Here is a 288,358-nt window from a genome sequence, read left to right as displayed (position 1 = left end):
AACGGCCGAAAGAGCCCTGCGAATGCTCGTGGATTTGGCGTGGCTAGAGGATGCCACCGAGGATTGGCGGGCCGCCGGGAATGGTGGTTGCGTTTCCACGGCGTAGACTTTGGCTGGTCACCGTACGGTATCGGCGAGCGCCGACGACGTGGGTCTGATGGGCTACACGGGTGAGTCAGCCGAAGAACATGCACTAGAGGATGCCACCGATGATTGGCGGACCGCCGGGAATGGTGGTTGCGTTTCCACGGCGTAGAGCTTGGCTGTCAACGTAAAGTATCGGCGAGCGCCGACGACGTGGGTTTGATGGGCTACCCGGGTGATTCAGTCGAAGAACATGCACTAGAGGATGCCACCGATGATTGGCGGACCGCCGGGAATGGGGCTTGAGTTTCCACGGCGTAGAGCTTGGCTGGTCACCGTACAGTATTGGCGAGCACCGACGGCGTGGGTTCTCGCGTCGGCCTTTCTGAATGTAGGTAACAGCACGTGTTGTCGAAAGCAACTTTATGTTGGCCTTCCCCGGAGGCTCACGATAACCCTTCCAAATAGGGAACCAGGGTCGGGGCTCCTGACGATGGACACTCTTTCCGGATGCTCACGGTCCTCGACGAGATGAGGAATCACCTCCGGCTTCACCTGACAGCTCAAAATGCTACCTCACGGGTTTGGCGGTGGTTTTCGGAAATCAAAACTTTTATCGCTGGACTTGCTTGCCTTATGGTTCACAGCCGACTGATCTCGATCCAACAATCCTATTTCGCTCTTTCCCTTTTCTTCTTTTCTTCGCCCCCGGATCTCGGGTTGCCTCCGCGGTATTTCGCCCAAAGGCGAGTCGTCGTTTGGTAACGTTAGTACATTTACACGGTGAGGGTAGAATAATCTCTTATCGATAATTGACATACAATTATTCTACCCATTTTTCTACTACATGCATAGTCTCACAATTTGGGGTCTATGTAATTAGTCTTTTTAATCTGGTTAATGTCGTGCAAGCAAGTATGTGGAACTATTAAATTGTTATCGTATTCGGTAACAACATGCTTGCCACATGTGGTCTGGACACTACCCCGGACAACCTAGTTCGGAGGATGTGTAAAGACGAAGTTGGCTGGAACGCCGTTTTATCGGCTATCGCCCAAATCGTCTCGGAGCTACACAGAAGGTGGTGCGTGGACTCAAGGATGGCTAGTTCAGGCGCAAATAAGAGGTGGTCCAAGGGATCGGAGTCGGCTTCATGGGTCATACCGGTGGTCATGCTCTGTGGTCGAACTCGATCCTTTTATCGAACAAGTGGCCGCGCGAAGAACAACATGGTATCGTCGTTTTCGCGGCGTCGGTCAACCGGGCGGGTTCCGAGCCCGAGGACGGAAAGGGTCCTCGTCAAGGTTGGGGCAGGCGTAGGCCTCGCGTCGGCAAGTCCCTCTGTGTGCTGGGCGAATAGGCCCTATCGCAGAAAGGTCAATTTGGGGTGCACGCGGCATCATCATTCTTGATACCAGTCGTGCAGAGGGAAGCAGGCGCGAAGTCGACCCTGCCCACCTTCCGAGGACATAGGGCGTGGTAAGGCCACCTGGAAAGCCGGCAATGCGCTGGCACGATACCATGGTGTTCTTCTAAAAAGCGAGTCACGATGTTCGATGCTGCAAGGACACGCAGCTAACCCTCGAGGGTGCGTCATGCACTGGCCCCCTTTGAAGCATTACTTTCTGGTTGTACCGAAGGGACGATGGGCTTGGCGGCAATGGAAACGGTTTAGCTGGTCGGGGATGCAGCCCTGCCTCCCTCATTGGAGGTGGCCCTAACCCAGCACTTCCTGGTCAACCCAGGATGTCTGTTGAGCAGATTCCCCTCCATTGTTTAGGAAGAAAAAAAAAAAAAAAAAAAAGGCTAACTGGAGACTAATAAACCATATGGAAAGTTAATCAATGTAAGATGAATCAGGAAGGTTCGATATCCAAATTGATGTGATTTGAAAATAAAGCATACGAGCCAGCTACATAGTTTAAATCGTAAATATGTGAATCAAATTACTCTGTATGCTTATGAAAATTGCAGTTAATTGCTGAGAAAAAGCGATAGAAATCGTTCGTCTGCAAAATACTAACTTTCATCCCACAGATTATCGCGTATTCAATATTTTCTAATACACAAATGACAATTTCAATATTAACTTGAGACCATTCTGAAGTATTCACACCGAAAGTAACAAAAGCAAGTCAATCTGGGGATTTTCCCTATTTGATGGAATCCAGCTTAACTGGTTTACCTGACCTTTTTATCACCTTATCCATCCCATCGCCACCCATTCTACGTATTCTCATCAAGACACGCTACGACGAGAACCTTGTTATCTAGATTACAAAAATTGAGCGAACAAAAAAACTGCGTTAACATTACACCTTCACGATCAATCATTTCGGCTTTCACCCCATGGTGAAAGGTTTCTCCGATGATGTTCTGCTTTGCAATCATTTGCCTTTTCTTCTGCCACCAATCGCAGCACCATCAGAGGCGACGATGCTCGCGGTTTCAAGGCATTCAACAGTTATGGATTGTTATGCTGCATGACAGACGAGCTTTTTTTCCACCGATTCATGCTTTCGATGCATATTTAATGGAGTGCTTACTTTATGATAAAACTAACGTCTAATAATTGCAGGAATTTAAAAGGATTGTGACGTCGTTATTCAAGTCAGCAGCTTTAAAACAAAGGAATGGTATAATAGGTTTGACAGTAAATTCGCTACAACGTCATGGAACAAGGCCAAGCAATTCTATTTCAACAATATCCTTCAATATAGACGGCTTTGATAATACTGGTTGGAAACAACGCACCATCGTGAAAATATATAAAACGAACCGAATGAATCTTCGTCCATACGAAATCCTGCGCAATCGCAGAAATGAACATGAAATGAATTAGTTCATCTAAAACGCACGTGGTCCATAGGCCTACAGTTCAAATTGATTGGTTTTTACTTAACTGAAACGAGAATCGGCGAAGAAACTGAAGAGCAGTTTTATCATCGTAAAGTGACAATTGAATGAAACCAATTAATTATAATGCGCTGTTACACTTGCAAACAGACGATTCGGACCCAATTTTAGTCGCGCGAAAAGACTGTTGAAATATTGTCATTCCAAAAATTATCGTCTTTATATATGACTGGAAATCCAAGATCTGCTATGCATGTAAAGAAACTTTGATTCTCAGTAAACTTGTTTTCAATTAAGACCTGAATGGTTTTTATATTGTAGCAAATTCGTTTTTGAAGACATTAAAGCTATGATATAACAGACTCAATATTTTCTTTCATCTGAATAAAACGCCACGCCGACAAGATGCCTTATTTTCATGGAGCTCTACCTCAATCATATGTATCCAATTAAAAACTCACGTGTCAGCTAATTTCTTCATCAATTTTGTAACGAGCTTTCTTCAGATCCTCTTCAATCGAAAGCCAAAGCAATTACCTACTTGGTGGAAAATATGTTTTCGATAGGCTTTTTTCCGTCTGAAAAATACTCCCCGCTTACTTTTTTGTGTCTTCCTCCATCAAAGTGTATTGAAAAGATATATTCTAAAACCCACAGGGCTGAGCAACACATAACAATCGAGCGGTTGAATTTGTGGCTGCCAATGTGTGCAGAGCATGTATGGAAGCGAGTGTTTTTGGCGAGGGTGAACAGAAATCTGCAACCAAACTCCTGGGAAGGTAACCCAGGTAATGCAGGGTTGGTTAATTCTAAGTAATTCATCAAAATGCAATTTCTATGCCTTTGACCAGCTATAGAGGAAGCAATGAATTGAAAATTATTTTTTATTCTTAATCATAGTGGAATATTGTCACTTCTTCATCTTCATTGACATTATATCGCCCACAGGGACATTGCCGTACGGTAAGACGCACGGCTACAAAGCAAGTCCGTGCTGAGGGTGGCTGGGTTCGATTCTCAGTGCCGGTCTAGGCATTTTCGGATTGGAAATTGTCTCGACTTCCCTGGGCATAAAAGTATCATCGTGCTAGCCTCATGATATATGAATGCAAAAATGGTAACATGGCTTAGAAACTTCGCATTTAATAACTATGGAAGTGCTTAATAAACACTAAGTTGCGAGGCTCTGTCCCAGTGTGGGGATGTAATGCCAATAAGAAGAAGAAGACTGTTATTAACTGCGAGACTCCTAAGCCAAGTTACCATTATTTATATATTTATTTATATAATAATAATCTGTTAATCTATAGAAAACATAGATATAGCCTTCAAATTATGTAGACTGTCTAAACTAAAAAGACAAAACACATTCACACATATGGACCAACAATCGTACGATTTTGCGAGACAAAATGACCTTACAATGTACCACGCGCCTCCACACATTTCATAAGGGCCAGCCGTTTTACATCCATTAGCAGAGTTTTTCGAAATGTTAATGTTTACTGCTATTTTTGCTATTTGAGATGGCATCAGCTAACTAAAAAACCCTTCAAGGAAAATTACCAATGAGAAACACTACAACTGAAAGCCTATAATGGCATTCTGCAAGACATTTGGTTAGCTTTCGTCATCAACGATTGTAACAAATTTTAACAAAAAAATAATACGGTGGCTGTGTGAATCCAATGGTTCACCTAGGTTTCGGATGGTTATGAAATATTTCCATTTCTGATGTGAATGCCCATAGCCTTTGAATAGAACCTGTGTTGTACATATCAAAAACGTAACAAAAGGAAAAAGATCTCACCGGCATTATCAGATCCACCAATGCAGGCCAGCGCTGCTCTGAACGTTTCATCAACTTTTTGCGGTTGAGAGATTGGGGAAATGCTTTCTGTTTTGGGAATGTTTTCAGTTTTGGTTTTTCACTTTGAAGTAGCTGCATTTGCATCATAAGTTCGTATAAAGTTTACATGACTAATTCTATTCTATAAAATTGGTTCGTATAAACGTCTGAGCCGTAGACTTGAACGATTGAATGGTTTTAAACTGAGTTGGAATTAAGAAGCTAAAGCGAAAATTGGTTAACATTTTTTTTAATAATGCCAGTGGAATTATCGACAGCTTAAAATGTTGAATAAAGTTGTACGGACATCAAAGAGCGCAGAAAACAACACAGCTTACCTGTCTCGTGTTCAGTTCCATAAAGCGTTTAAAGCCATCACGCGGTAGCATATCTGTTGAAATGGTATGCGAAACCTGAGTGCCCTAACGGGGATACAAATGACACTGCCTCATAAAGTGTCTGTACCAAAATATGGGTTGGTTTTCGGACGAATATCCGAAAAGGACCCCGTTCAACGAGGAAGACAGTGAACAATGTTTCAGCGTTATCGCTCCTACAGTTAAAGCTAGTCCGAGTGGAGCAAACGGTTGACCTTGCACAGTAGGGCATTACTGCTATTAATCACTCTCGTCCCATTCCATCCTTGAAGAAGGAAACTATGCTAGTGAAAGCAAAACTTTCTAACAGTGGCGCTCATTCTACATATATTTTAAAGTGGATGTGCACATATGACACTGGGGATATTGCCGTCAATAATTCATCTTATATTTTGTTTGACCAACCAAAGTTATGGCAGGGACCGACAATTAGGTTCAATGCTGAGCCATCTGATTTACTGCAATATAGTGAGCGCTGCAGTAAAACGAGGCGTGTGTAAGACTTTTTATGTCTTTGAGAATCAATATGATATTAACCTCACATAATACTTAACAAATAAGTTTTCATACTAATTCTTTAACAGTTTTCTTCTAAGCAGCTGGTTTTACCTGATTGAATCAGTGTTGTAAAATGTCATTTGCATTCGTTTGTATAATTTTCCTAGAACTTTTTCAGAAATTAGCTATCAATTCCTGAGGTATGGCGAACTTATAGCGCTTAAATGTGCCCACAACTTTGTCTAACAAGACATTGGTGTAAATATGTTATCTTGGGCGTGGGAGGCAAAATGTCATTCAAATGACATCATGTCAAATGACACGTGACATTTTGGAGAGTTTTCACTTTCCAGCCGCATATGTTATATTTAGAGTAATGTACCCTTGGACAAAAGTATAGCCCTACTCAAGCGTTATGAGTACATCTAAAATTATGAACTGAATTTGGCTTCTGAAGAAAGTTATAAGCAAATTAGTCAAATGACATGCAGATGACATTTTACAAGCCTGGATTGAAAAAGTACAATATGCTGCTATTGCAAATTAAACTCAATCATGATTTAACCTGATTCTGTTTAATTTATATCGTAAAGGTAAGTGTGTGGTTGAGTGAAAAGCTTCAACAAACAGTACATCTTTGATAACAACCTCTTGAGGATTATATCTGTATCCTATTATAGCATCTGCTACTGTGGACATGAATACAATTTATATCACATGTTCTGTTTTATTGCAATTTTATTCAACAACAATACATATGAATTCTCGTCACGACATCTATGAATTTAGTCACCTTAACAGAAAGGGTGACGCTGTGGCAAACATATTCTCATCACATATATATTAGCATATTCTCTAAGAATGAACCTAATCTGTTTTGCTATATGTGCTCCTGATCTCTCTGTATCCATCGACCGTGAAAACGAATCGCAGTCCCGGATAAAATGATTTATTTGTTTTCTGAAATCCACTTTTCTGCACATAAGTGTATTAATTTTATAACCACTGAAAAAATATTTAATCATCTGACTATAAGTTTTAAGCATAACGATTTCCCTAGAATCAATAAGTACGTTGATTAGAAAATTATTTTAAGCTTTTAGTGGAATGTATTTACTTGTCAAAAGACGAGTTTGTACTTTTCCATTTAATTCCACTGCTTTATACTACATTTGACAGATACGTATTTCGATCTCATCAGTAAGGTCGTCTTCAGTGTCACTGAAATACGTAATGCAATCGAGATAACGCAATACTGAAATGGCATTTGCACACATTAGGATTTGCTTTCCAAACACAGAACGCAAACTAAGTTGCAACGCTTTTCGTGATCGATTTTCATGACTATTGGGAACATATTACTTACTCAATATCATAACATGTCTTGACATATTGCTTTATTACCATGAAAACATTGTCTATTCTGGAGAGTAAACTGTGCAAATAAGAGCAAAAACGTATGCGTTCAGCAGTGCTGTTCCATCAGATTTATAGTTCGATCAATCTAAATGTATGACCGACCTACGTGGGCTGGGCACATTACCCGAATGTCGAAGAACATTAATTTATTTTGAAGATTTCGTATTGCTACTGGCACTTCAACAATACTTGATTTAATTACTATTGAAAAGGAAATCACAATATATTTAACATGTATGTATATGGGAAAAACCATACAATTTTAAAATAGGGCGTATTCAAAATTTCACCGATGAAAGATTTTAAAACACCCCGTATCCTTTTCCTGGTGCTCTAAGCTTTCTTATCGTGAGAAAACCACGGAGGTTCATGAAAGTGCGATAATATTCGCGTCTGGGGGCACCGTGTGTGTCCTTGTTCGTCGTCTCATGCTAGGTGTTAAGGTCGAAGACGGTGTTCCTGTCTTTTTTTAATATAATTTTGATAGTATGATCCATAACGCTTGGAAATAAGGTCAGAGAAACTATATTAATTGATCCAACGAATGTTTAAAATTTATGGATCATATAGTTGAATTATATCAACAAAACTATGGTTCATTTGAACAAAAGTATTACCGTCGAATCTAGTACGAGACACTGAAGACGACCTTACAGTTGAGGTCGAAATACGTATAAGTAAAAGTAATAGGGTAAAGGATGTATTTTGGACCACCCTTAGGAGGGCTCTTATTTTGGACCACCAAGAGGAATTTGCACTCAGTGGTCCAAAATATGACCCGTCGAACTGGTGGTCCAAAATACCTCCCATACCCTACGAGGTGGTGGAATCAAATGGAATTGTACCAAACTCGTGTTATGACAGTGAAAACAAGTTTTATGAACTTTTTTATTTAATTTGAGAGGGTTTGAAAAAAAAAATTCTACGCGACTGCTTGGGATGAACATAAGCGTTTAGAAAATCGTTTTTTGCTTGAAAACTACGTAAAAGCTTGGAAATAACATAACATGGAATCGATTTCGAATAGGGGGACGTCTTACAATGACGGACACCTGCCAACACCGAACACTTTCCTACATGACACTAGCTTATTTTTTGAGTTTACACCGTTTTCGAAAATAAATCGTACAGGCTGAACTTGACTATAATGTAAGCATTTCCTCAATTATTAATTGAAAGCTTTTTTCTATGCCCACCATTGCATGAGTATGTATTTTGTGTGGCAATTGTAATGGATACACCATGCCCAGGGTGTCGAGAAACTTTCTTGAAAACATCTTGGGCTGGACCGAGAATTGAACTCACCATCTCCGGATTGGCATTCCTACGCCACGTCTTAATCATACTGCCGTCATTCGCATATTTGTCCCATGTTTGCTGAGATTCCCTATATACATGGGACAGTTATGCGTATAACGGCAGTATAATACTATTTATAATTTACAGCATTCTCCTGATTTAGCTTTTAAAGGCATCTTTGAATATATTGAAATCAAATTCATTGCTTATAGTAAGAAGTGTGCTACAAAGCAAAGCCATGCTGAAGGTAGCTGGGTTCGATTTCCGGTCCGGTCTGGAAAATTTTAAGGTTGGAAATTTTCTCAAAATCCCTGGGCATAAAAGTATCATCGCACTAGCCTTTTTTCTGTTTTTTTACAAGGAGTAATGCTGATGCACTGACCCAGCACACGCGTAGTAGTTGCCAAGCTACCACATGGCAGTGTACTTGGGTGTGGGACTCTCATCTACTAAACACTCTTTGGGCTCCAACCCTAATTTCCCCACGGGACAGCTTTCCAGCATTACTTCTGGAGGATAGGCTGTACTTGATGTACACAGTCACACAGGCACTTACACCATTTGAGACTTACTTAGATGCTCACTCTAACACTCCACTGCCATGCCTCGAGGAGTCTAGCGGTAACTGCCTGGGCCTACAGCTAGGAATGAATCGATACTAGTAAATACGAGTAAATACTCGATACTTTTGATTCGATACCAAGTACTTTTGGAATCGATACTTTGATATCCAATACCAAGTAAGTATCGAATTGAAGTACTTGAATCAATTGAGTACTTGGTTTGAAGTCTTCTAAATTCTATAAACCTTAATAGAAACATTCATATTTTTTGCTGTTCAACAGTTATTTGTGTTTATTGCGGTATGTTATAAGTGAAATTCATAACAGTGTACTAAGCTTTATTTTATAGATTTCTAATCATTCACTTTAAATTGATGATCGTGAATGTGGTCTATGCTCAATCCAAAAGTGACCATACGTCTCGTATTATGCGGGGAAGTCACAGACAGTGAATTCGAATCTGGAGTACCGTCAACTGGGGGGAAGATGATCATTTTTAAGACAAAACATGCAATAACAATGTGTGTTTACATTTTAAATCGAAACAAATATTTTCAAAACATGTACTGCTATAGGTTGCAAAAATCAACAACTTTAGTTTTCTGAAATGCGTTCGCATTTATTAAAATAAATGAAATTATCACACATTTTTTGAATAATCTGGTTTGGGGTGAAGTTGATCAAGACAGCTCTACTAAAACCATTATGACCTAGTAGTCAGAATACACTAGGTTATCTGTATTAATGTTGAATTTGCTACGTAAAGAAGTCTACGAAGTCAATATTTGAAACGAAAATGGCGTCATTTATGACTATCTCTCTCTTTCTTCCACAAAATACATTTTCATGATTATAATCGAAAAACTCGGATTTCTACCTAGCGGTAACATTACTTGAACGGAGAATATTGTTGACTACCGTTTCATAAAAAAAATTGGCACTTTTGACTGACACATCAAATGATCATCTTCACCTCAATGATCATCTTCCCCCCCAGTTGACGGTATCTATAAAACCCTCGGAGAAGCATTTGAATAACATTACGGGTCTGGAGAATGTGGGAATATTGAAAATTAGTTAAATGTAAGGAACTAAAAATAAGTCAAAACATTCTGAAAAGTTTAGTTCATGACTATGATTTGAGTCGGAAAGCTCTGAGTCACTTCCAGGATCTGAAAATCAGGACATCAGAAAATATGTAAAATCTGAAGCATCCATAGATCTGTAAATATCTAAAAAATCTATAAAATAATTGAAACGCCTGAAACACTTGATACATACATTCTATACCATACGATAATACTACCGGCGCCGCAAACCGCATTGTCACGAGATCAAGGTTGTAAAACATTTCTTTTAAAAATATTTAGAAAATTCAAAGTAATCGTTTCGAAGAAATCGAGTAGTTGACGTCATACTGGGTGTTGAAGGTTGATGGGACACAACATTATTTTGAAACGATTTGATTAAATTTTGAATATATTATTAATAATAATAAAATAATTACTCATAACAATATTGCTCAATAAATACATCTTTCAAAATAAATAATGCCTAAAGTGTCTCAGATTGATCCAAGAAATAACTGGTCACTTCACTCAATCCTGTATTGGTTTTGAAAATTCCTCAAACTCGATAGCAAATGACTCAAACATCAGGGGTAATCTCGGCTTTGAACTAATATTTGCAGCTGTGTTACGAAAGTCCCATCCCAAGCATCAGAGAGATTCACGTCTTTTGGAGTGTTCCATTCAACATAAATAACTACTTGACATTGACAAAACAATCGTTTTCGAGTTTTACTTCAAATGTATGAGTACTCATATAATACGAGTAGATATCGATACTTTTAATTCGATGTTTAGTGGTTTCGATACTTTTATACGATACTACTTCAAAGTAAAAGTATCGGTACCTCCGTGGTATCGTTTCATCCCTACCTACAGATTAGAGTGGGGCGTTATGGTCATTTTTTCAAATCAATGGTTTTTCGAAGCCATTATGGATCCTGAACAACTGTGCAGAATTTGGGACCGATTGGTTGCTTCCTCGCTTTCCGCATCGCGTTTGAACTTTGTATGGAAATTAGTATGGGAGAAGGTATATTTTTGCATTTCTACTACTAGAGGTTTCAGTTTAACGTAAACCAAGTGGCACATTGCGTTAAAGTATAACCCAAAGAATGCCGAAAAACTTTGCTGAAGAAGGCACGTTGCTGGAACGCCCACGAAAAAAGTTATAACGCTTCGAAGACTGTATGTTCAAACCATATGCGAAAAATCGTTTATTCTGCCAGACTGCCGACTGCCGATCTACGTAGACCAATAATTTAACTGAGTGTTATTTCAAAATAATTGATCTTACAGGCCTTAGAGCAAATGGGAGCTATCCGGAATCATTACACAAAGAAAAAACCGACAAGAAGGAAGATGGGTTTTGCCCTTCGATAACCGTAGGTCGTCCGGTAGTGCTTGCAGAAACATTGATTTCTTGCATATGGTTTGAACAATCAATTTTCAAAACGTAATAACATTTTTTGTAGACCTTTCAGCTATGTACCTTATTCGGCAAAGTCTTTCAGCATCTTTCAGACTATATGCTAACGTATTGAGTCACGTGATTGATGATAAATTGAAGCCGCTAATAGCAAAAATGTAAAAAAGTACGTTTTCCTATACTAATCTCCATGTAAATTTAAAACGCGATGCAGCATGCGAGTTCGTAATCAATCGAGCCCATATTGTGCACAGTCCCAAAACGATTCAGAAAAACCTTGATCTCACTTGATCGGACGAAGTTTGCGATTTTCTGTACACCTGCGCCCCACTCTACTACAGATACTACGCTAAGACATTCCCACCTCAGCATGTGTAGTCTATAAACAAATTTCCGCCATGCCTCGGGGTGACCATAGCGGTTACCCGCTACGACACTCCACGCGCTACCCTAACGAAGTAGGGGCACTCCCCATGCCAATTGGCACTGTTTGGGCTCCTGTGCGCTTTAAGCGGCACACGGTCGTTTTGATAGGACCTGCTTGCGGACACATGTAGCTTTTTGTAGAGGTTTATGGCTTCATGCCATGTCATTCAGAATGGCTGCCTTGCGGCTTACCAACACAGTCAAACAATCTTTTTTTTTTTTTATCGATGTGAACTTGGTTTGCGGTGATTTGATCGGCCATTTGGCATATAAAACACTAGTGCGACAACTGGTACATCTAGCCTAATTCATAAATATTCACCTAAACCAAAGAAAAACTGATGCTTTTCTGACAAATTCCACCAGTAAATCCCATGCTTAGACTGTATTGATTAATACTGCTTCCAAATTGGGCTGAATTCTTCCGAATGCGTGCAATGTTTACTGTTGTCGGATGTTAACAAAAAATGAATCCCACGTGTATGCTTACTGAATTGGTATTGGAAGTTTCCACCACTTCAAATCTATGGCTGATGATTTTTATGACACAATCACATTGCAATTTGAGTGTCACAACGCTTCACCTTAACAGAGCCCACTGCCAAACCCCACCTCGTCCTGGGCAAGCCCCCTAACTCGCAGAGGCCATGTGGAAGGGTCGTAAAGCCCTTGGACATAGTTCCTGCTGCCCTGCTAGTGCTAGTCTCATGATATAGGAAAGCAAAAATGGTAACTTGGCTTAGAAAACTCGCGCTCAATAACTGTGGAAGTGCTGAATGAATACTAAGAAGCGAGGCGGCAATGTTCCAGTGGGGGATGCAATGCCAAAAAGAAGAAGAATAAGAAGTAGATTAAGTAATAGAAGAGTGTTGAATGATCTAAAACATGCGTCGAGCGGATTGTTGTAGCCGAAATTCGTCCGATGACATGGCTACTAGTGGGAAGCGAGCAAGACCATGCTGAGGGTGGCTGGGTTCGATTCCCGGTGCCGGTCTAGACAATTTTATGTTTGGAAATTATCTCGACTTCCCTGGGTATCGTTTCAGCCTCATTATATACGAATGCAGAAATGGTACCTTGGCTTAGAAACCTCGCAGTAAATTACTGTGGAAGTGCTTATTAAATATGTAATGTTCAACGAAGAAGGATGTAATGCCAATGAAGAAGAAGAAGAAGTAGTGAGGAGTACCTAGGGGGAATATTAAAGGAAACCTGTTCGAGAAGGACTGCGCAATCAATTGTTCTTGAATTAATTAAAAGTGCATATTCTTCCGTCTGACGATGGCGAACAGCAGTTCCTAGTCTAGTAATTGGCATCGCTCGACATATGCTGCCAGATTATTTGGATCGTTCCAGAGCAGCAACCGCTAGGCAAATCTCACACAATCGAGGGAGAAAATGTTGGTGTTAATAGCGCACGTCGATCAGCTAGATTCACACTCCAAAATCGACAACTTCAACAATCAAACCATGGTCAGCCACACCTGTCGCACGATAGGGGGATTGCGGAGCCTTCGTTAGATGTATTTGACGTGGAACTGAAACGTAAATATCGCTTTCACTATAAGAAAACGTATGAGTTTTCTAAAACCTTAACAGTCGCATTGATTTAAACTAAAGTGAATTATTTGATTATTTCTAAACGGTAGCTAATGCTTCAATGAATTTGTTCTTCAATGCTAATTGTTCTAACTATAAATAGGTCGAGACTAACAGGGAAAATAAAGTGAATTCGCACAGTATATTCCATGCCACGTTCTAATAAAAGGGTGAGATGAACATTTGTAATTTGTTATGCATTATTATTTCCCTAGTAGCACACATGTTTCGAACAGGTTACTGCAACTGATATGTGTCCAGATTTAGTCACAATCAAGTTGCTGCACCCATTTTTGTCTGACTTGTGCTGCTCGGGTTAATATATTGCTACATGGTCAAGGTTGCTCGCTCCCTCGAATACCCCTACCCGATTGCTTAGGATACATCTGTTTTTCAAGTCTCGGTTCAGGAAGGAATAGTAAAGATCATTAAAAGTGAGTGTAATCCAAAATCCAATAATATCAGTCATGTTAACAATATTATGTTATTCAGGAATTTATAACCTTTATCACTTCAACTTCGGTGAAATAAACGTTTATAAAATCACGATCTGCCTGCTGTACGCAACAGTTGGTTAGGTAATACGGTGACCTTATAGCTGAAGCGTACTCCAGAATACTGCACACCAACGAACAGTACAATGTTTTCAAGGCGTAAACGTCATTGAATCCTGAAGCATGTTGTCGAATAAACCCTAAGACAGAGAATGCTTTGGTGGTTGTTATTCCAACATGTTCGTTGCAACTTAGCTTTGAGTCGATTGTAACTCCAAGATCACAAATCGACGTAACACGTTGTTGTGATGCTGGTTCTATGCTATACTGACCAATTTGATTGCTAGAGCGGGTAAAGAATATATTTATGCATTTGAATCTGTTTACTTGCATCCCATTATTGTTGAACAAGGCGTTGAAATCCATCTGCAATAGTTCGGAATCAGATGAAGAATAAATATTGGCCTCAAGAGCCTTATCTCAAGCTTAAACCACATATCTGATTACGCACACTAATCATTTTAACTGCTGATCTATTAGACATCATTCTTGAAAATGATCTTTTTGCTAGCAACGTCTTTTCGCTTCGGTAGCAACACCAATTCCCTAGGAAAATTAGGAGACTTCAGGGCTGGGAGAGCACGTTCGGATGTGTTTTTCGTGGAGTTCATAGCATCATACGGGTTCGAGGTCGTTTTTTCGAAAAGTGCGTTTGACGCCACATCTTTTGCAAATTTCTCACATAAACCATGAATAAGACGGGCTGCCGCAGTGCCATAAACTTCTGACGTAACCATCTTCGAGTGGGGAAAAATCTTCTCACAACTCCTGACGTCAGCCAACACAATTTCAGCCCGACCATATTTGACCTGAATACAGGGTCCTACTCTTAATTGTCGGCTTTCCTTCATAGTCACTATTAACGTCTGGCGAACACAAATTTATATATTTAGCAGCACAGCCATCACCACAAAATGTTTAAATCGACTAAGCCAGCAAATGCTATAAAATTCAAAAATTACACAAAATAGCCAAAAAAAAAACAATAAAAAATAAGAAAATTTCCATAAAAAAATACAAAAAAGCAATAAAATTGATAATATTTTCCATTAAATCTTCATTTTTATTATTTTTTTCTTGGAAAGTTTTTATGTTTTGCGAAAAAAATATTTATTTTGTGGAAAATCTTGTAATTGCTTACTGCTAATATTAATTTAATTAATTTCAACTGTTAATTTATTTTTGTTTTATGGAAAATTCTTAATTGTTATAGGAAAGTTTGCATTGTTTGTAAAAATTTCATATTTATTTATTGCTCTTACCCTGATTTCTTTATTAGCAATTTCCATTTTTTTATGGAAAAAATCTATTTTATTATTTATTTTGCACCCGATTTGGTGTTTTTATACAATCCAATGTTTTTATCCACTTTTTGGCATTATGCTCGATTGGATACAACAAAATGGCAGTAAAATTGAAGCCCTTTAATTCTATCCACCAGATTATAGTAAAGTGACTAAACTAAACCAACAAGAGCCATATGTTAGGAAGTTCGTCGTTTACATTCGTTGGTAGCACATTCCCAAGTAATAAAGGTCCAAAACCCACTACTCAAATTCCATATACTAACTCACGCTACTACAAAGCAAGACCATGCTGAAGGTGCCTGGGTTAAAAAAGATAAAAAAAGTAAAAGAAAAACAAGTGCCTAATCTATGATAACAGTGAAAACCGTAATCTATGTTTTTCTTATGTGAAATAAATTTGGAACTTGTATTATTTCAAACTTGAATACCTGTTGGTTGGTATGAAAAAAAACATATGAGAATCAAAACCAAATAAAAGATTTGGTATTCTTGATTTTTCACTACTGTTTTACTGACCAAACTAGACAAGAAACAATTTTTGGCTATGTCAGTTGTGTTTTATTGTGTGTGATGCTCGTTATGCATTTGGCTTGTTCGCTACGGACAGTCCTCTGTCACGCAATATATGTCACAACCATTTGTTTCAATCAAAATGATCAAGTGAATCCATTCGTTACCCCAAAGCGATGCTTTACTTTGAATGCGCAAAAATATTCATAAAGCCCCTAAGCCTAAACCACGAGTGACCACCAGTTATAAGCCTAAATACTATAGTCAGCTCATAATTCACCCATGATAAAACTTGTTTCGGCCCGTTCAGCAGAAAATGGTCTGTTTTAAATAACCCTTTCTGTGATTTATGGCCTGGCCCATCTCAGCCGTGGCAGGTATCCAGCAAAGTTTATCATTCATTAATGCTGCCGGTTTGGATGGAAGTTATTCTTTTCAAATTTATTGAGCCTAAAAATAAATTTTTGTTTCTCATTTGATTTTGAAGCTTCCAACTATGGTGTGGATAACACCCAAATCCCTTACGCGATGCACTCGTTCGACTGTTGTAATAGGCGGATTTGAACATCATCGGCTGTTTCTTGCTCGAAAGTACGATATGAACCATTATCCAGTTTGTAGTGCACAGAATTCTTAATGTCAGCAAATGCATTACTTTGGTTTATAGGTAAATAATAAAATAACTTATTCTTGAATTTTTCATGTTGATTGCTGCTAACTTTGCTTTTAATTCCATATGTGCGGGAAAATGAAACAATTTTCTTTGATAATTTATATAGCATGAACGATGGTATCGGTAAGTGAAATTCCGTAGATAACAGAATTACCAATGAAGAAATCAACGTGAAAGCAGTAAGTTTGTTACAGAAATGATGCTATTAAAAAAGCGCACGAAATCGGCAAAAAGCAGCACTGTGGAGTGGATGGAAGATGTAGGTGTCCCATATACAAAAAGGGTGATAAGCTGGATTGTAGCTACTACCGCCTACAAGGTACTCTCCCAAATTTAATGGGTATACCCCGTTAGGTATAAGTACGTTAAGCATAAGTACGTTAGGCATAACGGCATAATGGACGTTAGGCATAATGTCCCAGTAAACACAAGCTCGTATATAATGTCACTTAAGACGCAAAAGTGGAGGTAATATACGTACTTTCACATACTATATGTGCGTATATCGCTTCCACTTTATCATCTTATGTTGCATTATATACGATTTTGTGTTGACAGGGGTACGTTAGGCATAATAGACGTTAGGCATAAAATGACGCCAAGAACAGCCTATAGCATAAAGAAGGCAAGATTATGCCAATCGTCCATTATGCCTAATGTACATTATGTCTAACGTCCGTTATGCCTAACGTCGCGAACACAATTTAATGCCGTTGACTAACTCAAATTGCAAGAGAGTTCGTAGGGCAGTACCAGGCGGGATTTATGGATTAACGCTCTATCACGGACCTGATGTACGCCGTACGTCAGATATTGCAGAAATGCCGTGAATACAACTTGTACACTCATCATCTATTCATCGACTTCAAAGCGACATATGATACAATCAATCGGGACCAGCTTTAGAAGCTAATGCACGAACACGAATTTCCGGATAAACTGTGCGTAGTTCGAGTTTCAGCGGCATTCTCGAGTCCTTTCGAAACGCGCAGACGATTATGGCAAGGTGATGGTCTTGCGTGCCTGCTATTCAACATCGCTTTGGAGGGAGTCGCCAACACTAGTATATTAATTTGCCAAAATTTGTACATCAAATCAATCAGTTTTTTTGAAGTTATAAAAAAAGAAAAACTAGCAGCCCTTCATCAGTTTGATAGGTATTCTGACCAACTATTGTCATGTGTAATTGAAAACGATTTGAATAAACAACAAGAGAGATATGAAGATAGTTAATTTTCTGGTCATTTTGCTAAAAATAATTGTGTTTTCGCAACTAGTATTCCAATACCTTCTAAACGTTCAATCAGGTGAACATTGAACCATTTCGATAACCTATTGTATAGAGTACTTTGTGGTGCAGAACATTAATTCGGTTCGTTTTCCATGAAGTCAAAACCATTAACTGGATGAATTTTGGAGCTGTGGGGTAGAAGTACGCAGTAACGGGTGGGGCAAGAGTACGCATGTGAACCTTTAATTTCTGTTGTCAAACCCGTATCTCCGGCCGAAATAAGACTAGTTCCACAGCGTAAAGGTCCACAACAAAGAAAAAAGGGACAGAAATCGAAAATTATCAAATTCTCCCTTTAAAAATAAGTTTTTTTTTAAATGCTATTTCGCCTAACGGCTACTCAGGTGCGGCTAGGCTGATAGTAATCATCAAATTAATTTATTAGTCATTAATATTATTACATAATTACATTACACTATTTAAAGATTATAACTTCCATCTCCTAATGGACGAAATGTCATTTAAAGGGAGTGCTACGGCACTAATTTCTAAACAGTATTATGGGTGGCATAGATATAAAAGGTAATAGATTATTGCGACATGTTGCGGTGGGGTGATAGTGGTTGTGGTGTCGAGGTGATGCTGGAGGCGGCGGTTGATTGTGGTTTGCTGGTGGCGGTTAGTGGTGGCGGTACCTGAGGGCGGAGGGGAGAAAAAAAGATGCAGACAATACAATGTGACAGTTTTGAGCACTCATAATTCATCACTAAAGGTAGCGGCAGATTTTAGATTTCAAGAATAGTCTCAAGTTTTGCTTGATACATACAATAGATGGCGATAGTTTCACATTGGAGGTTAACTCGTTGTATAGTTTGCATGCAGCATTGCTAAACCTTTTCTTTCCTGCTTCTGAGATGGGTCTGATCTTGTTATGTACTTCACCAGAGAGTTTCCGATGAATTTGAGTAATAATTTGCAACTCATGTAGCGCTCTGATCGGAAGTAAGGGATTGTTGACGTCATTGTACAGCAAAACTGTAGGGTACAAATACGGTTTCCTCAATACAGCTTTCAAACATCGATTTTATGTATTTATTTACTAGTCTTCGATATAAAAGTCGTACAGACAGATATCATTACTAACTAATCTTATTTCTAAACATACATTTTGACAAATTAAAATCGAAATTAAAAGACACTTCGTTGAAACGTCGACAACAGACATCTAACGGATTATTCTGCCCAAATAGAGTGCGATGCATAGGTAAACGAAGAAAATCGGTCTGGCGAGTCGTTCTGGCGGGGACGTTCAAATTAATGCTGTTCAAAAGCATCGGGCAATCTACGTTGTTACACAGTATGTCGAACAAAAACAGGCGTTGTAGCAATGTTCTCCTGCTAGTCAAAGTCGGCAAATTAATAAGAATGCAACGATTTTCATAGGGTGGCAGTCAAACAGGGTCTTTCCACGGCAGCAAGCGAAGGGCAAATCGAATAAAGTTGCATTGTATTCGTTCGATGCGCTCGATTTGCACCACCATACGAGCACACCATATTCTAGTACGCTACGTACCAGAGCACAGTAGAGCGTCTTTAGACAGTAAACATCTTCAAACTGCTGGGTATTCCGTTTGATAAAACCAAGCACCGCGTACGCCTTGGCGGTCGTTGAAGCTATCTGCTGGGTAAAGTTAAACTTATCATCCAGCAGCACGCCGAGATCCTTGATGGTGTTTACGCGGTCGATGCTTTCTGTTGATATCCTATAGCCAAAGATGGTTGTACTCCTTGTTGATTTTGAATACATTGTAGTTCTCTTAGTCTGGATTTGCACGCATTTCCCCAGACACCTATGAGAAAGTGCAATCTGGAGTGAACTAGAGCAAAATATAATGTCTTCAACCATATTATTGATACAAACGAAGAAACTTTCCGCAGAACACCACAGATAGGAGACAGCTTGTTCTTAAGTTCCTCGATGTGAGCATCCCAGCTTCCCAGCTTGATTTATCCAAAATGATGCCTAGATATTTATAATTTGATACTCTATCTATAGTTACTCCATTGACTTGTATTGGGACGATGTTAAGTACTTTTCTTGTTTTCGAGCGGAACAGCATAAATGTTGTTTTCTTCAAATTTAAGGACAACACATTTGAGTTGAAAAATTCATGCAGCTTGTCAAGATCTCGCTGTATGCATTGTGTGATTGATTGTTCGTTCCCTTGGTCGTATATAATAGCGGAGTCATCAGCGAAGAATCGAATACTGCCGTTTAGTTGAAGACGAAATAGATCATTGATGAACATTAAGAACAGTCTTACCAGGTTGCTTCCCTGGGGGACTCCAATATTTATTGCCCGTTGCTCACTATTCACTCCATTGACATCTGTTGTTAGAAAGGACTTAGCGAACAAAGCACTGAAACGAAAGAATAAAATTGTATTTGGTATTGTTTTACACTTCAACATAGTCCGAAAACACAATTTCATCTAAATGATAATCATTTAATCAAAAGAAACATCCATAAATTACGCAATGCTGAGCTGGGAGGTTTGCGAGATGTATAACGATTCATAGAACTTTAGAGGATTCATACACAAAGTGTAAGATAGCGAGGAGGGGTGATGAAATGGTCAAATTTTGCGTTACGTAATTAGTGATCTTCCTTTAAAGAAAATTCTTTTGTTCAAGCTACGGGAAACCTCGTATATTTTTACCTCTGTAGTTTTTTTTTTGTATATAATAAAAAACAAAGTTTTTTCGTATGAATGTTCATATTTCTAGGACCCCTCCCCCTTTCAGAGTTACGTAATCTTTAAACATTCTATAATATACTTTCAATGAACATCAATTAAATGTAATTTACTCTTATTTCTGTTAATATATACATGATTGGAAAAATGCGTACTCTTACCCCACCCGATGCGCACTCTTACCCCACCGGTGAGGTAAGAGTGCGTTTTGAACATGTCTTGCAATAAGGGATCTACTAAAGCGAATTACAATAATTTCAATATGTTTGCCACTGGGTAACATATAGGAAGAGTATACGAATCGTCAACATTGATTTTATATGCAGAAGCTTGCGTCATAAGGGCTACATGATCGATTGAAAAATAAGTGCGTACTCTTGTCCCACTCTACTCTAATTGTTATTATGCCATAAAAGGTGATAGAAGGTACATCGTTGCTATCTTGAAACATTAATTCAACAAGTTGATGAATTCGTACTTTTGTGAAAAATTGGAAACGGTGGGAACTCATAATTAGGGGGAATGACGGCTTTGGCAGGTTTTGTTTTATTATTGGCAGGGGGGTTTTTGTTGACCAAATTTTATGAAATTTGGCCACAATATTCTTCGATATGCAAAGAATGTTTAGGCCAAATTTGAGCATAATTGGTTATAGAAAACCCCCTGCCAATAATAGAACAAAACCTGCCAAAGCCGTCATTTCCCCTATATTAGAACTGAACAGTAAATTTTTTTGAGAGAAACGAAATCTAATTTAAATAACGGAGAAGTTGTAGTAGTATGTGGATTTTCAGAAAACTATTCGTTTGTACTTCAAGATGCCGCGCAAAGTAGTTATTGGAATAATGATCAGGCAACAATTCATCCATTTGTTATTTATTATTCAGAGTCGAGAACGCTGAGAAATTTAAGCTTCATTATTATTTCTGAGGTACTTAAGCATGATACTATTGCGGTTCAAGTATTCATTAAGAAATTGATGGCTACAAGAAAGCTGCTTTCCGGAGCGCGCGAGCCATTTGATTGGGATTCTGCAAAGAGCGATTTGACAAAATTTGATGCAGCGGAGCGAACACAGTACCATGAAGGCGTGGGTAGCACTGGCAATGCTGAAAATTTATTCCAAATGGTGGAGACTTATCGAAAAATCATCGAGTGGCGGTCGGACAATTTAAAAGCAAGGTGCCGATAAGCGTTTGGATGCAGTTAGTTATTGGAAAGGCGGATTGGTAAAAGCAAATTGGTTCTTCTCAGGACCAACATTTTATGGAAAGAAAGAGTTAGGGTGGGTGTACCAATTGTCGCCATACCTTAGAACAACTATTTTTTTTAAAAAATAAGTAAAAGGCATGTGGGCAGGGATTGAATCCTAAAGAGAAAGAGTAAGTCTCTCACTTATCATCTCTGTATACATATACGATATGTAGCTTACCGCGAGAAACTTTTCGCAAGCTGAAATGATAGAGGATTGATTCGGGATGTTATACCCCATGATAAATTTCTTTTAGAAAGCTCCAAATACGGGGAGCACTGGCTCTGATGATGGATTTCAACTTGTTCTACACAGCTGTACAGTAACCAACAAAAAGGAGCGAAAACAAAGCGAAAATCACCATTTTTCTGTGGGTGCTGCCTATCCGATTCAAGTTTGATAAATCTGTTATCAGGGCTTGTTATAATTCGGACCAGTTTTCCTCTCTTTTATCGTTGTTCGTTATCTATTGAGAGCGATTTCTGCTAACCCTGCATGTGGGTGGACTTTATATATCAAGCGAAAGGTTTTACTTAATGCTCCTTCGAACAGCTGTGAAAACCACAATAAAATTTGTTATAATCAAAATTGATTAATCCATGATAGGAACGCATGCACCAGTTGTGGCACTATTCTTAATTTTGGTTCCTTATTTGGCAAATCCCATTGTTTTCTTATGGGATTGGCCATATACGGACCCCTAGTGCGATAAACTGGTGCAAAGGACGTCAAAAATTAAGCAAAATCATTTTTTACAATTATGCTTTGCTTGTTTTGGAGGAGATCAAAGGTTTTATCGTATCATATGAATATGCTTTATCGATATGAACTTGGTTTGCGGTGATTTGATTGGCCATTTGGCATATAAAGCACTAGTGCGACAACTGGTGCTATAGCCACGACTGGTACATCTAGCCTAATTGCGAAAATGGATTGTTTTGGTGGCATCGGGTTTGGCGTGGTAGCTTGATTGCTGTTAGTGATTCCACCCATTGAAATTTATTGCATCATTTTCCTCCGACGCGCTATCAAATTCGCTAGTTACGATTGAGTTTTGCACTTTTAAGAAAGTTCATTTCGAGTAGTCGGATCAATCTTCTTTTGTATAAAATCGATGAAGACGCTACCTCGGTAGAAACTATCTACAGCTACCACCCATCGGCGAACGTCGCTCAGACAGACAGATGCCAAGAGATAATGTTTTGTAATATGAAGAAACTTCGTTTTGAGACAAATTTCTGTTGTTATTCTTCGCAAGAAAATTTCATAGTATTCTTAAAACTTGTTATACTCCGAACGGTCCGTTTCCTGCGAATACTTACTTGATACTTGATGGGCTACAGCTCTTCGATGAACCTACGCCGAATGGAGTATCCTTCTCCACTGAACTCGATCCTGGGCCAATTGCTTCCAGTCGCCCTGAACATTGAGCACCCTCAGGTCATCTCCAACTTCAAAAAGCCATCGTGTACGCGGCCTCTTCCGGGTTCTCTACTGAATATTATCTTCGAATGACGTTCTTTCGGCATACGAATAACGTGACCAGCTCACCATAGTCTGCCGTGTTGTATAAGCTTAATAATATCCAGCCCTTTATACACCTGGTACAATTCGTGGTTCATGCGACGCCGCCAGATACCGTTCTCCTGTTTACCGCCGAGTATTGTCCGCAGCGCTTTACGCTCAAACACTCCGAAGTCCGTAATAAGCCCTATTTGCAGCTGCAATACGCCTTTTCACCTCGCGAGTAACATCATTATCGCACGTCACTAATGTTCCAAGATACACAATTTCAAATTTTTCAGCATCCAGCACCATTTCGCTGCCACCACCACTAATGAACAGTAGATTGTTGATTGCCAGCGACCATGTACTTCCTACATGTACCATGTACTTCCCTCTTAAAAGGCACAAAAGCCTCTTCCACGGCACGGCGATCAATCCCAATAATATCGATATCGTCCGCAAATCCCAGGAGCATATGCGATTTTGTGATAATGGTACAACAGCTCTCCTGATCGCTCCCTCGAGCGCTATACAGTCGCCTCTCCACATCTCGATATTGAAGGGACCATCGAGATAGGGAGAGATCGAGGAATAGGAGGAAAATTGAAATGGGTACTAGATCCAAAAAAGCTCGTTGCTATGAAAAACGACAACAAAACAAATGTCGTTTCTTGTTGTTGATGTGTTTGTTATTGTTCAAAGATGGTCTAGTAGCCTAAAAATTTAAACATATCGACATAAGGAGAGTGAATCCTGAGCAAAATATGATCAGAACACATCGAGATAGAGAGATATCGAGATAGGGAAGTTATCGGGATGAAGAAAGCCCAAATGTATGTAGATTGAAGGGACTGAGGAAACCATCGACATAGGGAGAGATATCGAGATATAGAACATCGAGATGCAGAGAGTCGACTGTTTTCGATTCGAGATTCGAGAGTGCATCACCGAATTAAGGAGAGTTATTCCTCGGTTATTGGCGCACTCCAGTCTGTGCCATTTATTAAAGAGAGGGCAAATGAGGCCGTTCAACCAGCTAGCAGGCATTTCCACGTCTTCTCATGTTTTCGACATAAGGGGTCGTTCAAAAATGATGTCACATTTTTAGGGGGGAGGGGGTCTAAGATTTTGTGACAGTACATGTACTAGGTATACAAAAAAGCGTGACAGAGGGGGGGGAGGGGGTCTAGAAATCCCAAAAAGTAGTGGACGTCATATTTGAATCGTCCCTAATATGGTGCAGAACTTCATAAAGCTGCTCACTGCCATGTTCGAGAAGTTCAGCCGGGAGCTGGTCCTTCCCCGCAGCCTTGTTGGTCGTTGCACATGACGGGAGATGGCGCTGTCTTTCTCCGCACGCCATTGATAGACTCATAAAACCTCCGCATATCGTTTTGCTCCATTTTTTTCTGCGCTTCACTAATAACTTGTTCTTCGTACTATTTTTTCTTCCTGCGGTGGGTTCGTTTTCGGCTGCTCTTGCGCACAAGGAATCGATCGGGTCGATAGGCTTAATCAAGACGTTCATAAAACGTGTCCTTCTCGTCGTCGGATTTATCGTTTGTCGGTGCGTAAACGTTGATTAGGCTGTAATTGAAGAATTTGCCCCGTATCCTCAACACGCCGATTCGTTCGCTAATGGGTTTCCGCATCACTCACTTCATCTGCTTGCCCATCGCTACGAAACCAACTCCATGCTCTGCTTTTTCGCCGCTGCTGTGATAGATGTTATACTTGAATGCAGTGTTTGTCGTGGGGCCCACGGCTCGGAATTCACGTTCTCTGGATCTGGGCCATCGGACTTCTTGAATAGCGGCCACGTTCACTCCAACCTTCTGCAGTTCGCGACCCAGAAGGCTCACTCGTCCAGGTTCACTTAGGGTCCTGACATTCCAGGTACCGTGTTTCCAATCATAGTCTTTATTTCGTTGCCGGGTCGGTTGTCGAAAATTCTTCATCAGCAACTGTACTGATCAAGTGAGGTTGTGTAAACTATTTGCCAGTCGGTCGGTGTTGGCTTGAGAAATGGATTGCGAGTGATTTGGGAATCTCGAGCTCATTCAGTAGCCGCTAGGTTACGAAGGCCGACGGAGGTCCTTCGTAGCTTAGTTGGTTAAAGCACCAGTCTAGCGTACTGTATGGCGTGGGAAAGTATTTACCTCCAATACATTTTTTAAATCATTATCTTCCACATAATGTACATAAGGACTGTATCGAAAATAAGTTATCCACACTATTTTATTCGAATAAAATCGGATAAATTTTAAAAACTTTGTCTGAAACTTGATTATGCATATGTACAACATGTGATAGATTTAGTTCGGAAAAGGTATTGGAGGGTAACCGCCCCTTCGGTGGGGTTTGATCCCACGACCCCAGTTCGCATGACAGGTGCTTTCCCTACTAAGCTACGAAGGACCTCCGTCGTCCACCGCAGCTTAGCGGGTACTGATGAGCACCAGGTACCAGCCGATCTCTCGCAATACATTTTTAGAACTAACTCTCTCAAATGTATTTTTGAACACATGTCAACCAAGTAGGATGAGTATTTAGAGAGAGAGTTGGTTCCGACCGAAGGGGCGGATACCCTCCAATACCTTTTCCGTACTAAATCTATCACATGTTGTACATATGCATAATCAAGTTTCAGACATAGTAATTAATTTCTACACCGGGTGGCTTAATACCTGGCATATAGGCAATTAACTTTGAATGTATTTAAAAACTTATTAAAATTTGTCTAGCAATATATGTTAATTCTGTTTGTAAAATGTTATGAAAAAATATAATACTGAATGAATATTGCATTATTCCAACATATATTCAAGCATTTTTCTTCCTGGTCACAAATCGGCATAAAATTGCCTCGTTTTATAACATGATTACTTTCTGCGCCAAATTCCGGTCACTTGATTTTGATTTTCTTCCTTTTCCGACGGGTTAGCGAGCTTGTAGTATTCCCCAAGCTTGTTGATCATGAAATTTTACCTTTGGGGGTGGATAGCGAAACGCTTAGTCAAATTATCCGTCTCGATGCCTTTCTTACGGAGCCATGTGTCCAAAACTCGAATTTCAATATCACTTTCAGTTTGCGATACATCGGCAACAACAAATTTTCAACAAGCAAACAAATTCTGATTTGAAACTTGACATATGAATACATCGAATGCAGGGTAAAGCAAACCAATACCTTCATGAGTTTCTGAGTAGTAACACTTTGAAAGTGGATAACTTATTTTCGATACAGTTTTTATTCACATATGAGTTTTCATAACATTGTAAAATACCCTGGGTGGTTTATTGGGTCATTCCATGGTAATCATCGCAATGCAAATCTAATGAAATGTTTTTGAAAGCGTTCAATTCTTAAGGAGTGCGCGACAAGGGTAGTGGGGCTGGGAAGCTGTACCCCGGCCAGGTACCTCCAAACCGGGGGAGGAAGGACCTGGAAAGGTCCGTCCACCCAGGAAAGACGGTGGTAAGGGGTTACGGCAGGCTGAGAGCTCTCAGCCGCACCAGACCAGGGAAATAGAGGGGGATGACGCCTCCTGGACCCTGGTCAAGAACAAGAGGAAACCGAAGACATCAAGGGCCGAAAAGAAGGCCCAGGCGAATGAGGGTAGCAAGAAGTCTAGGGTAGGCGCCAATCGCTCCAGGGGCGATGCCCTAGTCATCAAAACGGACGAGGCTAAGTACTCGGACGTCTTGAAGGCGATGATGAGTAACGTCAAGCTCGGTGAACTCGGCGCCGACGTACCCGGATGGGCGAGATGATTCTCGAGCTAAAGCGGGGCGTCTCGCAAAAGAGCGCCGCCTACAAGAAGTTGGCGGAGGAAGTCCTAGGCGAGACGGTCAAGGTGAGGGCACTCACGACGGAGGTGAATCTAAGGGTTAAAGACCTGGACGAGATCACCGAAGTCGAAGAGCTCGTCACGGCACTGCGGCGACAGTGTGGAGTGGAGACGCCCACCGCAGCCGTTCGGCTACGGAAAGGTCCGGCAGGGTCTGCAGCGGACGCCTCCAAGGTAGTCAAGTTAGGGAGCGTCAAGGTGGGATGGTCGGTGTGCCCTGTGGGCATATACGAGCAACCCGAAGTTTGCTTCAAGTGCCTGGAACCGGGGCTCAAGCAATGGGACTGCAAAGGCCATGACAGAAGCAATCTCTGCCGACGTTGCGGATTGGAGGGACATATGGCACAATGCTGCACGAACGCTCACAATTGTTTGATTTGTTCCAAAGCTGTGAACAGCAAGCACCCCAGGGGGGTTCGATGTGCCCGCCGTTTAAGCGTGCTGCAATATCACAATGCAGGTAACGCAGCTGGCTTGCTCGGCCTCGCCCGAGTGTTTGGTGTGCGCAGGTTTGAAGGAAACGACGGAACACGTGTTGTTCGTGTGCCCATGTTTTCGCGCAATGCGTGACCACATGCTTACCACATGTGGTCTGGACACTACCCCGGACAACCTAGTCCGGAGGATGTGTAAAGATGAAGTTGGCTGGAACGCCGTTTTATCGGTTATCGCCCAAATCGTCTCGGAGCTACACAGAAAGTGGCGCGTGGACTCAAGGATGGCTAGTTCAGGCGCAAATAAGAGGTGGTCCAAGGAATTGGAGTTGGCTTCATGGGTCATACCAGTGGTCATGCTCTGTGGTCGAACTCGATCCTTTTATCGAACAAGTGGCCGCGCGAAGAACAACATGGTATCGTCGCTTTCGCGGCGTCGGTCAACCGGGCGGGTTCCAAGCCCGAGGACGGAAAGGGGTCCTCGCCAAGGCTGGGGCAGGCGTAGGCACCGCGTCGGCAAGTCCCTCTGTGTGTTGGCGAATAGACGCTGTCGCAGAGAGGTCAATTTGGGGTACACGCTGCATCATCATTCTTGATATCAGTCGTGCAGAGGGAAGCAGGCGCGAAGTCGACCCTTCCCACCTTCCGAGGACATAGGGCGCGGTAAGGCCACCTGGAAAGCCGGCAATGCGCTGGCACGATACCATGGTGTTCTTCTAAAAAAGCGAGTCACGATGTTCGGTGCTGCAAGGACACGCAGCTAGCCTCGAGGGTGCGTTGTGCACTGGCTCCCCTTTGAAGCATTACTTTCAGGTTATACCGAAGGGACTATGGGCTTGACGGCAATGGAAACGGTTTAGCGGGTCGGGGATGCAGTCCTGCCTCCCTCGTTTGCTGTTGGAGGTGGTCCCTAACCCCGCACTTCCTGGACAACCCAGGATGTCTGTTGAGCAGATTCCCCCTCCATTGCTTAGGAAGAAAAAAAAAAATGCCGGCAAAGCCTTGTCTAAGATACTACGTACTAGTGCACAAAATAGTGTCTTAAGACAACAAATATCTGAGAATTCAGCCGCATGTTGTCTGACAAAGCCTAGTATCGTGTATGCATTGGAGATCGCAATACTTATGTGTTCGTTGAATGTTAACTTTGAGTCGATAGTAACACCTAGGTCACAAATTGAATTCACGCGATCCAGATAATCCATTTCCATTTTATGCACAATAATGTTGTTTAAGCGGGAGAAAGATATCACTTTGCATTTCTTGGTATTTATCGGCATGCCGCTGTCGCCACACCAAATCAACAAACGGTTTAAATCATCTTGCATCACAGCACAATCAGTCAAGGAGTCGATGACACGGGAAAATTTAAGATCGTCTGCGAAAGATAATTTAAATGTCGAAAGAAGTCCGGCAAGGTCATTCGCATATATGATGAAGAGAAGAGGACCAAGCACGCTGCCTTGTGGTACACCAGATGGAATGACGAATTTCTTGGAGTGCTCAGAATACAACATCACAAAAGCTCAGCGGTTGGAAAGGTACGAATAAAGCCAATTTAAAATCTACTCAGGAAATCCCAAGTGATTCATTTTTGTAATGATTAGATTGTGCGGTACCATATCAAACGCTTTAGCAAAGTCCACGTAAACCGAGTCAACTTTTTTTATTTTTTTTTTATTTATTTATTTATTTATTTTTTTTTTACTAATTTTATTAGCTAATTATCTAATATATGCATTCATCTCTTAGACTAGGTGTTCAGTGTTTTCTTAACACTATCATCCTTATTCGCTATGTGATATTTTTAGTTATTATTAATACATTTCAATTGCCTCTGGCAGTTAGAATTTTTCCTCTGGTTGAATTGAACCATGTAGGAATTACAATGTTTTCAACTTAAACTAATCTTAACCTATTTTATACTAAGGGTACAAGGGGTTAATCGTTGCAATAGAAGATTGCAACGATTTTCGTCTAAAATTGGAAATTATTTTGTTGGACATTTGTTGCAATGTCTCAATATTAGAAATTCTGTGAAGTTCATTGGTACTATACCACGGAGGCAACTTCAGACCGAGTCAACCTTTACTCCAAATCGCGTGAAATTGTTGCCACATAACACACGAGGTTGGATGTCGTAGAGCGATTCTTCATAAATCCATGTTGAGAGTCAGCAATAATCGGTGCGGCAGTTCTATACAGCCTAGTATGGATCATCTTTTCGAATCCTTGCAGAGGGCTCAGAGAATATATATATATACCCCGTTAACAACAATGCAACGACTTCCGGATTTATGGATTGGTGTCATTGATGCCAATTTCCATGCGGTAGGAAAAGTCCTGTCTTGCAGCGAGCGATTGAAGATAGCAGCGATGGGAATAGCAAGCGAAGCTGCACAGTTTTTCAGAAGTACAGGAGGAAGGTTATCAGTTCCAGGTCTATTCGTTGCATCTTGCCGCATATGATACAATCGATCGGGACCAGCTATGGCAGCTAATGCACGAAAACGGATTCCGGGTAAACTGATAAGGTTGATCAAGGCGATGATGAATCGGGTGGTGTGCGTAGTTCGAGTTTCAGGGGTATTCTCAAGTCCCTTCGAAACGCGCAGAGGGTTGGGGCAAGGTAATGGTCTTTCGTGTCTGCTATTCAACATCGCTTTGGAGGGAGTATTACGAAGGGCAGGGATTGACACGAGTGGTACGATTTTCACGAAGTCCGTCCAGTTATTTGGTTTCGCCGACGACATTGATATCATGGCACGTAACTGCACGGTGTGGTGCAGATGGCTGACGGCTGACCACGAGGTGCATCAGCTGTTGGGAGTACCATCCATCGTTCACACCGCGAAAATCGGAAGACTGCGGTGGGCCGGACACGTAGCCAGAATGTCGGACAGTAATCCGGTGAAAATGCCCAGCGAGCAAGGTGGATCGATCAGGTGGAGGGTGATTTGCGTACCCTACGCAGACTGCGTGGTTGGCGACGTGCAGCCATGGACCGAGCTGAATGGAGAAGACTTTTATGTGCAGCACAGGCCACGCCGGCCTTAGTCTGGTAATAAATAAATAAAAATCATTGCATCTAGATCCTTTAGTGTTTCCTGAACATCTTCTGGAGTAAACTTTGGGCACGGTAGACTAATGTTGAAAGAAGGTATATGTTCGAATGAGTTCCATCGTTGAACTGGTGATGCATTGCTAAACACGCTTCCAAAGTATTCCACAAATAGTTCGGCAGCTTCCTTATATAAGTGAGAAGTAGTTTCACCGAAGCTGACCGAGACGGGGATTCCATTACAAGCTTTTCGTTTTCTAATAAAATGTTTGTATATCAGCATTACATATATAAGCTGCATAAACTTTCAATGACATTTCATTGTTAGACACATGACAATTAAAATAGATCTTCAAAAATGTTGACAAATCAGTTTGCTTTCATAAATATAGAAACATAGAAACGTGTGTTCAAAGTAAGAGACTTTTCGCAATTTGAGCCAGAATGGTGCATGTTTATGGTTACTATACTACAACATGATTGATCGGAGCTGTGTTAAAACTTTAAACTGCACGTTTCACATGTACAGGTGTCGCGAGCGACCTCTCCCTGTTCTGGAGGTGCACGTTTTAGTAGCTTTCGTATTTTCGATCAATCGCGATGCCAACAAGTTTTTACAGCCACTTGAGAAGGGGAAGAGATATTTATGGGTGGTTATCTTGTTTCCACTAGAGACCGAGAATACCTCCCATTGTCATGGGAGGGATTTTTTCTCGTTGGTGCGATAAACAGAAAACCGAGATGTGGATTCACCTTGTTAAGTGATGGCGACGCGATAGCCATTGTAGTGAAATGGGATTAAACAAAATTTTAAAGCATAGGAATTTGCTCTCTTTCATTCTCAATTCTAACGGTAGACTGCTAGAAAAATAAAATAGTAAATAGATAAAAGGATTGAAATGTAAACGGTTTGGAAAAATGTCATTACCGTAGCCATTATTGGCCGACATTTTATTATTTTTGTATGAGGATACGAAATAGGAAATAAAGGAAATTTAAACCAAAGTCAAGATCATCTGTGTGTGAAACCGGAACATAAGAGTAGAAACAATAATTTAATCCTTAATGTCTAATACAAAACACACTTTCAAATTCACTCTTTAGCTTATGGAGCAAATGGAGGAAAACATTGGCTTCACATTTTTTTACACGGCTCCCGTCGCTGTGATTTATATGGCCCTTTTATTTTTCGCTTTAGCTAACTAATCCGTATCCTTTCCTGCATTTTTTCTGAATTCCAACTCATTACAACATGGCACTCGCTCATGTTTCGTCTCGCATCAGTTGACATCATTCCTTCGATGGTGAAAAGCGATTCCACAACCGGCTAAATGAGAACGTATCAGACAGACACCCTTATCATTCGGGCCAAGAGAAGATTGAATTTTTCAGTTTCGGGTTGCTGCTGCTAGTAATTGGACTTATTTGCTGGGATATTGGATAATCCAATTCTGTCTCGTGGTTTTCGCGTTTCTATGGTGCATGCTGAATGGGCACAAATGAACGCAAAAAAGCCACAGCGTTAATCGCAACTCATCACATAAAATGTGAGTGGACGACGTCTTTATCCTTGCTGAAAAGCAAACGAGGACAAAATTTGAAACCATGACAGAAGAAGCACTTTTAAAGCAGAACTGTAACGAAGTTTTGCCAACAAGTGTGAAAAAAAATCGATTGACGTGTAACACAATAAAAGATACGCATTCACTTTAATTCGTACGGACATGGTTGGTACCTCTGCACATGTTCGCTGATATTATCACACCAAAGTTTTACTGGCAACGTATCGTAAAGTTGATATGCATATTTTATGCCATCACTTTTTCGTCCCTACCACAAAAAAAAGTACTTTAAAATAATTAGTGTCTACTCCTGAGTTGCGAAATGAATGAAAAAGCAAATTGGTTAGTCGGTTAGTCCTTGGGGATCACTGGCATGTTACTACGCATGGTAGTTGCCACCGGGGTTCTTTTGGATTATATTGTTTGACAAATCGAGTGCTACTTTAGAGATTTTTAAATGTTTGTTAGTTGAATGGCAACATTATATGCCATATAAGTTACATTTTTTCGTTAATTTTTTTTTAGAAAATTCAAAATTTAACGTAAACTCATGCCAAAATGCGCCCGGTATAAAACGAAAAGCCCTTAAAAAGTAGGTGGAGTGCAAACAAATATCAATCAGTAAAAAAAAAAATTCCAAGTCGAAACAAATATACCGTACCATTGTAGCATTAAAATCAGCTGCATAATAGTAGTTTGCAGGCACTAACGGGTGGCCAATAAATAGCGGAAATGAAAAGATTGGCTCGGGAAGAAAACTACAAAGAAGTACAGCTCAATCTGATATACGTTATATAAAAAGTTGGCCTTAGTCTTTAAACTTAGATTAATGAATAATAGCATATGGTTCGTGGTCCGCTATGCGGCGTAGTTTAATCTTGCAGATATCACATGCCCGTTGAACGGCGGCCATCTCCGGATGATCCTATTGATGAGTTGCTTCGTGTTTTTGGCCTTTCAATCTCCTTTGAATATAATGGAGCTCAGTCTACTTCAAATCCTTAACAGCTTTCGAAACATTTTCATGTTCAAAGTTGTCCACCGTGTAGTACTCGCCTCGTATAGGTGCAAGGAAGTCAATTTTATTAAGAAAAATCATTGTTTTCAATAGTTTTTCAAGTGAAATCTGAAGTGAAACAATACCGAGAAGTTCCCAGTGCTCGTTGGTCCTCCACGAGCATCGTCCAGGTCTCGTGTCCGTAGAGGACTACCGGTCTAATGAGCGTTTAGTAGATTGTCAGTTTGGTACGGCGGTGAACTCTATTGCGGAGTCCAAAGTACGTACGATTTCCTACGTCTCTATGCGTTTCCGAATTTCTCTGCTGGTATCATTTTCGGCAGTCACCAGTGAGCCCAAGTACACAAATTCTTCTACCACTTCAATTTCGTCACCACCGATGCAAACTCGTGGTGGGTGGCTCACATTGTCTTCTCTTGAGCCTCTTACTATCATGTACTTTGTCTTCGACGTGTTAATGACTAGTCCGATCCGCTTGGCTTCCCTCTTCAGTCTGATGTAGGCTTCCTCCATCCTCTCAAAGTTACGTGCCATGATATCAATGTCGTCGGCGAAACCAAATAACTGGAAGGACTTTGTGAAAATCGTACCACTCGTGTCAATCCCTGCCCTTCGTATTACTCCCTCCAAAGCGATGTTGAATAGCAGACACGAAAGACCATTACCTTGCCGTAACCCTTTACGCGTTTCAAAGGGACTCGAGAATGCCCCTGAAACTCGAACTACGCACATCACCCGATCCATCGTCGCCCTGATCAACCGTATCAGTTTATCCGGAAATCCGTTTTCGTGCATTAGCTGCCATAGCTGGTCCCGATCTATTGTATCATATGCGGCTTTGAAGTCGATAAATAGATGATGTGTGGGCACGTTGTATTCGCGGCATTTCTGCAATACCTGATGTATGGCGAACACCTGGTCTGTGGTAGAGCCTTCACCCATAAATCCCGCCTGGTTCTGCCCCACGAACTCCCTTGCAATTGGCGCTAGTCGACGGCAAGAAATATTTCGGAATTTAAAAAGAATTGTTCATTGTGGATTAAAGTTAGACATAGGTGAATAAGAAGATGAATTAATGTTAAGTGTTTATGTATATTATCAAATGATAAATAAATGAAATATTATTATATAAAATTCGGGAGAGTACCTTGTAGGCGGCGTTCAGCAATGTGGTTGCGCGGTAGTTGCTACAATCCAGCTTATCGCCCTTTTTGTAGATGGGACACACGACACCTTTCATCCACTCCTGCGGCAAAACTTCCTCCTCCCAAACCTTGGTAATGACCCAGTGCAGCGTTCTAGCCAGTGCCTCACCACCGTGTTTAAATAGCTCTCCTGGTAGATGGTCAACCGCAGGGGCTTTGTTGTTCTTCAGCCGGCCGATCTCCTCCTGGATTTCCTAGAGATCCGGTAGAATTATGTCCTGCGCGCGTTCCCCCAGGTCCATAACCATACCGCCATCTTCGTCTGCCACATCGCCATTCAGGTGTTCTTCGTAGTGCTGCCGCCACCTTTGGATCACCTCACGCTCGTTGGTAAGAAGGTTCCCGTTTATGTCCTTACATATATCAGGCTGTGGTACGTGGCCCTTACGTGAACGGTTTAACTTCTCAAAGAACTTCCGTGTGTTATTAGCGCGGTACAGTTGGTCCATTTCTTCACGGTCTCGATCTTCCTGCTGACGCTTTTTCCTCCAGAAAATCGAGTTTTGTCTGTTCCGCGCCTGTTTATATCGTGCGGTATTGCATCAATCTCGCCCATGCTGCATTCTTCTCTTCTACTAACTGCTCACATTCGCCGTCATACCAGTCGTTTCTCTGATCCGGGGGCACCGTGCCAAGTGCAGCGGTTGCGGTGCTACCAATGGCGGATCGAATATCTCTCCAGCCATCTTCAAGAGACGCTGCGCCTAGCTGCTCTTCCGTTGGAAGTGCCACTTCCAGCTGCTGCGCGTATTCTTGGGCTAGTCTACCGTCTTGTAGCCGCCCAATGTTAAGCCGCTGCGTCCGACTTCGACGCGTGTTGTACACCGTCGAGAGTTTTGAGCGCAGGCATACTGCAACGAGGTAGTGGTCGGATTCAATATTCGCACTGCGGTAAGTGCGGACGTTCGTGAATAATTTGCCGTCGATTAGAACGTGGTTGGTTTGGTTTTCCGTTTCTTAATTAGGTGATTTCCACGTGGCCTTGTGGATATTTTTGCGGGGAAAGAAGGTGCTTCGGACCACCATTCCGCGGGAGGCTGCGAAGTTTATGCATCGTTGGCCGTTGTCATTCGATACGGTGTGCAGACTATCCGGTCCGATTACCGGTCTATACATTTCCTCCCTTCCTACCTGTGCGTTCATGTCACCGATGACGATTTTGACGTCCAGCAGTGGGCATCCATCGTATTGTAGTGTTTTATCGTTAATACCTGCCACTATACGATCTCTTATCGCCATGTTTTGAAATCTCCAAAACTGCAAAATTCAGCTTGGAGTTTCAAAGCTAAAACAAAGTCTTCAAGAGTTTCGCCGGGTTGTCTAATACGAGAATTGAATTGCGCGCGCTGAATAACATCTGGTTCAACCTTATCTAACCTGGCTTTTAATTTGGATACAATATCCGCATAAGAAGCAGCTTCTAAGGTACCATTAGGATAAAGGAGTTTCAGTTCAGAGTACATAACAGGGCCCCTAAAGTGATTAAGTGTGCCTTTTCATTTGTTCTGTTATTTCGTTGGCTTGAAAACAGTATGCCAAACGTTCTACCCAATCACAAAAGGATGTACCTTTACGAAACGGTTCAATCATGGTTGCCATTGCAGGGAAAGCCATTGTTTCTATTATGCGCAATATATAAAGATAAAGAATTAAGCAAAACCCGAATAATTGTATAGTGTTTTTCGCAATGAAGGCGATTTCAGTAATGGTCGTTATTTCAAATAAGAAAAAGATCAATAAACGCACCGATATAGGAAAACGATAATGCAAATAAAACAAAAAGACTCACCGTTTCTTTATGATCAAAACAATCGGTCGACTCACCGGCTGAAGACAATCGACTGAGCTACGTGCTGTATGATGTAGGCCGTCGTTTATTGTCAGGCTGGCGGGCTTTGTCTCGTCCAAGTTGCTCTTCACGTATCTCCGGAGCTTTCCGGACCGTTGTTTCAATGTCACGTATCCTTTCTTTCGCAGCGCGATTCTTAAACTGGTTGTAGACTACACAGCAAGCACTTTCCAAGAGTACAATTCTCAATCCTTTTGTCGCCGCAGATTCACCCCACTACTTATAACTGCGCTAGAAATAGGTTGAGCACTGCAGCTGTACTAAATTAGAAAAAAAAACACTCTTAATAATCACTTTGAAAAATCTTCAAAACCGAGACTTATTAGTTTTGTAAAACTGGTTCAAGACTTGCAAACAATAGAAGATTATTGAAACTATTGTATAACAATGAAACAAAACCGATGCCAACTAAATGGCTTCGGGAACTACTTCCACGGCGGTTGAGCAAAATCAAAATCTTTGGAAAATAATACCGGTAATTAGGTTTGATTAACTAAATTTAGAAATACCGTTGAATTCCTGCTCGTTCGAACGAAAATACTGCGATGGCTGCTACTGCCAGTACTGACAGCATTCACTTACGGATATGGTGCGCCGATGTTATATTTTCTCGTCGCCAAATTATACGATCCAGCGGGGGACAAACCAGTAGAAGTTCCGACTATTAGGAACCAAACATTGGGGAGAAACTTTCTTTATGTTATTTAGAAAAAGAGAACACTTGTAGTTACTTAGCTATCAGTTTGCCAAAAGAGAGCACCTCTATGGCCGTTTTATTCTTATATAGCTTTCAACAGGCGTTACGGGTTTACATGTAAGTCGTAGTCAATAATCATATTCGTTTTATGGTAACTATACACTGAACGAAGAATATCCGTTTAATTCAGAACACTACACGTATGTCTGCTCCAGCTGTGCGTAGAACGCTTCTTTCTCGTCGTCGGGTCTCCCTTCGTGTGGGCAGTGCACGTTGATGATGCTATAGTTGAAGAAACGGCCTTTAATCCTCAGCTTGCACATCCTTGCGTTGATTGGCTGCCACCCAATCACACGATGTCGCATCTTACCCAGCACTATGAAGCCGGTTCCCAGCTCGTTGGTGGTGCCACAGCTTTGGTAGAAGGTAGCCGCTCGATGCCCACTTTTCCACATTTTTTGTCCTGTCCAGCAAATCTCCTGCAGCTACGACGTCGAAGTTGCGGGGATGTAATTCATCGTAGATCATCCTGTCGCAACCTGCGAAACCTAGTGACTTGCAGTTCCATGTTCCAAGCTTCCAATCGTAATCCTTTATTCGTCGCCTAGGTCTTTGCCGATTATATCGAGTCGCATTATATCTTATGTCGTTCGTAGTTATTGGTTTTACTGGCGGCTTATTGGGCCTGCGAAAACCTCCGGTCTCGTCGGAGGGCCGTCGTGTCAGGGCTGTTTAGCGTCCCACCTAACACCAGGACTTGGGCTTGTGCGCTTTGTGCACACGGTCGCTTTGGTGGGGCCTACTTGCGGATACATGCAGTTTTTTATAGAGGTTTAAGGTGACACGGGAAGCACTAACAATCATCAAATCGTCATCATTTTCATCGTCAAATGAAAGCATTTTCTAACGATGTTTAGCAAGAATAGCTATTTTTAAGCAGAAGTGAACCCCATTGCAGTAATACAATTAAGGCCCAAAAAATTCAGGAAAAGTGGCTTCCTGCCATAAATATGAATTAAATAATGCAATCGTACGCATGTTAGGCCGGGGATGTGGTCATAAACCCTATATTTAATCATTTGAAAATGTTGTTCGACTATTTGTTTTGATGATGAACTTTGGTGAACATTTTCACGGTTCAGAAAAGTGTCCGCTAGTACCGGACAATATTGCATCATGTTCAAATATGACAAAGTTCCTGTTACATGAGTTCAAATATGACAAAGTTCCTTTTATAGAACAGTTGTATTTTTCACTTGCTTTAAGTTGTGCATATTAAATTGTGTTCTTCTTCTTCATTAGCATTACATCCCCCACTGGGACAGAGCCGCCTCGCAGCTTAGTGTCAATTAGCACTTCCACAGTTATTAATTGCGAGGTTTCTAAGCCAAGTTACCATTTCTGCATTCGTATATCATGAGATGAGGCTAACACGATGATACTTTTATGCCCAAGGAAGTCGAGACAATTTCCAATTCGAAAATTGTCTAGACCGGCACCGGGAATCGAACCCAGCCACCCACAGCATGGTCTTGCTTTGTAGCCGCGCGTCTTACCGCACGGCTAAGGAGGGCCCTTCAAATTGTTACTAGAGCTTATTTAAATCTGCAGCAAAATTTCTTACATCTTACTCCAAATTCCCACCTTTTTCAATGTCATCATCAATTTTTGTTTCTACTTAAAGTACTAAGTAAAGAGCTATTTGGTCACATGAAAAATCTCACTGACTGGACATGTGGGATTCAGAAATTGATTTTGTACCACAGGTACATTATATATCTCACAATTTATGATTGTTTTTTTTTTTTCAAATTGTTAATACGGACCACATAATCAGAATGCATTCGATTGATTTTCATATTGTTGATTCAAACCATCTAAAGTAAAGCAAACATGCAGAGGTCCCTCCACCATCTAATGTAGTTCAATATAAAGCTATTAAAAAGTCTTTTACAGGCATGGATTATCAGTTCCTTATGTTGTAAACTTTGTAAAAAAATGAAATTGACCAAATTGCTCAACATTTTGCACAATTTGCTCAAAATTTTAAACAATTTTGCTCAATTTCAAATTTTGTAAAAAGTTTACAACATAAAGATCTGATATTCCTTTTGAACTTTGGATGATGTAATCTATCGTTTCACATTTCTATAAAGCACGATAGAGCACTCGCTTGTTGGATTGATTTGTGGTTTTTCGAGAAAGAAACTAGAATTCAACCAAATGCGTAGCCAGGCGGAATATAACTACACGTGATGTTTATGTTCAACGATAATTAATTTGCCACTTCCGCGTAGGTCCCTTTATTGCTCCTCCGATCTGCTTATAGAAGGACTACCATTAATACATGAGACTACACGTCAAACAGTTTATTCGTTTCCTAATTCGCAAAGCGTGTTTTCCAGTAGCGAAAAACGTATCCAAATGAAAAATGGGAAACAAGAATCCTGTAAGTAGCATTTTCACGCATTTGAAATGGTGTTCACTTCACAGGAATTTCAAATTAAATGGTCAATCGTAATGTGAGCCTAATTGCAATTTCGTATCGAATAAAATTACCTGCGGGTGGCCATGGGACGAAAATATAATAATGAAGCATTGTATCATATATCGGATAAATCCAAATTCATGAATGATAAATGAATTTGTCTCTGAAGAGCACCGAAAAGCCAACGACTGTAATAACTTTGCACGCTCCAAGCTCGCAATGGACGGAATAATCTGTGTCAGTAGGTACTCCATTCACCAAAATAATCCAACAACGCCTTTTAGGAATTACTTCTCCAGGATTGAATTACATCAAGAAGTAAAACTGAATAATTAATCGTTCAATCTGTCGTTTTCGCCTTTCTCTAGGCGGCAATAGCATCAATTGTATTCAATCCCTTAATTAAAAACTAATTATGAAAACGAATTATGAGTTTATGAAGCCTGAATATGTATATTGGAATGGTCAATTGGTTCTAGCGTTCAAGCTGCCATCGTTGAACTATACATGGAATCTTTTCTTTCCACTTCCGTTGATGAACATACGTGTTGTAGATTTTTCCTTGTTCTTATGAGCGTCTCATAAAAAGTTAACTAGGCGTGTCGTTCACTCAATCAATAAAACATCAGTATTATCTCAACAATTCCGGATCTGATTACATCTAATGTGGTCTGAAATGTTTTCTTGGCCATTTCAAACAAACACATTAACTTTAACAATCTCTCAAATCAGGATTTTAGGATAGGAAATGTTTACTCAATCTTCTTCCTCATTCGAAAATATGCCGCCGAAGCAGATGGTGTGACTTTTGCTTTTATCAGTATTAATGGGTGGAATTGGCATTCCATGTCGTGCTCCAAATAGCCATTCAGCATATGATGTGTTCCCCCAAGCAGCATAAACATTCAACGATGTTTATTTTACGAATTACGTTATTTATTATACGCAACCAACAGGTGGGTTCAACAAAACGAAAGTAAACACGAAGTAGATTATGTGTGCTGATTTATTGCCTTTGCAAAGCCCCAAATTGGCACATATTGCCAATCCAACATCATGTTGTACCTACTCGCTTATAACATTCGTTTGTTTTATATCGGAGACCGATAGTGCGATTCTCGCATGGTTACCAACTGTCAAAGCGCATGTTGAAAAAACAAAGTCATGAGAGATAGTGAAATTGCAGGTCTGCCGTAAGCATTACGGTAGACAATCGAATAATCAAAAGCGATAATAGTAATTTGAAAAGTAGCATCAACTGTAAGTAGGTATAGTGTCAGTCAATTTACGAGAACGTTTTGGTTGATGCCTTACACTGGGAACAAACCGGATATAAGTTATCATAAAAAGCGTATTTCGTTTTATTGCCTCAGTCGATTCTTTTGCTTATTTAAGGTCAACTTCCCGAAGAACCCATATTTTGTAAAGCCTCTAACTATTTAAAAAATCAAAAACCAAAAAAGTGCAAATTGTCGTATACGCACTTGACTCAACCGAAGAGTCATAAAAATCGCGAACACGAATCAACAAAGTACAACCGATCGATTAAAACATCGTCAATAGACTGACCCTCTCATGCACATTTCGGCTTTCTCAAGCTTCCGTATGTCCGGCTCAAATCGTCACATTCACATTTCATCTCTTTCATACCTTCATTCTACTTCCCTTCATTCCTTCAATAACAAGTCGCATTCATCAATCTGCGCATCAACGTGTGCGCTTTCTTTCTAAGCTTTTCAAAATTGAAAGCTCTGAAACAGTGGACTTTATAACACTCAGAGAAATTCACATACATTGTCTAAATATATTAAAAATAGTCAGATGGTATATCGTATTCACTACATCCTTTCCATTTTCTACTCTTCTAATATAGTTGTAAAAGCATTGTTCATTTACTCACAATATGAATTAACTACACATTTCAAATGCTATTTTTGCTATGAAAAAAGCCGTAAGCGATTAATCGGAATAAATCTAATTCCAAATCCCCATTGCTTTCAAACTCAAAATAAAACTTAAATTGAAATGCAATCCGATTCAAATTTAATCGAATTCAAATCCAATCCAAATGTAATTCAAAACCAATCCAAGTTCAAACAGAATTCAATCCTTATCCAATGTTTATCCAATAAAAATCAATCCTAATCCAATCCATACCCAATCTTATCCAAATCCAATCCAAATCAAATCCACATCGAAGCTAAACCTAGTGCATACCCACTCCTTAGCCAATCTTTTTTCAAACCCAATCCAATGTTTAACTAAAATTCATTAAAAATGTAGTCACATTCAATCAATTCCAATCTAAATGCAAACCCAATTTTATAACAAATTATTCTATGATTTCATAACTATATAACTTCAAATATTTGGACAAAATTGTTTCCATCTAATCCCGAAGCTCTTATCTAACCTTATCTTTTTTTTCTTCAAGGGAATAACCCCAAATTTTAAATTAATTTTCAAATCCCGTCAACAAATCTTATTTTCAAAGCCATTTCAATTTTCAATTCAAATGTTTACTGTTGGCCGAAAATATCTTCAAATTCAATCTCCAAACCCAAAGATGGCAGAAATTCCATCTTGATTCAAATCTAAAACGAATCTTTAAATCTGATCTATGAATACCATTAACTAAAAATGAGATTCATTTTTTTTTTGTTCCATTCATAACCTATATCAATCTCCAGATATGATTTACCATCAAAACTTCAAATCTAAATCCATAAATATATATATTCAATTGCAATCATTAAATCCAATCTTTCACTTCAAATCCAACATGCATGTACAATTTCTTAATGGAATTACTGAATTCAATCCTAGCGTAACAAAATTTTCGTATAATTTTTCATCCAAAATTAATTTTCCAACCATATTTCACAACTCCAGATCGAATTTTCCATAAGTGTCTTCAAATCCTAATCGAATCACTAAATCTTCCCGAACAAGACTTTTTAATGAAAACCTGGTCTGATCAAATCGGCCAAACAAATTCACAAATAGTCTATGTAAATATTTTTCTCCGTGTATCATATTTTCGTGACGCTTTTCTATTTCCGCTTTCGCAAAGTGTACTCTTCTACAGGACCCACAGACGTAGTCCTACGTTAAAATGCCTCGGAGTCCTATTCCGCTCTGGAATAAACAACAAAATGCTTCGGAGGCCTGCTCGCTACGGGATTATCTTTTATTAAAAAGCCGAAGACCTGCTCGTTTCAGTATTTTTTTCTTTAAATTCACAAATTTGGTCATACTTTCCAAGTAACTGGCACATTAATGGATGTGGCAAGCACCATTTTCATGTACCAGTTACAAATTGCTTCCGATTCCGTTATGTTGCACACAGACGTAGTCCTACGTTAAAATGCCTCGGAGTCCTATTCCGCTCCGGAATAAACAACAAAATATCTCGGAGGCCTGCTCGCTCCGGAAGAAACAAAAAAAAATTAATCGAACACCTGCTCGCTCCGGCATCTTTCTACTATCTTCGGGAGACCTACTCGCTCCTGGATTATCTTTTACTAAATACTCGAAGACCTGCTCGCTTCAGTATATTTTTCTTAAATTTCGGAGACCTGCTCGCTCCGAAAAAAACAAAAAAAATCCTCGGAGGCCTGCTCGCTCCGGAACAAACAAAAAAAAATCCTCGGAGGCCTGCTCGCTCCGGAATAAACAAAAAAAAAAATCTCGGAGGCCTGCTCGCTCCGGTATAAACAAAAAAATGCCTCGGAGACCTGCTCGCTCCGGTATGTTTTTACTATCCTCGGGAGACCTGCTCGCTCCGGGATTATCTTTTATTAAATACCCGAAGACCTGCTCGCTTCAGTATTTTTTTCTTCAATTTCGGAGACCTGCTCGCTCCGAAATGCGCTACTTTAACTTTTTTTTTTAATTCACAAATTTGGTCATACTTACCAAGTAACTGGCACATTAATGGATGTGGCAAGCACCATTTTCATGTACCAGTTACAAATTGCTTCCGATTCCGTTATATTGCATTAAACCGTAAATTGTTTTTAAACCATTTCACAGCCGTATTGCATCCTACCAACTTCGCCATGTCGTATACGCACTTGACTCAACCGAAGAGTCATAAAAATCGCGAACACGAATCAACAAAGTACAACCGATCGATTAAAACATCGTCAATAGACTGACCCTCTCATGCACATTTCGGCTTTCTCAAGCTTCCGTATTTCCGGCTCAAATCGTCACATTCACATTTCATCTCTTTCATACCTTCATTCTACTTCCCTTCATTCCTTCAATAACAAGTCGCATTCATCAATCTGCGCATCAACGTGTGCGCTTTCTTTCTAAGCTTTTCAAAATTGAAAGCTCTGAAACAGTGGACTTTATAACACTCAGAGAAATTCACATACATTGTCTAAATATATTATAAATAGTCAGATGGTATATCGTATTCACTACACAAATGTTAGGCCAATCTAGAAAAACAGACGAATTGTCGAATTCAATAATACTTTATTGAGATAATTATAAATTCCTGTAGAAACAGAGAGTTTGTTGATCAGTGTGATCTCAAAAGCGAAAAGAAAAATAAGAACTTCCATTTAGTAATTCGTTAATCTTTTACTCGTTTCACGTTTTTTTAGATGTTAAAAGGCATGTTCTTAATTGGTCATTTTACAACTATATGGGTGTTTCACACCGGGTTCCGAGGATTTTAACCAGTTTACTGGTTCACATAGTAGTTATTACTAGTTCCTACGTTGAAATGTGGAGTGGCTAGCATTTGAAGAAAAGGCAGACTATTATAGGACTCATTCTAGACACAGACTATATTTTTACCTTAGAATAGTACTGGAATGATATAATCACTTGTAAGAATATAACTACTTTCAATACTAATTACTATTTTAAGTTTAGTTTGGTTAATAATTCTAGATATAGTTCACATGCACGCTATAGCTTTCTGGTTAGATAATCGTTTTCTCCTTATCATCATGCCTGACACGGACGTTGTCATTCACTGGTCTTTGACGTAGATGACGGACGTTGTCATTTACTGGTAGCACAATGATGGGAGCATTCAGAAGTGCGATCACGTTCCGAGACGTGGGTAGGATAAAAATTGGATTATCAAATCTATAGAATACTTTTATGGAATTTCAGCGACTTTCCAAAGATCCTCTCAGAATTCAAAAGATGTTTTCGGACATCCTCAAATAAGTTCTAAGACTATTAGGACAATAATTACATTTCCAGTTTTTATAGAACATTTCTAAAAAGCATATCTTCAAACATTTTCCAGAAGTGATAATGGATTCCTGTAAATTTTATAAAATATTGGATGATTTTAGGCAATTATCACTAACTTCTAGGAATTCTTTAAAAATATTTAGAAATTTCACTACGATCTACCAGTAAAGCTCATGATCGTCCAAAAACCTTTAATGGTGTTCAGTATTATTTACGGGTTTTCTGAAATCTCAAGAACAGTGTTACTCCGAATTTCAGACCATTTTCTTTCTAACTTCTAAAATTTCTTACAAAAGTAGGTATATGTGTATATGTGATTCCTACAGATTCCAATAAACTCTTAGAAGCTTTTAAAATTTTTCTTCTCAATGTCCTGCTACCAGACATCCGGTTTTCTCGGTCTCTATTAGCAACAATAACTGCACACTAACATTCCTCTCCTTTCCCAACTGACTGGAGCCAGCTGTAGGTACCGTGCGGGACCGAAATCCGTACAGCACCGAAATCCGTCCACCTCATGAGATATCAATAAATTAAAGGAGGTTAAAAATAATTAATGTAGGAATAATTAATCTTATCCTGTTCAGATACTTGACAGTAAGCTTTTAGGGCATAGAATTGGAAAGAAGGCTTTGAAATTAAACCAACAAAAATCAAAAACAAATCTCCACCCACCAAACGCGGAGTTTGTGCCGCCATTTTGTTTTCGGGTAGAGCATAATTGCACCAAAAGTAACTGTGTTTTAATTGCTAATTGCAAATCATTACATAAGATAAGCGGAATACAAATCGAAGGGATCGCTTCTCAAGGTGCGTATCGAACTATTTACAGTGGTAGTTTAGTCAATAAGACTGTTTCAATTTAAATATTTAGTTAAGAAATAGCTGTACGGATTTTGATCCTTTGAATCGAAATCCGTCCACGGTGGACGGATTTCGAGTCAGGAGTAGTTGATTTAATTCATTATTTTATCATATTTTTCGTAGTTTTTAATGAGTAAATGTGTAACACTTCAAAAGTAGAAGCCTTCATGCGCCTGTGTCAATGACAAACGTTTTATTTACATTCGATTCCTATTTTCTAATGACTTTTTCATATACTAAGGTGCTTAAGTGTACGGATTTCGATGCCCCACGGTATTAAACACCAACCTTTATTCATTTGGATCGTAGCGCAATTTACACCAGTTCTAACCAGTCACGGAGAAGCAACCATTGACAAGTACAGTCAGTCTTAGCTTAGTTAAGCCAAGCCATGCCCTTGTTTAGATATTTAGCTTTTGATTAATTCTCAGTCGGCCTGTCAGTTCTTATGAAATTTCCGGAATTCTCTGAGCCTCCCTGAATTATCAAAAACAATTACGTACTTCAAGAAAGTGTTCAACCATTTTATGGACGAGCAAAACTATAAGAAACTCCAAGACTTCTTGGAAATTTTAATACATTATTGAGCACTTTATAGGATGAAAAGAATTCATCAAAGACTCTAAAACAAGACAGGAACACCGTCTTCGACCAGAAGTCGTACAATCTGAACACTTAACACCTAGCATGAGACAACGGACAGGACACATAACACCGTTTAGACGATTGACATCGCTAATCGCACAGCCACAAAGCCCACAAGCCTTTCGAGTCTGAGAAGTCTTTCGGAATAGATTTCTCCTTTACAATCCTTGGAAAGCTCCATGATTGCCATCCCTAGTAACATTTTGGTTTTATACTGATTTTATCACACTCTTGTAGAGTAAAATATAGTCTTCAAGAGCGTTATAAAACTTAAAATGTTACTTGGGATGATTATCCTCTAATAATGTTCCAAACCTCTGATTAACTTTGAAACGTTTTAATGATATTTTTATGGATCTAGAAATTGTTATAATTTCGATAGTATTAGATCTTTTAGTTATCCATATGCTATGTTCTTACAATAATCATCGGTAGGACAATGCTTCGCATGTCCTACCCAGGTATTTTCATGTGTAGGACATGTCCTACTTGTCTCACCCACTCCCGGCGCCACTGATAGCATTGGTAGTGTACGGTGTAAAATGGGCTCGCTGATCGACGGGCGCACTAACAAGCGCTTTTTCGATTTTTAATTTTTTTAAATACTTAGAGGCGTAAAAATATGGGTTTTTCGGAAAATAAAATAAAGAATTAATTGAGTGAAAAAAAAGTTTGATGGGAAAGGTCAATTGACCTTTCCTGTCAAAAATTGTATCTCTTTTTATTGTCTCAGTCGATTGAGCAACTTTCTCGAATTACCCATATACTATTTTTAAAAACAAAAACAAAAACTGAAAAGTGCTGCACGTGTGAACCGGTTCGAAAAATTCAACCGATGTTCGTTCAAAGTCGGGCGAATGTGATGTCAATTTTTAAAACAGCACTTTTCGTATTGTTTTAAATTTGAAAATACTTAGAGACGTCAAAAGATATGAGCTCTTTGGGAAAGTTAACCTTAAATAAAATGAAGCGAATAAAAAAAAATTGACTGGAAAGGTCAATTAAAAACAAGAACATCATGATTTTGCTTAATTTTAAAGCTAATATGTAAAAAATTTCACGACTAGAACCAAAAGCCAATTCACTCGATAACTGTCATTGTGCAATCAAACGCTAAATGCTGAGGCAAAAGTTCTGGCGTGTTTGCAAGTAAGACATTAAGATTTATCTCGGCTGCACCTATTTCTGTGTACTAAAGCCTGATTTAAGAACTAGGCAAAAGTCACGACATCGGCGGGCATAGAAAAGCTTTCAATTAATAACTAGGAATGCTAATAGAACATTAAGTTGAATAGCAGGCCAAGTTCCAGTTGGAATATAGAGTCATTCAAGAAGAAGAAGAAGAAGTTGCCCACCCGATCGGCTGTATCGCCTTCAAGCTTAAACCGCCACGACGCCGCCCGACGCGGTCGTCAGTACCACAAAAATAACCGTTTTCGGCGAATACGCCAAGCTTACATCGACTCCATCTTGCAGAACGAGGCAGCCGGCCCACATAGTAGCTGCACACCTTGTCGGTGGCACCGCCTTTGAGAAACCCGATCATCGTCACCTTCTTAAACCAGAGCCGACGAAGATATCCGTCCGATGTCTTTTTCGCAACCTCACCACGCGTCTTAATATAGCCCTGGGACTAGGGACGTTCCGATACTTCAAAATATCGATTTTTGATTCGATACCATAATCGAATCAAAGTATCGATATCACCGATATATTGAAATGAAAATATCGATATATCGGAAAATCATATGATATTTCAGAAATGATAATATTTGGAATATATTTGTTTTAGTTATTCAATTACTATCGTATTACCATATTACCCCTTTACAATAATAATTAGAAATGATTTTTTTTCTATTACCTAATCCAATCTAGAGTGTGCCAGTCCAACAATCATCGACAGCGGCGTTCGTCATAGTTTTAACCGGTATCGGATGCGTTTTCGGTATGATACTGCCTCACTATTTCACTAAAATTCATAATTATCACGAGGAAATCTATTGACATTAAAAGGAAATTCTCTTAAAAATTTATGAGAAATTATCCTTTTGATTACTTTGAATTTTGACAGGAAATTCTCTTAGATTTTCACGGGCACTCATCAAAATTTACACAAAATGTAAAGTTTTGAGTTGCCAAAACTATTTGTGATGACAGCGCAACTCCACTCTCACTCCACTCGCGCAACCGAGAAAAATCACCTTAGCGTTTGAAAATACGGCATTTTAGTTCCATTTAGAAGCATTTTCTCTAATTAATTGCATGTTTCCAAATAGACAAATTGATATGAAATTTGCGAAAAAGAATCCACGTGTCTTGGAGGGACTCGAACCCTCAACCTCCTACTCTCTAGATAGGCGTGATAACCTCAACACAGTGGCGTAGCCACGGGGGTGGTTTTGGGCAAACAACCCCCCCCCCCAGAAACAAAATTTTCAGAAGAAATTTTTTTTCTCGAAAAAAAAATGTTCGGAAAACCCCCCCCAGACCAATTTTCTGGCTACGCCACTGCCTCAACACAACAAGACCACTTAAAGGTCACGTTTGCGGAAGAACCATCAGAATCCGAGTACCAACCTTGACCGCGGTTAGCTCTTTTTTGCAAATTGAAAATTGCATATTTTTTAATAATATACACGCAAAAAAAAAGCGTTCATGAATTCGTGAACTAACAAGTTCACGGTGAATTTTTTCGTGAACAACAGCCACGGATTCGGGAACAAAGTCACGTTTTCTGAAAAGTTCTGGAAAACGTGACTAGTGTTCCCGAATCCATGAATTAAATCACGGTGCATTTTTGCTGGTTCACGAATTCGGGAACAATTTTTTTTGCGTGTAATAATATTTTGTGACATAGGGGGAAAGACGGCTTTGGCAGGTTTTGTTCTATTATTGGCAGGGGGTTTTTGTCAACCAAATTTTATGAAATTTGGCCACAATGTTCTTTGATATGCAAAGAATGTTTAGGCCAAATTTGAGCATAGTCAGACATAAATAACCCCCCTGCCAATAATAGAACAAAACCTGCCAAAGCCGTCATTCCCCCTACATTGCAATTGATATTTTTTGTGTTACTTTGATCTGATTCAATATATCGATATCGAAAGCAAAAATATCGATACAAAAATATCGGATATCGAAACAAAAATATCGATAATCCGATATATCGGAAGTATCGGAACGTCCCTACCTGGGACTCAGAAAACAAAAGAAAGTCTTTGGTGCCCACCCCAGCAGCAGCCCTTGGCTCAAGACCAGCTGCTTGGGGCTTAGGAGGGTTTCCTTCTGGAACCGAACAATCTTTCCCGGTTCCTGTATGTGCGCAAAAAAACTCACTTCTTGTTTGGCACTCATCCCTAAGGGAAGTTGATTAATTCCGTAACGGTAAAATTGGCAATACGTAATTCATGGAAGTTGCCTAACCGTGTTTTCTCACAACAAGATTCTTTGGACTGGGAACCCTGTTCCATTCTTCATTATTAAAAATGCACCAGATCGGACTATGGGATCAAAAGTTATGGCCAAAATACGATTTTTATAAGGTACACTGGGGGAAGTGGAAACATTGTCCGTTGCCTCATGCTAGGTGTTCAGTGATCAGTCTGTACGACCTCTGCTCTGCTCGAAGACGGTGTTCCTGTCCTTCAATGCGCTAGAAGGTGCCATGCGGTGAGCCGGGTGTAACAGCCGGGGCACGTACGGGGTATAAGCGCAAATGATTTGAAGTTTGCATGTTGGTTTCATCCAAAGGGGCCGTACACTAATTACGTAAGCAATTTTTCTGGATTTTTCAAACCCTCCCTCTCCCCATGAAAGATTTTTCCTATACAAATCATTATCTATTTATATGGAGCGTAAGAAAATGACAGATCCCTCCTCCCTTCATAAGTGCTTACGTAGTTAGTGTACGACCCCTAAGTACTAATACACTTCCCTTATTCTTTCGTTTTAGAAATTGGTTCGGTATGCCAATCCAACTCCAAATAAATCAACCGAAAACTATTTAAAAATTTATTTAATCATCATATAATTGTCTAATGTAAAGACTATAAGTTGGACATTTGAAATAGTTATGAGAGATATTCAAAATAGCAATCGAAGACTTTTGATTATTTTGATTGGAGATTGCAGATTAAAAAAATGTATTCCGATATGCGGGTATCAGCTGTGTAGAAGTATTATTGTTGGGTCTGTAAACAAATATTATTTTCATATCTAATATCTTCTCACACCGGACTTTCTTTCAAGAAATATAGACAGTACCAAGTATTTTTCAGTATTATTCAACCAATATCCATACAAACTTCGTATAAACAGTTGGTTATCATTAATTATCATAAATAGATTTTTCAAGAGGAAAGAATATATTCCGTTTATTTGTATACTTCAAACAACGAATAAATTACACCTGTTCTGGTATGCTGTGAAACACTATGAGAACCATTAGAATATTTTGGCTTACTCTTATACATAGAAAGTCTACAAACATATGCTAGTTCGAATAATACAAAATGTTGTATGATACATGATTCATATGAGTGGTTTAGTTACAAAATTTTACATTGTTAGAAACTCGCTGAATGAATCGTCTCACCACTTCTGATATATTGCCAGGTAAACGTAATCCAGAATAGTTGGGTATGGAACAACCTACTTATAGATGGAATCTTGGAGTTCCAATTTTGGTTAGCTAGGATATGGAAATTTAACTCGACTTTCGAACACCGTTATCTTTGCTACCACTACTGTGAGTAACCAGTAACCATTTGTACTTCTCTATTCTACCTTTTCATTCACAGTCTAATAACACATTCTGTACAAACGAATAAAGGGACTTATGGACTTCTTAAGAGTCGCAAATAAGGAACCACCAAAAGATATTTCCAATTTTTGATCCTGAATAATCATAGTTTTAGGTTTTTCATTTCAAAATCAAGAAAACGATTGCACGCTAGTCAAACTAGCAAAAAAATTTAATTTGTTCAGTTGAGATTTCATAACATGTTCAATTGCATTCATCACTCAATTTGAGTTTGCACAGTTGCTTAAAATGGTCAAAAATGTGTATTGTCTGCTTTATTTTTTCACTTTGTCTTTCTTCCAGTACACCGTCATCCAGTGCATGCAACAATTTGTGCACAAGTTCAGCGAAGATCACAACCATACTCCTCGTTTATGCTAACGCGCGATGCGTTTGCGTTACACTGCGTAACGCAAGGCAGCAGTTATTTGTCGAGCTTTCGTTTCTCCGGATGGGAATCGACTTCTACCTTCATTCTTATTGTCCAGCAATTTGATTGATGTCCTTCGTGTCCGTGAAGATAGGCCTCACGCTGTTCGATGAAATTGGCAGTGATTAGGTGTTCCCTACGCAAACGGTTGCGAAGATTTTTGTTTTTGTTCGTTAAATGTACTATCACAATTCAATGCCTAAAGCTAAACAGTTCGTGTCATTGCTGTAACGATTAATAGTATTCAAATTCCTGATCGATGTCCAACCTGTTTCTGATACAAGTTTGGTTTCAGTTTAGTCTACATGGTAAAGAGATGGCTAGCTGGCGCAATTTCTCCGTACGGGCACAGGTGGGGGCGATTTGAAGCGATCCTTCGAAGCAATCGGGACAGGGATGTGTGTTTCCTGGAAGAAAAAGAAGATTCAAGCATCTGAATATCTATTTCGAAACTATGTCATCAGTGAAAATGTAGTCGACATGTTGTTACCTGTTTTGAATGTTATAAATTTGTAATTAATTGAGTTCTAACTTTATTAAATATTATATTTTATGAAGCCTTAAGCACCTCACCAGGTATCTGGCAACCCCAATCCTACCCACTGCGTTTGACAATAGCCAACATCTTTGAGTTTCCCATTGTTCTATTGAAATTGGGTTTCCCACTGACAATTCTATTTTGTAAACAAACCACTATTCCGAAGTGATTTTTTCCAAATAGACGTAATTATTTTTCAAGAACTTGTGCGAAAGTATGAATGCGAGGTGTAGGTAGTTTAATAAATTTTCATATTTCAATCGGCACCAAGCGCTCTACTTCGCCAAAATATCATGATATTCAAAATACATTTTCAATGGCAGGTTTCAACGATTATGATTACGCCTTCGTATTAAATTAATCGATGGTTTTGATGCTAGCATCAGAAACATGGCCGCTTCGCAGACCCCTGCACCTCACACAATAGATACGTTTGCGTACGTTTTGGCAGTTTCCCCATCATCGGAGGTCCTTCGAAAGGAAGGATCCGTACTAGAGAGTAGTCCATGACATTTACCCTTGAGGACGCCGTTTTGCAGAATGCCGTTTAGCAGACAGGTCGTTTGGCATTACGATTGTTTGGCATAATGATCATTTGGCATAATCACTGATGTAGGAACTTATGCAAGAATTGTTCAATAATTCATAATTTTTATCTTTTGAACATCATTAGAAAGATGTTTTTCTTAAAGTTGTGAATTAAGAAATGGCCTTTTGGGTTATTTAGAATTTTCGTGTTTTTCTTTCACTGTTTTTCTTTCATGGCCAACAGTTCTTGAAATACTAGGGTTCATTATGGTAGATCTTACTCCGTAACACACTACGAAAAAGTTATCTACCAGCGTTACGGGGACCTTGACATGTTACTATAACAGACAAATAACATCAAAAAATCGAAACAGAAGAAAACAATGCAATCAATCCGACGCTTTTGCAGAGCGCCTTCGACATCACAAGTCAAAACCGACATTTCATCCTGTAGGGCCCGCTTTCGCCGAGCAAGCTGGTCATTGGTTGCCCAATGAAGAGAGAGGCTAACTCATGGCCTGCTATTCACTTATGAAAGACAGCCGAAGATCCGTTATGCAGCGTACACACGGTCAGGCAGTTTAGCCAACATTGATCCCATCCATAGTTTAGTCAAGCATCCACCATGTTCCACAAACAGCGGCACGAGCACTCAATTTATTCGACTAACAATATCACACACGAACGAGTACCAATTTGAGCACCAACCATCTAAAAATATATAGGGGTTTGTGCGACTTCACTACAAACGCTCAAACATGTTCGGCGAGCTTTGACTTTGCCCCCGACAGATCAAACCCAAAATCAAACCGCTTTGATTTTTTGTTCAACCTAGCCGCCAACTGCCAAAGAGTTCTTCGAACAACTCCACACGCGTTCGAACAAAGCAGCAACCGAAGCATTTTCTTAGGGCGGAGTAGGGGACCGGTTCGCCACTTCATCCCATAGCTCCTATTTCAATCCCATCAAAAATAAAGCAATGGAAAGGAATTTGGTTTCTTTATTATTTTTGTGATTTTTTTCAGCAGTGAGCACGCATGTTGACAAAAAGAAGCAACGAATTTGGTGCCGTATTTCTTTGTTTAGCGATGAGATAGATATATGTATATGATATATATACAGTGAGATGGAGATCGGAACAGTTCCCCTATATGTTGATCCAACGTATTTGAACGTGTGTATGCTGCACTAAAGTGCCTGCATTATACAAGTGGCACAATACTCCTACATTTAAAAACCTTGTGCTCGATTGAAACAACTAATTCGCGACTATGAAGGTAAATGCTTCACGCACAGTCTGACAGTTCCTTATGGGATTTTACTGTGGAGGAACATGTGTTACGAAATTTAGAGATTATGCCGACAAAATTGTAAAATATTTTATTCGGGCGCACACCAGACAGCAAAATATACGTTAATCATCATACATCACAGCATCTATCATCCCTCGCACACACCGTAAGATAAATCAATCTCCCCGACTTGTACACGCTCTCGCATCGCATGCATATTGTAATGTGCGGACTGGTCGACTCGCAGCTAGACAATAGAGGAGTCAGAGTGATTTTAGCTGACTTGGCAAATGGTTGGCTTCGGCAAAGTGCATCAAAGTGTTCGATAATATTGCTTTCCGATAATGAAAAATTGTGCCCGGTAGTAATTGCAGAACCGTGGCGTATTTAGAATCTGCATAGAAAACAGATTTCTAAGTACAGAAGACGAAAGCATCACATGACAACCACGTGTTGATTGGGCTCAAGAACAGACGCAGGCCGTACCATCAGACACGAAATAAACTCGGATTGAATTTTCTGAATGTGACCCAAAGCCTTCCATTATCAGGCAACTCATCCATCATCAGGTGCCGCATATGCGCAATGATAGTAAGAGCCATATAAACGGAACAATAGTTCTAGCCATCAAGCATGGACAGTATCGTCTGATCCCGAATAGAAGACAAACCGGCCTTCAGAAGGTAAATCCCCGATTATAGGCTATCGAACGAAGATCTAATGTTGCGTGGTGGTCCTTCAGAAGAAGGCCTTTTATGGAACTATTTAATGCACGAAAAGGTGGTCATTTTCCCGAGTACACTTGGGTACACAGGGAACATCAGCAGCGACTATATTGCATGGGATTGCATTGAATGCAGACGAGAGACAAGTGTGGGACAGCTCGTCAGTGGATCATCGTGTGGTTGCGACAGACTGACCGTGCGACTTGCATGTGTGACACCTCGATGGTGCGACATCTCTGCTAGCGACCATTAGTCATCGCATGACATTTTGTGTGGTGTGAGGGTGCAGCATCGCAACAGAGCCATCGATGCCCTTGCTCAAGGGCATTTCATCAGCAGCAGCGACATCGAGCATGCAGTGAGTGCAGCACGGGGCCCCCATCGATCGTCGTCGGTAGTAAGCGGCAACATAAGGTGAAGAGACGTATGTAAACGAATGTATGTATGTAGCAATAGACATAGGATGATCATGAGCAAGTAGTTATTAATTAAGCAGCAAGATTTCCCTTCTCAAGTATTGAGCACTTTTCTCTGTTAATTCGCTTGTCCTTTGGACCGAATGGTGGCAACGCACCTTAGTCAATTTGCGTAGCTAGCCGGAGCAGGGAACACGCGATTCGACAGGTGTGAAGTCACCTAATCGCTTTATTGGGTATATGTGCTCACGATTAGCACTCTCGTTGTATTGAAGCGTTGTGATTGAATCATTATAAAAGATTCCCAGGGAGAAAAATAGAAAACGCAACATTGGCGCCCAGACTGAAAAACCCACGTTCACGTCTTGTCATCATCCGCCAGCGCATTGTTTGTGAGTGAGTGATTAGTGATTGTGTAAGGAAAAGTGAAGTGAAAGAACAAAAATGGACTTAAACCACCTAACACCGGAGGAGATAGACTTTGAACTTCTGCTGCGAAACACGACGGGAATTCGGGGTAAGAATTTGGAATGGAAGACTTTACGACTGCAGCAGCTACTGGACAGCGAGCTAGAGGGATCACCGGTCCCCAAGTATTCATCTCATGTGGTTTCGGACATGGACAGCATGGATCCCAGGGAGATAAACAGAAAACGCAACACAAGAATGGGTGATTGGCGGCCATGTTTCACGCACAGTATGACAGATAGCAATGAGATTTTGCCATAAGAGTGAGTAGAGGCATTACCTTCGTATTTGCGAAATTTGACAGCATGGTTGATGGTTTCCTCGGTCCCATCAATCTACTTACATTTGGGCATTCTACATCTCGCTAACCTCCCTATCTCGATATCTCTCTATCTCAATGTCTTCTGATTATATTTTGTTCTGGATTCACTTTCCTTATGTCGATATGTTGAAATTTTTAGGCTACTAGACCATTTTTGGAAAAATAACAAACATATCAACAACAAGATATGACATTCGTTTTGTTGTCATTTTTCGTAGCAACGAGCTTTTTTGGACCTAGTCCCATTTCAATATTCCTTCAATTACTCTATTTCTCCCTTTCTCGATGGTCCTTTCAATATCGAGCTGTAGAGAGGCGATTATATTAGAACAGAGGTTCCCAAACTTTTGGATATGCGACCCACCAAGCAGAATCCCATATTGCTTGCGACCCACCAGGTATTAAATGCATTGATTTTGTGAAATTAGATAAAAATGGGTTCGCGTAGGATTGGACAAATCATAAAATTGCACAAATTGCTTTTATCCCGTCCTTGAATTTGTCAAAATTTCATCATTTTTTTTAATTGAATGTGGATTAGATTTGGATGGGATTTGATTTGAATTTCACCGCAACCGCTGCACTTGGCACGGTGCCCCGGATCAGAGAAACGACTGGTATGACGGCGAATGTGAGCAGTTAGTGGAAGAGAAGAATGCAGCATGGGCGAGATTGCTGCAACACCGCACGAGGGCGAACGAAGCACGATATAAACAGGCGCGGAACAGACAAAATTCGATTTTCCGGAGGAAAAAGCGCCAGCAGGAAGATCGAGACCGTGAAGAAACGGAGCAACTGTACCACGCTAATAACACACGAAAGTTCTATGAGAAGTTAAACCGTTCACGCAAGGGCCACGTGCCACAGCCTGATATGTGTAAGGACATAAACGGGAACCTTCTTACGAACGAGCGTGAGGTGATCCAAAGGTGGCGGCAGCACTACGAAGAACACCTGAATGGCGATGTGGCAGACGAAGATGGCGGTATGGTGATGGACCTGGGAGAACGCGCGCAGGACAGAATTCTACCGGCTCCGGATCTCCAGGAAATCCAGGAGGAGATTGGCCGGCTGAAGAACAACAAAGCCCCTGGGGTTGACCAACTACCAGGAGAGCTATTTAAACACGGTGGTGAGGCACTGGCTAGAGCGCTGCACTGGGTCATTACCAAGATTTGGGAGGAGGAAGTTTTGCCGCAGGAGTGGATGGAAGGTGTCGTGTGTCCCATCTACAAAAGGGCGATAAGCTGGATTGTAGCAACTACCGCGCAATCACATTGCTGAACGCCGCCTACAAGGTACTCTCCCAAATTTTATGCCGTCGACTAGCACCAACTGCAAGGGAGTTCGTGGGGCAGTACCAGGCGGGTTTTATGGGCGAACGCTCCACCACGGACCAGGTGTTCGCCATTCGCCAAGTACTGCAAAAATGCCGCGAATACAACGTGCCCACACATCATCTATTCATCGACTTCAAAGCCGCATATGATACAATCGATCGGGACCAGCTATGGCAGCTAATGCACGAACATGATTTTCCGGATAAACTGACACGGTTGATCAAAGCGACGATGGATCGGGTGATGTGCGTAGTTCGAGTTTCAGGGACATTCTCGAGTCCCTTCGAAACCCGCAGAGGGTTACGGCAAGGTGATGGTCTTTCGTGTTTGCTATTCAACATCGCTTTGGGAGGGGTAATACGAAGAGCAGGGATTAACACGAGTGGTACAATTTTCAATAAGTCCGTCCAGCTATTTGGTTTCGCCGACGACATAGATATTATGGCACGTAACTTTGAGAAGATGGAGGAAGCCTACATCAGACTGAAGAGGAAGCTAAGCGGATCGGACTAGTCATCAACACGTCGAAGACGAAGTACATGATAGGAAGAGGTTCAAGAGAAGACAATGTGAGCCACCCACCGCGAGTTTGCATCGGTGGTGACGAAATCGAGGTGGTAGAAGAATTTGTGTACTTGGGCTCACTGGTGACTGCCGAAAATGACACCAGCAGAGAAATTCGGAGACGCATAGTGGCTGGAAATCGTACGTACTTTGGACTCCGCAAGACGCTCCGATCGAATAGAGTTCGCCGCCGTACCAAACTGACAATCTACAAAACGCTAATTAGACCGGTAGTCCTCTACGGACACGAGACCTGGACGATGCTCGTGGAGGACCAACGCGCACTTGGAGTTTTCGAAAGGAAAGTGCTGCGTACCATCTATGGTGGGGTGCAGATGGCGGACGGTACGTGGAGGAGGCGAATGAACCACGAATTGCATCAGCTGTTGGGAGAACCATCCATCGTTCACACCGCGAAAATCGGACGACTGCGATGGGCCGGGCACGTAGCCAGAATGTCGGACAGTAACCCGGTGAAAATGGTTCTCGACAACGATCCGACGGGCACAAGAAGGCGAGGTGCGCAGCGGGCAAGGTGGATCGATCAGGTGGAAGATGACTTGCGGACCCTCCGTAGACTGCGTGGTTGGCGACGTGTAGCCATGGACCGAGCCGAATGGAGAAGACTCTTATATACCGCACAGGCCACTTCGGCCTTAGTCTGAATAAATAATAATGATTGATTTGAATTTGGGTTGGATTTGGATTGGATTTGAAATTTATTCAGATTGGATTTGGATTAGATTTGGATTCGAATTGGATTAGGATTGGTTTTGGAATGGGTTCGGGGCTAAGATTTGGATTGTATGGGACTTCTTTCTACTTGCCCGAATATAGTATAACAAAAAAAAGCCGTTGACCTCGTCAGGTTTGTTGTTCTTTAATCATCCAATCATTACTTAGATCCTAATTCAAAATATGGAATAGATTTGTGGGACAAAATTATGAATTTGTCTTCGCGACCCACCACTGAACAGCTCACGACCTGACGATCCGGATTTTCACACAGAATGAATTCTTGAATAACGAGTTTGATGAACTAACGGACTGGACGGACTGGAAGAACTTGGTGTGACGGATCCGGACTTCGAACACCAGAACATCAGAGCTTGACGGACTAGACGACCTTGACGGACTAACGACTTTGATGGACAGGCCAGACAGACTTGTTGGACTTTCTTAGTGATTGAAGAACACTTTTTTGTTTTACGTTCGTCCTCTACAAACTCTCTCTCAAAACTGATTTATTCAATTTCTTTCCTGACCCGACTCCTAAGATAATATTGAGCTCGTAATTGTACTGTCATGGAAGACAGCGGTCACCACACCTAGTTACTTCGGAAGATTCAAAAGCAATAATGGAAAATAATCTTTATCTGAAAATTAGAATGTCTGTCCCCGTGCTTCAATTTTTGACGTTGATGCGTGACCTGATTTTAAGGAAATAGACCAGTGCATGATGACGTAGGTTGACAGTTCACAGAACCAGGACTTAGTCTCCGGTGAAGCTTCCGATAAAAAAGAACACTTTCTATGTATGATCAATGTAGAATCAATGGAGAAACGGAACAAATTGAGGGTTTTTCAGATTACAACGGGACAGCACAAAAAGGTCTCAAAAACGGGAGTGTCCCGTTAAATACGGTACGTATGGTCAGCCTAGTCAAAGACCATTCTCCCTGCCATAAAATATTCGAATGGATCAGTAAAAATTGATAGAGGAGAGTGAAATCTTGCGATAATTGACTGACTGTGAAAACAAATAGTGTTTGAGAATAGATCACAAATTAATAGTTTTTAGAGTTTAGCTCCTGAGACAAATTTTTAATCGATTGATGACAAAACGATGAAAATTCTTTGGAAAATTATCGAATTATTAGCTTCCAAAAGTTTTTCGTGACTGTTTCGTTTTTCAAAATTCTGAAATTCTGGGTTTTAAAAATTGTATTTATTTTTTATCTCTTGCCTGATTCAGAAGACCTCCGGTGACGGTGAGCACGGTATTAGATATTCAGAAAATGATCACTTTTACAGATTCTACGGATCTTCCGAGGGTCCTCCCCGGTGGCCACTTTGCTTCGTGAGAAAGGGATCATGACATTCATGTCTTGTTCATAGTACGATAATGAAAAGATTTGGTAATTGGTGCCTAAAAAGCATATTGGATTCTGACGGAATTCACCTTGAAAAGGGAAAACAGTAACCCGTTGACATGATATCAGTTTTGCCCTAGAAGTAGGCATATCAGCATAATGTGAGCATCAGCAGCATTGAGCACAATTTCTCAGGTGGTACAAGGCTAGACAGGAAATAATTTGAGGTTATTCATTGTCTAATAGATGAGATCCACACATTCTCCAACAGTTGCGATCTGTCCTAGTCCTAGCCACATCCTTGCGAATGCTTAAGAAGGTAGAATAATAATTGTAAATCATAAAAATAAAGACGAATAATTTATTTTAATCCATCGTACATAACTTATTGTGAGCGATTCGGCCTGTAGAGACACTAATATTCATGCACTTCAGAATTTGATGTTTGAAAAATCAATTATCCAAAGTGACGCTTTACTTTGCAATTTGTATATGTATGCGCTTTGTAGTGAGGCAAACAGCCTATTTTTTTCCATGGGAAAAACTAAATTTGCGCACCAAAGCCGTCCTAGCCTTCAACGCAAACTTTGGAAGAGATGCACTATAAAGCGGTTTACAGCAAGTACTGTCTACTGCAAGTATAACTATTGAAAAGAACGACAGAAAATTCTGCACTTTCTATTTGAGATAGCGATAGCAACATGTTGTCGTCTACGAGAAATATCACTAAGAGTCACGTCTATTTGTCTGTGCTATAATTCATATTACCGGTTACTATCAATTGATACGTACATGACTATTTCTAGGAACTCGCCTCCATCCGTTGCTTCGCCGCCACGAGGGAGATGCCGACTGGGTGCCTTCCCTTTGTAATTTTTTATTGTTTTGCTGTATTTTCTGTTGATTGTGGCATGTGATCAGTACATCCTGAAGTAAGTCTGCCGTTGCTGCCGGATGCAAAACAGTGGCAGGATGTCGTTGCGGTGAAACGGGTGGCGAGGGAAGCGATGGTTCATGTTTTTCCGTGATAACATCACTCGATTCGCTGGAGGAACAACTATGAACTTGAGCTCGTCCTGCCTCGCTGGGAGTGGGGCTCGTCAGTCTTTCGTTTTCGTCGCTGCTGCTGGTCGTCGTGTCCACCGGCGTTGGCGACTGTAGGCTTCGATTGCTTTCAGACTTTATGCTAACCAGTCTATAGAAATCTCGAGTAAAATTTGTACATGCTACCTCCTCATCCTCCGAATACACTATCTAAAAATATATGAATATATAAGCACATGTTTGTATTACAGAAGCAGTAGACAAAAATCGTCTTCTCATTTACAACTTCATTGCACGAGCGAAACTTTCACGCCAAACTTTATCTTCTACCGAAGCAGAAGCTGCATTTGCCCACCAGACGATAATCTGCTAAACAATAAATCCATTCTCACTTTTCCTTTTGCAGGTGAAACCGAAGCTAAACCAACAAATTAACTCCATTAAAACTTACTTGTTCTTGTAATAGTGCGGATACGTCTTCCGTTTGCGTTTCGCTGGTAGTGAGGAAGCTTGAGTTCCAGATCCACTCGTGGTTGTCCTCTTCCAGGGCTGTAGCCAACTCTTCCTGTGACATGCTCCAGTCTTCCATCTCGGCGGTGCACGGTTCCGCGGAAACCAGCCACTGCTCCGGCTCCTCTGGCAGTTCCTCCAGGTGGCCCTCTTGCGTAGGCTGGGGCTGTCCGGTGCTCATGGTGCAGTACCCTTCGTCACGGCTTTTTGCCGGGCTTGCAGTGAGGGCTGCATTCTGTGCTTCCAGATCCCGGACACGGGTTTTCAAAATAGAAACCTCATCTCTCAAACAGTCTTCCGCCACCAGGGCGTCCACCACCTTCCGCATTATATCATCAAGGCAAGCTTCGTACTGTTTCACTCTTTGGTGTAGGGATTTATTTTCGCTCTGGAGGATTTGCAGACTGTCTTCCTGTCGTTGAAAGCGTGCCTGCGGATTTAGGAGGACATTTGAATAATTTTAATTTCACTTGAGGGAATAAAGTTTAATACCTGTAACGTTTTGTGCTCCTTGCATGCTTGCAACGATTTTTTATCCTTAGTTTTAATGACTTTATTCATACTGCAACGATAGAATAATTGAATTGTTAAGGATATTAGTTTCTGATATAGATGAGTAGGACAAATTAACTATCAACTGAAATAACATTTTGTATGATTTTTTTTATTCGCTTGTTAGCTCAATTGACAGCATTTAAAATTTTAAACTTAAATTAGGATTATTAGATTTTTTAAATTTATTTCAAATTTACTATGACCATCACAGCTTACATAGCGGGTAATTTTCCTAAGAAAAGAATTTTCATCCATCCAATATCCATTCTTAAATAAAAATTGAAAGTTAAGCACGTTTTAGCGGAAACCACATTGATAAAGTTTGAGTGATCTCCGGTATTAGTTTTCTGCTATGAATATTCTTTCGGCCGGTCATTCAGCAACTTTTCTTTGACGTACTTAATACAGTCATTTGCAATTATTACTAAAAAGTATTTTAATCGGCCTAACACATGGGTAGCAATAAATTGAAAATTCTCATGACCAAAATAGTAGGAAAACAATAGATTAGTTCATGTATTGTGTGCTAACATTTCTCGAAAGGATTTGCCGTTAAAACATTTGAATCATTGGCGGCAGCAAGAATTAGGTTAAATTATATGTTTTTTGAAAACAAAAAAATACTATTATTAGACTTATACAGCAGCATCTATAATGCGCTGGATGCAATATTAATAACGTATTCAATTTATGCCATCCTCAACGTCTGCTAACCAGACGATGTGATTTACTTTCCCCTTATCACAGAAGCATCCGGAGAAGAAAAATTGTTTACATTTCCGTAACTTGTCTGTTTGTTTAGCTAACACACCGCACCAGAATCCGTTCTTCGACTATTACGTTTGTAGGTTCGGTACCAGCAGACAACCCTCACAACACTGAATCCCTCCCTCGTAGCTCCACCCACCACCTGAGCCTTGCCAATGCTCATGCAGCCCAGTTTCGCTAATGTTTGCCGAAGAGATTATTGTTCATCACAACGAAAAAGCTGATGCTGAGCAAACAAAGGGTCACAAGCAAAGGCTTTCCTGTGACGTATCCCGGCATCCTTTGTAACGCGTTGGGCACATTGGCTGCTTCCGGCTGGTGGAGGGTAGTTAAAACCAAATTTTCCTAAGCCAACAAGTAAATCTGCCTCCGATTTGAGAACTTTCTGTCGAATGCTAGACACATGGTGCTTCGACAGAGAAATAAACATTTTATAACGGATCTTGGTACGATGAATAAATTTGTGAAGTGTGCAATATATAAAATCAAATCGAAAACTGTGACCAAAACTTAGGAAAATTAATAATATAGCGGTACAGAGATGATAAATGAGAGATTTTTTTATTCCCATTTGGCATCAATTTCTGATTGAGATTGAGGTCGATATCCTTACTATTCAAATCAATCATTCATTTGTATACCAAAAATATTGATTTCTAGTTAGAATTATTATACATGTCAGTTACGTCAAATTATATTTTAACCAACAGAGGTGAACCAGCCAAGAGCTGAAAGCCTCTTTAATAAAGAAGAAAAAAATATTTTAACTAAAAGGCGTAAGTTACTTCGTGAACCATTTTTTTTAATAACTCATATTTAATTTTGCACTCTACAATAAAATATTTCAGGTACACAAATCTTGCATTTCATTGCAGATAAAAATGATTATATTATCTATTTTTAATGGAGCAATCATCATTGAGAATGCTATTCAGCTATTGCTGATTGTGTTTCTTTTTCGTGAAAGTATTTTTTTGCCCCTTTTCTCCCATATTTTTTGCATGCTACCTGTACTAGCAGTTCCTACAAATTTATATTTGTTATCTTGCAAAAAGAAAATCAACACTACATCTGATCAAATGTTGACTATTTATACAAAATTATAGGAAGGTATGTTTGGACACACATGAAACGTCTTGACGGGATTGGCGTCTTGACGAGGATATCACAAACGAACAGACGTAACACATTCAACATTTACTCTCAAAATCACGGCAGTGATCAAAATCGAACCAATCCGTTGCGCACGCCACGAGTGATCGATGGGCTTATTAATGATTATGATTATTTTAAATTATCAGTAAATCAGTGAACGATGAAAGTTTTCCGAGTATTAAGTCTGTATTTGACAAAATATATGCTTTCATATTACTCACGGACCCTGAAGCGAGTTATATAAATATTCTTTGGATGATCCTTAAAGTAATCAATGCGCTGTGGCAAAGTTTTGCCTGATCTCTATATTCGTATTTATTACGGCAGTACAAAAATGGTAGCGAGAATTTAGTGAGTTCAATCAGCCATAAGGTGATTTACCAAAAACAGGAATGTATTTCAAATTAGAACATTAGTTAGTTGTTGCTACTAAATCTATGTAAATTATACTGCTAGGGGCACTGATCATTATTTCAGCTGTTAAAGTTTGACTATTTCTTTTAATGTTAACATCAGAAGAAACAAAATCTAACTGTTTCTAATACTCACATCTCCAGATGCTCCTTTATCTCCTTCTCAAGGGTGGGTGAGTTGCATTGGCTCTGAAATGATAGATATGACGTAGTCAGAATGAGTAAAACAGTAAAGTATTTATTATTGATTTTAAAACATTTCCAGATAAAATAATATACTTGACATCGAAGGAACGAATGGACCGTTTGAAGGGAACGTTGATGAGGAATTTTTTTTTTGGATTTTGGATTTTTTATCAGAAATACAGCTCAGTATGATAAGTAATTTAGGGTAAAGTGCCCAATAGTGGACTCCCAACCAATATTGGACCCTCCAGTCAGTTTTGCATTATTACAGCAAAATGTAAACATTTTGCTATGAAATTCCATCGAGAGAACCTACCTTACAGACCTATTTGATATGGAAATGATATTGAAAGTAAAATTAGATGATTTTTTACAATTCTATAAAAAATAAACACAAGAGTGTCCATTATAGGGATTTTTTGGGGGGTCCATAATAGGGAAGAAGAACGTCATGAAACGGAACATAAAAATCAAATGAAGTGCCGACTATAGGGAAGCAATTTCCTATTATGGACCCCCAGGGGGTCTACTATAGGGCAAATTCAGTCAGACAATAAAATGTTAATTTCAACGAATAACGTCGTGTATCTGAGCGTTTTACGTATGCATCGTAAAGAGGAGATGCAGAACTTGGTATTAGATATCAAGCAGAATTAATATGTTGGAAATTTCTACTCCTAACGACAGGAAGAGCAAAATTCCGCTACTAGGGAGTCCACTATTGGGCATTTTACCTTATATGATTTCGGTATTTGAAAATGTGACCCGGATATCACGCGATGAATAGAAAGATCGAATCGATTTGCAGGGAGCAGCCATAGTAACGAATTAGTAATGATTAGAAAGTCGGATCGTGGAACGAGAACTCTGTGGGAACTCGCACATTTTGGGCTTGTGGATCAACACTAAAGTAATGCGAATCCCTAGTGGTTAGTCTCATCGACATTATTTGAGTGGTTATAAAACAGTGATGATGGTAGTCGACATATCTGTATATAAATGGCAATTCATTATTGCATTCTATGAGAATCTTGACAATTTTTTGGTGTACTGACGTCTTCAAACGTGTTTTGTTGAGGACCATCAGTACCGAATCCACTTATTGCAGAAATCAGGGTTTCCAGTTTTAGTCGTGATAATGATGGTGATGATGATGATGATGATGATACTACCAGCTATTGTAGCAAGGCCGATAGCACTGGCCATATCTGACAAACGATTTGATCATGATTATACTATTGTTTGTATTTCATTCGACTCCTGTATGAAGGGCAAAAATGGGTGGGTGGGGTTGTTCCATAAGCAAAGACACTTATGCGAATCCACGGGATGAATAGAGAATCTCCTTCCAGAAGAAAGTTCGTACATACAATAATATAATCTAGCCCTCGTCCAGATTTACTCAATAGATGGGGAGAAGAGCCCGCCCTTTATCCACGAGATGTTAACAATAGGATGTTGGCGATTCCCCTCTTCCTATCCAAATCGCTTCAATCGGGTGCCGTGATGGTTTTTCTATCGTATAAATCATATAGTTTCAATATAATTTGGTAAATATGAAGGACCTTTCTTGAACACCAGCTGGTTTTAAAATTATGCCTTCACAGATAGAAAACCAAAAGCTCTCCAAGAATTGATCTGGTTTAGATCGAGGAATATGCTTCATTCTGGTTCAAAGATCGAGAAATAGACTTCTTGATTTCTGAAGAGCATTGATTAGACGTTTTTAGTTTTTAGTCATGCACCAAAAGATCGCACTAAATGTATTCCCATTTACCTAAATATACAATGTCTATGATCCTTGATGCAACATGAAAACAAAATTGTTTAACTTATTAAAATATTCTTTACTCATTCTAATATCACGATTTGTCTAAATTATTTTGTTTTATTCCAATCACCATCAACAACAACAAACTGCGGTAAAGCAGTTTTCTTATATCCAAGCTCATTAACCCCATCTCTTCGTTAACATAAATTTTGCACCCACAACGATTAACAAAAGGGCGGAGTAATGGGCTTAGTTTATGGGATACAAGAAAACTGGGGTGGCATTGTGAATCTCGAATCGAATCACTCGATTCGTACGTTTTTGCATTCGTTTCGAAAAAATTGCGGCATTATGTATTTCGTTCGACTTGATTCAGTCGTAGTACAAGATTTCGAATGATGCTGTACTAATCGAGTATGTTCTGGCAAATGAAATGTTAACAGAGAGAATGAGAGATAGCTGTCTGTTTAGTATACAGCCCGCTGGAAAGACAATCTTCATCGCATGGCGAATGTGAGTAAACAGTTATACAATATATAATATGACACATATTTTAAGTTTTATGTTTATTCGAGTTTAAGCTACAGATCCATTTTGAGCTGAATAATTTAAAGCTAAAGAAGGATTCGATAATAAATTACTTTGATGTTTCCATGTGTTTTTGCTAAATGCACTTGGGTCATCTCATGCGCGTTTTTTTTATTTATTTAACTCACCTATTTTTACGTAGATTGTGGAATATACACGTTTTTACGCCGATTTTCCGCATTGATTTTTTACGTGGTTTATCGAAATCGTCAAGAAAAACTGCAAACACCCGATTTTAGTTGAAGTCGTTTTTACGCGGATTTCGGGATAACTAGAGATTGCATATTGGCTAGAAACTATAAAAGTAGGTATACTAATGACATTCTTTCCTTCAAGATACAATAATGAAACATTTATTCTCTTCCCGTAGAGGTTACCATTTTTGCATTCGTATATCATGAGGCTAACACAATGATACTTTTATGCCCAGGAAAGTTGAGACAACTTCCAATCCGAAAATTGCCTAGACCGGCACCGGGAATCGAACCCAGTCACCCTCAGCATGGTTTTGCTTTGTAGCCGCGTGTCTTACCGCAGAGAAATAATAGCAAATATAATTGAAAACTTTCAGCAAGAAATGACTCTCGAACAACATTCGAAAGCTATAAAGGTGACGAGTGTTTTTCATTCGACTTGAGTCGTTTTTCAGTGTGCTATCGAGTTTCCATAATGCCAAAACATCTCGTTATTCTTGTACCTCCTCGAGCATACTCGAACGATGAGTTGTTTTCGAGATCGAATCGAAAGCAGTAATGCCAAACATGTTCGACTCGATAGAATTTCGTTCGAATCGAGATGCGCAATGCTACCCCTGCTTTCCCGCGCGCGTGAACCGTGGTATTCGAGGTTCTGCGGAGAGAGATCCCAGCATCGGAATCGAAGAGCCATCTCAGTATCGGCATCGGTGGTGGTAGTCGTCAGGATTGCTTAGCTTAGCTTGACTGTACCCATCGTAGTTGCTAGTCGTGATTTGCCGAGAAACGACAAATAATGCACAGCTCACCAATTGAATAGTTTACTCGGGACTAGCAAGCTATTCTCGCTGTACATGCTTCGGAGTTTCTTTAATTCAATACCAATAACGACGCCACGGGTCTCCAGTAGCCTTGCGAGCAAAGGCGTTGCCAATCTGGAGATGGCGAGTTCGATTCTCGGTCCGGTCTAGGATGTTTTCGGGTTGGAAACTTTCTCGACACCCTGGGCATAGTGTATCCATTATATTTGCCACACAAGATACATACTCATGCAATGGCGGGCATAGAAAGCTTTCAACTAATAACTGAGGAAATGCTAATAGAATACTAAGTTGAAAAGCAGGCCAAGTTCCAGTAGGAATGTAGAGCCATTGAAGAAGAAGAAGCAGAAGAAGAAAAACGATGTCGGCTACGTCCTCACAGTCAATTAGGATAAGGAATGAAAAATTGATTCGACCCTCATTGCTACAAGAGACCAAGGAATCCTCTGCATCTCTATATAGTATGTTAGTTGGGATGGAAATCTTTTGGAAATCGCCTTGGTAAGCGACTAATTATCTCTTTTAAACGACGCCATATTCATGATGATACAAATACGAAAAAGCAGCGCGTGTCTTACGTATTTTCCCGCACTACACAACGCTTGCTCGATGACTAATCCGAAAAAACACACACTGAACTGATGAACTTTATTCCCGCCGCGCAATGCAGAACAGAAATTTCGGCAGATCGCGCGATCGTTCTGCTGTCCGAAACAAGAGAAAACGCGCACTGAACTGATCAGCTTTATTAGTGGTAGTCGTCATGATTGCTACAGAAAACTTATTTTTGCAGTTGGCCGAACTTTAATTCTACGGTGACGTCTGCTCCAGACAAGGGATATTTTCTGAATTCGGACTGATGATTGACTGCTGTTGAATAAGTGGTTGTAAAGACGCAGATTAACAAAACGATAGTGATAATAAATCAGACAGGAAAAATCTTTGAAAAATCGCAATCGTTCGTTTGATTTTCGCACTTTTCTCAAGTTTGTCGTTGGGGTCCAATGAACTAGGTCCATCAAAACAGTCCGATTCTTTTTTAAATTATTGGAGAGGTGGCGTCTACTGAGATGGCGTCTTTAGCGTCGCCAAAAGACAAAATTTCTCGCACGATTCTTACTTTGGTTGAATTGGTAGTGATTCAAAACGCGCACTTTTGAAAATACAAGAATTTTTTTTTCAGTGTCACTGTTTGCACAAGAGAAAGTTGATTTGAGATGAACCTATATTATTGTAGAAATCAAAAATCAAATTGCTTCACCATCCACCGATAAACACCATTGACTTCATATAGTTTCATTAGTCACCACGTGGTTGTGTTTCGATATCGTCTGAAATTTTACATCGATTCATCCTTTTAATCTCTATACCTATAACTAAGCTTCTACGCCAAAACACCGATGCCACCAAAATAATGAATTTTTGCAATCAACCATTTCTTTTCATAAAAAGCAACACTTTGTAATTCATATCCGAACAAATTTAGTCATATATGAGTTACTGCAACCGAATAGAACTGACTTGTGCTGTTAGTGGCTTACGTGCTCAACCAAACGTTTGTCGGGACCTTGCGTTTCATTTCGTGCTGCTATTGTTAGACGGTCAACTTTTGGTAGGCAATGGGGACTTAAGCCGAAAAAGATCCATTGGATATATTCAGCTATAGCCTATAGTAAAACCAAGAATTACCTAAGGGTTCGTTGGTCTGGTGGCCAAAGACGAAAGAGGAGAATGCTCTGATGAAGCTCGAAAAACTTCAACGATTAGCGACTATCAATTACAGGTGCAATGGGCAGTACACCATCGAGTGCACTAAATGCTTTACTGTATATGCTTCCTCTGCATCAAATTGTACAAATAGAAGCTGAAACGATTGTCTTGAGGACCAGAAGATCCGAAAACCTCTTAGGAGGTGACCTTAAATGTCATCTTAGCATTCTAAGTAAAAGGCTTCAGTATAAACTCCCTAGTAATAAACAATAAATACTGGATGGTGAAAAAATATAATTTCAATCGACTGTTCAACGTAATTGATCCTGGGTGCAATACATGGTTGGATGGAGGACCAACACTTCGTTCAGGATAATTACGTTTTATACTGACGGTTCAAAATTGAACAACCAAGTGGGAGCAGGAGTAAACTGGCCCTGGGATAGACATATCGATTCCCAAGGGCAGTTGGCCATCCGTATTCCAAGCGGAAGTTCACGCAATTCTAGAGTGTTCTGTAATATATTTGCGTAGGAACTACAGACACTCAAATATATGCATAACGTCCGACAGCCAGCTTTGAATGCTCTAAAGTCGGCAACATGCACTTCAAAACAAGTTTGGGAATGTATTCAGTCCCTCCAAAAATTGTCTTTTCGGAACCAAGTCAATCTATATTGGGTTCCAGGACACTGTGGAATAGATGGTAACCTAAAAGCCGATATGCTGGCGAGACTCGGATCATCAAGTCGGTTTATAGGACCGGAATCTTTTTGCAGCTTACCAACTTCTTCTCTTTTTTTTTGTTAAATCTAGTATATTTCTGTTGTTGTTTAAAATTAATTACATGGGAGATACATTATTATTTACATTTCAACGAGCAGATAAAATTCTAGTTCGCTTACGTCTACTAAGTTCTCACAACTGTTTACAAAATTAACATAAGTTATGAAATGTTTAAGAATGAGTGTTTTTTGTGTTCTGTTCATGTTGTACAGTTCTGGGTGTATCAATTGTTCAAACGAAAGCCTACGTCCATTCAAATTAGTTGTGAGCATACTTTGCATGTGCGCCCACGCTCTCGTCACCCGATGGCATTCACTGAATTTGTGTTTTGATGTTTCTACTGCTGCATTACAGTGAGCGCACTGCTCAGTATCCACTCGTCGAATGGTATGCCAGAGCTGTCTGTGTTCGACTTTTTCGTTGACCAACAGGTACCACATACTGCGTTGAGCTGAAGTAAGCCTTCTGCTTCCAATATTGAGCCATACCCGCTTCCAGTTCACTGCTGGGTTTCACAGTTCAACTCTTGGCGTCTCCGTCTGCTCGAGGTAGGAGTCATGAATTTGAACGGAGGAAGGGTTTTGTAGTAGTTGAGGGGTATACTCTGACGTGCTTGATGGATGGTTCTTAGGCAAGGAAGATCAGCAGGGGGAGTATTGGGATTTAAGTGGCCGAGATATGAGTTATAGTATGGGATGGAATCTATTTCCTCGATATGTCGGTTGATTAACAAGGATTTCGATTTAAGGGTTACTAACTGCAATTTTAAGCCACCTTGATCCCGTGGCCTCGCTAGCTGCATCATCAGAACACGGGCAGGCTGTCCTCTCCACAAGAAGGTACCAACAGTTGATGTAATCTTGGCTGTATGGATGCTGTATATTGGGAGTACTGATGAGAGATACCAGACCTTCGACATGATGAACGTGTTGACAAGAATAATTTTCTGTTGCAGTGTGAGCGTGCGCATCGAATTCAGCCATATTTGCTGTGAAACTTTTCCCACCAAACCATCCCAGTTGAGGGAGACCATGCTACGCACAGAATTCGCAAATACAATACCTAATATTTTGATATTGTTTTCGGTCTTCAACCAGTCCACATTCAAAGTATTCTCTTGGACCCAGCCGACGTCAATGGATGTTGTTTTCCGAAGGTTCAAAACGGCACCTGATACTCTTCCAAATCGCAAGAACAAGTCACGCATTGCTTGAATTTTTTGCACCGATGTGGTTATTACACTGATATCATCGGCGTACGCCACTAGCAAGTCGGTGTCGCACACACGTTCGAGAGAAGCTACCAAAGGGTGTAGGTATAATACAAACAAATGCATTGAGATTGGGTCCCCCTGTCTCACCGACCGTTGAATGGGAAACGCTGACGTTAGATGACCGTTTATCAGTAGACGTGATGAGGAGAGTGCTGAGATCCTTGACAGTAGAGTGACTAATTCGGGATTAATACCGAGCGAGCGCATATTCTCGAAGAGAAAAGAGTGCCTTACTCTGTCGAAGGCATGGTCGTAGCTTACGAGCTTCCCCGTCTGCTGCTGCGCACGCAGCTGAGCGATTCTATCTTTTAGGGACAGCGTTGCTTGGAAGATATTGTTACGCGCATTTGAGCATTTCTGTACATTGCTGCATCACACTTTCGAGACGTACCTTTAATATTCGTGAGAGAAGCTTATAGTCAAAGTTGAGTAGTGATATTGGCCGGTAGGAGCCAACAATGTTACCAGTTCCTTTCTTCTTCACTAAGACTATGACACCGTCGACGAATTTCGATGAAAAGTTTGAAGTGAGCGCCTCGTTCAACACTAGATTTAGTTCACGGTGAATCACTTCAAAAACACAATGGTAAAACTCTTTGGGTATACCATCCGGCCCTGGTGATTTTTTGATGCACTAGATTTGATTGCAGTCCATATTTGGTGATCGCCGCCATACACGCCTTATTTGTAGGATCATCTCTCGGGACGATCTGGTCGCATTGAAATTCTCCAGCTGGTTCGTTTTCTCTATTTGGCTCAGAATACAAGGCTGAAAAATATTGCAGCAGTTCTCGTTGAATGTCCTGTGAGTCGTCAATGGATTCTCCTTGTTCATTCTCAATCCGAGTTATCGTTGTACGTTTCCTTCTTCGGTCGCCGAGTTGAAAAATGGAGAGAGGTTCTCCCGCCACCAGAGGCTCATTTGCTCGAACGAAGGCGTGTGTAAAGCTGCGTTGTAGTTTGAGTAATTCACCTTTTAGGCGATTGATGGTAGTCAGCATAGTTGGATTTTGGTAGTATCCATCATATGCCCGGCGGAGCTGGCAGTAGAGATGCTGATACGCGTAGTGAAATTCCTCATAGGCAATTTTGGATTTCAACGGAAGAAACTGACGATTCTTGGTTTTGCGTGCCCCAGCCACCATTCCATCCAATTAGGGTAGTTCCGTCTCTGGCCGTCTTCCGTCTTCCGTCCAGTACTGCCATCGCACTTGCAAGTCCGCTATGTTTGTTTTCTGCAGTGAGGAGATGAGGGCCAATCGACCAAAAACCACTCCCCGGGGTTGTCCTAGATTAGGTAGACACATTCTCAGCGTAACAGCCATATGATCACTGAATGAACAGACATGATGTTGTACTGTCCGTAACTGTCCCACAAGCCGTTGCTGACATACAGTCGATCAAGCCGAGATGACGAATTGCTGTTATATAGGTATGTCCATCATCACGGGAACGAAATTTTAGCCACACGTCATGAAGCTGAATCTGCTGAACGGTGGCATGCAGTGAGGGGCTCATATTATTCCCTGTTGAATCTCGTTGTCGTATCACACAATTGAAGTCTCCGGCTAGAATCACATGCTCAGTACAATGGCGCAGATAGTAGGCAAGAGTGTCATTGAAAAATCGTTCTCTCTGTGCTCGGTATGCACTACCGGAGGGCGTAAATGCAACAGAGTGTAGTATCCAAAATACGCACAGCAGTAAGTCGGCCATCCAAACTTTTTCAACGTGTGAAAACTGTATGTGCTCTTTTAGTGCGATTGCAGTACCTCTTCTAGCATGGTCGACGTTTGCAATAACGTTAAAACCAGGTAGTGTGAGACGCTCATTTTCAACCTCTTGAATGAAAACAATATCCAACTCCATCGTTTGGACAAACATGCGTAGCGCGTTAATCTTGTTGTTATTCGTGATGGTGTTCACGTTTATTGTCGCAATGTTGTAGCTAGTGAAGAGGCTGGCTTATAGTTGCATGTCCGCGTCATGAGGGTCACTGAATTCGTCGCAGCGCATTTTTTCCCAAGCGGCCGCTTATGAGTGCCCTTACTGGAGGTCGAGGAGTCGGTCTCATTCCCGTCGTTCTTCTTTGCTGATCTGCGCGTTACTCTGGTCCATGGCTCATTCTCATTTTCCCGAGCGACGCTCAGTGTCATGGGGTCCTCCACATCAGTGACACTCCGCACTGGAATCGCCGGAGGAGGCATTAAACCACTGGTGGATGGTGCTGTATTTGTCGTTGGGTTCGGATGAGCGGTCGAGTTGGGTAGCTTCGGGGCGATTTGCCTCGGAGTGGCTTGCTTCGGAGCGGCAATTTTTGATCGTGTGCTTTGCGTGTTTTTAGCGACATCTGCATAGGATGTGTTGCATGCCGCCAGCTTTTGCAGCAACAGTTTTTTATTCTGGACACACGAGATGCCATTATGCACGGATTCGCTACAGTGCCTGCAACTTTGCTGCTGTCCATAATACGCCACTTGAGTGGTTTCGCAATCGATAGAGACATAGGATGGTATGTTCTTTTTAACTATCATCCGTGCCACTCGAACGCCAGTCGGGAGCCCAGCGAAATGATGCTTCTCATCCCACAGCTCTTCTCGGATTGAGAGCATCTCTCCGTACGCTATTAAGAATCTGGCAATTTTGTCGTTCGTGATGTCCTCGGAGAGGTTGAAGAGCTTTACTTCCACCGCTCCATCCTCCATTACTAAGCGTATTTTGTAGATCTTTCCGTCCACAGTGAGCTCGTGTGTATTGTCATTTTCTTCGACAACCTTTTGTGCTATCTCTAGAGAAGCAGCCTTGACAAAAGCAACTCCAAGATTGCGGCTGTATTGAATTCGCATGAGCTCTTCTCGTTTAAGGCCCAGCGTGACACCAACGAATTGTCACCAATTGTCACCTCTGACGATGGCTTTTTCGGCACATTCGCATAATCGATGCGGAATGTGTTTTCGCGACGCTTCTTCGCGGACATCACTTCACGTTAGCAACGAAAACCCGCGGCGAAAAAATGTTTTTACGTACTATTTAAAGAAAAAAAATCAATCGGCTTCCGCGACGATATGACGCAAAAATACGTCTGATTTGCTCGGAAGTTGAGCGCTGACTGTCGTATGGAGCTGAAGGTATGGGAATCTATGAAAATAGAAAACAATTTTAGGAACGCAACTAATGCCAGGCAATCGAAACGCTTTATCACTCCAAATGTTTTCATGACTCGCAACATCTTAGAATTATCTAAATGAGACCTTACTTATACGGGTCTTATTACAGGTCATTGTCCGAGTCGATATCATTTGAAGCTTAAAGGGAAACTTCAAAATGATCTATGTCGCTTCTGTGACAGAAAAAGACTCGGAGCATCTGTTATGCCGTTGTCCGGAAATTTTTCGAATAAGTCAAAAGTTCTTCACCAAGAAGCCATAGAACCACTTGAGCTTGATAGAACAAATCCCAATTCGGTGGTGCATTTCATTCGAAAAGCTGAGCCGTGTTGGGGAGAAGCTGTTAGTCAAACAATGGCGACAAACAATGGTCGCAGTGATAAAAATACCCGACAAGGAAAAAAAAAACGGCCACTTGATAATTTTCCGCAAAGACGCCACCTTCTTCTTCAATGGTTCTCCATTCCAACTGAAACTTGACCTGCTTTTCAACTTAGTATTCTATTAGCATTTCCTCAGTTGACCGGACCGAGAATCGAGCTCACAATCTTCGGATTGACAATCCTACAATCCTGCGCCTTTGTACGCAATAATACTGGAGACCTCAACCATTTAGAATCAATTTAGTAATCAACCCTTTCTTCATATAAAATGCTGGTCCTGAAAATAACCGATTTTTTCACAATGCACCTTTCTAATCACTAACAGGAACCAAACGTTTGCAGCCAATTGCTCATAAACCGTGTAAATTTCATAATCCACGTAAAAAAATGGTTAGACTCCTGAACAGTCATACGGGAAATCGCAAAAAATAAATGTCCAGGAAAAAAAACGCTTAGATTTCAAAATCCGCATAATATGTCCGCATGTGTGTCTAGTGTCACAATAAGTGAAGAAGTGTGAAGTATCATGAGAAAACAAAAACCATTCGATTTTGGAAACATAAATGTTCCGAACGTGTTACCAAAATCGAATGGGGTCTGTATATCAATAAGCGAAAATTTTAAGTTCCATAGAATGCAGCTATGAATTCTGCAAAACATTTCATACCAAACCCCGTAGAACATTTTTTAACAACGACATTCGACAGTTAAACGAGTTAAGGTCCGTGAATTTGTGGAAGGACTTGAAAACATTAACAACACGCAATGAGGAAGAAAAAGCTAAATTGAAAATAATCTTCATGGTTTTCAAGTTTTTCATTTTTTTTCTCTCATACTTTCTTAATGAAAATACCAAATAAAATCGAACGCATTACACAAATAAAATATCTTGATTAGAAAGGCTCTTTACAGAACGATGGTTTTCTTCAGACTCTCCCTTATCTTTCCATTTAATTTAACATTGCTTCCTGATTCCTCCAATGCCTTCTCTAAGTCCCCATCAACAATCAATCGTTCGAGTTTCACACAATGAAAAGAGAAGATATTCTGCATTCGTCCATTCATTCGTATAAATTTCGGCTATGAATGAAATAATAAAGTCCCCACGATAGGGAGATTTTCCTTCCATTCAATACGATGCAGAAAAGCCACGGATGTCTACTTCCTCTTTCGGAATGACAACTTAAGCGATACTGTCTAAGACGTAACAAAAAAGCTGACGGTCTACGTATATACAAAAAATCCTCACAAGAAGGACGACAGTTTTGACACTCTCCTTGGGCCACCTTTCGGCAAAGGATAGGGACACTGTACCGTGGCTCTGCTGTAATAAATATAACTAGGCACTAGACTACCGCCACATAAAACAATCCAAAATGTGAGCATCAAAAGCCAGACACAACACCGAAGGTAAACACACCCCGGACTAGACTATGACGATATAGTTGATATATAGCTCTATTGATATATCGCTACGAAGAAGGTAGAATTTATGGGGACGCTCGTATACATATTATTTGAATTAAAGCAACGAGTGAGACGGTAGTTAAATTATTACTCTGGAATGATGCCTCAATTAATTTCACTGCCTGAGAAAATAAAAACTAAATAAACATGGATTTTCATGAAAACCTATCACCTCGATTGTAGAGCAACTATTATAACAATTAAGTAACTGATCAAAAGACAAGGATTGAATATTGCTGAGAAAATACAAAAATGATCTAAAATGCTTGGTGACATAAAATTTGTCTGAATGTATATGCATTTAATTTGAACATAAATGTTTGATTGCATGATCATCCCAACACAATCCGCAACTGTGACCGTAGTGCAGAACTAAATAGTGAGTGGCAAAGTGGAAAATTAAATAAACTAAGAGCTGAGACAACGAACAGCAACACTCTCAGTTTGGTGGCACAGTTGAGTGACTTTCAACACAACTTTTCCTCTCATTGAAGCTCTGCCCCGAACCAGTGCCTTTCCCCCATCCGATCCACAGCATCACTTCGAACCTTGCCTCCGCCGTCCTTCAACTACGCTGTGGAAAATGTCACAGAATGACGTCGCAATGAAACTGTGCACTTTCCGTCGTTTGATAGCACTCCCAGACGTACAGCATAACCCACAACCCCCCAATGATAATACGACGACTGATGTGAATGTGAGAGAGAAGGCCTTTTGTGTTGCGTTTGACTGCATCACAGCAGCAGTAGTGGCTGCCTACCGAAGTGCGACGTCATCCATTGACAATGGGGACATTTCAGTCACGAGATACGGACCATCACGATCGTTGCTGCGACCACCAAGTTAATCAAAACCAGGAAACGGAAACGGAAAATTTGGTTTGGCATTTTTCTCATTACGGCCGGGGCCAGGAAACGCAAAATGAAAATTGGAAAATTAAGGACTTCAAATGCAATGTGCACAATTGGAAAGGTATAAAATTAAGTGATTTTTTTATACCGACGGCTACGAGCAATTCGCCAGATGGAAGCAATAAATTTGATATTTGGAAAAGAATTTGAATGACCACAAAGGGCAAACAATTGTTTTGTTGTACAAAGATATAACGGAATAAATGGACCAAATGTTTACTAATTACATTTCGCGGTTCAGGTTCATGCTGGTTTAGATTGACAGAACTGCACAAACGGGAAGCAAACATAGCGAAGCACCCGAGATGATGGAAAGCAGGGAAAAGACATCAATAATTCGCCTTAATGGGAGCAATCAATTTGGGGGCCACCCAGAATTAATATCAACAAGGGGAAATTTTGGCTTAAATGACGGAGCTTTGTTTTTGATTAATTAGAAGTATAGCGGATGGTTAGTAGCCTTACCACTGGTGCTCGGGTGGTAGAAAAGTGGTTTTATTCTCAACCCCAGAACAGCAAACCAAATGAATCAAATATTAAATGTGTACATCTGGAAATTCGACGGTACTTTCCATTTTCGGAATCAAATGTTTTGATAAATATTTAATATTTTTTAAATCAACGGACACGCTATTTATTGGGGCTGAAACAAAATTATGCGTTACCTAACATTTCGACACAAAAACAGAAGAGAGCCATGGAACACTACTTGTAAAGGGAACCCCACCCAACCAGTAGATGGCAGATTTTTATACAGTTCTGCATCAGAACCATGCAGAAACTGTACATATAATAATTTGGCATATACAGTTTCGGAAGATTTTAATACAACCGTTGTATAGGAAGCTATAAACAATAAGGGAGCAGGTATTGGGGCCAAAATGTTCATCTAAAACCCACGCAGAAGTGGCACTGAAACTGTTTGCCGTTTGTACAAACATTTTCTCTGCATGGTAGGTTTCCCTTTTCATTGAATTTCGACTATTTCTGGAATTCGGGGGCACTTGTTATCCGAAGCAATTATGTTTCGATTATGTAATCTCGCCTCCTATTTTCCTGGCACGAGTATTCACTGCAGCCGTTTGACCGGGTCCAGACATTTGCCTCACCTACTCCAAGAGTGGTTTCCGATCCCTTTTGCAGTATGAGCAAGCACAAGGGCCGACATAAAACGCTCATTGAAATTTGATACGCACGTGTTCCTTTTATTCGATCTCATTTACACTTCCATTAAACCAAAGCATGCTTTATGAAGTAAAAATGCGTAAACATACGAAGTAGCTAAGAAGCAGGATAGTCCTTCTCCTCCGCCTCCATGCATCCATGCTAACGTACGGTCGTAGTGTACCGAATGGAGCATAAATACGGCGCTTGCGGTTGAGTGGAGTACTTGAGAAGGCCGGTACTTAAGAGAAGGTTCGCTTGCCGAAAGTGAACAGCAGTTAAGGGCTGATCCCAAGAAATTCAATTATTCTGCCTTATTATTATGTACATCGTCGTCGATGCGTTTGCCAACATAATTACGAGGTTGTAATCCATTCGGCTGCTACCGGGAATCAATGCAATTATTTTATCAATTTCATCAATAATTCATAGAAGTCAAAATATGCTTCAATCACGGTATACATCGTGTTACTTGCAGACGTTAACGCTAACAATATTTTTGCACCTTATTTATCCCCAAATCTCCAGAAAAAAACAACCCTATCGCCTAACATTGAATCAATTATTACAGTAAGGGGAATTTCCCCGCCCTTGGCTTGCATACAGCATGGGACCATTCGAAGTTTAGCGTTGCCGACGGGGCTCCCTTTTGGCAAGTGGTTGAGTCATAAAACACACTTGGTTCCCATTCAAGCATTTCACACCCTGCCAACTTCACCCGATGCGCAAAGTGTTCTACGAAATTAATGCGATCCACATTTATATAGGAAGTTATTTAAACCCAGGATGTGATAAAACTTTTGTGCTAAATTTCGGCACGCAGCTCATGGATGCTATTCTTTCTTAATACGAAAGGGTGGAAGTTTATTCCCTTTGAAACTGATAGATCATAATTATGGGATATGAGTGAAGAACAGAATAATCCTCTAGGAGGATGTCGGAGCTAATGACAAAATATCCCAGAAAAGGGTCATCGGAAAGAGCGTGCAATTCCATCCATGCTGAATGAATCATGAAAGATTAATTAGTTTTTAATGCTGCCGGAAATATCTCCCCTCTGTGTGCTTTTGGTGTTTCGCAGCATTTCACCTTTTTTTCTTATGAGTGTTTTAGGGTTTTAGGTATAACAGACATTTAATTAAAAAACCTCAAAGACATTTTGCTACTTGACCACACAACCTTAAGTCATAAATATTTACATTTTGGAGATTTACTCTTTCGAGCAATTCATTAGATCATAGTACCCTGCTGACGCTTCCTGACTTATCCAAGATCGTCTCCGATGCCGCTGATTCATTTATACCGCAAACAGATTCTCGACACGGACACAAAGCCCTTTGTTGGCGGTAAGCCCCCGAGTAGTTTTCCCACCGGTCATCTGGGAAAGGTAAGTGAATCAGATTTTTTTTAAAAAAACACTACGAGAGTCGAACGGTCGTTCAAGTCGTCAAGGAGAAGCAGTGAGAGAACTTCCTTGAGTTCGTCAATCCAGGCGCCGAGCTGTGGAGGAAATCCAATCAGCTTTACTTTCTCCTTATTTCTCGATCTACTGGCGCATAGACTCCAGATCCACATTATAAAACTATCTAGTTCTGCCGAACTTGTTGATTTTTACAATAAATCAGTCTTTTTCGTTTGCCCTTTCCAGAAAAAGCTGGAAGTTTTTAAGCCCGTACCCGATTTTTAAAAAATCTTCTTCCCCATCCGCACAAATCTTATTCATTGATTTGGTCATTCAAGCCTGAACTGACCAAACCTTCTCCAACTAGTGGCGACTCAGCTACATAATAATTCCTATTCCGAAGAACAGCGTCTCTTCCAGGGATGCTTCCAAATACAGACCTATCTCGCCGACGTATTGCGTAAAGTCTTTGAGAGGCTGACTTACCGCCGATTGGGCGAGAAACTTGAGGCGTACGGAAGATTAGGCTTCCGGCTTCCACCTACACACTAAAAAATCATGGAATTCACGTGGGACCGAACCTTTGATGCACCTAAATATGTTGACACTTAATTTAAAGTTCGACTCAAATTTACGTTCGTCTTAATGTACCTTAATGATCCTTACGAGAAAAATTTTCTACGATCTGCGATACGTAAATTTACATGAACATCAATATGAATATTATGCAACCCATTTGAGTTGCATAATGGTCATTAAAGCACCCATTCTGTTGGTATGGAAAAGTAGGCCATTTTATCACTCAAATGAGAGTTATAACAATCACACAAAAAGACACATAGCACTGCGTGATGTGTCCTGAGGACCGTCCATAAAATATACCATGCTTTTAGGGTCTCTACAATCCACGAGGGTAAGTATACAATGACTTTCCCTACTTTCAGAATTTATATGGACGATTGTTCATGAAAAAAGAGGGGAGCTATTATATTGTCTAAAACCTCTCCAAGTATAACGTGAACGGCCTCTTGGGAGAAGACGATATGAAACTGTGACATAATTAAAATATTCAAGGCCCGTAAAAAAGTGAGACATTGTTCTGGCGACAAAATTTACTCAAAGTATGAAACAAGTACAAAGATTAATCAGAACCTTCTTGCTTCATCGGGAGATCAATGAAAAACATTTTTCCTCTTCGGTAACAAATCCCTTTAATTAGAGAAGTTTTCTTTTCTTCTTCAATTCCTTGAGAAGCATTTTGTCAACGTACATTTGTATCAAAAGAGAATGAATCCTTTACAACCAACTTAAATTGCTTCTTGGAAAACAACTTGAAGCAATTCAACCGTGGAAGTCTAGAAAATAAGTTCATACCTTATAAATAATTGAGAACTTACTTTTTGTAAATCCACAGGAAAAACTGCTTCACGTTGAAGACGTTGAAAATGTAGTGCATGTCCTTGTCCCGGGCAAGGAAACTACGCAACTGCCACGGAAACGATCATGTGTGACATTTTTTAAATCGAACCCGAGGAAATCCTCTTCCGATTCTACGCCACTGAATTGCCTGTATTTGTTTATATATTCCATTCCCGGTTCCACTTCTACCGACAGTGAAAAATCACACCAAAGAAATATAATAGTCGCTCGCAAAATGTTAACACAAATTAACAACAACTATCTCTCAGTTCACGGTGTGACAAATATGCGTACATTTTTCGCCTGACCAATGAATTTCGCGGCATAAGTGTCACATTCGGGTTTTGATTGAAAAAACGTGGAAAAAATAGTAGTTTTTGGCAATCAGCCCCAACGAATTTGAATATTCTTCTATAGTTTATTGCGTTAAAGTCAATAAAAAAGCGAAATTTTGCGATAATAGCATGAATGCAATTTGAAACTTCAAATGCGTTTATCTCATTTTTCTCGTTTGTAACATGTGACATTTATGCGTCCGACGGCAGCTCCGATGATATCAAAAAATGAAATTACATGTCATGACGTAGAATTAAGCATCACTTCAGATGCTCATATTTACGTCATGACGTGTAATTTTTTTGGTTTTAGTGGCCATGTAATTTTAAATCCGGACATAATTTTATGTTAAAGTGGCTGCTCCTTTTATGTGCATGTTAAATGCCATAATTTTACATGAATATTTTAAGTGTAGAGTACGGAACGGGTTCCTACTTCGCCGGATTAGGGGACGTCCTCCAGGGAACAAAAAGGCGAGGTGCGCAGCAAGCAAGGTGGATCGATCAGGTGGAAGTCGATTTGCGGACCCTCCGCAGACTGCATGGTTGGCGTCGTGCGGCCATGGACCGAGCTCGATGGAAAATACTTTTATGCACTGCACAGGCCACTCCGGCCTTAGTCTGAAAAAATAAATAAATCCAGGACGCCTTCGAGCAGGGTAAACACGCAGATCTAATATCCTTCGATACATCTCGAAGGCGTTTAAGGCCACTCCTGACGGAATCCAAGATTAAAAGTGCTCGCGTTTTCGGGGGCAGACCACTCGATTCAGACTCGGCGCACAATTGTCATTTTTGTTGATTTAGCTTTGCTGCGTCGCAGCATGCGTGAAATAATAAAAATGACAGTTGTGCGTTGCTTCCGTATCGAGCGGTATGCCCCCGAAAACGCGAGCACTTTTAATCTTGGATTCCGTCAGGAGTGACCTTAATAGTACGGGGACGCCTTTAGTGTTGCAGCAGCTAAGCGAATAAGGTTGATGCGGCAACATTTTGTCCTTAGTGCGACGCTCGTTTCAAGCTCGGAAATCAATCTTCGGGGACTTATTAAGAGGAAACAGATATGCCCAAAGGGTCGGTTCTGTCGGTCACACTTCTTTTGGTTGCAATGGTCGAGGTGCTGCGGTTCCAACCACCCATAATCTACGTCTTTATGTACATCGACGACAACCTTTTGATCGGCACAATCCGCCGATACCGTTGTCTCTCGTTGGACCACTTCGGTAGGGTAATCCATGACTAACAGCAAGTCCGTGGACATGTCTGTCGTAGAAGACACCAATTGAACATCAAGTTGGGGGATCTTCCTTTTCCCAATCGCAAAATCGTTTAAGTGCTTGGTGTCTTTATCGATCGTGGTCTAACTTTCCTTAAGTGTGAAATCAGCTGTAAAACCATGTTTAAGACAATTCAGAGGCACTTGGAAAGTCTTGTATGGCGAACACAGAAACCATGAATATAGGTTGGCGGATTGGTCGGTTTCAAGCCGTGGAGTTGAGATATTTTCGATCATTTAGTAATCGGAGTCTGCTTATTTAATAATTTGCCAATAATTCATTTCCGTGGCTGAATTTCAAAATGTTTTGTACGGTGGTAAGGAGAAATGCACTTTGATGATTATTTGACCCCAAAATCCCTTAAATTTCCAACTTGAACCATCAAAATATGTATTGTGCTTTTTATGGACCCACACAACTTCAGTACAATATTTCGAAGATAAAAGGACGATAAATAAAAAAAAAATGATGTATGGGCAGTACTGGTAGTTTTCGTGATCGTCATGTGAAAGCAAAACAATTGCATTTTTATTTTCAAGTCTGTCACCTGTCCATATACATAAAGATGGTCGGGTTTCGGGTTTTCAAACCCGAAACCCGACGGGTTCGGGTTTGGAAAATTAGAACAATGTCGGGTTCGGGTCGGGTACGGGTTTGTGAGATGATAAAATGTCGGGTTTGGGTCGGGTACGAGTTTAATAAATAAAGTATTGAATATTTTTTTATTCGCTTCTGGTAATTTGAAGGCTTGTTCGTTGTTTGGGCCTATAACCTTTTGAGTGTATAAAGAGAAATATAAAATATCTAGTTTGAGTTTTCCGCCAAAAAATTAGTTTGGGTCCAGCTCGGGTTTAAGACTGTAAAAAATGTCGGGTACGGGTCGGGTTCGGGTTTGATAAGATTTTTCATTCCGGGTTCGGGTCGGGTCAGGGTTGGAAAGAAATTTCTAAATCGGATTCGGGTCGGGTTCGGGCTTACAAAATGTGAAACCCGACCATCTTTAATATACAAGCAGTCATGATTGGAATGTTGTTCTGTTTTGAAATCTGTGTGCGTGTGCGCTTCATCCTCTATCCCTCACCCAGCTGGGGGTGTTGATTAAGTAGTACTACGAATAATTTGATCAGATCTCATGTTCCGTAATGGTGCCCTTTTTGTTACGAAGACTAGTACTACAAAAAAGATTCACTTCTAAAGCAAGAAAAGTGTCTTCAGAAGTGTGGGGAATGGGATGTACTAGTTGGTCATAACAGGTACAGCAAAACTTCACAAGGACGCCCTTATTCGTACTAACTACTCAGGGAGTAGAAGGTCGAGAAGAGCCATCGTTGCTAACTAAAGCGTGAACCGGATACCTGGGACTCCCACAATATCCGCGGCAATAGCAGCAAACGATGCCCTGTACGTATTTAGTGCTCAATTTAGTAAATTTATATGTTGGCGAAGCAATAAGAACTGGAACGTGCTCACCAATTTAGTTCGTCCAGAGTTCAGTATCCTTCGCTTCCATTTAAGACGTGATCGCATTGCCCAACAGTTCGCCCAACTGTGGCTGATTTGGCAGCTGCAAAAGTTCTCTTGGGGTTAGTGGCTGTGGATGTTCCGGTTGCTGTTACTCTCATGGCTGTTGCTGCATTAAAATTGGTTGTAGTGCATTTACAGTATTGCGTCAATGTCTTCAAGCATTTGAAAATAGGAAGTGTTCAAATATTAAACAATGGAATTCTTGAATCCTGAAAAGATGAGACGAAAAAACGAGGGCAGTTTCAAACATTACAACTTTACAACAACAAGCTTGTGAAAATCAATTAAATCCCTGATGAAGGCCAAGACCAAGGGCCAAAACGTAGGAAACTAAACCAGCGTGTCGTTTCGATTTTTGTGAGACTGAAAAGCCGCTAATCCCAAAGTTAAAATCAATATGGTTTCCCTTATTATCACCGGGAGTTTTGAGAAGGTGTGTAGTGGCACATTAAAAAAGTGTTTATTGAAGCAAAAAAAGGCCGGATCAAATGTCTCGCTGCTCTTGAGTCCAATTAATAGTGAGACCACGAGCTAGAACACGCTAAGTAATCCACTTTGCTTGAATATGAATAAAGATGGCTTCACCTAACTCATGGTTTCCCAAACTGTGGGTCCCGAACCCCAGGGGGGTCGCGAGCGGATTGTTGGTGTGTCGCGCAGAACAAATATTAATTGCAGCTCGACTGCCGAACCTTTTGATCATTTTTTTCAGGAACATTATTTCAAGTTTAAACCGCATTTTATTTTAAATATCCATCACCACGCTATTTTATTTAAACATTTATGCCTAAAAGCTGTCCTCTTAATGAAGTAAAATAAAAACGCTAACATTTTGACAAATAATACCATATGTGAATATGTACGTCATGTGGAAGACACTGATTTGGAAAATGTATTGGAGGTAACCACTTTCCCTTCGATGGGACTCGAACCCATGACCCTACAGTACGCTAGACCGGTGCTTTAACCAACTAAGCTACGAAGGACCTCCATCGGCCTTCGCAACCTACCAATACATTTTCCAAATCAACATCCTCCACATAACGTACATATTCACACGGCACGGCAAAAAAAACTTAAATGATGCCAGAAGCTCCACTGGAACATAACAATATTTGATCAAATTAAAAACAAACGGCCAATTTTTGTACGTTCTAGGTTCAAATAATAGCATTTTTCATGTGCATTATGTATTTCTTTATTACTTATTGTTCTGAGATATTTCAAAAATCCTAAAATGAAATTTATGAAAAAGTTTTTGGCATTTGAGAATTTGCATCGTTGCATCGTTATAAAAATGCGAGTCAGTTGGTAAATCAAGAGATCAAAAAAGGGTCAATTTTGATACCAGCTTTGTATTTCACTTGATCAGTGCTGTGTGCCTTTCAAAACGATCACTGAACATTAAGGATACTTAGTTAGCATACTAATGAAGAGTTGTGTCAGATATTACGTTGATAGGACAAAAATTGGCAGGTTAGCATACGAATTGAGAAGTGGTGCTCAAGAGCTACAATAGGAAAGGAAAGGTTGATTCTATCGATTAAAACCATAAATACGAAGAGACGGATTAATGATGTTGTTCTGTTTTGAAATCTAAATTAAAATAAGTAATCTAAATAAAAATCCGTGAAAATTTAGCGGAATTCCTTTCGTTGTTATGTTTTCAATGAAAGCCGGAGAGAATAAAATGTAAATATCACAAGACCTCTCTCAATGAAAATCAAAATTCTGAATCAACCACGTCACAGCGTCGGTTTTGAAAATATCAATCAAGTAAATATATATTTCCAGACATCGACATCTAAATTTTCCTTTAGTAGATTTTCAAATGGTTATACATATTTATTGACATTGATTCATTAGAGAATATTTTTAAATCTAATTTGAAGTGAATCAAAACGTGATATTTATTTAGTCTTCGGTTTGATCCGTATATAATTAAATTATTAGATATATTTTATTATATATATATATATATAAATTATATATATATATATATATATATATATATATATATATATATATATATATATATATATATATATATATATATATATATATATATATATATATATATATATATATATATATATATATATATATTATAAATTTTATAACCCAACTCAAGACTTTCTTGGTGTTCACCAAGAAATTGAATTTTATCACATTTTTATTGTTTTATCTACTTTATCGTTTCCTTATTTTCTCCTTGAGGATTTCATCTATCTGATGAGATATTTTCCGTTTCTTTTCCTCCTACAAAATAATTTGTTTCTATCACAAATTCTTCTAGAAGCTTCTCCGGGAACTTTTGAAATTCATCCGGAAAGTGTTCCACAAATCCCTCTGAAAAACCTTCTCACAAAGCCTTATGTAATTCCTTCAGAAATTGTACAGTACATTCCTCCAACAATTTATTTGGAAACCCCTCACTAAAATTTCTTGAGGAAATTCACAAGGGAACTCCTTGGAGATTTTTTTGTTTCCCTTCAAGATTTTATTCTAGAAATTTCTTTAGCTATTCTTTCAAAAAAATCTCCGGTATTTCCTCCAGGAATGTATTTGAGAATTCCTTCAGGATGTCATACAGAATTTCTTCTGGAAGCTTCTTCAGGAATTTATGTAAAAAATACTCCGATTTCAATATAGAATTTCGCTTGGAAATCCATAAATAATTCCTCCAGGATCTTTTCCAGAATACTTTTGGGTTTCGTGGCCGTGCGTTTAGCTACGTCAATCGTCTAGACGCATGTGCTGTGGGGAGTGTGGGTTCGATTCCCGCCCGGTCAGGAGAAAACTTTTCGTAAAGCGAAAAGTTCTCCAATGGTCCACTGGGTGTTGTGTAAATGTCCTGTCCATTGTCTCATGCTTAGATGTTAAGTGTTCATTTTGTGCGACCTCTGGTCGAAGACGGTGATTCTTGTTCGGACTTTCGCTCAAATCCTTAAAAATCTAAATGTGACAAGATTTTCGGGAAAGTTACAGCTCAGGATATAATGAAGACTCGCAGGATTTCAAGAATTTCTAGGATGTATTCTCAAGAATTCTATAGAATTGCAGCGGTATCAACAGTAAAACACGTGCACTGCATTCTGTTGGATTTGTAAGAGGTTGGAACCCTTGTATACGATGGAATTACTGATAGACGATGGAACCCAATCGTTCAAGCTGCGGATCTGGTGAGTCCGTTCCATAATAGTATTACATGAAACTGATTTTACTAAATACGCGCTAGTATCAAAGATATATATCCACGATGAATATCATTGATATACATTTTAAATCCAGGAAGCGTAAATACGTTGCATATCTATTCAAAAATATATGTATAATGAATTCAACTAAATGCGCGCTGGATTCAAACTATATTATATATATTTTGAATTCGGAAGTTTGATTATGATACCTTTATCCATTTGATAAACGGTAGCATAATCAGGCGGGGCTTACTGTTAGTGATAGTGACCTCGGAGTGGACATGAAATACCAGGCACTCTGAAATGGGTCACTGGAGCTGCAGTAGAGCTAACACTTTCTAACTCCCGGATTAAATCTGACTGTTTTAACAGACAGCTTTCCTCCATAACATCACTGCCAGACAGTGGGGGTTAGTTTGTACACACACACACACACACACACCTCTGGTCGAAGACGATGATTCTGTCTTTTTCTCTAGTAACTCTTCTTGGAACTCCTCCGGGATATCTCCAAGGATTTTTTTCCGGGAAATCCTATTGCGAATTCCTCAAGGATTTCATTCTGAAATTATTTTTGCAATTGCTACAGAAAAAGAATTCCTCCGGGTATTAGTCCAAACATTTCCCCGGCAATTATTCCAGGTATGAAATTCCTTCCGGATTTCACTCGAAATTTCCTCCAGAATTTCATTCGGGAATTAATTTGGGATTTCCTTAACAATACACCACCGGGAATCTAGGAATGCCTTAAGGATTTCATCTGGGAATTTCTCCATTAATTTCTCTTGGTATTTCTACGGGAATTCCATCAGATTTTTCTCCGGAAATTGTTCGGGAACTTCTCCAAGAATTCCTTCAGGAAGTTGTTGGGGAAATTTCTCTGGAAGTTCCTCAGGGAATCCCTCCAGGAACTCTTCAGGGAATTTCTCAGCGATATCTTCTAGGAATTTCTCTGAAAACTCATCCAGGTATTTTTTTTCCAAAAAATCCTTCAGGGATCCCCTCGGAAAATCCTCTAGAAGTTTATTAAGGAATTCTTCTAGGATTTTGTTTTAGAATTATTTGGGCAATTCCATCAGGATTTCTTTTGGGTATTTCTCCTGGAGTTCCCCTATGAACTCTTCCGGGATTTCTAATTTTTTCAAGGCATTTTACCAGTCATTTCTCTGAAAATTCCTCCAGGTATTTTCCGGGAAATCCTCCTGGAGTTTCTTCACGACATCATCCAAGAAACGGTACAGTGTTTCATTCTGGAATACATTAGGAAACTCCTCTATGACATCTTTCAGGCAATACATCAGTGATATTCTACAGGAATTCCTCTAGGAATTTATGAAAGAAAACCTCCAAAACTTCCTCCAAGACTGCTTCCTTGAGTTCCTCCGAGAATTCTTTCAGGAATTCATTCGAAAGCTCCACTGGGAATTATGAAAGCTTCTCCGAGTGTTCCTTTGAAAATTCGACCAGGAGTTTCTCCAGCAAATCCTCTAGGAGTTCCTTCGAGAACTCCACCGGGAGTTCCACCGGCGGTTCCTCTGAAAATTCCACCGGAAGTTTCGTCAGAAATTCTTCTTCTCTCAAAAATCCTTCGGGAATTAGAGGTGTGCGCCGCCGCCGCCAGCAGTTTTTGGCACGCCGCCGCCGCAGACATTTTTGCATCGGCGCGCCGCCGTTTAAAATTTGCTACGCCGCTGATCTATAATTTTCCACGCCGATTGAAATTTTCAGTGGAAACTCCTAAGATTCATTGGATTTTCCGTATAATTTGCTGATATATCTCTACAACATTACGTTGAGACTTCAGAGAATTTTTCGTGAGGGTACCAATTATTTCCATGAAAATTCCATAGCATATCTTGTTAAAACTTCGAAGAGCTCTCCGTAAAAACTAAGCGTGTGAAAATTGCGAAAAATGAAAAAATGAAAATCTAATTGAAATTGAATTTTTGAACAGAAAAGAGTTGTTCGGCAGAAAGTCACAAGACTGAAAGTTGTTAGGCCGAATCGTTTAACCGAAAAGACTAATTGGTAGAAGCCTACTCGAGCAAAGCTTAAGAGCAAATCGATAACTTGTTTTAATGTTGTGAAATAATCGATTATGTTTACTTAATTTGATATCTTTTTGGTCGTTTTAACAGTTTTTTAACAGCAAATGGAAAACTAAATTTGATATTGGTTTCCGATAGCAAAACACAGTTTGATGTCATATCATTCAATTTAGTAGTCTACAGCAACATGAGATCAAAATATGTAATCAATCATGATGATTTATACATATTTGAAAACAAAATATTCTATATGCTCTCATTATGTTTTCAGACTTTGATAGGATATGTAGCCTACAGATATTTGGCCGAGAATCTCATTTGGTCGAACAGTTCCTTTGGCTAAAAAAATCGTGAACTTGTCCTTCGGCTGAAATAGTCGTTTGGTAGAAAGGGCAATTTAGTCAAAATGGACATTCGGTCGAAAGTGTTTTTCGGCTGAATTGGTTATTTTGGATATTTTCAAGACAATAACGGGAAAATCTCTTGAAATTCGCTTCTAAATCTGATGAACTTTCCCAGATTTTTTTTCCAGAATATTCATTTGAAAACTATATCCAGATTTTCCACGGGAACTACTTTCACGTTTCGAGAACTCTTTGTAATTACCAAGGAAATTGTTTGGGATTTACAGGAAAATATTCGGAATATTCACGGAACGTTCCTATTAAGTCTCTGTTGAGTATTCTTTAAAATTCACACAGAACATTTTGACTAGTGAAAGAGATGCTTTAGCGTTGACTTCCCCAATCTACATTAATGAAGCGGGTTAGTTTTTTATCCTTTATTAGAGTGATTTTTTTTTACAGGGAGAAGTTCATCATTAAAAGGCTAGTTTGGCATAGCCAACTTTAAAACATCGGAAAAATGCTTGGAGTTTTTGAGGATTGTTTTTGGTTTCTCCAGAAAATTTCTTTCTACCTTCGATTAAAATTTTTTGTTAAGTTTCATTCCATTCCAATAAGACCGAAAGTGACAGACCGCCGAAAAAGCCGTTTGCCCTAACAGGTCGTCTGGCCGAAACCATCGTTGACTAAAAATGCCAATTAGCAGACATAGTTTTTTAACAGAATGGGTCATTTGGTCAAAAATGTCATTTGGTCAAACTGGGTCATTCGGCCAAATTTCAATGACTGAACCTCGTACTGGACGGGTAATATGGTCAGAAATGGTATTGTTTGGCGAAATGGTCTTTTTGACAATTGACCTTTGAACAAAATTTCGTGGCCTCTCTATTTTTAGGTCAATACTAGACTGTGACCAAAAATGTAGTTCGGCCGAAAGCGATGTAAAGGAAAATTTGGACGGACTTGTGAAAAGTTGTTTACCCTAACAGGTCATTTAGCTGAAAATTCCGTTCGGGTGAAAAAGTCGTTTGACCGAATATACATCATTTGACCAAAAATAGCATTTGGCAGAAAGAGCCATTTGACCCTTAAATGCCCTTTCTGCAACTTTCTTTGAAAAGTGTAGTTCGGCTGAATTGGTCATTTTGCCAAAGAAGGCGTTTATCCGAATTGGTCATTTGACAGAAAATGCTGGTTGGCCAAAAGGGTTGTTTTGCAGAAAAGACATTTTCGGGCCAAATTACCATTCCTACCTAACACCATTTTCGGTCAAATGATCTAATTGGTAAAACGATTTTTTCGGCCAAATTGTTAGTTCGACTTAATGTCCATTTCGGCTGTATGTCGTTTTCGATAAAAATACATTTTTGGTCAGACCATTTTTGACCTGATAACAGTTTCGGATAAACGTTCAATTCGGCTTAATGGTTTAGTATCGATTTAAAAGTAGAGAGGTTACGAAATTTCGTTCAACAGTCTTTTCAACGTAAATATTATTAGGCCAAACGGATGGATATTATGGACTAAATTACCCATTTAGTTATTGGCATTTGGACGTAAGACCTGTTGGCCTAAACGATATTTTCGGACAAATGACCCATTCTGTCAAACAACCATATCGGTCAATCGGAATTTTTGGGCTGATGACCTATTCGGCAAAACGACCTGTTAGGGAAAACGACTTTTCCGGCCAAATTACCAGTTCGGACATACGGCTTTCGGCCAATGGAATTTCCCAAGAATTTCTTACGGACAATACACTAGTCGTTCGATAACTGTAACATGACGCATTCTAGACGTCAAACATTTGTCAGACGTCGTCAAAATAGAAGTGCATCTGATTGTTCACCGCTATGCAGTGATCATCGACTTTGACATAGTTTTGAGGCTCAGCTGTTCGATAACTGCAAAACTGATGTAACTTTCGAAATGCATTTAAAAGCATTGCAGTTAAATGACTTGCAGTTATCGAACGTCTACTGTACAAAGAATTTCCCGTAGAATTCCAAGAATTTCGAACAATTTTTCGTTGAATCGTTTTGAACAATCCTCCGCGGAAATTATAAAAAAGTTTCCGTTAAACTTACGGAGAATTTCTCCTGAACAGTCCAGAGAATTTTTCTCGAAAACTCCTTACACACTTAAATTCGATTTTGCTGTTCGGTAGAAAAAAATGACGAAATACTTCGGTAAACGCAACGAAATACCGAATTTTCTGTACAAATCATTTATTTTATTGAAATTTTGTAATAATTTACTGAACGATCAGTAATGTCATACATACTTTACAGTATTCGGTAGAAAGAAAAAACAATTTGTACGGTAAAAACTAATAATCACTGAATACGGTAAATACATTACCGAACAAAATGTAAAAGTTTTCCAGAATTACCGAAATTCGGTGAAATAAAAATTACTGTCAAACTGGCAGCCATCTTCAAATCATAAATTTGTCTGCAGTTTTCCAGACCACAACCCGGAACCGATTGCAATTGTTCGCCTGTATTTGATATCGTCAATGATAAAAAAATGTTTACCAGCAGTTACAGAAAGCTCAACTCAACATTATTTACGTAAGCATTTAATAAATAAATAATTATCTATTCATAATTTAGGAATGTTAAAAGGAGTAGCCACTTTTCAGTGTCCAATCGCAGCTTTTTGTTTATTATTAGTATTATGAGCACTGAGATATTGGGCATCGCTAGGACGATGTTTTGTAAGCGCTATCAAACTGTTTGCAAGTAATTTAGTTATATTTTTTTGACCAATAGAGAAAAATATACTGGCAAAAAAACTAAGCAGATAACATTGTTTTAATGATCATAATTGTCATCCACGAAAGTCTCTCAAACACCATTAAAATCAAGAAAAAAAATCTGGAACGATTTGGTTTCCATACGCTACTGAAATAACCAGGCGGGTGCTAAGGTGTCGAATGTTTGTTGCCTCAAATCAAGCGAATGCAGACGGCACTAATACTACTCCGTAGTCTATGAAAAATAAACACTGCAGTGAGTGAGAATGTTCTGAAACGTTCTGAAAGTTTGGATAATGCCAGAAACAACTGTTTCTGCTCAGCACAGAGTTTTTTCTACCAACATACTTATTTATCTGCATATTTCGCGTACGGAATAAAGTGAAAACACTACATTTTTTTAGATTTGGTGTAATTTTGTTCGTTGCGATCTTTAATTTAATATGTGCTTTCGGCACCACTCTCTCTTGTAAAAATGGTAAACAATACAAATTTTCACAAATACCACGACAATTTATGTAAGTATATGAGCATTTTGACATTGGAGTATAAATTTATGCGCCAAATAAGAGGGTACTGTCATACTTGCCAAACTCCATATGAAAAAAAATCGTTGTCCCCCCTCTGGAAATAACAGAACGGTACGGTAGTTTTTCAGAATCCCGTTACCGAACTGTATGGCACTTTTTGACAGTTCGCTCAAAAATTAAATTACCGAACGTACTGTAATCGTTTTAATTACCGAACAGATTACCGAACGTTCAGCTGTTGAAAGTACGGTAAAAAATAACCGTACACTGTAAAATATTTTAAGTCTATAGAGTCTATAGAGTCTCCCGCGGAAATTCTCAAGAATTGACTGTTTTATCGTTGGCCATGCCAAACAAGCCGTCTTTATTATTCTAGACTGAGAAAGCCAACGGTAAAACACCCATTCTACCAGCCGCACTCTACTACAATTATCAATAATGTTCTGTACAAATTTGGAAGAATACTCAACAGAAACTCAACAAGACCTTTTCATAAATTTCCGAAGTTTTTCCTGTAGAAGTTAGGAACATTTTTTTGTAAAAATTCTGAAGTTTCTCATGTAAATTGCGACAAATTTTCTGCTGAAATTCAAAAAAAAAATTATTTGGGAATTCAAAAGAGCTTCTCTTGGTAATTCCGAAAGTAATAATCCGAAAATATTTTCCAAATTTTGGTTTTTCTCCAGATTTTTCTGGAAAAGTTCATTAGATTTTTCATGCGAAAATAAAAAAAAAACCTTCTTTTAATGTCTTGAATATGCCGAAAAAATGCAAAAAAATCTTGGAAAAACGTAAAGAAAAAATCGCCACGCCGATTCACGCCGCCGCCGCCGGCCAAAATTCTGACAAACGCCGCCGCCGACGAATATCGGACCGGCGCACACCTCTATCGGGAATTCCACTGGCAGTTTCTCCGGGAGTTCATCTGAGAATTCCTCCGGGAGTTTCTCCAGAAATTCCTCTAGAAATTCCTCCAAGAATTGCTCAGGGAGTTCCCCCGGCAGTTAATCCTGGTGTTCCTCTGAAAACTTCTCCTGGAGTCTAATTAATGATTTGAGTGAATTACTTCTACGTGAAGTTAAACGATTTACAATGATATGAAATGCTAATATCATCTTGAAGAATGTTTCTATAGAAGTCGATTTAAAAGTGATCGGAAGGCATATATCGTAAGACCTTCCTTCTGCCAACTCCCGTATGAAGGGGGAGGGAAGAATATCAGTGTGGAAGCTGATATATCTCCACTGGCCAGTATGCCATCACAAATATTGCCCTTCGCTTGCTTTCAAATTGACCTATAAAAACATTCTTCATGCCTGCCGTATTCTAACGGAACTATCAATTCTATACTTTCGCCTCTAATTCTATCATGAACATGTACGTGTAAGTTTGGAAGATGATATTAGCATTTTTATATCATTCTCCTGGAGTTCCAACGGCAGTTCCTCCGGGAGTTCCACTAGTGGTTCTTCCGGAAGTTCATTCAGGCTTTCATTTAAGCTTTATTCAGGAATTTAACAAGAAATTTCTCCAAAAGTTCCTCCGGGAGTTCCTGTGGAAATTCCTCAAGGAAGTCCTTGGGGAATTCTGTCAAAAGTTCCTCTTGGAATTCCTCCAGGAGTTCCTCCAAGATTTCAACTGGAATTTTTTCCGGGATTCCCTCAAGGAAATCCTCCAGTAGTTCCTCCAAGTGTTTCTCCGGATGTTCCTCCGAGAATACCTTTGGGAATTCCTCTGAAAATTCCTCCGAACAGTTTCTCCGAGAACTCTTTCAAAAGTTTCCCCGGAAATTCTTTCAGGCTTTAGGGAATTCATCTACCGTCGTCTATCATCAATTACAAGAGACTTCGTCGAAAAGTGCTAGACGGGATTCATGAGCGAACACTCAGCAATGAACTAGGTGTTTGCCGCACACTAGATATTGCATAAATGCAGCGAATACAAAGTCTGTTCGTTGCCAGCTACACAATCTACGGAGGGTCCGCAAATCGTCTTTCACCTGATCAATCCACCTCGTTCACTGCGCATTTCGCCCTTTTGTGACGGGGACGAAATACGGTACATTGATGCTCTGGAAGAAACATCTATCGTTCACGCCGCAAAAATCGAACAACTGCCGTGGGCCGAGCAAATGGCCAGAATTCTGAACATTTAGTTTATGATCAGCCCTATTCTATTAATTTTTTTACTCAATGCTGTACGAATTAGACAAATATTGATATAAATATCACCCGCAAAACTAAGAAGTAGGTAAGAATAGTTGATAATAACCTAAAATAAATAAAGAACTTAGCATGAATAGAACCACAGCTCATGCATCATACTCAATCCTACCGCTGTTTGTGTCTTTTTTGCTCGACTGTCCGTTCAATAACAACTCAAAATACCTCTTCAACTTGACAATCGCACTTGTTCCATCAGTTAAGAAATTCAAGTCCTAAGAAATTACAAATGTTTAATTTAATCATGATTCAAAACTTATTCAATTTTCGATCAGTTTTCATTTCTACGATACCCATGAAGTTGCCATCGGTCAACCAAAACACAAATTTCCGGTTACTTCTGCTCAAACGCCTCCCCATGAAACCTTGGCACAGGACATCCCGACCGTTCAATATGCAGATAATGTTTCTCCACTCTACATAAAACATGATAAAATCATCCTCCCTTCGCTTAGTTGACATGGCCACGAATATTATTTTGCCTTCTCTCCTCGTTGAAAGGGAAAACCACCGGAAAGGTTAGCCTCTAAAATCTTTCCTCTGGTAACATCCATCTTCGGTTGTCACCCCCAAGGGAACTGAGATTTTACATCTACGCAGATACTGGACGCAACTTGTAAAATGATGCATAGTTTAGGTTCGTATTAGTATTGGTTTGCTTAGAGACTGGAGTTTTAAGTGAGATCGTAAAATTTTTCGCTTGATTGGTTGCCAATTCCAACATCGTTCATACGATGGACGACGATAACGATGTGGTACGTTTGGTTTAGAACATAAAAACAAAAACAATAACAAAGCCTCAAAATGGGAGGAACTAGAATCGACGCCGCTGTTCGTCCCCAAGTGGTACAACATTTTATTGGTCGTCAAGGAATGAAGACGAGCAGCTAGGGGATGGTTTCACGGTTCCAGGAAGACCGGTCGTGTGGTGCTTTATAGCACAGAAACAAATATATCATTCCTGAAAAACGAGCTGGAACGACGAATGGGCCAGTCGTAATTTATTCATTTGATGGATCGGAAGTACTGGTCAATTAATTTGTTGGATAACATAGACTGGTTACTCGTAAGGAGATGTTTGACGTCAAAGGTTTCACATATACCAATTGATTTGTTTTACTGTGATTTGTTGATCATCTGGTTAACTTCTAAAGTATTACGATTTACAACTCCAAACTAAACAAAAACTGCATTAGAATCGGTTTAAGATAAAAATAGTCTGTTCAAGTCAAGTATGCCTATCGAGTTTACTCAAATCAAATTGACAAATAGATTTATCAAGAATTGGGCTTGAAGAAGAACTGGTGCTGAAACTTTGTACTTTGTGTAAGATTTAAAATAAAACATTTCAAAAATAGATAGTTATCAAAAGTTTTACGCAACTTGTTCAAAACATTGATCCTTTATGCTTCACTTCTCGCTAGAAGAAAACTCTTTTGCAGGGATAAGCCTAAAATATCCAAGAAGCTCAACTGTATTCAATTACTAGAGTAAATCAGTGTTAAAGTGAACAATCTTCGTCACACAAGGAAAAGGAAAAAAGGAAAATAAATTCGAAGCTCATTTTACCATCTCCATTTTCCACTTGAAAGGTCAACTTGCTTGCGTCCAACGAAGAAGAAAGGGGGGAACTTCTGGAGACGACACGAACTCCCTCGCCTTGCTCCAACGCGAGCCCTTTTCTTCCCCTCGTGGCAGCGGTTGGTTTTCCCAATGACAGTAAAAGGGGGAAACGGCCGGAAAATGGTTGAAAATGTGTTCGAAGTGCCGGTTCTCTCAAGGACTTGCAATCGATTTTTATTGGGTTCTTCTGTTTCGTATTTTTTTTTCGCTTTCTCCCCGGAACCGGTAAGCCAACATTTCGACCGGATTACGTGTTGGTAAAGTTCTTCAAAGTGTCAAATCAAATCATAACCATAAATACTTCTACCCGAAGTTCCGTAATCAAAAGACCGAATGAGCGGATTAACTGTAAATCTAGGATGATTGGAATCGCTTTGCTGGGGAAGACGTTTGGCGCCTATGTTCGGGCATTTTCCGTGTCGGAATTCTTACAAGTGACGACCGATGCTAACTGCTTGAAATACTCACTTGGTTTACCCTATCTTGAAGTCGTAGTAAGGCATCCTCGAGTTCTGCTATTCTGGCTTCAAGAAGATCCTGTAAGAGATAAATGAAATAATAAACTGATAAGACAGGGTCGGGGATAGTACATCATGCTAGGAGAGAAATCTACGTAAAATATGAGTTTAAATCATAGATATGAAGAAGTTGAAATAAGCTGGAGAAAGCGAGTATAATGTTCATGCTTAGAAGCACATATTATGATTCGTTTGTTTGAATTGATTACAATTTCTAATCTGGCTTCATATACATATCTTAAAATGTGAATTAAGATAATCGAGTTATTTGAAACAAATGTGACTAATGGAGGTAAAATTTGAATAGAATTATTGTTGAGTCAATTTTATTGAAATTATGTGCTTTATTTTTCCTCTGTGAGTGACTTAACTTCTACCGATGCGAACAGGTTCCACTTTTATTTTGGGCAATAAATGTATATTGCATTGGCCGATGCACCGTCTCTGATCACATAAAACAGGTTTGGATAAGAATTGCTACAGTCTAATATGGTACAGACGTGATTACACTTTAAGGACATAGTTGGAAGAGTACCACGATGGCAGTCAATATGGCACCGGACCTTCCACGGGTCAACCCCACACGTCCCCCACTCCTCTCCCACCAACATTCGAATGCATCGAACAAAAGCTTAATATTCAAATTACTAACCTGTTTACAGCATATTTATTCACTTCCCGTGATAATGAGCATGTTTCTCCAAAGAGTCCTATGTATTTCGGCTCTAATAATATCATAAATTAGCAATTTCGTGCCAAATTAATAGCCGTTCGCGTTTTGGTGGGTTTGTCACTGCACTTCACTACTCTCAAAGGGCATTGAAAAAATCACGCACATGAGCAGCCCGAATGGAACGCAAATTAAACATCATTTATCGAAATCAGTCACTTGTTTAAACCGAAAACTTAATATAAACTGCTATTTTTCCCCGATAAAAACGATTAAAAACTGATCGCGTAGCGAATGTGAACACCGGCACCGGCAGCAGCAATCTAATAATTAGGGTGGTTCAAAATATAATTTTGCTTCGCCACGCCCAGTCTATTATGATTCATAATTTGGGTGTCATCCGATGGTTTGGGCTGGTTTGAATAGAGGCTTACCGTGCACAGGTCGTTTCAGGTTTGTATGACAGTTGATATGGCGAGGTTGAATTTTACATTATTCTGATACTGGCACTCCGTCATTGGGCGCTGGCGAGGGGGGAGACCATATGACTGGATGAAATATTCAAGAGCTTCAACTCCATAGACAATCCATATTGAATGGTCGTTCCAATAGTTGGGAGTCTATTTTAATCGATGTTGCGAATCTTTAGCATGATAATTAGGCTTCTAAGAAGGCATCAGTGAAACGTGCAATTCAACAAAATACCCAGAATTTGTTTGTGATATCTATCGCACCAGGGGCAGATACTACTAGTCTAGTCTAGTCTACACTATCGCACCAGGGGCAGATGCTTCATACAAAAAGTGTGACATGGGAGTGAGTGGGGTATGAAATGCTATTGTTGCGTAACGTAATCAATAGATTTTTCCTGCGGTGCGATTTTCGTTCAGTGAAGTCTCTGGAATGTTGCTTTCAGCTATGTGAGTTCTCTTTTCGACAGCGTTTGGAGGGGAGGCGCTGTATCCAGTGTAATAAAAGGTTTAGTTTCCCATACTAGTTTTCATACAAACTTGAACCGGCTTGCGCTCAACCTGTTTTTGTTTAAATCGGTTTTTGGAGGACACTCGGAGCATGGGAAGGAACCGAGTAAGCGGGGTGGAGCTGGGTCGTTTTTTTTAGCCACCCTACTAATATTGTTTGTTTTTTTTATAAATACGACATACTTTTTCATTGGCATTACATCCCCCACTGGGACATAGCCGCCTCGCAGCATAGTGTTCATTAGACACTTCCACAGTTATTAACTGCGATGTTTCTAGGCCAAGTTACCATTTCTGCATTCGTATATCATGAGGCTAACACGATGATACTTTTATGCCCAGGGAAGTCGAGACAATTTCCAATCCGAAAATTGTGTAGACCAGCACCGGGAATCGATCCCAGCTATCCTCAGCATGGTCTTGCTTTGTAGCCGCGCATCTTACCGCACGGCTAAGAAGGACACCAATACTACTACAGTATATTACAGTTTTTATTGTACCAATACTTTCAAAGCTTTGTTTTGGTACTCAACCCACCTTCACCTTAACATACCTTAGGAAGAAACTGGCACTCACTCTTCCACGTCGTCGTGGCGGTACTACTGATCAATCGGGTGTTGTTTACATTCTCATCGTGTGAGCGTCGATTACGTCAACCGATTATTGAGGCGCGTGCTGTTGGTGGCTAATAATTCCATCTTTCAGCCCTCCATGCAGACTGAATAACGTGGAAGGAAACTGCTAAGTCGATGAAAACTCAGCACATACATACTAGACATTTTGTCACACATTTTCTATATATGATTTACCCATGATAATAAATATACTGATAATAAATAACCTTGGCGTGCCTTTTAAATTTATTCTGCATTCTGAAAAAGTAGCGGTCCAATGTTATTCCTTAGGGGAACTCCCGTGCAGATTTCTCTATGAGAACTTGTTTGACCATCGAATGCCACATTACATTGCATCCTATCACTTAAGTAACTGCATAATATGTCATTGGCAGTTCCTCTAACTCCAAACAATTATGGTATTATCGAACACCTTTTTTGCTTTCTCGTACAACAAAGTTGTACCGAAAGGCTATCTTTTCACTCCGAAAGCGAACCATAGTGATATGGTGTTGCATACCAATCGTCTCAGTTCGACGAACTGAGTAAATGTCTGTCAGTCAGTATGTTTGCGTGTGTGCACAAAATATCAAAAAAAATGTAACATTGATATGGAAATGCTAATATCATCTTCCAAACTTAGACGTACATTAGGGTGGCTCAAAAACACTTTTTCAAATTTTTTGATGGGCCGCCTTCTAATACAAATTACGATGAAGAACTATGATACTCATTAAGTTCTCGTAGAATTAAATACAGAATGATATGCTGAAAACCGCAAGAAGATTCGAGTTTATTAGGCAAAGATATTAGCATTTTACTGGAGTGTTGCATGGGTGAATTTATTTCTTTTCTGAGGTAAAAGAAACGAAATATGCTTGAACCCCACAGCAGAGAAATGCTAATAACTTCGCCGGGTAAACACTAATCTTTTTGCGGTTTTCAGCATAACACTCTGTATTAAATTCTTCAATATCTGAATGAGTATCATAGTTCTTCATTGTAAATTGTGCCGTCTAACTGCAAATGACTGTTTTTGGATGTTTCTGCATACCTTCTTGCATATAAACTTCCAACGAGTTTAGCACCGCCCAAACGTAGGCCGATTTGGCTGAAATTTTGTCCAGCGCATCAAGGCATCAATTAGAACTGAAAAAGTTGGCGGCCCATCGAAAAAATTGTAAAAAGTTTTTTCCACACGAATTTGAGCCACCCTAACGTACTTGTTCATGATAGAATTAGATGCGAAAGTATAGAATTGATAGTTTCGTTAGGATACGGCAGGCATGAAGAATGTGGGGTTCTGAAGCTAAAGTTCCCTCCTGGTGTTAGGATCGTCGGTTTCGCAGATGACGTAACCTTGGAGGTCTACGAGGAGTCAATTCCCGAGGTAGAACTGACCGCAGCACACGCGATCAGCGACCGCAAGTCGGTTCAACATGCAGTGATTCACGTGGGTGAAGTCGCGATCGCATCAAAGCGGAGTTTGAAGTTCCTAGGGGTCCGTAATAGACGACAAGCTGACCTTCGCCAGCCATGTCGATTATGCGTGCAAGAGGGCTTCGACTGCTGTTGCGGCATTATCGAGGATGATGTCCAACAGTTCCAAGGTGTGTGCCAGTAGACGTAGGCTACTGGCAGGCGTTGCCGTATCTATTCTTAGGTATAGCAGCCCGTCCTAGGCGAGAGCTCTGGAGGTAACCAGTTACCTGCGGAAGCTGGAGAGCACGTACCGCTTAATGTGTCTCAGAGTGATATCTGCCTACCGCATGATATCACACGATGCAGCCTGCGTGATTGCGAGCATGATGTCAGTCGGGCTGGTCATCCGGGAAGACGAGGAGTGTTTCGAGCTACGTGACACCAGAGGAGCCCGTGAACGCATCAGGGTTACTTCGGTTGCCAGATGGCAGCGCGAGTGGGATAACTTTTTAAAGGTTGGTGGAGAGACCCCATGGGGAAGATCACTTCCATCTGACACAATTCCGGCCAAGCCATGGCTGCTTCCAGCAGTACCTCTACAGGTTTGGGCACGCGGAGAGCCCCGTCTACCCTGACTGCCCAGGTGTTGACAAAACAGCAGAGCACATACTGTTCGTATGTCCTCGTTTCGACGTCGAAAGAAGAGCTACGCTAGACGTTTGCAGTCCGGACGGAGACGAACCAGCCATGGGCTGAAAAGCTTCTTAATAAAGCAAAAAAACGTTTGCAGTCGGGACACAACCCCGGATATCCTTATCCAGAGGATGTGCCAAGCGGTGGAGAAGTGGAACACAGTTTCGACTGTAACCACTGTAATTGTAACCAATCAAAAGCAGTCGCCAAGCATGACTAACTTGTGATTGGTTAGTTAGAGCGAAAACAGGCTGAACGCGGGGATGTGAATGAGAGGTTTGCACATGTCGAGGTAAGAGTGTCGCAGCGGGTGGCAATTGCAGTCGTCACCACGAGGCATGGCAGAAGAGTGAGCGCATAGGTGTTAGTATGGACTGCATATGCCGAGGTAGTCGTAGCGTAGAACTGTTGGTAGCTATCGCTATCGACACCTCGAGGCATGGCAGAGGTGAGTAGAGTGAGCACCCAAGTCAGACTCGCATGGCATGTCAGAAGTGAGAACCTAAGTAAGTCCCACATGGTGTGTCAGAGCGTGTCAGGAGGAGTGGCAGGGTGTGCTAGAGTGAGCACCCAAATAAGTTTCAGATTTGTGTGCTAGAGCGTGAATCAGGAGGTAGGGTGAGCATCCAAGTTAGTCTCACAAAACAAAATAAAAAAAAATCTGGTGGGACCACTGGCCATCTATTTTCTTCGTTTTTAGCTATTTGACAAACACAAGTGAGTCATTTATCCATGCAATCTACATTGCTTCTTCAACAGCAAACAATCAATTATTGCTCCGTAGCGCTCCTTTTTGGTATGACAAGTCTCTTTCGTGACAACTTTTGAACACAATAGAAAGAAGTAAAATCTTCTATTAATTTTTATTTTTATACTAAAAACTATTCATTAAAATATAAAAGATATAAATTTTTTTAGCTTTCGATCGTGTTGGTGCAGGATCGGTCGTGTTGTAGAAGCCTTTTAAACGAAACATATTGATTTGAAACACGGTTTTCGTTTTCGTGTCTTGAAAATAAATTCGCCCACAAAAAAATATTTAGTCGCTTACCAAGGTGTCTTTCCATGAATTACCTTCTCAACTAACCAAGTATCCCTTTCCCGTGGCGCTCACGGAGTTGCAGAGGATTCCTCGGTCTCTTGTAGCAATGAGAGTCGAACTAATTTTCAGCACGTTGTAGCTGTACTTATCAAACTGGACAAGACTCATTGGATAAACGCACTCGTACTGTTAAAATAATGTTTGTAACTTTTTGTGATCAATTGCAATAAATTAGGTGTTCTAACTTCTTTCGCGTTTCTGGTGTTATATCGATGAATGTCATTTCCTTTTTCAACCCGATCACACAAACCTTAGTGTTTATTAAGCACATTCACATTTTTTATTTGCAACGTGTCAACTTTAAGTAAATATTTATGCATTGGTATATCAAAAGGCTTTTACGAATGCCCTTAAATTTTATACCTAAAAATATCTAAACCAGACCGGGTTCCGAATTCAGCCAGCTTTAGTCTGTGTCTGTTTGAAGGAGATTCTCTATTAAAATAACCCCTGTATAACTATATACTCTGTTATTTATTAGTCTCGACTCATGGAATTATTGCAAACATATTTTTGATTACCGCATTTGAGACACTGGTGTTAACAGATTTGTCATTATCATTATCTTCAGTCCGTGAAATACTCTTTAACCGAGTTTACACGGCATACCGTTATATATTATCATTCTGATCCTAAGCTTTGTTTATTTTCGTATCATTTCTCATTAAAACGTACAAAAATAACAAAAGCCATCCACAACCCATCGAAGACAAAAAAGCGCACCGCCACAGCGTGCAACCATCCATCGGGGGCACCAAAGGCGAACCGCCGAGTGAGTAGTGAGTGATGAAATGATCAACGGTTGTGGTGCAAGCATAGGCGCATTATGATTATGCCGCCTCTGTCACCGCGTAAAACACCACTCATTCACAGTCGTTTGATCTTCGTGCACGCTCTTCTTCCTTGGCCGTTCATCACACTTTTACCGACGAGTCGCTTTCAGCGGGCACAGGAAACACAAAAATTGAATGGGAGGAAAATGTGCTTCGTATTTTCCCACCTGCGAAATGATGTTTTGAAGACAGTTTCATTTGAAGCATTGAATTTTTTGACTTATCTGTGATCTAAGATATTTACAAAAAAAAACATATATCCTAAGAAATGTTGATTTTGTTTATTCTTATATCAGCTCCAAATGACTTTCTTTTGCTTGTAGTTCTTTCATAAAACTTTTTGGAAGATTTTTTCGTAATTCTAAAAACCCATTTTCATTCCCATTTATTTGCATGTAGTAGAATCATTTAAAATTCGGATCCTAATGAATCATGAATTTAACAATCGCATTAGTAGAAATTGTGTCATGGAATAACCCAAAGTGAAGAATTGGCCGACTATTGTAAAAAGAAGATCTGATAATTATATATAATTTGGTGATGCAAAATTAAGATACCATGCGCCTCCCTTCGGCGATCAATTATATTGTTTTATCCTAACACGAGTTTGAGCTATTAACCATGTCAAGGATCTCAACCATTTCAAATGTACGTTGATACATGTCAAGCAGCTATAAGAATTAAAGAATTTAAACCAAAACAATCTAAATTACACCACGCCTGATAATCTTCTTGAAAGAAACACAATACATTGCAAACAATTGTACTGGGTCAAGGAGGAAGAGAAACACTTAGCATTGAAAAGCACTCTCCGTCAGGCAAAACAAGACGGCTTTTACCCCTGGATCAAATCTCCACCCGATCCACGTACTCGTAAAAAGAGGCAGATAATCTTGACTTTGCAAACGGCTTCCAACGCGTGACGAAACAGGTGTGTAGGCGTACCCTGCTGGCGATGGGCGCGTTCCTAGTCCGGTATCGCTTCAACGCCGTCAACGATAGAAAAATTACTTAATAGAGTCGGTACCGAAACGTGTCCGTCCACGGCCGATCGCCTGCGCCACCAACCAACCAATAACCCCACTTGGAGAACATATATTCAAAAGCAAACATTGCCATATCGAGCAGAGGATAGAGTACCCCATAAAGTTGATGCGATGTGCGTTTATAGGCAGAGGCAGCCGGCAATTCACGGCATTTGGAGACTAGCAGACTGGTGTGAATTCATTCATATATTAGCTTTTTTGTGTAAACCGCCCCTCTCGGCTTTCACCCTTTGGCTCCAGCTGGCGTTCCCTGCATACTTTATATTCAGCGTAGAGTTCAGGTTGAAACACCCATTCTGAGCGACAGGGAAACCTGTTTTCGTGTTTTATATTTAACTGCATGAGTCAGCAGACATACAAAAATATGAAAATGATTGTACCTTTGCAGACTAATGACGTTACACGCAATTTTATTTATGATTTCTTTTATTGATAAATCTTGGTTCGGTACCGTTTTTTCATGTTCTTCCCTTCAGGCTATTACCACCCACAGGGGAAACAGTGCATCGTGTAATATGTTCATGCAAATTGGAGGTGGATCAGTAAATTTAAATAAACTACTCGATTATCTTCAATACTGAATTATGTGTCTCGATAGGGTTTTCCAATGTAATTTGCAAAAAAAATGCTAATTACTTTTCTACCACCGATACTATAAATTCACTAGTCGTGGAAGAAGAAGACTTTGATTTCATTTATGTCTAATCGATAATTCAATTTAATTGTTACATTTTATAATCATTATTTTCACCTTTCCTTACTTTTGTTTCTCCTTCTGCCTTTTCATTCTTATCTTGTTTTGATCTTTTTATTTTCCTTTTTTTTGTTTTTTTTTTTTGCGGTTCACAAATTGTGTTCGATATTCTCTTTATAACTTTTTAAAATAATAATAGCATTCATTTGTCCGGAAAGATGTATAGTTGTGCATATATTAGAAAATAACAATGGCATTCTGAAAAATATGGACGATGATCAACGAAAACATTGAAAATTAATGACTTAAATCAATATTAAGATTGCAAGATAATAACCAAATCAAGAATCATTTCCAATTACCCCCAATACATTACACAACAGTTCGAAAATACCGCAGGAATCAATTTGCGCGGTTAATTTATACTGATAATAAATTTGAGTGCGCATAAATAAAACTCAAAAAAGCGGATTAATGTCATTTATTCCTGTCACTGGCATATTCTTCTCCGCGTACCCGCACGCACGGCCTGCAACAAACGGCCTCTCCAACTTCATCCCAACTCACGGTGAAGCGTGCAGGACGCACGGCCGGCCGGCGCGCAGCGTAGAGGCAAAATTCTGCATCAGCAAAAATGGTTTTGTTTGTTTTGCTTCTCCTGCCCCATGCCTTGGTTGGACCATGATGCTGCTGCTATTTACTACGGCAGACGGCACTCTCTACCGCTGCGCTGCTGCTGCTTTCATCGCGCCACGGCCGGCCATCGTCCGACTGTATGGCCAAACAGTGCGTATTTACACATTCCGGTTTATTTTGCATACTCATTATAATTTTTTGTGCTCCACTTCTAAATGATGGCATTTATGGCGAGTTCCTCTGGATCCGCATGTTGAGGATGGGATGAGTACGAGATAGAATCTGAAGAGGCAACAAAGCTGACAGCAGGGAATAATTATTTCAAGATTGTCAGAAATTTCACAGTTTTTTTCTTGGCACCGAATTTGTCAACTGTTATTTTTTAAAAGAAAATTTATTATTCGGCATCGAGATTTCAGTATCAGATCCATTTGTGATGTTTATATGTTTGTTTATGTTGTTGATCAGGTTAATACACACCACCAGTCAAACAAATAACGTAAATAGAGACACTGTGTTTTATCTGAGTGAATTGGGAAGCATCATGACTGAGATTTTAGTTTTTTTTGTTGGTGGGGGGTGACTCACCATGCAATTCATCAACAGAGGCATATGAAAGAATAATAAGTAGAAGTACTTTCTAACCAGAAATATGGCCAGGGTGGCCAGATTATATTTTGATAAATCGGTAGCTTGACTGTAGAAAAATCGGTAGTTATCGGTAGGCCGGAGAAAGTTTGAAACCACTAAATAAAATAGTAATTTCACATGGCGTACTTAGCCTCATGTTGAAAAATCGTATGCAACGATTTTAAAGTATGTAAATGAACGTACATCTTACAATTAAAAAGTTGGGAGCCATAGTTTATTGTTTATAAGTAATTTCACTATCAGGATTGAAATCGGTAGTGATTAGGTTAAGTTTTCTTTTCCAATTTGAATCCTAAACTATAAAATAACAAAATTTGTAGATTTCCCAGCAATGTTATTTTTACATTTTTAATCTAGTTTCATATAAATAATTATTACCTATGTTGCTGTTCAGAAAAATTCCACACTTGTACAGCTGATTGGCCTGAAGAAATTATGACATATTCATACAATAATGTATTTGTAGAACATTAGAATCTCACGATTTTCGAATTTAATTGACGTTCGAATCCGCACAAAATAGAACTTATCGATTGACAGCTTCAAATTTTCTAAACTCAACATGTGTAAAGATGAATCTAGAATAGCCTTTTGTGAAAGTGCTTGTTTTAGTTTTCGTTACCGAATCAATATGGCCTGACAATCTGAATGATTGCTGATAAATCCAAATTTATTGATTGACTTCAGACCGGGCCATATTTCAAAGCTAGCCACATATCATGGTCAGCTTCATAGCCTTGTATTATAACGACGACAGGAGACCTCCGTAAAGGTGATCTAAAATATGTAGACCAGAATAGCCCTTTTCTAAATGAATATTTTATGAAACATGTTGTTCACAAAAGGTGTACTTGAAACCACCGTAGAAATAATCAGAAATATAAATGTATCATCACATAATCTCTATATTCTTAACAATCTAAAAGCAGTTACAGTCAAAGCTTTATGAGACGACATTAGAGGGACCATCGGCTCATGGAAATATCGAGATGTGGAATAGAGAATCCTTGGAAAGCTATTTAAAGGGACCATCACAGTATGTAATCCAGGAAATATTTCTTCATATGGCATAATTTGCTTCCATGAGATGATATCGAGTCATAGAACATCGACTCATGGAGGTTTGACTGAACCAATGAAAAGATTTCGAGAAAAACTAATGAATTGGAAAAAAAATAGTAGACAATAAACTTCCCAAGCCCCAAATAATTTCTAATCAATAAAAGTTAGTTAAAAAATCGTAAAAAATGCCCTTGGCATTGCTGCAAAATATTGAACAAAACTGTTTTGATATTTCAAAGTAATAGATGCGGATGATCGTTAAGTTATATTTATCAAAAAAGCAGTAATATCACAAGTGACAGGAATGATAATTATTGAACACTCTGACCCTGTCCTTAATCTATTTATGTGGTTTGAAATATGAATTTGATGCAAAATGTCATAATAGAGAAGACTAAATTAAGATACAGTCGCCTCTCCACATCTCGATATTGAAGGGACCATGGAGATAGTGAGAGATCGAGGAATGGAAGGACAATTGAGATGGATACTAGATCCGAAAGACCTCGTTGCTATGAAAAACGACAACAAAACAAAAGTCGTGTCCTGTTGTTGATGTGTTTGTTATTGTCCAAAGATGGTCTAGTAGCCTAAAAATTTGGACATATTGACATAAGGAGAGTGATTCTTGAATAAAATATGATCAGAACAGATCGAGATAGAAAGATATCTGGAAAGGGAGATCAAATATATGTAGATTGAAGGGACTGTGGAAACCATCGATAAAGGGAGAGATATCGAGATATAGAACATCGAGATGTAGAGAGTCGACTGTATTGAATGCCAATTAAAGGTATTCTGATAGTAGTTTGTCTGAGAATTAACTGAAATTCTTCGAATCGTTTATAAGAAAGATTACTATGTTGACCGTGCTTTTATTTGGCGGGTTGAAAATCGGTAGTTCTCGGTAGGAATTTTGAAAAACCTGTGGTTTTTGATCTCTCGTCTGTGAATCGGTAGGTGAGTCAAAAATCAGTAGGACTACCGAGAAATCGGTAGGTCTGGCCACCCTGAATATGGCAGATAAAACGTGCCTAGCACATTTTATTCAATGATTGTAAAAAGGTTGCGCAAGGAGATGGTCTCTCATGCCTGCTATTTAACATCGCTTCGAATGAGTAGATAGATTTCACCGCCAAACTAAATTGATTATCTACGAAAAGCATATTACACTGGCAGTTAGCATTAGCATTAGCATTAGCATTGAGCATTTCGCACAAATTCGTAGGTGGTACAAGCCAAGACTGTTGTATGAGAGTAGCAACACTTTCATCCGTTATCACAGATATTGATTTGGGACTAATCGCTATCTCTTAGATGAAAGCAATGCACTCTCCAATAGTCGAGATCTGTCCTGGCCACGTCCTTACGAATGCTGAGGAAGGGGAAGGATGGTTAGTTGGACACCTACATACTTAAGAAAGATGCAGAGAACTCTACGACCTCTCATAGGTGCCACGGGAGGTTTTTGGATTGTTAGTGTTGAAGGTTTTTAACAGTAGGAATCGTTCTGGTAGAACGTGAAACACAGAAAGAACTAAGATAGAAATACAAAGTAGGAAAGGGACGAGCCTGGAATTGAACCCACGACCTCCTGCTTATAAGGCAGAAGCGGTAGCCACTAGACCACCGAGCTCGTCAACAAAAGCATATTACACTGGCAGTTCTCTACGAACACAAGATGATGTGAACAATACCCGTGGAGGATTAAACTGCATTTCTAGTATTTGAAGAAAGAGTGCCGCTAACCATCTATGATGGGGGCAGATGGTAGATGGTACAAGAGGTCACAGCCGCCCAATTCAAATTGATTTAGAGAAAAAACGCGCGCAACAGTTAAACAAATTTCTGTACCCAGTTGTTACTCCTTTTTTAACCAGCGAAATTCTAGCCGCTGAGGGCCAAGGACATTAGGGCGTGTTAACAATCTCCCCCTGGTGCTTCCTTCCATTCATTGTAGGATAGCACCTTGAACTAAGCGTATACGGTATTTTGAAAAATTTCGATTCAGGTGGTTCGAAACGAAATTCCGCGGAATTTCGCGGAATTTGAGCATGACGAAATCTGATTTCTTGATTTCGTTTCGTTTCGTAAAATTAGAAAAATTTCGTTAGAAAAAACTAGCTTTTAACGAAATTTAACGGGATTCCGCGGAATTTCGAAACAAATTAATGCTTAAACCATACTGCCTCGTATGGTTATGTATCATCAAAAATTTTGGATGCGCCGCTGAAGAAAATCATAAAATTGTTTTCAAAAATGAATGTTATACAGATTTTTCCATTAACGCTTACTACATAAATCCATTCTGAGCCGACTAATGTGTATTTAGTTTTCTTCTATAAAACGTCTTCAATGTTTTGTTAGAAATGTCTAACAGAAAACAAAAAGTATCTTTAACTATTCTATCTGATTTTTTTAAAAGTGATCTGACTCATTATTTAAGACGTCAGGCTCAGAGTATTAATGTAATCAGATATGAATCAGATTCGTATGACTTTGTCGAAAAGGCAAAGCCGTGATGCGGATTCCTATGGCCTTTATGAAGTCTTTTGAGCGCGCCTCTTTCTTATTGAAGGCCGATTTCTTCACTTCCGCTTAGCCCTCAAACCAGGTTTAAGCACATGGGTAAGCACCGCTTAAGAGTTGAGAAGGCCCCAGGAAAACAAAATGCAATATTTTACGTGAAATATGTATGAAATACGTATCTTTTTGCATTTTAGAAAGGTGCAGAGGATTCTACTAGTGAGCAAACGCATGCTATTAACAACTATCTATCTGCGCATACGCCTGGCAGAAGTGGATATATGAATGAGTATCCCACTAGATAAAAAATAAAATCAAAGCATTTTTTTTTTATCTTTATTTAGGAGACTTTCAGCCGATGGCTGGCTCGCCTCCGGAAATCTATGCATTCATTTTCTGGTTTTGAGGTAGCTAAATACCATAGAACCACGCTGATAAGATAATATTAAGTATGCTTCAGTATAATTACATAATTCTTAAGTTTTTCTACAGAATTTGAATCCGAACACAAAAAAAATCCCACAGTTTCTATATTTTTATATACTTACTGATTATATAATTGATCAGATTCGGGAGCACACACTGCACGATGAAATTTCTTTGAATGCGGCACAAATGCTGGGGTATTACCTTATCGCCAATGGTATATAAACGGGAATGCAGCAATTTATCACAGACTGCTTCTTCTGTTACTATAACTCTATTGGTCGTAAAGCAGTTTTTTGACTTTGAAAAATGAAACTAGAATTGCGATTAGGCCGTTACAAATATTTAATTAACTTTTTGTCCTACTGGTCTCCGAAAGGTCAAGGGGGAGGGGTAATGAAAACTAAATACTAAAATGAAAACAATAAGAAAAACTCCTCGGATTTGATAAGAATGTTTTGAAAATCCTCAAAATTATCCGAATTTTATTTTTTTGCCCCCCCCCCAAATATTATTTTTTGGCGAAAAAAATCCCAGGGGGGGGGGAGACAAAATAGATTTCAAATATTTGTATCGGCATCATAATAAAATTAAACCAACCTCAACAAAACCAATTAACAATTTTTTTTTTAATTTTAAAATTTTGTTTTGTTTCGTAAAATTGCGAATTAAATAGACCTCGAATTTGTATGGTTTCGAAGTCTCGAAAGTAAATCTATATTTCGTTTCGTTTCCTTTCGAATCAACATAGGGGAAATGTTTCGATCGCCATCTCACTGTACATATATTTATCTCACCGCTAAACAAAGAATTACGGCACTAAATTCGTCGCTTCTTTTTGTCAACATGCGTGCTCACTGCTGAAAAAATCACAAAAATAATAAACAAACCAAATTCCTTTTCATTGCTTTGTTTTTGATGGGATGGAAATAGGAGCTATGAGATGAAGTGGCGAACCGTTCCCCTAGACATTTAAAATTTCGTTTCGTTTCGTTAGGAAAAACTGCGTTATCGCATACCCTTACCTTGAACATCTACGTCTAGCACGGCTAGTCTTGTCATTGGACGCTTGAAGATTCCTTATTAAGTCTGGACAATGGCTTGGCGGACACGACCGTCGGCTCCTTCTAAGACATGGGACTCCGTCAACGACCAAGACCAGATCGCCGACTTGCAACGGTTTGCTTTCGGTTAACCACTTCGGTCGCTTTCTAATAACGGGTAGTTACTCTACCAAGAAGCGTTCCCAGAACATGTCGAGCTAGCGCTGAATCGGCTCAACGTATCTCGCAGATTTCTCTGGGATTCACTAGCGTTGACACTGGGTTGCTTCGCTCCACTAGAGGTTCCAAAAACAAAATGATTCGGTGTCAAAGCTTCGGAATCCACGGAGTCCTACAGTAGGTATGTCCGAGGCCTCGAATCGGTCCCGCTACACTGGGGATATAGATACTTTTGAGCAGTGTGTTGCGGTGTAAATCTGGTCATATTATCAGGCGCACTTCAATGCAGTTAATAATATGAGTTCCCCTAATCCCTAATCCTACGGTGTCAAGCGACCCGTGCCAAGGAGAAGCATGGTCTGAGGGCTAAAATAAATAGCAGGCCGCCAACGGAACCTGTGGGGTACTTGGGAACCCCCCACAGTATTGCTTATCCTTACCACGTTATTGCGAAGATCTGACGTGGTGGACCTATTTTCTCGCGCGGCTCGTGGGACCAAAATGTCGACCAAACCAAAAAAACAAATTTGAGTGGAGAGGGAGAAGCGTCTGTCGAAAGTGTAGATCCCTTCGCCAGACGAAATGGCCTTAACAGGTCGCTCCACCGATCGCCAGGGGCAGGCGATACAGAAGAGCATGGCAGGTTGGACGAGCCGCCCATTGAGATCAAGATAGACGGAGTTACCCTGACCAGGGTCATCGCGGAAGTGATGAGCAGTCACAAGGAGAGTGGAGGCCGGAAAATGGAGATGATTACAGACGTAATGGACGTAATCATGTCCTTTCTGGACAACGGCGGGAAGTACAGCAAGGACCTTAAGAAGTCTGTGCTGATACTCTGCAACATGGTTGTAGAGGCAAAGTAGGAGTGGAAGTCCTTGCTGTAGGCAAGTAAGGAGGCGGAACGAAAGATCCGCCAACTTACCGAGGAGAAAGAGTTGGCCTTGAGCCAAGTGGTGGAGGCCAGGAAGGAAGCCGAGTCGAAGATTCGAGACCTTACGGAAGAAAAGCAGCTGACAGACAGCCAGACTGCAGAACTCCGTAGACGCATGGCTGTTACTGGAGCAACTCAAAAGCTTGGTAAGGTCAGTATGGCAACCGACCTGAAGGGAGCTAGCGCAAAGCCGGTATTGCACGAGAAGAAGGCTACTAAGATCCGTCGGGAGAAGGTTGAGCAGGTTGCCGGCCCTAATGGACGACGGAAACCAGTTCCTCCTTCTACGAGAACTACCGAAGTTCGCCGGGAGGAAGACCTGCCCTGGAGGGAACTTGTGAATACCAAAAAGGCGAAGACGGAGCGAAAATCGGCAGAGGAAGCGAAGGCGCCATTGGCCAAGAAGGGGAGTGCCCGTAGAGGAAAGGGCACACCTTTCAATGGTCATGGCACGAAGGACAGAAGCAAAGCAATTATCGTCAAGGCGGATGGTAAGAGCTAGGTGGGTTGTGTCGGTATGTTCGGTGAGCGCGAACCAACAACTTCAGGCCTGCTTGAAGTGCTTCGATTACGGACATAAGTCATATGACTGCAAAGGTTCTGATCGGAGTCAGCTTTGCCGGAAGTGTGGAGTTGAAGGTCATCAGGCTCACACCTGCCAGGCCGCACCGAGGTGTTTGATCTGTGATCTTGACACAGACAACAAAAACCAATGGGCAGGGCTGTCCGGCCTCCAGACGGGCTCAGACATGCAAGTAGCTCAGCTAAATTTCAACCACTGTGAGGCAGCGAAAGCGCTGCTGCAACAATCGATATACGAGAATAAGACTGATGTTGCCTTGCTGTCCGACCCGTCCATTCATGCTAAATATAGCAGTTGGGTTGCGGATAAGTCCGGAATAGTGACCATCTGGACTTGCGGGAGATACCCCATCCAGGAGATAGTGTCATCAGTCAGTTAGATAGTCTTGTAGTGAGACTAACTGGTCTTAAACCATTAGTTGTAGCAGGTGACTTCAACGTGTGGGCAGTGGATTGGACATCTTGGTTCACTAACGCTAGAGGTCATATCCTGCTAGAGTCTCTAGCGGTACTGAACGTAGCCCTGCAGAACGACGGCCAAGCGTCAACGTTCAGAGGATCAAATGGCGAGTCATGCATAGATGTGGACTTCTGTAGTCCAGGATGGACAGTGGAGCCAGAATGGAGGAAATACGTTTTATTGTCAGCTATCAGTAAAGCTGATCTAGGATGGCGTACCTCGCAGTTCGAACCAGAACTGCTGGAAGAATCACTACGGTGGGAAAATCGGACTCTAGGCCTTAGTGGTGATGAGTTATCCGATGTCCTAACACGAGCATGTAGCGTGACAATGCCCAGGAGGACTATGCCAATCGGTAACCGCAAACCGGCGCACTGGTGGACGAGCACGATAGCTGATATTTGGTGAAACGGTGAACGGTGTAGTTTGTTTCTGCAGTGCAGTGATAAATAAAAATCAATTAACGTGTGAAATTGATCAAGTGCCGCGGGAAATACATTTCCTTTGCGTGCCCAAGTGTTTTCTGCATCGAAATAACTAGCCGACAGGTTGTCGCTGCTGGTTATTTTCGTTTAATTGTGGATTTTCTGCCCCAGCAGCAGCTGGCGGCCGGTAACATTTTGCGCCTTTATTGTTTCTTTGTGTTTTGTGTCGTCTGCATTGGTACCGTTTGAGCTGTGTGAAGGTAGTAGCGAGATGGTTGAGTGCAGTGAGTGCGGTATGGGGGTCCTGCCCAGCGATTTGCCTATGAGTTGTTCGGGTTGTGGTTGCGCTAAAGTGTACCACTACAAGTGCACTTCCATGACCAAACCATTGGCAAAGCTGGTCACGGAGAATGTAAATGTTGTGTTCAAGTGTGATCAATGTTTATCAAGCCAGTGTTGTGGCGAGCAGAATATTCTGTTCTCGAATACACAAAAGTTGGAAGAAGAGATGAAGAAGATTTCTTCACTCTCTGATTCGATCGGTGGTATTCGAGACAATATTGTTGCTCAGATAAACATCGCGTTGAAAGACAGGATGGAGCAATTGGGGAAAAGGTACAAAATGCCTTAGACAATGCAGTCTCTGGTTTCAGGATTTAATTGGAAATGAGTTGGAAAATATGAAAGGTTCATTTTACAATTTGATGCGCGCAGTAAAGTAGCTGCAATGAATGTAATGCAAGGTTCATCTCGTTCGACTTCGGAGTCGGCACTTAATCCCAGAGGTAAAAAGCGAAAGGTTCAGGAAGCAGACGACGCGTCTGATGATGTTTTTAATGAAAAGGTTAGTTTCGCGGATATTGTTAAGAAGAAGTGCACTGGGATGAAAAGTAATAGTAGTAATAAAGCTAAGACAAAAGTACGATCGCTAATGATGTGAAGGTTGTTCGTAAGGCTCGTCCGGTTATAGTGATAAAACCGAAAGAGTCCAACCAGAGTAGCGATGATACTGGAAATTTTGACCACCAAATTAGATCCAAAAACACACAAAATCAGTAACTTTAGAAACGGGAAAAACGGCTATATTATTGCTGAGTGTGCAACAGGATATAGTATTAATGTTGTGAAAGAAGGCATTCAAAGCGAGTTGGGTGAAAATTACAATGCTGTTGTTCCTCATCGGTGCCAAGGTTAAAAGTGATGGGCATGAGCGAGAACTTTCCTCCGATGACTTCATTCAGATTTTAAAAGATCAGAATGAAGACATCGCTATCAATGATGTAAAAGTAATACGGGTGTTTGAAAATCCTCGTTTCAAATACAACAAGTACAACGTTGTGATTGAAGTCGATAAAGACAGTCATAGCTGTTTGTTGACCGCGAAGAAAGTAAATATAAGGTTTGATCGGTGCCTTGTTGTTCCTGAGATTAGTATTCTTAGGTGTTTCCAATGTGGAGAATTTGGGCACATGAGCACAGATTGCAAAACGCTATCGCGTGCTCTAAGTGCAGTGGACCTCACAAGACATCTGAATGCACGTCATCTGTATTGAAATGTGTTAATTGTAATAAAATGAATCAAGAACGTAAAACGAATTTGGACGTTAAACACGGAGCATTCAGTACTGAATGCAAAGTGTATAAAAGATTAGTTGATCGCAAAAGAGCAGCTTGCATTTCAATAAATAGCAACCAAGTTCTAGTATGAATGTAAATAAATTCGATATTTTGTATTTGAACATTGCAGGTCTCTCTACAAACTACGTTGCATTACGTCAGCTTGTAGAAGATAAACGTCCATTTTAGTCTTTTTTATCTGAAACGCATATCGTTGACAGTGATTCTTTCTGAACAGTACAGTATCCCGGGTTACAGTGTAGCTGCTTGTTTATCACATTCAAGACACACTGGCGGTGTTGCTATTTATGTCAAAGAATCGGTTCAATTCAAGCTTCAATTGAACGAAGTTTGTGATGGTAACTGGTTCTTAGGCATTGCAGTTGAACGTGGCATGAAGATGGGTAACTATGGAGTTTTATATCACTCTCCCAGTTCAAATGACCAGCGATTTGTTGAAATTTTGGAGAACTGGTTGGAGATGTTCATAGATCCTAGTAAATTAAATATACTCGCTGGCGATTTTAATATCAATTGGTGTGACATCCATAATTCGAATCATTTGAAACGGTTAGCAGACTTTTTTGATTTGAAACAAAAGGTCTTCGATTACACTCGTATTTCTCAGCACAGTAGAACTTTAATTGATCATGTATATTCTAATTTCGATTCCGTTAGTACGGTAACGATTTGTGATTTGAAAATAACCGATCATGAAACTCTAGTAATTAACGTAGATGATAATAGTGATAATAATAGTGATCTTATCAAATTAAAGTGTTGGAGAAAATATTCAAAACAAGCTATCTCGGATCTTGTCGCAAGAAACGTGGATTTTCAATCAAACGTCGGTTCGTTAAATCAAAAATCAGTTGTTTTTACGGATTTTTTAAAACCCTGTACCAATAATCTAATAGAACATAAATATGTATCTATGAAAAACTCGAACAGCTGGTAGGTTCAAACGTAAAAGGGACAAATTGTACAGAAAATTTTGTAGAAGTAATAATGCTATTCATTGGAAAAGGTATCAGGTCGCGCGTAATAAATATTCGCATATGTTGAAAAAACGAGATGCGAATATATTCAGAGGAAAATTGATCAGCATCAAAACAACAGCAAAGAGTTATGGAAAATTTTGAAATCCTTGTTAAAACCTAATAGTAGCAAACCGCGATCCATAACCTTCGATGGCACAGTAGAACAGTCAGAACAAGTTATTGCAGATAAATTCAATCAATATTTCGTCAACAGTGTCTCACTGATTAACCAGTCAATTGAGTTAGTTGATGAGCCTGACGAAATAAAACAGCCGATTAATTTTAATTGTAGATTTGATGGATTTCACCCAATAACATTAGAAGAACTTGAAACTATTTGCTTTTCAATTGGAAAAACGGCTGGAGTCGATAATGTTAATGCCAAGGTAATACAAGACTGCTTTGATGTCATCGGACACAACTTGCTGGACCTTATAAATGAATCTTTACGAACTGGGCACGTGCCACAAGTTTGGAAGGAATCTCTTGTGATTCCGATTCAAAAGTTGCTGGGACGATTAAAGCCGAAGAGTTTCGTCCTATCAATATGTTGCACACATTAGAGAAAATTTTGGAACTTGTAGTAAAAGGCCAGCTGCTTGAGTATTTGAATAGAAATAACTTGCTGATACCGGAACAATCGGGATATCGAGAAGGTCATTCTTGTGAAACCGCATTGAACTTGGTATTAGCTAAATGGAAGGAAAATGTAGAGCGTAAAGATACGATTGTTGCTGTGTTCTTGGATCTAAAACGCGCTTTTGAGACAATTTCTCGGCCCTTATTGTTGAGCACAATCAAGCGCTTTGGAATTTCGGGATCTGCATACAATTGGTTTGAAAGCTATTTGTCTGACAGATCTCAAAGGACTGCTTTTAATGATTCTGTTTCTAGTCCCGTGGAGAACACGCTAGGAGTGCCACAGGGAAGTGTATTAGGGCCTATTTTATTCATTATGTATATAAATGACATGCGACGAGTCTTACGATTTTGTGATATAAATCTTTTTGCCGATGACACCGTGATATTCATTGCAGCTAAAAATTTAGCAGATGCCGTTTCACGCTTGAACGAGGATTTACACTCTCTAAGTAGATGGTTGAAATACAAGCAATTGAAATTGAATATTAATAAAACAAAATACATGGTAATTTCGCGAACCTGAGTAAATGAGGATGTCTCTGTTAAAATTGATGATGAGACAATTGATCGCGTCCGCGATATTAAATATCTTGGCGTGATTATTGATGACAAGCTAAAATTTGACATACATATTGACAATGTTATCAAGAAAATAGCCAAGAAGTATGGAATGCTCTGTCGATTAAAACACGATTTGACTATTGGTAGCAAAATACTCTTGTATAAATCAATCATCTCTCCTCATCTGGATTTTTGCCCTTCCATCCTTTTCTTGGCTAACGAAACACAAATATCGAGATTGCAGCGCTTACAAAATAAAATAATGCGTTTGATTTTAAAATGTGATAGATTCACTTCCTCAACTTTCCTGTTGGACGCCTTACAATGGCTGTCAGTGAAGCAAAGAATAGTGTACTTGACTATGGTGTTCATTTTTAAAGTAATAAACGGTTTACTGCCTCGATATTTGTGTGATCGAATTGAAAGAGGAAGTGATATTCATAGTTATAATACTAGACACGCGGATAATGTGAGAACACCCTATTTTCTGTATGGCGCTTCACAAAACTCTTTGTTTTTTAAAGGTATAAATGTTTTCAATTCGATGCCTTCACACATCAAACGTGCAGTCACGCTAACACAGTTTAAGAGACAATGTATTTCACACGTCAAAGCTGCCTTTTGAACAGCTACCCGGCAATTTTTTACCCGTTAACATGACGAAGTTTTTAACAACGGATGATTTTTATGGACCATTTTTTATTTTTTATTATTTATTGAGGCATTAATAAGCTGTAACGTTCGCCTCGATGATGATGATGGATTTTAATTTATTGACGTAGTTTATTTTTGAACCTTTCTTTGTGTAGTCTACAAAAGTTTGAGCATCGCGCGCGGATTACAGATATGAATGATTTTGAATTTATTTAAAACTTGCATATTTCGAACTGTTGAATCATGCTCTTGAATTAGTAGTAAGCCTTCTGGTAGATTATTTTGTACTCGCGGTTGTTCCGAAACTTTTGTTATCGACGGAGCGGTTACACAAGTTTTGATGTTTGGTTGTCGAACCTAATGATCCATGTTCAGATACATGTGAGTTTTAGATTGCGATATTGGTTTGTGAAAAGAACGCGATGTTTGGCGGAGCTTTTGAAATCTGTGCGAGAGGTTTCACAAGTTTAGCTTTTGATGAGCTCCATGTATCACTACTGTTGATTACAAAAATTCTAGGTGTAGTTCTTTAGTTCATTTTACCAATTTATTTTTGCTGTACAGTATGGAATTTTATTTTGGATTTTATATCTGTATATACAATCGGATCGTTTGTTTGCAAAACCGATTACATTGATCTTATTTAATTATCTTAAAGATAACTCGTCCAGCTCAAACCTTTGTAGGGGTATGTGGCGGGACCATCATCATCATCATCATCTTCGCAGAACCTGTCTTAGAACTAAAAGAAGGTTGCGACGTGCTAGAATCGAAGCGGAGAGCCTTCGGCCTACAGACCAACTTGCCTACTCGACACAACTGATAAGTTGTTAGAGAGGGTGATCCTGAAAAGATTGACGGACTTTACGGAGCGTGCTGGTGGCTTATCAAGCAGCCAGTATGGGTTCCGTAAAGGCCGTTCTACCATCGGAGCAATTCGGTCGGTAACGGAAACGGCTAGGATAGCGCGTGGTTTGAATAGGAGAGGTATTAGGTACTGTGCATTGATTACACTAGACGTAATTATTTGTGATCCCAGGTATACTTATCCGGAGATAATAAACCTTAGGCCCTTGATCAGATCCTAATAAACCCGAGTCGACCGGGATTTTATGGTCCTCTACTACCTTAAAGAAGGACACAAAGTTCCTACTTAGCTTTTTGTCTTCTTAGCTTGCTTATCCGAGTGAAAAGTCCTGTTATGAAATAGACGCCAGCAGCAATATGTACAAAAACGAAGAAATCCTACACGAGAGCATCGACAACCGACTGCATGACACGTGCTGATTGGCTGACCAATCAGATTCGATGCAACTGACAAGTGAGTCCTGCAAGTGTAAAAGAAGTATTCTTTTCCTTGTAGGGCATTTTTGGTGAACTATTACATCGTTTTTAAACAAAACAGCTTTTCTATTTTCTTGAAAAAAGCCAAACCAAATAGCCTTTCAAGGCTAAAGAGATATCATTAATTTCCCATTAGTCGCTATCGTACGGATTCGGAGGCCCTTATGCCTGAGCACGCGAATTATTGGCAAAATGTTCAACTCCCAAAATCGTCACCTATTCCAGGGCAGAGGCCATGAACAGAATAACAAAACATTATATGGACTTGGATATAAGAAATAAAAGAACAAGCAATAATATCAAAAAATTGCACCGAAATATCATATAAATATCAAGATATGCTATGGACAAGAACAAACCAATGGCACATGATATTCATCGCTTCTCACAAATAGCATAACTTGATCTCCTCATGATATTTTAGTGCAACATATTGATATTGTCGTCTGATCTTTTATCTTTTATATCAATCATGTCCATATCTCATTTTGCTATTTTATCAACATTTGATTATTGAGCTATTTTCGTATCTTGGGTTGTTGACCACCCATAAAGAATGCACGAGCGTTCAATAACAGGCCAGAATTTTTGCCGCTCGGCATTTGGCGAATCTCCCTAATTCATTAATTTGTTTTATCACTCATTTGCTAAATCTTAATATACGTTCCTCTTCTTAACAGCACACTACATCACAACAGCGTACTTGAAGCACCAGAATTCCGTAATCTTTTTTTTTTCAAAACTTGAAGCATAAATATCTATTATGATGAGTAATAAAATTTTGGTTGCTTTCCTCGGTAGGTAATAAATGTTTCATCATGAGAACCGAAGCTTGACCATAAGTCCCGAGAGGCTCGACTGTTGGAATTGTTGGTTGGTTTGGGCGTACATAATAAGTCGGCGGACATATCTCTTCGCTTTATGCTTTGTACTTAAGGTGAACTTTGCCGGGTGTCACAATATTTCAAGCTCACAGTTGTTATTCATGTTCATGAGTGTATTATTTTCTCTTTGTGTGATGCTTCATTGTTTTCAACATCATCTACATTGTCGACACAGATTACCCAGAAGTCCAGTACGCTTTTATAGTGTTTGTGTGGAAAGCCTGTCCACTTTTAATTTCGGACACCCATCTCCAAACGCGATTTTTAAACATTTTTACCAACCACTGAGACGTTTTATTTACATGACAGCCCAATCTCTTCGCTTTACTGCTGCTTTCAGCATGTCTTGGTTCTTGTTCAAATTGATGAAACAGCGACAAATCAATTGAACATTATCTAACTGTCCGAAATTTAACGTGGACAGGCTTTATATGATGTAATAACATTCGATGTAGATAATATAAAGGGGCAAATTACTTCTATTTCTTTCGACAGTTCTTGACGTAGGACTACGTTTGTGTTTTCTGTGGATATACTGTGCGATTAAAAAATCGAAAACTTCGCAAAAATGTAACATACTTCGAACGCTAACATCTAACTTGTTTCTCAATGAATTTCGCATTTTTTTTAACTATACGATCAAGAAAGAGTCATCGCTTCTATACCAATACATACATATTTTGATTTTGAATGATTTACTATCGATGAATGGCTAACAATTTAGCAATCGGTTTCGATAAGCCTCAAGCATCAAATTTATGCTTCTAGTCTTCAGAGTGATTGAGGATAAGATCATCGCTGTAGTGCATCGACAGCAGTTGAAAATTCCATAAAGTAAACCAACAGAATCGGGCGCGGTGCCTTCTGCAACCGCAACGGCGATGGGGTCAATACCAGTATCAGTGCAGTGACGTTCGTTGGTCATGCTTCCGGCAAAACAATGTTTGAATCAGTGGCTTCAGAAGCAGTTTTGTGGAACATCGTCGGCGATAATAGTTCTTCAGTGAAATTTTCTCGCAAAGCTCTGAATGTGCACCTTGGAGTTTCAAAAAAATTACGTTGGCATTAAGCGATGTTAAACAAGATCATTGCATTTGTTATGGTATAATGAAAGGAACAAAATTGTATAGGTATATATACATAATGATATCAACGCGTTTTTTTGCAGATCTCGAAAAAAATGCACCCAGGTTTTCTTTTTGTTTTCTGTATTTCAATTTTGGAACGAATAGCGTTTCAGATTGTTGCTCGTAATACACTCATTCCGGAGACAGAACTAAGTGATTTACACAAAGAACAAAGACAATAACTGTTTAACAAATTTACACATAAAAGCAGTTGGTTAATGGCCAAAGTGGGCTGTAAACCAGGGGGGTGCAGAAAATTGATGCTATCATGAATTTTTCTTCCTCCCGCAGCCATTCGTTATCAAGCTCTTACAGTGCTCACTCAACGCTTCCATTACTCTCCATCAGAAGCACATTCACGCGAGACTTCCTGTCTGTGTTATGTTTCCAAAGTATGTTGGTTGGTACGCAGAATCATACCGGTACAGTAGTTATGGTAATTTACAGAGCCCATTCCCCCACAAATGGGGAACCAAACTTGAGGGGAGAAAAGTTGCTTGTGATTTTTTTGCGACCACAGTGACGAACATCATCCAAAGAGAAAATTCATTGCGGTACATACATGAGCGAGTAGATTCGGAACAAAACCCTTCCGTTCCCACGTGCATTTTCAATCATGTTAAGGTGTGGGAGGTTGCATGCATTGTAAAAGATCAGCTTTCGAATAGTAAAGCCCACAGGAATGACGGTCAATGGGAAATATGATCAGCCGGTCGTTTCGGTCACCAATAGAAAGCGAATTAACTGTACGAGTTACATGGTTTAAGGGGTTCTGCCACACTGCACCAAGCGGCTTTTTGACTGACTTGGAATACTTTTTCGTACAACGAAAACGGAAATCATTTCATATCAATTCATACGCACATTTGTTTTAGGATAACATCAGTTATGGGTTTAGGGATGTCCGATAGGATTTGCGATCAATTAAATCTGCTAAACGAAAGCATGGACAAAAAAATGGGTAATTTTTATTGGCTTGGTGCGATTCGGCAGAACCCCGATAAAGTGATTTAAATATCGTGAATAGATAAATTTATATTACAAACCACATAACAGAAGTATAGCCAAAAACATCAACATTTTCACAAAACAAACATATTATAGATCAAAATGTGATTATTACGCTATATGTGATTTGGTTACAATTTCTAAAATGATAGATTTATCACAAAATAATGCAGCCTCTTTTAAGGTTCCCCCAAACACACGAGACGCGATTCTATTGCTTGGCGATTGTGATTCTGTCGCCGTTGGTATGGAAGCATGAATGGAACATTGACTGCAGCGACCCAACGATAGAATCGCGGCGACTGGTTATCGCCGTTTGCTAATTAGGGAACTGTTCCATTTTCCATCTCACAGAATATATATTCATCTCATCGCAAAACAGATAAATACAGCACCAATCACGTCGCTTCTTTTTGCTAAGATGCATGCTCACTGCTGAAAAAAATACAAAACTGAAAAAACACCTAAAATTCATTTTCGTTGATTTTTACCCTTCTTACATCCTAAGAAGGGTATAAAGATCGCTTGAAAAACCGACTTTTTATCCGAGGCTCGGAGACCCAAGTCGTGTATACCAATCAACTCAGCTCGACGAACTGAGCACATGTATGTATGTGTGTGTGTGCGTGTGTGCGTGTGTGCGTATGTGTGTGCGTTACAAAAATGTCACATCAAGATCTCAGCCGTCCGTGGACCGATTTGCACGATTTTAACACTAAACGAAAGCTATGACTTTGTCATTGTACAAGTTTAATTTTTTTTTGCAATCGGACATTTGGTTCCAGAGATATGTGAGAATCTCAGAGATCTCAGTTGTCCTTGGACCGATTTGTGCGATTTTATCTTTAAACGAAAGCTATGTTTTTGTCATTGGACCCATTCATTTTTTTTCTGCAATCGGAAATTCGGTTTCAGAGATATCTGTGAAATATGAATATGAGACATATTTTCAGACTACTAATGAAGAATTGTCACACCAATATCTCAGCCGTCTATGACCCGATTTGAACTCTTTTGGGCTTAAACAGAAGCTGTAATATTGCCATTTAAGGCGGCAAATCAAATCTGCAGTCTTCTGTATTTTTTAAAAATTGGTCAATTTCCAGAAATATCCCTTTTTTATTTTGAAATCGATAAAAGCATGATAATATCAGTAATTTCATATTGAATTGAAGATCATATGCATAGAAATTGTAATATGCACTAGGCACACACAACCATTCAAAAGTGTAAGAAGGGTTGCGTTCACTGTAGGTGGATTAAGTCGGGTTTTATTGGATGGAAATGGTAGCTATGAGATAAAGTGCCGAACCGTTCCCCAACTTTTGTCAGAAGTAATTTACAATTTGGATTTTTTTATTAATATGTTATGCTTAAATGATCCCAGAACTTCAAATAGATCATTGTTCTAAATACAAAGTATGAGCCATGATAGCGAAAATAAAAAAAATGTTACGGAATGTCATGACATTGATGTCATTTGACACTAATTCGGCTCTCACACCGCCATTATCAGATTTAGAGGAATGACATATTAGAAAAAACTATAGAGTTATTTAAGGGTTACATACTTACATAAAACATAATTGTAAATAACTTGTGAAAAATGTGATATGCAATTTGCAGTCCCAGTCCCAGTCACAGACATCGAAATGACATTTCCTGTCCAATACTTTTCGCATCCTTGGCCAGTCTAATGTGCACATATATTAGTCATAAAAAGACAAAACAAATTGATTCCACCTGATAGTTAAAACAAATTCAATATGAAACGAAAACCACTTCCCCCGTCAAATCCGAATTGAATTCTAACGGAGGGCACAATTAATGCCCTCGGGCGCGAAGTTAATAAACAAAATATAAAACAATAACCCTTCGTAACCTTTATTCCAGTTTCTCACGGTTCAGCTGGAAAAGGGGAGACAAACTCAACACGGTGAAATGGGTAAAAGATCTCTTGGTGGCCACCGGAGCAGAACAAACGTGTTCTAAAACACAGAAAATTCTCTGCAAACGGCAACATCGACGACGCCGACGACGGTGAGCCTTTGCCAGTGGGCGCTCAAGTCTGAAAGATGTTCCGGCTGGAGGAACATCCTGCTATTTTTATTGGGTAGTCTTTTTCGTCATTTCTTCGCTTTTTAATGCACGGTAAAATTAGAAAACGGTGAGTTTTGTTTCGCTTGAAAAGAAAAGAGCATTCCGGTTGTACATTTTCAAGTTTTGAAGAAGATGATCCGAGCGCAATGTCAGATGGTATGCTCGTGAGAATGTAGGTGATGATTATAATCACGTGTGATTTTTTTCGTTTTGTTTCTGTGGAATTGTGTATGAACAAATTGCGAAACAGAGCCGTAACTGAAATTATCTTCAGACCAAACTGATTTTTTTATTAAGTTTTCGGAGGCCACTTATAAGACAAATTTGTATATAATGAATATGATATGCTTCGACATTTCATTCTAACCGATGTTTAAAAACTTGGGAATTGAATATAAAGACGAAAACATGTGGCATAAACCGTAACAGTTTTATAACAGGTTCCAATGATATTTTGATCTTGAAGACGAACTTATTCGCATTGCTTTATGAGATCAAATGAGACGTCTCACTTCTCACATCTCAAATTCAACTTCTTACTTCTCACTTGTTACAGCTCTTTACTCACTTATCAGAGATAAGTGATAATGAGAAGTAAAAGGTGTAAATAAAAAAGTGAAGTGTTGATAAATAGATGTAAGAATTCAGAAGTAAGATATCTCGGTGATGCTTAGCCTAACGACACTTTGGTTGCGGGTAGTAGAACTAGGAATGTGCTGAGGAAGTGGTGAGCGAGAATATGTTCGAAGCTGTAAAATAATTTGTTTACGCTTGTGGAACGCTTATGACAATGAGCCACTAGGCTGGTGGTCGAATGAAACGCGTCGGTTAAAGCGAGAAGAAAAGCCTCCGAGCGCCACGGAGACTTCCCACTGGTCATCCTGATAAACTGAATGCCCTTCTCAGGTCTACAAGGAAAAGTAATATGAATGCAGGTCAGTAATATTTCAATCCGGCTCAATCCGCTGCCGAACTCCGGGGAAAAGTCAACGCTCTTAGTGGCAAGCAAAAATCTTCTCCTATCCACCTTGATATACCTGGTAGTACAATTACCGATCCCACTGAGATAGCCTAAACAATTGGGAAGTACTTTGCCGGGCTAGCATCGGTGAACGGTCACTCGACCGATTTTCTGCGGACAATCACTGGTAGCATATCGTCCCGAACAACCTTGAAATTTCCCAGATGCACAAAATTCTGGCTTCAATCTACCGTTTTCTGGTGCCGATTTGTCGTTCACCCTCTCCGATAGTAATGTGTTGTCTTCCGGTCCCAACCAAATGTGGGCTGACCAAACCTTCCTGGAAGAGCGGAAGAGCGGATCTTCCCCATTCCTAAGAACCAGCCCATCTCGCTGACCTCTTGTGTTTCAAAAGTCGTCGAGAGGATGGTGAAACGGCGGCTGCGCAAGAAATCAGAAGTAGAAGGTAGACTCGGATTCTGGTAGAACGCGTGCCGCCCAGGGTACGGTACTGGCATATATTTTACAAACTTGGGTGAGGTTTTGCTAAACGCTTACAATGATGGCAAACTCTCTGACGCTGACTCGCTTGGGTATCTCCAAGGCCTTCAACAGAGCTTGGACTCCCTTCGTCCTACAACAATTGAACGAGTGGGGATTGGAGATAGTCGAGATCTGTCCTTACGAATGCTGAGGAAGGGGAAGGATGGTTAGTTGGACACCTACTTAGGAAAGATGCAGAGAACTCTACGACCTCTCATAGGTGCCACGGGAGGTTTTGGAATTGTGTGGGAGGTTATAACAGTAGTAAGCTTATAAGGCAGAAGCGGTAGCCACTAGACCACCGAGCTCGTCGGCAAAATACGCACAACCGTTTTCCCAGCAAAATAAAAACTGATATCGCGGCAAAAATAACGTTTGTTAGCTGCTTTTCGGCAAATTATTTGCTGATTTTCAGCAACTTTGACAGAAATCTCGGTAAAAACGCGTTTGCTGGGGCTCGGTTGTACGATTCTCGGTGAAAGTTCAATAACTTGCTGAGATCCCGGTAAAAAAATAATGTGTTGGGAGAGCGTCCCATCCCCAACAAGAAAATTGTAAAAGCTCTTGGAGTGTCCATTGACCTCTTATTTCTACCGCACTTCCGTGAAGCCAAAGTTAATTGTAAGACAAGAGTTAATCTGATTCGGATGCTATTCAAACCGCACCGAATCAATAACAGGATGCTCAGGTTAAGAATCGGGCACGCTCTACAACAGCTGAGTCTTTTTTTTGTTCTACACCAGCTGAGTTTTTATTGTGTCGAGGCAGGCATCTTGTCATTTAGTCATCGTGTGCGAGCAGCCATCTGCCTTGAAGCCGCCTATTTCACCGCCAAAACTTACGGAGAATATCAAAGGAGACCGGATACTGCACGCGATGACCGGCGTCGGTCTACTGGTATAGAGCGAGGACCTGGCACTCTTCAAAAGCCAACATTAACAGCTCTATAGCACACAATTTCCGAAGGGGTGATAACTCCTTGGCTCTCAAAAGGTCGGTGACCGAGCTTTTAAACAGAAAATTCAACAATCACGAACACAGATATACGGATGGGTCCGTTTTAGGCCGTGCAGCCGTCATCGGGACCATCCTAGCAAATATGCTCCCGAATACGACCTTTGCCTGGATCCCGGGACACTTCTGAGTGCCAGGCAACACCACGGCCGACCACCTTGCTGGAATCGGTATCAAGGTCGGCGATTTGCGTCAACCGTCTCTGTGGAAGACGTAAAAACCTGGATTAGAAAGACAGTGCGAGACAACTGGGAAATGTCATGAAGTGCTTCCACCATTGGACAGCTGCGGGGACCACGTCGGCCTGAACGGACCTGAGTAACTTAAAGGACCAGTAAAACGTCTCTCGGCTCGGAACAGGTCACACGCGGTTCTCATACAACTATCTGCAACATTTTCGGGGTCCACATCACTGTGGAACACTATGTATGCCAATGTAACAAATTCTGAGGGATACCAATAGGATAGTTGCCAGCATCAAGGACAGTCAGCATCACTGCCGTCATCTGTTTCCTTAAATATGGGGGCTTGTGTAGGAACATCTAATCCGAACGGCTTCACGTGCATCCCGGGGGTAAGCTCGGTATAAAACTCGAGACGCTCGGGCTTTCCTTGAATTTTCCTAAGGCTTTAGTTCCCCATTTCCCAGTGACCAGGCAACCCGGCCCCGGCCCCTATCCCATTTTTCAACCTTAACCATGGTTCCCAATGAGATCAGCTGTGAGGGCCTCATACATTTATTTAGTTTACATCCAAACAGATAACACTGAATCAACAATTTGACGCCACAATACACGGTTCGAGGCCGCATCTCTCCATCCTCGTATGCTCCTCATGCTCGCCAAGCCGTTTTGCACCTGGTCTGCCCACCTCGATCGCTGTGCTCCACGCCGTCTTGTACCTGCCGGTTCGGAAGCGAACACCACCTTTGCTGGGTTGCTGTCTGGCATTCTTGCGACATGCCCTACCCATCGTACCCTTCCGGCTTTAGCTACTTTCTGGATACTGGGTTCGCCGTAGAGCTGGGCGAGCTCGTGGTTTATTCTTCGCCGCAACACACCGCTAAAGACGGTCCTAAGCACCCGTCTCTCGAATACTCCGAGTGCTTGCAAGTCCTCCTCGAGCATTGTCCATGTTTCATGTCCGTATAGGACTACCAGTCTTACCAGCGACTTGTACAAATCACATTTGGTGCGGTGGTGAATCTTTTTTGACCGCAGTTTCTTCTGGAGCCCGTAGTAGGCCCGACTTCCACAGATGATGCGCCTTCGTATTTCACGACTAACATTGTTATTAGCCGTTAGCAAGGACCCAAGATAGACGAATTCCTCGACCACGTCGAAGGTATCCCCGTCTATCGTAACACTGCTTCCCAGGCCCTGTCGCGCTCGGTTCCGCCCACAAGCATGTACTTTGTCTTCGATGCATTCAGCACCAGTCCAACTATTGTTGCTTCACGTTCAGGCGAGTGTACAGTTCTGCCACCTTTGCAAATGTTCTACCGCCAATGTCCATGTCATCCGCGAAACAAATAAATTGACTGAATCTGTTGAAAATCGTATCCCGGCTGTTACACCCGGCTTTCCGCATGACAACTTCTAACGCAATGTTGAACAACAGGCATATAAGTCCATCACCTCGTCTTAGTCCCCGGAACGAACTGGAGTGTTCGCCCGAAGTCTTCACACAGTTTTGCACACCATCCACCGTTGCTTTGATCAGTCTGGTGAGTTTCCCAGGGAAGCTGTTCTCGTCCATAATTTTCCATATCTCTACGCGGTCTATACTGTCGTATGTCGCCTTGAAATCAATGAACATATGGAATCTGGTATTCACGGCATTTTTGAAGGATTTGCCGTACAGTAAAGATCTGGTCCGTTGTCGAGCGGTCGTCAACGAAGCCGACTTGATAACTTCCCACGAACTCATTCACTAATGGTGACAGACGACGGAAGATGATCTGGTATACAAGGATGTTATCGATCATTTAGTAATCTGCATTTTATCATTTAGTAGTTGATCAATAACACATTCCAGAGGCTTAATTTTAAAATGTGTTGTATGGTGAACTTCTTGTGCGAAGGTTTTTCTACAACTCTGTCTAACAGTTCGTTCTTTGAATTTCACTTATATCGGAGTAACAGCGCTAATAGTAGTAACTTATACTTAATGATCGAAATTTTGTGATCATTTAGTATAAGTCACTGCAGCTAGCTCCTTAACTTCGTTACTAGTAGAATTCAGATATCGAACCATTAGGCAGAGTTGTAGAAAAACCTTCGCATTACAAGTCCACCATACAACACATTTCGGAATTCAGCTTCTGGAATGAGTTATTGACATACTATTAAATAATCGAACGCAGATTACTAAATGATCGATAACATTCTTGCTGGTATATCACTTTGTAGGCGGCATTAAGGATGGTGATCGCTCAAAAGTTCTGGGAGGGCCTCACACTTCCCCAGTACCAACAACGCACTATGGTCCAGGATACAGCTTTACGCGGAAAGATGCATTTTACGCCAAAACTATATTTTTAGAAAAAAAAATGTTGTTCTGCAAAATTGTTAGAAATAAAAAAATAGGGTGGCCCATCATATAAAAAAAAATTAAAATATTTTTTTTATTTCTCGGAATTCTGACATGTTATGTTTTACAAAGTTGTAGCGCAGCTTATTCCAATAAATTTTGCTAAAAAAGCTTTTTCTGTAGCTCTTAAGTTGGCTGATTTAGAGCAATTTTACCTGATTGGATTAGGGTGTACCTAAAAAAACAGTATTTCTGATCTACTTTTGTTGGTTTTAGATTTCTCGAAAAAGTCGTCTTCGAGTGACTTTTAGAGAATAAAAAAATGCATAGGTAAATATGCTCAATATCTTTTTCCCATCAAAAAAATTGATAGGTAAATATGCTCAATATCTTTTTCCCATCAAAAGGTATAATCGTTTTTCTGTCAAAATAACTTTTTTTTCAAAAGTTGATATTTGCGGTTGGGGCAGACCAAAAAAAAATATGTTTTTACGGCATTTGAAAGAGCAATTCATATTCTTTATTACGTCAAAAAATTGGAGATATGTTATTTTTTATCTCAAGTTTTACCAATTATACTAAAATCGTGTTTTTTTCAAGAAAATTGATATAACTCGACAGTAAAAGAAGATACAGACGATGTTATTATAGCAAAACACGCGTTTTGAAATGCCCCAAATTTCTTCAGAAGGTGACAATCGTGAAAAATAAAAAATGAAATGAGCAGATCATAAATATTGTTTCTTGACACCCTAATACGGGTAAGTAAAATTGCTCTAAACCAGTGAGCTTAAGAGCTACATAAAAAGTTTATATAGCAAAGTTGATTGGAAAAAGCTGCGCTACAATTTTGTAGAACATATTTTGTCATTATTCCGCAAAATAAAAAATAAAAAATTCAAATTTTTATAAAATGGCCCACCCTAATCTTCGATAACTTTATAATAAAGGCCCAAGCATCCAGAACAACTTTTTAGAACAAATTATGCCGAAAATGCATTTTTTTCGTCAATCTTGCAATACGGTAATGATGATACAACTTATGAAAAGTGTTAAAGCTGTAGATTTTTATTTTCTATTTTTCACGAATGTCATTGCGTCAGACGTAAGAGACGTCAGACGTAAGACGTAAAATGCGTCTTTTGCTATAAGAAAATCGTCTGTATCTTCTTCCATTGTCGAGTTATTGAGCTTGAGCTTGAGCTTGATTGACTGCTCGTAGTTGCTACTCCATTATGACTAGATCAGCTGTTCTTGCACAGGGAACCAACAGATGTTTTGCTTGGGACTAGTACACATCTTCAATGTACAAGTACTGGTGATCTCATTTGTTAGGTCATACTGGCGCCTGCCACGTCAGAATGCAAGTCAATGTAGGGAAGGGGGAGGAAATGATGATGCAATCACTCGCCCACTGCAAGCCGAATATACCTCTGCACTTGCCACGAGTTCATGCGGAATTTGTTGGAATTTTTGGGTTAGGTTCCGAGAGGCAGAGGTCCGTCTTGGTTAACGAGCTGCCAATGTGATAGATAGGAGAAGGCAACTGTAGGAAACGAGCTCTAAAGTTCATTTCCAATTCTAGCAGATTACTGTTAGAATACTCAAGTTGAAGGTATAGGAATAGTAATGGAAACGGTATGTAAGTCCATTTCCAGTTCTAGCGATTGCTAGAACATGAGAAATAAAGAGAAAGATACAAAGTAGGAGAATGGAACGGACCTGGGATTGATCCCACGACCTCCTGCGTATGAGGCAGAAGCAGTAGCCATATGACTACCAAGCCCGCTAGTATCTTCTTCCATTGTCGAGTTATATCAATTTACCACATGATTTTAGTAAAATTGGTAAAACTTGAGATAAAAAAATAACATATCTCCAATACTGAGTGAACATATTTTTTTGGTCTGCCCTAACCGGAGGTATCAACGTTAAAAAAATGTAATTTTGACAGAAAAACGATTATAACTTTTGATCGGAATAAGATATTGAGCATATTTCCATCAAAAGTTGCATTTTTTTGAGCTCTAAAAGTCAACTGAAGACGACTTTTTCAAGAAATCAAAAACAAAAAAAGTAGATAAAAAATACTGTTTTTTTGAGGTACACCCTAATCCAATTAGGTAAATTTGCTCTAAATCAGCCAACTTAAGAGCTACAGAAAAAGCTTTTTTAGCTAAATTTATTGGAATAAGCTGCGCTACGGAACTGTTCGGAACTCCGAGAAATAAAAAAAATATTTTAAATTTTTTTTTACATGATGGGCCACCCTATTTTTTTTAAAGCACCATAATGATGGCCTTACTGTTTCTAAAAAAAATGTAGAATAACATTTTTTTCTAAAAAATATAGTTTTGGCCGAAAATGCATTTTTCCGCGTAAATCTGTATCCTGGACCATAGTGCAACGTCCATCTATCTCCTGGTCATTTCTTGCAGCACCGGTCAATCTAGCATAAGTTTTCGGAAATCTCTCCATACTAAGTTTATTTTTCGACAAGACGGAATTAAGGGTTAGATTGGTGACTCCTGGGCTCCAACAGGTCCTGCACTAATATTGTTCACTTATGACTCGTCCTGTTACCTTCGTTGACCAGTTTTTAACTTCAAACCAAATTTTACTTAAATTTTTGATTATTAGTTCTAAGTTTTATCAAAGTTAGACTTGGTCGGGGTTCTACCAAATCGCACCAAGCGCTAATGAAAAATAATCCATTATCTTGGTTGATCGCTTAGTGTAAATGTTGAATGAAAGAAGTGCGAAAACATTATTCAAGGAAGGGCACAGATTGCCTAGCTGCATGCTGTGTAATCGGGCCTGTGGAATCTAAACGTTTGGGGAACTGGAGGAACATCGCTGAGGTTCGACGATTATGTACTTCTACAATACGCCAGGCTTAGGTGTAACAAACCTGATACTCAGGTAAGTAGCTCAGTAAATAATTATCAATTACCACACCCAAAAAACAAATCTCACAATTATTGTATGAAATTTTCGCATATAAAGTTAGGTTTCAACACAAAAAATGTAGGCTTTCTATACTGATACTGTTATTAAAGTAATACGAAATTGTAGGATTTCAAATAGTTGTATTCAAATATTCCGAAATTGTATATGCCAAAAGGTTCTTATGCAGAACTATATTAAAATTTGCCATTCGCTGTTTTGGGTTGAGATGGTTTAAGGCGAATTAGAAGAAATTCATAGTTCACGTTTATTTTCGTTTTGTACAACTAATTGCACTTCACTGTTCTTGAGTTGACTAGAATTATGCTGAGGGTGAGCATTCTACTTGACAAACCCCAGTTCGCCTTGACATTTAAGTGAGCTAACGTCGTGCAAACAAAGAAATAAACTCAAATCAACTACGACATGTACGATCCATATAGAGATAATTCGATGCATTTTTTTTAGTAATTAATCGAAGCACCAAAATTAAAAAGCATTAAAGAGCTGGAGGTATATGTTCTAAAATATGAAGCTAATATTTAGCCCAGAATATTCTAAGACAGCCATCTGCAGAATGATTTAATTAATCGAACTCACCGCATTTTTACAAGGCTCGGACCGGGAAGAACAGTTGGTTCCGATGCTGTCCGACTTCCCACGCTCGTGTACGGGCGACTGAGGTTGGCTCCGAATCATGGGCCGTTCGTAGCCATCGGGTGGATCCGGTATCGTAGGAGAACCGATTGCCAATTTGCTTTTCGCGAACGATGGAAACAAATCCCGGCCGCCATCAGTCTTGTTGTCCGTGTCTGCGATCACTTTCTGCGTTTCGAGAATTATGCGCCCCTTACGTACTTCGATGTACCGGGGTGGAAGGATAGTCTCGCCGACGATTTCATCGCGTTCTGCTTTCAGAAACTCAACGTACCGCGGAGGTGGTATGATTTCATTCGAACCTTCCCGGTCAACCTCGTACTGGTTATCAGCTGATACAGATCTGAAATGGTAACCAAAATGGATACATGTGCGATTAGTACAGTTGTGTATATTTGAGTATTATGTAGATATATTTGTTCACGCAACTAAAATAGGTGCTGCTAATACGCGCAAGCATTAACATACTGGTCGCCCGTAAGCATGACAGTCGTGCCATTTGAATTGGGGCTTGTGTAGCGGATTTGGCGCTTATGTTGATCTACCCAATTCAAACAAGGAGTGTACGAAGAATCTAAATACATTGACTCTTGTCGGACATCGTGTAAACAGAGAGCCAAGATGTAAATAGTGACAATGTAACACTTAATCATGTTCTGTTGAGCTCACCAGATGTGTACACACGGATCGTATGCTAATTAATGGAACAACAGATGTACGCATGTATCCAATATGATAATTTGTTCAAATAAGGAACCGGCACACAATGTTTGCACTGTCCACGAGGTGCTTGGATGTAAATAATTGGAAGAATTTTGAAAACAAATTTTGAAATGAGTAACCCGATAACGCAATGATCTAAAGACGTAACTATTGCAAGAGACTGGCGATAAATTGGACAAGCAAGCAGTTGCCCATTGATTTGGTTAATTATTTCCGCGATTATTTTTGTCAGTAGTACAGTGTTCCATTTTTGAGTGACCATTACTTAATCATTTCAGTTTTTGATTCTATTTGTCTTCCGCATGAGTGTTCAAATACAACTTTAATTAGCTGAAACTGTTCATGAAAAACTCATATTAAAACAGTGATTATCCATCCAGTTCTATCAATGCGTCATCCCTTTTTTCGTCATCTATGTATACGGATCCCTTCGTTCACGGTGGAATGGAAATCTTTGAAGAAAAACGAACACATCGAGGGGAATAAATAAAACCTTTCAAGAACCCTCGTCTACGCTGCCCGTCATATAATACCCAATCCTGTCCAAAGCCCGTCAAAATCAGATAGACACATTAATTTTCAATTTCACCCGACTGCGTGCACTCGCAAAACGTTCCTAATTGGACTCTTTTGCAGCCGCGCAGCGTTTGGCATGTCGCCCTAGCCCTGGCGGAGGGTGGAACCCGAACGTGTGTGCGGGTGGGACATATCGAGTTGCGATTCATCATGTCCCCTTTTTTATGACAGCTCGAGCCCGGTGATTGTTTGCGAATAATGCTCTTCTGTAGTAATACATTTTTTCACCAGCATCAAATTTCTTCAAATATTGTGAGGGAAACAAAGTAAGGCTTCAACATAAGAAATCTAGAAATTTGCAAAATTGAAACACTTTGATTCACAACAATTTGAAATTAATACAGGTTTTAATAATTATAATTTTACAAAACAATCTAGGCATATATTGATAGAATGCGTTGAAGTAATCTGATTTTAACATATCTAAGGACTTTGACATTAAAATAATTGGACAAGGGTACGATGCCACATTCGACAGATAGAGGCAACACTTCTACGTTCCTTCCCGAAAAATATCCGGAAACTCTCCCCGTTCTACCCATCTGGAAGCGGACCTTCTTGGCAGGAAAGTTGTGCGGCACAACTTGTGCCCATTTGGTATGCAAATAATTTAATCACTTTGCTGGTAGTTCAAGTGTTGACCCGGAAACCAAAAACGGAGCGATTGCTGACCCTCAGAAAACTATTTCTCCAAGTTTTCCATCGGAATTTATGGGTAAGTTTATTTACTTCCTGCCGTGCGATCCCGTAGGACGATTGGTGACTGACTTCTGGCTCCGGAGTTAATTATAAAAGTTGTTTCATTATGCAAAATATTAATTTGCACAGTAGTTGGATTGTGGTCCACGTTCCATGCCATGCCGAGAGGTGTTTTGGCAAGGAGACGAAAGCTGCTGGCATTCATATTCAAATTTTATAGGGATCTCAAATCAGAGTGTGCCTACATGCGTTTTCTTAGTGGGGAATGGGCACAGGTTAGAAACTATTCCGTAGAAATAATTGGCTTCCTATGAGAAGTTATTACCTGTGCTGTGTTTGACCTTCTGGGGCCTGAATAAATTGTGGTTTGGTTTTAAATAATGTATTTGTGGAAATTGGTTGGTTAGATACATGATGCACGAAAACTTCTGGGGATAGTGCCTAATCAAAAACTTTGTAAATGTCAGTCTTTTGCAAATACATGGCTACTTATTTATCGATAACCATCATTTTCAGAAAAAAATGGGGATTTTACAACATTTCACAGTGTGATTTGATGTACCTACTAGTTTACTTTGTAGAACATGTCCATATTGAAAAACATTAACATAAAAAAATTACTTTAAAAAAACTAGTTTTTAATACATTTTTTTTTTAATTTCAGCATAACTCGCTACCGTTAAGAGATAGAAGTTGGAATATACTACGAAGTTGTTTGTATTTTTATGCTCTATTACTTCTGTAGAGGCCAAACTTTTTTAAACGGAAGCAAAAACCATTTTTTTTGAAAAACTTAACGAGCGAATTTTTTGGTAACTCGAATGTTTCTAAATATAATATAGGTAAAATAAAAAAAAATAGGTTTCTAAAAATTAATAAAATTTTCTTTCAAAAACATAATCTATGTAAATTTAACCGTTAGCACGCAAATAAAAAAAAAGTACTGATTTTCTACCTTTCCCCGTTAAATTAACCAACCTTTTGTACATCATACAAACTTTATAGATCCCAAGACGAATCGATGAGGGAGAAGACTTAGCAAATCGGTTAATTCGTTCTTGAGTTAAATCATCAGGAAGGGAACCTCGGGTTGTTTTTTCTTCGTCCTAAATGTCAATTGTTTAGTCGTCGCACTCTAGATCGATTTCAGTTCGATCTAGATGGTTTTTATATTGCCTCAAAGCTAAATGTAAACTCATCTTTATATATAGGGTGATATACGATTTGAGCCCCCCTGTATGGAAAAATTACCTTCGATAGAACATTTTAAAAATGCACAAATATACGTGAAAGAAGAAAATCTATACTCTCGTGTAGTAGGAGTCTTAGAGATACTATTTTTTTAAACATATGCCTTTTTGGATAAATACACCGTGATTTTTGATGCAGATGCTAATATTAACGCTCTTTTTTTAAATTATCAGAGGAAATTCTCTTTGGGAAAAAAATTACGCGGAAATCTGGCAAAACTGTGGGGCAATTCCGCGTCAATTGGATGCAGGTTCCAACTGAGATCCTATGCCTACTAAATAGCTGGTATGGTCTGGAAATCTTCTTTCAGCTAATCTCGAAAGTATTGAAAAAACATTAAGCTGCATGACGGGATGGAAATGTAACAATTGCTGAACGCAACGGCAGTAAAGAAGCCAATGTAAGAAATTTTGTTCAAACTATTGGGGTTTTAATGACCCAACATCCGTAATTTCAGATTTCACAGCTACATTTCAGTTTTGTATCAAATGTGCTGTAGCAGATGCCACAGAAACTTTGATTTGTGTAATATCAAAAGAAACCGCATATAATCTGAAGATAATGGCGGTCTTTAATTGTTTTTACCGCACCCAACCACCACAGAAATGCGAGTTACTTGGTGTTATTCAACTGTAGCATTTCCTGAAGAAGACCCATTGAAGAAAATTCATGAAAAAGTCATAATCGTGTTTTAAACATAAGTACCCTTTAATATCCCTTCATCAGCTAGTAACTCTTCAATTCATCGCCAGCGTTTGTGTTTTCCCACGTGGGACGAGCCGTCGGTCGCTGTTCTGTGATTTTCAGCGTCTTGTATCTACCGTCTTGTTTTATGCCATGGGCGGTTCGTTCGTCATTGCCGCATCATGGAGCTGTGATAATCCGCACCATCAGCTGTGTGCATCGCATCGCCGGCCGTGCCCTTCTTGTGGGAACAGATTCTTCTCGCATCGCGTCTCATTCAATGATGAAAAACCACCATCATCCAGTGTAAACACCGTTACTCAACGATTGAGGAATAAATTTCTTCCGCAACTACGTCCATCAGTATTCAGTAGGCCCACCGCACCGAGAGCCTAGATTTACGCCAACAAAAACTTTCACTTTCAGCACATTCGTCTCCTTCGCGCTTGTCACGGTTGATTTCTATTAGCATTAAACGAGTTTACTTACTACGCGCGAGAGATGAATGCAGTGATTTAATTGAATGATTGTCCCAGATGACCGCGAACATGTCTAAGGGGGATCTGCTGCATTAGGCCCGCCGACGACTGCGGTGCAACGAACTTCGTACGGCTTACTCGCAATTGCATTGCGGAGCGCGTAGGTATGGCCATTAGTGGCTCATTTGGCCAATCAACTCATGAGAGAATTTGAAAGACAGTGATTGTTTAAAATTTATGGTTTTTATCTGATTTGGGCTGAGATATAACGATGCCAAGTGGGGTATACAATCAGATGAGCCGCTGCCGAAACTAATAAATCTACACAAAAGTGTCAAGGAAAACAAGTACACATATTGAAAAATGTGACAGCACAATTTATATTACGACGCATAAAATATAAATAACTTTCCACTTTATTTCTTACTGCGTATGTTTTCGATAAGACTGTTCTGATACCAGAGTTCCAACCCAACTGTCCTTAACATAATCGTGCTTTGTATTTGGATACAGGTAATAACGCATTGTATCGCAGCGCTACGGAAGGTTATCTAATTACATTTCAATTTATTACAATTTAAAGAGCAGTGTTTCTAAATTTGGCTCCCTGTCGAGTGATAAATAAGATCAAATAGTAACTAGAAAATGAGACGGCTGAGTAAAATCTCAACACCGTTATTTGCAATTAACAGATCAAATATGGATCCCGCTCACGATGGCAGCCATCAAATGCTGCCATCGTTGATTTAATTACCGTCAGAATATCATATGCGAGCCATAGATCTCTTCTTTTCACGGCATATGCTGGCATCAAAGAGTGCAAACTAGTTTACTGCGCAAAAACCCTACCGCAAGCCGTGCACGAAAGTGCGTAATGAGCTGCGTCAATTGAAATAATCTTCATTTTTCTTCACAATTCGTTGCACTTTGTGGTGAATGATATAACCCGTGACTTGGGATATAGCTGTGTTAATTCGTTTATGGTTAACCCTGCTGTAGGCTTATTTTATGATGCAAATCGTTTATTGCTTGTCTAGAATGTTGCATATTTTGTGTAATGTTCCATGGCTTAGTCTGATAAAATATCAAAAGTGGCATTATGTATAAAACTGTTATCGGCGTTGTATGCTTGAACCAATTAGTCCTCTGGGAGGTAATCGATCACCCAACGCTCACAGTACTATTTAACTAGGATATGTGATGTGATGTACGCTTGCTTTAATACAACTCCGCTATCGTCTATTAGGCAGAAAGGCTTTGAGCCATTAGACGACCCGTTAGACGAGCTATTGGACGACGACATCTCGATCTCGATGAGAACATTTCGTAGCTCTTCATCTCTCAGAATACGTGACGGGCATATCGACATAAGATTATTCTTCACTGTACGTATTAGCCTTTTCCAACTCCGTCCATGTGTGGAGCGGTGGGTGGGTTGAAGACCCATTCATTGTCACAGCTGATGAACTACTTCATTATAATAGTGCCAAAGAAGTTGACGATTTGGGTGTTCCACGACGGGCGATGAAACTGTCTCGATGTGGATTGCACGGATCGCCAAGCACATGGCGAGCATCCCCCATCGCTTCTCTACTCTTCTACCGGTGGAAGCCTAGATAGGCCCATATTAGTCTATTCCGACGTATGTGAAAGGGCGCAAACATACGGAGAGTCGTGCTAGTGGTAGATCGGCCATTATAGAGGGCCGAAGAATTGCGTTTTCGTTAATACATCGCTGACATCACCTTCTCATTTTAGCGTAACATCCTCGGAGTCGCGATATGTTACAATTTTATCGTAGTTAGTGTATTACAGTTTCATGATTTTGATAATGGTATTTGTTATAGTATTGAGCGATGTTAAGAGTGGTTATATGGTGGTCACACAGTAGAATGATGGGGTTTTTGGAGTCATCGGTATCGTTCTTGCAGGAGATGCCACGAGATTCCAAGAATGGAGTTAGTTTATAAAAACAAAATATTTCTCTTTGACAATGGTGTTGAATACTCATCCAGCGACATCTGTGCTCAACGAAGGATGGTAATTTATTCGCAGTGCGACTCAATAATTCTCGGCGTCCTGTACTGCCGTTATACACATATTTGCACCATGTTTGCTGGGATTTCCTATATAAATGGGACAGTTATGCGTAGAACGGCAGAACGGCGTAGAACGCCTCATCAGGAGGCGCCGAATCTTTCGATTTCTTCGATACAGATCAATAGTTTTTGGCAAAACTCAACACCCTGGGGCACTTTCAGTGCAATAAATGTAAGCAGTACTCCACAATTACTCTCCAAAGTACGTGGACATATGTAGTTTCTCAAACCAAAGGAAAAAAATTCATACATTCCTGAACAAAATTTTTTTTTCGCATTTTTTTTCCAGAATACGTATTCTTGGATGAGGATTCAGAATATATAAAAATATCATTTTGGCCAAAAATGTTACATATGCAGTTTCTCGAACAAACGGTTCAACTACATTATGCAACCTTTTGCATGATGAGAAATCATGTACGATTAGAGCAGGTTCTGGAACTGTGAAGCGAGCGAATAGATTAGCACATAGTTCGGTAGACGTTGTAGAATTTTCGAATAAAGGCTGTGGCTACAGAGATTCTGTTCGCCACAAGAAATCGGACCCTTTATACCATCTACTATCTTTACTCTCATCTGGATAACCAACACACTTGGTTGCATCGTCGGCTATGTTATGCTGCGTGGGTACCCAACGCCAGTCGCTGATTTCTGTGCTTTCAAGGATCTCGCTAACCTTAAACGCCACAAACTGCCTATGATCTGATATGATCCAGCATATCACATCTCGAGAATCCGCCCAGAATTATTTCCTGGATATCGGAAACGACAGTGACTGTTTTAGCCAATCTAAAACCATTCATGCAGGGATTATTTTAGGATTTCTTTTATTCAAAACCTTGCTGAGCTTATCCGTATGGTTTGCTGCATGTTGGAAGGATCAAAATGGACTCATGGACTGCATTTGATGACCACAGGAAGGAAACACGGTGGTGAGGCACTGGCTAGAGCGCTGCACTGGGTGATTACCAAGGTTTGGGAGGACGAGGTTCTGCCGCAGGAGTGGATGGAAGGTTTCGTGTGTCCCATCTACAAAAAGGGCGATAAGCTGGATTGTAGCAACTACCGCGCAATCGCATTGCTGAACGCCAACTGAACACCAATTGCAAGAGAGTTCGTGGGGCAGTACCAGGCGGGATTTATGGGTGAACGCTCCACCACAGACCAGGTGGTCGCCATACGTCAGGTATTGCAAAAATGCCGCGAATACAACGTGCCCACACATCATCTATTTATCGACTTCAAAGCCGCATATGATACAATCGATGGGGACCAGCTATGGCAGCTAATGCACGAAAACGGATTTCCGGATAAACTGATACGGTAGATCAGGGCGACGATGGATCGGGTGATGTGCGTAGTTCGAGTTTCAGGGGCATTCTCGAGTCCCTTCGAAACGCGTAGAGGGTTACGGCAAGGTGATGGTCTTTCGTGTCTGCTATTCAACATCGCTTTGGAGGGAGTAATACGAAGGGCAGGGATTGACACGAGTGGTACGATTTTCACGAGGTCCGTCCAGTTATTTGGTTTCGCCGACGACATTGATATCATGGCACGTAACTTTGAGAGGATGGAGGAAGCCTACATCAAACTGAAAAGCGAAGCTAAACGGATTGGACTAGTCATCAACACGTCGAAGACGAAGTACATGATAGGAAGAGGCTCAAGAGAGGTCAATGTAAGCCACGCACCACGAGTTTCTATCGGTGGTGACGAAATCGAGGTGGTTGAAGAGTTCGTGTATTTGGGCTCACTAGTGACCTCCGATAACGATACCAGCAGAGAAATTCGGAGACGCATAGTGGCAGGAAATCGTACGTACTTTGGACTCCGCAAAACGCTCCGATCGAATAGAGTTCGCCGCCGTACCAAATTGACTATCTACAAAACGCTCTACGGTAGTTCTCTACGGACACGAGACCTGGACGATGCTCATGGAGGACCAACGCGCACTGGGAGTTTTCGAAAGGAAAGTGTTGCATACCATCTATGGTGGGCGGTACGTGGAGGAGGCGAATGAACCACGAGTTGCATCAGCTGTTGGGAGAACCATCCATCGCTCCACCGCAAAAATCGGAAGACTGCGGTGAGCCGGACACGTAGCCAGAATGTCGGACAATAATCCGATGAAAATGGTTCTCTCGATCAGGTGGAAGACGATTTGCGGACCCTCCGCAGACTGCGTGGCTGGCGAAGTGCAGCCATGGACCGAGTTGAATGGAGAAGACTTTTATGTGTAGCACAGGCCACTCCGGCCTTAGTCTGATAAATAAATAATAATAAGGAAGGAATTGTGAGGTCAATACCAGTTGGTGAATTCTGCCCAATTCTTATCAAGATTCACTTCTTCGCAGCGTGCTTCAAGTAAAATTTATCGTCTAAAGCAGGTGAAACAAATTGACATGGGATCCATTTTTCAAAAGAACTCTACATTAAGGTGGACACACTCATATCAAAAAAATCAAAATAATTTTTTCGAGACATATACTGCCGTCATACGCATATTTGTCCCATGTTTGCTGGGATTTCCTATGTACATGAGATAATTATGCGTAGAACGGCAGTATACCTCCTGAACAGTGGTTTACTCCCATAAGCTAATGTGAATATTTTAGCCAGATCCGTCAATTCTAAATGGGTGCTCAACAAGCATGAAGTTTGTATGGTAATAATCGACTAAATATATAGAAAATGCATACTTTCCACTATTTTACCTCTATGTGACGGTGTATTCAATCCCGCTTATTAGTGACATTCACAATATTTACATTATCACGAAGAAGCTCCCGAAAACCACGAGTGTTTTTGTCAAAAAATAAAAACGTGTTAATATGTAGAGTAAAAATTGTTTTTTTCAGCTAGGGGAATCGTGCCATCATGCATAAACAATCGGATCGATGTGCTTCGGTTTACTTTATTTATTTGATACTTGTTTTGAAATAGACTGATATTAACGATAATGGGGCTCACTACTTCCTCCGATCGACTTTGTATGCGAATTAGTTGGATGGTGCGTTTCACCTAGAGGGAGTAGATTTTTTTTAAACTTTTTTCATCTAGGTATAACTTTTTTGTTTTTTGGGTTGTTACGGAGATCCTGAAATGATGAAATGCTTTATGTGCCAAATCCGCGCCGACTAAAATCAAATCCGCGCAGCATGAAATCCTTTCCGTGCCAAATCCGCGCGACCCAAAACTAAATTTTAAGCAAATACACGGGAAATATCAATTTTATTTACATAGGGTAACCGTACCCTTAGTGGAGGTAGCACCAATAGTGGAGGTAGAAGGGGTTTTAATGAGATTTATCATATTTATACACTTTACGATGGTTTCAGTTAATGCGTCGTGCTTTAAATATACTTTTAAATGCAACTTATCCTAAGATTTCGCTTGAAAAACTATCGAAAACAATGATTTTCCTTAACAAAATTGACTCCCTTGCACCTATAGTGGTGCAACTGTACCAATAGTGGCGAGTCTCATAAGAAACCAATGGATAGCACCACTATAGGAACCAAAATTAATTTTTACCGCCACTAAAGGAACAGTGTACCCATAGTGGTGCAAGCAATATTTGGTAATTGTTAATGTTAAATGACATCTATCTCATTTTTGTTAGCAAATTTATCAGTTTATCTATTGACTAAGATAATAAAGCAATAAATTTCCCATAATTATCAATTTTTAAAAAATATTTTCTTTTGTGGATCTACTAATACCTCCACTATTGGTACCGTTACCCTACCACAATTTACTGAACGTTTTCTCTTCAAGTTTTTTTTTTATAATATTACTGATTTTAATTAATGACTAAAATGATTTAACATATCTGCTTTACACATTGATATGGAAATAGATTTTATCGTTTTATCATAATAGCATCTTCCAAACTTAGACGTACATGTTCATGATAGAATTAGAGGCGAAAGTATAGAACTGATAATTCCGTTAGGATACGGCAGGCATGAAGAATGTTTTTATAGAAGTCGATTTGAAAGCGAGCGGAGGGCAATATTTGTGATGGCACATATCGCACGACCTTCCTTCTGCCAAGCTCCCGTATGAAGGGGAATGGAAGAATATCAGCGTGGAAGCTGATATATCTCCACTGGCAAAAGGAAGGTGGTTACAATTATTGAAAATCGTATCAAGAAACAAATAATATAAAATTCAGCATAGTTGCTCAAGCTCCGTTGAAAAATCCGCCAATTTATATTTTTTCCTCGTTTCCTCATTTTTTCGAAAGGAACGATGTCGTTTTTTTTACTTGAATTTCAGCAAAAATCTACGAAAATATCTGCTTCAATTCCTGCAGAAACTCATTATTCACGCGCCGATTCATACCAGAGATTTTCCTCAGGGAATTCCCGCTCCAAAATTGTATTCAGAAATTTTTCAGAGAACATCCATGGAAATTTCTCCGGGTATTTATGCAAAAGTAATTCATTCGGGAATTTTGCAATAAATTCTAAATAAATGCTTCACAAACAACCTGCAGAAATTTTCAGAGACTATATGCGGAAATCCCTTTAATAATGCTTGCAGTAATTGATTGGTGACTTCCTGCCGAAAATCTCCCGGAAATTCTTTCGTTAAATTTAAAGCGCAATGTTTTAGGATTTTTTACGGGATTGCAACAAGGTTTCTTGCGGAAATTTTCCAGGGAATCTCTGTAAAAATTCTTTTGGAAATACATTGGGAATTTCCTCCATGTGCAAATCGCTTTGGAAATGTTTGTAGACATTCTTTGGTGAACTTCTGTGGACAACCTACCGAAAATCCTTTCGTAAATTCAAGGCGGCTTTCCTGCGAATCAGTAATTCCTGCGGTCAGCGTTCCAAGAATTTCTACGGAAATTCCTTCTAAAAATTCATTACAATTTTTCGAACTTTTTATGCTGCAGAATTACTCTTGAGGCTGTAGAAATTTATTAATTAATTTTCTCACAGAATCCTTGTGAAAATTCCTTAAGAGGTTTCCTAATGTTTCAGTGAGTACTCCGGCGAAAATACCATCAGAATTATCTGAAAATATCGCAAAAAATGCTCCTAAAGTTATTGTTTTTTTTTTTTCAGAAATAACTTTAGAAAATCCATCTGTGTTCTACTGTTATAACCTTCCACACAATCCCAAAACCTCCCGTGGCACATATGAGAGGTCGTAGAGTTCTCTGCATTTTTCTTAAGTATGTGTCCAACTAACTTCCTTCCCCTTCCGCAGCATTTGCAAGGACGTGACCAGGACAGATCTCGACTATTGAAGAGTGCATTGCTTCCATCTAAGAGATAGTGTTTAGTCCCAAATCAATATCTGTGGTAACGGATGAAAGTGATGCTGCTTTCATACAAAAGTCTTCGCTTGTACCACCTACGAATTTGTGCGAATTTGTTTGTGTGTTGTATAAACCCTTATTCGTTCTAGATGAATGATATAAAAGCAATATTTAAAATTTCAACACTATATGAGAATTCCTGAAGAAACTTTGTGAAAGTGCAATGGTGATCCCTTCCGCAAAAATCACACTTCATTTCCGTTTTGCATGATGCAACTGTTGCATGTATTTTCTGTGACAGCTTTCTTCACACAAGTCTGTTTTGGTTGCTTGCTTACACTCTCTCCAAGATTGACGTCTGCTCATTTATGAACGTCAGCATCTCATCGTAATCGGAGCGTTCATTGTGGACTACCACATGAGGCTTATTCAGTTTTCCGCGAGCGGTAATGGTCGCTAACTCGCCTGTGAATAGTTTCTGATTTGACGCTTGTGGAGTTCAACTGCACCCACCGTTCCGAGCATTCTGATCAAAGTGATAAAAAAGAAGGGGTTGATCCAATGGCTCCACACCTTCTTATTTACAACATTGGTGAGATTGATCGCAACACAGGCCGGACTTGATTATCCGGAGGCTTGATTAACCGGAGGCACGATTACCCGGGGCTTGATTAACCGGAGAAAATGGCTCGATTATCCGGAGTAATATTTTTACCCATCTTACAAAAATAGAAATATTATTTTTGTGTATCCGTAACGTAAAACATGTGCGAGACACCTAGTAATGATAGTGACTTTCCCGCTTTTCTAAGGGACTGTTTACAAATTACGTAACGCTTTAAGGGAAATAAGGAAGTCAGACCAAGCGTTACGATCCGAACAAAAAAAAATAAACCTTCCATAAGTTACGAGAGGGAGGGTGGGGTATTAAAATTATCAAATTCAGCGTTACGGATTTTGTGAAAGAACCCTAAGGGAGGGGATATCAAGAACATTAATAATTGGCCATTTTATGAATTTCAATTCAAAGCACCGACATTTTTTAAGCATTCGTATGTACATTCTGAGTACCGCATAGACATTGTGATTCATGCCACCAAATGGTCCTTCGGAATATCCGGAATGGATTCATTCACAAATAACGTAACGCTAAATATGAATATTTTGGACCTATAACCTCCCCCTCGTAACGCTTTTTATATGGAAGGTTTAATTGGTTTGTATAAATCGTAAAGCACGGCCTGACCCCCTCCCTCTCCTTCCAGCGTTACATAATTTATGAACAGCCTCAATACTTATATGAAAAAAATAATTATTTCACCAACAGTCCATGTATGGATTATACACCAGTTCTATATTCATAGTGACAACAAATGGCGATGAAAAATCCTTGGGTTCTGGGAACATCCGTAAATTACGTAACGCTTAGAGGGGGGCGGGAGGTTTCCTGAAGTGTGACAATCCATACGAACTTTTTAGATACCTCATACAAAAAGGGTGACATAGGGGGGAGGGGGATTGAAAATGGCCATTTTGCGTTACGTAATTAATGGATCTTCCCTAATGATGAAATGAATATTTTCATTTTAAAAAGAATCAATCGGTGGCCAAAGTGATCTATACACAATGTCATGCTCAGAATGTCGGGTAATAACCAGGTGAAAATGGTTCCTAATAGAAGTCCGCAGGGGACAAGAAGGCAAGGTGCGCAGAGAGCAAAGTGGATTGATTTAAGGTACTTCCATGGGCTACAAAGTTGGCGACGTGCAACTACAGACCGAACTGAATGTAGATGAATTTTATGTATTGCAGAGGCCTTAGTTTGAATAAATCAAATGAAATAAATTCCGATGTTAAAATATCAAATTATGCTATGCGATGAAATTCATCATTTTTTGTTTTATTTCATGGATGTTCCGGAATTTTCGGAAGGCCAAGACATATATAAGCCGTATCAAGTGCATCTGAAAAATCTTGGTGCTTAACGATAAAATTATAGGTTTTCATTTTTTGGGATCCTCCAGATTTCCCGCAGGATCACACGGTGGATGGAGGTGTGCGCCGCCGACAGTTTATGGCAATCTCAGAGGATTTATCGTGAAAAAAGCTATTTTTATTGAAAATCCTATACAATTTTACATTGAAAAATCGTAAAAGCATTTCGTAAAACTAAGATCTTTCATTGGAAATTCTGAAGAATTTCCTTCGACATCTCGAAAATACTACCGCCGAAATTATGAGTAAATTTACATAAAAATTCGGAAGATCTTCTGTAGAATTTAAAAGAAAGGAAAACAGGATCACTGTCTTTGACCAGAGGTCGCACAGACTGAATACTTAACACTTAGCATTAGACAACAGACAGAACATTCATACAGCACCCAGTGAACCAGCGGAGCGTTTTCCGCTTCACGAAATGTATTCTTCTTACTAGGACAGGAATCAAACTCACACTCCATGGCTTGCAAATACGCTTGGACGACTGACGCCACTAACCACACGGCCACGAAGCCCACCAGGTGCAAATTCCAGAAACTTCCCGGGTAAATTATAAAGAATTTCCTTTGGGAATCTCAAAGAATTACCTGCGGAAGTTTCCAAGGATTTCCTGTTGAAGTCAACAGAAATTTCACGTTGAAACCAAATATTTTGACGGGGAAGGGCCGTTTGTTGTTTGGCCGAATATGTCATTAATCTGAACCTCGACTTGCATTTGACCGAAATAGACATATGGCCGATAATGTCGTTCGGCCGAATAGGTCATTTGGCTGAAAAGTCGTCTAATCGAATAGGTCATTTAGCCAAAAATGCCTAGATGGTCGTTTGGCATAAAAGGGCCATTTGGCCGAAATGAACATATGACCGAAAGTGTTGCTTGCCAGAGCTGCCGAAAAAATCGTTCGACCGAAAATGCTGCTTGGCCGGACGAGGTGACATAAGGTCGAACACGGTTTGGCCAAAAATGTCATCTTGCTGAAAGCGACGTACGGGTGAAGATCATACGACCGAACTGTTAATTTGGCCGAAAAAGACGCATGCCCGGGGCATAGGCAAACTTATAAACAATTTCCCGTGAACATTTCAAAGAAGTTCCGGTGAGAACTTTAGAGCATTTCCTGTTGAAAATTCTAAAAACTTGGAAGAATCTCCTGGGACAGTTCATTAGATTTTTCCGGCGAACGTAATAAATAAATCGCCAAGCCGATTCCGTCGAGTCCGGCCTGTAGTAGGCGCAGTTGACTTCCACAAACTTCAAATCTGAAAATACCCACAAGCGAATTGGTGGCCAATACCGCTCGGGGAAAACTGGATATCATTGTGCAGCGCTGCGGATGGATGACGAAATCCTCTCCTCTCCTTCGAATTTGCGCTCCAGAAAATTGAAGCCTTCTTCATATTTTCTACACTCGTCTACCAGACACCATAGCTACAAAAGGCTCTTATTCGTCATTCATTTAATTCTTTCCAACTTCGTGATAAAGACTTTTATATCAGCTTTCGTGAAAAGTGAAAAGTGAGAAATGATGATTGAGAAGAAAGACGTCAAACGACCTTGACTTGTTTGGCCAAATGACTTTCGGCCTGATGGGTTTCGGCCTAATGGTTTGTTCGGCCGAGTGTCATTCGGCCAAATGACTTTCGGCCGAATGAGTTAAGGCCAAACGAGACTTTCCCTCTGCCCACATCTATTCCAAATATTTTAATTACTGTGCGCTATAAACCATTTTCCCGTGAAAAATTTCCATCAATTTAGGACGATGTTTCAAGTTCAGCATCATTGAATAGGTGCCCTTAACCTGGGGAATTTGGCCCTCCTGTTCATATTATTATGCATACACGTCGTAGAATTAATTGCGGCAATAATAATATTAGCAATTTCCAATAGATCATTTCATGCAAACTTCGTAGAATGCCACTTTAAGCAGGTTATACATATTTTATTACTGTGAGTGAGTCATATGTGGGACTGCTTGGTTATGCACTTCGTGCATCGTTTGGTTGCGCATTCAAGGAGGAAATATAAATAAATGACATCGTATTCATTCCATCAAATTGAGACTTGTCTTATGCGCAGGAAGAACTCGTTCGTGTTTGATACGATGGAGCTGGAGACATTAAGTTCTGCGTAATGTATTTTAAAACATACTTAAGCCTGTCCTTCACTGACAGATTTAGCAACGCATTTCGTTTTGTCGTGATTTAAGTAAATCACAAATCGTGCACTCCTTCGCAGTCCGAGCCATCATCATCAACCAATGAGAAGGTATTAGCGAAAGGGCACTTTGTTTTCTCCACACGCATGACCATTTTGGGAAATGCATAATCCGAACCGGGCAGCAGTTCAATTCCGTTCACCTTTACCAAGCTGCTACTTACGGATGCAAATTTATTCAAATCTGTTGGTGATGTCTTTTCTTTGATTCAGCCTTCCTCACCGTTTTCGGGATCATCCTATTTCAGTTGCTTGCAGTTTTCGGCTTCAGTAAGCATTTCAAGCTGAAATTATTAATTTCCACAAGTTAGTGGATCCGGATGGCTTGGCCAGCACTCAAATAGAAATGCCAATCTCGTTGAACCAGAAACCTGTACTTAAGGCTCGACCATCACTCAGTGACCGCTTTTAACTCGCTGTTTCCACTTTCTTCGTGATATGCCAACTCAGCCCAAAAGAAACGCGCGCCCAAACGGAACTTCGAACTCGAAAAAAAGCAATTCTGCAGATAACGTTTCATTAAAATTCTCCTTCCAACGAAAGTATGCATTTACAGTCGAGTATTATCTTTGCTCCACTTACCCTGAAGCAGCGATTAAAAAAACTTGAAATTCGATAAGTGTATGTAATTCGTGCAAGTAATTCTGTTTTATCTCTGATTGCTTCTTGCCTCGGTGTGTGTAGTGAAGCAAACATGCCTGGAGGAAAGTCGGAGAAAAGAATCGAACTTTTCACCAGAACTTATGATGCTAATTAAACCCGCTCACGAAGCATAACGCGTGCCAATTTTTCCCCTTCGAAAGGTTACCGCTCGAGGCAGTGCGCTGGATCTTCGCCGACGCCGCCGCTGCGCTGCTGTCGCATTGTATCTACAACATGAAGAGAAACCTGCGCCTGACAGTGGGGAACATGCTTGTGTACATGAAATTATGTTGTTCTCAGGGATTGGGTGACTATGGGAAAAACACGCAACAGGAAGCAATTAGGCACGGTTATGTGGTTGCGGAAATTGCATCTTTGGTGCCCACATGTGATGCAAGAGTTGTCACTCATATTAATAAATTGTAAACTTACAAGGTGTCATTTCCAGTTTTTACTGACACCTATTTAAAAAAAAAGTTGCATTTCTCATAATAAGCCTCACTATCACTATTCCATGTTTTTATTTGTTGTATAAAGTGTTAGGTACTTGCATTGGCCAAGGCTTGGATTTAATTAATTATGTGAGTTTCTCAAATGAAGACTTAAAATGTTTACTCATCCATACTCATCCATATAATTAATTCCTAATTAATGATCCTGGTACTCGCATGTCAGTCTCATTTGTGTTCGTCCCTTTTGATTTTTGAGTTCAAGTTGAAACTTTCTAATATCTAGTTGAGGAAATCAGTTAAATGAAAAAGTGATATGCTCTTTCATTTAATTTTTATATTATGTCTGTTCTCCTGCGCTGACGGTCACAAAGAGTATACAATAATAGCCTTGATTTATGATAGTGAAATAACTTAATTGCCATGACATCGTTAAGAAATAAGACGAGACAATAGATCCATCTGTGAATACAAAGATACAAAGACTATACGATAACCAATCGTTCGTAAAGAAACCGTGGAATCGGTTTCAAATCAAACTACTAACTCTGTTAACACAATACCGAAATGAGATAGTAATAAAATCCCCGTTTGTCTAGCTACCACCGGCGTTAAATTAAATCCAGGTCGTGAATTTTCCACCAATGAAAAGGCATAGAAGAAGTAAAACAGCCCAGTCGAGGGCTAAGAAGAGTCAAATCTGTGACCTTTTCATAGATAATGAAAGGTTTCCGGTCAAGAGACGGACATGTTTCTCCCACACCTCTTTCGTATCGAACGCTCATATTCGTGTGACGAGAAAGTTCCCAACCGACAGTAAAAGAAACCAATTGAGCGAGTGCCCCCAAATTATGCCATTGATCGTGTCTAGCTTAACGGGTACGGCAAGAATAGAAACAACAATACTGACAACGAATAAGGGCCCATCTACTAGCCGATCTCATGGAAATTGCTCGGAGGAAAATCGCTCGATTGTGTGGCAGTAAGGTAAGTATCCATCATAGAGGAATGAACGACGAAAGCCTGAAGTAGCTTTGCGAAAAACATTGTTTTCTGGCATCATCATCCAAACGGTTCATTTTCACGTCGCAACACGCCCCATCGGCAGGCCGGCTTGGCTATCGGAAGCTCCCGCGAAGGAGGTCATACCACGAAGCATTATTTATTTGAACTCATTTATCGACTTTTCAACCGGGAGGTATTGTTCATGGTGGGCAATGTATGCGGGAGAAAGGCTATGTGAAGGGATGTAGTTTTGGTGCCAAAGCTACTTTTTTCGTGACAATAAGGACTGTTCATTGTTTCAAAGAGGACATTTTTGCATGAGCTTGAGCTTGAGCTTGATTGACTGCTCGTAGTTGCTACTCCATTATGACCAGATCAGCTGTTCTTGCACAGGGAACCAACAGATGTTTGCTTGGGACTAGCACACATCTTCAATGTACAAGTACTGGTGATCTCATTTGTTAGGTCATAATGGCGCCTGCCACGTCAGAATGCAAGTCAATGTAGGGAAGGGGAGGAAATGATGATGCAATCACTCGCCCACTGCAAGCCGAATATACCTCTGCACTTGCCACGAGTTCATGCGGAATTTGTTGGAATTTCTGGGTTAGGTTGGAGAGGCAGAGGTCCGTCTTGGTTAACGAGCTGCCAATGTGATAGATAGGAGAAGGTAACTGATGAATTTTCTAATTGGATGTAGGAAACGAGCTCTATAGTTCATTTCCAATTCTAGCAGATTACTGATAGAATACTCAAGTTGAAGGTATAGGAATAGTAATGGAAACGGTATGGAAGTCCATTTCCAGTTCTAGCGATTGCTAGAACATGATAAATAAAGAGAAAGATACAAAGTAGGAGAATGGAACGGACCTGGGATTGAACCCACGACCTCCTGCGTATGAGGCAGAAGCAGTAGCCTTATGACTACCAAGCCCGCCGCAAAGAGGACATTTTTGCATGACGATAAAAAATCAGACGCATTACCTAATTTCGAAGAAATTTATCTCATTATGTATTAGAGTACAACGAAAAACACCTGTCACTTTTTGTTAGTTGCAGAACAGGCTGTGTTTAACAGAATGGAGCGTATCGATAAAAATACTCTAATTTTTGTTATTCAAATGGGTTATATGCAAATTGTCTGTGAACCATAAGGTGCAATGAAGAGCACAACTCATTACTTCATGATCTGCGAAATGATCATGTATGATCAGATGAAATACTGCAGTTCGTTTAACGTAGTTAAGGTCATTCAGATACAGAATCAACCGCTGATTCAATTTATCAACAGCACCAGCAGCAGCAAAAGGAAATACCACGTCCAGCAAACAGGCAATACCACGTCATCTTCAGCTAATTCAACATTAGGATGAGACAAAACTGATTATGGCCATGCATCGGTATTGTAGTTCAAACACATTTTTGTTTCTTCTCATGAGATCCGCAGACTTTTTTTTATTCAGAAATATTATTTCACTGTGCTTGGCATTTCGGAGTTTCACCACTACACAGTGCTCTAATCGGTTAAGGTTTACAGCATATCAACCCAATTCGTATCCGCTGTATTCTTCATTGCTCCAAAGCTCGGAAATTCATGACGCCAGAGTGCTGACAAGAATATAGTACAGTGTAGAGGATGTTACATCGGAATGCGTCGTCTCAAGTGAATTACGAGTGAAGTACAATGAAATGTTGCACTTTGTTTAGGGAATTTGAGAAAAGGTTTATCCCGAAAGGTCTAGGGGACCAGATTGAGGATCGAACCAATTTTTTTGGATTTTGATCCCGATTTCATCGAAATATAATGTATGTATGTACATTTATTAGAATTGATAAGCCCGAGTTCAAAAAGACACACCGGTTGGTATGAGTCAATTGTTTTAACGCGTTGTATATTGCTTCCAGACATCGGCATATCTTTTTTCGTAGAAGAGAAATGATTCTTTTGTGATTAATTTCGCGAAATTTCACAAGAATTTGAAAAATAGAATATGTTGCTTTAGTTTTGGAACTTCATAAGAGGTTTTATTTTTTGCTCTTGCCAAGATTTTCCGGTATTTTTGGAAATCAATCCCGAGCTTCGGGATATCTCGAAATTTTGTAAATTCCAGTCCAGCACCCCCAACTTACAACCATGCTACTTTTCCTAGAGTTGAGGCATGGACATCAATGTACGTTTTCTATAATTTGCCCGCATAATAGCTCTTATGCTATTCTCTAGTAGCCTGCATCTTCCGAACAAAAAAAATCATCACAGCGCAGGAACGCTCCATCCTACGGCAAATATTTGTGGTTTCGGGCGATAATGTATTTTATTTGTAACATTTGCTGTACCACCGCCTTTGTGCCCTGGCCATCCGCCCAGAGAGTGGACAAACCACAGAATGAGCGACGAACCACCCGCTTGGAGCATTTATTCAATTTTGCTAAATGAATCTGGGCGTGTTTCTAGGCTCTTTTACGGACGACTCACGACAATCGACCCACCCTTGGCATGGATCAATGAGTGGCCGGGCTCGTGTGTGCATTTTATTAGTTTGATTCGGATGGCTTTTTGTGCTCATTGCGCTGCTGCCAACTTGGGTCGGATTTTTTCCTTCTATTTGCTTTGCCGTGCTTTTATCGCTGCTAATTAGTACCGGATTGATGGCTTCTCCAGGGGCTATCGGTAAATATACGACGTTCTGGCCTTTTATTTATTTAATTGGAATTGCCCATAGCTCGGCCGATTATCCCGGAGGGCATGCAATTAAGCCGGCTCATGAACTATTGGTGGGGATTTGCAATTGAAAATCGATCACTCTATATTTCAATATTTCTCCTACATGAAGCTACATGAATTCATCATGGTCAAACGCATTGAAAAGGTATGAAATTCTCAGCAGTGCTACATAAATCAAAGATCTTGCCAAAAATTATGATTTTCTGAACATTGTAGATACAAATAATAAATATTTTAAAGCGCTTTTAAATTTGTAAAAAAAATACTAAGATTGTGCAACTCGAAGTTATCATGATAAGTCTCGGCAGGTTACGATGATTAATATGGTCAAATACAACCACCTGTTTGGCGAAGTAACATGTTACTTTCTGTCAAACAATCATTTCGGCCAAAAAACGACATATTCGGCCTTATATCCATTTCGGACAAATAAAATTCTCGGCTAGATGTTTTTTTGGCCGAAGGTTTGGAAAGTTATTCTGCAAAAAGCCATTTATTCGAATGCCACCTGGTTGAATAACACGTTAGGCTTAAAGTCATCTAGCCAAATTCCATTAGGCGGAATTAAACGTTTGTACGAAACGGTCTTAGGTCGAAAATGACATTTAGCTAGAAGAAACCGAAAAGTTGTTTGTCCTTACAGTTCATTGTAATTTGGAAAATGTAATTTGGCCGAAAAATTTATTTGAACGAATAGATCATTTAGCAAAAATGCAGTTTGATAGAAATCGTCATTTGGTAGAAAGAACCATTTAGCATTAGCATTGAGTATTTCGTACAAATTTGTAGGTGGTACAAGCCAAGATTATTGTATGAGAGTAGCATCACTTTTATTCGTTACCACATATATTTATTTGGGACTAATCACTATCTGTTAGATGGAAGCAATGTACTCTCCAATAGTCGAGATCTGTCCTGGTCACGTCCTTACGAATGCTGAGGAAGAGGAAAGATGGTCAGTTGGACACCTACTAAAGAAAGATGCAGAGAACCCTACGACCTCTCACAGGTGCCACCAGAGGTTTTGGGATTATAGTGTTGAAGGTTATAACAGTAGAAATCGTTTTTTGTAGAATGTGAAACACAGAAAGAAGTAAGATAGAAATACAAAGTAGGAAAGGGACGAGCCTGGAATTGAACCCACGACCTCCTGCTTATAAGGCAGAAGCGGTAGTCATTAGACCACCGAGCTCGTCACGTCGTTTGGTAGAAAGAACCATTTGGCCCGAAAATGTTCTTCCTGCAAAACAATCATCTCGTCCAAATGGCATTTTCTGTTAAATAACCTATTCCGCTTAACGTTTTTTTTTTGGCAAAATGATCAATTCAGATACTTTCTGCTGAATGCCCATATTGTCCGAATGACCCTTTCTGCCACACGACCATTTCAGCCAATTGAGCTATTCAGCCAACTGTTTTTTTAGCTAAAGGGTCTGTTCGACCAAATAACGTTTTTGGAAAAATCATTTTAGAGTAGATGAACTTCACCCAAATGGTTTGCTTGGTCAAATGACATATTAGGCCAAAAACTTTCAGCCTTACCAACAAACAATTTTAGCTATATAAACTATAAAGGACTTCTTCTTCTTCTTTGTTGGCATTACATCCCCACACTGGGACAGAGCCGCCTCGCAGCTTAGTGTTCATTAAGCACTTCCACAGTTATTAACTGCGAGGTTTCTAAGCCAAGTTACCATTTCTGCATTCGTATATCATGAGGCTAACACGATGATACTTTTTATGCCCAGGGAAGTCGAGACAATTTCCAATCCGAAAATTGTCTAGACCGGCACCGGGAATCGAACCCAGCCACCCTCAGCATGGTCTTGCTTTGTAGCCGCACATCTTACCGCACGGCTAAGGAGGGCCCCATGACATAAAGGACTATTTTTAGTCAATGGTGCCTCATTCACCTTCAAGACTCTTCTACGTTCAAAAATTCTTTTTTAACGAGGAGTTTTTCTTGGATTTCAACGATAATTTTTTTTTTAATTTACACTCGAAGGTTTCTTAAGAGAATTTTTATTAAATTTTGAAAAATCTCTGGAGTTCTATCGTGATGTTCTAGGGATCAATAAAAAATCTGCGGAAAATGCCACTGAATTATCGGAATATCCACGGAAAGCTCTGCAGACTTCTTAAAATTTTAAGGTAAGGTTAGGTCCTTCAAAGGTCCGAACATCGACTCGGATCACTACCTTGTAGTTGCAACAATTCGGGCGCTCTCCAGCGTCACAAATTCACGAAACAACAGAACGATACGTTTCAATATCCAACGCTTGTCAGTTGAAGGAGTTGCTGAACAGTACCACCAGAAGCTAGACGAGCAAATAGGAGATGCCGCCGGATCTGGCAACGTCAACAGATTGTGGGAACATATCCACGAAGCTGTGACTACAACAGCGCAGGAAGTGTTGGGCACTGCACAGCGACGCCAACAGAATGGTTGGTTTGATGAGGAGTGCCAGCGAGTAACGGACGAGAAAAATGTTGCTAGGAGTCGAATGCTAGTGGCTCGTACCCGTTCCAACAGAGAGCAGTACAGTGTAGCAAGGGCAGAAGAGAAACGAATCCACCGCGGAAAAAAGGCAACACGAAGAGAGTGCGATAGCTGAAGCGTAGGAGAATATGGATAGAAACAATATGCGGAGGTTTTACGCAGCTGTCAATGGCACGCAGCATAAGACTGCGCCAATGCCCGCCATGTGCATTAACCGAGTGGGGAATTTGCTGAAAGACAAGACTATAGTGGCAGCCAGGTGGAAGGAGCACTTCGAAGATTTGCTGAACGGTGAAAATGAAGGTGTATTAAGGAGCAGGATGGACATAGTCGGCGATGGTCAAGCTGTTGAACCACCAACGCTGGACGAGGTTAAGAAGGCTCTAAACGAGCTGAAAACCAGTAAAACTGCTGGGAAGGAAGAGATCCAGTCGAGATTCTCAAACTTGGAAGTGAGCAGCTGCATCAATAGACCCATCACATTATTTGAATAATATGGGAGGATGAAGAACTGCCTACCTGCTCGTTGGATGGTCTCATAAGCCCGATTTATAAGGAAGGGCACAGATTTGAGTGTGCCTATTACAGAGGGATCCCTCTTCTGAACTCGGCGTACAAAATCCTGTCGCGTACCCTGTTTAACAGACAGAGACTGCTTGAGGATTCCTTCATCGGCGAATACCAGGCAGGTTTTCGTGAGGGCCGATCAACGACGGATCAAATGTTTAGCCTGCGGATGATCGTTGATAAATTCCGGGAGTACAACTTGCAGACTCACCATCTGTTCATTGATTTCAAAACAGCGTACAATTCAGTGAAGAGCAATGAGCTGTGGCAGATAATGTCTGAACGTGGTTTTCTGGTGAAACTAATTAGACTGATACCTGCAACACTGGATGGCTCGAAATCAAGTATTCGGATTGCAGACGAAGTGTGAACCTCGTTTGTGACCTTAGACGGATTGGAGCAGGGTGACTAGAAAATGGTGTGCAGCACAGACAAAGAAGAAAATATTGTGAATCGTATAAAATACAGCAGACTTCAGTGGGCTGGTCACTTAGTGCGAATGTCAGAAGAAAGAGAAGCGAAAACAATATTTCACAGAGAACCGTGGAAGGCCACGAACACGCTGGCTGCATGCGGTGGAATCGGACCTGGGGTCACTGAACGTTCGGGGAAACTGGAGGAACATCGTCCAAGATAAGCCAGGCATAGGTGTATCGACGCTGTAGCCAACTAGGTATACAGGTAGGTAGATATGACAAATGACCTATGAATCTTTGGAAATGATCCATAAAAAGTATGTTTTGATACATAAAACTCAAAAAATACTTCTACAATTCTATAATGAACATATTCACATGCTTGTTTATGATGTTATCAATACCACAACTCGACACTGTTGTTTCATAAGGGCCAATGTCGCAAACGTAAACAATGCCTTTTCCTGCAAATTCCTCAACACCTAGGATCGCTCCCAGCTAACAACCACTTGGAACTGGTGGCGCTCCGCGCCTTCTATCGAATGGAAGTGGAAAATACCGCCAGAAGTCTCTAATCCTCCTGAAATCAGCAAAAGAAGTCAATGTTTACGTTTGCGACTTTCGCCCTTTTGAAACAACAATGTCGAACTATTAGGGTGTCAATGAAAATGACATTTTTGAATTTAAAAAAACGACATTGCTCACAATTTTCATTACCCCAAAATATGACCCCATGCAAAATTTGAGCTTTATCGGACAGGATTTCGGGGTGCTCAAAATTAATCAAAACTTTATTATTCTCTCACAAGGGGTTTTTTGTTTTGTTTTTTGGTGCCAAAGGACTCAAAATACATGAAATTTTGAGAATTAATTCAAAACAAAAAATCAACTGTTTTGGGACTTCGAAAAAAAATCTTATGGCGAAAACAATTTTTCATCGAATTTAAAACCCGGACGTTACGCAAACATTTCCTAAGCCCTGAAATATGCCCCTATGCATAATTTGAGCTCCATCGGACATGATTTAAGGGTGCTTTGGGTGATTCAGAATCTTGCTAACAACATTTTGAATTTTTTGTAACTTGATCTTTACACTTTACACTGAATTCATGCGGTACCGCGTAGAAATAAACCTCTGTGTAATAAACATTGCCTAGCAATCTGATAATTTTCTCCGTAAATCTGAAAAAAGTTCAAAAGTTTTCAAAGTTACAAAAAATTCAAAACTTTGATGGAATGGATGGTATAGGGGCATGTTTTAGGGCTTAGGAAAAGTTTGCGTAACGTCCGGTTTTTAAATTCGATGAACAATTGTTTTCGCCATAAGACATTTTGTCGATGTCCCAAAACAGTCGAATTTTTGTATCGTCCGGTGCTAAAATTCGATAAAAAAAATTTCCAAGTCCAAAAAATGTTCCAGAGGAAAAATCGATTTTTTTCAAATTTTTTTTTTTGAATGGCGTTAGATCTTGACGTTTCATGCATTTTTAGGTCATTTGGCGATTTTTGACTTTTCCTTTGCCCCCCCCTTGGGAAAATTTTCGTGGGTAAAAATTTCAAAGCTTTGCATGGGGTCATATTTTGAGGTAATGAAACTTGTGAGCAATGTCGGTTTTTGAATTTCGATGACATTTTTTTTCTCATATATACATTCCATTAGCACCCTAACAACTATCCATCCTAACTTTGTATTACAAACAACTTCGCGAATTCATAACACAAGGCGAGTAAACAATCTTGTACAAATTCGAGCAATCTCCAGTTTTGGTCAGAATTATTTGCCAAGACTTACAGCGTATAAAAAATAGATATAGTTTTAAAAATAGTGTCAGGCAATATTTAACAAATAACATTAGTATATTTTTGATGTAAATTACCAATGTAATATATTAACCCTCTAAAGATTTATTTATGTATAAATATTTGTATAAAATTAACGTAATGTGTTTTCTTAATAAAACGACTAATGCCCATTGAAAACACAATGGCAGTTTTCATGTCTTTTTGCTCCACTGCCCTTATTATTTTTATTAATTTTAGTTCTCAGCAATAAGTTTAACTGTTTTGCCTTTCTCGTACAACAAAGTTGTACCGAAAGGCTATCATTTCACTCCAAATTCGAACTTTTGATAGAAGTCCCGGAGACCCATAGTGTTATATACCACTCGACTCAGCTCGATGAGCTGAACAAATGTCTGTCTGTCCGTGTGTGCGTGTGTGTGTGTGTATGTGTGTGCGTGTGTGTGTGCACAAAATGCCATAAAAAACATTAGCCAAATTTTCACATAGAAACTCTTAACCTATTTTCTTGCAACAAGTTGCATCCGACAGAGACTAAAACGCTGTTGATCACTATTGAATTTCATAATAATTGCAAATTGCAAAAAATAGATAATATTAAAATAATGATGAGACATAGTCACATAGAACAATAATGTGTTATGAAAAATGCCTTGCATCTATGAATATTTATGAAGTTTATCCGTGGCTTGCTCCCATTAAGAGTTTCATCGTACTATAAAGATGCTCGTGTTGCACGCATTTAGGCGTAAGTATGCTCTTCGTTCAGTTTCGTAGTACCATGAAATTGTCCGAAAGTCAAAATTCGAACATAGGAAATTCGAGAAACTTTTGGCAGCGCCATCTGTCGTCTACTAGTGTAAATTTTCTATCATAACATTAGACGGTGTAACTGTTTTGCCTTTCTTGTACATCATCGAGGTGTAAGCGTAAAGGCTACATTTATTACCTTTTTTGCGCGAGAAAGGCACCATCACCGCTAGGTGGATTAATCTGGGTTTTTTTTTTTGTTTTGGCAATTTGCTGAGAACATAGATGCGTCCATTTCCAGGAGGCCCAATCGTAGAGCTTTTTGGTGTAGGAGATAGTGAGGGGTGACAAACAACCACTATATAAGCACCAAATACATACAAAGTCTCCACCAATAACGCAAAATGCTCATACCACGATCCCGACTTTTCCACGAACCAAAACTCCATTGCTCACTCTTCTGGAAATTTGCATATTTTTTATTGCTCTTTGTTGTTTATGTTGTGGAAAGTTTTTAATTTTTATGGATAATTTATTTTAGTCAAACTAGTTTTGCTAATCAATAAGGTCGTGTAATCATTTTTTTGTAAAGTTATGTTTTCATTGCTAGTATATTTTTTTTCTTCTTCTTCTTCTCATTGGCATTACATCCCCACACTGGGACAGAGTCGCTTCGCAGCTTAGTGTTCTTTAAGCACTTCCACAGTTATTAAATGCGAGATTTCTAAGCCAGGTTACCATTTTTGCATTCCTGCCTCATGATAGCTAACACGATGAAACTTTTATGCCCAGGGAAGTCGAGATAATTTCCAATCCGCAAAATTGCCTAGACCGGCACCGGGAATCGACCTCAGCTACCCTCAGCATGGTCTTGCTTTGTAGCCGCGCATTTTACCGCACGGCTAAGGAGGCCCTTTTTAGTTTGGTTTTATAAACTACTAGTCGACCCGGCAGACGTTGTCCTGCATAGTAGGCGAAAAAAGGCGCTGTAAACTTCCCATGAGAAATTTCCATACGAATCTAAATTTAAGTTTTTCATGATTTGCTCAACTTTACTCGTAATTTTCGCATTAGGAAATATCATATAAACCCGTCGGAAACTATGACGAATGTTTCTGCTGAAGAAATGAAAAAAATCCATCCAGCCGTTTTCGAGTTATGCGGATACGAACACAGACCATTTCATTTTTATATATAAGAGAAGAAGATATATTGTTAATAGTTGTTATCATGTAAATTATGTAAAAAAAATTGGGTTTTTATGTCTGTTTGAGGAAGGATACAGTATACCACCTCGAACTGGCCTTTCGCCCATCAAACTTCATTAAGGGGTCAAGTTAGATGAAAACATAAACAAGTCGGTAATAATTAAATAACAAATTAAATAAAATCAAAATTAGAATGAAAATTTGAACAAATATAGTCTTCACAGTTGTGATTATAAGGAAGATATCCGAAAAGTAGAAACTGATTGAACTTTATGTTCCACAATATTTCTGATTTCAGATCCTGTCGTAAACAGATTCCGCTTCCCAGACCATTTTTCCATTCTCTCACAAATGCCGAAATTCCTGATTACAGCATCATTGAATATTTGCTGTTTCAGAAACACGACAATAGAGGCGCCATGTCATCATAAAATCTGTCCTTTTTTATCAGCCAGGATTGTTTGCGTAACCCAGAAAAGCGACCATTGCTCCGAAGCTGCAGGAATTTTATGCCATCATTCCATGCTGCTAATACACCGCACATCATGCTCTCCACAGTGAGCCCCATAAGTGGGGCATTATTATGCTGCATGGTGTCGCCTCGCTTGCCGCTTCCTGTCGCCGTCGCCTGTCAAACATCGCAGCTCAGTTCGCAGCCATTGCTGAAATATCGCCGGGCTCCAACGGACAGGATGGAGCCGACAGGGAATAGACAGCGCTGGGCGTACGAGATATTATCTAACAAGTTTGGGGTGTGTGCGATCCGATAAACGGGAAATAAATCAAATAATCTTTGCCTTTTGTTGCACACGCCGAGTGGCAAGGAATTTATTTCGGTGGAAATATTTGAACGATGGTTTCTTTCCGGATAATGTACAAAGAATGTATTGGAAAATGCTGCTGGAATTTAATTGTTTGTGGTATGGTGTTAGACGTTTGATGATGAATCGTCACATGTGGTGCTGACTCCTAATTGGATATAATATGGATCAGGGATGGTTCAAATCATTTAGTCAACAACTTATTACAAAATCTGATTTTTTGAAATGGGTTGTATAGTAGGCTCGTACCACTTTATTTTTCTCACAACGTTGATAACAGTTCGATACGAGCAATCTCATACTGTGTATAATAAACTTCGCGCGATAATACGTTATTGACAAATGATGCAAGTTCCAACTAAATCATTCAAATAAAAGACGTTGACGTCAATCATAAATTTCTCGGCAAACAAATGCAGTTTATGTAAATAATAAAACAATGGACGCACCGAGTCATAGAGCGTCATCTCATGGATGGTCGGCTGTGAATGGTCCCTCTTTCTCATCTCATCTGTACCATGCTGTGGTACATAACCATAGAGCATAACAATCATAGGTTTTCCCTGGCCAAGCTATGCTACACGAGCCGACAAAAAAAAACCGACAGACTGCAAAGTAGGTCGGTTCGGCGACGCCAAATTTTGCGGTTTTCTTCTGGAAATGACGGCATTTCGCGTCCAGTCGCGACATCCGACAACAGGGCATGGCCCGCTCTTAGAGATATCACTCGCCTTGAGCTGTTAAACTGCACTACGGTTCCAATTGTCGGCGATACGGCATCTTGCGTTGTTGTTCTGGAAGAACAGCGTGGAAAGTGGAAATGTCCAAACACCGGAAAATCATCATTACTATTTTCCACTCTATTTATTTTGCCGCTATAAATAAAATCGCACATTCACTGCCCTGAGTTGCTAGTGTTTGAATGGTTGATGGTGGCAGAAATGGGCTCCACCAAACAGGATACCATTACAAAGCATTCGAAGAACGGAACTTTAATGCAGCAATATAGTTATGATGGCATGTGGTGAGAGTTGTTCTAACAGCGCTTTTCCTTCGAACAGTTGAGGCGAACATCGTGTAAGAATTGCAGGAATTCAAAAAATGACACTAAGTGGAATCAGGATGCCGACCAACTGCATTGAAATCACTTCCCATTCCAACAATGCCTGGCATCTCCATAAGGATTTTCCGTCTCGACAGCTCAATCTCTCTACTTTATGCTGATTGTGGTCGTTGCACTTTTAATATGCACCACTATTAAAGTCGCATTAACTGTGAGCTTGAAGCCTGTTTTTCTAGTCCATGCAGCAAGGCAAGGCTTTCGTTGCCGCTAGATGTATGCAAAACTTACTAACGGAAGGCGTGAAGCTGCCTGCCACAGAGGTTAAGGCGATTTATTCTTCAACATGCATAATGTTCGGTGGATGCTTAATGAGGGGGGGCTAAATTTAAAATATTATTTACCATAACATCAGCCATTCCTGTTTCGGGCACACACAACACATCAAAATCGGAAAAGTGGTTCAAAACATTATTTGTGTAACTCTCTGTTTTCTCCGTTTTTTACCCTACGGTGTCGATGCAAAACAAAAATATTTTAAAGAAATCAAAAACGCTGTTTTTTATAATTTTCTGAATTCTTATAAAGTTTCAAAATTACCCTAGCCTGTAATGTTGTTCCGGAATGCAATGGAAAATGACCTTTCTATAAATTTTTATTTTGTTCAACTATTTGGGTCTATTAAGGTGGTATATTGATCGGGTATTTTCCACATTCAGACGTTTGTCATTCGTGTTTTATTAGCTCTCCTGGTATAATGCCAATGTGTTGCACTTATAGTATTGAACCAGAAGTCCAGAACTTATTGCAAAGTGGTTCGCTGCCTCAGGATTATTAATTAAACTTGCGTCAGTCGTAATAAAAATAGCTAGAGAAAAGCATAGAGAACGAGTCTACTAACCTTCGCGTGGTCCTCCATCGCCGCTTGAGTGCTCCCAACATCTTTTCTGCTCTTTCCTAACTTCTGCCACTTTAGCACGCCTTTCTCATAAATAATTAGAACCAAAACCCGAAACTATTGAGATGAGCACGCCATTGCCGATCAACTACACGAGCAGCTGCTTTAGTGGCAACGAAGAGGGCATTTGCCCTCTAATCAACAGGTTCTTCTCCTGTCGATGATCTTTATGGCTTGGCTCACGGTCCGCTTGCTTGTTTACACACTTGAAAGCACTTTTGTAGAAACACACTTCTGCCAGCTCTTGGCTCACAACACACTAAGATTGATTTCAATGACTTCTTCGCATCAGTCGCTTTTTGAACGCTATAGGCACTAAGATTCGAATGTTGGGGAACTCTTGGACATTCGAAACGTTTCAAATTATCAATTCAACGAGGTTTCTGGTATATAATAATCATTATCATAATGTTGAACATTTGCAATAAATTGAATATTTTTTATTCAGTTGCATGCACTTTTAAGAAAAATCGAGTGAAAAGTTGTGTCCTTTTGCAGAGTATTGCTGGTAGATGTCACAGCTGTCACCAGGTGCAATGCATCTCGTTGTCGTGCACAAACCCTACGCGAAACGCCAACACGCATACGCAAGAACAGTCACACTTGACCGAGGTAGGCGTCTCTGTGCACTGTCTTGGAATCGTAGCAGCCCTTGCAGCACCAGTCCATTAGAGATTGTTTAGATTAGACCCGCTGTCTGTGTTGAGTGCCCCGCCTGCCTCACATGGGTCGCGGATTCTCCTATGTCTGACCGTGGTTTGTCTCCGGATTCACATTTGCTACAGTTGTAAAATAAAATTGACACGGTAAGTTATGCACATCTGACGCGTACGGCTCAGAGCTGTATTCCAATGCTGCAAGGGAGAGAAAATAAACGCTTAATTTATGCACCTTCGAACGCTAGACGCTGCTGCGCGCACACCAAATCCCATTGAACTGGTCGCGTGCTCGTTGATTCACGTGTGATAGCCACTGCTCCGCTGAGTTCTTTTCCATTTATATTCACTCTCTTTCCGTTTTTTATGGACAAACAGCGGCATTCAAAACTCGTCGGAGAAACTTTGTTTATTATGTGCGAACGGGGTTCGGGGCTTAACGATCGTTGACGAGCTGCCTTATTTGTAACCGTAAGCACATCCGCAAATAACATGAGCGAACATTTATTCATCGATAACCAATCTATGACATGAATCGAAATGCGATTGGCAGCTAAGCTGTTAAATGCTAGTTGATATGATAGAAGAACCATTCACAGGTAATTTGAAAAAAGAAAAGATGTGTTTCGAAATAATCCACCTAGCGGTGTTGATACTGTTCTTGCGCGTTAAAAAAGATAAAAACTATTTGAGAAACGCTGATTGCTGGATAGGTTGCCTAATTCTATTCTTTCTCATTGTAAGGATCCCCATCAAATAATTTGCTGGGGGCAAATCGGATGAGTAAAAGAATTTAAAAAAAAATTATCTTCGTGCTATCCTGAAGCGAGTAAGTAAACTTCAAGAGTCCTTCTATTTGGTATTCATTGATCACGAAAATGCTTTCGAACGTCTGAATTACGAAAACCTGTGGTGCCCCAAAACGCAGGGGAGTTCCAGATAAAATCATCTGCCTCATCGAAGCGCAGTACGAGGCTTTTACGTTCAGGATCTCGCAGAACGGAGGTTTTTCTGTCTCTATCCGGGTAGTCGCCCTCCAACTTTACAATATTTAATCAGGCAACTAGTGGAGGAGGACGAAAACCCTTCCCCTCGGATATGTTACCTTGCCGCGGTGGGTCGGCTTACGCCATTAGCACTGAGATCGCAATCAAAGACATATCCTGTCGTGGTGGTATCATATGTTGACTATTTTTGTTTGGTGCCCCGTTACATATCTGGCATTGACACACTAATTTACGGCATTTGCATGTGATCCAATGGACATCGTGTCTTGGAGCCTTGAATAGTAGTGCAGTCAGGCAGAGGTCTTTTCATCAGTGATAATGATGTGAGTTCTCTTTTTTTCGGCAATACTTTTCTGATGCGTTCCCTGTGACGCTGAGTCGTAGCCACGCTTACATTTAGCTAGCTAGGCATTTATTGAAAAACAAAGTATTCAAGACATTCGTAGGGAATCGACTGCTGGATTCACTGAGTAGAAGTTTTTTCAAAACTAGGAACGTGGTGCCAGTTTTATTTTGTTATGCCTCACTTTGAAGAGCAATAATAAAAAAATACCACACATTATAATGATGGTATATAAACAATCTTATAACAGCTTCATTTTCGATAATTTTAATAAAACCCAGATTAATCCACCTAGCGGTGATAGTGCCTTTCTCGTTTCTTGCGAGGGAGTAATTTCTTCGCACTTTTGGTATGAAAAAAAGTATTTTGATCATAAATTCTGAGCCAATAGTCCGATCCGGCCAATTTTTAATAGGAAACAATGGGACATGATTCTGCGTCGAATGTTGCGAGCAAATCGGCAGAGAGAAAGTAAAGACAAAATTTTCAAAACGACTTATCTGCTTTTGTAAACAAAGATTCGAACGTCGATTCGACGAATCTGATAACACTCCCACGCAAACAAACACTACCAATAGGCAGGTGAAGGTCTCGGCTACCTGATGATGGCGTTGGTTTGTGTCGAAGTGCTATGAGATTCGTGCAATCGACGTTTGAATCTCTGTTTACAAAAGCAGATAAGTCGTTTTGAAAATTTTATCTTAAAGTGCCTAAATAGAGAGTGAGATTTTTTTTTGTAAAAACTGGCCATAACTCCAAAGCCCATAGTCCCATTGGGCCGGTTTTTGATACGAAACAATGGGACAAGATTTAGATAGAGGTTAAGGATAAGTGAGTGTCAGTCAGTGAGTGAGAGAGATTATTTTGCGCACACGCATACACACACAGACATCACTTCAATTCGTCGAGCAGTGTCGATCGGTATATAACACTATGGGTCTACGGGGGTCCTATAAAAAGTTCGTTTTTGGAGCGAACATATAGCCTTTAAGTATACTTTGTATACGAGAAAGGCAAAAAGAATTTTGGTCATAACATCTTAGCCCATAGTCCGATCGGGTCAATTTTCAGTAGGAAACAATGGGACAGGATTCAGTGTCGAATGCAACTTGTTGCGAGCAAATCGGCTAAGGATAAGTGCCTAAAAAATGAGCTAGACTTTTTAACGTGCTTTAATATGAAAAAAAGTATTTTGGCCATAACTTCTTAGCCCATAGTCCGATCGGGTCAATTTTCAATAGGAAACAATGGGACAGGATTCGGTGTCGAATGCCACTTGTTGCGAGCAAATCGTCTAAGGATAAGTGCCTGAAAAATGAGCTAGACTTTTTGCGCACACACTCACATACACACACAGACATCACTCCAATTCGTCGAGCTGAGTCGATCGGTATATAACACTATGGGTCTTCGGGTCTCCTATAAAAAGTTCGTTTTTGGAGCGAACATATAGCCTTTACGTATACTTTGTACACGAGAAAGGCAAAAAGATAGGCAATAGGCGTGATGAAGCTTTAGTTTGCCACCGAAAAGTGAATCCTATAGCTGACCTTGATTAGAACTAAATAGATAATCACCGTAAATAATCAACGATAAAGCTACTTGTTAGAACAGTTTAAAGCTATAGGCAACCTTGACAAAAATATAATGGAACAAACAAAATTCTTTAGCAGTTTCCACTTTTACATGATACAGCTTACATTGAGTATGTAGTGTCGACACAGCTTAAAAACATTGACGAAACAATGACTTAGGTAAACAAAGTGATTTGACGAACGCATAACCTACACTCAGAGCAAACAAAGTCAATTAATTTTCATTCTGCATAAATAAAAGTTAAAAAATAGAACACTAATACGCAATATTTTTGTTTTTATATTTTCAACGTGGTCACAAAAAGCTAACACATTAAATAACTTATAATTGTACTATATGACTAAGTGGCCTTTCAAACCACATCAGATGCTTCCAAGGCAAAAAAGTAGACATTGCATTTTAAACATTGTTTTAATAACTAGAAAAACGTTGTACTAGAAATCTTGAAATTATCATTTTAGCCTTTGATCATTGACTAGTTTGCATTCAATTACATTTTGCATTAGTATCGAGCCGATTCCAAATCTGAATTTCACTTCACCCCATCCTTATCCTACCCCATGGCGTTCAAGTGGTCTGCAAGGACTCTTCTGCCATTACCCTCTCTATTATCGACTTTGGATTGACTTGCGCTCTCATTGCCCCACCAAACGCTGCAAAATGAAAATGAATGGATCAAAATGGCTAGTTATTTAAGTATTTGGAAATCTAATCAGATTAGTTATCGCAGCAAAATTCGAATATTCAACTCAAACGTGGAAGTTGTGCAGAGATTACGCAGAAGCGGCAAGTATTTATCAACCGATGTCAACGTTTTATAACTCGGGCCTGGTTGCCTCACAACTGGATCTCGAACGCTGAACTCCATCGACGATTCCATCAAAAACCGATATCAACAGAAGTTTTGGTGACTTACTAACTGACTTCTGGGGTATAAAGTTTGGCAATTTCATGTACTAATCGGTAAACCTAAACCTAGTGTTGGTAATGAAGGATCGTGAGTAAGTTTAAGAAAAGGCGGAATACTTAGGATGAAAATACGTGTATGCATACCAGTTTTTTTTTTTGTTCAAAATTGACCCAAAAATCATAATTCGGCGTCAAATACAAGTGTTGTCTATGTTTCAAAAATGAGCCAAAAATTGCTATATGATCACACCAAAACCAAACTTTTGATAAAAGGCTTGGATACTTATCGTGTTTTATACCAATCGACTCAGCTCGACGAATTGAGTTGATGTCTGTTACGTGTGTATGTATTTATTAGTGTGAATGTGTGTATGTGTACAAAATTTTGCACAGGCATTTTTTTACATTAATTTTCATTTTTTTTACAGTGTAAAATATTTTTTTGACCAGTGGTAGACGAATGGTGTTTAACGGACTTGCAGAGCAAAATGGCTTAACACTGAAAATTTGGCATAAAATCATTTTTCCCTTTTTATCGCGAATATTTCAAGGCAAAGAAAATAATCAAATAGCTTCTAGTCTGTCTGGCTTATAATTTTTCAATAATTGTCCTTATTTTATGTGTGACATATGTGACTGCGACTGCCCATGATTAGCTCTAAACACCCTTTCTCATTCAAAATTAAATATTTATGCACATCACTTCCTGAAATTGCCAGTGAGTGCCCGTTCTGTTGGTCGTGAGTGCCCGTGAATACCATTGAGTGTCCATATCAGATAATGAATATTAATATTGAGCTTCCATGCTCCCATGAGTGCCTGCTTTTAGTTAATGTGTTCCATGAGTGACAAGAAAGCTGTATTTGTTATTAGATTTTTATTCTAAACATCAGAGTTGTGAGATTTAATCATATCGTTAAGCTTGATGTGCCACATGATTGTACAGGCATACCTCGATAGTACGTACCCTTGATAGTGCGTACCCTCGATAGTACGTACCCTCGATTGTACGTACATTTTATCTCGATAGTACGTACACCAAAAAAAAAATTATTGTTCAATTTTCTGTACGATTTTAGTAAAAATTTGAATATGTTTTGATCATGGCACTTGTGGGGTCCTTCATATGCTACGTAATATTTTCACATCTGATTTAAACACTATTGTGATAACGAAATTAGTAGAAGAACTTTTTAAAAGCAGCGTGTCATAAATGTTTGACAGTCTTACGTGACACAAATTATACTATTATTTTAAACAGTTCAAGGAACATCTGAAACAGCTGTAAAATATATGTAATATATTCAGTTATTACAGTAAGTTTAGTTCCAATCTAGACACTTGTCAGAGACAAAATTTTGAAAAATTGAGAAAAAAATTAGCAGCGATACTAAAACAACGTAAATTTGTTAGGTTGAATATTTATTTTTATTTAATGTATTTTGTTATTTTTTAGGAACTTGTTTATTTCATGTAATAGTTCTGATCCCCGGAGATCCTTCAAAAAATCATCCCTGGATTCCACTAGAGATTCAACACGGATTCAATCAGGAGTTCCTTCTAAGATTCCTCTTAAACGTCATCCTGGAACAACAGCTCCCAAGCGCTCTTCCTGGGATACCATTGAAGTTTGTTCGAAAATTCCATACAGGATTTTATTTGATATTCAATCTGGACCTGTGCGCCGATTGAAATTTCATCGGCTGTAGCGTGATAGATCATTTCGCTGATGATTGGCGGTGGCGTGAATTAATGTCGTGCATTAGAAATTTTCCGGAATTCCTCCGGAATTTCTCCAGCAATTTCTCCGTAAGTTCTTCCAGGAATTTCTCCGCATGTTCCTCCAGGAATTCCTTCGCAAGTTCGTAGAGGTATTCCTCCGGAAGTGCTTCCAGGAATTCTCCCGTAATTTCCTCCAGGAATTTCTCCAGAAGTTCCTCCAGGAGTTCCTCCAGAAGTTTCCCCAGGAGTTACTCCAGGAATTCCTCAGGAAGTTCCTCCAAAAATTCTCTCGGAAATTCTTCCAGAAATTCCTCCGGTAATGCTTCTAAGAATTCTTCCGAAAGTTTCTCCAGAAATTCATCCGGAAGTTCCACCAGGAATTCCTTCGGAAGTTGCTTCAGAAATTCTCCCGGAAGTTCGTCCAGGAATTCCTCGGGAAGTTCTTCCAAAACTTTTACAATTACTTATAGGAGTGCGCTAGTAAAATTTCACCAGAAGTTTTTCCGTGAATTCTTTTAAAAATTCCTCCGAACATTCATCTTATTACTTATTACCAAGTATTTGTCCATTCATTCTTTAAAATATACCCAACAATTTCCCTACTAACTTGGTGAATTCTTCAGCCATTTACTTAGGAATTCCCTTAGAATTATCTACGTCTCCTCTCCCAGAACTTCCAACAGGAAATCATTCAGAAATTCCCATGTAACTCTTCCTGGCATTCTCTCTGGAGTTACTCCAGAAATTCCACCAAGCTTTCTTAATTAATTTATTGGAGGTCTTTTCAGAGATAACCTTTGAATTTCTTCAGTGGCTAACGGAAAGCCTTCAACGGGCGCCTCCACGCTCCGGAAACCCTTCCGAAAATTCCTTCTAGAACTCTCTCGTAAAATTGTTCAGGTGTTTTTTTCTTCGCGAATTCTTGAGAAATTCGTCTGCAAATTCATCTGCCTATTTCTCCAGATATTCTTCCTGAAATTTCATCAAAACTCTTACGGAGTTACCTCCAAAAATTCCCGTTGAAATTCCTCTGGAAATTATTTAAGGAATTCTCCTCGAAGATCCTTCGGCAATTCTCAAGGTTTCTACGGATACTGCGCCTAAAATTTCTACAAAAAAACATCAAAAAAGCCCTTCGAAATTTCCCGAGAATTACTTCCAGGAATTTGCAGCCAAATCTTATAACAATAACCCTGGACATTCTTCTAGAAACTCTCCCTTTTTTCCAGTAATTCCGTCAAGAATTTCTTCGGAAATTATGTGAAGAACTACTCCAGAAATGTTTCAAAATTCCCACTCAAATTTCTCAAGATATTCTGCAGAAAATTTCTTAAAGAATTACTTCGGGGAGTTCCTTTTTCAGGAAGAATTTCGGAAGGAATTTTTAGATAAGTTCGAAGGAGTTCCCAAAAAATTTCCAGGAGAATTTCCTAAAGTAATTCCTAAATAAAATATCGATGGAGTTCCTGGTTTGAGTACCATGAGGATTTTTTTGGATAAATTAATGATGGATTTTCCAATGAATTTCCCGGAGAAATGCTCAGAGGGACTATTAACAGAGTATCTGAAACAAATCTACGAGAAATTCTAGAATGAGAAGTTTTTTTCAATGAAGTGCATAACGAATTTTCAGAAAAAAATATTTTGATTTTCCAAACAAATTTGAAATAAAGTTTTGAAATAATTTCAGACTGGAATACGAAAGAAAATGTAGTATCAATTTCAGGGGCCGTTCTTGAAGCTATTCTTTAGCTTCCTGAAGAACAATTTCCACATTTTCAGAAAAAATATTTTTTTTTGACCGAGAATATGTTGAATAGATGAAGATCTAGTGGCCATGTTGCCAAAGATATTTTCCCACTTTTTGGTCAGAGATCAGCTCCACGCTAGTTGCAGTTTTGATTAGATCGTCAACCAATTATTTAGAGTTAAAGACTTTATCGACAGATGGTGCATCAGTTCGTCTAGGGTGTACATTAGGGTGGCCCAAATTAGTAAGGGAAAAACTTTTTTCAATTTTTTTGATGGGCCGCCCTCTTATTCGTTTCTATTTGATGCCCAGATGCTCTGGACAAAATTAATTTCAGCCAAATCGGTCAACGTTTGGGCGGTGCTAAACTCGTTGGAAGTTTATATGCAAAAATGTATGCAGAAACATCCAAAAACAGTGAATTGCGGAGGAGGGCGGCTCATCAAAAAAATTTAAAAAGTGTACAATACAATACAATACAATACAATACATACAATACTTCGAAAAAAAGGGCCTCTCATTTACAAAGACGGTGATTTTGTTCAATGCTACATGTAGGCACCATTTCAAGAAAAATCTGGGTCCTGTTGGTCCGTTGTGTACTATATCAAATACAAATATGCTTAGAGTACAGAGCCTTCTATCGAAATTTTGGCTTCCGGGTGGTTTTATAAACATTCTTCTACTCCTAAGTAAACAAAAAGGGCAAATAATTTTTTTTTGTTCGGATTTTTTTTGCTTCGATAGTACGTACACTAAAATAACGCAGGTGTACGTACTATCGAGGTATGCCTGTATTCGCTTGTTTCCATAACTTCACCCTGCATTGACTATTCCGAATCCGTGTTTTGAAGGCCTATTTTGGAACGCCATGCAGATGGTATAGAGGTCTTGAACTAGCGCAATTATATCAAACATTCTTCTGCGGTTATATTTAAGTTATACATACGATGCAAATGGAAAACTTTAAAAAATATGACTTTCCCAAACCCAAAACATGTAGAACTTGAGTATAACTGAAACTGAATCAATGTCACAGTTGAAACAAATATATAATTTATAAACAACATTTCTGTTTATTTTTTTAAAATTCGTTTTAATTAAAAAAACAGCCTTAAAAATCTGTCTTGAATGTCTTCTGTCTTCAAATAAAGCGTATGGGGTGGTGGAGTTCAGAATAACTCATACGAAACCAATTTCTTGTCAACACCAACAGTTACAAAACTATCGAAATACCTCCTGATTTGGCACCGATTTTAGCAATTTGTTTCATATGGTCAACTAAATGCTTTTTTAAATTTGAAGGCCCTAATCAACGAACATCGAGCTACGTCAAATCGAGTGTAGTTTATATAAATTCGATTTTAAATTTCTTATCCTTCTTTAAGATGCTTAACGTTTTATAAATGCTTCCAGTGAACATTTTGCTCCTAGAAGTAAGCACCACACTATATCCAAATAGCAAAGTTTACCAAAGTTTACCAAAGTTTGACAAAATCCCGTATTTTAATGGGATTTCTCGTGAAAATAAGAAAAAAGTCAGTGGAAATTCAAAAAAAGCTTCAATTCAAAACTCTAAAGCGGAAATTGGAAAAAATCCAAAGCGTTCCAAGGCATTTTTCTGAAGAAATTCAAGAGAATTTCCCTGGGAAAGTCAAACGTATTTACCGCGAAAACATGAAAAACAATCCCAGTGTAATTTAAACCCTTTTCCGTGTTAATTCTACAAGAAAGGTCACAGACTCGATTGTGCTAAATATCGAGATATAACACTCCTAACTCTCCTCCTCGTGTGCAAAGCAACGGAACCATCCTCAACAAGTCTCAGTCCTTGGTTTTGCGGATGACATCGACATGGTGTGGATCGCAGAGCAGTGGAATAGGCTTTCGTGCTTTTCAAACGGGAGACTAAGCTGATCATAAACTCTGTCGAAACTAAGTACTTGGTGGCTGGCAGAGAACGAGCAGTCCGAAACAGTGTTGGTCCCGAGATGGAAATGGATGGGATGCGATTTGAGATTGTCGACGAATACATATATCTTGGAACACTGATTACGCGTGATAATGACGTTAGCCACGAGGTAAAAATACGTGTTGCTGCTGCAAGTAAGACTTGTTACGGTTTGTCTAGCCAGTTAAAGTACCGCAGCTTACAGACACGAATTTTTTTTTCTATGTACCCTTTGTTGATTAGTCCATCTATGAAAACAAAATTCCCCGATTTCTCCAGGTTTTTTTCAGGTGTTTTACATTAATTTCTAGATAAAACAAACGTGCTAAACAAAGAAGAAACTTTTTAGGAAATTCCTTCGCAAGTTCACTTTAAAAATTTCTCCCGGAGTTCCATCTGAAATTCCTCCCGGTTTTCTTTCGGAAAATCCTTTGCAAATGAACTCCAAAATTCCTTCAGAGAGGAAATTCTAAGAATTGCTTCGGAATTTCTTTCAGGAATACTTCTTCAAAATTCTTCGAGCTCATTCGAAATATTTTTGAGAAAATCACTCGGAAATAACTTGGTAAAATACTTTGGAGATTGCTTCAGATGTTCTTTTAAAATTTCTTCGAAAATTCTTTTAAGATTTTTTTCGGAAGTTTATTTAAGAATTCTTTCGAAAATTTGTTGAGGAATTCCTTTTGATTTTAATTCGGTAATTTCATTAGAGAAACTTCTTAAGGAGTTGTTCCGGAAATTTGTTTGATTATTTATTCGGGAATCGCTTCAGAACTTCGGGGATTTCTTTGTTAACTCATTTACGAGTTCATTCAGGAATTCCTTTAGGACTTTCCTCGGATATGTTTTGAGAAATTTGGAAGAGAAAAAAACTTTTAAGTTAAAGGAAATTGTTTTCGGCATTTCGTTTGAGATTTCTCCAGTAACTTCTTCGAAAATTCCTTCGGACATTATTTTGGCATCTCCTTTAAAATTCCCATCGAAATTCCTTCGGGAACCTATTTAGAAATTCATTTTGGAATCCTTTTGAGTAATTTTTTGAAAATTCTTTGAGGAAGGTTGAGGTTCGAGAACACCATTCAAAATTCCTCTAGGTATATCTTTGAAAAACTCATTCGGAAATTCTTTGGGAACTCATTCAAAAATTCATATGGCAAACAAACTTCAAAAATCACTTATGATTTTTTCAACAAAGATCCTTTAAAATTCTCCTTCGGAAAATCCTTAAAGTACATATTAGATAATTTCTCCTGAAATTCGTCCAGGAATTCTTTCGAGGACTCATCTTATTAATACATGCGGATCTGTTTTTCGTAACTTTTGGCGTATATAATTCAATTTAAGGATGAATATTCGGTTTGATGGGCCCGCACTGATAGTAACTGGAATTCGGTAACGAAAGTGGGACAGGATCGGCCATACCTCACATATGGGTTGAAACGAAATCTGTGAACAAGCACCTAGCAACTGGAACCTAGCTGGACATCGCAGCAGAGTCGACTTGAAATAAAGAATGTCGGGTCAGCTTGTTCGATTCCGTCTGGGATCTTCCACCCTATGGGATCAATCGATGTAGTGGGTAGATTTGCGGTCACTCTTCGAAGAACCAAGAAATTGAGCTCACGAAAATAACTTGATACGCTTGATCACACCACTGTTTGGATACGCTGGTTAACCTTAACCGCAGGTTGGCCTATTCCAAGGACGGAAAAGCCCACCACATTCCTGTCACCTTCAGACGTTGGTTCATTTGTTCGGTGTGGAAGCTACACCGCGATCCTGAGTCTAAAAGCGCTCTCACCGGAAACAGATGTCTAAAATCATCTTCGATGATCATCACTGTTGTAGCTAGTAATGCCTGAGACGAATAACAACCAGCTGATTTGGATTCTGCGGCTACAGAGACCATATCTGGGAAGGATTTGAAGGTGGTGTATGAATATTTATGGAAGAGAGGTGTAGTAGGTGACTATTTAGTGTGACTAGTGTGCACTTCCTTTGCACTTCCGGTAGGAGAATTTAGAACTATAATCTTGATGACCCTGTTTGAGCCAGTTACGACAGAGGCTATGAGCACGTAATAAAGACTTTATCAGATGACGTCATCCATTCGAAAACTGGGCACTGGAATAGGAAATGATCCGTCGAACAACAAGCATAACTCCGACTTTTCTCATGTACATTGAAACTTGTATTCACTGAGGTTGGTTTTGGCTTAAAAGTTAACGATGAAGTTGCGGGCCTTTGCACCCTCCTCTGGTGTTGACTTGCCGTGGTGGTAGAGCTTCTAGCACCTCGATGTGGCGTTGAAGAAATCCAGTCAGATCTTCGTTTCGTTACAGGAACCAGGCGCGAAATATGGAAATTGATCAGAAGAAGGTCTTTGTAGTCTCCTGATTGGATTGCAAGGCGCGTTGAAAACTGTCTACTAGTTTGTGCAAATCAGTTACCGACTCCCTAGCAAGTACGGGTAGATCTGCAGCTGTCGTTTCTTTAACTGCTTACTGCTTATACTATCCCAAGCAGCACACTTGTTATAATCGAATTAATGAAACCTACGTACGACTGAATCCAGTCATATATGAGTGGCTGCAACCTAATCGGTCTAAATTGTGCTACTCGGGATGCTATACCACTCAACAAGTAGCTTCCATGCTACCTGGTATTTGGTTTTAGTAATTTGGATCAGATCTATTGAACTTTATGGTTCGCCCTAGAGACAGTCGAGTTAAATCTATCTTGGCAACAAGTTAAGGCGATAGCTGTACATCGCTCAGGACACAGATCTTTCAAGTCAGTCCTTTGCACCATTCGGGGTGTACACACTGTACAGAATCTATAGATAAAAAGTAAGTTAGTAGGTATGGAAATTTCCCTGTAGGTGTCAGGAATTCCCTGATAATTCAAGAAATTTTTAAGGTGGGAAAAAATTCTCTGATAATTCCAGGTTTTCCAAGCTTCTCGGGTATTAGACACCCTGTTTACGGACATGAGTCATGGCCGTTCAAAGATGCAGACTATCGAGTTGTCGTAGTGTTTGAGCAGTACTTCTATACTTCGTGAATCACGAGTTGCACCTAGTGTACAATAATGCAGACATCGGTAGGCTCATAAAATATGGCAGATTACAGTGGGCTGGACGTGTAGATCGTATGCTGGAATGGAGACAGCAAAAGTGATGTTTAGCAGAGAACCTCGAAGAGGATGTCGATTCCGGGCTGGCTGTGTGCAATTGAGGAACATTACATTCGGTTTCGCTCCGGACAACATGGATTGTTCGACCATCATAGACAATCATAAGTAGGTAGGTCCAGTGGAAATTGAAAAGAAAAAAAATCATGTCGAAATTCAAGACAATATTCGAGGATTTCGAGGAAAAGAATTCTTTAGTAAATTTTAAAAAAATTGCGGAGGATTACAAAATAATTTCTTGTTGAATTTTAAAAGACTTCTTTGTTAAAGCTCAAAAGTATTTTTTGTGAAAATTATTACGAATTCCCGGGGAATTGTGGAATATATAAATGTGCATGTGAAGGAATATTGCACGATATTTATCATTGAAATCAAATTTCCCCTGTAAATTTCTACAGGGTACTTTTGACGTAGTTTTTTTTTGAAAATAGATCCATTAAATTGGTATGGATAGTGGCATTGGAGTTCAATATTATTGAAGCCTCTTTGCCTTCATTAATAACACGAACATATATCAGTATTTTTTACAAACGGATGGCTGGTCCTAAATCTTTATTTTCCCATATGTCTGTGGTTTATGATGGCTAAAGCACATCGTAAAGTCATTCGTACTATTGGTGCGTCTATCTCTGCTTTGTTGAGGTTATATTCGGCAGCAATTTGAGACCAAATTTGAGGCATCGAGCATCTATTCCGAACATGTCACACAATTGGAAGCCACACCAACAGTTACCACTGATTTCAATGGAACGGGAGCACTTTGCGGTACTCGTGTTTTTTCTACAATGCATACTTTTCCCTCTGCCACATATTTGTGTCCCATAGTAGACATGAGTGCGGTGAGGTGCATTGGGTATATACGGCAGCGACACAGCAGACAAGATGGAAGTGGGTTGCACATACAGAGACTGCCTATCTCAGTCACTGCAATCCCAGTTATCCCGAGCGGCGATTGGAATTATAGCCGATACTAAATTGTGTTTATTGTTAATTGATCTAGTGTTGAGCTGACATGTTTGAAATGTCGGAATTGGAAAACCATCCATTAAAACACTTTTTGTGAATTGTACGAGAGAAAAATAGCTAACAAGTCCCTCTATATTATTACTTTTTTATGATGTACACCATTCTAAATGTTTTTCTCCCATACCTACGTAATTAAATTTTAACTGAACGCCCAAATTGTAAAAGCGGAGAATCGGTGAGCATGTTGAAATTTCCTAACATATGTCATCTAGGCTTTCATAAAAATATTTCTACAATCTCTTACATTTTTTACATTCGCTTTTATTTCCATCTACTAATTATCGTCATGTGTTCATTCCCCATTCGGGCGCCCTTTTCCTCTTCGTTACACTCAGCTCTGACGAAACCGTATTCAGCAGAGGAAGAGAAGAAATACTTCCAGCGACACATAAAATCATTTTGCGCAACTCCACAAGCCGTTTCGGTACCAACTGGCGGAGAGCCGGTCCTGCAGTACGAATGCTCCCCACATATGACGCATAGACTTGGGCAGACGGGGGGTCTGGCGTCGAAAGAGTGCAACTATTTATAACTTTTGCTTTGGCAATCGACCGAAACCGATATTTGTGTTTGGGAAATGGATTCGGAATGAGCGGAACGAAAGGGAAACACTGTGCGGAATGCACTCCGAAATATGTATACTAATTCGTCATTAGTGCAACGGTAATGGCAGCGCTAGAATGTTGTGGTGACATCTGTTCTTCGGGGTCGTTGCGAAAAACAAAACTTTATGATAATTTTCTAATTATTTGCTTGTAAGATAATTGCTTTATAACGTTTTGCACTTTACTTAGCAATCATTAAAGAAAATATACTTTTTCCTATAATTTCTTCTTCTTCAAACTACCGAAAAAATTTCAAAGTTGAAAAAATGCTCATCTGTTTTACCATGAAAAATAAAGGCCATTGGGCTATTATCATTGAAATTAAAGTTCCCGTAATTCCTACAAGGTACTTTTGACGTAGTTTTTTGGAAAATAGTTTCATCCAATTGGTATGGACAGTGGCACTGGAATGCAATATTATTGAGACTTCTTTGCTAGAATAGACCTAGACCTAGAAAAAAAGCTCATCTGTTTTACCATAAATAATAAGGGCCAGAAACTTCATCATGTTTATAAAGAATAATGAAGAAATGAATAACAACAAAATACTCCAAACCTAAAACACAAGTTCATATTTACTACTTTATTTTAATCCATCATCCAATTCGTACCCTAACAGACCAGAGTTATCAACCTCAGAAAAAACCGTCTTCGGCACCTTGATCGCACTCCAAGTCACATAAATATCTTTGAAGATGACATAATGATTGAAGTCGAAAAGAAGAGAATTCAAATGGTGGAATAAAATGGAATAGTCTGTCAATAATATCCAATTCAAATACCTTACACGCTTATGAAAAAATAAACGAAAGAAAAACGTCAATAACAAGACATCATCATTTTCTAACAGTGTCACAGCGTGAAGCAAATTCGTTTGAAATCACCAATGTTTTGCAACAATTGGTCGCCCGTCTTTCCAGAAAGCGGATACTGCGGGCGACGTGAAATCCAACCGAACGAGACAACGCACGGTCCCCGGTCGCACTCGTAGCACTTTTTCGAAGCCATTGGATACGAAACACGTTCCCTCGAACGGAACCCGTTTCATTTCGCGAGAACTTCTGCCTCGTATACACACTGAAACCTAAAAACGCACACGCTCAGCGGGATACCCTCCGCTTGGTTCAGGTTTCCCTCCTTTACAGCTCAGCATCATCATCACTCACCACAAAAAGCTATAGATTCAATATTGATAGCAAAGGACAAACAGTGTACGATTCATACCACACTCAGTAATCAACATATCAGAGTCGCACTGCGCCACTAAAGGACGATACAAAGGTGGAGATACAGATTGGAATTGGAGAACTAGTTTCTTGGAACTGATGACTCTGATTGTTTTTTGATTATCTTCACGCTGTGAAACTGTCATCGGATACTTATGTTGATTGACTTCTTTCTGTGGGACATAAACATGGAGGTGGATATTAGCTGAACTTAGACTGCGCTCTGTCGATTTCAATGTTGATGGTTATATTTTGAATACTTATGAGATACCCTCATTCTGACTTTTTGGATTTTACCCTGATTAAAGTTTTGATGCCGCAATAAAACTTTATAACAAACTCCCGGTTACCTAGACAAAGAAGCTTCAATAAGACTTCAAGAGCATAAATCAGTATAAAATGAATTCTTCGTGTAAAACCTCGTATATTTGAGCAAACTTTAGACATCAACAAGAACTTTTCAGCAACTTTGACAAAAATATCAGCAAAAACATGTTTGCTGGGGCTCGGCTGTGCGAATCTCTGGAGTTTAGGCTTTTAGACGCGTAAACTAACATCTTACAGCCTTTTGATAGATGTTCCCAGCGGATCATTTATCAATATTCCTAGCGTTTCATGAATCAAATTGAACATACCTTCAACATGTATAACCCAAGAATTTACTGGAGTATAGGCCTATTAGCTATTATCTATTAGCTCTTTCAAGAAATGAAGTGGATTTGAATTGAATTCATGTCCCGTTCCAAACCATCCAAAAATTCCAAGAATTGAAAGTCAATACGCATAACGAAAAATCTATTGGCACCTTTTAGATATGGAACATGTTCTAACCATTCTTTTGAACAAAATGGTATTTGAATTGAACGCATGTTTCATGTTAGGCCGCCCAGGTATTTCTAGAATTAGATTTCCGGATCTTAAGGTTAATACGCATAACAAAAGATCTATTTTTCTTTTTTTTTAGAAATGAACATACTGTTAGTGATCTCCTTCTTACATCCCTTACATCCCTCACTGGGACATTACCGCCTCGCAGCTTAATGTTCATGCACATCCACAGTCGCTAACTACGAGGTTCCTAAGCCAAGTTACCAAGTTTGCATTCGTATATCATGAGGATACCACGATGATACTTTTATGCCCTGAAAATTCGAGAATATTTTCTTGACCAGAAGGGAAATCGAACCCAGCCACCTTTAGCATGATCTTGCTTTGAGCCGCGCATCTTATCGCACGGCTAAAAACTGATCACTGTTAGTGATCATTTGATCAAATAGCATTTGACTTCTTGTTTAAGGCTTATCTAATTTGATTATATGGATCACATAGAGCATGAACCATTTTTAGGAAGATCTAACAGCCAATAGGACGTATACTCAAGGACATTATTGGAAAACCTGGAATAATACATTTTTGAGGGGAATCCAATTTGGTTCTAAGGATTACAAAGCGCATTATCCATTTTGAAAAGGAGATAACAGCCGTTTGGATACCCGTGCAAGCCTTAAGCCTAGTACGCAGTTCTCAAGGAAAATTTGATAAAATTACCAAAGTAATTTCAACGCAAATGCAGTAGATACAGTAGGCGAAAAACCATGTTTTGTCTGTCAACAAACAGGTAATAGCTTGGAAATAAATAGCTGCAACTTTTTCCGAAAAATAATTATCTTTTGTAGCATCTCCTCGCTTGTATCGTCGTAGGTGTAGATGTGTCGTCTAGCCGAAGTCATATCTCTGAAGTTCGTTTGCTTTCACCAGCGCATACTAGAACTTCTTTGGAATTGAAAAGCCAGTTCCGTTAATAAAAAAAACCTCCAAAAAAGTGGACAAGTGTAATGCTTTGTGAGCAGTGCGTACGGTGTTTTCTAGCATGGCACGTAATGAATTTGCCTCAGTTCTTTTCACATTCGCTGTACACTGAAGGTGCTCACTTCTTGCTCATAAACCAGTGTCCAGTGTCGACCCATCGTCCAATAATCTACAGAAATAATATGATTATTTCAATGCGACGTCACCAGAAGAATATGCCACATCCTCCATATTAATAGCTGATTGTTCCTGTCTGGTAACGTGTTGATACCTGAAGGTGTTCCACAACGTTCCACGGACTCTACACACTTAAAATATATCGCAGATTTCTGTGAAATTTCACCGAAATCTCAACAGCAGAACTGTTCGGTAAAAATTTTACAAATTTTTTGGTAGTTTTGACAGTTGAACAAAGGAAAATACCGCAGAAAATCCGTGAAAAAATTACTGAACAAATCTGCTGTTGAGATTTCGATGAATTGAAGAAAAAATCACCGAAATCTGTGAAATGATTTAAGTGTGTACACTGCAGTTCAACTCTACACTCTATAATCTCCCACAGCCGGAATTATACTTCTAATACTGATTGCTCAACATACAGCTCAAATTGCTCGAGATCCACTTCTTCGTGCAATGTTTTGCCACTAGTTCTGTCTTCCCGTTTACACATTCTGGTGGCGGGGGAAGCTTCACGCCGTTAGGACGGAATGGATCAGCATGAACTTATTGAATGCAATGGAAGCTATCCGAAATTTCTCCGGAAGCGTTGTCATTCTGAAGATCTCTCGTGAATTATTCTTCCGAAAGTTCCTTCAGGAGTTCAACGGAAAGTTCCTTCAAGACTCCCACCGGAAGCTCATTCAGGACTTTCTCCAGATGTTCTTCATGGAATTCTTCCGAAAGTTCATTCACAAATTATTCCGGAAGTGCTTTCAGGGAATTCCTTCAGAAATTCCTCCAAGATGTCCTTCAAGAATTCCTTCGGAAATTCCTCCGAAGTTTCTCCGGGAGATCAACCGGGAATTCTCCCAGAAATTGTTCTAGGAATTCCTCGAGAAGTTCCTGCGGGCATTTCTCCGGCAGATCGATCAAGAATTCATTTCGAAGTTATTCCAGCAATTCCTAGGGAAGCTTCTCCAAGAATTCTGTCGGAAGTTTCTCCAGGAATTCTCCCGGAAGTTCCTGCAAAAATTGATACTGAACCTATTCAAATAACTACTCGGGAAGATTCACCTGAAATTCCCCGAGAAAATCTTTCGGAAGTTCGTTGAGAAATTCCTCAAAAAAATCATCTAGAAAGTTTCTTAAAGGAATTTCGATCAGGAATTACTTCGGAAGTTTCTTGAAGAATTCCTCCACAAAATTCTTATAAAATTCGCCCGAAAATTCCTAAAGGAATCCCTCCAAAGTTCCTCCGGGAGATCGACCAGGAATTCTTTCCGAAATTCTTCCAGAAATTCCTCGAAAAGTCCAGGACCAGGAATTCTTCCGAACCTCTTTCAGGATTTCCTCATGAAGTTCCATCAGGAATTCCTCTGAAAGTTTCTTTAGGAATTCCTCCGGAAGTTCCTTTAAAAATTCCTCTGAAAGTTCCCTTTGGAATTCCTCCAAAAGGTCATTTAGGAGTTCCTCCGGAAGTTCATTTAGGAATTCCTCCGGAAGTTCCTTTAGGAATTTCTCCGAAAGTTCCTTTAGGAATTCCTCCGGAAGTTCCTTTTGGAATTCTTCCGGAAGTTCATCTAGGAATTCTTCCAGAGGTTCCTTTCAAAATTCCTCCGGAATATCCTTTGGGAATTCCTCCGGAAGTTTCTTTAGGAAATCCTCCGGAAGTTCCTTCAGAAATTACTCCGGAAGTTGCTTTGAGGATTCCTTCGGAAGCTCCTTCTTTAGAAAGTTTCTTCAGAAATTCCTCGGGAAGTTCCTTTAGGATTTTTTTCCGAAAGTTCCTTAAAGAATTCCTCCGGAAACTCTTTCGATAATTCTACTGGAATTCTTCTGGAATTTCTCAGAAAGTTCCTCCCGAAATTCTTCCGGAAATTCGATCAGGAATTTCATCAGAAATTCCAACAAAAGTTCGTTCAGTAGTTTTTCCGGAAGTTCAATTATGAATTTCTCCGGAAGCTCCTTCAAGAGTTCACCAGAATTTCCTTCAGGAATTCCTCTGAAATTCCATCCAGGAATTTTTCTGCAAGGTTCATTCTATTTCCTATAGAAAATTACCCTACAAGTTCCTCATGAAATTTCTTTGAAAGTTCGTTCAGGATTTATTCCGGAAGCTTCTTTCCAAGAGTTTTTTTTAAATTCCTCAGGAATTTCTTTCCTCATTCCTCATGGAATTTCTTTGGAAGTTCGTTCAGGAGTTATTCTGGAAGCTTCCTTCCAAGAGTTTTTTTTCGGTAATTCCTCAGGAATTTTCTCCAGGAATTCCTAAGGAAATTCGTTCACAAATTTCTCCGGAAGGTCGTCCAGTTATTCATCAAGGAATTCATCCAGGAGTTCGTAATTCCCTCGAGAGTTTCTCCTGAAGTACTACCAGGAATTCCTCAGAAAGTTTCTTCAGGAATTACTCAACAAGTTCCTTTAGGAATTCCTCCAATCAGCATAAACGATTAAAAATAGTAGCTAGCAGCTCTCAAGGAACTTATGGCAGGGGGGCTGAAAACCTCTATAATAAAGACAAAAAAATAAAAAATAAACTTATGGCAGCTCTCAAGGAACTCATGAGAATGCTTTTATGAACTGGGATGCAATAAATATTTAAGGTATATCTATTTTTTCTGTGTCGGTAGGGACGAGTCTTTTCTAATTATTCGCGAGATTATTCGTGAACATTGGAAAAGTACGATCTGTTGTGTTTATTATTTTACTTCTTTTTTTTACTAGCTTTTTTCGGGATAGAAGCTTAGAAAATAAAAAGATTCTGGATGATTGTATTTGAACGACGTGGAACACAAAGTCGGGCAGAAACATAAGTTGCCAAATCGAACTCTGATTTACCGAATGTTGTATCTTTTATAAAGAAATCTGATTTTATTACAGACATTTTGATGAAATGTTTTATCAGATGGTTAGATACGGTGATAAGCATAGCATTTCTGGCAATGACAAAACCACCATTGAACCATTTCACACAAAAGAGGTAGAAATAATGGCGAACACTTGTTTACGTAACATGTACAAACCAGGAAATCTTCCTGGTACTAGTTTTAGAAAATCCTTCCAGAACAATTTCTCCTCTCAGAAATCTTCATTTCTGGGATTCCGGGCCATTCTTTCTGGAGAATTCCCACTCACAGGACTTTGAGGAATGGCTTCTCTACAAATTTTGGAGACTTCCTTTTCTTTAACTCTGGGAAAATCCTTCTCCAGGAATTTTGCAAAACTCATGTTACAGGAATACAAGATCTTTACTTCTTTAGGAATTCCAGAGGATTTCTTCCTCTATTCCATCTCCAGAAATCCGGCGGAATTCCTTTTTCAGGAGTTCTAAGGGCTTACCCCTTCAAGAATTATAGGAAACTTTTCCATCAAAAATAAAGAACTGCAGCCTACCCTCCCCCCTCAATCCAGATATTCCTTTTTCACCAGTTCTCTGGAAATTTGGAAGCTCATTATACAAGATTTGTGGAGTATTCCTACTTTAGTATTCTTGGAGACTTTCTCCTTCAGAAATTCTGGAAAATTGCTCCTACAAGAATTCCTTCTACAGAAATTCTACGGAATCCGCAATACTCTTTCATGATTTTTGCAGGATTGCCCCTTCAAAAGATCAGGGCGATTCCTCTCGCACAAATGTTAAGAAATTCCTCCCCATAAATTAAAAGGCATTCCTCCTCCCGGAATTTGGAGAAATTTATCCTCTGGTGATCCTGGCGAATAACACATTCTACATTGTCTAAATAACTCTTCTCTCTAATAACTCTGGAGAATATATCCCTCGCGAATTATGAGGAAATCTTCTCCTATAAATTATAGGAAACTAGCTGACTCGTCGAACTTCGTTTCGGCAAAAATTGATAAGTTTGCAGAAACATTTTCCTGCCTTCAGAATTTATTTGGAAAACTGCTTAGAATGATTTTTTTCAATTCATTTATTTCGGTTTCACGAAAGCTATGAAATGCTAGGAAAATAAAATTAAGTGTTGCTTGGTCGTACCGGAATCCCTGTAAAATTTTATCCAGTAATCGGGGTAATTTTTCTGGATTTTTATTTCATTTCAAGATCTTTATTCGTCTCAGGATGATAAACTCCTGGAAAGTTTGTTTTATCAGTTCCTGAAAATTTCTGCAGGATTTTCACACATGTCCTGTTGGAATTTACTCATCTGTACTTGGCGTTACATCCCCCATTTGAAAATTGCAATGTCGCAAGTTAGTGTTCATAAAGCACTGTTCCACAGGTTTTAACTGCGAGGTTTCGAAGTAGATTCCCGACCAGAAGAGCATAACAGAAACTGAACACAATTTTAACACATTGTGATCTTCATAACTTATTTTGATATAATTTTGTTCTTAGTAGCCATTATCTTTCAAATGTTGTATCAGGATTTTATCATAATATGATTTAAAAAATGCTTAACACCGAATTGCCCAACAGTAGGCATTTAAAATAGATGTGGTTAAGTCTCCCAGCTATAGATATCACAACGCTGATATTATTTGAAAAGGTTGTCTTATGTTGTTAGTTTCATGTTCTCGAAAAATATTCTTGCTTAGAAAAAAACAAAAATTTCTGATTGTTGATAACAATCTGGAGACCTATCATGAACTATAAAAATTGCAAGTGCACAGAAACAATATATTTTATATCTGATTCTGTTATAAATTTCTAACAAAATATGTTATTTTTATGATAAAATTGTAACAAAATATGATAGTTTTTTGTTTCCGGTAGTGTAATTTTTGATAGAATTTTAGATATTTTAACAACATCCTGCACCATGCTTCTAACAAATTTTGTTAAAAAAAATTAGTATAACATAATAGCTTAGGTTGATATAATTTTGATATGACCTTCTAGTCGGGTTCTAACACGTTGATGCTCATAGGCATAATTCAGGATTTTTCTAGTATTCTCACTAGGAATTGCACACCATTCCGGATGAACTATTGAGAAATTTCAAGAAGAATTTCTGGAGAAATCACTAGAGAAGATCGTAAGGAAATTTCTGAAGAATTTTTTAAAGAAACCTTAGTTAAATCTTCTCATGGTGTTCCTGAAGGACAGGAACAGCGTGTGTACAATATACATTATGCTTATTGCCATCAGCGTAGACGTAGCTAAGAGACTAAATGAACTACAACAACGAGGAAGCGCGAATAGCGCATCGGGGCTGATGACAGTAAGGTTTCACAATAAGGGGTCTAGCGAGGTATCCTTCCACAAAGGGAGAATGATGTCAAGATAGTCGCCAGCGAACTGGGGCTAACACACTCTTAGCGGGAATGGTCGATAGCCAGAATGATACTCAAACTGTCAATACACTCGGGATCCGGGATCTAGGAAATCGTGGAGCAGCTCGATGAGATCATAGAATTCATGAGCGGTCAAAACAATTACAGTAAAGGACAAAAACAAGCTACTGATACTTCGGCATTCTGTTTGAGTTGCAAAGCAAGAACAAAACGCGCTTATTAGGAGTGCGAGGAGATCGAGGAAGATTCACAAACTAAGCCCTTCTCCTTGCTTGGAGAAATGTTCATGCGTTGATGACACAAGAGGTGATTGATGTTGTGTTGAGTATCAAAGAGGGACGGCCTGTGGCGAACTCCAAACGCGTCAGGCAGCAGACCGAGGCTGAGTACGATAATGTCAAACGGCGTTTGATTGTTACAAATAGCGGTGTAGCCAAGCTTGAGAAAGCGCTCAACCGTCAAGGAAAGGGGCTCAATCGAGCGAAGCATAGTGAAAACGATGCAGCCAAAGCCACTAAGCCTCAGGGTGTTACTAACCAATCTGAGACAGTCTACTATTCAGCAGGTCAAAGAGGAGAACGGATGTTCCCCACTCTGCAAAGAAACTTGTGGACAGAGGCGAAGCTTTGTTGGTGAAGACCGACAAAGACATTCTTGAAATCCATGCGAGGTGTCGGAATTCTTTCAGCACTAGGTGAGGATAGGTGAGGATGTGCGAAGCGTCAGAAGCACCAAGGCAGGCGGACTGACCCTGGTGCTTTAGCTGGAGTACAATCAAGCTTATAAAATGCTGTCCCAAGTGATCCTGGGTGAAGGTGTGCAAGTGAAGTTCCTGAACACCAAAGTATCCAAGTAATATTTTTGGTTTTATAAGGGTCTTGAAATCCATTATTTGATCTAAATGATTTCTATAAAACCAGCAGATGTAAATCTCCATGGTACGGGTGTAGAATGGTGCAGAAGCTAGGCAATTGAACGCCTTAAGAGAAGACCTTCTAGCATGCAGGTAGCTTTTTTCATGTTACCAGTCGCGGACGCCAAAAAGATCCTAGCAGTTGGAAAACTGAAGGTTGGCTGATCAGTAAACCCAGTAAACATGTTCCAACTACCTTCAGTTGACAGGTGTGTTAGGTGCTTCAAATCTGATCTCAAGTTTCAGGACTACACGGGACTGGATCCTAGTAAACTTTGCAGGCGTTGCGATGAAGAAGGGCATGTGGCGCAGGTCTGCGATAATGTTCCTAGGTGTCTTGTCTGCGCCAGTAGGAAGCAAGCCCGTTATCATGTTATGGGTGAACCTATTTCTCCTTTCCATGATAGCAATAGGAAGACGCAATGTGGGTAACACGCCGCCGACATTTTTGCATCGGCGTGCCGCTGTTCAAAATCTGTCACGCCGCTGATCTATAATTTTCATGCCGATTCTAAATTCCGAAGAATATCTCAAGACAATTTGAAAAAAAAAATCCGGGAAAATTTCGACGAATTTCCACTGGGAATTCGGAACCAGTTCTCAGATAAATTCCGAAGAATTGCCTGAGAAAATTCCTAAGAATGTTTCAGAGTTCCTGAAGAACTTCTTAGGTTTCCCCGAGCTAACTTTGAAGCGTTTCCCGAGGAAATTTCAAAAATTTCCCGGACAATTCAAAAGAATGTTTCGAGAGAACTCCTTATACGTTTTGTGGAAATATTTTGTATTAGTGAAAATAAAAAAATCATGGGATCTGAAACAGTGTTCCGTGCATACTTAGTGGAAAATTTGACAGAGACTGGCGCTTTAACGAAGTGTGGGAAGCCACCTGTGACCTTGCGACACATCGGCGTATAGATCAATCTGTCTATTTGACACCTTGGTGATGTTGTTTAAGAGGATCGTCCTCATCAGCAGTGCTGATCAATTTCGTTTCATTCATTTGAACGCTGTAAAGGAAAACTAGTCAGCCACTTTTTGCCTTTGTTGTTTTCCATGCGTCTGAATTGAGCAGCAATGCCTTTTGTCAATGGGAGATTGTATTCTGTCAATTGACTTACAGACCATTCGAACGATTGGTGGCCGGAGAAATGAAAAGATGGAGGGAAACTTATTCATTATTTCCGATTTTAATGTATTATTGATGTCGAATTGATGTTTGTATTAGTTGAGTTAAACGTCGCTCCAAAAAGTTTTTGAGCTAACATAGTATGTACTAATAGCCAATCGAATGAATGTGTTCGATGTTATCAATTGAATAGACAGGGCTTCTTGATTGAGATTTCTGTATGAAATTAAGATCTGCGTAGGCTAAGCTCAATTGACATCGAGATATTACGGCACTGCTCAATAGGCTGAACCCGTACTCCGAAGGTACGGATGACCGGTCAAGCAACCCGTGAAGGTTTCCTAAGAGTGAGTTCACGGTGGATGCTATCAACCCTGTGGTGAAAACTGCGGAGGTAGCGATACAACGCAAGCGGAGAGAAACTCGGTTCTGTATGGTAGTGACGCTTGACATACTATTAATTTTCGACTGTAGTTTAATGTCTTTGAGATGGCTTCACAATCTTGGAAATTATAAGAATACTGTTATTCAATTTTGTTCAACGTTTCGATCCGCTTGGAACCTTACTCAGGTACACAAATTTTACATCCACTGTAATTCTCAACGTCAAGAATGCATTCAACATCGCAAGCAATTGCGCTCTTGTCACTCTGATTGGATATTCTGATGGGCCTATACAACATTTGGAAAGTTATTTCCATACTCGTGTACTATTGTATGGGACCAATTTTAGTCATCAGGTATCAGAACGTCGGCTCAGGAGGCACGTTCCCCTCAATTTTGGAGATTTGTGCCATCGCCTTCACTGGCCTTTCTCATCATTTACCTGACGGAAAAGGAAGTGGAAAGGGGAAAGGAAAAGGAAGTGAAGTTGGGAAGGAGAATGGAACTGGAGAAGGAGGATACAATCAATAATACATACATACGATGCATTTTGTAAAACGCAATGAAACGCGAAGCATAAAATTTACTAGATAAGTCACACAGTGCAAATGCATATGCATACCATTTATAGGAAAGCCAATTATGTAGGCTCACACACATTAAACTAGGAACTAAAGAGAGGTGTTACAAAAACACTGAGGATGTAACATTGGACGAACGTCAAAGACGAAACACAGAGTGCACTGTGAAAAACGCATAATGCGAATCCATATAGGTGACAATTTGTTGAAAAACTAAGTAAAAATCATATTCATAAGTCCACCCTTATTTAACCTCAAGTTGAGATTAAATAAGAGTAGCCGAAGCCGAACGTCAAAGGCAAAATACAGAGTACACTGTGAAAAACGCATAATGCGAATCCATATAGGTGCCAATTTGATGAAAAATAAGTAAAACACATATTCATAAACTCACTCCATAAGTGATGAACTTTGTACTTTACTTAAAAATCACTCAAATAAAGAAAAAAAATTTAAATAAAAAATAAACCCACTCCTATTTAACCTCACGTTGAGATTGAATAAGAGTAGCCGATTATCTCGGAGAAGCAAAAAGATAACTACGCCATAGCTCCGGTTAGCGCAGCGAGGACTACATACTGTGAAGGGGGCTCTGGTGCTTCACAGGCTCCGTTTGCGGTTAGGTTCTTATTAGACCCCCCTAACCATTCATTCGTAAGCACGGTAAGCATAAAGCCGCATCACACCGAGAATTAGGGGTCACCTATATGGTGGACTTTTACCACGGGAACAGGAAATCCGTAATGTTATTCTTAGCCAGATAACCAGCTGCCGACACCACACGGCTATCTAGGCTGTTCGTGGAGAGAAGTTGACATTGAGTTTACGTCCACTCTCAATGTGGCCGAACAGCCAATAACAGTCAAGAATGCATTGAACATCGCAAGCAATCGCGCTCTTGTCACTCTGATTGGATATTCTAATGGGTCTATACAACATTTGGAAAGTTATTTCCATACTCGTGTACTATTGTATGGGACCAATTTTAGTCATACTGCTTCTATCTCCGCAAGAGTGCCACAGAAATCGATCCTGAGCCCGGTGCTATGGACGTAGGTTACTATCTGGCATTGCTGTATCCATTGTCTATCAGGCTTTGGTGCATCGCGTCGATCGTAATCTTCAAAAGCTAATTTGATTTTCCATTGAGTTGTAACCATTAAAACGTGTAAGCAAAAAATATTGTAAGTCTTATTAAACATTACATACCACCTCCCCAAAATACAGCCGATACATACATGAAAGCTGTCGATCGCAAATGTCCTGGCGACAAATCAAAGCGTTAAAAGTTAAATCTTTTACAGCGGTCATGAGCATCCCTAAATATAAATGCTATAAGTAAACAATAAATCCATCTCCATGTTAGTAGATTAGAGTCAATGTCGGTCATAGAAAAACCATTCCGGTTCCAGATTCGCAAAACAGCATCTACGCATTATCAAAATTGGAATGAAAAAACAAACGAATTCTAAAACATATCTCTGATTCGTCGTTTGGCAGTATATTTCAAAAAGACCCAACACCGTGCAAAATTATTTCTGCATTTATATCGATAATGAAACTTATGTAAAACTACCAAACGGATTGCTAATTAAGATAAACTATGTAATAAAAACTGAAACATTTATTGTCTCTGATTAGCATTCACTTTTTCGTTTAAAAAGAAGTAAAATTATTTTAATGTCTACGCACGCCATCAGTTCATGTGGATAATTTATTGGTGAATGTAGTAGTTGTAGACACGATACATAAAAATAGTGTCTTTATTGCTTGCTCATTCAGTGCTTAACTCTCTGGCCGTTGTCCTGAACGAGATGCCACATCTACCGGTGCGACTCCGGGAAATATAATACATATTGCAATACTGTTTATCTGAAAGTAAACATGAATCCCGATAAAACAAAAAAGTTGTTCCACGTTTGAGAAAGAAAAACCTTGCAAGTGTAACTCAAAGGGACGCAGCACACCAATTAATCCTCTCAAGCTATCTTGAAATATTTATTACTTCGAAATAAGTACTCATGCACATGGAAACTGATTCTCCGCCTGAGCAAGAATCCCAAACGCCGCAACACCTGGCGGTGGACTTGTCGTAGGGACCACCAGCCGGTACCGACAGTAAATCGGGCACATAGCCTTCAATAATACGCCAGCACCAGCAAGACCGCTAGTGGTGGTTATGCGAGACTCGTCACATGCCCAGGTTGGAGCAACAGCATTTGTGTAGTCAACAGTCAGTGCCACAGTCTTTGTGGTCTCGATTCCCTGAATGCTTAGAGAAACACCTCTTAGGAAATTTAATTATATATGATGTTGGCTCATAAATATGCCGCAACAGAATGTTTACACAGACAAGTGTTGGGCCGAGTTCATTTTCGTTGTGGCTTCGGCTCGTTGCATATTCATTTTATTTGCCCCAGTCACCCACCCCACCGAACGAACGGTACGAACATACCCACCACATACCAACAGCGCACATATGCAGGAGCGTAAGGTGTGTACCCCGGTATGTTATCATCACAAATTTTATGCTCGGCAAGCATAATTTACTGCCGGCGCACCGACTACGGACAGATAAGGGCAAGGTGCCAGGAGGCATCAGCGCACGGGACGCAATGTTGCAAATGTTGGAACACCACTTATGTAGGTCAAATTAACATAGGAGTACGGTACCAGCGCAAAGCCCGAGTGGATGGATGATAAATTTTAAATGTTAGATAAAGCGGTCGTAACCATTGCGAAAGTTAGAGCTAATTTAAAGTGGCTTATTATTCGGCATTTAAACTCAGTACTTGACTACTTGATTAGGGGCCCTCCATAGCCTAGCGGTAAGATGCTCGGCTATAAAGCAAGACCATGCTGAGGGTGGCTGGGTTCGATTCCCGGTGCCGGTCTAAGCAATTTTCGAATTGGAAATTGTCTCGACTTCCCTGGACATAAAAGTATCATCGTGTTTCATCGTTCTATGAAACTGCGTTCGATTTATTATTTATTCGGGGCCTTTCCTTAGCCATGCTAATGCTTTCCTTAGCCATGCGGTAAGATAAGCGGATACAAAACAATAGTATGCTGAAAGTGGCTGGGTTCGATTCCCGATCCGGTCTTGAAAATTTCCTGGTCGGATTTTTTCAACTATCTTGGGCATACAAGTTCCATCATGTTAGCTCATGATATACGAATAAAAAAAAAAGGTAACTTGGCTCAATAAATAACTGAATGAAAAATGATATCTTGACTTAAACACGTCGCAGATAATAACTGTGGAAGTGCCAAATGAACACAACAGTTTGTTCTTATCCATAGCATATCTTGATGTTCATATGATATTTCGGTGCAAATTTCTGATATTGTTGCCTGTTCTTTTATCTCTTATATCAATCAAAACCATATCATGTTTTGTTATTCTGTTCATGGCTTCTGCCCGGGAAGCAGGGCGCGAGGTGGCAATGTCCCAGAGGTACGCGACGATAGGCATAAGGACGTTAGGCATAATGGACGTTATGAATAACGGACGTTAGGCATCAAGTCTTCTTATTCTTGGCATTACATCCCCACACTGGGACAGAGTCGCCTCGCAGCTTAGTGTTCATTAAGCACTTCCACAGTTATTAACTGCGAGGTTTCTAAGCCAGGTTACCTTTTTTGCATCCGTATATCATGAGGCTAGCACTAGACCAGCACCGGGAATCGAACCCAGCCACCCTCAGCATGGTCTTCCTTTGTAGCCGCGCGTCTTACTGCACGGCTAAGGAGGGCCCCAGTACGTTAGGCATAATAGAAGTTTGGCATTGTTCTGCCCTCCTTATGTCACGGGCTGTTCCTTGGGTCATTTTAAGCCTAACGTCCATTATGCCTAACGTCCTTATGCCTAGCGGGGTATACCCTGTCCCAGAGACTGCTGTATTGCCAATATGATGATGAAGGAGAAAAAAAAATCAACTTCTAGGCTAGATTGAATAGCAATGCAATAATTTCTAAGGAGGGTTCTAGTTGGTATCGAAATGGAACACATATAATGCAGATAAATTGTTGAGAGCCTCCACAATTATTAGTCATTTTGGTAACAAAATGCTTAAATAAAAAAAAAGCATTCTAGAAGGAACGAACGAACTAGGCATCCTTCGTATAAAGAACGATGCCTAATCGATCTCTAGACGAATTCTTGTACCGATAATGTTTTGTTTTGATTACGCAATTTATTATAATGAATGTTTCAGTGGAGAAAGAAAATTGAACGTATGAGTAATGAGCATTGGCATCAAGTTATTCTTTATCTTTATCAATTATAGACTCTCGAAAATTGCCATAACTCGGACATTTTTCAACCGATCTTACATGCCAGCAGACAATTGGAAAGAGAAAGAATGTGGCATTCATTTGCAATGATAAAAAAGAATATAGAATTTGGCTCAACAAGAAAAAGCTCAACAACTTGCTTCATATTAATGTTGTTTGCGCATGAAGGCTTTTGTTAAATAAGATGATTTTATATGCTTACTAGGGTGTCCCAAAAAAAACGATGTTCGAAAAGTCATGATGCTCAAGCCTTATATGAAAGATAATCGCATCTGGAGCATTTCTGTAGAAAATCCCAAAATTCTAAAAAATAGTTAGAGTGCCATGTGCAATGACCGAGAGGGAAATTTGCTGACAGACAAGACTATGGTGGCAGCCAGGTGGAAGGAGCACTTCAAAGATTTGTTGAACGGTGGAAATAAAGGTGTATTAAGGAGCAGGATGGACATAGTCGGCGACAGTCAAGCTGTAAAACCATCAACGCTGGACGAGGTAGAGAAGGCTCTAAACGATCTAAAAAACATTAAAGCTGCTGAGAAGGACAAGATCCCGGTCGAGCTTTTCAAACACGGAAATGAGCAGCTGCATCAATCGATCCACCACATTATCCAGAAAATATGGGAGGATGAAGAACTGTCTGCCAGCTGGTCGGATGCCCTCATATGCCCAATCTATAAGAAAGGGCACAGACTAATTACAGAGGGATCACCCTTTTGAACTCAGCGTACAAAATTCTGTCACGTATCTCGTTTAACAGACTAAGACCGCTTAAGGAGTCCTTCGTCGGCGAATACCAGACAGGTTTAGATATTTAGCATGCGGATGATCCTTGATAAATTCCGGGAGTGCAACTTGCAGACTCACCATCTGTTCATTGATTTCAAAGCAGCGTAGGATTCAGTGAAAAGAAACGACCTGTGGCAGATAATGTCCGAACATGGTTTTAAGGCAAAACTGATTACACCAGGGGTCTGCGAAACAACCATGTTTCTGATAGCAGCATCAAAATCATCGATTAATTTAATACGAAGGCGTAATCCTGATCATCGAAAACCTGCCGTTGAAAATATGTTTTGAATATCATGATATTTTCGCGAAGTAGGGCGCCTTGTCGATCGCAAAAGGCATTAATATTCTTGTTGAAATACACCTCGCATTCATACTTTCGTACAAGTTCTCGAAAAATGATGAAAAATTATTACGTCTATTTGAACAAAAAGTCAATTCGGAATAGTGGTTTGTTTTAAAAATAGAATTGTCAGTGGGAAACCCAATTTCAACCAAACAAAGGGAAACTCAAAGATGTTGACTATTGTCAAACGTAGTTGGTAGGATTGGGGGTGCCAGTTACCTGTATTAGACCGATACGTGCAACGCTGGATGGCTCGAAATCAAGTCTTCGGATTGCAGACGAAGTGTCAACCTCTTTTGTGACCTTAGACGGATCGAAGCAGGGTGATGCACTTTTGAATTTATTGTTCAACATTGCACTCGAGGGCACTATTAGGATATAAGGCGTGCAGAGGAACGGCACTATCATCACACGGTCGCTTATTCTCCTGTTTTTTTCGGACGACAGTGGAGGCTTTTATCACACTGAAGAGGGAGACGGCGAGGATAGGCTTAAACATTAACTCTGCCAAGACAAAGTACATGGTGGCAGGTAGAGATAGAGGAAGACCTAATGGTGTTGGTGCTGAGGTAGTGCTTGATGGGGATGTGTTTAAAGTTCTGGAAGAATTTTTTTCCCTTGGAACCCTTGTGACATGTGACAAATACGTTTCACGTGAAATGAAAAGACGTATTACTGCTGCGTATTGGGGCATCTACGGATTACGTAACCAACTTACGTCCCCCAACATGCAGACGGAAACGAAGTTTGCTCTTTATAAAACTCTGATTCTACCAGTAGCCCTTTATGGACATGAAGCATGGAGGTTAAAAAAGGCGAACCGGAGAGCCTTCGGGGTTTTCAAGCAAAAAGTTCTGGGTACAATAATTGGAGGGAAACTAAAATAATTGGAGGGAATAGAGGCGCAGATGCATGAATCATGAGCTGTATCAAGTATACAAAGAAGAAAATATTATGGATCGTATAAAATACGGGAGACTTCAATGGGTTGGTCACTTAGAGCGAATGTCGGAGGAATGAATAGCGAAAACAATATTCAACACAATAGATAGAGGATAGAGGCCGGCTACTTCGTGGAAGGCCAAGAACACGCTGCCCAAGCAGCACACTTGTCATAACCGAGTTACTGTGACCTATGTACTACAAAATCCAGTCATATATGAGTTGCTGCAACCAAATCGGTCCAAACTGTGCTACTAGGGTGGCTGCACGCGGTGAGCCTGGGGTTTGGAATAAAAACTGTAGTTTAGTTTGAAATTTGATTTGTTGAATTCAAGTATGCGTAGAATGGCAGTCCAGGCCTCTATAAAAGGTCCGTTTATGGAACGGAGTCACAAAGAACATAAATTGTATTTGTCATAAGATGAGCTAGTACTATCCTACATAATTCCACCGCTTAATTGTAACTTTACAGAAACGTGTTTCGACCTCAACAGTAATGCGGTATTCAGTGTTTTCGTACTTGACTCGACTTCGTACGATACAATGAAGACGGTCCTACTGTTAAGGTCAAAATACGCATCTGTAAAGTGACAATTAAGTTTTGGAATTAAATGGAATAGTAATTAACTCGTCTTATGACAAGTGAAGACACTCCACTAGAAAGCACGAAATAATTTTCTTATAATAAGTTTTATATTTAGTCTCGTTACATACATGTTGCCCATTAGGCAAAGTAATATCATAGTTTTGTTTTAAACATGTCTTTTCGTGAAAAGATACCATGGAACATATTGTCTTATTCTGTGAACACTTCGCGAAGCATTTTCTATCTCATACCTTTACTGAGAAGCTCTACTAGATTAGCATTAAGCATTTTCCTTGCTAAGGCTAGCTACCACTTACTTGCAGTGTGCCTTTGTAATCTGCTACGGGCACTATACCATCACAATGCACCTACATACCAATATAGTAATAACCACCCGTTCGTTCACTCAACCCGAGGCTCGTTCCGTTGCCGTTGGTCTTTCCACCAGCCAGCCAGACCTTTGCTTCGGCGGTCGGTGTGGTGGCTTATCTTATTCCATATACACTTTCGACGACTACGCTCGGCTGGCTCCGCTTCTGCCAGTTGCCGGCTCGTTTATCATTTGCCCACAGCACCTGGCTCACGTGAAATTGGATTAGTGGGTGACAGTAGCCCTAATTCCGGACCGCTACTTATCGGCGACGCGAGCCGTATCATTTGTTTTGTCTTTCACACGCATGTGACGTATGTACTCCATCGATTGCCGTGGATCGAAATAGCCCTGACAACGGAAGTGAGATCAATCATATGGTGCAGTGAGTAGGATTTCTTTTTATCATTTCGCAATCCCCACACCGCCGTTCGCGAGGCTGCTTTATGTTCAGTGTTGCAGTCGATTTTTTTATGGCAGCTCCAATGTAGTTATGGGCTCCTTTGAACGACTTTCCGTTCAGAGGTTCTCAATGTAATTTTCGTAGACGCTACAAGATACAGATAAAAGAATTATGTATCTGGTAACAGAAAAATAATACATATATACGAATGAAAACTTTTACTTTGCTCACATAGTAGTGGATGTAGTGATCCATAATTCAGTGAGATAGAATATGTAACATTTTATTCGTACTTTGGAAAAGACATAGTAAAACATTGGAATCATGAAATTGTGTTCTTATACTGGCAAGTGTCTGTTCACAGGTGGGTATAGGACATTAAGAACCTCTACAGCAGAACATTGTATGTGGGGATGCTCTTAAAAACTTCAAATGTAATCTCGCTTGTGCTGTCAGCGAAATTGCAACTTACCATACCTATAATTGCATATTTTTTCCATTTCGCAGCTTTGATCTGATCAGCCCTACAACTGAGCTGCACACCGGGAGAGTGCACCTACATGTTTGGGCGGCAGAGCAAATTGGACGGCATGCTTTTGGACCAATGAAGCAAGATTAATTACATGCCTTCATGAACTTGCAGTGGAACCATCAGGAGTGTACTTGTCTGCGTTGGCTGGCTGCTTCTGCTGGTGTGTGATGCCGGGGCCGGATAAACTGCTGGCTGCCCGTTGTTGGCTACGGAGAGGCGATTGACGGTTATTGACTTTATGCGCCGTCATGCAAAATGTCATGATATCGTGGGGCACATCGGACGTAGATTGATTTTCACGCACCACTGAGCATATCGACACGCGGCGAGCATATATAGGACCGTACAGGTGAATGGATGTCGTCTCTTGACCCCTGTTATCCCCCAGCTCAGCACGACACCATTCGATGGATCCACTTTAGACCGTTTGATACACAGTCTCCATAGTGCCACCGTTCGTCACCAGCCTACAGTTAGGCAGATGTAGGTGTACAAAAAATATGAATGGAAACAAACGCCGTAAAACGGACGAAAATGGTGCTGCCTCGGGGTTCGCATCAATGCTTGATTGGACTACCCCGGAGGCAATAATTGATCAAGAAGGTTTCAGCAATCTCTGGCGTGACCTACAGGAAATAGGGAGGTTATGCCGTATTTGGGGACATTGTGTAATGGATATTTGAAGGTCCAGCGTTTTATCTATGGTAGTGAACTGAGATTTAAAACAGAAAGTGAACAGTACCTTATTCATCTATGGAAAGATTCAACCAAATATTCGCTAAATAAATAAAAGATGGAAGGCACACACATTAAAAGCACGAAAGGTCGATAAAGGTGGAAAAAATCTATTTTCATATACGTGCCATAATTTATAATCTTGAACATTCTTCTCTTGAGATCTATTGTCATTTTTTCACACTTTTTCACCCTAAGGAATCGCGTCAATTTCATATTGAAAACGTTGTCCCTACACGCAAAAAAAAAGCGTTCATGAATTCGTGAACTAACGAGTTCGCGGTGTATTTTTTCGTGAACAACAGTCACGGATTCGGGAATACAGTCACGTTTTCTGGAATGGCCTTGAAAACGTGACTGGTGTTCCCGAATCCATGATAGTTTGAAGTCAATTCAATGGAAAATCTCCTTTTTATGTGATTTTTATGAACATTGGAATCAGGCTGAAAGAATACCGATTTAAAAATGTAAATGTAATATTGTTGAAACAAATTTACGTAATACATATGGTTCATATATGTTGAATATACCTAAATTCAACCCGTAATCTAAGATTTTTGAAGTTTTGAAATAATATCAATTGAATATTTCTCCAGAAACTTCCTTAAGAAAGTATAAACGTGTTTAACCTTCCTACAGATAAGAAAATTATTTTGAGCTTTTTAGTGAAATGTCTTCACTTGTCATAAGACGAGTTAATACAATCACATTGAATTCCACCACTTAATTGTATCTTGACAGATACGTATTTCGACCTCAAATGTAAGGCCGTCTTCAGTGTCTCGTACTTGACTCGACAAATCAAGTACGAGACACTGAAGACGGCCTTACTTTTGAGGTCGAAATACGTATCTGTCAAGATACAATTAAGTGGTGGAATTCAATGGGATTGTATTAACTCGTCTTATGACAAGGGCTTCCTACAGAGCCCACAAAAATCACACTTACGGTGTTCGGGTCATATTGACCCGGATTTGACTTAGAAATATCTCAGGCATTTCTTAGCCAAATTCACATGTCTATATACCCAAAATAATCGTCAGCTCAACTGAAACTGATCTCAGATTGTTGAACGGCCACACCTACATAATGTAGTTGTCACAGAAAGGATCGTCAGTTGGCCACTTTAATATGGACGAAAATTGCACACGAATATCGCGCATGAAAGATTTTATTGCTGTTTTATCTCAAAAATGTATCCAGTACTATTTTAGAGATGACACAATTCTGGATTTCAGAGCCTTGGTCTACCAGGTAATTTACGCTTGGTAGGAAATAGCAACCCATGGTGCCCATACAAGCCCTTAGAGGCCATGCGCATAATTTACGATCTAGATATGTCCAAACTGGATGTTCTAAATCCTCCAAATCATTCTGGAGTTCAGATGAATTGGTCTACCAAGGCAACTGGTCACACCCTTCTTCTTCTTCTTCTTATTGGCATTACATCCCCACACTGGGACAGAGCCGCCTCGCAGCTTAGTGTTCATTAAGCACTTCCACAGTTATTAACTGCAAGGTTTCTAAGCCAGGTTACCATTTTTGCATTCGTATATCATGAGGCTAACACGATGATACTTTTATGCCCAGGGAAGTCGAGACAATTTCCAATCCGAAAATTGCCTAGACCGACACCGGGAATCGAACCCAGCCACCCTCAGCATGGTCTTGCTTTGTAGCCGCGCGTCTTACCGCACGGCTAAGGAGGGCCCCACTGGTCACACCCTACCGATGCCGTATTCTACCCTAGCTGCCGCGGTGAGGTAAAAACATTTTTGTTAATAGTTCAGTGGTATTGACAATTTGACCTAGTGCGTAATTTTTGAACGCGTCATTCGAGAAAAATAATATTCAGTATGTGTAAAATTCATCATATTTGTGGTTCACTGCCAAAATTTCAGCTCAATCGGTCAATCGGCAAAGTTACAGCTTGTCAAAGTTGACCATTTTGTATGAAAAACGGCTTACACTGCTATTATTCTGAACACAGGTGTAGGTCACTCCAAAATGTTTTGGAGTTCAGCCCACGGTATCTATCAGATCAATCGAGACTTTTGCAATTAATCATCGGAATTCACCCAATCTGGTTCAATAAGCATATACGCATCATGCAAACCCAATTTTCTTGAAAACGAGATGCTCAAGGTACTACAGAACGTTCTGGAGTTCAGCCAACGGTTACTACCAGATCAATCAAGGCTTTGGACAATGTCCTCATCGTCGGTATACAACCAATCTGGTTCTATAAGCATATACGCATCATGCAAACCCATTTTTTTTAATGCGGGATGTTCAAGGTACTCCTAAACGTTCTGGAGCTCTGATTAGTCAAGGCTTTTACAAAGTCCTCATCGTCGGTATACCCCTAGAATATTCTTGAGTTTTGTTCATAATATTTGTTCATATTATCGATATTTACACAATCTGGTGTAATAAGTAAGCATATGATCCTAATTTCCATGAATTTGAGATCCAATGTCCAAGGTGCTCCAAAATAATCTTGAGTCAAGATGTACAATGACAATAAGGTTAACCTGCAATTTGTTCTACGTACACGGACTTGGATGGTCAAGTACAGTCAAACCTCCATGAGTCGATGTTCTATGACTCGATGTCGACTCATGAAAGCAAAGTATGCCATATTAAACAATATTTTCTGGGTTACTGTGATGGTTCCTTCGAACAGCTCTCCAAGGATATTCTCTTCTACAACTAGATATTTTCATGTTCAATCGTTACGATTTCCTGGACGTGTTGTTGAGCCTAAAAGGTATGTTGTAGCTTGTGTGAATAATGATTGAAGTCATATCCACTCAATGTACCTACTAGGATATCATATCATACATCATTCATAAATTGGTTCATTGGATAGATCACATGATCCGAGCTATAAAAAGGGTCTATAATACACCCGATGGCACGGCAAATGCTGGGTAAAGCGTACCATTGGTACTTCGCGTACCTGAAGGAATAAAATAGACCCCATCTCGCGGTCCTTAGCCTCTTACCCAGCAACTCCTATCCCTACCTCCCCGCAGTGCTGGCCGGGATACGAGCAACCTTAGGGAAGATCGGGTAACCAACCCCGGTGGGAACTATGGTCGTATGCTGACAGGGAAGGGGGGTTTGCTCCTCTCCAGAGGTGCAAATCTTATTGAGCGTCTGTTCTCCATGTCAGGATCGGCTCACAACAGCGTCTGTTCTCCATGTTAGGGGCGGCTGATCATCGTCCGAGTGCCAGCGAGGGACTCTAAGTGAAACTATGCACCATGGTCCACCAGAAATAAGGAGGAATGGTCCTCCAGAAATTTAAGGGGTTTGGTGTCAGGCCCTGCAAGCCAGCCTTTAAAAAATCATAAGCAACGAACAATCAACAAGAGAGTACGGACCGGAACCATCGGCGAAGACCATTGCGACGAAAAGGGACTAGCGATTGGAAACTCGGTTAGTGGAACTGCAAATCTCTCAACTTCATCGGGAGCACACGCATACTCGCCGATGTGCTCAAGGACCGTGGATTCGGCATCGTAGCGCTGCAGGAGGTTTGTTGGAAGGGATCAATGGTGCGAACGTTTAGAGGTAATCATACCATCTACCAGAGCTGCGGCAGCAAACACGAGCTGGGAACAGCTTTCATAGTGATGGGCGATATGCAAAGGCGCGTGATCGGGTGGTGGCCGATCAATGAAAGAATGTGCAGGTTGAGGATCAAAGGCCGGTTCTTAAACTTCAGCATAATCAACGTCCATAGCCCACACTCCGGAAGCACTGATGATGATAAGGACGCATTCTACGCGCAGCTGGAACGTGAGTACGACAGCTGCCCAAGCCACGACGTCAAAATCATCATAGGAGATTTGAACGCTCAGGTTGGCCAAGAGGAGGAGTTTAGACCGACTATTGGAAAGTTTAGCGCTCACCAGCTGACGAACGGAAACGGCCTACGACTAATTGATTTCGCCGCCTCCAAGGATATGGCCATTCGCAGCACCTACTTCCAACACAGCCTTCCGTATCGGTGCACCTGGAGATCACCACTGCAGACAGAATCACAAATCGACCACGTTCTGATTGATGGACGGCACTTCTCCGACATTATCGACGTCAGGACATATCGTGGCGCTAACATCGACTCTGACCACTATCTGGTGATGGTTAAACTGCGCCCAAAACTATCCGTCATCAACAATGTTCGGTACCGACGACCGCCGCGGTACGACCTAGAGCGACTGAAGCAATCTGATGTCGCCACTGCATACGCGCAGCATCTCGAGGCATCGTTGCCGGAAGAGGGTGAGCTCGATGGGGCCCCTCTTGAGGACTGCTGGAATACAGTCAAAGCAGCCATTAACGACGCAGCGGAGAACAACGTCGGGAATATGGGTCGAAGTCGACGGAACGATTGGTTCGACGAAGAATGCAGACAGATTCTGGAGGAGAAGGACGCAGCGAGGGCGGTCGCGCTGCAGCAAGGTACCCGGCACAACGTGGAACGTTATAGACGGAAGCGGAGACAGCAGACCCGCCTTTTTCAGGAAAAGAAACGCCGCCTGGAAGAAGCGGAGTGCGAGGAGATGGAACAGCTGTGCCGTTCTCAAGATACACGCAAGTTCTATCAGAAGCTCAACGCATCCCGCAAAGGCTTCGTGCCGCGAGTCGAAATGCGCCGGGATAAGGATGGGAGCATCTTGACGGACGAACGTGTGGTGATCGAAAGGTGGAAGCAGCACTACGAGGAACATCTGAATGGCGCTGAGAGTACAGGCAGTGACAGTCAAGGCAGCGGAGGAGATGACTACGTCAGTTCTGCGGACGATGGAAGCCAACCAGCCCCCACCTTGAGGGAAGTTTAGGATGCCATTCAACAGCTAAAGACCAATAAAGCAGCTGGTAAGGATGGTATCGGAGCTGAGCTCATAAAGATGGGCCCGGAAAAGCTGGCCACTTGCCTGCACAAACTGATAGTCAGAATCTGGGAAACCGAACAGCTACCGGAGGAGTGGAAGGAAGGGGTTATATGCCCCATCTACAAGAAAGGCGACAAACAGGAGTGTGAGAACTTTCGATGCCGCCTACAAAGTGATATCCCAGATCATCTTCCGTCGTCTGTCACCATTAGTGAACGAGTTCGTGGGAAGTTATCAAGCCGGCTTCGTTGACGGCCGCTCGACAACGGACCAGATCTTTACTGTACGGCAAATCCTTCAAAAATGCCGTGAATACCAGGTCCCAACGCACCATCTGTTCATTGATTTCAAGGCGGCATACGACAGTATAGACCGCGTAGAGCTATGGAAAATTATGGACGAGAACAGCTTACCTGGAAGCTTACCAGACTGATCAAAGCAACGGTGGATGGTGTCCAAAACTGTGTGAAGATTTCGGGCGAACACTCCAGTTCGTTCGAATCGCGCCGGGGACTAAGACAAGGTGATGGACTTTCGTGCCTGTTGTTCAACATTGCGCTAGAAGGTGTCATGCGGAGAGCCGGGTGTAACAGCCGGGGTACGATTTTCAACAGATCCAGGTAATTTATTTGCTTCGCGGATGACATGGACATTGTCGGCCGAACATTTGCAAAGGTGGCAGAACTGTACACCCGCCTGAAACGTGAAGCAACAAAAGTTGGACTGGTGGTGAATGCGTCAAAGACAAAGTACATGCTTGTGGGCGGATCCGAGCGCGACAGGGCCCGCCTGGGAAGCAGTGTTACGATAGACGGAGATACCTTCGAGGTGGTCGAGGAATTCGTCTACCTCGGATCCTTGCTAACGGCTGACAACAACGTTGGTCGTGAAATACGAAGGCGCATCATCTGTGGAAGTCGGGCCTACTACGGGCTCCAGAAGAAACTGCGGTCAAAAAAGATTCGCCACCGCACCAAATGTGTCATGTACAAGACGCTTATAAGATCGGTTGTCCTCTACGGACATGAAACATGGACAATGCTCGAGGAGGATTTGCAAGCACTCGGAGTATTCGAGAGACGGGTGCTTAGGAGCATCTTTGGCGGTGTGCAAGAAGACGGTGTGTGGCGGCGAAGAATGAACCATGAGCTCGCCCAACTCTACGGCGAACCAGAAGGTAGCTAAAAGCCGGAAGGGTACGATGGGCAGGACATGTTGCAAGAATGCCGGACAGCAACCCTGCAAAGATGGTGTTCGCTTCCGATCCGGCAGGTACGAGACGGCGTGGAGCGCAGCGAGCGAGATGGGCAGACCAGGTGCAAAACGACTTGGCGAGCGTGGGGCGTATCCGAGGATGGAGAGACGCGGCCTCGAACCGTGCATTGTGGCGTCAAATTGTTGATTCAGTGTTATCTGTCTAGATGTTAACTAAATAAATGAATGAATACAACCGATCCTCTATAAGTCGCTAATAATAGGACCATTGACTCACTCAAGCATACATTGAGATGTGGAATAGAAGTTCCTTGGTAAATTGTTCGAAATAACCATCAGAGTAACCGAGAAAATTATTTTAGTATGGTAATTTTAGTTAGTCGACATCGAGTCAAAGAACATGGACCATGGAGAGCCTATTGTAGCTTGTGAAAATAATGAATGAGATCGTATCGACTCAATGGATTTGCTGTGATGTTTTGCGCTAAACAGATACATCGTTCAGGACTTTCAGGATACATCGTTCAGGACTGCGTTCAGGAAATCATATCGGCTCAATTCACCTGCTTGGTTGTTTAGCGATGCACGTATACATTGTTCAGGACTAGGTTGATCGAGTAGATCGCATGTTTCGAATTCCAGGACGTTTCGAAGAACCGTAAAGATCTGTAGTAACTAATAATCATAATGAGTGAAATTCTATTGGGCATTGGCTCATTGGACCTGCTGGGTTGTTTAGCGCTGCACGGATACAACGTTCAGAACATGGTTGATCGAATAGATTGCATATTTTAAATTCCATGACGTTTTGGAGATCCAAAAAGGCCTGTAGTAGTTTCTAAAAGTAATGAATGAAATCTTATCGGCTCAATAGACCTGCTGGAATGTTTAGCGCTGCACGAATAAATCGGGATTGGTTGATCGGGTAGATCGTATGTTATGAACTCCAGGTTGTTTTGGAGAACCTAAAATAGGTTACGTTAATTCAAAACTTGATAATTTCATGTCTTATGATCACATAGATATTTTTGAACATATTACGAGCTTTCGACATTTTGTTTCTAGATATGGTCGGGGTCCAGCCAAACCGCACCAAGCGGCTTTTTGACTGACTTATGTTATTTTGATCGCAAAAGGAAAACGGAAAATATTTCATGTCAATTTATGAGTACATTCGTTGTAGGAGATCCTCAGTTATGGCGTTGAATGATGTCCGATGCGATTTATGATTAAGTGAATCTGTTACACAAGAAGTTTGGCAGAAAAAATTGAAAATATATTGAAAATATATTTTCTGATGCATTCGAGAATGTGTACTTCAGAACAGTTTGGATGGCCTAGGACACCCAAAAAACATATTTCAACACATTTCTAGTTCTTTCTATTCTAGTTTTGGCAGGATCGAGCGGAAAAACCCAAATCTGTATGTTAAATCAATGTAAAAAAAGTCGTCCTGAAAGGGTTAAGCCAAAAATTTAAATTGATGAGAAAACCACATTTCTTGATTACGTACGACACCTGAAATTTCATGATTTTACAAAAAAATCATGGTAACGATACTTCTAGAGTTTCAGAACAACGAAATGGTCATTTCATAAATTGAGTTAAAATAGATCGTGTGACACCTCGAACTTAATAATTACTCAATGCAATGATGGGCATTAAACTTTTAAAGTAACTGGGCTGCTTCGGATCAATTCGGCCACAATTGAGGGGACATAAGGAATGGCCATTTCCTAAATTGAGTCAAAATAGGTCGTGTGAAACCTCAAACTTCATGATTTCGGGATGCATCATTTTGGTAATGATGTTTTACGGTTCCTGGGCCTGGGTTTAATCTGGCCATCGAGCACAATCCGGAGGTGCTACGAAATAAACATTTCCTATATTCGTGTGACACCTCAAACTTTAAGATTCTACGAAGCAACAAAAGATACTGTATTTCCATTTTTTTAAACAGGTCGTATGACACCTAAAACTTCATCATTTTAAAAGGCAATGATGACAATGTATTTTGATGTTTATGCTAGGCTATTTGAGATCGTAGGTACTTCGTATTGTGGCAAATGTGACCGGACTGAAGCCATAAGTCTGCAAGGGAAAATCCATTAATTACGTTACACTAGAATGGGAAGCTTTTAACCCCCTTCCCTTTATGTTGCACTTCACATACACAAATTGATTTTAAATGCTCACAGTTCACGAAACCCCCTTTGCTTCTTTAAGTGTTAAGTAGGTAGTTAATAAATGCTTCCCAAATAGTATGATCTTTGTACGCAATAGAAAATGTTCGTATGACCCGTAATGCTGGGTAGACACCTTTACGTGGTGTGTTACGGGGTAAGATCTACCACGGTTACATTGCCAGCTACAGGCAAATCCTGACCCAACGAATACCTTCCTCATTATCCAACTCCGTAGTACTTATGAGGGTGTCGCTAAGTCGGTGGCCTCTCGTTAAGTAAGTACTACATCAACACTTCCTTCCTCTCCCTAGTTACGGTGAAGATGGGCGTGGCCAGGAGTAGTAATCCTCATGCTTTTGTTATTTTTGTTTAAGACTGGAATCAAGGACCACTCCCCTTCTTGATTTCTGATAGCATTCTAGATAAGGATCTCAAAAGAAAAACATGAGTATCACTAGTGTCCAATCTACGAATTACACCGTAACAATGCTAATGCTAAAATAGAAAATGTTCGTATATCTGGCACCCCTGCATGTCAATCTCGTATTTACCTTAATAGAATGGTAAAAGCGGCTAGGAATGCTATTTTTAAATGACAATGAAAGAAAACTGGCGCCTTTATTTATCAGTTAGCGTTCCATTGAAATGATTCAAAGATTGTGACCTAATCAGCTTGCAATTACATCTATGTGGAAGGCTAAGCCATAATCAAGATTATCTGCTGTTTTTAAATAAACCAAACATGACACTTTCGCTGTAATATTATTTTCATCGTCAATGATATGATATCAATGAGGATCACGACAGCCGTTTACGTACGAGGTCGAATTATTATTAGAGCCTTGAAAAGCAGTGAAAGAAACGTTCAATATATTTGTACAGAATTCACATATAATTTATTTTTAGACATTCGTTATTGTTATTCATTGCTGGTCCATCTCATTGTGAGTCCATTGTGTCCATTTGTTTATATCGTGAATCTAATTGTCATTGCATTGTTCGGTTGCCATTTATTCGGGTACGTTGGAGGAATGCCTTCGAGAAGAAAATTTTATCAGTCGCCATCGGGCAGCCGTGTCGGTAAGACGCGCACCCCATTTCTGGGAATCAAACCCATGACCGTTCGCTTATAAGGCGAACGTGTAGTCAACTACGCTACGGGATGCACAAAAAAGATTTAATTCGAAAAACGCTTCCACGGTAGGTACTCACGTACCCATTGGTCCTGAGCAGCATAAGGGTTACATAGGGCCAACATATAAGACCTATATCCTGGGCGGCATTGAATCCAGCAAACGTTAGCATGGTCTTACTGTACAGGCTGCACATAAAACCGCTGAACTATAGAAGGCTGACATGATACGTTTCCTTTTTTCTCTTCCTCGTAAGCATAAAAAAATGTATCCAAAGGCTATAATTTCACTTCGAAAACGGGGTTCTGTCACGTGTATTTTTTTCTGTGAAGGTATGAAGTAACCTGTACCTAAATGCGATTTTGTTAATTAACAAGCTGTTCTTCCCATTTACAAGACTTGTTGTTTGTGCTACTTGTCATGGGCCTTGCAAATGTTTGTGTATACATTTTATTGTTGACCGTTGAAACACAACATTCAGTAAAGTGAACAAATATGATGGTACCGACATTGTTCTATATAAAATTGCTATTAGCATCGCAATCGACACTGATTGTATACAGGGATTTCATAAATTTCTCGGCCCACCTTCTTCCCGCAAATTTTTAAATGCTACCTAATTTTTATTTGATTCTTAATGAATTTCTACGTTGAGTCAACTAAATGTTTAGTAAAATTCAAACGTCAAAAACAAGAAAAAACCGCAAAATCTAACAGTGAATGCCACGTAAAATCGTGCAAAGGGCACTTGCTACAAACGTATCTAGAACACATCTTTAATTCTTGAACTATTAGTTAAAGCTATGGTGAGATTGAATACTGGTTGCGGAGAATACCGCCATAAGAGTGATGATGGAAAAGAACCCAGCAGGATCGTATGGCTTCCAACGAAGAATGATTGCTCTCTACCCAAAAAATCTTACCATGAAAAGACGTCTGCCTGTGCCACAGCGTGGAGAAAGTAGGAGCTGTTGGTCCCGAGTCCTTCGAAACACCGTTCAGCAAAGATTTTTGTTGCTCAACAAATCCACCGAAAGCTTGTTTTCTGCTAGTAACTGACAGTGGAGAAACATAACTGATATGAGCAAAAAATAAATTACACTTTTTCACTTCATCCCACAGTGGCCGTCTTTTAGCCCGTCAGCTAGTTAGGGTTTAATTTATCAAGATTTTTTCTGCCCACACTCCACGTCTTTTTTTTTCTTGCTCCGACCGATATATTCCACTTCCTTTCGGCTCCGAACTGTCAACGGCGGATAGTTTACGAACCTCACTAAATTTGCACTTCCGGTACTGAGCCGATTGGCTTCCCAAGTCGTTTCCTCTAGGCTGTCCACTAGCGGGACCCACTATCCCGTGACGCTTCTTTTATCGCTCGAATCAAAAACATACACACATCGAATCGCCTATGGAGCGGAAGTTGTGCTATTTTTGTATCCTACAATTGCGAGTAAGTTCCGCAACGTGGCGAGAAGTATCCGTTCACAAGCGCCAGAACAAAGAACGAAAATGGACAGTCGTCGCGAGTTTCACCAAACGATGCACTGCTACTGGATCATCTTCTTTTCCCGTTGATGGCCAAACAGCGAACACTTTTTTATACTGCAGCAAAAACAATAGAACAAGCGCCAGCAGCGGTAAATTTTAGCGAACGGAGAACATAAACCGACCAGAGACCAGAAAGACAACGCAACGGCACATGCAGGCTGACCGAAAGCCCCCTCGCGACTCAGTGGAATCGACTTGGCGTTGGGTGGATGGAGTGCAAGTTTCTCGGTTGGGTGGTTGGCTGTGAGAAAGAGCGCATAGACCCACGAGAGCGTGGAGCAGAGAGTGGAACGCTGTGGAAACCGGAACAATGTTGTGTTTAGCATAGATCATGGAATGGTGATGTATGTATTATTGACATCCTTTATGTGATGCGAAGAGCGTTAACGACATAGGGTCGCGCAAACAAATGGATTAAACAATCCGCCTTTTCTATGGATGGGATATGCTGAATATTAGGACGGACTGCTATAGTGATCGAAAAAAGTAGAAATTTAAGAAATATTTTTCTTGTCTTGTAATCTGCACGCAAACCAGCCGAAACTCGAAATTGGACATTTTTTTAAATTTCCATTGCATATATGCAGCAAATAATTTTGAAAATTCAACAACGTGTAAAATTGCAGCTCATCCCATCAAACGAATTAACATTCGATATTATATTAAATTTGATTGAATTTTACAAGCAAGCACCGTTTACATTTATTTCGATTTAAAAGAATAGTGAGATCGATTGAATGTTACGTTTATTTGCATGCTCCAAATATGTGCATGAAAATACATTTAAAATCACAACATATGTTTATCTGTGACTCTTCCATAGTAAATTCTTCTGATTTATCTCAACACGTTTTTCTGATTCGTCATGAGATTTTTAATTATTTCCACGGGGAATTCTCATGAAGTTTCACTAAAATTCCATTTGAGGTCCAACGGGACAATTCTTACCAACATCCACTCAAAATTCCCCAGGATAATTTATGTACGAATTAAATGAATTAAATACATTTTCTCTTGGGGATTTTCCTGACGTTCCGTAAGTAATTCTTCGTCTCAATACGGAGGCAGTGGACAACTTTTGTATTTATTATTTCAGCTTTTCTGCGTCGCAGCATGCGTGGAATAATGAAAATGACAGTTGTGCGATGCTGTCATATTGAGTGGTGTGCCTTTAAAAACGCGAGTGAATTTTGTTTTGTATTCCAGAATGCTTGTCCTTAATCGCTCATTTTTCCTACTATGCAGAACAACGTCTGCCGAGTCAACTAGTTTTCGTTAAATATGCAGCATGTAATAGTGACAAGGATGTACTCTTGAAAATTAAAGAAAATAACAAACACTACCTTTGTTGGAAATTATACAACACCATCACATAACACTTCTTTGCCGTGGAATGTGGTCCTTCCATGATTTTGAAACGCTAGCGAACCTAGCGATGGAAGTCAAGCTTTACTGAACAACGCACACAAGACTGAACAGCATCGCATGCTTTGCTGTCTCTTTCTTTCATCTTGGATAAACGCACTCCCGTTCGTCGGATTTTTAATACACAATGAGCCTACTTTGAAACTTTATTTTAATGAGGTATCGACTGTTTACTTTAATGAAATTTAATCCTAGTTGGCAGCAGCAGTTTGGTGTCAGGCCCTGCAAGCCAGCCAAAAAAACTCACGCAACGAACAATCAACAAGAGAGTACGGACCGGAACCATCGGCGAAGGCCACTGCGACGAAAAGGGACTAGCGATTGGAAACTCGGTTAGTGGAACTGCAAATCTCTCAACTTCATCGGGAGCACACGCATACTCGCCGATGTGCTCAAGGACCGTGGATTCGGCATCGTAGCGCTGCAGGAGGTTTGTTGGAAGGGATCAATGGTGCGAACGTTTAGAGGTAATCATACCATCTACCAGAGCTGCGGCAACACACACGAGCTGGGAACAGCTTCCATAATGATGGGCGATACGCAAAGGCGCGTGATCGGGTGGTGGCCGATCAATGAAAGAATGTGCGGGTTGAAGATCAAAGGCCGGTTCTTCAACTTCAGCATAATCAACGTCCATAGCCCACACTCCGGAAGCACTGATGATGATAAGGACGCATTCTACGCGCAGCTGGAACGTGAGTACGACAGCTGCCCAAGCCACGACGTCAAAATCATCATAGGAGATTTGAACGCTCAGGTTGGCCAAGAGGAGGAGTTTAAACCGACTATTGGAAAGTTCAGCGCTCACCGGCTGACGAACGAAAACGGCCTACGACTAATTGATTTCGCCGCCTCCAAGAATATGGCCATTCGCAGCACCTACTTCCAACACAGCCTTCCATATCGGTACACCTGGGCAGACAGAATCACAAATCGACCACGTTCTGATTGATGGACGGTACTTCTCCGACATTATCGACGTCAGGACATATCGTGGCGCCAACATGATGGTGATGGTTAAACTGCGCCCAAAACTATTCGTCATCACCTGTCATAAGACGAGTTTGAACAATCCCATTGAATTCCACCACTTAATTGTATCCTGACAGATACGTATTTCGACCTCAACAGTAAGGCCGTCTTCAGTGTCTTGTACTTGACTCGAGTCGAGTCGAGTCAAGTACAAGACACTGAAGACGGCCTTACTGTTGAGGTCGAAATACGTATCTGTCAGGATACAATTAAGTGGTGGAATTCAATGGGATTGTTCAAACTCGTCTTATGACAGGTGAAAACATTCCACTAAAAAAGCTCAAAATAATTTTCTTATCCGTCATCAACAATGTTCGGTACCGACGACCGCCGCGTTACGACCTAGAGCGACTGAAGCAACCTTATGTCGCCACTGCATACGCGCAGCATCTCGAGGCAGCGTTGCCGGAAGAGGGTGAGCTCGATGGGGCCCCTCTTGAGGACTGCTGGAATACAGTCAAAGCAGCCATTAACGATGCAGCGGAGAACAACGTCGGGTATATGGGTCGAATTCGACGGAACGATTGGTTCGACGAAGAGTGCAGACAGATTCTGGAGGAGAAGGACGCAGCGCGGGCGGTCGCGCTGCAGCAAGGTACCCGGCAGAACGTGGAACGTTATAGACGGAAGCGGAGACAGCAGACCCGCCTTTTTCAGGAGAAGAAACGCCACCTGGAAGAAGCAGAGTGCGAGGAGATGGAACAGCTGTGCCGTTCTCAAGAAACACGCAAGTTCTATCAGAAGCTCAACGCATCCCGCAAAGGCTTCGTGCCGCGAGCCAAAATATGCAGGGATAAACATGGGAGCATCTTGACGGACGAACGTGTGGTGATCGAAAGGTGGAAGCAGCACTACGAGGAACATTTGAATGGCGCTGAGAGTACAGGCAGTGAAAGTCAAGGCAGCGGAGGAGATGACTACGTCAGTTCAGCGGACGATGGAAGCCAACCAGCCCCCACCTTGAAGGAAGTTAAGGATGCCATACAACAGCTAAAGCCCAATAAAGCAGCTGGTAAGGATGGTATCGGAGCTGAGCTCATCAAGATGGCCCCGGAAAAGCTGCCCACTTGCCTGCACAAACTGATAGTCAGAATCTGGGAAACCGAACAGCTACCGGAGGAGTGGAAGGAAGGGGTTATATGCCCCATCTACAAGAAAGGCGACAAACTGGAGTGTGAGAACTTTGGAGCGATCACCATCCTTAATGCCGCCTACAAAGTGATATCCCAGATCATCTTCCGTCGTCTGTCACCATTAGTGAACGAGTTCGTGGGAAGTTATCAAGCCGGCTTCGTTGACGGCCGCTCGACAACGGACCAGATCTTTACTGTACGGCAAATCCTTCAAAAATGCCGTGAATACCAGGTCCCAACGCACCATCTGTTCGTTGATTTCAAGGCGGCATACGACAGTATAGACCGCGTAGAGCTATGGAAAATTATGGACGAGAACAGCTTCCCTGGGAAGCTTACCAGACTGATCAAAGCAACGGTGGATGGTGTGCAAAACTGTGTGAAGATTTCGGGCGAACACTCCAGTTCCTTCGAATCGCGCCGGGGACTAAGACAAGGTGATGGACTTTCGTGCCTGTTGTTCAACATTGCGCTAGAAGGTGTCATGCGGAGAGCCGGATGTAACAGCCGGGGTACGATTTTCAACAGATCCAGTCAATTTATTTGCTTCGCGGATGATATGGACATTGTCGGCCGAACATTTGCAAAGGTGGCAGAACTGTACACCCGCCTGAAACGTGAAGCAACAAAAGTTGGGATGGTGGTGAATGCGTCAAAGACAAAGTACATGCTTGTGTGCGGAACCGAGCGCGACAGGGCCCGCCTGGGAAGCAGTGTTACGATTGATGGGGATACCTTCGAGGTGGTCGAGGAATTCGTCTACCTCGGATCCTTGCTAACGGCTGACAACAACGCTAGTCGTGTGTGTCATGTACAAGACGCTTATAAGACCGGTTGTCCTCTACGGACATGAAACATGGACAATGCTCGAGGAGGACTTGCAAGCACTCGGAGTATTCGAGAGACGGGTGCTTAGGACCATCTTTGGCGGTGTGCAAGAAGACAGTGTGTGGCGGCGAAGAATGAACCATGAGCTCGCCCAACTCTACGGCGAACCCAGTATCCAGAAGGTAGCTAAAGCCGGAAGGGTACGATGGGCAGAACTTGTTGCAAGAATGCCGGACAGCAACCCTGCAAAGATGGTGTTCGCTTCCGATCCGGCAGGTACGAGACGGCGTGGAGCGCAGCGAGCGAGATGGGCAGACCAGGTGCAAAACGACTTGGCGAGCGTGGGGCGTATCCAAGGATGGAGAGATGCGGCCTTGGACCGTGTATTGTGGCGTCAAATTGTTGATTCAGTGTTATCTGTTTAGATGTAAACTAAATAATTGAAAAAATAAAAAATGAATGGTAGCAGCAGTGAAATGTGTCCATTCTTCTTCTTCTTATTGGCATTACATCCCCACACTGGGACAGAGCCGCCTCGCAGCTTAGTGTTCATTAAGCACTTCCACAGTTATTAACTGCGAGGTTTCTAAGCCAAGTTACCATTTTTGCATTCGTATATCATGAGGCTAACACGATGATACTTTTATGCCCAGGGAAGTCGAGACAATTTCCAATCCGAAAATTGCCTAGACCGGCACCGGGAATCGAACCCAGCCACCCTCAGCATGGTCTTGCTTTGTAGCCGCGCGTCTTACCGCACGGCTAAAGAGGGCCCCGGCTAAGGGAAATGTGTCCATTACATTGAAATTTTGTAGTATATCCATGTCATTCGTTTAGTGCATGTCTTTCTGCTTTATTTCTATTGAGAAGAAATTAAGTAGTCGTTTTTTATTCAGATATTTCTCAAACTTAATGCGAGGCCTCTTTAGATTGAGGTACCGCTATTAATACCCTTTGAGAGGTGGCAACTCACAAAGGCGCGCTCCTCAATCAGTTTCGGCTTCAACAAAAAGTGGGATAATACTGATTTTGACCATGCATCGGTACTGAAGTTCAGAAGGCGCGCCCCTCAATCAGTTTCGGCTTCAACGAAAAGTGGGATAATACTGGTTTTGACCATGCATCGGTACTGAAGTTCAAACATATTTTTGCTTCTTCTTATGAGGTCCGAATTCGATTTTATACAGAGATCTGATTTCATTGCGTTTGGCATTTCGGAATATCACCTTTACACAGAGCTCTAATCAGTCAGAGTGTTCAGCAGATCCACCAAATTCGTATCCGCTTCTTTCCTAATTAATGAGCGCTCTGAGACTTACTTAGACTTACGGGCTTGCTCTCAAGACTCAAGGCGGATCAACAACTCCCGGTCAATAGCTCAGTAACATGAGACCCCTGAACTGTGTCGCAGGGCCGGCATACTACTGGGTAATTCGGAAGGGCTACGCGGAACAACGGGTGTGGAAACTGTGGAATTATTTGATTATTTCTCGCTTAACTTTTCAAAAGGACCTAAGTAACGTTTTTCAATGAATTAATTTAAGTATTGCAATCAAAAGCTTTCATGTTGTTCTGTTGATTGCGCTATTCAAATTAATTCATGACAAAAATGTTACTTAGGACCTTTTGAAAAGTTAAGCGAGATTTGACTTGTGTAATGGACTTGTATTGTTGGGTATGACTATGGACGTTTATTAAAGAAAGCTAATTAGTAGGAATACAATTTATTTGGGCTATTGTGGGCATTGGCGTAACTAACGAAAAATTCTAGGGGGGGCTAACTTTTCTTTTCTAATTTTATAAACACAAAAAAAGTCGACCCAAATAATGTATACTGTTCGCAAACTGGCCTTCAGCTTTTTCAACAGATCCATTGACGACTTGAACATTACAAATAATGTTCATCGAGGTTCAGCGCAGACTTAAAAAATTTAGAGATGTCTCAGGACTCTCGAAAACTTTGGTACGTTTTGAAGGAACTTAGCAATAAATTCATCTGAAAGAATTACAAGTTCTTCCACATTTAAATTTTAGTTACCTCTCCTTGAAATCTCTGAGGATGCCTTGATAATCCTTTTAGAAAGGCCATGCATCTTTTGGGACCATGTCAGAAAGCTAAAGATAACACGTTCGGGTTAGTAAAAAACACTGCCAAAACGTGTAGTAAAACATAATAATTGTTCAAAGTTTGAAAACTTGATAAAATAGATTCAACTATCTCGTTGAGAGATGATGGAGAGAATCCATTGCTTACAGTTACGTCTTCATGTGACCATAGATTAATGGAAAGTGACCACAATTCTAGGAGGGGCTAATTTAGTCCTAGGTGGAGCCCTGTAGTTACGCCAATGATTGTGGGTTTGAATTCTTCAGGGTGGTTTTTTGTTGTTCGGTACATACCGGTGGTTTTACTTGACGACGATGGTGACAGCAGGTGAGTTGGTTGTCGACGGCGGCTTGGTAGGAAGATTGCGGTTTTGTCGCTTTATCGGAAGGTCTGGTAGCTTGGCAAGAGATGGCGGGTTGGTGGTTTGATTGGCTCAGAGCAATGGCGGGATCACGGGTTACCTTGATCGGTCGATATGGTGGCTTGTCACTAACTGGGACGCTATCAATCGTAGCTTCAGCGTACTCTTCGTTGACGCAATCGACGTACCACGGACGAGACCGCATTGGCCACGTCGAGAAGGGTTCTCTCGGGCGGAACGGTGCCGGAATTGTCCTTGGTGATTAGACCGAGCTCCAACGCAGACGTTGACTCGGTAGATCGTGCAGCGCGGGGTCGCTAATCTAGCAGATTACACAATCGAACAAAAGGTCTTGAACGAACTATATGGGCCACAAAATGTCGTTCACTTTCATCTGATTTCACTGAGGCACTACAAAGGTACAGTGACTATAATAACAGTGTCGTCAAGTGTCAAAATTGGAACAGAATCGTCTGTCAGTTCCATACAAATGCGCGTTCCAAACGAGCAGGAGACCTGTCAAACGTGGCACATGACGTTACTCTTCTTATAGGACTCTATACAAAGGCACTCTCACTCACGACTTAATTGCACGAATGCCAATATGCTAATGAGCAATATTTTTTACCCCAGATGTATATAGACCTTTTCCATCATACTTCAATTATCCTTATCCACTCCTTCTATGTCGACCAACATGTTCTTCTCCCCCTCTTACCACAGTAAATAATCACCACCCATTCACGGAGATTTCAGATTACACATTTTATGTTTCAAAATCACCCACCTTGAATTGCAATATGGAGCTATATGGGCATGGAGCTGTCAAAAAGGTGGGTGATTCCAAATTTACGAAAATGTGTTAAAAGCACCCACCTTGAAATTGTATTAAGAAGTCTCGAAGGTGGGTCTTTTTCACTCTATTAAGGCTGAAAATAAACTTAGCAATCTTGATCGAAGTTAAGAGATCATTGCCGCATCGCAAGTGATTATTTTTCGAGAATTTAATAAAAATGTATACTTATTCGTAAAATTATTGATAATTATTCGTCAACACTCAATAGCCTATAGGTAAGCCTGTTACACATGCATTGTTCAATTTCGTTAAGATTTTTTTTCTTCTTTTTAAAAGATCCGTGAATGGACATTCGTCATGGAGGAAGAGAAAAAGCTTTCAATATTCCTTGGTATTCTGATCAAGTCCTGCTGATTTGGAACGGTCCGCTGTCGAGAGGATTCAAAGATACCTCAGGGGTTTGTTTCTCTCTTCAAATTATTATCAAATCCAACAAGACATGTCAACAAAAATGTGTCAGAAGCACTGTGGTTTAAGGATCTGTAATTACTGTTCAGTTTAAATATGTTACTGTCAATGTAATTTATGTTTTTGCAATTAAATAAACAACAATTTATTAGCACATAATATGGTCTTTGGTTTATAATCTTCTCGATAATCTTGTATAGAATTATCTCCAAATTTCATACCATTATTTTTCATGTACATGGGTACTTTTCACCCATCAGACGAAAATCTTGCTTCGAGAAGATGGGTGAAAAATGCACATCAATTTTGACGTACAGGACTCGTACTCACTTATGAGTAAAGACCTTTTACCCACCTTGTGGGTTAGTCCACTTTTCTCGAAGGTGGGTGAAAAATCACCCATTTCTGAGTTTTCCTATTTCTCCGTGTTCAATCCTGCTTGCCCATTATTTGGTTTTACAATTTTCACATTACAAGTTTTTACGTTACAAATTTATAACAATTTTTACATTAACATAACATTAACAGTAAAAAAATATGTTTACATTTTATTTTCGTCTTATCCTACTAATCCTAAACATTTTTTATTCAAAAACCCTGATTAATCCACCTAGCGGTGATGGTGCCTTTCTCGTGCATTATAAAAAATAGTATTTTGGCCATTACTTTTGAGCACATAGTCCGATTTGGCCAATTTGGCTTGTTGCAAGCAGATCGGTTGAGGATAAGTGCCCGAAAAATGAGTGACACTTTTTTACGCGATTATTCCGTAAAAAAAGTATTTTGGCCGATCCGATCTGGCCCATTTTCAATAGGAAACAATGGGATAGAAGTCTGCGTCGAATGCAACTTGTTGCGAGCAAATCGGTGGCAAGGCGGAGAAAGGCAAAAACACAACAGTTTCGAAACAAGACACGCGTCTGGGTAATTATGGCGAAAATCTTCGCATGATCAACAAATCACTGTATGGCAATAATCAGTCAAAAACCAGCAATAATTCGCATCAACAAACGACGTTCCTGCAAAGTATCGACCAGCTTACCTTGGATGATGCTGACCCAGTAAATCGTTCAAGATCCTGCGATGAAACTTCTTTTTTCGAAGTGTTAGATGAAGTCAACAGCTCAATCGCCCATCTTCCGGAGAAGTTCATCATCGGAGCAAACAAACGCGTTCAAATAATTGATAATCCACCCAAGACCTCGAACAACCTCAACCCACCCCGAATGAATATCTCAACCCCAGCAGCTTCATCTCATAAATCAATGCGGCCGTCCACCAGCGCAGATTTAGTCAGCACGCGATTCGGTCAAAGCAATATTGTCTCCAACAATCTCGAAGCGTCGGATGATTCTTCGGGGCAAGCCAACGGAAGTAAGACTAAACCTAGAAATTCGGGTTTGAAAGTTGCCAATAGTGATCTCCAGGCCAACGATCTCGAATCTTTCTACGTAACACCCTTTGAACCAGATCAAAGTGAAGAGGACGTCAAAATTTACGCCTCCGACATTTCGAATGCACACCCGTCCCTAATAAAAGTGACAAAACTAGTTCCTCGAGGCAAAAACATAGCAGATCTTTCGTTTGTGTCTTTTAAAATAACAGTTTGTAAAACATTTTCAAACGTTATCAGCGACGCATGGTATTGGCCGGAAGGGGTTACTGTACGCCCTTTTGATTTGAATCAAAAAAATGGATCCTTCGTTCGTCTTCCGAACAACTCTTAAACAGCAAAATCTTCACCGAAAAGAATCAGCTCTCCTCACCAGGATGCACAACATATAGCACTATGGAAGCCCTGGAGCCTCCCATTGCAGTCGAGACCTTCCAGCCAGCGCTCATCAGTCATCCTGGTCCTGCGTATGGGTCCGGTATAAGGGGCTTCCAGCCTGTGCAATCAGGCAAGTATTATCCTGCAGCTCCAATATCACCGATTTAGCTCCAATTTCCCACCACCCAGGACGCACGACAGAAAGCACTTTGGAAGCCCTAGAGCCCCCATCACAGTCGCGACAATGAAGCCAACGTACATCAGCCGTCCTGGTCCTGTGTTTGGGTCAGGCAGATGGGGCTTCCAGCTCGCGTTACCAGGCAAGTACGATCTAATCAAGGACACCGCTCGCTCTGAAGACATTTCCTCAACAGCTCAACAACCGGGACGCCTGATAATAAGCTCTTTGGAAGTCCCAGAACCTCCCATCACAGTCCTGACCATTCAGCCAGCGTTCACAGTCGTCCTGGTCCTGTGAATGGGTTAGGTGGTAGGGGCTTCCACCCTGCAGAATCTGGCAAGTCCAACTCAACACGTCGCAACACCACCGAAGCTCGTCATCCACGACGCGCAATCACCTCCCATGAAAATAATGCAACACGCAGAAAAAAGTATGGTACAAACAAACATATTTGAGGTAAATTCTAACAAAAGTTCAGTTTGTTCTAGCACCAAACATAAATACGTTTGAAACAAACATAATGTTACATTTAAAGCAATCGAAAACTATTTTTAAATCAAATATGCATTTTAAGTTGCTTCAACCATCGAAATTATTGAATCAAACATGGATATTATTGTTTTGGTTCGACCGCAAAAATATTTTCCTATCAATTATTGCAATATTTATATTCTGGTAGCATTTGACTACCAGATTCCACAATTTCTAACATTCATATTTCATTTACTTACCTTATTGTACCTGAAAAACATCCTCATCAGCAATTTGGAAGCAAGAAAAAACTTGCTTCCCTTTCTTTGCTGGAATCCAATCGGACCTGACCTGAACTGAAGTTTTTGTTTACTTTTGCAAGAGCGATCGAGGGGCTACCCACTAGTGCACGCATAAAACAAACAGGCATTAAATTTAATTTTCAAAATAAATTTGTTTGATTCAAACATATTATCAGTTTGTGAACAAACATGAATATTTTTGAATCAAATGGATGAAATTTGTATCCGTGAACAACTTCCGCAATCGTTTTGCTGTACTACCAAAACGTTGGTGGAATCAACAGTTCACTTGCCGATTATAAGTTGGCAGTCAGCGATGGGTGTTACGACATTTATGCTTTTTCCGAAACTTGGCTCAACGAGAAAACCACATCGAATTTGTTATTTGATGCATCATACTCCGTGTACAGACAAGATCGCTCGCCGTCAAATAGCCGTAAACTCACCGGGGGCGGCGTCCTGCTTGCTGTTCGTTCAAGCTTTAAGTCCCGTAAGCTGGATCCTCCATCCGGCTTAGAAGTTGAGCAAATATGGGTCGCTATTTCTACTATCGATGCCACGCTTTACCTCTGTGTTGTTTACTTTCCGCCTGATAGAGTCAACGACGATAACTTAATTGAAAAATATCTTAACTCTCTGAACTGGATCGTTTCGCAGCTGACACCAAGAGATAACATCGTTGTTTTAGGGGATTTCAATTTGAGTTCAATTTCATGGAAACGAAATTCTTATGGTTCCCTTTTCCGATTTCCTCTCGATCCTTCATCAGTCAAACATCACGAGAGTTACTTGATGCATTCAGTACTGCTGGCCTCGGACAAATAATGGACATCGAAAACGAGAACAATCGCATTCTCGATCTATGCTTCGTTAGCAATGAACTTTGTACAGATTGCACAGTTCAACAAGCCCCATCGCCGCTTGTTAAAATCAACAGACATCATGCTCCTGCCATAATAAGTTTTAATATTAGCCCTTGTCAGCATTTTCGAGACTCTTCTGAAAGCATTTTGTTTGATTTCAATAAAGCCGATTTCGTTGGCATGAATGATTTTTTATTACACGTTGACTGGGATGGCAAATTTCAAAAGAGCGACTCTAATTTGACAGCATCGACTCTGTCCGGAATTATGCTCTATGCTGTTGATCAGTTTGTTCCTAAAACTAATCGGCCAGTCTAATCGTTTTCTCAAAAAACTCAAAAGGCTCAAGCAGACAGCTTTAAGACAACACAACAAACATCGAACAGAATCCACAAGATCGCGATATATTAAAGCTAATACTGAATACAAGAAATATAACGATTATTTGTATAATGCTCATCAGGATGATCTGCAACGTCGCTTTAAAGCCAACCCAAAAAGTTTTTGGCGTTACGTCAACGACCAACGGAAAGAGTCCGGATTGCCTCCGACGATGACTAACGGTTTGATAGAAGCCAACTCTACCGAAAGTATTGCAGACATGTTTCGTCTACAATTTAGCAACGTTTTCAACAATGAGCAGCTCAATTCACAAGATGTTACTACTGCTACAGCGAACGTTCCCTGTTTACAGAATTCCGAGCAATCGATTACTATCACCGAAGATATGGTAACTGCAGCTGGCAAGGAACTGAAATCGTCTACTGGATGTGGACCCGACAATATTCCTTCACTGGTTCTGAAGCGTTGCATTGTTTCTCTTGCATCACCGCTAACAAAAGTTTTCAATCTGTCATTGACCACAGGAGTTTTCCCAGACTGCTGGAAGCATTCGTATGTTTTTCCAGTATTCAAAAAAGGCTGTAAGCGAACTGTCTCTAATTATCGTGGTATAGCCGCGTTGAGTGCCACCTCGAAGCTGCTGGAGCTAATCGTACTTCATAAGCTAGTTCAGTGCTACGCGAATTATATTTCACCGGAACAGCATGGATTTATGCCTAAGCGCTCAACAACTACCAATTTGACTTGCTTCACCTCGTATTTGATACGCCAAATTGAAATAGGTCATCAGGTTGACGCCATCTACACGGATTTATCAGCGGCGTTTGATAAAATGAATCATGAAATTGCAGTTGCCAAGTTTGAATGGTAACATGCTTATTTGGCTTCGCTCGTATCTAACCGGCCGCAGCATGTCTGTTAAAATCGGAGACCACGTTTCTTTACCGTTTTTAGTTGGGTCCGGTGTTCCTCAAGGCAGCCACCTCGGTCCATTCTTATTCCTGCTTTACATGAATGATGTGCATCTTGTTTTGAAGTGTCTAAAACTGTCATATGCCGATGATCTGAAGCTATATTTTGCGATAAAGAGCCTGATGACGCTGCCTTTCTGCAACTACAACTGGAAACCTTTGCCGAATGGTGTCACAATAATCGAATGTCATTGAACGTCTCCAAATGTTCGATTATTTCGTTCGGACGCAAACACTCGCCCTACCATTTCGACTATGCAATTGGAGAGATACCGCTGAAGCGTGAATCAACAGTGAAAGACTTGGGAATACTCATCGATTCTAAATTAACCTTCAAGGACCACACTTCGTATATTGTATCAAAAGCTTCATCGCAGCTAGGATTCTTGTTCCGTTTTGGAAAGCAGTTCAATGACGTATACTGTCTGAAGGCACTATATTGCTCCATTGTGCGTCCTATTTTGGAGTATTCGTCTGCCGTTTGGTCCCCATATTACCAGAATTCAACGAATTGAAGCTCTACAAAGGAAATTCATCCGCTTTGCACTGCGTCGCCTCAGGTGGAGGGACCCGCTTAATCTACCCAGTTATCCTAGTCGATGCAAGCTGATTAATCCGGATCTGCTTGAAACGAGACGGAACGTGGTAGAAGTCTGTTTTATCGGCGATTTGTTACAAAATCATATAGATTGTTCATCTCTGCTAAGTGCGTTGAACATAAACTCCCGTTGTCGTTGTATTGAAAAATCAGGTACTTCGCAAATATATGGAAAATGAGAGTTTTTGGAAGAAAGTAGTGATAAGGAAAGAAGCATGAGGTGAAAGGATTAATTCCTGCACTTAGTTTGTACTGATTAGTAGTTTCATGGTGATGAAATTTCGATTTAATCTACCACTGAATAAACGCCATCTCTTGCATTGAACGTTTTGACTGGTATTTTCTTCCAAGATTCCTTCCTGAAATTTTTCGAGAAGTTTTTATGCTCGTGGAATTGCTGCAAGAGTTTCTCCTGAGAGTCCTTAATGAGTTTTTCCTGGAATTTGCAACCCGCCAGCCGCACGAGTTTCCCAGTAACAAGTAAACATGACTGATGAGCCACTTCCGTAGGAGACCATCTACCGCGATTGAGGATTGTCCGACCTGTGAGACCCTTAAGGGGATGGTTCAAATTTTCCCCAATGAGTGGTAGGGAAACGAGTTGACTGACAGGGGGCGTGGGGGCTTCAGGACCGGAAGTCACTCACATAAAAGGGTCGGTATTCGGGATGATGATTTCCACCGACGACGTCACTATTGTTCTCGCGGCCATTATCATGACCGGAATTTAACACCAAAACACTTTGAATGGCCTAGTCTGAATGAAAAGCTGTCCATTGTTTTGGATTTGGGGCCAACCTTCCCAGTAAATGGACTGTACTGGACTGGACAGTATGGACTGTAGCCTTTCGTTACACCTTGGTGTACGAGAAAGGCATAAAAATGACCGAAAATAAAAAAAATCTTCTCCCTTCATCTCATCATGTTAACTGTAAACGCCTAACTGTTGGCCGTCACCGCGTGTTCGACACGCGGCCCCTAACTCCTGCGGACTCCGGAAGACTTCTACGGCTGTGGTTCAACGACTATCTGATGGTTCACATTGTCATTCACGCTATCGACGTCGCCAACACGGGGATCTGTGGTTTTAATCGACGCGGTATAGTTTCCGCGGAGGTTGGCTTGCTTTGGTGGTGAAAAGGTAATGTGCGCGCCTTGCACGCAGAGGTCACCGGTTCGAATCCGGCTGCGGAAAACTTTTTTTTTCAATCTGGACTTCCTTCGCTTCATCTGAAATTAGCTCATGGACTCGTTGCTCTTGGGGGCCCTCCTTAGCTGTGCGATAAGACGCGCGGCTACAAAGCAAGACCATGCTGAGGGTGGCTGGGTTCGATCCCCGGTGCCGGTCTAGGCAATTTCCGGATTGGAAATTGTCTCGACTTCCCTGGGCATAAAAGTATAATCGTGTTAGCCTCATGATATACAAATGCAAAAATGGTAGCTTGGCTTATAAACCTTGCAGTTAATAACTGTGGAAGTGCTTAATGAACACTGTGTGGGGATGTAATGCCAATAAGTAGAAGAAGACTCGTTGCTCTTGCCCTTAGAGCGTGGACAAACAACGTATGCTGTCCTGTCCAACCGGCCTCGTACACCACCGAGAAAATGCCTCGAAGCTGAACTGCGGAGTTGAAAACGGTCGCTGACAGAAAGGGTGGGGTAACGGGCCATGCAATGCTTGCCACGGATCTGTCATATACCGTCGTACAGACGGGTTAACTATTTTTAGTATTACCTGTATTATTTAGCTATTGCACGTACGCACTATAGCTACTTTGCCTATTCACTTGGAGGGAGATTAGGAAGGAAAATCTAAACTGTTATCAGACGAGTTTAGAACTTTCCATTTAATTCTACCACGTTTTGTTACCTTTGCAGATACGTATTTCGATCTCAACTGTGAGGCCATCTTCAGTGTCTCGTACTTGACTCGACCCGACCAAAAATCATCATTCCGATTAGCAAACCTTTCATTCTTCGGAAAACAATTTCGTCACCATTATTGAAATTCATGTAAGTTGTAAATTGGTGGTGCTTGGTGGCCTTGTGTCACTGCTTCTGCCTCATAAGCAGGAGATTAAGGGTTTGATCCCTGGCCCTTTCCAATTTCCTATTAGATAATTTCGTTAATCATATAACTCGATCTCTTTGCAAATCAAATTCTCATTGCTAGCAAGTATGATTCTAAATATAGAATTGTTATAAAAAGCTGCCTGTTACTTAGTAGCAGTAAATAAAATGTAAAAATAGATTGGTATTCATTTGTACCCGCATACGAATGCTATATACGGTCGCTATGCTCGTGCAGGCCTCATACAAGTAAGAATGTGTGAGGTTGATGTGCGGGTAGTGATGGTGTGGTAGACGTGTGCGTGGTATTAGAATCCAATAGCATTCAAATTCTAATTGTAAAAAATGAATCCCATTAGAATTCACTTTAATACTTTCTCATTACTCTAGTACTTCTAATTCTCGTTCATATATTCCTATCCCATAGATCGCATCACTTACCAAAGTGAATCCAGATAATATATCCCTTCATACTAACACAATATCCTATCCTAAGACTATCGTGGAGATGCAGAGGTATACTCGGTCTCTAGTAGCAACGAGAGTTGAACTAATAATCCTTCTTTCCCTCGATGACCGTAAGGACGTGGCCGGCGCCGTAATTGACTTAGTAAAATGCATAGAATTTCCAAAATTTGCACATTGAGAATGATAGCTAAACCCAAGCTCCATTCAATTGGTTCCCTGTGCAATTTCGCAACCTTACAACTACGAATTGTAAGGTTATCCTGCTCATGCTCATTATTGAAATTCATGTAAGTTGTAAATTAGTTTTTTTTACGTTGACCATAATAGGAATAAAGTGCAAAAACCCGTAAACCCATACCGTCACCCTATGTAGTTTCTCGCATTCGAAGCAGCGGGCATTGCTTCGTAGTGGAATGATGAGAAAGACTCACGCTTCTATTCATTGAGAGCGCTCTCTGATAAATAAATAATGGCAGTCCATTCTTTGAGCTCATTGCCATAGCCACGGCTTCCACTCCACAGCTAGTCGATGGTAGGTACTGTTTACCCTTATCCATGCTTCATTCATAACAAAAACAGAGTACCATAGGGACAAACCGGAAACGGAATATCTATCGCAGCGAAGAGAAGGATTGAGTGAGGAGTAAAGAGCGAAATTCCACCCAGAAGTCAAAGAACCAGACAGATAGGTATAACATAATTATGTATGCCCGAAGATTCAATGCGTCTCGTGGGTTCCGCATTGAACACTTGTCACCTTTTGTAAGTTATGCACCTCATCCATGCGGCTGAAATTGTCATTACATATGCCCTTTCAACAGTTTCATACAAATTTAACATTATCTGTAATAAGATTTACTAAGCATGTCTCTAGCGGTTTTCAAATTATGTTTATGCAATTTGGATCTTTAGAAAAAAGTATTAAATACAATATTATTCATATGATTTGACTTTATACAAATCTTAGTAGTCAACGTTTATCGTATCGCAGTGTATCTTCCTTGTGTTGATTTTATGGAAACCGGTTTAAATTCAACAGCAGGTGCATTCTTGGTCCATGTTTCAAGCCTTTTTGGCAGCGAGTGTTCCCTTATCAGACGCCAGGTGGTTCAACCATGCGATGGCATGTAACTGATATGTTAATGAATTGAAAATTGAACTCATGCTCACATTAATTTACTTGATTGCTGTTTCAAGAAATAATAAATGCTCCACTTGCTAAAGAGAGTACCTATATGTGAGTAGCAATGAAGCAGAATATTATTCGTGTTACATATCACTTATAAGAAAGACGCGAAACCTTAAAAAATAATCAATTTGCATAGCCGAAAAAGAAATTCGAATATTGTTGGATGTTGCGAACAAAACTTTATAGACTTCAGTATGCAAATGGTTTAAAATTGATTAATGATCTGTCATAACTTTTTTCACCACCTATTATCGGAGAACAAGCCACTAATATATGATCAATCACTACCGCATGATCTTGTTGTTAAATGACGGGATTCCTAAAATTACATCACGGACAGGGCTGTTAATTGCTTACGGTCGTATCCATTCAAAACTATTTCGCAACCACTACCTACTGTCCATACTTCTCCTCCCTCATCGAAATTTATTTTAGGTTAACTGGAGATAAAATCTTAAAAACTAGGGGCTGGTTTGACTCTCCAATGTATTCTTATTTGGCCACTCAACGTCAGAAAGAGGCGATTTGAAATACATTTCGCGACTGTTAATGAGAACCAGGAAGATCGCCTCTTGCCACTACTGACTGGCACTAGCCACATGCCACACGATGGGGGCATGTACACAAAACACTTTAGCCCTACAAGTTGCCCGAATCGGTAGTGGTGGAACGGGTGCAGCCGATTATTATTGAAATCGCTTCGATGCTGGCCGGATCCATATAAGGAATAATCTACAAGCGACCGCTTCATGACTTGTCTGGCGAGTCTTGCATCAATAGCGGTGTCTTGGAACGAGAAACTTCCTGTTATTCAAATTTACAAATCGATGGACTTTGACGGCACTCGAACGGCGCGCGTGTACGTACGAAGACAAGGGAGAGCTACGATAAAGTTTGAATGAATGCTGAATAGTCTAATTATTGTCATTAATGCCATGATATGAAGATATCATGGCATCGTTTTCAAATAGTAAAGCGATCATGCTCCTTTTAATACTGAATCGTTTAATTGCTTTATTGAAGCGTCGAGCTTCATTAAGTAATAATTGTGTTTCTTTATTGCAAACTATAGACAAACAAATCATATTTCAGCCAAAACATAATGGACCGACTTTTCTTTTATTGATTTTAATTATTAATGATATATTTAATGCATTCACCTCTTGGACTAAGTGCTCCGTGTTGAATTAATTAACACTATCATCGTTTTTTGCTATGATACATTTTTAGTTATTATTAATATAACTAGTTCATATTGGCACAGCATACAACATGGTTGGTCTCAAAATTTGTTTGTAAATCTAAAATTTGTTCTTAAGACAAAGTTTTTATTATCTGTTTATAAGTGTCTACACCTAATATATTTGTTTCTTTTGGCTTGAATGTTTCCTATGTGGTTTCAAAAAGTAAATTTTTGATTTCGCAGAAGTCCTAAATATTTGGCTTAGCTAGATCAATTAATTGGAGCCTCATGCATAGTGGCAATATGTCTGAAAGAAGGTTAGAAGCCTTCGGATATGTGGGTGCGTTCATGTTAGTGTTTGAAAAGCTCTGACGGTCACATCACTTATCAGTGTGAATTCAGACCCAACGATATCTACCCATTAATAAATGTTCCTTCATGTGATTTTGTGGAGACACAGAGGTAAACACGGTACCTATATAGCTAAAATCATTTACTAATGTTTTTCCTTTTTTTCCTAACTGACTGTAAGAACGTGGACGTGAGTTACTGAAACTTGCACAATAAGAATGATTGACTAATCCCAGTCATCCGTTCAGTTGATTCATTGTTCAATTTCACTAATTCTGATCAATCACGGAGTAGCAACCATAGATTGTACAGTCAGTCAAAGGTTAAGACCTCCGAGAAGCATTATTTTTAATATTTTGGTAATATAGAAGGCGTTAGCGTCAGGATTTTTTGTTCAAGCTATTGTTGATTCAACTGTTGCTCTCTACGTTTACTTCTTTATTACATTTTTTTCAATTTGTAATGAACAATTTACGATGTTTTTATTAGTCATAAAAAATGTAATTTACTCAACGCTAGATATAGAAACAATTTTAAAAATATCCGGTAGCATCTATTGAAACGCAACGGCTCAACTCTTTCAAATGGCGTTGCACCTTATCACGATGCTGCGTAAAAAAATCCAAAAACACAACCGAAAAATTTCCTCGCTTGTTATCTCACTTGAACACGTTTTTTTCCTTCAGTAGTCCCGAAAAGCACATGTCCCAGCCTCTGTTCGTTAGACGGAAATGGATCTCCTACTGCAACAATTGCCTACGGGTCCGGCAACAGCGTCGGAACGGACTTGTGTTTTCCACTTGGTGACAACATTGGCAACGGTAGCCGATCGTGAAAGCAATCGCAAGGAAGCACGCGGGTTACAGAGCTCCGTACGGCATACCAACGTACGTTCGATTCGAACAAATTTCAGACATCCTCTGGTGGTTGCTACTCGTTCAGCTTGGATGAGTGACTGCATCAAGATAAAAGCTTGAAAGGCTTTCAGCAGAAAAGACAAATGGACAGCCGTGATTTAGTGTTTTCAGGTTTCGGATTGCGGTCTCAGCATGTTCCTTGCCGCATCACCGTGTCACGAACAATTCGATTAGGTTTAATGGGATGCAATGCCAATGCTATGAAGATGTTTATGTTCAGTTTGAAATATAAAACATGGAAGTTTCGTCAACGTCACTACTGCACTGTGTGCATTTTGAAAATTCAATGACGTGTAAAATTGCAGCTTATCCCATCAAACGGATTAACATTAGATATTCAATTAAAATTGACTGAATTTTACAAGCAAGCACAGATTACATTTGTTTCGATTTAAAAGAATAGTGCGATCGATGTAATGTTAGGTTCATTTGAATGCTCCAAATATGTGCATTTAAATTCCCAACATATTTTTATCTGTGCAGAGTGATTTTCGCTATTCAATTTATCTGGCAGCAAAATAAAATTTCCATTTTCCATTAACAATTAGGAAATTGTCAATAGAGAAATCAGTCTGTGAGCAATAAAACCAAATAAAACTAAATTTCCAAAAACAATTATGAATTTTCCACAAAACAGAAATAAATAAGCACTTTTAAAAGCAAAAATCGCAATTATAAAAGAAGAATTTTCCATATAGAAATCAAAATGTTCCACGAAAGAAATACAGAATTTCTATAAATGAGCATGAGTATTATGACCGCCAGGGAATCAATATTCGAGCAACGCCTAACAATATACCCTTTGTCGTCAACAGAGTTTGTTACTGACAAACGCACCTAGCGACAAACCTTTATCAGAACCCGAACACAATATGACAAGAATCATTTGCCTTGCATGCTCTGATATTTCCGAGAATACGATGCTAATATTGTAATCATTGTTGGATTCTCGAATATTTCCATAAAAGCAGAAACTATGATAGCATAAAACCGAAATTTCCTCTAGAAATAATGCAAAATAACGGGATGAAAAGTTAGCAACAAGATAGTCTTCTTTTTGTTGCTGACAAAAATTTTCGGATCTTTGTCATTATTATCTCCGACAAAAACAAAGCTTTGTCGTTGGTTCTCTTTTGTCGCTTGTTTCGCAAGCGCATTTCAGACAAATTTGATTCCCTGATGACCGCACAATTCGTAGTTGCTACTCCGTGATTGACTGGACTTGCGAAATTGTACAGAGAACACAATGAATGGGGCTCGGGATTAGCTACCCATTCTCAATGTGAACGTTTCGGGAGCTCAAATACTCAATAACGGCGCCGGCTACGTCCTTACGGTCATATACGAATGGAAGGATTGTTAGTCCAACTCTCGATGCTACTAGAGACCGAGTATACCTCTGCATCTCCACGATTTTCTTGGGATAGGATATCGTTTTAGTTACAAAGAAAATTTCCATAAAAAATACAAGATAAATTTCTAGAATATATAGTTTGTAAAATCATAAACAACTCTTCGGAATATTTATTTGTGATGCTCGAAGTTGTATCGTTATTTATTTATTTATTTCTTTATTTATCAGACTAAGGCCGAAGTGGCCTGTGCGGTATATAAGAGTCTTCTCCATTCGGCTCGGTGCATGGCTACACGTCACAAACCACGCAGTCTACGGAGGGTCCGCAAGTCATCTTCCACCTGATCGATCCACCTTGCCCGCTGCGCATCTCGCCTTCTTGTGCCCGTCGGATCGTTGTCGAGAACCATTTTCACCGGGTTACTGTCCGACATTCTGGCTACGTGCCCTCTGATTTTCTCTGCTTATATCATTTTCGGCAGTCACTGTATACAAATTCTTCTACCACCTTGATTTCGTCACCACTGATGCTTGAACCTCTTCCTATCATGTAATTCGTCTTCGACGCGACGATCCGCTTAGCTTTCCTCTTCAATCTGATGTAGGCTTCTGATGCAGTCCTGGACGGACTTACTGAAAATTGTACCACTCGTGGTAATCCCTGCTCTTCGTATTACCCCTTCCAAAGCGATGTTGAATAGCAGACACGAAAGACCATCACCTTGCCGTAACCCTCTGCGGGTTTCGAAGGAACTCGAGAATGCCCCTGAAACTCGAACTACGCACATCACCCGATCCATCTTCGTTTTGATCAACCATGTCAGTTTGATGAAGTCGATGAATAGATGATGTGTGGCCACGTTGTATTGGCGGCATTTCTGCAGTACTTGGCAAATGGCGAACACCTGGTCCGTGGTGGAGCGTTCGCCCATAAAAACCACCTGGTACTCCCGCCCCCCTTGCAATTGGTGCTAGTCGACGGCATAAAATTTGGAAGAGTACCTTGTAGGCGGCGTTCAGCAATGTGATTGCGCGGTAGTTGCTTTCCTACAATCCACCTTATCGCCCTTTTGTAGATGGGACACACGACACCTTCCATCCACTCCTGCGACAAAACTTCCTTCTTCCAAATCTTGGTAATGACCTAGTGCAGCGCTCTAGCCAGTGCCTCACCACCCCAGGGGCTTTGTTCTTCTTCTGCCGGCCAATCTCCTCCTGGATTTCCTGGAGCTCCGGAGCCGGTAAAATTATGTCCTGTACGCGTTCTCCCAGGTTCGTCACCATACCGCCATCTTCGTCTGCCACATCGCCATTCAGGTGTTCTTCGTAGTGCTGCCGCCACCTTTGGATAACCTCACGCTCGTTCATAAGAAGGTTTCCGTTTATGTCCTTACACATATCAGATTGAACACTAGTGGTACTTATATTTTTCTTTTGAAATTCTTATTTAGAATACTATCAAAAATCAAGAAGATCGCTTCAATCCTTAATGCACGTCTAAGATACAAAAAAATAACAAAAGTATGAGGACTACTACTCCCGGCCACGGTCATTTTCACTAGGGAGAGGAACAAAACGCCAACTTTGCGATACCCTCATAAGTAACATAGAGTTGGAAAATACGAATAGCATAGCGTAATAATAGCATGGCGTATTAATTACATTGTTTGAATTTTTTGAAATTTAATTAGTTTAATGCAGTGATCTCTCCCTTACTCGACGTTCTATAACTCGGTTTTTCCTCTTACCCGATGAAATTCAAAGTCCTTTGAATCTAGCATATTGCGATCTTTTCGTAAGTGAATACCTCGATACTCGAAATTCCGGATGCCGGAACATTTAGTCGAATGCAGTTTGATCGAATACCGTAATTTGACCGATTGCCGTTTGACCGAATAGTGGTGAGTAGTGAAAAGTGAGTAATGAGAATTACATGAACTGTACAATGAGAAGTGAGGGTGACACATTTCTCACATCTCATAAGAAATAAGACGTGATAAGTAGGAAGTGAATTCAGGAATGAGAATCAAAAAGTGAGAAGCAATAAGCGATAAGTAAAAAGTGCGAAATTCGTAGTTGGAAGTGAGAATAAAAAAGTGACATGTAAAAAGTGAGTAGTGAAAAGTTATAAGTGATAAATTCGACGTGAGAAGTGCGAAGTGAGATGTGAAAGTGGAAAGTTAAAGGTGAGAAGTGAGAATTGAAATGTAACAAATGAAAAGTGAGTAGTGAGAAGTGAGAAGTGAGAAATGAGAAGCGCGAAGTGAGTAGTGAAAAGTGAGAAATGAAATGTGGGAAGTGAGAAGCGAGAAATAATACACGAAAAATGAGAAGTGGGAAGACCGAAGTAAGGAATGAGAAGTGAGAAGAGAGGAACGAGGAATGAGAAGTGAGATATGAGATGTGAAAGTTGAAAATTGTTGAAATAATCGTTATTCCTTCCATCTTCCTCCCAAGCAATCAAAAGTTCGGATAACAGTACATATCTGGCTCAATCAGCTCCAAGAGGGATCCTGAATAGAATTCTATTCAGCTTACTTTTTAAGTTGTTAACCGAACTATCAAGTTCACATTAAGCTATTTTCAAGTTCTAACAGATTGCTATTCAGCTTCTAAAATGGACATCAAAGTTCACAAATAGTTCGGTGAGAGTCCTGTATAACATGCTATTCAGCTAGACAATGAACTTGAAGTGTACTTTACAAAATAGAATGTAGGCTTCGTGGCCGTGCGGTTAGCGACGTCATTCGTCTAGGCGCATGTGCTGTGGAGTGTGGATTCGATTCCCGCCACGGTAAGGAGAAAACTTTTCGTAAGCGAAAAGTTCTCCACTGGTCCACTGGGTGTTGTGTGAATGTCCTGTCCGTTGGCTCATGCTAGATGTTAAGTGTTCAGTCTGTGCGACCTCTGGTCGAAGACGGTGATTCCGTCTTAAAAAAAAAACACAATGCGATGTACTGTAAGCTCTATTTTCATTTTTTTTTTCAATAATTATTCGCTAGAACGTAGATGCTGTTCTTATTTATGCGAGACTGCACTTGACGATGCGCCTACCACAAGTATTGAACTCCAGTCCTCCTCTTATAATCCGGGATGCGTACCACTGCTCCATACGACCGACATATAAATTGGCAAAATTTTACTTCATGAGTTGATTTCATATACGACACTTGTGTCAAAGTTCACTTCTGAGCTTTAAAGTTTATAAAAAGTTCATGTGGACCTGATTGTCGGCTTTGAACAGTTTGACGTTTCACTTTGTTTTGTAACAGTGTGCCTATGCTCAAGTTCGTACAAGGTATTATTCAGAACTTTTTTTTGTACTTGTGATGTGAAAAAAAAAATGACATCAAAAGGTATTTTGTGAACTTTTGTGCTGACAAGTTCGTTTTGTGCTATCGTAGAACTTGATATTAGAAGTTCGGGACAAGTTACAAAGTAGCGTGGTGTGAACTTTATAGTTCGGAATAAACTTCTTGTTAGAAGCTCGGAACAATAATTTAAGTAGCATGACGTGTAGTAGCAACTTTAAAGTTCAGATGAAAAGTAATAAGCAACTTTTTTAACTTTCATGTTCATTAATAGTATTAATTGAGAGCTAAATTCGGTTTATGAACAACTTCTTAGTTCAATCCTGAAGTCCAATCTGAACTTTTGGTTGCTTGAGTTTCTTCCTTTTTTCCTTCTTTGCTTTTCTTACATCGTCATCCATATTATTTTTTCTTCTCCCTTTATCCTTGTTCTTTTTCTTCCTTTTTTCCTTCTTCCTTATTATTTGTCTTTCCTCCTGCTTTTTTCTCTTCCCCTTTTTCTTCTTGATTCTTCCTTCTTCCATCTTTCTTATTCACTCTTTCTTATTCCTTCTTTCTTCTTCATTTTTTTCTTCTTTATTCCTTTATCTTCATTCTTTCTCTTTATTTCTTCTTATCTTCTTATTTTTTCTCTTCCCTTCTTTTTTATTGTTTCTTCATTCTTCTGTCTTCTTCTTCTGTCAACTTTTTTTTGTCTTACACACTTAGTTTTTATTTCTGCAGCCCGGCATCCGGCAATCCGCACAGCCGTGCGCCAGCAAAATGAGAAACTGGTATTCCGGCAAAAATGACGTTTGTTAGCTGATTTTCGGCAAGTTATTTGCTGATTTTCAGCAATTTTGACAGAAATCTCGGCAAAAAGCATGTTTGCTGGGGCCAGGCTGTGCAAATCTCGGTAAAAGTTTAACATTTTTTTGAGATCCCGGTAAAAAAATATTAAGTGTGTATATCTCACTTTTCACTTCTCATTTCTCAACATCTCGTTCTCACTTCCCAATTATCATCTCTTACTTCTCATATCTTGCTTTTGTTTTCCTCACTACTCACTTCCTCCTTCTCACTTCACAACAATCACATATCTCTTCTCTTCACCCACTTGTCACTACTCATTTCTCACTTATTACTATTCACTTGATACTACTAAGTACTCACTTCTATTTCTCTGTACTTACTTCTCACTACTCTTTTAATGATTTTCAATGTAAATATGGCTATCCCAAGCAGCACAAGTCAAGTGAATCTGGTTGCAGCAACCTAATTGTGACTGAATGTGGTCACATATAAGTTATTGTGATCTATGTGCAACTTGTGTGCTGCTCGGGTATGAGCAACTTTATTTTGATTAAAACGTCTTTTGATCAAAAACATCGTATCATTATGATACATATTATGATTAAAGTGAACCTTAAGCAGTTGCATTCTTTCATTCCTGCAATTTATTGGCAATTCGTTCCAATATTTGACTGCACGACGTCGAGAAGATTCTTTTAAATAATTCCAGCGATACCTATCCTTAGGAAGCAAGTATGGGATGTATAAAAGAGGAAAAGTTTTGGAGGTAAACAGGCTCAGTACATTGTGTGTTTAATTACAAATTCATGAAATAAGATGTTTAGTATAACTGCATCCTAGAATGGCTTCCCTATATACTGATAAGTGGTCCTTTTTTGCCTTTCTCGTATACAAAGTATACGTAAAGGCTATATGTTCGCTCCAAAAACGAACTTTTTATAGGAGTCCCGGAGACCCATAGTGTTATATACCGATCGACTCAGCTCGACGAATTGAAGTGATGTCTGTGTGTATGTGTGTGTGTATGTGTGTGTGTATGTGTGTGTGTATGTGTGTGTATGTGTGTGTGTATGTGTGTGCGCAAAATAATCTCACTCATTTTGCAGGCACTTATCGTTAACCGATTCGCTCGCAACAAGTTGCATTTGACGCGGAATCTTGTCCCATTGTTTCGTATTGAAAATTGGCCGAATCGGACTATGGGCTTCGGAGTTATGGCCAAAATATATTTTTTTACAACAAAAATTCTCACTCACTTTTTAGACACTTACTCTTAGCTGATTTACTCGCAACAAGTTTCATTCAACGCAGAATATTGTCCCATTGTTTCGTATTGAAAATTGGACAGATCGGACTATGGGTTTCGAAGTTATGGCCAAAATCCACTTTTTCACATGAAAAACCCGTACAAAATTCTCACTCATTTTTCAGGCACTTATCCTTAACCGATTTGCTCGCAACAAGTTTCGTTCGACGCGAAATCCTGTCCCATTGTTTCGTATTGAAAATTGGTCGAATCGAACTATGGGATTCGAAGTAATGGCCAAAATACATTTGTTGACAAGAAAAATTCTCACTCATTTTTAGGCACTTACTTTTAGCCGATTTGCCTGCAACAAGTTGCATTCGACGCAGAATCTTGTTCCATTGTTTCGTATTGAAAATTAAACAGATCGGTATTAAACAGATATGGTCAAAGTTTATTTTTTTGCCTTTTTGCCTTTCTCGTATACTAAGTATACGGTAAAGGCTATATGATCGCTCCAAAAACAAACTTTTCATAGAAGGCCCGGAGACCCATAGTGTTATATACCAATCGACTCAGTTCGACGAATTGAGGTGATGTCTGTGTGTGTGTGTGTGTGTGTGTATGTGTGTGTGTGTGTGTATGTGTGTGTGTGTGTGTGCGCACAAAACGACGCAAAAAATGTCACTCATTTTCGGGCACTTATCCTTAACCGATTTGCTCGCAACAGAATGCATTCGATGCAGAATCCTGTCCCATTGTTTCCTATTTGAAATTGGCCAGATCGGACTATGGGATCGAAAGTTATGGCCAAAATGCAAATTCATACGAAAAAATCGCGTAAAAAATGTCACTCATTTTTCGGGCATTTATCCTCAACCGATTTGATCGCAACAAGTTGCTTTCGATGCAGAATCCTGTCCCATTGTTTCCTATTTGAAATTGGCCGGATCGGACTATGGGATCGAAAGCTATGGCCAAAATAAAAATTTATACGAAAAAATCGCGTGAAAAATGTCACACATTTTTCGGGCACTTATCTTCAACCGATTTGCTCACAACAAGTTGCATTCGACGTAGAATCCTGTCCCGTTGTTTCCTATTGAAAATTGGCCATGGGATCGAAAGTTATGGCCAAAATACAAATTCGTACGAAAAAATCGCGTTCAAAATGTCACAAGTTGCATTCGACGCAAAATCTTATCCCATTATTTCCTATTTGAAATTGGCCAGATCGGACTATGGAATCGAAAGTTATGGCCAATATGCAAATTCATATGAAAAAATCGCGTAAAAAATGTCACTCATTTTTCGGGCATTTATCCTCAACCGATTTGATCGCGACAAGTTGCATTCGATGCAGAATCCTGTCCCATTGTTTCCTATTTGAAATTGGCCGGATCGGACTATGGGATCGAAAGCTATGGCCAAAATAAAAATTTATACGAAAAAATCGCGTGAAAAATGTCACACATTTTTCGGGCCCTTATCTTCAAGCGATTTGCTCACAACAAGTTGCATTCAACGCAGAATCCTGTCCCATTGTTTCCTATTTGAAATTGGCCAGATCGGACTATGGAATCGAAAGATATGGCCAAAATACAAATTTATACGAAAAAATCGCGTAAAAAATGTCACTCATTTTTCAGGCACTTTTCCTTAACCGATTTGCTCGCATTTAATTGCATTGGACGCAGAATGTCTCATATTTTCTTATTTAAAATTGGCCAAATCAGATTATGGGCTTAAGAGTTATGGTCAAATTACTATTTATTGTGAAAAAGAGTTCAAAAAAGTCTAGCTAACTTTTTCAGCACTTAGACTTCATCTATTCCCCAAGCAACACAAGTTCAACAAATCTGGTTGCAGTAACCATATTGTGACTGAATCCGGTCATATATAAGTTACTGTGACTGATGTGCAATATGTATGCTTCTCAGGTCGCCCGCAACAGATTGCATTCGACGCAGAATCTTGTCCCATTGTTTCCTATAGAAACATGGCCGGATCGTACAATTGGGTCAAAAGTTATGGCGAAAATACTAATTTTAAAACTACAAAATAAAATGCCATTTTTTGCTCTTATGCTCATCCGATTTGTTTGCAACAAATTGCGTTTGGCGAGAATTTTTTTATGCATATAAACAAATATGAAAAATAAGACCAATCCACATATTGGTGTTATTTTAGATTTTTCCAAACCTTTTGAACGAACGAGAAAGGCACCATCACCGCTAGGTGGATTAATCTGGGTTTTTTCAGATTATATACATATCTGGTGACAGCATTGAAAACTAAATTTGTTTTGGAGTACAGTGTCTCAACATAACAAGTGAGTGTAGGAAACTGTAAACCTTGCTACAAACGGAATTAAATTGAGAATTCCAACTACTATCAATGGGGTTTCTGTTACATTAGTACGTTTAGTGCGGAAAATAGATTGAGTTTTCTTCGAATTTAACACCAAACCGTTGCGGCAACTCCACTCAGGTATACTACGAATGTCAGTATTGATCTAATTTACTAGCTCGTTTATACGTTTTGGGACTTCAGATATGTATAACTGGCAATCGTCAGCGATTGTAGGACAAAAGGTCAAAAGGTTTTAAGGACAAAAGGTCGAAGGGTAAAACGGTGGAAGGGACAAAGGTCGAAACAAAAAATTGAGTCGAAACAGGTTGTAGGACAAAAGGTCGAAGGTAAAAAAGTCGAAGATCAAAAACTCGAATGTCAAAAGGTCGAAGGTCGAAAAAATTAAGGAAAACGACGAGTGTTAAACAACTATTCTTTTGCACATTTATGTTTATTTAAATTACGCCTGATAATATTATAATTTTCGTTGTCGAATTCTTCCTTCTTTTAGTCATAGGCTGTTCTTTCGAAATTCGCATATTTATATTTATTTGTATTTCACCTGATTATATTTTTATTTTCATCAAAATGATTATTCAAAATATATCATTTTAGTTTAACATACGATATTCTAATGACAGTAATTTGATTTTTATGTGTTTAAAATTAAGTAATTTCAAAAAGTGTTTGATGTCAATCAATAATATAAACTTCAATGGTTGTTCAAATCTGGTGATGAAATTGTCAAATTGATGTATTGTTTTAATTTTCGACATAGGAGACGATGATCAATTAAGTCAAAAGCTTTGCTAAAATCCAATTGAACCATAATCGTAATCATTTTACTGACTACAGCAATTGAAAATATCGGTGATGTATGGTAGAATGACGCATAAAGATAATTTCAAGATATTCAGCGGAATTAAATCAATCGCCATCACTAGACACACATCTGAGAGAACATTTTTACTGGTCTCTCCGTTTTGTAAAGCCGTACATGAAGTAAAATGTGCTCAATTTTTTTTTTTTGTGTTTCTACAGTTAGATCATCGACGGTCACATTAGTGTTTAAGTCCAAGACTTCCATAGTTGTTGGCAGGAAGATCGATGTTAAGCTGAGCAGAAAAGTATTCCTTTTTAATTCATCTCACTTCACGTTTCGCTAGATTATGAAGTCTGGTAAAGGTTATCCTTTTTGCCCGTTCATTTTAATCCCGTTTCAAGCATTCATATATTTCTACATGTTATTGAAAATTGTTTGATATTTTAAAAAAATTAAATGTGTTTCCTATCTCGATACCTCCCATCTTGATGATTTCTTCAATATCGAGAGAGGGAGAGTTCAATTTAGTTCTTCACATAATTATTTACAATTATTTAGCCTCAACTGTACATTGAACGTTTTGCCAATAAACCGTTTGTTTGCAAATGTTTATACAAGGAGTCACCTCACTCGTTTATTGGTTCTTCTTCGAATTCGGGAAAACTAACTAAAATCATAACAGTTTTGTGAATCAATTTATTTTTGTGTTGAATATTATGCCACTCTTAACAGTTGAAATTGGCTAGAAAATGTATAGATTGCACATTTACGTGCTTTAAAAGGGTGACCACCAACTCATGACCACGAGTATATGCCCTAATCTGGTCGTAGAAAAGTGACTCCAATTAAATTCTCGTAAAATTTGATACCATCAAATTAAAACACATCCACCGACCGCAAATGAGCGACGTTACGAAAACACTGGTCTCTAGCCTAAGCAAAGATTGAATTTCGAGACTCGTTTCTCATTCGAACCAGCAGCAGCACAAACTGGCGAGTTTGCTGTTTTTGTTAAGATGAATTCAAGCCAAGGCAAGCGAAATAGACTTTTGCTTATGGTAACGATCTGACTTTGATTTCCTTGTAATGTGGACCATCACTGGTTGTTTTGGCTGCGTTTGAACGATTATATTTCAGTATTCCATCGGTTACGAAACTCGTTTTATGGAAGCAATTGATACGTATGTTGTACGAATCATAAAATAGATGATATTCTTACAACCCAGCAAATTTTAAATCAATCGTTTGTCTAAATATTTTGAAGGATTTTTTAAGCAAACAGACGAATTAAAAATTTACGAAAAAATACGAATTTATGTTAACGCTCGCAAATGGCACTATGAAACATTACTTGCAATTTGCCATTCAAAAGAAACCTCTTGAAACGATATCTGAAAAATAGTTTACATATACTGTATTTTGTCATCTTCAAATAGCAGTATCTACGTAATTTTAGATTTATAAGCACTTTGACTAATTGTAAAACTGATGGTGTTGGAAAGAACCTGGAATTGAGTACACAATTGTTGACTGTTGAATTTTAGCACCATTCGGTTTTCCTTCAAAATTTTAGAATTTCGACTCCAGCGATACTTATACTACCCTTAGTGATAGCTATCAAGGTGTTTATTCACGTCACAATAAAAAGTAGAATAAAAGGAAATTGAAACGTCCGTATTGGATTGTAGAAAACAAATATCAAACCAACTGAATCGTCTACCAATGCATACATTGGTTGGGTGGCCCAAAGCAGCGTGCTGCAGTACTTGCGTGCCAAGAGCATCCAAATAAATCACAGTTTATGAGCACCAAGAAGCACTTAATTTGAACGAAATATTTACGAACGCAAAATGTTTGCATCCAGAGCTGAAGTATGGCAAACGTGTTTGTGATATTTAAAATAGAATATTTATCATATTCGCACCAATATTTAAATATATCGAATTGTAGATTCCTAGATCCGATGATGCGGATGAGACACGGTGACCAATATTTTCTCATCTTTCGGTGCCGTTCAGTCTGTGCCAAAACCGTAATGGTTATATCGATTGTTAACACGGAGAATTTCCCAGCGTAAAACATGTCGAAATATTCAACAGAGCTTGGCAGGAAGCACCGGGCACGTACGTTAGAATGGGAAATGCTTTCGCATGTAAAAAATTGGTGACATCATACCGCAACGGCTGGTGCCGGTGCCAATCCGGATGTCTAATGTGTTTAGTTGGATATATGGATGTTTTATGCTCGCAAGCTTTGATCACGATTAACTAAAGTATAAAAATAGTTCTTCATGTCAGGAAACATCATCATCATAAACAATGGTCGATCTGATTATTTGGTGAAAATAATATAACAAATAGGTAAAATATAATAAATAGGTAAAGAAGACGAAGTTTTAATAAGGTGACACTGATCAAGAAACAACATAATTCACTATTTAGACGAATTAGGGTTAACATTTTTTTTGTAATTCACAGGCGTGTTAGACTTGATTTGTTTTTATTTTCCAAAGGAGGACCTTTGAGAAAAAACAATAATTTCCCCATTGCTTTCAAACGCAATGACCGTTATGGCCAATTTTGAATAGAAAACCATGGGACCGAATTCCCCAAATCCAATGTTCCGAGAAAATTGGTAGAGGATAAGTTTCCATAAAATGAGTAACTTTTTTGTGCCCACGTGGCCGCGTACACATACACTGGTGGAAATAAGTATAAAGACATGCACGGTTTCCATACAAAATGGCCATATTGGGAAGTCAATATCTCGATTCGTAGCGATTCAATTGGGCTGATTTTTTGCCAACAAGCCTAAAATGACTTGAATTTTTATTCAATGAGAGTTTCATTTATGCATATATTCTGGTTATACGCGTTTGTGTTGGAAATAATTATAAAGACAGTTCCGTTGTGTGGAGCTCCATATATAAAAGTGATGTCTTTATAATTATTTCCAGATTTTGAGGTCAAAATCAACAGAGATGTATACAATTTACTCAAAGATCGAATGTTCAAGTTAAAAACAGGTGCCTAGTAAAATTTCAGCCAAATCGAATCGCTGCGAATCGAGATATCGATCCTCAATCATGATGAAAATGTATGAAAATCATGCTTGTCTTTATACTTATTTCCGGCGGTATACAAAGACCAGTTGGAAACAGAAGACCGCTGAAAATGACAGAAACTACCTAAGTGAAACCCTGAGAGACCCTTCGGCATACAGGTCAATATGCTTACTCCAGAGTCTATTAAGGTACACTGGGGGAAGTGGAAAAAGGGGGTAAGTGTAAAAATTGACTCGAAAAATTGGAATTGTACATACTTTACAGTTTTTACCACATCATAACATTATGCAAGAATATACTTTGATGCTCACACTAATACTATGTTGAAATTTGTATAATACATACACTAACACGGTTAACGCTTGAACTGTAATTTTAGGTTTCGCGAAAAGTTGATTTTTGCATTCATAAAATCAATTTTTATTGCACCAATTGTCCCTTTTTCCAGTGAATTTATATCACAGGTGACCAATTTTAATACAATTAAACTAATCCCATTCAATTTTGTAGTGGTTTGTACCAAGAAGCAATTAATTCAAAGATTTTACACTTACCCCAGGTATCGAACACTGTGGGGGAAGTGGATAATGTTCTAATTACGCAATTTGTTTCTTCCCTCCAGGGTTTATTTTGATAGCTGTGAATCTTAATATGTTCCTTCTTTGTTATCATTGTGATTCCAGTGGTGATTGGACTAATATAAATGAGAAAATGCCTGATTAACCCACCTATCGGTATTGATGCCTTTCACATGTTTTACATATGAAAAAAAAATGTATCAGAAAGTTAAAAATAGCACTGATAGGTAAATATATTCTATAATTCGCATTCGTTTTTATTCATAACAAATTTCGCCGTTGAATGCAATTTTTTGCGAACAAACTGGTTAAGGACAAGTGATCAAGAATAGCTGATAATGTTGTACGTGCTTTGCACACACACATACATACAAATACGCACATACAGACATCATCTCAATTCGTTAAACTAAGTTGATTAGTTTATAACCTTGTAAGTCCCATTTTTCCTTTAAAAAGTTCATCTTTGGGGCGAACATATAGATTTTACGTACACTTAGTGTTCGACAAGGCAAAACCAGCTCTTCCCTAGCTATTATGAGAATTCCTTGAGGATCTATTCCGTTAAGGTAATGAAATTATTCCACAAAAGATACTCAGAGCAATTATCGTATTGATTTGAGTTATATGTAACTACACATCACTATTGAAGGTCAAGGTAACAAGGGTTTTCCACTTACCCCATTCCACTAGGGTAAGTGGAAAACAACTCCTAATTTTAAAATCTATTTCCATAAATTTCAAGCGACCAAAATGGTATGAATTACCACACAATGGGTGCAAAATTGACTGTTTTTGATAGCCCATTTTGATTGAACGCATTTAGATAATTTAAACTGGTTTTACACTAATTCAAACATGCACTATCGATTTTTCCTTTTCCACTTCCCCCAGTGTACCTTATATAGATTAATAATTATTTAATAATTATTTGCGAGGGTCTTAGGGAAAAATGTGAATTAGTGGAAGTAAAAGGAAGACAATGTTTTTTAAACCGTGTCTATTATATAGAGTTGCGCAAAGAGGATCTTCTTACGCTTATTCTGAATGATGCTCTTGTTATTATGTTGGCAACTTTCATTTTTGTTCAACCTTTCAAGTGACGTCACGAGAGTGTTCACTTCTAAAGCTTTTTAATTCGATAACCAAGTCACCCACAGAGTGCAAACACGTAAGTTTCTTGTTGCTACTTTATTGGGGGGTGTATTGAAGTTTTTTGAAGCTGTTTCTAGAACAAATCTAATGCATCTCAATCCTTGCGTTTTAATTCACCACAATAATCATTAGGCGATAACAATAATTCCGCCTTACCAACAAGCATTTGTTTGCTTTGCTCGATAGGTAGACGGTTTGACAGTTCAATAGGTAGATTTGGCTTCACTTTTTGCGCAATAGGGAAGGAGAAGACCACCAGCTATCATCGAGAGAAAAAGTAGAATCATTGAAATTTGAAAAAGAAACCACGTGTCTTGGATGGACTCAAACCCGCTACCTCCTACTTTCTAAATACGCGTGATAGCCCCTAGGTCACGTTTGCGGAAAGCCATCAGAATCCGACTACAGACCTCCACCGCAGTTAGCTCTTTTTTGGAAATTGAATATCTTTCGGATGCTTGATATGCCCAATGGGCCTTATGGGTCATTTAGCCGAAAGGGTCGTTTGGTTGAAAGGGTCATTAGGCCGAAAGTCATTTGGACGAAAGGGTCGTTTGGCCGAAAGGGTCATCAGGCCGAAAAGGTCGTTTGGCTTAAAAGGTCATTTGGCCGAAAGGGTCATTAGACCGAAAGAGTCGTTTGGCCAGAAGGGTCGTTTGACCGAAAGGGTAATTTGGCCGAAAGTGTCATGTGACCGAAAGGGTCATGTGGCCGTAAGTGTCATTAGGTCGAAAGGGTCGTTTGGAGCCTTCCCAGTCTTTTAAAAGAACCTTCCATGCATCTTGAAAGTAGGCTACCGTGCTTTTTGAAAGAGGCTTCCGAGCGACTTGACGGAAGGTTTCCTCGCATTTTGAAGGGGGGTTTCCGAGCCTCTTGAAAAGCGGCTTTCGAGCCACTTAAAAGGAAGCTTGGTGCAGCTTTGAAGCAACTGAGCTTTTCGAAAGAAAAAAAGCCCTATTGCCTCCCAAATGGATTTCAGAAACATGTTGGATTTTTAAAATTTGTTCAGCGTTTTGTCCTTTTGATCTTTTGTAACACAGTTTAGTGATTGATCCCTTTATGGGCTGAACATATTTAGGTTCTTTCAAGTCTGATGAAAGGCCGAATTGGTTTATTTTCAAATCCTAACAATTCTCTAGCGTTAAACGTAAAAACAGTCGATCAAAAATTTGTACTTACTTTATATTAATATTGTTAGTATTAAGTAAGGCAAGTATTTTGGTTCTTGAATAGAGTAATAGTGACAGTTATCAAAAAAGTTTGCAGGCTGATGATTATTTATGCAAACAATCCACTCCACTGAAAGGCAGAGGCGTGACAACCATGATGTTTCCAAGAGGATCTGTCTGTCGATAGCTGATACAGTTATGATACCAAAACTGGATTTTCGATAAAACATACAATTACACAAACATATACTAATATATAATCGTTGTTTTTAAATCTAATTATCCTATTTGTATGCCAAAACCAAGCTAAAATCCAGCAATTTTCCATCAAAAATGACTTTAGATGAGAAATTAGGAGATAATGCTCTTTTGCAACCTTTTTTCAAGAGACATATACCGAATTTTCCGAAAGTGATCGTGATTATGAATATTTTTCACATTTTCCTGACTATTTAAGCAGTGTTGGTGTAAACCAAATTAATGCAACGGAGATTTTGGCAGCTCTACAGAATTTGGATGCCTCAAAAGGATCCGGACCAGATGGAATTCCACCTATGTTTTTGAAAAAGTTGGCAAGCGAATTTACGACACCTTTATTTTGGTTATTCAAGTTATCTTTGGAAACCAGTAGCTTTCCAAAAGAATGTCAAATTTCCAAGGTTCAACTTTTTCTCTAAACTTTTCTAGGTGGCAGCACTGATGAAGGAACCTTTCCCATTCTATATATTATAGACTCTGGTTTACACGAAACAACTGGTAAGGGTCCTTTCACAAATTGCGTTACACTGTAGGGAGAGGGAGGGGGTCAGGTCGAGCGTTACGATCCATACAAAAAAAAATCTTCCATACGAAAAGTGTTACGAGAGAAGGGCCAAAATCATTAAAATTAGCGTTACGTTATTTGTGAAAGACCCCTAAGTTGTTAGATTGGTTTATCCTGAACAGATTGAGGTCTATTCTGCTTATGATCGCATATCAGTCCCATATGATTTTTTGTTATTTTGAGCTAGAATCTGTAAAAGGGGTATAGCGCGCAAATGCGGCTAAATTTTTTCCCCTTTTCCCGTCCCGTTCCCAACTCCAAAAACAGACGGCTTAAGCGCCACCTCCGAAGAGGACCGTCTGTCGAGGTTTGTTTGCCCTGCAAGAAACCCAACTCAGGGCGGGTTTTAGGTATAAGAGTCCAAATAGCGATTTAGGGGACAAACAGGAATTCAAACAAAAAACCTACTCGAGATTTCACCAGCTTAGGTAACGCTCTAAGCACTTCACTTCTACCAGTACACAAAGACACCACTCACGCGTATCATAATTGGAAGACTTCCCTCAATTCAAAAATTCCTAGCTGAGAAATCTCGAAGACAAAATAAACTGTTACAGGGAAAGCGCTAACATTACAAAACTACAGCAATAGAGTAACACAAACAAAATACATATTTGGCTTTATTCACGTTTTCTTTAAACCTACACGGAAGAAATAAACTACCCAATAGTGAGTTTAATTCACCCAACCTCGAACATCAGTACGGGAAGCCAAAATTGAGTAAGTAGGGTCGAAGTAGTTTGCCTTTACTCCCATGTTAAAAAAGTACCCAACGGAAAATTTATTTACCCAAATGTAAGTTTAATTCACTCAATTTCGACCTCAGGTAATAAAACTCAAAATTGGCTTCCCGTATTGAACTGGCGTCGTTGGATTGTTTGCTCTTTTGTTTTTGACAACAAAAGAAAGAGTGGATGAAAGAGAAGAAAAAATAACTCAAAAGTAAGTTTAAAAATACTCAATTTTGGGTACTTTTTTTCTTCCGTGTAGGTTTTTATTCATGTTTCGTGTTCCTTCTTCTCTTCTTTCCTAATCTAGCTTTCCCTACTGTGTGTGCGGATTTCTGTTTCTAGTGACGTCTAACTACTAATATCGATCCTTGTCGATCTTCGAGCTCGGTTAATGTGTGTGGAGTTCACGCATGCGTATTGTTAATTGTTTTGGCTTTCTACTCACGGTACCCTTTGTCCAGCAGCGGACGAATGTTGACGGTAAAGCAGAATTTATCGGCGGCTGCCGACGGAAACGATGATATTGCGGCAACCGTGCCAAATGCGGCGATGGCGGAGTTCACTTGTGGACTACGATGACGCTGGGTCGAAAACGCTGTGTCGCTGCGAAACGGGAATTCCCAGACGGTGGATGGTCCCGAGCTGGTACTGAGACGCGCACGCCGACAAAAGATGGCGCAGATGACGACGATGGGGATCGTCGAAGGCTTGATGGTGTCCCGCTACGGGTCGTAGCGAAGAAAAAAGGCTTTCGATGGCCACTCTGTCGGAACTATGGTTCCCTTCCGGCTTTCCCCTCAAACCCCTTCTGTGCGCTAAAGCGTGGAGTAGAGTCGCGTTTGGCTTGTGGATGCGGTGTGCCGAGTACGGGCCGTGGATCGCTAGAAGCGATTCCTAAATAAAAAGCCGTCGAACGGCTGTTCGACACATTTAACAAAAAAATTCTCCACACAACAATATCACTAATTACCTTTTTCTATTTACAATCGCACACACAACTTGACCGCACGAAGGAACAGAAAGTAACATTTAATTTAATCTTAAAGACTTTATTTATAAATTACCAAATAAAACACACCGTGACACTAAAGAATTAAGGTTCCCCCAAACACACGCGACGCAACAGTCGCGACGCGATTCTATCGGTTGGCGACAGCGATTCGGTCGCCGTTGGTATGGAAGTGTAAATAGAGCGTTGCCTGCAGCGACCCAACGATAGAATCGTGGCGACTAGTTGTCGCCGTCGCGGCGATGAAATCGCTTAGGTCTGGGGGAGCCTTTATCACGCACTCTCGCCTTCCATGGTCCAGGCTCAGAATAAGTGAAGACTTATTGCTTCGTGACCGGAAGTACGTGAAATTACCGAAGTAATAAAAAGTAGAAACAGAGCAGTGTGACATTTTGGTCAGAATTGAGTTGACTATAGCAAAAATGCTTTGATTCTGGGTTCGGGTTGTGTTTTTTCCCTCGGTCAAACTGTCAATCGTTTTGTTAATTACAGCGTCGCACTCTAGCTCAATTTCAGTTCAAGAGACATAAAATTGCATTCAAAAATGACAGTTCTGAAACTGTAGCTAATTCCCTTCACCCCTTGAAAGTGAAAGAGTATCTGAGCACTGTAGACTGGCAAAAAGTTGTGTAATTCCACGGGGCACCCCCCAGGATTGTGTCTTTGCGTGAGAAAATCAATCTCTGAAAATTTAAGCTCAATCGCTTGTTGCATAAGCTGGCGCATTTGATTTGAAGTTTGTATGGGGATTTCAGCAAAAATGTATAGGAAAATACACCTCGGTCACTCATTCGATCTGGAAATTGGTTCTGATTGCTCGATTGACCTCAGAATTTCAAAAACGGCAGTTGGTATGCCACAGAACAATTTAACAGAACATTGTATGATGATTAAATGAACTTTTATTTAGGTTTCGGCTGATGCGATTCAATCAAAAAATCCAAAAATACACAAATCAGCTCCTAATAAATCATCCCCGTGGAATTCGACAACATTTTTTTCTTCCCATACTAATCTGAGCCAGTCTACTGAGCAGGAGTCAGCAATCGATTGCATTTACTAGTGCTCCACAGAGCTCGATGTGCAAACTGGTATGCTGGAATATCATGTACGGTAGAGATGGTCGGATTTTAGATTTTCAAATCTGAATCCAACGAGTTCAACGAGATCCACGATTATGCATGTACCGAGTACCGTTTTGACTCAAATTCCGATCATGGTTCATATTCAGAACACTCGCTTTTAAATGGCCATTTTGTCTTTATTTGTGTAATTCTCTGCATAGGATTTTGAATTCATTTGTAATCTTGATCATCAGAAATGAAAACCGATGGAATTTTTAGTTTAAGGGTGACAAAAAGCCAAATTTTGGAATATGGGTCATGTTCGGGATTTGAGCCAAAGCGGTACAACCACCAAATCGTATGAGACGCAGTGCGCCATTGCCGTGTTATGTCAATTGGTAACACGAGTAGGTAAAATGTGACAAGTCAAGCGAGTAAACTCGTTAGTAAAATGGTAATGCGCATGGGACATAGCTGTTAAAGGTCGTTGAGCCCGTAGGACATTGTCAGATTAACTTCAATCTTACATGGGTCTAAACATAGTTGCTTTGCCTTCCTCGTATACTAAGTATACGTAAAGGCTATATGATCACTCCAAAACAAAACTTTTGATAGAAGGCTCGGAGACCCATAGAGACCCATAACACGCTAAAAAGCACTTAGTTATATTTTTAAGTTTTTTTTTGCACGAAAAAGTCACCAACACCGCAAGGTTCATTAATCAGGGTTTTTTGGAAGTTTTTGCATAGGTTCGGGTTTGCACATACCGCTCGGAATGCATAGGATAGGTAGAATCGAGAAGGGCAGGACTTGAAACATTTGCATGCCCGTGATTGGCACAACCTCACACAACCCTACTTCATCGAGCCCAGTTGCTGATGAAGCAAGTGCGTAGGCGCCAGACAAAACTAAAAACTCATCCTACTTGGTTGGCGTTGTACAAGAATACATATGAGGACGACGGAGGTCCTTCGTAGCTTAGTAGGGAAAGCACCTGTCTAGCGTACTGGTTTCTTGGGATCAAACCCCACCGAAGGGAGCGGTTACCCTCCAATACCTTTTCCGAACTAAATCTATCACATGTTGCGCATATGCATAATCGAGTTTCAGACAAAGTAAATATTATGTGTTTTTAAATAACATTGATGCTTTAAACTCTTTATTCCCGGCTGAATAAGAACTCTTTTTGGATTTTGGTTTAAAGCACTGCCTTAGGCAATGATTATCCTCATGCTACGTTCCCGTCCTAACCCAGCTTTTAACGACCAAATTCTTGTTTCAGAGTGAGTGAGATTAGAACTTGTTGGAAGATCAGATCAGCAACTTAGCTTTTAAATTCGGGTCGCTTTTTACGCGAATGGATTTCGTCAATTTCTCGCTCCACATCAGTGTCCACAACTTTTTGAATATCACCTGTTTTTTTTCGATTTTGTTAAAAAAATTTCGCAAAGTTTCAATAAAGAAAAAGTCCAGAAACAAGCAAAATCGAACCGCAACATCAGTGTTAACAAAAAAAATAAAAGGCTCAAGAAGCTATCGAAGTGCGCAGCGTACATTTGAAAAAGAGTTCTTGAAGTCTTGATCATTGAAAAAAAGTCATCGGTCGATGTAGCCGAAGCCAAAAGAGTGGATCAAGGAAAATGTTTGCGTGCAGGAAGAGTTGAAGTTACCCCCTGTTGTGGTGCAACTTGTTATGGTGTTTGGGATGCCCGGAGGGAGGGGACTATCAACCTTGGTGGTTTTATATATGTAAGGCGGTACAGCCCCTCATCTTTCAAGAAGAAGATGAGTGCTGTGGAAACTGGCGGTTCGACCGTGCGACCCAGAAAATATTCCATCATGAGGACCCCCCAGACTTCACAAAAAATCCGAAAAGGATCCCAACCAATGTTATGTAACTGCTGGATATACTCAGTTCATGGGCGGGAAGCTATCTGCTGCTTTTTAAATTAGATTCAGTAGTCTCCTTGTGCAACTAGGCAGAGTTGGATGTCCTCCCCTTGTTGTTCCAATCCTTATTGTATTGCTTCCAAATTCAAGCATTGGTATCGGCCAGAGGGATAGGCATTGCAACGTGCCATGGTAGCTGACTCCCGCAAGATGATTGGCAGTGATGTCTTCCGGTATTCCGCAGTATTCAGGGATCTAGACGAAATTCGTTTTCTGGCGTTTATTAGCGATGATGATCTGAATCCTGGAGTGTTTAGGCTGCTCACTTGGCAGCGTGTGTGTGATAAGACTAGCAGGGCCAGTGAGTATAAGGATTGGCTTTCTTGACGGGCACATGGCGGCACCAAATACAGCTGCTTTTTCAGCAGAGAAAATATTACACTGATCTGGCAGGCTGTTCTTGGTTCCCGTATCCAGCATTCAGGATTTTTCCACTGATCTTCTGAGTGAATAATTAAATAAATAAATTATCGATAGTCCCACTGAAGTATTGCTTGAATGCAAGCTGGAGGAATCAGTACTGGCATAAAAGGTTTTGGTTCTAGCGGGTCACGTAGAAACTGTTATGTATACACCAAACCGGTGATTATTAGATTTGCTAACAGTTCTGTAGGAGAGCCTGCCAAGACCAGTGTGGCAGCTGGGCATGTGCGAAAATGCTAGATTCTTTTACAAATATTGTATGAGACCTTACAATTTTGCAAGGTTTTCTTGCAATATTTGTTTGTGAGCTTACATTTTGACGTAAACTACGTCTAAGGGGAAGACTCTGATACAGGGTGACAAATGAAAATTTCCAAATCCGAGACCGTCACGAAATCATGTAAGATTTTGAACGTTAATAGCGCATTCATCTTTCGAATGATTTTGAGATTTATATATCAATCGACTCGGAAACTCTCCACCAATTTGCCAGTTATATTGAAACTTTTGATTATCAATGTTAAAGTAGGGTATTGGACCATTTTGGCAGCACCTCTTTTTCTCGTTCGCAACGTGAGTCTCATTCGGCCGTCGTTCAGTGTAGTTGTTTTTTGGGCTCTTCTTTTTGTGCGGTGCTTCGCACCCAGGGGACTGAAGAGAAGGCTAATACGCCTACCCAGCATTCATTCAATATGGCGTACAATGTTTTTGTTTTAATTTCGTTTGATTCATGTTAACAAAACTTCCGAAGTATCGACGAGCTACTTTTCGACATAAAGAAGCCATACAAACACAAAAGGCTCGATGTACCTCAACCAATTGCAAGTTTTCGCCAGGAGAAGTTAAATGCCGATAATTAGCACTAACTGCGTAAGAACCAATCACCCAAAATGAGCGCTGAATTCGGGTATACTACCCAGAAACTGGGTACCAAAAACAGAAGTACCAAAAGTGATGTTGGGTAGAGTGCCATTGTACCGCGGATGACAGGCGTTTCACCCTCCTGTTCGCACCAGTTTGCCTCAAACAGTAGGGCCAGAGCAGTGACCGCAGTCGGCGATATACATACAAGCGCATATTTGTGCAAAGATAGGATGATCGATTGTTAGCAACGGCAATGCAATGTCATAATGCGATAATCGCAATGCAAATGAACAAATATGTTCGATTCAAAGATAACTTATGTTTTTTATTAAATATGCGCCAAAATCAAAAGATTTCAATTTTAATTCAGGAAGTTTGAATGCACTTCAGATACTCTGTGGGTACAATCATGCTTATTGTATACGGCTACAGCTTCGGAACGCATACTTTATTGAAACGGGCTATAGGTTACAATAGAACTATTACTTTCTTGCTCCCGCATCTAAGATTCTTGCAATCATATTAATAGTACGGTTGCACGAATATGTTATCCATAATGCCACTGCCAGATAGTGGGAGTTAGATTGTAATAAAATAGCACAAATACCCTGTTCCCGTCCGCAGCGTTTACTACTCTGGCGCATCTCAACCGAATGGCTTGGTTTTTGGTACCGTTCTGACTCAAATCCCGAATATGACTCATATTCCGAACACTGACGTTTTAGCGCCCTAAAACTAAAACTGTCATTGGTATTCCGCACTGAGGATCAAGATAACAAACAAATTCAAACTCCTGTGGAGAAAATTACACGAATAAAGTTAAAATGGGCTTTTAAAAAGTTCGGAATATGAGTCATGTTCGGAATTTGAGTCAAAACGGTACATGGCTAGTATTTGTTGATCTCTAGTTGGCGCAACCGGGTTTTATCGACTCGCGCTTCTTTGTCGGACTCAACAATACGACTATCCCTTCTCTGCCAACTATTCCTGGTCACTCCAAATAACAGAAGGCTGAGATTCTGCCAAAGGTCCAAGGCTCGTATTCTTCCACCAGTGATGACGCCACTCGATGCTCTGACTACCATTGGACAGAGGTACCTGTTTCTCCGTAGCCAGAGCAGAGATTCTTCTGTCTGTCGTAAAATCGCTAAATCGTGGTACACGCACTCACCAGTATACACCCCCAGCAACAAACATATTGCACATCGATCACAGTAACTTATATATGCCCGAATTCTCTCACAATATGGTTACTTCAACAAGATTGGCTCAACGTGTGCTGCTTGGGATATCATAACCATGTAACGCTAGTGAGTTATTTTTATTTCAGAATAGTATTATTTAATAAACATACTCCACTATATCCACCTATATATTACTACAAATAAACTAGAATAGGGACACGGCAGGTATTTCCGTCCATCGTCGTAGGGGCTAAAACCAACGAAAGCAACGTACATTTGCTAGAACTCCACTATAGCAGAACGTTTCTCCTGAGCTTACGATTTTGTACGTATGAATTTTACAAAAAAGCGTCTCTTTTATTGGTTTTCGAGACTATGACGAACAGACGGAAATACCTGCCGTGTCCCTAGTGGGCGAAAATTTGGAATCAAACTGAATCCTTACTAATTTTACTCTAAGTCGAATGCAACAGTTGGAATTGCGAAAAGCATTATTACCACTTGGGGTTTTAAAGTTAAAATTTTAAGTTATCGTACCGTCGTCGGGGATACAACGGGTCAAATGGGGTTGAGAATGGATCACTGTTTCAACTACATAGAATGCTTGTAGAATAGATTTAATGTATCTGAGAACAATAAAACTGAATTATAAGTGACCTTTTTGAACGATTTTGTTATTTGACCTCCAGACTGTCGGTGAGGGCTCGGACGTCACCCCTGACTACTGTATCCAACATTTTTTTATATTTTAAGTTATGGTAATTTTGTTCTAAACCAGTGACATAAGTAATCGAATGAATTATCTTAAACTATGACTACATTCCTCAATGCACCATGCTGTTCTACGTAGTTTACGATGGGCGGTCGTGTCTGGTACATAACCCTTCATATTTTTGTATAATAATCTGACAGTTTCGCATATACCCAGTGCTTATACAGGTTTTGGTAGGCTCTTATGCATAATTGTTAGAAAATCTAACAATCGCTGGTTGGGTGTATTTATCTCCTCTACATCTGAGCTTTCTTCTCAGATATCTGTAAAGTCATGCTGAAAAACATGATGAAAGAAGAAGAAATTGCTTTGATGATCATGTCGGTGAAAGTGCATGAAGTAGTCTGCTCTACCGGTGACCCCAAGTCTAGCGTGTTGCCACATCTGTATTCATGGGACCGGGTGTTGAAGGTGTCGCCCGTGAAAGCCAATCGGCAGCAAACGCAAATTGTTAACGGTCGCTTGAACTTCTAAACCAAACCAAGCCCTAATCAAAATATTCAATAATTCGCACAAATTTTCGTGAAGCAATTTTCAATGAATTGCAACTTCTATCCAATATTCCTCCACACAATAACTGCTACCATTGATTCATTCATTAAGCATACATCTAATCAGATAACATTGAATCAACTATTTGAGGCCACATCTCTCCATACTCGATAGCGCCCCACGCTCGCCAAGTAGTTCTATACCTCGGTCGCTGTGCTCCTTGCCTTCTTGTACCTGCCGGATCGAATTCGAATACCATCTCTGCAGAATTGCTGTCCGGCATTCTTGCAACATGCCCTGCCCATCGTACCCTTCCGGCTTTAGCTACTTTTCGGATACTGGGTTCACTACCATATTTTTCATCAATCGGCAACCCACAATAGATCTCAGATAGCCTCAACGGTAAAGGTTAAACACTGCCATGCCTGAGGTGGCGGGTTTGATTCCCGTTTTGTTCAAGGAGATTCGTTCGGGCAAGAGAATGAGAATAATTGTGCTAACCATCACAATATACGAATTCAAGCATTTGGCTGGCATCGAAAGTTCTCGATTATTAACTGTAAAAGTATATCTAGAACACTGTTGAGAGTCGCCGCAAATAATAAGCTTGCAAAAAGCCAAAAAAGAAGAAAATCACACACGATTCCACTTTACTCAAGATAAGATACGATGCATCATAAGATTCCAATTCAAAAGCGATATCCATGTTTAATACTCAATCGTGCATTGCCTTTGTTTTGCATGTAAATATACAAATTTATGTTTAAGAATGTTTAGAAACAATGAATTAACTATTATATAATTATTTGTTTTACTATACATTATTATCATTAGAAAGGCGATGAAAAGTGATTAAGATTTTCGAATTAATTATCGATCGTTTGAATGCATTCTATTCACTCATCATCGTAATTTACGCTTTTTATTAGGTACGACTACATTCGGCAGTCGCCCATCAAAACATATCTCCTAATGTTTCCCCATTCCGCATTCACATCACATCGCCTGGTTGAGTCGCTTTCCGGCAATACATTCTCCCCGTCTTCTTCGCTCATGCACTTACCTTATGAACTCCCACGAAGTTGACAGCTGTTGGGGCGCTGCTAGGGTGGATGAAGAAGTGCCGGCAACATGCCTCTTATCAGCTGCCACAGCAGCAGAACTGATTTGATCGGCCTTGTCGGCCTTCCGAGTGGACGAACTACGGAACAGCTTCTTTTTCAATTTTGGCGTCAGCGGAGGATCTGGAAATAATCCCATATCTGCGGCGACGAGAACACTTCACTCGCGTCGGAGGCAATTACGCACCACTCGGGGGCACTGCACCAGAAATGGAAACCAAAACACACCCACTACGGCTTATTGAACCTGAAATACGCGTGTAAGACACTATTTCCTTTTCCTCCGAATATTAATAATCACATCCTTACACCGACGGACACGACACGACACGAGTGGATCCAAAGAAGCAGTAAACTAATTTAGTTAATACAGAAAATTAACGCAATTGTCAAAATAATTGGAAAAGTGCAATCAACCCAGTCGAACCGATACGCAACAATCATTCGTCATACACCGCCGAAGCACACCCGTCCCTAAGCATGTATGTATGTTCCACACCAAACGAACGAGGCGCATGTTTGCCAGCTGCGAAGAAAAGCATAAAGCATAGCACGACCATGCATAACGTACCGAAGCGGCAATGTTCGGATTATGCTATGGATTAGGGGACCCTGTTGCCTAAGGCACTTTTAGAAATCAATTAATAGTTTCGTACTCAACACGTTCTTTATGGAAGTCACATGTGAGTTGCGTTAGCCCATTTGAAAAGTGCTGGCCATCTGTTCGTCACATAGAGAACGAGTGATGTAGTAAAAATTTCAACAGCTACACTTTGCATTTTGGCGCCACTGTATATCTCTGAATTGCTGCCCAAAATACCATAAAATACTAACATATCTACATTCTGGGAATTCTGATTTTCTTACAATTCTGTTCTTTGTTGGCATTAAACCCCCCTACTGGGACATTGCCTCGCAACTTAGTGTTAATTAAGCACTTCCATAGATATTAACTATTAACTGCCGACCATTCTTGCATTCCCAGGGAAGTCGAGACAATTTTTAAATCCCCAGCCATGCTCAGCATAGTCTTGCTTTGTAGCCACGCGTCTTACCGCTGGGCTAAGAAGGGCCCCAACAAATATTGTATAGGACCTTACAATTTTGCAAGCTTTTCTTACAGTACATGTATAAAGAGTTAACAATTCTTGTATAAGAATCTACACACTTAAAATCAATTTTGCTGTTCGGTAAAAAAAATCGAAATATTTCGGTAATCTTGAGAAATTACAATTTTTATAGAAAACATCATTTATTTTACCGTATCTTCGTAAAACTTTTGGAACGATCTGTCACTTTTTACAGTACTCGGTCTAAAAATACAAATCGTACGGTAAAAACAAAATTATCACCGTAGGATAACTGAACCAATTTTGGACATGTTCCTATGTTTGGCCGGTTTCTAGCATAACTTTAAAAATAAAACAATTTTCAGGGGTTTTAATAGCTCTAACTAGAAATATATGCCTTATAGTGTATCTGTTCCACTATTAATAACATGCTGCCATATCAATAACATTCGCATTAGGCTTGCTCACTGCTGAAAAAAAAAATCACAAAAATGAGAAATAAAACAATTTGTGCCCCAATTCCTGGTTTCCGGATAGTATTGATTTGGGTACATGGTATGAATTCAAGGAGAAAATTTCGGAAGCCAGCTTAAAATCGATAAAATCATTACATGGTTCACTATGAAGCCTTACGAAATTTTGAAACAATGTAATACTTTTGTTTTAGTTTCGATTCCACTCCGAGCGATATCCAGATTCCGGAGTTTTTCCCGATTCCCTTGGAATACCAACGGCTTCAGCAGTATTTCGATAAAAAAATATGTTTTCATTTGACATACTTCTGAAACATTACATGGTAAGAGCCAGTCCAGGGCTACAAGTCTCTTTAATAAACTTTACTTACTTATGGATTCTGTAAACCTCCGGTGGTGCGACTTGAAAGATCATCATCCTGAGCGATGTCTAGCTTTCGCTTTAACCTATTGCTAGGTCAGATTTCAGTCGACTTCTTTTATTTCTTTATTGAGGCTTTGCCGCCATGAGCCTCTAAGTCTGCCTCTGCTGCGATGTCCCTCTGGATTCCAGTCTAAGGCTTGTTTACAGATTTCGTTTCCGTCCCTACGTAGAGTGTGGTTGACCCTGCCTCACTTCCGATCCCGAAGCTCTGTTGCTACCGTCTTTTGGTGATAACGACGATGAAGCTCGTTGTTTGAGATCAAGTTGTGAAGCCACCAGACCCGAATTATATACAGCAGGCATCTGTTGAAGAACATCTGCAGCCGTTGAGTATTCTCCACTGATACACGACATGTTTCGCTAGCGTATAACAGCACAGATATCTCGTTAGTGTTGAAAATTTGTATTTTGGTGCGTAAGTGAACGCCTGTGCCTGTTTTTCCAGATATTAAGCTCGATTAAGCTCGCAAAGGCAGCCCTTGCTTTCGTGATCCGTGCGCCTATGTAGATTATAGTACTGCCGTCTGATGCCTTTCGGCTACCAAGGTATTGGCAGCTTTCAACATTCTCCACTGATTGCCCGGCTACTGTGAAACTGGGGTCAACGTGTTTACATACAACAATTTGGTTTTGTTGACGTTGATGACTAAGCCTGCCGAAGAGGAGCGCTCGGCAATGTCGTTGAGCTTACTCTGCATATCAGACCGCCGTTCAGCGAAAAGTGCAACGTCATCAACCAATTCGAAGTCGTTTAGGTAACTGCGATTCCGTTGACATTTATTATAACGTAATACATTTTGGAATCGTCAGCGTAGAAGAGGCGGCAACCTGGTAATAACAGCAGGGAAACGTCAATAACAATAATCAATAAAGATCGAAAATAGTTGACGGCCCATATTACTGCCTTGAGGTACTCTCAATTTGATTGCGAAAACAGCTTAGCTAGCAGAACACCATGGTCCACAGTATCGAATACCGCTTTCAGATCCATATCCATATTTGGAGTACATACAACGAAGGCAGCTGGAATGATTTTTTGGCTGCCTTACAGTCGCACTCACGACGGAAGCGATGAGATTGACCGGAGAATATGCTAAGATTCATGTTTTCACTGCATTGGTTTTGACACATTTCAACCCTGACTTGCGGTAACGATTGCTTGTGAACCTGAATATATTTTTTTTAATATGGTGAGCGATAAGGGTAGTACTTTGAGAAAGCGGCCGAACGCTGTCGATTTAGTGGATTTTGTTTGCAACATATTGCGGCCACAATGAAAATAAAAACACAAAACGCAGCTGATAATCGCACCAGAGTGTTTCACAACTTTCTACTATAACCATCATGTCTTTTTGGAGATTCTGCCTCCAAGTGCACTACATAAACAAAAAACTTATTTTTAACTGTTTCATTACCTACACCTACTAGGACACATTCAGGGGACTGTAAAAAATAATACCCAGCAGGGACCTCTTCCCCTACTATTTGCACATCCTATCGTTATGCGTATGGACCTGTTTTGTTTCTGGTGTGCAACATCAGATTATTGAACCCATACCCTAAGCATATGCGGTATTTCGAAAAATTTCGTTTTAGGGCATTCGAAACGAAATTCCGCAGATTTCGTGGAATTTGAGTATGGCGAAATCAGTTTTTCTGATTTTGTTTCGTATCGTTAAATTTAAAAAATTTCGACAGAAAAATCATACTTTTAACGAAATTAAACGGAATTTCGCGAAATTTCGAAATTAATTTTTAATAATTGCAATTTTCACTCATAAAAAAATTCGGCTGCGCCGCTGAATAAAGCCATTCAAACTCTATTCAAAATTTTATACATATAAATTCTTTCACTAAATCTCACTACGTAATACAGTTCTGTATCTTCAACAGAAACGCATTTAGATTTCTACTTGAAAATTTCTTCAATGTTTTGTTTTTTTTCCTTGTTGGGTATTTTAATCACTGCGACCATTTGTTAGATCTATTGTGATATCTAGCTTTGTCAAGTTGACGCATCATTACTATTTAGAGCAATTGCATTACCTTGACTACCAGCGTTATCCCAATGCGGTATTATGGTTCTGATGAATCGTACTACTATATTGGGACTTGTTCTCCAAACTTCTGAGGGTTCTATCAGCCCCTTGTTAAAGAACTGTAATCTCTTTCTAAAAATTGCCGGACATAACAGATGTTCCGAGTCTTCTACATGTATGCCGCAGAAACGACATACATCATCTTGAAGTTTTCCTAACAGCTTCAATTGATATCGGCTCGGGCAATGGCCTATTACAAGACCTACATATGTGTTAAGATCTTTTTTGAAAAAGGGTGCTACCTTGTGGAACTCCAGAAAGGTTCGAGAAACAGTCGGACGAATTGTTTCCAATACTGACCGACATTTTGCGTCCAACCAGATATGATCTGAGCCAGGTGCATAAAGCAAAAGAACAGCCCATTTTTTCTAGTTTTGCAAGCATGATTAACTTAAACGAAGGCAGATTAGAGATCGGTGTAAACGACATCTATTTGGAAGTTTTTACTCATGTTCTCCATGCAAAATGAAGTAAAACTGGTAAGAATCGTTTCCACAGAGCGGCCGGGAAAGAATTCATGCTGATAGGGCTGATGTAATTCTTGCAGGAAGCGAGCATTCTATCGTTCATCAGCGACTCAAACACTTTCGACTCCACTCCGAGTGATGTAATGCCACGGTAGTTTCTCACATCACGTTTGTCGCCTTTCTTGAAAACTGGGAACATAGTAGAGCATTTCCACTGCACAGGAAATTGAGTCTGCTGGAGTGATAGGTTGAATAGTAGACAAAGTAGAACAGCTAGAATATCAGAGCATTTCTTCAGCACGGCCGATGGAAGAACGCTAGGTCCAGGAGAAAATGATGATTTGGTCTGACGTATCGCTGATAGAACCATTTGAACGTCTATATCAAAGACATCCACATCCACTACATAGCTTTATCAGTGTCATCCTGAGAAGGCGAATAGCTCGAGAATACACTTGAGAAGTTTTTAGCGAAAAGGCTGCATTTCTTCTCAGTATTCAGCGCAATGTCGTTTTAAAAAAAACACTTGATGGCAGTTCAGTTTCCTTCCTTCTAGAATTCACGAAATACCAAAACTTCTTAGGGTGTCGTCGTAGATTTTGTTGCGTGAGATGAACATAATGTTTGTAACGAAGTTTATTATACCGCCGATATAATCATTGCTGGCAATGTTGAAGTTCCGTTTAGTGAACGCACACCGTCGATAGGTATAAGTCCGAAGAGCTCTAGCGCGCACTCTTTTCAGCTTGCGTAATAAAGCATTAGTCCACGGTGGTTTCCTCTGAGGGTTTCGCTTCAGAAGAACCACATCCGATGATAAGGCCAAAGCGGAGGCAAATTCTGTAGCACCAAGGTGAAGTTGTGTTACACCGTTCTCACAGAAAGTGAGAAAAAAGGTTTTCATCTAGCAGTCACGATTTTCGTTTATTTTCCAAGGCTAACTTCATGGAAAAAAAGTGATGGATGAAAAATGCCTCTCACCATAAACAACGTAAAAAAATACTCGCCTAATATTTCCAACAGACCTTAGTAAAAATTTAGAAAAAGTCGAGTTTTGTATTGCAATCAACAGCTTTCATACTGCTTAGATCTGTTGAAAGTAAAGGTATGCGATAACACACTTTTTTTTCTAACGAAACGAAACGAAACGATATTTGAAATATCTTTGTTGATCCGAAACGAAGCGAAACGAAATATAGATTTACTTTCGAAACTTCAAAACGATACGAAATCAAGGTTCATTTAATTCGATATTTTACGAAACGAAATGAAATTTTAGTTTTTTTCCGCGGAAATTTGATTGAATTGGGTTTACATTATGTACGCAATTCTGATTTCATTTTTTCAAAGTCAAATAACTGCTTTGCGACCAATAGAGTTGTAGTAACAGAATAAGCAGTCTGTGATAAATTGCCGCATTCCCTTGCCGCTCGGAGACCCACAGTCATGTACAATCAGTTCGATGAACTGCTATTAGGAAAGGAAAATTAGTTTGACACTAATTGTTATTAAAGACCGAGGAATGCTCTGCATCTCTGTGAGCACCACAGGAAAGGAATCGTTTGTTAGTTGACAAGTAATTTAGGTGAAGCTACCTTGGTAAGTGACTAACTATTTATTATAAGCGAAGTTATTTTGAAAACTCGAAGACGAAAACCATGTCTCAAATCAATCCAGCGTGAAAGCAATGTGCTTCGTTTAATAAGTACAATCAACACAACACAATCGATTATGCACTAAATAATTTTGTGATCTTCGATGCACACATATTTTTTTTCAGTTCGTGTTCTCCCGCACTGGATGCCGTGACCAGTATCAACACAATCGATCGCACACTGATTAAATAAATTTCTGCTCCGCAAGCCAGAAATTTTTTAGTTTGCGTTTTCCCGGACTAGGTACTTACAGGAACGTGACTAGCGGAAACAAGATCGATATAGTTCAAATAGTTAAAAAATATGACAAAATTTAAAATTAAATCTATTTAAATCTATTTTAATCTTCAATGATTTGCCGAATATTGACCGTTGGTTGTAGTATCTTCAACCTCAGAACTTTTTATTCTAGAGTAAGATATAATTTGTTGTTGGCACGTGAAGTGTTGCATTTTGTTTTGCCTTAGGGCTTTCTTAACTCTTAAGCGGTGCTCACCCATGCGCTTAAACCTGGTTTGAGGCCGAGGCGAAAGTGAAGAAATTAACCATTAATAAGAAGAGTCGCTTTAAAAAAGACTTCACAAGGGCCGTAGGAATCCGCACCACAGCTTTCCTTTTTGACAAAGTCATACTGAACTGATTCATATCTGATTACATTTACACTCTGATAGATAACATAGAATATTGAAAGATAACATAGAATTGAGTTATTTGTTCATTAAGTTTTGTTCAGCGGCGCAACCAAGATTGTTGATAATACACGACCATATGAGGCAGTATGGTTTAAGTTTAAATTTGCTCCGAAATTCCGCGGAATTTCGTTAAATTTCGTTAAAAGCTAGCATTTTCTAGCGAAATATTTATAATTTTGCGAAACGAAACGAAATCTAGATATCAGATTTCGCCTAGCTCAAATTCCGCGAAATTCCGCGGAATTTCGTTTCGAACCACCTGAAACGAAATTTTTCGAAATACCGCATATTCTTAGTTGAAAGGACCTTTTTGAATTTTTTTTACAGATTCAATAAATCTTCATGAACTTGGTCGAAAATTTGCCTGGAGACTTTATTCAAGATGTTAACAGATATGAAAAAAACATTAAAATGAAAAAAAAACTTCTCTTATTTGTTATGTTGTGTTGTGTTATGTTGTTATGTTATGTTGAATGTTTTAAAAATCCTAATAATTTCCCGATTTTTTTTTTGTTGTCGTCTCAAAATTTTATTTTAGGGCAAAAAAATCGAGGGGGTTGGACAAAATTCTTTTTATATATTTGTATCGACTTTATTTGACTTTCAAAATATTAAACAAAATTAATTTTTCCTACGCGGATTTTTTTTATTCGTTTTTTGCATTATGTATACAATGCAAAAAAAAACTATTTAATAAAAATTCCGCGGAAACAAAATTAAATTTCGTTTCGTTTCGAAGTCTCGGAAGTAAATTTGAATTTCGTTTCGTTTCGAACCAACAATAGCATTTCTAATTTCGTTTCGTTTCGTTTCGTCAGGAAAAAATGTGTTATCGCATACCCTTACCATACCCATGATATGGATATCACGAACCTCTCTCTGCCATGATTAGAGTGTTTTCGGTAGTGGAAGCAGATTACGAATTTGAAGATTCGTCCAAAAAGTTTCGTAACAAAATCCGTAGAAGAAAATTATGACAGTATGTTTGTATTTTAATTGTTCTTATTTTTCACTAGTCGTTAAAATGTGTTATTGTCGTTTTTACCACTTAAGTTTATTAATGTAGACAATTGTCGGATGAATTATAATAAATAATAATAATAATAATAATAGCTTATAAAGAGTAAAACGCGAAAATAATAAAAGTTTGCACCGAAATATCATAAAAAATATCAGGTTTTGCTATTAACAAGAACTTATCAATATCTTGAGCTTTTAGTTTGTTAATAGCAAAACCTGATAGTTTTATGATATTTCCTTGCTAACTTTTGTTATTTTTGCTTGTTATTTTACTCTTATTTCAAACAAGTTCATATCATGTTTTGTTATCAATATTACGGCTTCTACCCGGGTAATCATATCCAAAAAGTCAGTTGAGAAGCAGATAGCGATGTCAGTGAAACGGTTAAAATGTGATGAAATTTTTGTTTTTTTTTCTGAAACTGGAAAGTAGCTTATACAACTTTGTGTATTGCCAACAATTTCATTGCAATTTATTAGGAACAAGCAGCTAAATAAAAGATGCCGCGCGTGCTGCTTGGGTCCGAATCAGTTCTATAAAATCAAAAATGTTGACTCTTTTTCGAAAATTTATTGTGATGCTGAATTTGTAGTTACTATTCTGGGAGAACTTTTCTTTTTTATTGCAAAATGAAACACTGAACATAAATTTGTAATCCGGAATCATAATATAGTTTATCTCTTTGTGATAGTTCATTGAAATGGGAATATTAAATCTTTTTTTATTGACATACAACAGGTTAGATCTTTAGATGTAGTGGAAAGCCAACTGCTACTCGCTTACTTTTCTTTTCACCGAATTGTATTGCCGTTTTTTGTCTCGAGTATGTTACTCATATTTTGTTAATAAATATGAGTTGTTCCACTTCCAACAAAAAGTGAGTAAAATTCCATGAGAAAAACTACAGCAATGAATTCCTCAATCGGTGAAAAGAAACAATAGCGTGAAAACTTGTCGCCAAGATACTGACTACGTACAAGTGATTTGAGCGTTATCCTAAAAATAGTGGCTTAATGCATAGATAAACTAGGAACAAAATGTTTTGAACTGTAGGTTTTAATGTTTATCCCGTTTGATTGCTGCCGACAACCAACACGAGAAAATGACGCCCAATAACTGGAACGCGGCAATTACGAAACCCACAGCGATGATGACCGCTGCATTCTTATCAAAGTGTTGCTTCAATTTCATCATACACCCTTCCTGCGAATGATAATGAAACATAATTGAGTAATGACCTTGCTCAAGCACCCACCCCCTAACGATTTTGATTACCTGGTAATAACGATCCATGAAAAGCGGTGGGGCATTTTTGCAATCGTCGGTCTCAGGATCAATTAAATCGGGTTTGCAACAACTGGCTGGCATGGTTCTGTTGTTGTTGTCATACCAATCCTTGGGCCCTTCAATGCCACAGCACATCATCTTCTTATGGACCCTGTTCCACGCTGCCATGTCAGCGCTGTTACGTCGGGAAATAGAATTCTCCAGCTGTGTTTCCAAGGCATTCTGGAGGTCGGACTTGAAGGCCACTGCTGCGATGGCGACGGCTACTTCTATGATCAACACAATTATAAGGAACACAGCGAAGGCATTCAGTAGCTTTGGCGACTCCTTTATGGCGCCGTAACACCCAAGAGAGGCCACGAGGAAGACAAAGGTGCCCACAACGATCAGCACAACGGGAGGCGCCATAAGCTTGTCCTCCACGAAATGTTGGTAGTCATTTACATCGAGAAGCACTATTATTCCGGCGATTAAAAGCACTAGTCCCGATACCTATTACAAAGAAAAGATTAACGATTGTTATTTACGTGGTAATTAAAAAGGAATTTTATACTGGTCTGGTAAAAGCAATTCTACTAAATATAGTATATAAAAATAGCTTCTCGTGGATTTACATGAGCTTGAAGACATTATGTTTGTGTTATATATTTGGATGAATGACTAGTATTTGCATAACACTCTCACGACAATACTAAGAATATCACAAAATGTAGTTCAACTATCAGATAACTACTGCAGTGAAAAAAATATGTAACTGTGGAATTTTTCAATGAACAAAATCTGTGAGCAGTGATTGCAATATTAATAAAATTGAACCTGAATTTGTTTATTAACCAACAAGAGAAATGAAGTGGACTATGATTAATAATTTATGTGGTTTCGATTAAATGCAGATGGTAAACATCAAACTTTCACTTGAATTTGTCCTAGTTTACATACCAATGAAACGCCACGCTAGTTACGTCCCCATTCCTTCGATCAAACAAGAGTCACAGCTAAAACATCCAATAATACAATCATCGTTTCCTTTCTGTGAAGGACATTGCCACCTTTTGAAATAGGGGCGCGATGCTTATCTTGGAGTGTTATTTTTTCTCGAAACGCGTGGGTGACCGAGGCAGTTAATCACATAAATGTGGGGAAAGCCATTGAACTAGTTGTCGTGAAATTTATCAATACATGTCAGAAGCATGCAAAGACACGTACGTACGGCGGCGGCAGTTGGGAAAAGTTTCTGACATCATCAAAAGTATAGGCTAGTTAAATGGTTCATGCGTCGCACAGTTTGGGAATGGGAACACACTGGAGGCTTGTGATTGTTCCTAATGGATGAGAAATGGGTTCGGTCAACAAGCAAATGTAATGCATGAAGGGATCGGTACATTTATTATTGATGAGACTCTTGAGACCTTGCTCGGGCTATTTTATACAGTAAAATTGAATGTACCGTCAAGACATTTGCGACCCCGACAAATATACTCCGTAAACGACCATCGAAAAAGCTATGCAAAATATAGACCTTTGATCAATCACAGTAAACATATTGATTTAACAATGTCCAAAATACTGCTAAACAGTTCTCTACTTCTCGCATTATAAGCTAATGGTACTATAATTATAATATTTTTAACTAAAATCATTATATTACAAAGATATTTTCAGTAAAGGATACTAATACAACAAATAAATCTGCAAAAATAATTGACGGTACGATAATCAATTCTAGGCAAGTTATCGTGAGGGCCAATCTGTGACGAATCAGGTGTTTAACCTGTCAATGAACATTGACGGGAGTAAACGGTTCATTTTTCATTTATTTAGCTTACATCTAAACAGATAACACTTATTCAACAATTTGAGGCCACAATACACGGTTCTGAGCCACATCTCTTCATCCTCGTTTGCGCCAACGTTTGCCAAGTCGTTCTGAAGAGTCAGCCCAAATCGTTCGCTGTGCTCCACGCCTTCTTGTACCTTCCGGGTCGGAAATGAACACCATCTTTGCAAGGTTGCTGTCTGGCCCTGCCTTTCGTACCCTTCCAGCTTTAGCTACCTTCCGAATACTGGGTCCTTCCTTCGCCGCCACACACTGTCGGCTTGCACATTGCCAAAGATGGTCCTAAGCACTCGTCTCTCAAATACTCCGAGTGCTTGCAAGGCCTCCTCAAGCTTGGTCCAAGTTTCATTTGAATCAAAGTTATGTTCCGGGTATTAGACCTCCCGACTCAGATGTGAATATGCACATTATGTGGGAGATAGTAATTTGAAAAATGTATTGGAGGTAACTACTTTCCTTTGATGGGTTTCATGTTCGTAGAAGACTACCGGTCTTATGAGCGTTTTGTGCATGACACATATGGTTTTTTTTTTATCTTTGTTAAGGTGTTTTTTTTTAATCTACAGATTAAGTTCAACACCGCGACACATTTAGTGGGAGTGGAAACAATTTTTGCCCGCATTTTCTTCTGAAGCCTGTGGTAGGACAATCCCACAAATGATGCGCCTTCGTATTTCACGACTAACATTATTGACAGCCGTCAGCAAGGATCGACCATCTCGTGCGTATCCCCGTCTATCGTAACTAGAGGTGTGCGCCGGTCCAAAAATCGGCGGCGGCGGCGTTTGTCAGAATTTTGGTCAACGGCGGCAGCGTTTTCGGCATCACGCCGAATGCCATTTTAACCGGCGTGAATCAGCGTGACAATTTTTTATATCAAGACAAAATTTTCAAAACGACTTATCTGCTTTTGTAAACAAAGATTCAAACGACGATTTGACGAATCTGATAGCTCTCCCACGCAAACCAACACCACCAATAGTTAGGTGAAGGTTTCCGCTACCTGTTGATGGTGTTGGTTTGCGTGGGAGAGCTATCAGATTCGCCAAATCGTCGTTTGAATCTTTGTTTACAAAAGCAGATAAGTCGTTTTGAAAATTTTGTCTTGATATAACGTTCTTTTTTTAATTTTTTTGAGATATTTGTAAGACATGAACGGGAGCATATTTTTCATAAAATTCTTTAGGTTCTTACAAAATATTCATTATTGGAAATTAGTTTCGAATTTTCCACAGGAACTACTTTAAAGCTCTTCGTAATTCCCAGGGAAAATTGTTCGAAATTTTAGAGGAAAATAATTCGGAATTTACATGAGAAACTATTCAACATTTTCATGAGAAATTGTTCCAAAATGTTTACAGGAAATTGTTTGGAAAATTCTTGGAAAGTTCCTGTTGAGTTTTTGTTCAGTGTTTTGTAAAATTTACACTGAACATTTTTCGGAATAACCGCGGGATATTCTGAGGTGTTTTAACTGGAAACTCGTTTGAATTTTCACCAGAAATATTCTACGGGAGATTTTTCAAAATGAGGATTTTTTTTTAGATTTCAAGGCAGTTTCTGGAAGAACTTCCGGAAAATTTTCTGGATCATTTTTGAAAGAAATTTTCGGATGGTTTTCCAAAACTAAAGACGTATCCATGGGAATTATTAGCGTAATTTTCTAAATAATTCCTGGGGTAATTTCCAAGATGAGTCCCCAGAAGAATTCCTGGAGGAATTTCTTAAAGTGATTCAGGAGGAATTTCCGAAAGGATTCTTCAAGAAATTACCGCAGGAGAACATGGAGGGATGTTCGAGAAAAAAAAATTAAGGAAATTGTGAAGGATTTTTGCTAAAGGAATTTTCGATGGAACTTGGAATGGATTTTCTAAAGGAATTTTCAATAAAATGTCTAAAAGTATTCTCGAACGAATTCCTAAAAAAAACAAAGAATTCCTTAGAAGGATTCCACTGAATAAATAACATGGAAATTTTAAACGAATTTCCTAAGGTTCAAAAGAAGATGTAGAAATGTCCAAAGGAATTTCCTGAGAAGTTACTAGAAGAATTTCCAAAACAAATACGGGAAATAATCTCCTCTGGGCATTCCCGAAATAATTTCCAAAGAAATTCGTAAAGAAATTTCTTAAGGAATCTCCGAAAGAAATTTAGTAGGACGGATATTGGTTTTTTTTTAGGAATTCATTCAAACCATAACAATTCCTTAATGTGTTTTCTAAAGTTTTCGTAAGTAAATGTTTGAATGAATTCCTAAAAAATCTTCAAGGAATTGAAAATAATCCGAAGCATTTTCCGAATGTATGTCCAGTAGAAGCAAAAGTACTAAAACGCTAGTGGCGTTGTAACCATTAAAATTATTTCGCCATTGAAAATTATTTTGCTTCAAATAGTTAAGCAATAACTTGGCCTATGTTGTCTGTCATGTTGTAGTGTATGATTGGTTGCATCAACATCAACAACACTTATAAGTACCGGTTTTTTGGCTGCTACGTTTGAGCACACGAACTGGAGCGACATTAGCAGTTTTATACTTTTGCATTAACTGTATTTCCCAATGATTTTCTAAAGGAATTCCTCAAAGCATTTTCGAGGAAAGAATTTACAAAGGAATCGTCAAATGCTTTTCTGAAGGACTATTTGTACGAAGTTCTGAAGGAATTCCCGAATAAAGTCCCAAACAAAATTTCCGGAAATTACCAAATTAAAATCTATTGAATTTTCGCAGAAATTTTAAAAGATTATCTGATGAAATCTCCAAGGTATTTTACGAAGGAAACCTTAACGAATTTCTAAATGAAATTCTGTGAGAAAGTCTAAATGAATTCCTGAAGGAGATTACGAAGCAATTCTTAGAATGCTCTCTTTGAAGGAATTTCCTATTTTATTTCCTGGAGGAATTTTCGAAGGAATACCTGAAGGAATGTTTGATTGAATGATTTAAACAATTTCTAGATGAACTAGCGAAAGAATTCTTGGGGGCATTTCCTAAAGAGTTTCTTTAAGTAATTTACCAGTCAGGGCTATAAAGCAAGACCATGCAGAAGATGGCTGGGTTCGATTCCCGATCAGGTCTAATAATTTTCTTGAATTCCCTGGGCATATAAATGTATCATAGTGTTTGCCTCATGATATACGAATGCAAAAATGGTAACTCGGCTTAGAAACCTCGTTAACAACTGTGGAAGTGCTTAACCGGGATCTCTGCAATTTGTTGAACTTTTACCGAGATTCGCACAGCCGATTCCCAGCAAACGTGTTTTTTTGCCGAGATTTCTGTCAAAATTGCTGAAAATTAGCAAATAAATTGCCGACAACATGCTAACAAACGCTATTTTTGCTGGGATATCAGATTTGATTTTGCTGAGCAAACGTCTGTGCGGATTTTGCCGAGCTGCAGAAATAGAAACTGAGTGTGTAATATTGTTTTAAAACAACAGACCAAAAATACGTTTAATTTTAATGATTTCAATGGTTGTTTACGTTAAAAAAATATTTTCGTGGATTTATAAAAAAATCGTCTTGCGCCTTAAAGGGTTAATGAACACTGTGAGGCGGCTATGTCCTAGTCTGAGATGTAATGTTGCCAATAAGAAGAAATAGGAAATGAGAAAAAATGTTGTGAGATCATCAATAATTTTGCATGATGTGGGGATCATTCGGGAAATTCTACGGAAATTTGATTGAATCTTCGAGATTTTGACGGAAAGCTCTGCGGACTTCTTCAATTGTGAATCGGCGTCGAGATCATCGTGGTAAAATATAGATCAGTGGCGTGAAAAATTTCAAACGGCGGCGCGCCGATGCAAAAATGTCGGCGGCGGCGCACACTTCTGATCGCAACACTGCTTCCCATATGGACCCTGTCGCGCTTGGTTTCGCCCACTAGCATGTACTTTGTCTTTGACGCATTCACCACCAGTCCAACTTTTGTTGCTTCACGTTTCAGGCGGGTGTTCAGTTCTGCCACCTTTGCAAATGTTCGGCCGACAATGTCCATGTCATCCGCGAAACAAATAAATTGACTGGGTTTGTTAAAACTCGTACCCCGGCTAGACCCGGCTCTCCGTATTACAATGCTGTACCTTGGAATTCAAACGAACTGGAGTGTTCGCCCGAAATCTTCACGCAGTTTTGCAAACCATCCACTGTTGCTTTGATCAGTCTGGTCAACTTCCCAGGTAAGCTGTTCTCGTCCTTAATTATCCATAGCTCCATGTGGTCTATACTGTCGTATGTCGCCTTGAAATCGATAAACATATGATGCGTTGAGACCTACTATTAGCAGCATTTTTAAAGGGTTTACCTTACAGTAAAAATCTGGTCCGTTGTCGAGTGGCCGTCAACGAAGTCGGTTTGACAACTTCCCCCGAACTCATGCACTATTGGTGACAGACGATGGAAAATGATCTTTGTAGGCGGCATTAAGGATGGTGATTGTTCGAAAGTTCTCACACTCTAGCATGTCGCCTATCTTGTAGATGACGTATATAACCCCTTCCTTACATTCTGCTGCTAGCTGTTCAGTTTCCCACATTCTGACTAACAGTTTATGCAGGAAAGCCATTTAAGATTTCCTCGTGGTGCTGCTTCCACCTTTCGAGCACCATAAGTTCGTCCGTCAAGAAAGTCCCGTCCTTATCCCTGCACATCTCGGCTCACAGCACGAGGTCTTTGCAGTATGCGTGCTTATCGTCGTGCTCATGATCAAGCCGAATAAACTACTATGGATCGATGACCAAGCAACACAAGTCAACGCACATCTATAAGCTCCAAATCGTGAAGGGATGTTAACCTTCTGTCTGTGCTCAAAAAAACTTACGTTGTCTGTGCTCTGCACTATGGGAGATCCCCATACAAGCGAGCGGTCAAAAATAAAATGTGGCTTTTAAAGCAAATTTTAACATAGTTTTAGCTGGATTTGGTCAAAATAGCTAGAAAATATCATTTCTAGTACCTTCCTCTCTTTTAAGGAGCATCCATCAATTACGTTATATTTTTTTAATGATAATTCGATTAATTGTCACATTAACCAAATAAGGAAGAATTATTTTATTTTTTTTTCTAAGGAGAAGAAAGGTTGTTGTCCACAAACTAAGGGGCCAGCGTGCCCCCTCCCTCTATCCTTTTGAAGACTTTTGTATAATAAATATATAGAAATGACGGCTTTGGCAGGTTTTGTTCTATTATTGTCAGGGGGGGTTTTGTTGACCAAATCTTATGAAATTCGGCCACAATATTCTTTGATATGCAATGAATGTTTAGGCCAAATTTAAGCATAATTGGTTATAGAAAACCCCCCTGACAGTAATAGAACAAAACCTGCCAAAGCCGTCATTTCCCTAAATACATATTTTTGTCTTTCTTTTGTAGAAACAAGTAACAAAACGCTTCATAAAAGGGAAAAAACAACAAAAACATACATAAACCATAGCGTAGTTGCGAAAGGCCAATGTTCTATGACATTTACGTGTATAGTTTTGAAAAAATATATAATCTTATATTCCGTATATTTGTTCCGAATATTAGATTTCCTAATTTAAAAACAACATAATTTTTCTCAAAACTTTTGGTTTATTTCCATTATTTTCAACATCATCATTCTTCTTCTCTATCAAGGTCTATGTCTTCAACAAAATTTTCTTCAATTTCATCAACGACATCCATGACGTCATCTAAAGTAGCAGAGGATAAATAACTTTTTGAATCTTCAGGAGGAGCGCATAGTTTCTTTGCATCTTTAATGACATCGTAAGGCGGATATCGCGAAGGAGTGTCATAATGAATCGATTCATACTGATATTTACTTAAACCAGTTTCGATTAAAACCCAAATGCTTCTTCTGGCGTCTTAAGCTTATATGAATCTGTTGAATGTATTCTAGAAAAGTGATGCTTGTCTTTCAAAAGTTGACCGATAACTTTGACTATATTGACATCACGTCTCTTGTACGCTGTCCTCCTGGTAAGCAATAATGCCTTTTCCACGGTATCTACATCGGGATTTAAACATTCCTTGTCAATTGTACGACGCTTACTTCTATCACTCAATTCCATAAAAGGCTTACCCGGTCGTCCGCGTTTTAAATACGTTGTAGAACATGTAGCAACATTTTTTCTTCTTCGATGAACTCGTCAATATCAAACTTGGTTTGCAACCATTCTCGGTTGACATACTCAAACCTTTGCGTACATCGAGATGCCTCCTTCCATTTACAAATGAATCTGCTTTCCAATTTGTATAGTTTCTCTTGCAAACGACACTTCATTTCTTCTTTTATTTGAAAACTAGTACAAATATATTCAAAAGCATTTTTAACATTATCCTTGCGTTGCAGCTTTGGATCGAAATTTGAGAATACCGATTTGTTATCCATTAGGCGCACTTGTCTTTCACTTCTATTTCAATAATAATATAACTCTGCACTCAACTGCCGCTTATGTAGTCTACTTGGGTACCTAATTACTAGCGGTAGGTATTCACTACAGCTCAAGACACTTACCTTTGATATTTCTTGAAGAGAGTACCCGCAAATGTGTCGATAGTGAAAGGGTTGAAGATTTCTTAGATATTCCTTTCAAATTGATTTACCTTGAAAATAGACTATTTTTGCTTGTTAATCATGCCTAAAACTGCATTTTCATTCACCTTAAAAAATGGGGATAATAATAAGGGTAAATTTTTAATCAATATGACACGGTGAAAAATCAAATTGAAAAATAAAATAAAATTGAATTATCTCTGCTAATTGCAAATACTGGTGAAAATTTCTTCGGATATTGCAGTCGAAGCTTTACTCTTTATGTGTATCATGATTAGACCTGGGAAAATTGAGGAAAAAAGTTCTTCACTATCGAAGTTGAAATTCGCGTTTTTTAAAGAAATTTTTGTGTATCTGCATTTTAAAAAAAAATTTCGCGTGTATACATTACTTTTTGCACACCATTTGAAAGCTTAGACAACAACCTTTGTAACGATGTATTAACATCATGGAAAAATATGAAATAAAAATTTAAAAATAGTTGAAAAGCGAACATTTTTTCAGTAAATTTGTCTAATTTTTCACCAATTTTTGACTTTGGCACCTTGTATCTCTGGAACTAAAGTACGTAGAGACTTCAAATTTTGGATTTTTCCTAATCAGAATATTGGTAATCTATAAAAAATATTTAAAAATGATTTGGGAGACATGACATTTTCGATTAATGACCGCCTGAAATCCTATAGTGCTGGGGTCATATTGACCCCAAATTGAAATTGCTGTAACTTTTTCAGTGTTTGGCCAATTTTGAATTTTTGGGGCTGTTTCGAAAGATAATTTAATCATCTTTCAGGTCGTTACCAAAGATTGACTATAGGTGGGCGGGTACATCGCGGGGAGGGGTTTTAGTGAACAAGGATACAAAAACAGTGATTTTTCATGATTATTTTACTTATATCCGAAAATCCTACCCATTTTGAACTGCAACTTTTTTAAAAAGTCTATGCAGGAAGGCATGTGCTTTGGCATGAGGCGTTGATAAGTTTAGAACTCGGCCGCCAGGTGATGGTATATTTGAATTCATTATTTTAGACTACTCAAGATATTCCGATATATAGAATTCTCCTCAGTGTAAATATTCTTATCGCACAAATTTAAAATAGGAAGAAGTGCTCATTATATTAAGCACCGCTTTGTAGTGATAGACATCCTGAACAATGTTGCCGAATACAACTTGGGTGTAAGTATGAGGGATCTCAAGCTAAAGCAATATTTCAAATATGCAAGAATATTGCAAGTACACTAGCGCCGCCTATTTGTAAATTTCCTAATTATTTATTCCGTCGCATGACAGTCCATTCCCACCAGACGAACTTTGTTAAAGACGTCATCTTTACAAATTTCAAAATTGTGCGATTAGAATATTTACAATGAGGAAAATTCTATATATCGGAGTTACTTGAGTAGTCTAAAATAATTAATTCAAATATACCATCACCTAGCGATCAAGCGCTAAACTATTCAATGCCTCATGCCAAAGCACACGCCTTTCTGCATAACCTTTTTGAAAAGGTGCAGTTCAGAATGGGTAGGATTTTCAGATATAATAAAATAAGCATGAAAAATCACTGTTTTTGTACCCTTTTTTACGAAAATCCCACCCGCGATGTACCCGTCCACCTATAGTCAATCTTTGGTAATGACCTGAAAGATAATTAAATTATCTTTCGAAACAGCCCCAAAAATCCAAAATTGGCCAAACATTAAAAAAGTTATAGCAATTTCAATTTGGGGTCAATTTGACCCCAGAGCACAGACAACGTAAGTTTTTTGAAAAAAGGACACTGTAGCGCATAAGATTTTTCAAGCGAATTTGCACCTAGAAGACAGATCTCAGCGAGTTTTACCAAACTACCAAAAATTAGGAGAATCGGTTGAAAACTAAAAAAATGGCGGCCACTCAAACTGGCCTGGGGTCATATTGACCCCAGAGCACAGACAAAGGGTTAATCACACAAAGGAACAGCTAAGGATCTTCTAGCTAAATAACAATTCACTATGTTCTGCCATGTTCCAGTTGTCGTTTTCAATAATTTTTGCTTTCAGTCTAGAGATTACAACAACAAGGACCAACCACGGGATACGGCTAATTGATTTCGCTGTGTCCAAGAGTATTGTAGCAGCTACTTCCGGCCAGCTTCTTGCGACCTGTCAACAACGGAGGAAGTTAAGGATTCCTTCCAATAGGCCAAGAACCATAAAGCAGCTGGTAAGGATGTATCGGAGCTGAACTCATAAAGATGGCCCCGAAAAAACTGACTACTTGTCTGCTCTGACTGATAGTAAAAACTTGAGAAACAGAACAGCTACTGGAATGGAAATTATGGGCCCCATCCACAAGAAAGGCGACAAGCTGGAGTGTAAGAATTTTCGAGCAATCACCATCCTAAATACAGCCTTCAAATCATGCCCTGCCCAATTTCCCAGTTCATCTTCCGTCGTCATTCTCCAATAGTGAATGAGTTTGTGGAAAGTTGGCTTGATAACTTTGTTTACAACTGTATGACAACCAGAGCCGATCTATACTGTACGATAAATCCTTCAACAATTTCATGCATGTCATGTGTGGTATGAATCAGTCTATAAAACGGATCAGTCTATGAAAGCTCTTGCACAACCTGTGCATGTAGGGTATAGCCATTTCTGCTGGCAGTTGTAAGGAGGATTCCAAAGTGCAAGGACATCGAGCTGTGTTGGGTGATTCTCCGTTGGAGTCTAAGCTACATATTTGGCTATCCTGCCAAGAGTTTAATTCTATTTACTGTAGCAAAAATGGAGAATCATAAACACATTGTTGGTCGAGGGGTTTGATGCTGAGACTGATCGGGGTGAAGTGGTAGAGCATAGTTTGAGGGGGTCGGGATTGAGGAAATAAAACGCCTGGCCCTACCCGAGCAAATATTGAGAGCAAATCGATAACTGATTTTGTTATTGAGAAATCGCCTAATTTTGATAACTCAGCATGATATCCTTTTGGTCGTTTTAACGGTTAAAATAACAAAATGTATAGCAGAAAAATCTTACTGTGACATCAAATTGAAAACTATTTCTGCTATCGATGAGAGCAAATCGAAAACTGATTTTGATATTGGGTTTGGATAACGAAATAAGTAATCAGTTTAACATCAGTTCATATAATTCAGAAATCAACAGCACATTGATGTGTCAAAATAAGTTATCAATCATGAATATCAAAGTTTGAAAACAAATTATGATTTCAATTTGATGTCGATATCAAAATGTTTTTTTCTTTTTGCTCTCATTATGATGTCAGGCTTTGCTCGGGTATGGATTTGGAATTGTTGCTCCTATTGGGCCCAACATAGACATTCACAGAGTGTTGGCGTATTGGTGTACGTTACTATAGGAACGGCCTTTCCAAACAGATGTTATTGTTTGTTTGTTTTTATAATGGAGATTTCAGGTGGGTTGAGGTGTTGAGAGTTTGCAACTGGACCTGCCAAATAGACAAACTGAGTAAAAAGTGTAGTGTTTTTGTTGTGAGGTTTATTTTATACGGAAAAACACAGTTTAGCTGATGAATGTTCTTGCTGATTGGTATTGTTATAGGGTTGTGAATGGTTAAAGTTACTGCATGCAACTTTGTGACTAGTAAAGAATCGATGTGGAGGCTTAATGGATTTATTAGAAGCGGATTAAAATGACTGCGCAATGAAGTGACGGAAGCGGATCGGGATGACCGCGCAATGAAATTTAGGAAGCGGATCCAAATCACCGCGTAAATAATTTTAGGAAACGGATCGGGATGATCGCACAATGGAATGTAGAAAGCGGATCGGAATGACCACACAATGATATTTGGGAAGTGGATCTAGAGCACCGCGCAATGTAATATAGGCAGCGGAGCGGAATGACCGTGTAATTAAATTTAGAAAGCAGATTGGTATGACAGCGCAATGAAAAATTAGAAACGGATCGGGGTGACCGTGCAATGAAATGCGCGGTGAGGTATTAGAGGGACATCTGGAAGACCACGATGTCAATGCGTAGGGAGTAGCTTGCGATGGCCACGCAATGAAATGTTGAAAACAAATAAAAATGATTGTGAATGTGGTCGTGAAGAGCCTCGTAGTTGGAGTTGCTGGTCGCTCTCAATATGGGTTAACTAGAGCTGGAGCAATGCAGAGTATGTGGATAGACGAGGTCTCGATTTTTGCGGTGTGCTGCTGTAAGAACCAAGCAGTGATCTGATTTCAATTTTTGAAATTTGGTCAGATAATTCAATTTACATTTAACTTACTAAGTTACTTGTGGGTCATGTGCACACCAATTAATGCAAAGCACCGACTTGGAAGATCTGCATCCTGGACGACTCCCAGCTATCGCCTTAATATGTACCAATTTCGTTCGACTTCTTTTATTTCAGTATGGAGGCTACTGCCCTCTAGTAACAAGGACGATGGAGCTCGGTGTTTGAGAGCCTATTGTGGCTACCAGCACCGTTGATGAATACCTGAAGCTGCTGACTGTCCCCTGAGGCACATAATGTTTCACTGGCGTATAGTAGCACAGATTTCACATCACTTACAAAACAGCCCTTGCCATCCTTATCCATGCGCCTATGTCGATCTTGGATTCACCGTCTGACGCCATTTGGCTCCAAGAAAGCTTTCAACATTTTTCACTAATTTTTCGGTCACTATAAAGTTGGGAGCGGTTTGGTTTTGTTAACGTTGATGACTAAGCCTGTCGATTAAAAATGTAAGGGAGTTCGTCGAGCTTTATCTGCATATCAGATCGCCGTTGAGCTAAACATGTAACGTTTTCAGACAAATCGAAGTCGTTCAGGTGCTTAATGGTCATAGGCTGTCTGATGGTTCGTGGTTTGGATCACGAACAATCACACCGTCGATTACTGTTTGCAGCATGGTGATGACAGGATAAATCCTTGCCTCACCAGCTACGACCCGGTTGACATCGAACAGGTTCTCGTTGTGCATCACTCTGTATGAGAGGGCCCTTGCTTTGCCACGATTAAGTCGATGATTCTCTCACAAACCGTTTTGCGTCTCATTGTGATTAAGTCGGTCGAAAGATTTTTCGAAGTCAATGGGAACCAAATTGGAATTGACCGGCTTCAGAATGATAAGGAGCGTGGTAATATGGACACATACGATCTCCCCACATACAACCCGATCTGCTGCCGTCGGAGAGTCGCATCGATCTTCTCCTGGATTCGTTCTGGGATCACTTTGCATGAAACCTTGGAAACAAGCATTATACAGCAGCATGATGCCTCGCCAGTTGCCGCATACAGTTGGTCTCACTACTGGGGGCCTTCACTGAGATACCATGAATCCGGCCGTCCGGGAAACTTGTTATGTCCTAGTTATTGCGGAGTAGACGATGCAACAGTTGAGCGAATGTCATTGAATCAGCGTCTCGTCCCTGGGACTTTGTGCAATTTCATGCATTGGATGGTTATTTGGATCGCTAGCAGTGATTAAGCTTCGGTACTAACGCGTGGTATACGTCGAATCATAGGCAGATCATAGTGGTGGTGGCCCGGCTGAGACTTGGAAAAGTAGTTGGAATAACTTGAACCTCCTTTTCAGCAGGCCAATTGAGTCGGTCAATAGCTGACCAATCTTTCACAGGAATCGTTGCTTCCATCTTCGTCCCGGTTGCCGTGGCTCTCTCATCTTCGTTGCCATGAGATTCCGCCCACTCTCGCTTGTCCCGTCGACATGAGTGCTTGACTTTATTTTCCAGAGCCAAGTGTCGTTGATGGGCTAAAATTCCGTTTCCTTTGATTTTTTTTTCAAAATTTTTGTTCGTCCTATCGCGTTTTGGCTTCTCTTCATTACTCGATCTTTCTTCAAGTCTCATCGTTGATGCATAGTTTTCTCTGGGTGATGAGAAAAACTTTGGTAGCAAGCCTCGATAAAATCTACTGTATTTTCGTGTCCATATTTTCTAATGAGAGTAATAAGTTCCATTGTGAATGGTTTTATGTTTCTCCCGAAATGCATAATAGTTGGAATTATAAAATTACCTCATGAGTAAGTTTACAAGCCAGTTGACATGATTTAATTTTTTTTATATGTCTCTGCTAATAGAGTCTTCTTCTTCTTATTGGCATAACATCCCCACACTGGAACAGAGCCGCCTCGCAGCTTAGTGTCCATTAAGCACTTCCACAGTTATTAACTGCGAGGTTTCTAAGCCAGAATAACATTTTTGCATTCGTATATCATGAGGCTAACACGATGATACTTTTATGCCCAGGGAAGTCGAGAAAATTTCTAATCCGAAAATTGCCTAGACCGGCACCGGGAATCGAACCCAGCCACCCTCAGCATGGTTTTATACCACTAATAGAGTGGTATTGCTTATCACATTCCGGTTTGAACGTTTCTTACGTTTTTGTTGTTAGATGTTTGCGAGCGATTTAGTTCTATGCACTGATTATGAGAGAAGAGGGAAGATGTGTGGTATGAATCAGTCTATAACACGGATCAGTCTATGAAAGCTCTTGCACACTCTGTGCATATAAGGTATAGCCATTACTGCTGGCAGTTGTAAGGAGGATTCCAAAGGGCAAGGACATCGAGCTGTGTTGGATGATTCTTCGTTGGAGGCTAAGCTACATATGTCAGATCCCCAAGAAACACAAATTGTTTCAAATTAGTATTAGCAATAGAACTAAGACTTTTTGGCAAGCTTCAACATCGTTGTCAAACTCCTATATACAAATTGTTGACAACTAAAAAAGCGAAAGTGGTGTAGTCAATATATTACATTCCTCATGATTCATTTGAAAAGTTTTGGTTATTTGATAGAGGAAAGCTTATTTTGTCGGATACATGTCCTCGGATCGCAACTACAACTATCCATCCTCGGATGGGCCCCACAAGTCATTCTGCTCAGTCAGTTTGTTTCGCTTCACACCTCCTAATATCAGCCGGATCTGAAGCGCAGAATACCAGAGTTGCTGACCGGCGTTCTTGCAACATGCCCTGCCCATCGTATCCTTTCAGCTCTTACCACTTCCCAACCCTTTATTCGGTTGACCGTAGTTGGACATGCTCGTTGTTTATCCATCTCCATCAGACACCACACACACCAAAAAAATTGTCATCAGCATGCGTCGCTAGAAAAAAATCCAAGTGCTTGCGCTCCGAAAGGCAGTGATTACATTCAAAGCTCTTTTAGAATGTAAATACAGTTCTGCCTGTCACATCCTGTGTGTTAGCGCATCGAGTTTTTTTTAGATCTTTTAGCATTATATGAAAAGAAAACAGGAAGAATTCTAAATCGAATTTTTGTTTGATGCCAGATGTCTTAGAAATGCATGAAACGTGAAACTTATAAAACTATTCAAAATTTAAAGTTTTTATAAGCCAAATGTCTCCAAATGTCAAAAGCTTGAGCTTGATTGACTGCCCGTAGTTGCTACTCCATTATGACTAGATCAGCTGTTCTTGCACAGATAACCAACAGATGTTTGCTTGGGAATAGCACTCATCTTCAATGTAAAGTACTGGTGATCTCATTTGTTAGGTCATACTGGCGCCTGCCACGTCAGAATGCAAGTCAATGTAGGGAAGGGGAGGAAATGATGATGTAATCACTCGCCCACTGCAAGCCGAATATACCTTTGCACTTGCCACGAGATCATACGGAATTTATTGGAATTTTTGGGTTAGGTTCGAGAGGCAGAGGTGCGTCTTGGATAACGAGCTGCCAATGTTATAGATAGAAGAAAGCAACTGATGGAATTTCTAATTGGATGTAGGGAAACGAACTTTTTGCTTCATTTCCAATTCTAGGAGCTACTGGGATAGGGATAGAAATGGAAAAGTTCTAGCGATTGCTAGAACATGAGAAATATAGAGAAAGATACAGAGTAGGGGATAGGAACGGACCTAGGATTGAACCCACGACCTCCTGCGTACGAGTCAGAAGCAGTAGCCACATGACTACCAAGCCCGTTTCGCATGAAACGTCGAGATCTAGTGTTGACTCCAAAAAGTCAAATTTTCTCATTTTTTTTGTTTTCGAGATAACGCCAGATATCGACTTTTCATGCATTCCTAAGACATTCGGCATCAAAAAAAATCGGTTTTGGATTTTTCCTATACCACCCACCCCCTTGGGAAATTTTTGTGTTTCATAATAGTCAAACTTTGACCACTTTGATCAAACATTTAACGAAGTCCGATTGAGCTGAAATTTTGCATAGGAACTTTTTCGAGGAGATGAAACTTTTGAGCACTACCCGTTTTTGAAATTCGATGGTCAAATTTTTCCCACACTTTCCATTAGCACCCTACTGTGCATGTGCACCTACAAAATCTAAATTCCTACCAAGAGCCTATTGGACTAAAATAGATTAGCCAAAAATTGGAAGTGGATTTACGTGTGAATTCATCATTCGACGATGTTTCTGGTAAGGAAATTATTTGAAGAGAACCAGAGAATCTAGAAGCGGACTGGCAGCGGCATTAAATTGCCTAGATAAATGTCAGAAAGATGTTGACAATATTTTATCTGACGGTTAATTCTTCCACCAGATTTGTAAAAACAATATTAAAACATGCTAGTCTCCATGGTGAAGAAGAGCTGATCTAAATGTCACTAATTCCGATCACACTGACGCCACTGCGATCTGAATTGTGTTGCTAGGGAGGTGCGGTCATATGCATACCACGGATAATCGGACATATTAGAAGCACAGTTGATCTCAAACGTGGATCAATTGGGTTAATCATCGTGAACATTGACTGCGTTATGCCGTTACATAACAGAACGGACTTTGTTCACTCTGTTAGCAGACGGTTACAGATCATTCATGATAATCACGTTTTGCTTTACCTTGTCTTTCTCGTGCATGAGATAAGACAATAAAAATAATTTAGGAGGATCCCCCCCCTTTTCTGTTAAACTGTTTTTACACGATTTTTTCGCTTGTATTTTTGATCTTGTGACTTCAATTTGCCATCAAAATCTTTGCAACATGTTTCAAAAAATCCTAAATAATTCAAAGAAAAATCACATGGTAATTGATATGCGTTAAACATTTAGAATTAGCATTAGCATTAGCATTGAGCAATTCGCACAATTTCGTAGGTGGTACAAGCCAAAACTATTGTATGAGAGTAGTAGCACTTTTAGCCGTTACCATAGATATTGATTTGGGACTAATCACTATCTCTTAGGTGGCCACGGGATGGTTTTGGAATTGTGTGGAAGGTTATAACAGTAGGAATCGTTTTGGTAGAACGTGAAACACAGAAAGAATATCTTAGTTACAATACAAAGTAGGAAAGGGACGAGCCTGGAATTGAACCCACGACCTCCTGCTTATAAGGCAGAAGCGGTAGCCACTAGACCACCGAGCTCGTCATATATGCGTTAAACATTTAGAATGGGTGCAAAATTGAGAAAATGTAAATCGCGTAAAAACAGAATCCAGTGTATTTGAGTGGTGGTTTGGCATGATTTTGATCAAATAAGCATTCTTTATTCCATTAAATTGCATTGAATTTCACAAGATAGCGCAATTTGAATTTATTTCAATTATAACAATAAGTTCGATTGAATGTTGCGTTTATTCATATTCTTCAAGTAGGGAGCGGAACCATTTGGGCAGCACCCCCTATTCCTGTCTGCAACCTTAATAACTTGACCGCGTTCCAACCAAATGGCATGATTTTTTTGTACATCACTAGATTTTGACAGAAACTAACCATGTACTAAAAAACAAATAATTCGGCTGTAATGCGCTCGAGTAATGAACGTTGCTGACGGGAATAGGGGGTGCTGCCCAAATGGTTCTCTACCCTACGTGTATGAAATTACGAAATATTTATATCTGTGCCTCGTAGCAGAATTGGTTCAACCCGCAGGTCGTCTTCCAAAAATGTGTTAACAGTCTCTAGTGGCAACAATAACTAAACACTAAAGTTCCCATTTTTTGTAAGGACTGTAAGGACTTGGCCGGTGCCGTTATTTATCTACCCTTAAGAGCTGTTGAAATTTAAGATTCGTGAATATAATAGAATAGTTAGAATATCCAAACTACTATTCTGTTTTGTATTCTGTTCCATCATGGAGTAGCTACCTTAGACATGTACAGTAGAGTGGGGCGCAATTGTATGGAAAAACGTAAACTTCATCCCATCAAGTGAGATCAAGTTTTTTCTGAATCGTGTTGGGACCACAATCAATTGAGCAAAATATGGGCGCGATTGGTTGCAACCTCGCATTCCACATCGCGTTTCAAATTTACATGGAAATTTGTATGGGAAAACGTAATTTTTCACATTTTTGCTCTTAGCGGCTTCAATTTATCATCAATCACGTGACTTAATACGTTAGCATATAGTCTGAAAGATGCCAAAAGACTTTGTCGAAGAAGGTATGTAGCTGGAAGGTCTACAAAAAATGTTATTACGTTCCGAAAATTGATTGTTCAAACCATATGCAAAAAATCAATGTTTCTGCCAGCACTACCGGACAACCTATGGTTATCGAAGGGCAAAACCCATCTTCCTTCTTGCCGGATTTTTTCTTTGTGAAATGATTCCGGATAGCTCCCATTAGCTCTAAAGCCCTATAAGATCAATTATTTTGAAATAACACTCAGTTAAATTATTGGTCTACGTAGTTCGGCAGTGCTGGCAGAATAAACCATTTTTTGCATATGGTTTGAACACTCAATCTTCGAAGCGTTATAACTTTTTTCGTGGACGTTCCAGCAACGTGCCTTCTTCGGCAAAGTTTTTCGGCATCCTTTGGGTTATACTTTAACGCAATGTGCCACTTGGTTTACGATGAACTGAAACCTCTAGTAGTAGAAATGCAAAAATATACGTTCTCCCATACTAATTTCCATACAAACTTCAAACGCGATGCGGAAAGCGAGGAAGTAACCAATCGGTCCCAAATTCTGCACAGTTATTCAGGACCCAGAATGGCTTCGAAAAACCATTGATTTGAAAAAATGACCATGACGCCCCACTCTAATGTACAGTCAGTCTAAGCTAAGCTAAGCTAAGCTAATCTTTTAGTCAAGGGTTTTTTGTTGATCCACACTAAAATTTAATTTATTAAAAAAAATATATATAGTTCGATTGAATGAGAACATATTTCCGATGTGTGACTCTGATGAATCTGATCAAAATATATTCAACATTTTATTACCATTGATCCTAATCGGCACTGTTTATCGAGGTTTACGCCCATGCTTCAAGTTCATGTTATCATGCAAAGCCAATTAATGGATGTTAAGTTGCTATTTATTTCTAACCATTTGTTCCCGCAACTCACTGTTTCCTTACCGCAAATATGAGATTGAAGACAAACAGCAAATATTTAATCGTTTTGGTCCCACAGGATCCGAGCCTAGCTCGGATGTTGTCAAATAGAATTGATTTCATTTTGCAGCTGTCTTGCACAGTTAATCCTTAGAATGCAAATAGAACTGGTCACTTTCACTGATGTTGCACTTATTCCAAACTGATTTTCTGCCCAGAAATCACTTTTCGTCCCAAGAGGTCACTTTCCGACAAATCCTTTCAACTGCCCGGAGCAGACTGAATCAATGTTGGCTGGCGTGCGGTCATTTGAATATACCACCTTCGGATTATATACACATCAGTAAATTTTCCAGCACATTTATGCTGCCGTACCTGGCATGTCCCGAATAGAAAATACCCACCCCCCTTAGAACCAGCCATCAACGGCAGGTCAAGCACGCTGGCCGGTCACTTGGTGTGCCACTTTTCTATGTGTTCGCTTGGGGGGTAGCATGCGCGCGATTTCTCCAAAAGGACTGGAAACCACGCAACTATCGCGGTGTGTGCTTCCAAAAGAAAGCTTCCATGCTTCGATACCGCGTGTTTTGTTTGGGGGCAGTTTAGAGGTTGACCTGCCACTTATTTACCGATGATCTACATTCATGTTCACTTTCGGAGTCCTGCGGTGGAGCCAACTGCCTAGTGGTAGAGAGCTTTGTGGCGGACATTTATATTGAGTTGACGCGAAATATAGACGTCATTGTGTTTCTGTTGGTACATGCAATGGAGTTCTAGATAGATTACATGCTACAAAAAGATTATTCAAAATACTCAGTTCGAGACACATAAATTCGGTAGATATATTTTATGGCACTTATTCTTAGAAAAGAAAGGATTTGTTGACAAAGCAAAAGCATTCTAGAGACTGCAGCACAGTTTTTTTTACCATGAAGAATTTACATGAAGTTTTTGCAGTATTCCGTGATATCGTCTTCTGTAGCCCAGATTACAAAGTTACAATCTAGACCACGATGAAGGTGGCTGGGTTCGAATTCCAGGTAATTCCTATTTTCAAACTAAGTTTGTCTAATTTTAATCGTATTTTACAAATGTGGCACCATTTTTTTCAACACTACCTACTCCAAAAGCATAATCCACAATCAAATTTTCGAGGGGATTCCTGGTATAAGTTGTTCTTCCTTCGACAACTTGACCGAAATAGCTTTATTGAATTTAGTAAAGGATATGTGATAACATTAGTAGCAGCTGATACTTTATTCTCATCAAAATATACCAGCAGGACATTGTTCTTAGTACAACGCAAGGATGTTAACGATTCAGTAATTTGCGTTCGATCATTGAGTAGTTTGTCAATAACACATTCCAGAAGCTGAATTTCAAAATATGTTGTATGGTGGACTTCTAGTGCGAAGTTTTTTCTACAACTCTGCCCAATGGTTCGTTGTCTGAATTCCACTAGTAACGGAGTTATAGCTATAGTTTCAGTAACTTAGACTGTTTAAATGATAACAAAATTCCAATCATTTACTTGAGGTTACTGCAACTAGCGCTCTAACTGCGTTATTAGTTGAATTCTAGTAACGAACCATTAGGCAAAGTTGTAGAAAAACCTTCGCACTAGAAGTCCACCATACAACATTATTTGAAATTCAGCTTCTGGAATGTGTTATTGACAAACTACTAAATGATCGAACGCAAATTACTGAATGATCGTTAACATCCTTGTACAAGTCAAACCGTGCGACCATGGTGATTGTCTTCTTACAGAGCCAATCGATTCCAAATCGAGTTTCCATCCCGGGGCATTCCGGGATTTGGGAAAATTCGGGATTTCCCGATTCCCGGAATATTATTTTTGAAATCCCGAAAATCTTGGGATATCGCTTGCCAAAATGCCCCAATTAGCGAACGCCATTCGTTAATTGGGGCGAGGTCGTGCCCAAATTACTGAACGATCACT

General features: G+C 39.9%; 2 protein-coding genes across 4 annotated transcripts; both read right to left on the bottom strand.

The window, feature by feature from the left end:
• Positions 1-50,425: 50,425 nt before the first annotated feature.
• Positions 50,426-258,001, bottom strand: LOC134211673 (uncharacterized). Of its 3 annotated transcripts, XM_062688791.1 has the most exons (9): positions 210,819-211,616; positions 165,191-166,101; positions 134,294-134,693; positions 97,692-97,760; positions 64,257-64,309; positions 61,722-61,791; positions 61,171-61,659; positions 60,468-60,929; positions 50,426-51,796 (listed from the first exon to the last, which is right to left on the bottom strand). In XM_062688791.1, exons 2-9 carry the CDS (start codon positions 165,229-165,231, stop codon positions 51,710-51,712), a joined length of 1,671 nt encoding a protein of 556 aa, XP_062544775.1. In that variant the 5' UTR covers positions 165,232-166,101; positions 210,819-211,616; the 3' UTR covers positions 50,426-51,709. The 3 variants fall into 3 exon arrangements, with proteins under 3 accessions (XP_062544775.1, XP_062544773.1, XP_062544774.1); XM_062688789.1 differs by lacking the exons at positions 165,191-166,101; positions 210,819-211,616 and adding an exon at positions 257,490-258,000; XM_062688790.1 differs by lacking the exons at positions 97,692-97,760; positions 165,191-166,101; positions 210,819-211,616 and adding an exon at positions 257,490-258,001.
• An 8,091-nt stretch (positions 258,002-266,092) lies between these two features.
• Positions 266,093-286,674, bottom strand: LOC134211671 (23 kDa integral membrane protein). Its single transcript, XM_062688786.1, has 3 exons — positions 286,420-286,674; positions 266,724-267,227; positions 266,093-266,651 (listed from the first exon to the last, which is right to left on the bottom strand). The coding sequence occupies exons 1-3, from the start codon at positions 286,516-286,518 to the stop codon at positions 266,505-266,507; spliced, it is 750 nt and encodes a 249-aa protein (XP_062544770.1). The 5' UTR covers positions 286,519-286,674; the 3' UTR covers positions 266,093-266,504.
• Between the last annotated feature and the right edge of the window lie 1,684 nt (positions 286,675-288,358).

The sequence above is a fragment of the Armigeres subalbatus genome, chromosome 2 (genome assembly GCF_024139115.2).
Source record: "Armigeres subalbatus isolate Guangzhou_Male chromosome 2, GZ_Asu_2, whole genome shotgun sequence".
Classification (NCBI taxonomy): domain Eukaryota; kingdom Metazoa; phylum Arthropoda; class Insecta; order Diptera; family Culicidae; genus Armigeres; species Armigeres subalbatus.
The sequence above is the reverse complement of the archived record's forward strand: the minus strand, read 5'-3'. Positions and strand labels throughout refer to the sequence as shown.

Excerpts from the sequence above, each read along its gene's own strand:
- LOC134211673 (XM_062688789.1), bottom strand. The coding sequence starts at position 257,686 with ATGGGATTATTTCCAGATCCTCCGCTGACGCCAAAATTGAAAAAGAAG. Across the intron at positions 134,694-257,489 it reads ACTTCGTGGGAGTTCATAAG|ATCTGTATCAGCTGATAACC; the intron begins GTAAGTGCATGA and ends TTACCATTTCAG. Across the intron at positions 61,660-61,721 it reads AGGAGCACAAAACGTTACAG|GCACGCTTTCAACGACAGGA; the intron begins GTATTAAACTTT and ends CTAAATCCGCAG.
- LOC134211671 (XM_062688786.1), bottom strand. The coding sequence starts at position 286,518 with ATGAAATCAATTCTATTTGACAACATCCGAGCTAGGCTCGGATCCTGT. Across the intron at positions 267,228-286,419 it reads TCTTCAATCTCATATTTGCG|GTATCGGGACTAGTGCTTTT; the intron begins GTAAGGAAACAG and ends TCTTTGTAATAG. Across the intron at positions 266,652-266,723 it reads TCATGGATCGTTATTACCAG|GAAGGGTGTATGATGAAATT; the intron begins GTAATCAAAATC and ends TATCATTCGCAG.